This window comes from Ptychodera flava, chromosome 22 (genome assembly GCF_041260155.1).
Source record: "Ptychodera flava strain L36383 chromosome 22, AS_Pfla_20210202, whole genome shotgun sequence".
Classification (NCBI taxonomy): Eukaryota; Metazoa; Hemichordata; class Enteropneusta; family Ptychoderidae; genus Ptychodera; species Ptychodera flava.
In genome coordinates, this window is record NC_091949.1 from 2,786,333 (window position 1) to 3,011,604 (window position 225,272).

General features: G+C 35.9%; 4 protein-coding genes across 11 annotated transcripts; 3 read left to right on the forward strand and 1 right to left on the reverse strand.

Moving 5' to 3' along the window:
- Positions 1–1,909: 1,909 nt before the first annotated feature.
- LOC139122460 (ras-GEF domain-containing family member 1B-like) lies at positions 1,910–138,400 on the forward strand. 5 transcript variants are annotated; one of them, XM_070687849.1, is made up of 20 exons: positions 1,910–2,081; positions 2,633–2,756; positions 43,325–43,417; positions 47,752–47,786; positions 48,886–48,976; positions 50,900–50,950; positions 81,833–81,892; positions 112,119–112,256; positions 125,737–125,826; positions 127,168–127,245; positions 128,865–128,953; positions 129,325–129,466; positions 130,288–130,452; positions 130,634–130,705; positions 131,820–132,018; positions 132,802–132,881; positions 133,063–133,254; positions 134,026–134,149; positions 135,407–135,479; positions 135,770–138,400. In XM_070687849.1, the coding sequence occupies exons 2-20, from the start codon at positions 2,637–2,639 to the stop codon at positions 135,807–135,809; spliced, it is 1,932 nt and encodes a 643-aa protein (XP_070543950.1). In that variant the 5' UTR covers positions 1,910–2,081; positions 2,633–2,636; the 3' UTR covers positions 135,810–138,400. The 5 variants fall into 5 exon arrangements, with proteins under 5 accessions (XP_070543950.1, XP_070543953.1, XP_070543951.1 ...); XM_070687852.1 differs by lacking the exons at positions 1,910–2,081; positions 2,633–2,756 and adding an exon at positions 6,489–6,626; XM_070687850.1 differs by lacking the exons at positions 1,910–2,081; positions 2,633–2,756; positions 43,325–43,417; ... (1 more) ...; positions 48,886–48,976; positions 50,900–50,950 and adding an exon at positions 59,006–59,349.
- A 282-nt stretch (positions 138,401–138,682) lies between these two features.
- Positions 138,683–148,567, reverse strand: LOC139122461 (DNA-binding transcriptional regulator BolA-like). Its single transcript, XM_070687854.1, has 4 exons — positions 148,404–148,567; positions 142,216–142,382; positions 140,592–140,777; positions 138,683–140,269 (listed from the first exon to the last, which is right to left on the reverse strand). The coding sequence occupies exons 1-4, from the start codon at positions 148,414–148,416 to the stop codon at positions 140,168–140,170; spliced, it is 468 nt and encodes a 155-aa protein (XP_070543955.1). The 5' UTR covers positions 148,417–148,567; the 3' UTR covers positions 138,683–140,167.
- A 221-nt stretch (positions 148,568–148,788) lies between these two features.
- Positions 148,789–211,462, forward strand: LOC139122454 (dynactin subunit 4-like). Of its 4 annotated transcripts, none has more exons than XM_070687834.1 (15): positions 148,792–148,950; positions 149,286–149,356; positions 152,708–152,886; positions 153,979–154,026; positions 156,275–156,318; positions 168,294–168,395; positions 169,675–169,745; positions 170,116–170,240; positions 172,423–172,532; positions 174,130–174,203; positions 174,811–174,967; positions 177,632–177,729; positions 191,154–191,232; positions 207,974–209,572; positions 209,762–211,462. In XM_070687834.1, the coding sequence occupies exons 1-14, from the start codon at positions 148,819–148,821 to the stop codon at positions 208,112–208,114; spliced, it is 1,431 nt and encodes a 476-aa protein (XP_070543935.1). In that variant the 5' UTR covers positions 148,792–148,818; the 3' UTR covers positions 208,115–209,572; positions 209,762–211,462. The 4 variants fall into 4 exon arrangements, with proteins under 4 accessions (XP_070543937.1, XP_070543935.1, XP_070543936.1 ...); XM_070687835.1 differs by having other exon boundaries at positions 170,116–170,228; XM_070687836.1 differs by lacking the exon at positions 153,979–154,026 and having other exon boundaries at positions 148,789–148,950; positions 170,116–170,228.
- A 7,040-nt stretch (positions 211,463–218,502) lies between these two features.
- Positions 218,503–224,357, forward strand: LOC139122456 (visual pigment-like receptor peropsin). The gene is made up of 4 exons (XM_070687839.1): positions 218,503–218,703; positions 220,666–220,956; positions 221,637–221,977; positions 222,243–224,357. Exons 1-4 carry the CDS (start codon positions 218,691–218,693, stop codon positions 222,516–222,518), a joined length of 921 nt encoding a protein of 306 aa, XP_070543940.1. The 5' UTR covers positions 218,503–218,690; the 3' UTR covers positions 222,519–224,357.
- Positions 224,358–225,272: the final 915 nt, after the last annotated feature.

Below are 225,272 nucleotides of genomic sequence, written 5' to 3' on the forward strand. Positions count from 1 at the left end.
TGTGGACATCAGACATCTGGTGCATGGTATGTCAAGCTGCAGTTGAACATTGAGTATTCCAGCATGCTTTGGGGAGTAAGATACAAAAAGTAAAAATGTCAAATTGAAAAACTGGATACATTTTCAACAAGAGGAAATGTATGAGCAATAATATATAAAGGAGCCTGAAAGTCTGCTGAAAAGTAATATCAAAAATCGAGTTATTATGATAATGAAGCGGCAAAAATCGTCCATTATTTCTTTTACTTCGTGTCTTGGAATCTTGTTAATTTTTACAGCCATCCGTAGCAAGAATGATTTTTCAAATTGTTTTTCGAAATCTTCCTCCTGGGCCACCACCAGGATTTCATCCAATGGTCCACGCTACGCCAGGTCGCATAAGGGACTGGTGAGTTTCTTCAGCCTGGGGGGTGGGGGTGGATTCATGGGGGTCACCCTGTTTTTGACTTTGGTGATGGGGTCACCATGTTTTTGAAATCCCCAATAGGAGGGTCAATGTGTTTTTGAATGTCAACACGGGCTAATACTTGTCTAAAATACCAGCCACAAATTCCATCAATCAGTTGCATTTTTCGGCGCGCCCTTTGGACGCATAAGCTTAATTATCATGTATCAGACATATATTTTTCGGCGCGTCCTTCGGGCGCGTGACTTAAATATATAAATACATATGTATCAGAGATATCTGGATGTTGACTATTTTACGGCGCGCCCTTTGGGTGCATATCAGATAGATACATGTCAGAGATTTCTTGATTTTTGCAAATTGAAAGTCTGTTTGTTTTGCAAAGTGTACTAATCATTATAAAATCTGCAGTTCATATGAAAAGCATTACAAATCCTTATCCTTTTCTGTTTTCTCTCTGAGAATTCAGTATACGAAAGCAACATGCACAAATAAGCTTATTTCACATTACATTTGATAGAGTGACTTTAGAAAGAGAAAAATGACAAGATATTTTTCGTTCTCATTGATGCAACTATTTTCCTTTATGTCACAGGTTTTCAAGTAATAGGTGTTTTTCTGAGTAAAATGATAGTCAACAAAAGGCAGTTTTTGTCATTACTAGCTGTGCTTTTATGGTCACAACGTTAAAAGAAAAGGTCTTCTCAGACACTATGCACATCAGACATGGCTACAACATATAAAAATGGCTCTATATGGCTTCTCATCAGGAGAAGTACTTGGATGACTGGCAACAGTCTAATTACCAAATGAAGTTTAATGACTTACTGATTTTTTCTCTTTGATATTAGTAATTGACATCCATTTATGTACAACAGTTCTGGACATCTGGTTTTGCATAGAAGGTGTGAAATACATTTAGGCCTACAGCTCATTCAACACACTGTACTCAAAACTTTTGAATTGAAACTTTGAAATTCCTATCTTACAACTGACATGTCAACAAGTTCACAGAATGATTGAATGTTTAAAATATACATGCATACATACATAGATACATACATAGATACATAGATACATACATACATACATACATACATACATACATACATCAATATATATATATATATACCCTATATATATATATATATATATATATATATATATATATATATATATATATATATACCCTATATATATACCCTATATATATACACACACACTCATTATCTTATGTTTTCTGAAGGAACGGTCGAGGTCGAAAACTGATCTAAGCTTACCTTTCAGTCTAGTAGGTCACGTGTGGACAACATCACGCCTCTAAAATCAAACACTGCATTCGACAATTTTAATGAAACGCTCACGGGCGGCTGACGCTATACTTCTCTTTGAAAGAACCGCCCCAAACCACCTCCCTCCAGTGTTACTGCCCCATATTGAAGTTTCAAAGGCCAAGCTGCAGCTGCCGCTGTTTACATCGACATCGTGAAAATCAAAGTGCGCATGCTCACATTGATTGCTGAATCTAAAGTATGGCGGCCTCAGGTGATAAAGTTTATCTGCACGCTCCCAATGCCACTGTATGAATCACATCGCACTGCCTGATCAGTCTTTTATGGAATATTTTCACCAGATCATATGGCAGTGAAAATGATCTCCCTATCGTCTTTTTCAGGTAAGATAACCTCCATTCTTTAGCAGTCGATATACAAACCCTCAGCACTGCGCTGGAACTGTACTGTACCGTACGGGCCCGCTGTCATGTACACTTACCGTTGATAGGGTTGGGGCAGTTAAGTAGCGGCAACACAAACATGCTTACATTTCACCGTTACAGTAAGAGGGGAGGGGCTGTCATCACAACTTAATGTTGTACATATTACGCATGAATCGCACCAGCCGAATAGCCTCAACATTCTGAACTGACCTGACTGGTACGAGTTATGTTCTAACGGTGATCGGTGTGTTATGAAATTACCTTCAGGATGTCATCAATGCGAGATGAGACAACAAAATTTATATTAATATATTATTTGTGATTGTTGTATCAGTACCGTTGCGTCCGCCACAGTCTGCTCCTGTGTTTGTTGTTGCAGTTGGAAAACTCTGTATGTAAAATTGAAGCATTATGTTTATGCCTATTGTCAAATCGCTCGGACCACCATGGCAGATACTGAGATAGCGAAAGAATCGCGGCATTTATTGAAAACATGATTCTTTTCACAGAACGATGGCTAGCGTGAAGTTAAAGGCGTTTCGTAGCTTCAGTCTAAGAGGCAACGCCAAGTCAGTTGAAGAGAAACCAGAAAGACCGGAACAATCAATAGATTTATTTGGAATTCAGCTAGAGGTAACGAAAATTAACAACTATTTTAATTTCAATCGATTATTACCGTTACACGTAATAGTCAACAACATAAAACATCGATTTCTGGGAACAACCTATTGTTTCCATGATGTTATCTCCCCAAACTCCTTCAATTAGTTGTTCATATGATCATGGAGGTCGTGCATCCTTCCATGACCCGGTAAACTGTCTGTCGTGCTCCAGCTGATAGGTATAGTTGTACGGTATGTAGTCTTGGACAACCGACAAGTGTTCCAGACAACCAGATTACTATGAGATAAGTGACAGATGAGAGCCCGGCAATAAGAACACACATGGAATACAACCATTTGGGAAAAAAATGATTTTATCTGAACAATAACTGACTAGCAATACCTTCCATCTATCTAATGATACTATTATTCGAGTTGTTTACAAAGCAAAAGGCATGTATTTCAAGGACCTTGGATAATTTCTGAAGCTCCTATCAAATCAGGCTGATAGTGCAATTTTTTCGAAGGAAGTAATTTGCGTATGCAACATGTCTTTTCCAAGCTTGAAATAAAAAAAATTTTAACAAGGTTTTTAAAAGGCAAATATCCTTGAAAAATCAATTGACATCTCAGAAATTTAAAGGATACCTGTGTTTTGTTATATAGGAGAGTAATCTAGTCTTAGAGTATGTCATTTATAGGTATCTTGGATGAGATATGATAAGCATTTGATGTATCAAACTTCCCCACACATGAAGACATGTTGTTACTTCAGCCATATGAGTAAAAAATGTCAAAAATGTTATAGTGAGACTCATTCATGAAGTGAGGCACCATCTTAATATCCATCTCATCCTATATCCCATAATGCATTGCTGTAAAATATACCAACTTTTAGTGGATGCAATAGGGTTGTTTGTGTGATCATGACCAGTACTTGAACACCCAAGTTATCCTAGTTTAATTCAATTTATGGTAAAAGCCTTTTAGTTTTTTGCACAATTTCAAAGACACTAAGAAAAATCAAAGTCTAGATTTTAGTTCATAGTAGACTCAGTTGGCCTTGGTGTTGACATTCAATGTACGTTCAAATCAGTGTACTGGGATTTTCATGTTTCTATCACCTTCCAATGCTTCGTGGCTTAATAATCAATTCATACATTGCTTGTAACGCTACTATACTGAAAAGTATAAAGATAAATAGGAAGTGATTGGTAGGATATTGACATGAATAGAACCATGTAACATGTAATTGACCAAGGCACACAATGTATCGCTTCTTTGCTAGTTTACTTACAAGTGCTGATTGACAAGAATGCATATTAAGATATGTTCATGGGATATGTCACCACACTTGATATTATCTCTCTCTCAAGCTTCCACCATTAGAAAGTCATGTATTGGATTTAAATAGTAGACCTTGTAATGTGCATCAAAATTCAAGAAAATGTGAATTGTGATCGATATATTCTAGTGAGGGGAGATTTTTAAATTAACTCACATATTGTTATGTGTTCAGAATGTCTAAGCTAGGTACCAATGTTAGTAACTGTGGAATTGAAATCAACCACCTGTTGATCTTCAGCTGACATAGTTTGATTACCAAATGTTGGACTGCTGTCTGCATAAAGATATTTTCAGGTATTTTTGATTTAAAGTAAAATATTCCATCTTTGATCTTCATTGAATTTGTTTAAACTTTGGCAAATTTTAGATTCATTGCAGATATGTATAAACAGATCTATGTAGATTATGATATTGAATATTTGCTTGTTTCTTAGTTGTCACACTGATTAACCCATACTTTCTGGTAACATACCTGAATTACCCGTATGTATATAGGAGTTTAGGATGTAGAGGGAGAAGGGTCATCATGCCAAATAGATTCATCAATAAAGTAATTGTATGCCATGGCTGTTAAAACAAATAAATAGTAAATTTCATTGTTGTTTTAGTTAAGGTTCATTAAAATGCCAGAAATCTTGGATTATACAGAAATGGCTGCATAGTCTGAGTCTGATCTGTATCAAGATCAAGTAGTTCTATATATGATGAAACTTAAATCTTAGAGTAAACACATTCAATTGAATATCGTAGGTACATTATATTCATCTTGTGATAAATTATCAGGGAAAAGCTATGACATTTCACTGATAAATGCATATTTAAATCTATCCAGAGGATAATTTGTGTAAAACACATTGATGAAAGTCACAATGAAAGATGGCTTCTTGTCTTCAGTAGTGAATCCAACAAAGTATGTACTGAAAAACATAGCAGTGTTGTAGTCATTGATATATTTCAGAGGAACAACTCAGAATTTTATCAGGATACAATGTGCTTCATTGTTTTCATTAATATTTAACTTCAGATTTGATGAATAGTTGATGATTGATTGTCTGTTTACCTGTGTGTAACATACTCAGTTATGTCAATATTTATTCTTTTGATTAACAATTTTGCTGCCAGAATGTTGAATTAAGTATGATTCTTGATAAGGACATGCAAAGGTCTGAACGGAAAATGTTGAACTTGAACTTGTCAATCTTTGAAATGTCAGGAAAAAACATGACAGTTCGTTAATGACAAATTATACAAAGCAAAAGTTGTTCAATGTCTGCATATTTTAGTTAAATTAAATGAGAGTTTCTGTAATAGTAATAGCTAGGATTTAACAGATAAACTTTCATCTCAAATCTGCCAGCTGTCTCAGCAGTGTCTGCAGTGTGAGCACACAGAACAAACGTAAATTGTTACTACATGTTGGAAAGTGTAGTATTTGTTGCTTAGACAGTTGCATCTGAGTTAAATACCGGTACTGATCATAATTATGTCAACAAGATCACAATTGTTTGTCAGTCTGATACACAAATCAAACCATACATGTATTGGTCAATACTTTAATGTAGCACCATAACTGTATTCCCATGGTGTTTACTTGAATTCCCATAGTTGTTAATGGTATTCAATGGTGTTTACAGAACTGTTTTCCTATAATTGTTTACAGGACTGTATTTCCATGGTGTTTACAGCACAGTATTTTCAATGTGTTTACAGTTACTTCTGTCAAGGCAGAATAACTGCCTTACTTTATCAGTATTACAATATTATTAGTTGTAATGGTGTCTATGCAAGCCAGGCTGTGTTAGGTACCTTCCCCCAGTACAACCCTTGATCTCTTTAGTGCCTCAAGGCTGTAGCTGGCATAATGAACATGCCCTTGAGTAGTTGGAAAGACATACGTATTAAAGAGATTTAGTGGGAAGCCATTTGTGAAAGTCCATGTTGTATTCTATTCATTTGAGTTCAGGAGGATATGGCCATGCATGTCATTGTGTGCCACATGATGGCTGTTGGCACACTGGCTGTGATTGGTCCATGAGTAGTTTGATTGCGCAGCTAGAGTAAATGTACAGTATACCTAAAACTAATGAGGCATTAATTGCACTGACTTTGATATTGGTGAACTGACCTCCCCTAAAGCTCATTAATTAGCAGTTTCAGAACATTGAACAATGAAGTCAGGTAATTAAAATGTAGATCAGCTTAATGACATTTGTAATGATAATACAAATAAGCCCATTCGTTTAATTGTGATGCCAATGGCCAAATTAGCAAGGAAAATCCAGTGCAGAGAAGCTTGGTAGTCCTGTATAGAGCGCTATGTTTCCCCTCAATTTATTTGGTGATTTTACTCTGTTGAACCACAGTCCCTCCACCAAACTGTGGTTGAACCCACCGTATGGTGGTTTTACTCTGTTGGACCCATCGAATGGTGATTTCACAGGCTAGACGAAACTATTCAGTGGTCCACCGACTCGAATGATTGGATGCTCATGCAGTTCAGAGTTGAAGTTCCAGTGTGTTGTATGTGTATGACTTTGAATGATTCTATTGACCTGTGAGTACACTTAAATTTACACAGAATTGCTAAAATGCCTTTCACCGAGTTGATCAGATCAGAATGTGTAACTTATTTGTTTGTGTAAAACATATCACTAATGCAGTTCTATAGCAATCTTACTCTTAAATCCTGGTGAACAGCTTTCCAGTTAATTCATTCATTATGAGAGATCTGCCAAGACAGCTGTATAGAATCACAGCAGCATGGATACCAGGTACAGCAAATAATATCATGATTCCACAATATGTTGCATTGTCATCTTCTGTTACACTTAGCTTTACATGTCTCTACATTCCCCATCTTCTGTTCAAGTTGGTTTTACGACAACTTGCATTTAAAAGTCCAGATTCTCTCTCTCACATTGAAGGACTCTTGGCATATTCTTACTCTCTAGTGCAATTGTGCTGTAACATATTGAGATTGTTCATTGAAGTTCTGTGACCCTGGATTGCCAATTGGTTGGAATGTTATACTATCAATGAGAATGTGTGTAGTTTTCACTTTACTTGTAACTTCACTGAGTTGGCTGTATCTTCATGGCCAGTCAAGCAGAACCCTAATCCAAATACACAGGCACACACACATAAAGTAGGACAGATTGTCAGGACTGCCTGCTATTGTTTGCTATTCTACTCTGCCATGCAATCATATCAGCCTCAGGCCATGGATGCCTGTAAGTTACCTTTGATTAATACCAAGCACAGAAAGATTGGCCTTTAAACAGTAACTTCCCCTATAAACCTGGATTATTGTAAATCTATGCAAAATTTTAATGTAAAATAGCCACTCTACTGATCGGACATGCTGTGTTTGGTCTGGGAATCCCATAATTTTGCCATGTTTTAGGCGTTCATAGTCATTGACTCTTGCATATGATGTCTGTGAATATATAGCGTTATGTAGGTCATTCCCCCACACACTCATCATGACCTGAGTTCAATTAGTCTAGAACATTCTCAAGGTCACTGCCCTTGATGACCTCACAACCTTGAATTCAATTAGTCATGTTTGGAATGTTCTTGAAATTTAATTAGTTGTGTAAGAGGAGATAATTTTAGAACAGTAATTAGCATGTCAATAAAAGTTCTAGATTGTTCTTATATGCCTTTATAAAAGGGACGTGCACAGCTTCCAGTCAGACTTTTGGGATCGTGTCTCTTGTGTGTTACTAAACTCCAGCAGTAGTCATTCTCAAGACTTTTCAAGGCCTTCACTGTCAACGCTGGATTTATACTGTGGACTTTGTGCAGCTTCAAGCCTGCAAGCCAAAGGACTGTTCATTCATCCGACTGACTGTTACAACTCTGAGACTGGAGCTTTGCCGTCCCAGCTGAGATAAGTAGTCTGTACACTTTTAAAGCTTGTACTCTGTCCCTGACTTAGCAATTAGTTTTGTTTTCGTAATAAATTTTGTTTAAACGTAAACTGCTGAGTTCACCCTTTTGTTCGTTTTCTCTGCACGTAACAAATTGGGGGCTTGTCCGGGAGACGAATATTTTGAGCCGTTTGACAACATTTTGCCTACCTTTCAAAACTACTGTATACTGTGAACTCAGCGAAATTCAATCATGGCGGAATTCAAGCCAGACGAATTTATGGATGACCTTGATCAGGACACATTTAATTCCCTCAGAAAAGACAACCTCATAGCACTGGCCAATTTCCTTAAAGTAGATGTCAAAAGATCTATGCGCAAGCGAGAAATACAGTTCAAGATTGCAAAACATTTAGTTAATTCTGGCCATTTTGAGGAGTCTGCCTTAAAAGATTATGAGCCTGAGTCTTCCTTCGAACTCAAAAAATTAGAATTGGAAATACAGGCAGATTTCGAGCTAAAAAAATTGGCATTAGAAAAAGAAAAAGAATTACAAATGAAAGAAAAAGAATTACAAATGGAAAAGGAGAGACAGACATTAGAAAAAGAAAAAATACAAATACAGTTAGAAATGGAAGAAAGACAGAAAGAGAGGAATTGGAAATGAAAGAAAAAGAATTGCAAATGGAAGAAAGACAAAGGGAGAAAGAAAGAGAGGAAAAAGAAAAGGAAAGAGAATTAGCAGAACACCGACTGCAGTTAGAAATAAACGTTTAGAGCTTGGACAGTCAGGAAAATTCTTCCCTTCAGACAATTTGACATCACTAAGCATTTCAGGTTAGTTCCCCCTTTCCAAGAAAAGGATGTTGATAAATATTTCCTTCATTTTGAGAAAATTGCTCAGAGTCTGAACTGGCCTAAGGAGTCCTGGTCTATGCTTTTGCAGAGTGCTTTGGTGGGTAAAGCCAGAGAAATTTACATTCAGTTGTCAGTAGAGCAGGCTTCAAATTATGATTCTGTGAAGGAATTAATTCTCAAGGGCTATGAGTTGGTGCCTGAAGCTTACCGTCAGAAATTTAGGGATTGTGAGAAGGTGAAGGATCAAAACTTATGTTGAATTTGCTCGAACAAAAGAACAACTGTTTGATCGTTGGTGTTCTTCGGAAAGGTCAGTCAGAATTATGACAAATTACGACAGCTTGTTTTGATTGAGGAATTTAAAAGGTGCATCCGGAGTGACATCAAGACGTTTATCAATGAACAAAAGGCAGATACATTGGAGGTTGCTGCACGTTTGCCATTGAGGTTGCTGCACGTTTGGCCGATGATTATTCATTGACCCACAAATCTTCATTTCTCAGCAAACCATCCCAGTCCTTTTCTACAGAAACAATGCAGGTAAATTTAACTCCTCCTTTTCATCCAAGAATTTCTCAAAGGACAGTAGAAAATCAAATGACAACAGCTCACAAAATTCAAGTAACACCCCCACATCATCAGATCCCAAGTCTCAATCTCCTTCTGACAAACAGTTCGGTACACTTTCTTGTAATTATTGTAAGAAAGACGGCCATTTAATGTCAGATTGTTTCAAATTGAAAAGAAAACGTGAAGGTCAAAGTAGTCAAAGTGGATCTAAGCCCACCGGCTTTATTTCTTCATCAACTCAATTAGAGTCTAATAATGTGTGCAACACATTTTCTGAGGTTAAATCCCTCTTATCCCCAATTAATGAGGTCAAGGTCAATTCTTCTCAAGATAGCATTATGGGTATTTTCGAGCCATTTATTCACAATGGTTTTATATCACTTTCTAGTGATTTCTCTTCCGCTACCCCTGTCAAAATTTTAAGAGATACCGGGGCTCCCAGTCTCTTTTGTTGGCAGATACCCTGCCGTTTTCTGAAAAGTCATTTTCAGGTTCTAAAGTTCTTATTAAGGGGTAGATTGCAATGACTACATTCCTGTTCCTCTCCATAATGTCTATTTGTCTTCGGACTTTGTTTCGGACCTGTGACTTTAGGTATTAGGCCTTTTTTGCCTTTTGAAGGGATTCACCTTCTTCTTGGAAACGACCTTGCTGGGGACAAGGTCATTACTAATCCACTTGTGACTGATAATCCTAGTTTAGATCAAAATCCAGAGCCAATAGAGGAAGACATTCCCGGCCTTTTCCCTTCCTGTGCAATTACTCGAGCCATGTCAAAGAAAACTTCTGAGAATCAAAATACTCTCAAAAATAATGTCACAGATGTTGACTTAAATGACACCTTTCTCAGTCAGGTGTTTGACACGGATCATTCCGTTATCCCTCGTGGATTTGAAACTTCCAGTAAAACTTCTGCTGACCAAAGTCAGACATTTTCTAGATCAAATCTCATTGCAGAACAACACAAAGACCCAGATATTTTGTCTTTGTTTGACAGGGTAGATGATGAAGGTAAAACTTCAGATAGCTCTGTTTCCTATTATACAAAGTCTGGTATTCTCATGCGTAAATGGAGACCTCCAGATGTTTTGGTTGATGACGATTGGGCTATAAAACATCAAATTGTGGTTCCAAAGCCCTACCGTGCTGAAATATTGCGCCTGGCCCATGAAACGCCCTGGGCTGGTCACTTAGGAGTCAGGAAAACTTATCATAAAATTCTCAGTCACTTTTATTGGCCTAATCTCAGGCAGGATGTAGCACATTTCTGTAAAACTTGTCACACATGTCAAATGGTAGGAAAGCCAAATCAGACCATTCCAAAGGCCCCTTTACAGCCAATTCCTGCATTTCAAGAACCATTTAGTAGGATACTAATAGACTGTGTTGGGCCCCTACCAAAACAAGATCAGGAAATGAGTACATGCTGACAATAATGTGTACATCAACTCGGTTCCCAGAAGCCATACCACTGAGAAATATAAAGACAAAGACTATAGTGAGAGCTTTAGTCAAATTTTCACTTTATTCGGCCTCCCTAAATGTGTCCAGTCCGATCAAGGCTCCAACTTTATGTCTGGAATTTTTCAACAAGTAATGGATCAGCTAGGCATTAAACAGTATAGGTCATCCGCCTATCATCCAGAAAGTCAGGGTGCTCTTGAGCGATTTCATCAAACTTTGAAAAACATGATTAGGACCTACTGTTTTGACACAGAGAAGCAGTGGGATGAAGGAATTCATTTTTTGCTCTTTGCTGTTAGAGAGTCAATTCAAGAGTCTCTTGGTTTTAGCCCATTTGAGCTTGTATTTGGACATACAGTCCGTGGCCCACTTAAGCTCGTTAAAGAGAAATTCCTATCAGACGATGATGATTGTCTGAATATTTTGCAATATGTGTCAGATTTTCGTACAAAACTCTCTAAAGCATGTGAATTAGCCAGAGAAAATCTTGAGTCATCTCAGCAGTCAATGAAAACCAAATACGATAAAAACACCTCAAAACGGAAGTTTGAACCAGGTCAAAAAGTTCTTGTTCTACTTCCGGTTCCTGGCAAACCACTCCATGCTCGTTACTTTGGGCCATATCTAATTGATAAGAAATTGAGTGATTTAAATTACATCATAACAACACCTGACAGGCGAAAACAAAAACAGCTATGTCACATAAATATGCTTAAGCCATATTTTGATAGGGATAATCCTACTATAACTCAGCCTGTCAGTGCAGTCAGTTCAAACCATTATGAAGATAGTGATACTGAAACTGACTTGAGTGAAAATACTCTAAACTCAAAGCTGGCTCGGTCAAGCTTCAGAACTCAGAAATCCTGGAGAAGCTGGAGTCTACAAAGTTGGCACACCTCCAGCCAGAACAACAACAACAGGTGAAAGAACTGCTCCATGAATATAAACACCTGTTTCAAGATGTTCCAACGAGGACAAACGTCATCTATCACGACGTTGATGTTGGGGACAGTAAGCCTGTAAAACAACATCCATACAGACTGAATCCAACAAAAGCAAAATATCTCCAGGAAGAAGTCAAATACCTGCTGGACAATGACTTTATTGAACCCAGTAAAAGTAACTGGAGTTCGCCGTGCATACTTGTTCCAAATCAGACCACAGTTATCGTATGTGCACGGACTTTAGGAAGGTCAACACTTTAACAAAGACAGACACTTTCCCAATCCCGAGGATTGATGACTGCATCGACCGAGTGGGAAAAGCCAAGTATGTGACAAAATTTGACCTACTGAAGGGATTTTGGCAAGTCCCTCTGACGGATCGTGCTCGTGAAATATCCGCCTTTGTTACACCAGACGGATTGTTCCAGTACAAGGTGATGCCATTCGGAATGAAGAACTCTCCGGCAACGTTCCAACGGATGATCAACGACGTCATATCCGGGCTAGACGGGTGTGCAGCCTACGTTGACGACGTCGTCCTGTATAGTGACACCTGGGAGGAACACATCAAGCTCATGCGGAAGTTCTTTGAGAGACTGAGCAAAGCAATGTTGACTGTCAACCTTGCCAAATCTGAGTTTGGTTGGGCAGGGAACTTACCTCGGACATACTGTAGGACAGGGTGAGGTAAAACCTGTTGATGCCAAAATCAGTGCCATTTCAGGTTTTCCCATACCAAACTGCAAACGACAACTGATGCGCTTTCTCGGTATGGCTGGTTACTACAGAAAATTCTGTCCAAATTTCTCCACAATTACTGAGCCTTTGACTAACTTACTTAAAAAGAAAGTAAAGTTTGTTTGGTCAGAGCAATGCCAACAGGCATTTGATACACTTAAAGCCATACTGCAAAGTGCCCCAGTGTTGTCTGCACCAGATTTCACTTTGCCATTCAAATTAGCTGTAGATGCTAGTGATACGGCTGCTGGTGCTGTTTTATTGCAAGAGGATAGTCATGTGTTAGATCATCCTGTTTGCTATTTTCACGCAAATTTAACAAATCCCAGAGAAACTACTCTACAATTGAAAAAGAGTGTTTATCTTTGATATTAGCTTTACAGCATTTTGAAGTTTATGTTACTTCTTCAAATCAGCCAATAGTGGTTTATATTGATCACAACCCTCTTGTCTTTCTACAGAAATTTAAAGGCAAAAATCAGAGATTGCTAAGATGGAGTTTAATGTTACAGGAGTTTAATCTTGACATTAGACATATCAAAGGCAGAGACAATTTAATTGCAGACTGTCTCTCTCGTATTTAGAGTTTATTGTTGTTCACTTTCAAGAAATTTTATTGTTGTTCACTTTCAAGAAACTTTACTTTAGAGTAAAACAAATTTGAGTACTTAAATCCTTTTCAAGATTACATTTGTAAAAGAAAGATTTTTCTTTGAAAAATTTTCTTTTTTGAAGAGGGGGTGTGTTATGTAGGTCATTCCCCCCACACCTCATCATGACCTGAGTTCAATTGGTCTAGAACATTCTCAAGGTCACTGCCCTTGATGACCTCACAACCTTGAATTCAATTAGTCATGTTTGGAATGTTCTGAAATTTAATTAGTTGTGTAAGGGAGATAATTTTAGAACAGTAATTAGCATGTCAATAAAAGTTCTAGATTGTTCTTATATGCCTTTATAAAAGGGACGTGCACAGCTTCCAGTCAGACTTTTGGGATCGTGTCTCTTGTGTGTTACTAAACTCCAGCAGTAGTCATTCTCAAGACTTTTCAAGGCCTTCACTGTCAACGCTGGATTTATACTGTGACTTTGTGCAGCTTCAAGCCTGCAAGCCAAAGGACTGTTCATTCATCCGACTGACTGTTACAACTCTGAGACTGGAGCTTTGCCGTCCCAGCTGAGATAAGTAGTCTGTACACTTTTAAAGCTTGTACTCTGTCCCTGACTTAGCAATTAGTTTTGTTTCGTAATAAATTTTGTTTAAACGTAAACTGCTGAGTTCACCTTTTGTTCGTTTTCTCTGCACGTACAATAGCGACTAAACTTGAGTCAAAAATAAACTGAAAAAATGTTCCATTTTTTGTTTGAGAACGCATATGTTTCAAAATGTGTTCCCTGTACGACCATTTGACCCCTCTTTGCATATGTGACAAAATTGCCCTAGATGATTATTCAAATTTATCACACAGTCAAAGTGATGCTATGAGAATTCAAAACTCCTTCCCAGTGGATACAAATGGCTGCATCATCAGAAATCCCCCCATTGTTCACTCACGGTCCTGTAGCTTCCCGTTTAATCTGAAAACTTTTCTATCCAGCTAAAAAGCAGTGAAAGCACAATCTCTCAGTCTACCGTTAAGTTAATGTCTATCACTGGCATTAACATGTACATTGTATACCGGTATGTGCATGTAGCTTGTAACCTTGAGTAAGTTTTGATGTAAAAATACATAATAAGATCAATTAATTAATTGATTTAAGATCATTGTTTTGAATAATGGTGCCATGTGTGAATAATTTGAATGATTGTCCACTGTGCATTATTTTAAAGCGGTAATTACCTGTATATAATTACATTCCAAAATATCTCTTTTGTGTCCATAGTTGTAAAGATAAGTTATTGATTGATGGATCCTACTGGTCTTTTTTATGTACATTCATACTATGTAGATTGTGTAATTGACACAATGAATAGAGGTATAGTGTGTGTTAAAATGAAATTAAATGTCAACAATGTATACATTTCTTAATACCACCATGTCATGGCATGTCAGCTGTGATGCAACATTACCAATTGTAATGCTAAAGTATGCTTTAATGAACATCAATTAATCAAACTCCTGTGAGATTATTTGCGGGTTGTAGTGGCTATAGACTTTGGCTGCATTCACAAAATACTGGTATGTGTGTTGGGGGGGAGAGGGGGGTGCTGGAGGAATTGCGATTGACATCTCTTTTTTTTCAGATCGCCCCTCAATACCCAAAAAATATTTCAAATCCCCAATCCATATGATCAAAATTTTTCAAGTCCCCCTAAAACTACCATATAGCCAAATATTTATTAGAGATGTACGCACAGAAGAAACAAAACTGTATTGCGCATTCTGCTTGCAGATGTTCAACTGTACCTTTTATGAGGCACGCATAAATAAATATTCTGTAGTAGTTATAGAAATGTCAGCAGCAGGTTATTTTGATGTAATAATGGCAAATTTAGAATTAAGAATCTATACTGTTCACAAGTTTTTCTTTTGTATTAATGTACAGTGAGAATGTGAACATTTCATTCACTGTATGAACTTAGATAAATGGTTTTACATATTGATTTTAAGTGATTTTCATGGAAAACAGTCACTTTCATCATTGGTTTGTAGAAAATCAAGCATGCTGATCCTATCTTTTTTCTTTAATTTTTGATTATTCTAATATGCTGTAATCAAAATCCTTCATTCATTCAAAAGTATGGCAATACTTTCAATTTTTCTGATCATACCTCCTCAAGCAAATAATATCACAAACATAAAATTTTGATACGTTTTCAGTATTTTTGCTTTTTGTGTCAACTCCAATCTCTTATTTTACATTGTATCATATTCAGTATTCAGCTTATCAACACAATCTGCATATACCGGTATGTTATGTACATTAACATTGCTGTCAGTTGCATTTCAGTCTAGCCATACATTGAGATGTCAATATACGATAACACTACTGCATATTCATACTCAAGCTGTGTAAACAAACTTAAAGCATATCAATATGATTTAACTATAAAAAAATGATCTTGATACACAATACAGTGTTGAAAAAAATATCAAGATTAGAGTCACATACCTACTGAGTCAGACATAGATCTTCGTTACTCTCTATTTGCATTCTTTGCAAATGACAAATACAGGTAGCCATATGGGTAAAGAAGTAAGGAGATATACTTTTTTGTTTGCCATAGTCAACACTATTTTGTGAACATTGATACACCTTTTGTCTCTTTTGGCCATTGATTATTGATAACTGTCAGGTCTCTTGGTCTTCCATGTGTTAGTCTCCAGTCTGATCTTAGCTCTTGTGTATAAGTATGTTTCACTATCATGAGCATTGTATGACCCAAACTGAGATTTCTTAAACTACATCGGAGTCTGAGCTATCTCTGTCACTATCACAGTTACTGCTGATATGCAGTGACAGTGACACTGCCTGTGGCCAATAGTATGAGAGTAGCTGATAATTTTTACAATATTTTTGTTTAGTTTTAACTTTATACAACTGCAATTCTTGTACCCCCTTACAACATTTTCAACTGTCCAGTATTCAGCTTGTCAACACATTCTGTGTTTGTGTACTGAGCATTTGTATTATTGATATATGAATTTGAGTCTGGACTCTAATTGCATTATCATCAATAGTGTTTACATATGCAGGCTAAGTTGACAAACTGAATATTGTGTGTTTCAGCATGCTGTAGGGAGACAGCAAGAAACTGTGTTTGATACATTGCGTAGAAATACAGAGAAAATTATCAACAGTTACAATTTCCTCCACTTGTTGTTTTCCTTATAAAAATTAAATGGCATTCACACATTTTTGATTTTCAAATTAAAAATAATGAAATGCAATAAATTGATCCAGATTTTGTTTATCACTAGCACTAGAACTGTGTAATGACGCAAAGATGTTATTCAATTTTTCTTTGAATTACCCACTAAACTTTGCAATCTGAAAATGTAAACAAAAGTAGGGAACTTAATATTCAGATCCCCCTTATACCCAGATCAAAACCCTCAAGTGCCCTCTCTACTACCTGAAGAATTTTCAAATCTCCCTATAATTCCTCCAATTCCCCTCTCCAGTATTTGGGACTAAGGCCTTAATAAACCTGGAAAAATGTCAAATTATGTTGAATATTCATTCGTAGCTCACATTTGGTATACCAATGTGAGGTTATCATATAAGCTGAAATCGGTGGCATCTGTATGTATGTATGTATGTATGTATGTATGTATGTATGCATACGTACGTACATATAGTATGTCCGGCAACATCAAAAACTCGCGAACCTCTTCACTTTGTAGCTTGGTATTTGGTGTGTGGGTGCATCCTGGGCTGTAGATGGGATTTTGTTCAAATGAAGTTTTCATTGCCAACATTATGCAAATAAGCTTAAAAAATGTGAAAATGGTCAAGAGTTGATAACTCAAAAACTGCTGTTTTGATTGCTTTGAGCATTTGTGTGCATGTACCTTAGGTAGACCTTATACAGTTTTATGAATATTGTGAAGATATCTTGAATTTTGTATTTTTGAATTTTTTTGTTATTTTTCTGATTTTTCTTTAAAAATTATTATTCTCTGAAATCGCTGGCCCAATTGCTTTCAAATATTGGGTTGGATGTTTGCAAGGGTGATACGGAGGCGGTAATGAAACGATATAGAAAATAAACAAACTGAGGCGACATCAATGTCGGAAACGATACGGAGGTGATCTAGCGGTGATGCGGAGGCGATCTGAGGCGAAGGTTTATGCCATACTTTATCTATCTGAATTGACTGGATCAAAATTGATGAAACTTGCTATGTACATTAAAGACACCATAATACAATATTATTGAACATCATTAGGCATTTTTTCTTCAGCCAATTCGTAATTTGCATATTCAATGAACTTTCCTAATTTGTGATATAAATCTGAATTGACTTGACCAAAGTTGACAAAACTTGCTACATATATTGAAGATACTATGATACAACATTGTTGAAAATCATGAAGCATTTTTACTTCAGCCATTTTCTAATTCACATATTTAATGAACTTTGCTAATTAGGGATATATATCTGAATTGGCTGGACCAAAGTTGATGAAACTTGCTATATACATTACAGATACTATGATACAACATTATTGAAAGTCATTAAGCATTTGTTCTTCAGCTAATTCCCAATTTGCATTTTTAATCAATCAATCAATCAGCAAAAGTTTATATAGCGCCAAAATCTAAAACAGAAGTTTTGCTCTGTGACGCTCAATGGTTAAGCCACACTGTATGCTCTGGTGAACATGTGAGTTTTAAAGCGCAGTGGTCGTCACGCTGCGCATGCTCCTGAGGGGGTCCCACCTGTTGTCAACATATCCAAGAATGCCGCACTATACGTTACGGGTTGATTATAATGTTTGCGATATTGCCGCTTGTTAAAATGGCGGCTGATCTGTCACAAGCATACAACTTACCAAATCTAGTAATTACACGCTTGGTTGAGATCACATTTGATCATGATTTTCTTGAATCAGTTGAATGGGGTTCGGCTACTGTTATCGCTCGAGCCATGGAGCTAAACACTTACCTGTACGCGTGTATATGCCAACAGACTATCAATGACCGGGCTGTAGTCTATGAAACGCTAGCAAGAACGAGAGTTTTCATTTCAAGAGGCCCAACAGGAGTACAATTGACAATTACGCAAGCAACAGAAATCTACAGCTCGCAGAGCAATGCCCGCTGCAGCAAGAAGCATATGTTCCATGGTCAGCATGAACGTCCGTGTCAAGAGAACCGGGTATATGGCGCGCTACACTCGGCTGTGGAGAATCCAACTCCACTACGAAGTTTACCCCGTTGGGGGATGCAAACGAGAATTCCGAGCACAGGTATCAAGTCAAGCGAAGGACCTTTCATAGGTCTTCTTGTTATGTGGGGGTTATCTCATTTGAAAGGGGATTCAGACCTACCCGGCAATCAGGAGGTACAACAACGAAGTTTCCGTAGCACCGGTAGGCCAACATTAGCTAGCCGTTGAATCACTGCCATGACCGTGCACAGGATCTCTCGATACGTCCCCATGTGTAGCCGTGCAATTTTCCTGCCAAATGCCGCAAAAACCCGCTCGTTTTGTCTATTGTTTCCTGTCATTTGACTATTTCTTGCCACGTATTACTAGAAGAAGTTAGAAATGGTGATCAACAGTGGGTCGTGGGCCAAGTCGTCGCGGGGCCGGTAGGTTGCGGGACCGGATTCTCTTATATCCGTGTACGTCAACGTGGTGACCGTCTCCGTTATCTAAGCAACAGCATCTCCCGTGCCCTGCTCTGGCTTGCCGATCATGCTCTTGAGTGTAATTTTTGTGTTAGGCGTTGTGCTTGTTGCTAGTCTACATATATATACAATGTTGATCATTTTAGTGATGTATTTTTACTGTACTGTACATAGCATTGTGTACAACCAGCGTGACCGCGCGCGATCAAACCCATTTGTTCACTGTGACTGCATGCAGTAAACTCAGCCACAGAATGTGCCAAGTGTAGTGTCTCAATGTTTTTAGCCTATGAGTTTTAAATTGAAATACACCACGAAGTTCGTTTCCGATCTTAATATTTTACTATTGCATGATGTTGAGTCTTACAAAGGCGTTAACAAAGTGGGGGACCGCTCCCATCTCACTCAGATTGAAGTTGAGAAGACTAATATGTTTACAAAAATTCATGTTTATCAACAAAATAATCGCGCATGCGCAGCGCGACGACCACTGCGCTTTAAATGACATATTAAATGATCTTTTCTAATTACGGATATATAATGGAATTTACTCGATCAAAGTTGGCAAAATATGCATATACATTGATGATTTTACGACGTTAAAACAATATCTAAAGTCATTTCACATTTTCATGTCAGCTGATTTACAATTTGCCTATCTAATGAGCTTTCACAGTTCGGCATATATGGCTTGAAGGACTTGGCCAAAAGTAATTAAACTTGCTATCTAAAGTGGTGATAAAATGACAGCAGTCAACGAACTTTAATATTTTTATTTCAGCTAATTACATACCCGGTATTTGTATACTTCATGACCTTTTAGAATTAATCGCCGGTGAATATTGTTCATTATGCTGATCATAATACTTTCAATGAAGTTGCAATGGTTCAAATTTACACATGACTGCAATATATAATGAAACGTGAGCATTTTCAGTTCATATCTGGTTATTGTTTTGAGTTCAGATGTTGCTGAAAACAATTTCAAATATTAGTATTCAGTTTTTAGAGCTTGAGGGCAATGGTACATTTGTATTTGATGTCAAAATGTTATTCCACCACTGAGCTAAAGTAACAGTACTTTTGACTTTCATAAAATCATCTAGAAGTTACGATGTGCCTCCCAGACAGTTATTCAGACTCAAAAATTTCTACAATTTTTTTCTTAGCTACCCGTTGTTCTGTCTCATTTTAAAGATCTTTGAGTAAGAAAAAATTTAACTGTCTTAGTTTTCCAAAAATCGAAAATTTTATTTCTCCATGAAGTTAACACAGGGATGGCAGCCATTTTGAATTTCAAATATTGGTAAATGTTAGGTAATTTGTTCAATAGTACCAAGCTTTGCATGGCAAACCCTGATTTTTATTTTTGATTTGGTAAGAGAATGATTGAAAATTTCATTGAGGATAGTTTGAGCAAAAGTTTGTCTTTAAATTTTGAGAAACACACCACCTTAATTCATTATGTATTGAATCAATAGTAGCAAGAATTATGGTTGAATTGTAATGAGTGTATTCAACTGCAGGCATGTATACTGTAGATGTGTATATTCAACTGCAGGCATGAATACTGTACATGTGTGTATGCAACTGCAGGCATGAATACTGTACATGTGTGTATTCAACTGCAGACATGGATACTGTACATGTATGTATATTCAACTGCAGACATGGATACTGTACATGTATGTGTATTCAACTGCAGCCATGGATACTGTACATGTATGTGTATTCAACTGCAGGCATGGATACTGTACATGTGTGTGTATTCAACTTTAGCCATGGATACTGTACATGTATGTGTATCCAACTGTAGCCATGGATACTGTACATGTATGTGTATTCAACTGTAGCCATGGATACTGTACATGTATGTATATTCAACTGCAGGCATGGATACTGTACATGTATGTGTATTCAACTGTAGCCATGGATACTATAGATGTATGTGTATTCAACTGCAGCCATGGATACTGTACATGTATGTGTATTCAACTGTAGCCATGGATACTGTAGATGTATGTGTATTCAACTGTAGCCATGGATACTGTACATGTATGTGTATTCAACTGCAGCCATGGATACTGTAGATGTATGTGTATTCAACTGTAGCCATGGATACTGTACATGTATGTGTATTCAACTGCAGCCATGGATACTGTACATGTATGTATATTCATTGCAGGCATGGATACTGTACATGTATGTGTATTCAACTGTAGCCATGGATTTATAGATGTATGTGTATTCAACTGCAGCCATGGATACTGTACATGTATGTGTATTCAACTGTAGCCATGGATACTGTAGATGTATGTGTATTCAACTGTAGCCATGGATACTGTACATGTATGTGTATTCAACTGCAGCCATGGATACTGTAGATGTATGTGTATTCAACTGTAGCCATGGATACTGTACATGTATGTATATTCAACTGCAGGCATGGATACTGTACATGTATGTGTATTCAACTGTAGCCATGGATACTATAGATGTATGTGTATTCAACTGCAGCCATGGATACTGTACATGTATGTGTATTCAACTGCAGGCATGGATACTGTACATGTGTGTGTATTCAACTTTAGCCATGGATACTGTACATGTATGTATATTCAACTGCAGGCATGGATACTGTACATGTATGTATATTCAACTGCAGGCATGGATACTGTACATGTATGTGTATTCAACTGTAGCCATGGATACTGTAGATGTATGTGTATTCAACTGCAGCCATGGATACTGTACATGTATGTGTATTCAACTGTAGCCATGGATACTGTACATGTATGTGTATTCAACTGTAGCCATGGATACTGTACATGTATGTGTATTCAACTGCAGCCATGGATACTGTAGATGTATGTGTATTCAACTGTAGCCATGGATACTGTACATGTATGTGTATTCAACTGTAGCCATGGATACTGTAGATGTATGTGTATTCAACTGTAGCCATGGATACTGTAGATGTATGTGTATTCAACTGTAGCCATGGATACTGTACATGTATGTGTATTCAACTGCAGCCATGGATACTGTACATGTATGTGTATTCAACTGCAGCCATGGATACTGTACATGTATGTGTATTCAACTGTAGCCATGGATACTGTACATGTATGTGTATTCAACTGCAGCCATGGATACTGTACATGTATGTATATTCAACTGCAGGCATGGACACTGTACATGTATGTGTATTCAACTGCAGCCATGGATACTGTACATGTATGTGTATTCAACTGTAGCCATGGATACTGTACATGTGTGTATTCAACTGCAGCCATGGATACTGTAGATGTATGTGTATTCAACTGTAGCCATGGATACTGTACATGTATGTATATTCAACTGCAGGCATGGATACTGTACATGTATGTATATTCAACTGCAGGCATGGATACTGTACATGTATGTGTATTCAACTGTAGCCATGGATACTATAGATGTATGTGTATTCAACTGCAGCCATGGATACTGTACATGTATGTGTATTCAACTGTAGCCATGGATACTGTAGATGTATGTGTATTCAACTGTAGCCATGGATACTGTACATGTATGTGTATTCAACTGCAGCCATGGATACTGTAGATGTATGTGTATTCAACTGTAGCCATGGATACTGTACATGTATGTGTATTCAACTGTAGCCATGGATACTGTACATGTATGTGTATTCAACTGTAGCCATGGATACTGTAGATGTATGTGTATTCAACTGTAGCCATGGATACTGTACATTTATGTGTATTCAACTGCAGCCATGGATACTGTACATGTATGTGTATTCAACTGTAGCCATGGATACTGTACATGTATGTGTATTCAACTGTAGCCATGGATACTGTACATGTATGTGTATTCAACTGTAGCCATGGATACTGTACATGTATGTGTATTCAACTGTAGCCATGGATACTGTACATGTATGTGTATTCAACTGCAGCCATGGATACTGTACATGTATGTGTATTCAACTGTAGCCATGGATACTGTACATGTATGTGTATTCAACTGCAGCCATTGATACTGTAGATGTATGTGTATTCAACTGTAGCCATGGATACTGTACATGTATGTGTATTCAACTGTAGCCATGGATACTGTACATGTATGTGTATTCAACTGTAGCCATGGATACTGTACATGTATGTGTATTCAACTGCAACCATGGTTACTGTAGATATTCAACTGCAACCATGGATATGTACATGTAGATGTGTATATTCAACTGCAGCCATGGATACTGTACATGTATGTGTATTCAACTGCAGCCATGGATACTGTACATGTATGTGTATTCAACTGCAACCATGGTTACCATAGATGTATGTGTATTCAACTGCAACCATGGATATGTACATGTAGATGTGTATATATTCAACTGCAGCCATTGATACTGTACATGTGTTTATTCAACTGCAGCCATGGATACTGTACATGTGTTTATTCAACTGCAGCCATGGATATTTTACATGTGTAACCCTGGTACATGTATGTGTATTCAAATGCCATCACAATACAAGAAATAGAAATTAAGATTTAGTATCAGTATAATAATCAGTGATTTGAGATATCAAATCTTGATGATATGTATGTGCATTAATTGTGATAAAAAAGTAGTTAATGAAAGTAATATACAAATTTCTGAAACTCCAAATATCTGAATGATGCCATTCCATCACAAAACAGCCTTCATTTCCAATTATTTGATTGATGATTTAGGTATCCATAGCAAGCAATAATTAATTCATGACTAATAGAGTCAGATGTTTGTTACCATATATGTAAGCAGGATATGAATGATGTGCACACAGCTATAGTGAATGTTCCAACAAAAGGGTTTTATCACTTTTTATCATAAGGAGTGAAAAACGCAAGTTTAGAATTGTGATACTTTTACCATGATTGCCCAAATTGCTGAAATGTAAATATTGCTATTTACAGAGGTGTCATTAATTTTTTGATTATATAATTTTTGATGAATGTAGACAGTCTCAACTATTTATATGTTATATGAGGTTGTCAAAATATATTACACTATTTTTGACATCATATTATGAGTCCTTGGATTAAATAGAACATCCCAGCCACACCTTGTTGTTTATACCAATATGCAAATTACTACCAGTGGCACTGTATGTACTGTGTATCTGTGTAATAGGTCACCGTTATAGGTGTGGTCATACATGCACCTTTATAATCATAATGATAATTCTTTGAATTTTGACTGAAAATGACTGACTTTGGACTAATATTCCTGAACATAATGTAGACATAATAATATTCGAGTGTTTATACATTTTGAGATTAAAGTATGATATTTTTAGATTGTTAGAATCCAATAAATCCAATACTTTACCTTAACCATGTTACTTCAATTTTCTATGAAAACTATAAAGACATTGATGACCAGCATATTTTGCTTGTTTGTACTAAATGAAGCTGCAGAGAAATCGTGGTTGCCAAAATAACTTTGATTCAATCATTTAATATTAATTAAATCATTTAATATCAATTAACATGTTTAGTGTCATTTTGACACTTATCTCTGAGCAAATAAAATAGATACAACTGCTGCATATTGTAACTTTCCTAACAATATACACATACAGGTATGGAAGATGATTCCTGTTACAATTAAATGTACATCTAATAAAATTACTTTTGAATTGTAAGCATTAAGGCAGATTCTAGTGACAATACCTCTTAAATGGAAGTGACTCAATAAACTTCAGTAATATTTGATGATGCACTGATGGTTTACTAGCAATGCACAGTGTAAGTATGTTGGTTCAATTCTAAGTCAGTTTGCTGTAAATAATAACATTATCATCCCTCTCACAAAACACATGAATTCCTAATTAGATATTTCAGTGAATTGTTCAATATTAATCACCTAATGGCATTAGTCATCTGTAAGCAGATTGTAATTATTGCATTTGACCCTGAATCTTTTCAATAAAGTATTGTTTTGGAATTTCATCCAGATGTTACAAAACTTATGTCTCTATGTTGATTTTGCTATAATGTTATGTATTAGGACAAGACTTGTTGCGTGTATCCCATAATGAATATTTTGGTATTACTAACAGTTAGCATGTCATAGAATAAAGCTACCTTTCACACTTTTATAAACATCATTCTGCATATTGTTCATGAAAGCCACATTGCTTTTGAACAACACCTAGTTACATGTAATGCCATGTAGCATATATGACAAGTGTATTACTTGTGGATCATTAACCCTTTTCCTGCCGAGCGCCCTTGTCCGTTATCCTGCCAAGTCAGTAGAAAACCGCCCCATAATATGTGCCTGCAAAAGATTGGCTCTCCTGCACGTTATCCTGCCAGGCATTTTGGCAGAAATCGCCCATTTTCAGGGTAGTTTTAGCTGTACTTATACGTGTTAGACTTCAATAATTTCTACATGCCCGTAGACAGGGGAAGGAGCTCAAGGGTTACTGCAGAAAAAAATTGAGGTCACCGGCTTTGTTTGCCCCTGGGAGTGCGTCATTTTATTGCCGTTTCATGTTTATTTTTTTGGAAATATTAGGGACGATTCAGAATTTACTTCAGGGGGGGGGGGGGTTGGAGGATTTTCAGGGGGGGGCCACCCATTTTTCCCAAGAAAATTTAGGGGGGGCCAGACAAAAATACCGCAATCTTTTAGGGGGGGCCAGGGAAAAAAAAACATCAATTCAATATTTGCCCAAAATTTCTGATCTCTACAAAAGAGAACCATAGACGCTACCTGGGTGACAGATAAACTCAACATGTTTAGTTAAACTCCTTTAGCTGCCAAATTCGGTAATATTCACAGTGGTTTTGTTTGATGCATCTACTGCAGTATCTTGTTCTCCTCCCTGAAGCGTTATGAAATGTCCAGTATTTAGCATGTCAATACAAATCATACAGTGAACAGTCAGGGTTGTTTTTGTTGAAAAGAGATCTCAGATCAAGTCCACACTAGAATTCATTTATCAACAATAACAATGGTCTTTTATGTTCACACTGGTATGTTGCTGAATACAGCATTGGGTGTTCTATGTAGTGATAGAATAACAAACAAATGCTGATACACAGAGATGAACATTGAACAAATGCTAAAAATTACAGCAAATGTCTTTATAAGGTTGGGTTTACCTTGTAGCTTGTAAAGCAGTTGAAAGTTGCATGATAAAGAAGTGTTAATTTATGCAAATGTATGCAAATCACCCGATTTCTTGGCTTCTTTTTCCTCCCAATTTCAAAATTTCCAAAGAATTTAACTCCACTCCGGCTGGGTCAATTTTCTGAAATTTCACATTATGTTTTAAATGCTATATAAAACAACAACTATCAATTGGTTTTGTTTGGCAATAAAGCTCTTACATTTTTAATAAGAGGCATTTTGAATAAGAGGCATTTTAATTTTGCTGATCGTGATTTTAATCAATTATTAGAGTGTTGGTCTTTAAACCCCTACAATTTTAAAATGAGGATGGATAATGCCAAATAAAATTTTTTTTTTTTTCTACATGAATACTCTCCTTTCAAGTGAAATATTACATTTCAGAAAATACTGTCTAGTTTTTGACTTAAATTAATGTTATCATTAATACAAAAATTGAGGTTTTTTACCCCAAATATACACCCACTTCATCCTTTGAGTAAACTACTGCTACTGCTACTCTTCTTTTCTGCTCCTTTTTTCTATGTTTCATTCTCATCAATTTTACCCTTTCTGAATTTTTTAAATGTTCTACATAACTTTTTACAGTGCTTACATCTACTATAACTTTTTTGAAAATAAATTTATGGCCGTCTCATCTTCAAGATGCTTTTCAGCGAATAGTTTTTTAATGTTGAAAATAAAAATATTATGTATTACTGTCAAAAATATATGGTGAAAAATTTACAAAAGGGTTGATTTTCCAATAACAATCCTGTATGTGCATCCAGAAGATCATGTGGCACTGCACCAATGCTATGGTGTCGGATTGTTGAAATATTGTGTACACAAGAAATTTGCTGTAGTCCAAGAAGTGATCTCAGTGTGTATGAGGCTAGGAGAAATGTGGATAGGCTTACACATTGTGTATTGATGCTAATACTTTTGTGTCCCATTCATTCTGATGTATAATCAAAGATTTCATGGCTGGCAGAAAAGGCAAAAAACCCCAAATTAACATGTATTGTTTCATGTCATCTGAAAACATGCACATCATGACTATTTTAAAATTAAAGTTTGTTAAAAAAATTTGAAATATGAATGCTCTGTCAATTTTGAAAAATACTGCTGACAAAATGTGAATTTTGACTTACACAGGGTTGTCTGCATTTTAATATGAACATTGGATTGTGAATGGAATGAGCAGAATAACATGTGAATTCATGTTTTGGATAAGGTGTTTTGTCCAAGAAATGTTCTAAAATATTCCTCAGCATTGTTGCTTTCAGTGGCAGCTACTTGTTTTTATGACAACGAAATTAAAAAAAAAGAGAATTAAAAACAAGTTGGCTTTCACCAATTTTAATTCCTAATGTTTAAAACTTTCACGGTGAGTCTGCAAATATTCAGCATCATCAAATGAAAATGTATGCTGAACGTGTGCATGTACATGTACATCTCACTTTCCAGAAATATCTGGATATCTGCAAATGATGTACCATTAAACTTCAAGATATAAAGATCACTTTGCCAATTATTTGCTCCTCTGATTTTCTGTTCACCATTTCTAACTGACATCTTTGCTTGTCTTTGTGTGCATCATATGTATCAGTGAGACATAACAAAAAAGTATTAATATTTAGTAATTAACTTTTCTTCAGAAATTTACAACCAGATATGTTTATTGCTACCCTTTCCAAAAGTGTGCCACTTGCAGTCCCTGCAAATCATTCTTTTTATAGTCACATAACCCTGAAATGATTTGTTATATCATCGATTAAATGTCCACTACAGTTCCTGCAACTTGTTAGACTGGATATGTCTATAATGTATAAGCATGCATGTATATATTAGGGGGGGCCATGGAAAAAAACAGGAAAGATGAGGGGGGGGGCCATAGATTTTTTCTATGATTTACTAGGGGGGGGCCATGGAAAAAAATCACCGAGAAAATAGAAAATCCTCCACCCTTCCCCTGGAAGTAAATTCTGAATCGTCCCTTAAACTCCTTCAGTATTACGCACGTCCGCTAGGCACAAACATCACCTCACTCATCTGTTAGTCAGAGACCCTGAGGGTCGTGCTAGGGGTGCAGCAGCACCGGCAAACCTGTCCTGTTTCCCCAGGGTAGGGTCAATTGAATACGTACCTTCAACGACTTGGCAGTGTAGCACAAAAACTATGTTTTTGCCGTTGTATTAACGACATGGCTGAGCCATTGAAGCACAGCTCCACGTTGTTTAGCCAGCTCAGTTGGGAGTTGGTTTACGAGTGTTACCGTTCATTACTGACTTAATCGAGCGGTCCTCAGTCAGGTACAGGTTTGTACCGCCATGGCTTGGGCTGCAGCTAACCAGTGATAACCAGTCACTACACCCAAGTCTTCAGTTCACTTTTGCGATGCACGGGTGCAACGCAATATGCTTCCATTGTTCTAGCCATCAACGTGTCCACATGCCTGGCAGCCATATTGTACTGCTAGCTGGTTTGCATAACAAAAGCAGTCCCTGCTAAGTGCAGGCGGTATCCCCGTAGTATTGACCTTATGTCCCCTTTTGAATTCTCTGTACGCAAACAGCGTACGTAGTTACCAATGCGTCGGCAAGAGGATACGTTTGCCTGCAAACCAGAGCCAATACTTCGGACAATGGAATAAATAAAAAATCCAAAGCTACGTCCATTGAATGGCACGGCCAAGGCGGTGAAGGACGTTGCCTGGCTTGAACTTGCAGAGCTGAAGCCCAGCTTCCAGTACGTCGGACACCAGTTTGTAATGGTATTTCCGAGTCGTTCATATCCGTTCCATGGGAGGAACAAGTCGAGCCGTCCCGTTAAAAATACGTTCTCATTTTCAGTCACGCACAACTGAATAAGTGACTTTCGTCTCGCACCATCGGCACCATCTGCCAAGTCGTTTGCAAGAGGTAGCCTTCTAGATTAGCATTGCCGAGTTGGTCAAGTTCGGCAGCAATCTGTATAGTGCCAAGCAGCCAAGTACGTCCAACTCCGCCAGAAAACGTCACCATGCTATCCTGCCAAGTCTGCTAAAAAGCGGTAAAAAAAACCCAGCCCCCCTCGGGTGTGGGGGACTGGCGGACAGGTTTCTGCACCTTTCCCTGTCTATCGACTCCCTGCGAACCCATTTCGAGGGGAAAGGGCGTTCCTTGTCAGAAAACCTCTCCTCGGATGACCTCTAAACGCACAGGGGATAGCAAAACGTAGTGCCGTCGACTTGGCAGGAAAGGGGGTACCCAAAAAGGGCCCGATTTCCACCGGGTTGGTAGAATAACGGTCACCAGTGCTTAGATTCTGGCTACACCGAATTTCAAGCGGATTTTCACCGACTTGGCAGGAAAAGGGTTAAAGAGACAGTAGCCATGGGTATCTTTTCATGATTTTTTACATTTTTTGTTTGTAGTGTCATCTACAAGTTCTTTTTCTACTCTCCAAAGCAGGTTGATATAGACAGTATTCAGCTTGTCAACTTAGCCTGTATGTGTTCAAAGTGTGTTGTTATTGACAAGTGAATTCTAGTTCAGACTACAATTCAAAATGTAAACAATAATAATGCAGTCTTCATGTGTAGATTTTATGTTGACAAGCTAAATAGTAGATATTTCAACATGTTTCATGGAGTAGAACGAGAACTTTCAAATGAACTTCAAAAAAAATTGTGCAAAAGTCATGAAAAGTTCAAAAGTTATAACTACTGGCCCTGTAAGATGGGTGATCAGAAGACATATTTTGATAGCCAAATTACTTCAAAAGTATTGACTGCCTGTGTCATGTACTGGTAATGTGTAGCATTTCCACAGTGAATATAATGAAAGCTGATTTTACCTTGCATTTTCACCCGACAAGGATTGCTTTTATTTACATGAAAACATTCATGAATTAATTAAAATTATACTTGGACTGATCAATAAGGAAGCATTCTCATTTCTAATATTAAAACCTAAAACCAGGACATACAGTGTCCGTTTATTTCTTCAGGACAAAATATTGCATTTTATCCATTGTATTTGGTTGTTGTTAGTCCCCACGGACACCGTCTGGGGGGACTTATAGGTTTGGTCGTGTCCGTGCGTGTGTGCGTCCGTGCGTGCGTGCGTGCGTGTGTGCGTCCGTGCGTCCGTCCGTCCGTTCACGCAGATATCTCAGAGATGCAAGGAGCGATTTCATTCAAAATTGGTACAAGAATTACTTCATATGTCATACAGATGCACGTCAATTTGTTTTGTGATACGATCCAATATGGCCGCCAGGCAGCCATTTTATTACGATTTTTTCATGTACAGAGCCATAACTCAGACACGTTTCAACCGATTTTATTCAAAGTTGGTACAAGGACATTGACCAATGTCATAGATATGCACGTCAATTTTTTTTGTGATACGATCCAATATGGCCGCCAGGCGGCCATTTTCTAACGATTTTTTCATGTACAGAGCCATAACTCAGACATGGTTCAACAGATTTTATTCAAAGTTAGTACAAGGACATTGACCAATGTCATAGATATGCATGTCAATTTGTTTTGTGATACGATCCAATATGGCCGCCAGGCGGCCATTTTCTAACGATTTTTTCATGTACAGAGCCATAACTCAGACATGTTTCAACCAATTTTATTCAAAGTTGGTACAAGGACATTTACCAATGTCATAGATATGCACGTCAATTTGTTTTGTGATACGATCCAATATGGCCGCCAGGCGGCCATTTTGTAATGATTTTTTCATGTACAGAGCCATAAGTCAGGCATATCTCAACCGATTTTATTCAAAGTTGGTACAAGGACATTGAACAATGTCATAGATGTGCACATCAGTTTGTTTTGTGATACAATCCAATATGGCCGCCAGGCTGCCATTTTCTAACGATTTTTTCATGTACAGAGCCATAAGTCAGGCATATCTCAACCGATTTTATTCAAAGTTGGTACAAGGACATTGACTTATGTCATACATATGTACGTCAATTTGTTTCATGATATGATCCAATATGGCTGCATGGCAGCCATATTGGTTACAATTTTTTCGTGTCCTTAGCCAAAACTTGGGCACGTCTCAACTGATTTTATTCACCGATTTTATTTAAACTTAGTACAGGGACATCGACCTATGTCATACATATGCACATTGATTTGTTTTGTGATACAATCCAATATGGCCGCCGTGTGGCCATTTTTTCCGATTGTTTCATGTCCGGAACCATAACTCAGACATGTATCAAGCAAATTTATTCAAAGTTGGTACAAGGACATTGACTTATTTATACATATGTATATCGATTGGTTTCACGAGATGGTCCAATATGGCCACATGGTAGCAATTTCGTTATGGTTGTTTCATGTCGAGAGCCATAACTCTGGCAAGTCTCAACTGATCTTATTCAAAGTTGGTACATGTACATTGACTTATGTCGTACATATATTGTTGATTTTTTAAACAGTAAGATCAATATCGCTGCATGGCGGTGAATTTGTTACAATTTTCTTATGTACAGAGCCATAACTCAGACATATTGCCACCAGTATCATTCAAAGTTGGTACAAGGACATTGACCTATTTCATACATATGCTCCTCAATTTGTTTCACGTCATGTAGCAGTAACATGTCAATTATTGAAGTTTCGTAAATAGGCTGATATGTCAAGAAATACTGCATCAAATTCATGAAACTTTGTACAGATGTTAAGCTCACATTGCTTTAACATTGAAAAAGACATTTATCAGTGTCATTTTAATTAATTTGTAATTGCATAAGTAATGAACTTTCCTAATTAGGGTGATATAGCCACAAATTAATACAACGTCAAATGTGATGAAACTTGATACAGATGTTGATCTCATAGTGTTGTAAATACTGCATCAAACTTTATGAAATATGGTACAACTGATAATCTGTTCAGTGTTGGGATTGTATGCAAAAATGTTTTGCAACATCCTGTTGATTAATTCCTAGTAGACTCATTTTATGAACTTTAGGATGGTGGCCTACATTGGTTTTATGTTTTCATCACCATGGAACTCATTCTTGGCCATTGAGTGCCATCTGTATCAAAGTATTTTATCACAGACCTAATTAATGAAGAGGACTCTATCCTCTCTGAGGACATGTAATCAAAGTACCCATTAACAAGTGGGGACTGTGTCATCAACGATGACTTGTTTGTCAAAAATCATATCAACCATTTGAAGACGGCCATGAACTGTCAATAAAAACTGAACTAGAGTGACTAGTTCATTTGTGATGTGTCCAATATGTGAAAAAAATGCCATTCACTGCACTGCAGGTGTTCAAAAATATATACACTGCAGTATATTGTCCAATGATAGCCACTTTGCTGAGATTTTCAAGGGACAGTGAGCTGTTAAGTCACATAACATTTTCATAAATTTTGTGTTAGAAAGAAACTGAATGGGAACATTTTCTTCTTCTCCCTAAAATATGCCGCAATACAAACAAGAGTGTTAGCCATGCAAATACAATGCTATTCATTGAGAAATGACTTCAAATCAGGATCATAATTCATCTGTTGACAATAATATTGGACGTCTGGTTCATACACATACAGACTCTGTAGACAAGATGAACACTTTAGCATTTCAACTTTATTTTTAAATTAGAACAAGAAACTGTATTCTACAAAAAGAAAGTACATCAAAAGCTATATGGAACTGTAATTAAACTGTGTCATTTAATAAACCTATCACTATAATGGCATGTCTAAGTATCTGGACATGTTCTGGTATTCAGCACTACAGTCAAATACATGTACAATGTATGTCTACACATTCTTACGTATGTTATGAATATGTCTGTCAGCTGGCAACCATTTCATTGTGATTTCTATGATGCACAAAACTAAAAAACTGAAAATTGGAAGACACTTCTGGTACAATTTTTTGAAAATCTTTCATGACCATACAAGTATAGGCTGGCATAGTGTTGAAAGATACATTTTATTGATATTATTATCATTTTATTACACTACTCTATATTCTGTGGATACAGTATGGTAAAAAAATACAAATAAGATCACAATACAGAAAACATTTTATAATTATACAAAAGAGTAAAAACAAACAAACAAAGTACAAGTGATACAGAAAAAAATGTCAATTCAGCATGTATATTTTTTGAATATAATTTGTAGAACACATCTCTAATAGTTTTGGCGAAACATAACTAGGTTTTGAATATAGTTTTCTTCAGAAAAATCCCAAAGGCCAAACTATTCATAATGAATTGCAGACTGTTGTCTTTATCAACAACTTGCAAATTATAGCTTTTAAACAAAGACACTCTTTCTTTGTTATAAAACTCACAATCAAAAATAGAATGCATCTCATCTTCAATTGCTTTACTGTGGCATTTTTTGCAAAATCTACTATCTGCTGGAATCTTAGGTTTTCGTCTTCTAACTAATTCAATTTCAAGATTGTGATCACTTAGTTTGAATTTTGATATATTTTAACGCATATTGAAATCATTAATGTCTGTTAGATAAATCTCTAAACCAAGTCTTTCTTAATTAATTTGAAAACTGTTAGTTTATATATTGTACTGAGATCCCCCGGTACAAATCAAATGATGTAAAGACAATGCAAATACTATCAGGCATAGAGACACCAGACCACTCACTGAATGAAATACCACTTTCCATGTAGTCAAAGACACCACCCTAAAAGACACCATATTACTGACTGTCAATCACACACCACACTGACTGTCAAAGACAGACCACTGATTGATAGGCGTATGAAAAAATATTTTGTTTTTCCGTAAATAAGCTTATTAGCCCACAGTGCAGGAAAATAGGGTAGGTCAGTCGGCAATTTTTTTTTAGTTTTATTTCAGAATTAAAGGCAAAATTTGGCAAAAGCATTCATGATTTTTTAACATGAGGAAAAAAAAATTAGGGTTGGAAGGTTTTAAACAGGGTAGGTAAGGTTACTGGAAACACTGCACATCTCTTTTTATTTCTTTCAATCATACCACACATGACACTACTGACTGTCAATTGCATCACACTGACTTTCAAAGACACCACATGACATCACATGACGGACTGTTATAGACACCATGACATTGTCTGTAATAGACACCACACCACACCACACCATTAACAGTCATTATAGACACCGCACTTACTGTCATAGACATTACACCACTGACAGTCAAAGACGACACACTGACTGTCATAGACATTACACCACTGACAGTCAAAGACGACACACTGACTGTCACAGACATTACACCACTGACAGTCAAAGACGACACACTGACTGTCATAGACATTAATACACCACTGACAGTCAAAGACGACATGATGCTGACTGTCATATACCGGTACATCTATAAAGTGACTGTTAAAGACCCAACACCACTGACCGTCAAAGACACCACATGACTGATTGCCATAGACACCACACCAGTGACAGTCAAAGACACCACACTGACTGTCATAGACACCACACTGGCAGTCAAAGACACCACACTGACTGCCATAGACATTACACCACTGACAGTCAAAGACGACACTAATGATATGATGCTGACTGTCATATACCGGTACATCTATAAAGTGACTGTTAAAGACACCACACCACTGACAGTCAAAGACACCGCCTATTGTCATAGACACCACACCACTGACAGTCAAAGACACCACACAAACAGTCAATGCTTGATGTTAATTTACAGAAAACCCAAGCAATTAATTGTAGTATTAAAATCTCTTTTGATAGATAAACACTTATTTAACTATGGTAGTACATGCATCAAATCTGTTAAGAGCTATATACATACTTAGGACTGACAATTAAATCAAATGGTAGTTTTAGTGACACAATTACAAATTTGGCTGATAAAGCAGCAAAATCTTTGTATGGTTTAAAAAGGGTTTTATTGCACAACAGCAAGATAAAATTTCCCCTACACATATTCAATGTTGTAAACCTGTTTTACTGTATGGCTCAGAGATTTTGGGACAAGACTTCATAGATTACAAGAAGTGGGATAAAACAGCGATTGAAAAAATTCACCTTAAATTTTGAAAGAACATTTTACAGTGTAATAGACAAGCTTGTTATGCAGCTGTGAGGGGTGAACTATACTAGGACAATACCCACTTCTACTTGAGATCAAACTTAATATCAGTGTTCTCCCCAGGATTTTGTTAAAAGAGGGCGAAGACGTGGTGCAAAGCACCACAAGCGACCGCATAAGCGGTCGCGGGGGGAGGTCAGGAGGGGGTGTCCCCCCTCCTGCCATTGGAGCTTTTGAAAAACAGAGATTAAAATAGTGTTATTTGGTGGCACTTGGGGAGTATTTTTTCAGATTTTTTTTCATATAAAAAAGCTCAAAGGAAAAGAAATCTGAGACAGTGTTCCATAACTTTTATTCCAGTTCACTGATTTCAATGAAGATTATATTTTTTGAAAACGAAAACATAGCGACAGAGGAGGGACGGTGGACAGACATACATTTATTCATCGATGTCAAAATTATCACCATAACACTCACGCTTATGTGTTCTCAGCCTGATACACGTACACGTCCGACCGAGTCTAACAATAGGTCGTTTTGCTTTGGGAAGGAATACAAAAGCGAAATTCGAACCTCCTATAAAAACTTCAGAGTACTCTGCTGTCCTTGGTTACCCTCAAGTTCCTAGGCATGTTTATACAGCTAAGTCGGTTACCTAATGCACGGCCCCTATGGAGGGACCGACCGTGGCTAACGTTACGGCCTGTGCCATGCAAATATGGCTGCCATCAATCACCGTCCCTCCACCCACGAGGGAGGAGGGACGGTGCATCAATGAATGAGTTGCACATGGGCTTATGATCTCGGATGACATCACAAACTCGCGAGATTTGCAAGATCGATGAGAATTACATTTGCAGCCTGCAGGATCGACGCTCAAGCTTGCATTTTGCTTGTAAATCACTGTCAACTTTTTTTCCCCCGTACATTTTATTGTTTTATTTTTCAAAAAAATAAATCTTTTTCATTTCTGGCAAGGGGGCGCTCGGAATTTACAAGAGGGTGCCACGCCCCTGTTACCTTATTCAGGGAGAACACTGAATATTGTTAAATACTGGCTCCATATTGTAAAACTCCCACATAATAATCTTGCTAAAGAAGTTTCCTGGAGCAAATGGTAAACAATACTAACAATAAATCCTGGTTTAACTGTTTAAGTGCTTTAATTAAAGAAAATGAAATGAAATTTCTCCTTGATAAAGCTCCATCACTTAAACACCAAAAAGTTATAGCTGGATTAAAGAAAACAAATTTAACAAACAATTATGAGGTCTTTTGGAAAAATTTGATCACTAATGAAAATAGTAAATTAAAAATGTACGCCAAAATAAAACATCATTTTAGATTAGAACCCAAGGTGAGAAAGAAAATTACTCACCAAACTTTGCATTAGCAATCATGATCTAGCAATTGAAAAGGGGAGACACACTGTGCCAAAAATCCCGATTACTGAAAGATACTGCAATCAGTGTAACACCAACAGTATTGAAGATGAAACACACTTTTTATTAGTTTGTCAGAAATATAAAGTCCAAAGGAAGCACTTTTTCAGTAAAATCAATTTCCAAAATGATACAACTGAAAACCAGCTTATTTTTCTACTAACAAAATAAGAGTTACCTTTAATGAACAACTTGCAGATTATATTATTACTTTATATAAACAAAGAAATACCTACATATAGTTATATTTATTATTAGCTACTTTTATCATACTATGTTATTTTATCTTTATGGGAGAAAAGTTTGAACTTATTTTTGTATCACACTTTTATTACCGCAAATGTTATGTAAATCCTATATCTACAAGCAAGCAATAAAATATTAATGCACCACACTGACTGCCATATAGACACCACAACTGACAGTCAAAGACTCAAAGACACCATACCCTGACTGTCATACCAGGTAGATACCACACCACTGACACCCTGACTGTCATAGATACCACACCACTGACAGTCAAAGACACCTCACCCCGACTGTCATAGACACGCAACCATCAAAGACATCCAACTGTACTACTGACAATCAGTCACACCACACTAACTAGTCAATAAGATTTGTTTTGTGTTTTAAGGGCGCCCTCTTGTGTCAGAGTAAGGATGCCTCAATTCTGTGAGATATTTTGAGAGTACATATTACCTGTCTCGGCATAAACAGAATATATATTAATAAAAACCTGTGGTCATGGCTTTTTAGCAAGTAACACATACAGTAATGGCTGCTAGCTTGAGCAGCTGGTATTTCATGTGGTGTGGCAAATACCCATCAACAGAACAAATATCCTGCCTTTCACATATCGTGTATGATGCTTAATGAGATTCTTGTGTCATCACAGTGAAACCAGTACAAAGATTGCTAATAGACTGATAAATGACATGGAGAGTTTCCTTGGTTTCATGAATCAGTTCTGCTAAATAATGTACTATTTTCACAAAATTTGCTCTTGATGTAGTTGCTAAATGAAGCAAAATTGCTGTAACATTTTTACCCCAAATTTTCCAGAATGAGGTGTACCAGTACATGCATCAAGGGACATGTGACATCACACACTTGACAAGGTCAATCAATTCATTGATTGCAAGCATCTAAAGATACAAAATCAGGGTCAACTGAGCAGTATTAATTATTACAGTAATCACAGCATATGTAAGGCTTCATTCACAAATACCAGTACTGGGGGAAGGGGCCCAAGGAATCTCGATTTAAATTTTAATTCATTTTAGATACCCCCTCAATACCCTCAAAAACATTTCAAATCCCCCTCTATATGATCAAAAATACTTAAATCTCCACCCCCACCATGGCCAAACCTTTATTCAACCAACACTATTAAACTAAGATTTTGACATTTTTTCCTGTAGTTTTGCTGAGCTTATATGAAGTCTCTTGTTTTACACCCTATCTGTTGAAATATTCTGTATTTAGCATACCAACACAGCCTGTGTATGTGTTATGTACACTGCTGTGAGGACAATCTTGCTGCAGTGCTGTACTGTATCTGATATGTCAGGTTAAGGCAAGGCCTTGGATAATACCATTCCAAATTTTTATAGTACTTGTAGTACATGAGTATATATCAAGCTTTCAATACATGACAGTGGTCGGAAATTTGTCCTGTACCTGTATGCATGCATTGCTGTAAGAGTTAAAGGGACAGGGTCATGGCAACAGTCGTAAAGACACCTATGAATTTCTTGTGTGTATATTTGGACACACTGATCTTTATTTGATAGAAAGTTGCTGACAAAAGTCTTGTATTTCAATATCTTGTATCAGAGATAATGAAAAGTGGCCACTCTGTAATTATTGATTATCATTCCAGTGGCATATACAGGGGCAGTACAGTACTTAAATTGATAATTTTGTGATATTTTATTCAGTATATCAACTAGGTTCTTGTTCTGTCTCCCTGTAGAATATTCACAAGTATTCAGCTTGTCAACACCATGAGCCCATGTACGTGTACTGTACAGTTGAATTGTCGATAAATGAATTTCGGTCTGGCCTCTAATTCAGTTATCAACAATAGTGTCATATATAGGCTTTGTTGACAAGTTAAATATTGTGTGTTTCAGCAGGCTGTATGAAGACAGCAAGAAACTGTATTCGATACATCACATAGAAATATTGAAAAATTATCAACAGTTGCAACCTCTGACCCCATATTACAAGGTCTGCTTGTTCTTTTTCGTATGAAAATTCAGTGATCATTTATACTATTTTAGATTTCTTCAAAATGAAATGCTATAAAAATGTTTTCACAATCTAATTAATTACTATAAAAGTAACTGTAACTTTTAATGATTTTTTCATTATTTTTATTTTATATGTCAACTGCATGTTCAAGATTGTTCTATTCTCAAAGCATGTAGAAAGATCCACCATATAGCTTGTTACATAATATAGTGTCTATATGTGGAAAATTGGATCTTATGATATACATTTGAATTCTAATCTGGACCACAATTCACTCATTAACAATAAATATACAGCCTGTATTTGTAGAGACAGAGTCGACAAACTGAATTTTAACATCATTTGGGATGTTGAACAAGAAATTATTGTTGATTTTAAAAACAAAAACAGTGAAAAAAATAGTAAAAGTTAGAGTTACTTGTCCTTTAACATAAGAGCCATTGCAATGTTGTTCATTCATTTTCTTATTGAATTACCAACCAAGTTATGGAACCAAAATATTTAAGATTCTATCCAAAGACCTAGAGCAACCAATTCAAATTCAAATCTGTCCATAAAGTCCTCCAGCTCCACCTGCAGTATTTGTGAATGCTGCCTAAACTACAAGTTATCCAAGTGAAATTAAAATACCTACAAGGTGAACACTTTGACAATTATGTGAGCTATCTCTACACCAAGACACTTCATTGAACGTATTTCAAACTCTGCAATAACAACAGTTACTGTGAAGACAGTGCCTTGTGGTAAAATGAGAGAGACTGAATTTGAATTTTGGACATTTTGAAATTTACACATTTATGTAAAATCATTCAACATCACATTACAGGTTTCATCAATTTATCAATTGCTTGTAAGATAAACCAAGTTTAATGTCCATATTCAAAATACGAAGTTAACTGCTAATGAAGAAAACAACATGGAAAAGAATGATGAAAGGGTATTTTTTATATAACACACACACATATATATATATATATATATATATATATATATATATATATATATATATATATATATATATATATATATATATATATATATATATATATATATATATATATATATATATATATATAGATTGTAAGGACTTTTGATATTTATTGATTGTAAGGACTTTTGTAGAAATTGGAAATACTGTGGCGACAATGCGAGACCACACCTTGAAAATCGTCTCTTATAATCATAATAATACAATGAAGTTTAAGCTTGATATATTTCATGATTAACTTGCAGTTGTTGAGTTTCTATTGCATGCAGGGTGTGAATTGATCTATCGTCATGGTTACTGAACACTTGTTGCATTTGGTATTCATGTCAATGTTATTGGCCTCGGGCAATGAATCTTGTGTTAGGGGTTGTCAATGCAACAAACTCATGTTGAAATGTGTTTACTTCAATGGCTATAGTTTTTACTATCGATATCCATTTCTTTCACTTTTTGATGACAAAATTTAATGCTGATGACAAGCATGAACACACTGAATGTATGAAGTCACTGTTAGTCTTTTACATACTTCTGAATGGATGCAAATAACACTATTCACACTATTTTATACTAAACACCATTTCAAAAAATTATGGAGATGTTCCCTTCTTGTTGAGCAGGGACAATTTTCTAGCTTCTTATCAAATATACAATCATGAATATTGCACAGATTACCTGAGCATTGTCATTGAATATGTTGATTACAGCAGCTGTGTTATTAAATGCATGTGTGGATGCTTGTGATGAACAGTGGATCATTGCTGGATGACTTGTTTTTTGGAACAAAAACCACCAACAGCGCAACTTGTATCAATTATTATTCAATTTCTTTACTGACGAAGAAGACTGGTGATTTGCAAAGTTTCATCTTCTCTTATTATAAAGATGTCAATCTTTTGAATTTTTGATTTTGCACCAGAGCAAGTGATGGGATCTACTCCAAATTTATCAACATTAGCTGTTTCTCTGCCTGATATTGTAAGTCAGTAACTATGGTAACATCAACTAGCTGTTTTTATATACATCATATATGTTCAAATCATTGGTGTGACATATTGAACAGTAAATGTATAATATCTGCAGTGGTTTGGAGCTGTGATTTGCATTTGAATCTGAGTGGAAGTGTAAATGTATCTTGGGGAATCAAGCTGTTTTGAATACAATTGTGTTTTGTGTCAAAATTGTATTTCAATTTCCCTCAGTCCTTTTTTTAATTGTATTTCTTTTTATGTCTATATATATATATATATATATATATATATATATATATATATATATATATATATATATATATATATATATACTTATGTAACATTGAACATCCATTTTAAATCATGTATAGGCTTAAGTGTATTGTGGTTGTCTCATCAAGTTTGAGCCATAATATTAGAATTTAGAATTCATCAAGGAAGATAGTATATTTTGCAGCTAGTACCTGTATATGAATAGTTGTGTCATCTTGATGTTCTCACCATCTGTCACATCAGTGAGTACAGTCTTCGTAGATCATATTTTGCTTCAGAATGCAATATCTAACTAAACCAAAGCAAAATTTAATTTTACTATTAGAGTGAATTGTTTTATTTATATCAGCCTTAAACACTAGGTTGTCAAGCCAATTAACTAGTATTACATGTATGTTCATAGTTTATCTTGAATATTTGTATATAATTTTGCCTGTGATGTGTCAAAGCAACATATTTTTTGACAAAGAATGTTATTACTTAACTGATATTACTTACGCAAACCATGCATTTGAAATTTCAAATGCGACATCAATCCAACATCATTGATTGCAATGTGATGTCAATCTAACATCATTGATTGCAATGTGATGTCAATCTAACATCATTGATTGCAATGTGATGTCAATCTAACATCATTGATTGCAATGTGATGTCAATCTAACATCATTGATTGCAATGTGATGTCAATCTAACATCATTGACTGCAGTGTGATGTCAATCCAACATCATTGATTGCAATGTGATGTCAATCTAACATCATTGATTGCAATGTGATGTCAATCTAACATCATTGATTGCAATGTGATGTCAATCCAACGTCATTGATTGCAATGTGATGTGAATCCAACGTCATTGATTGCAATGTGATGTCAATCCAACGTCATTGATTGCAATGTGATGTCAATCTAACATCATTGACTGCAGTGTGATGTCAATCCAACATCATTGATTGCAGTGTGATGTCAATCTAACATCATTGATTGCAATGTGATGTCAATCTAACATCATTGATTGCAATGTGATGTCAATCTAACATCATTGACTGCAGTGTGATGTCAATCCAACATCATTGATTGCAATGTGATGTCAATCTAACATCATTGATTGCAATGTGATGTCAATCTAACATCATTGATTGCAATGTGATGTCAATCTAACATCATTGATTGCAATGTGATGTCAATCTAACATCATTGATTGCAATGTGATGTCAATCTAACATCATTGACTGCAGTGTGATGTCAATCCAACATCATTGACTGCAGTGTGATGTCAATCCAACGTCATTGATTGCAATGTGATGTCAATCTAACATCATTGATTGCAATGTGATGTCAATCTAACATCATTGATTGCAATGTGATGTCAATCCAACGTCATTGATTGCAATGTGATGTCAATCCAACGTCATTGATTGCAATGTGATGTCAATCCAACATCATTGACTGCAGTGTGATGTCAATCCAACGTCATTGATTGCAATGTGATGTCAATCCAATATCATTGACTGCAGTGTGATGTCAATCCAACGTCATTGATTGCAATGTGATGTCAATCCAACATCATTGACTGCAGTGTGATGTCAATCCAACGTCATTGATTGCAATGTGATGTCAATCCAACGTCATTGATTGCAATGTGATGTCAATCCAACATCATGCAGTGTGATATCAATCCAACGTCATTGATTGCAATGTGATGTGAATCCAACGTCATTGATTGCAATGTGATGTCAATCCAACATCATGCAGTGTGATATCAATCCAACGTCATTGATTGCAATGTATCCAACATCAATGTCATTGTATGATATTTTGCCTGTGATGTGTCAAAGCAACATAATTTTTTGACAAAGAATGTCATTAATTAACTGATATTACTTACGCAAACCATGCATTTGATATTTCAAAGCTACCTTGTAACTCATTTTGTTCAAACAATTACTGGATTGTACTGGTACATACCTGGTACACATACAATTTATTGCATTTCGTATTCTTGATAAAGCTTTAAACTCTCCATGGTGTTGTGTTGTCCATGACAAAACTGTCAGTCCTTAGCGTATACCGGTATGTTTTCCATTTGTCAACAGCGTTGCTGATAATATCAATTTCTTTGAACTATTTCTTATAAATAATTTTCAGAGCCACCTTTGTGACGTCCTTAAACTTCTGAAACAAATATGAAAGGCTAGGCATTATCACTGTCCAATGTTCAGAATAATTTGTGAATGCCATATGCTTCTTATTTTTCGTCTCTCAGAAATGTATTTTAATAGTAGTTCAAATTGTGAATTTCATGTACTGGTAATATAACAAGTCTAATTAAGTAACTATTATTTCAGGTTACCAACCGATTATTAGAAGCAGAACGAAGACGGCTCACAGTACTTCAGAGGGAGCTAAGTCAGATTGATCAGGAAGAAGGCACTGAAAAGGTAATTCTAGACAAAGGTTAATCATGACATTTCTGTTGATGGGCTCATTTGTGCAATTCATCATTGCCAAATTTAATGTTAGCTATTTTTACAGATTTAAATTTCACAGGGTTCACTTTATAATGTGCCAATGAGCTTTGCATACAAGGAGAAAGCCTTACATGTATATCCTTTGGTTTGTGATGTGTAATACCAGTACCTGTGTTGGTTGTCTATGAATTTACTCTGACTGATTGCAATGTGATGTACAGTACCTGTGTTGGTTGTCTATGAATTTACTCTGACTGACTGCAATGTGATGTACTGAGTACCTGTGTTGGTTGTCTATGAATTTACTCTGACTGATTGCAATGTGATGTGTAGTACTGTGTTGGTTGTCTATGAATTTACTCTGACTGATTGCAATGTGATGTGTAGTACCTGTGTTGGTTGTCTATGAATTTACTATGACTGATTGCAATGTGATGTACAGTACCTGTGTTGGTTGTCTATGAATTTACTCTGACTGATTGCAATGTGATGTGTAGTACCTGTGTTGGTTGTCTATGAATTTACTCTGACTGATTGCAATGTGATGTGTAGTACTGTGTTGGTTGTCTATGAATTTACTCTGACTGATTGCAATGTGATGTACTGAGTACCTGTGTTGGTTGTCTATGAATTTACTCTGACTGATTGCAATGTGATGTACAGTACCTGTGTTGGTTGTCTATGAATTTACTCTGACTGATTGCAATGTGATGTACTGAGTACCTGTGTTGGTTGTCTATGAATTTACTCTGACTGATTGCAATGTGATGTACAGTACCTGTGTTGGTTGTCAATGAATTTACTCTGACTGATTGCATTGTGATGTACTGAGTACCTGTGTTGGTTGTCTATGAATTTACTCTGACTGATTGCAATGTGATGTGTAGTACTGTGTTGGTTGTCTATGAATTTACTCTGACTGATTGCAATGTGATGTACTGAGTACCTGTGTTGGTTGTCTATGAATTTACTCTGACTGATTGCAATGTGATGTACAGTACCTGTGTTGGTTGTCTATGAATTTACTCTGACTGATTGCAATGTGATGTACTGAGTACCTGTGTTGGTTATCTATGAATTTACTCTGACTGATTGCAATGTGATGTACAGTACCTGTGTTGGTTGTCAATGAATTTACTCTGACTGATTGCAATGTGATGTACAGTACCTGTGTTGGTTGTCTATGAATTTACTCTGACTGATTGCAATGTGATGTGTTCAGTACCTGTGTTGGTTGTCTATGAATTTACTCTGACTGATTGCAGTGTGATGTACAGTACCTGTGTTGGTTGTCTATGAATTTACTCTGACTGATTGCAATGTGATGTACTGAGTACCTGTGTTGGTTGTCTATGAATTTACTTTGACTGATTGCAATGTGATGTACAGTACCTGTGTTGGTTGTCTATGAATTTACTCTGACTGATTGCAATGTGATGTACAGTACCTGTGTTGGTTGTCTATGAATTTACTCTGACTGATTGCAATGTGATGTGAGTACCTGTGTTGGTTGTCTATGAATTTACTCTGACTGATTGCAATGTGATGTACTGAGTACCTGTGTTGGTTGTCTATGAATTTACTCTGACTGATTGCAATGTGATGTACTGAGTACCTGTGTTGGTTGTCTATGAATTTACTCTGACTGATTGCAATGTGATGTACAGTACCTGTGTTGGTTGTCTATGAATTTACTCTGACTGATTGCAATGTGATGTACAGTACCTGTGTTGGTTGTCTATGAAATTACTCTGACTGATTGCAATGTGATGTACTGAGTACCTGTGTTGGTTGTCTATGAATTTACTCTGACTGATTGCAATGTGATGTACAGTACCTGTGTTGGTTGTCTATGAATTTACTCTGACTGATTGCAATGTGATGTACAGTACCTGTGTTGGTTGTCTATGAATTTACTCTGACTGATTGCAATGTGATGTATAGTACCTGTGTTGGTTGTCTATGAATTTACTCTGACTGATTGCAATGTGATGTGTTAGTACTTGTGTTGGTTGTCTATGAATTTACTCTGACTGATTGCAATGTGATGTACTGAGTACCTGTGTTGGTTGTCTATGAATTTACTCTGACTGATTGCAATGTGATGTACTGAGTACCTGTGTTGGTTGTCTATGAATTTACTCTGACTGATTGCAATGTGATGTACTGAGTACCTGTGTTGGTTGTCTATGAATTTACTCTGACTGATTGCAATGTGATGTACTGAGTACCTGTGTTGGTTTTCTATGAATTTACTCTGACTGATTGCATTGTGATGTACCGAGTACCTGTGTTGGTTGTCTATGAATTTACTCTGACTGATTGCAATGTGATGTACAGTACCTGTGTTGGTTGTCTATGAATTTACTCTGACTGATTGCATTGTGATGTACTGAGTACCTGTGTTGGTTGTCTATGAATTTACTCTGACTGATTGCATTGTGATGTACTGAGTACCTGTGTTGGTTGTCTATGAATTTACTCTGACTGATTGCAATGTGATGTACTGAGTACCTGTGTTGGTTGTCTATGAATTTACTCTGACTGATTGCAATGTGATGTACTGAGTACCTGTGTTGGTTGTCTATGAATTTACTCTGACTGATTGCAATGTGATGTACAGTACCTGTGTTGGTTGTCTATGGATTTACTCTGACTGATTGCAATGTGATGTGTAGTACTGTGTTGGTTGTCTATGAATTTACTCTGACTGATTGCAGTGTGATGTACAGTACCTGTGTTGGTTGTCTATGAATTTACTCTGACTGATTGCAATGTGATGTACAGTACCTGTGTTGGTTGTCTATGAATTTACTCTGACTGATTGCAATGTGATGTACAGTACCTGTGTTGGTTGTCTATGAATTTACTCTGACTGATTGCAATGTGATGTACAGTACCTGTGTTGGTTGTCTATGAATTTACTCTGACTGATTGCAATGTGATGTGAGTACCTGTGTTGGTTGTCTATGAATTTACTCTGACTGATTGCAATGTGATGTACAGTACCTGTGTTGGTTGTCTATGAATTTACTCTGACTGATTGCAATGTGATGTACAGTACCTGTGTTGGTTGTCTATGAATTTACTCTGACTGATTGCAATGTGATGTACAGTACCTGTGTTGGTTGTCTATGAAATTACTCTGACTGATTGCAATGTGATGTGTAGTACTGTGTTGGTTGTCTATGAATTTACTCTGACTGATTGCAATGTGATGTGAGTACCTGTGTTGGTTGTCTATGAATTTACTCTGACTGATTGCAATGTGATGTACAGTACCTGTGTTGGTTGTCTATGAAATTATACTCTGACTGATTGCAATGTGATGTGAGTACCAGTGTTGGTTGTCTATGAATTTACTCTGACTGATTGCAGTGTGATGTGTAGTACTGTGTTGGTTGTCTATGAATTTACTCTGACTGATTGCAATGTGATGTACAGTACCTGTGTTGGTTGTCTATGAATTTACTCTGACTGATTGCAATGTGATGTACAGTACCTGTGTTGGTTGTCTATGAATTTACTCTGACCGACTGTAATGTGATGTGTAGTACTGTGTTGGTTGTCTATGAATTTACTCTGACTGATGCAATGTGATGTACAGTACCTGTGTTGGTTGTCTTTGAATTTACTCTGACTGATTGCATTGAGATATCCAGCGTCATTGATTGCAATCCTATGTCATTAGGTACCACAACAAATAAAGAATACCTATTGGACCAGTTAACTAGGCTACAAGACCGATGGATTTGTTACATTATTATCTGTGGTTGATAGGAGATGACCAGACAATAAATTGTTACTTGGACATTCCTATACCAAAGAACTTTAGGATAAGGTGTCACGCATATCCTTACTGGTGTTCATGTTCATTGATGTCACATCTGTCTGGATACATACAAACAGCTCATTTGATAACCAGGCAAGATTGAAAACAATTGTATGACAGCGGAGTGCAATTTTATATTAAAATCACCATATTCCTGGGCATCCAGCCATTTAAAAAGAAACAGGAGGGCCCCCTAATGTGTTACACAGGAATGTTAAAGTTCTTACAATACAATAATGGTAGTTTAAAAATTAAAGATGATAAGTTCACACTTCATTATTTTACCACTGTATATATTCTGATTCTAATTCTCTACGCTGGTGTGACTGTTTAGAGTGTCAAGATATTTTGAATGATAATGGAGAACACAGAATAGCCATCCATTCATAAAAAATTCAAGAACAATGACACACTATTTATTTCTGGTTCAGTCTTTTTAATACATAAGTTTGTATTTTGTCTTTGCTTTTAGCACAAGGAGCTAGGAAGACAGAAGCATCATCTCAGGTACTTTCAAAATTTGCTTTCTAATAATTAATATGCATTGATGATCATGAATAAATAATAGCAGTATTTGTATATTGCTTATTGTAAGTATTCTGTACTAATGAGACAAAATATTGTGTGATTCTGTTGTGATGCTTAAATATTTATTGTAAACAATTTTCTCAACACCATGCACATACAATGATATAATCAAGACAGTCTGGCTTTGAGACACAAATACATTTAACAAAACACAGACTTATTAAAAGTTACACAAAATTGTAATTCTTTTCAACAAATGTTTGGTGTATATACTAGCATACAGAACAAGTACAATGCTTGATAGAACACTACAAATTTGTCACTCTGTAACGATAGTGAATCAGTTTGCTTGTCAATGAATATGTCTTTTCAACAAATGTTTGGTGTATATACTAGCATACAGAACAAGTACAATGCTTGATAGAACACTACAAATTTGTCACACTGTAATGACAGTGAATCAGTTTGCTTGTCAATGAATATGTCTATATGCATAGCTGTTGTTGTAGTTTGAAGTCTGAGAATAGCTAATATATTCCTTTGTAGTGTTCATTGTAACATTGGTAATTGTATTTTTGTAACATATATAATTTTTAACAATGAAATCAAAATTTCAGACAAATATTAGATCTTGTAAGTTAGTGACAGAACTGTATTACATCATATTCAATCATTCATATTGACTTTTAGTGCTTTTTTGACATACTATTTCTATAATCTACACATGCTTGAAAGAATTGTAAAGTTTCTTGTTGACATAATTTCCTAAAAAACCAAGACACTGGAACATAGAATGTAAACTACAAGAACATGTAGCAGCATCAAATGTGCTTGTAACTTCCAAACTTCAATTCCTCCATCAAGTAAATCCATAGATAGTATTTTTATAATAATAATAATAATAATAATATTTTATTGCTTGCTTGTAAATATAGGATTTACATCACATTTGTGGCAATAAAAGTGTGACACAAAAATAAGTTCAAATTTTTCTCCAATAAAAATATTTCGCAAGATCTAGTGTGAATCATGAATTTGATGTATTAAAAAGCGACCATCCACTTTTTTCCAAATGCAGTCGCCTGCAAGATCAACATGACAGACTAGAAAAAGAATATCGGGAGAATGCAATGGGTGTATTTCGAATCCATTACAATCGATCTGTCAAGGTAAGCAATAATCCTGTGTCTATAGATGCACCAAGGTCATTTCCATGGTTGACTTGACATTTGACCTGGAATTCTTGACAGAATTTTCAAGGCATTGTAAAGTAGAAATAATGAACCTGAATAGGCCTACAGCCTGGTTTAAATGCCATTGATCTATTTTTTGAATAATTTAGTTCTCATCTTCACAATAGAGAAAAGAACTTGATCAATTGATTTCCCAAAAGTATATGTATAGTAGTACTTTTGATATCAAACATTTCTGGCTGCTGCTAGAAATTGAGCAGACCAAATAATCCTTCATATCTACATATTTTGTATAGTTGAATATGATATAAACTGAGCCAGTTATGCTTTGTAATGAAGAATTTGACTTTACTCGTATAATTTAAACTAATTTTTTTCTTTCACTTACATCATCATCATCATAGTTTATTCGCTAATGTATGTTTAAAAATAAAAATACACCAGAAATCTCATTGGCTCGTGCTCTAAACCACGAAGAATACAATTAAAACATTTACAATATAAAAACAGGATCAGCAAACACCGATAAGATACAACACTCAATAAAAAAGTTACGAACATCTGGCTAAAGGGTCCATCCCATTCAGTTGACGGACTGCTGAAGGGTAAAAACTTTTCCTATGACGTTCTGATTTTGCTGCAATAGAGCGGTAACGTTTCCCTGATTGCAAACGCGAAAACTGACCAAAGGCAGGATGGGAAGAATCGGAAAGAATAGAATTTGTTTTCTTTTGCATCCTAGATCTGTAAAGGTCATCTAATTGAGGCAGATTTACACCAATAATGCGCTCGGCAGAATGTATCACTCTGTTTAACAGGCGACGATCCGCAACAGTAGAACTCCTGTACCAGACAACAATGGAGACTGTCAACACACTCTCGACAACTGCCCGATAAAATTTTATCAGGAGATCCCTGCTAAGACTGAAGCCCGCCAGCCTTCGTAAAAAGAACAATCGTCGCTGAGCTTTCTGAACACAATGCTCGACGTGCGCGTGCCAGGTTAAATCACTGGAGATGCGGATGCTGAGGAATTTAAAGGTGTCAACTATCTCGACATCTGTGCCATTGATAGACAATGGTGTGAGAGGAGAGGAGTCTTATTCCTTCGAAAATCAATAATGACCTCTTTTGTCTTGCTAACATTTAATTCTAACTTATTAGCGGTACACCACATCACCAATTCATCAACCTGGCTGCGATAATTGATCTCATTTTCGTCAATCAGCCCAGCAACAGTTGTATCATCTGCAAATTTAATAGTAGGGCAGTTGTCATACCACGATATGCAATCGGAAGTCATTAAAGAATAAAGCAACGGGGACAGGGCGCAGCCTTGTGGTGCCTCTGTATTCAAAACCAATGTTTTAGAAAATCGTGAACCTATTTTCACTATCTGTGGTCTGCCTGTAAGAAAGTCGAGAATCCAGCTTGAAATGTTGCGGTCCATACCAATACTTATTATTTATATATCGTACCCTTTCCAGTCTAGCTAATTATTATTCACTTTTAGTTTGAAAAATTTCCAGATTGTCGATACAAACTGTGGAGTATATCAAAACTGCTGGTGTAAAAATGATCTCTTCCTACCAATATAACACACTGATGTATTCAGAGTCCTTGCATTTTCATTCATACAAAAGCCAAATCTAATTATAGTACTAACTTAAATGTTACTGAAATGAAAAATCCTACTTTTATACTGTCTTGTTGACTTGCTCAGTCTGTAGTTATTATCACAACATAACTTTGAAAATAAAGTAAACCAGCTTCGTTAAGTTGAAGGAATATTGGCAAATAAGAGCAAGGGGTATGGTGAAATACTTCAAAAGCAGGGAGACATTGTAACAATTTTGAGAATTCTTGTTAACCTCGGTTTTGTCATCTTTGTCTATGCAGTCACAGAGAAGTCAACCTCACATTGGACTGAAGCAGACATCCAAAGCCAGGGTGAGGTTTCAATTTATCTTCTAATGTTTTATATTATAACTAGTGAAAGATTTGACGCTTGCATCCGCACATTAGCCTTGTGCATTGTTCTAAATAAAATCATAACACAGGTTTTACAATCTCAAGATACCAGTAATGCTAATAACAATCAATTTCAAGTTTTAGTATAATCAAAGAAAACAATGCTTTCATTTGTGATTCACATACCAGTACTATGATATAATCTTCAAGTAATGGGTGAAGAAACAAGAAAACCATGTGTTTTGTTCAGGACTAGACTCATAAACTATTTTGACGACATACTTGTAAGGTTTTGTTTTAGATTTTGCTCCTACAAATTCACTTTTTAATACATCATATTCATGATTCACATTAGATCTTGTGAAATAATTGAAGTACACGTATCTTTCCATTGCTTTCCCAAAACTCAGCTAATACTGAACGTTAAATCTGAAGATTAAAATCATTCTTCAAAAGTAGACTGTATCATTTACAGTGAAATTGTAACACAGAAACTGGAGAATACTTTTAAGAATACTTTTAATTTATTTGACACAGTGTTCTCTACTGTATCAGAGCAATATTTATTTGACACAGTGTTCTCTACTGTATCAGAGCAATATTTATTGCTCAATCTACCGTAAGGTTGATCTCTTTTATTTCAACATCTATGTCACTTTGTGCTGACTCTCAAGCTAGCAAGTTTATTATATAGTTATTCTATTATTGCTGGTTGTTTTCCAAATTCCATGCCTCATTTAAATAGCGTCAGAGTATTTTTCCCCAATAGACCACTTTCCCGGAAGTGGAAGATCGCTGTTTTTAGATGCACGCGCAGGGTATTTACATCAACATACGACGTACGCTGTACACTATACTAACAAATGATACTGACAAGTTCCTACGGACAAATACTGCTAATTTAATTAAAATAAATATATATTAGGCATTCCGTATTTGTATTATTTGATGAAATACATTTGTCATGCAATCTTCACTAATTCTTGATCGTAAGCGCTGGGCAAGTAGGGGGCAAGTAGTTGTTAGTCAGTGTGACTTGTTCCATGCAACTTGCAGGCTTTCATAGCGTTGAACACTCGTAGTGTTAGAATTTATGTATGACCGGTATGTCAGCTTTATATTTTGACATGATTATCATTTGATTTTTGAAAAGTCTAAACTTTTTTTCCTCCAACTCCCTCCTCCGAGAAGCAGGTTTTTTCCGCCTCAGACCACAGCAGGGCATACACCGGAACACCCCGGTGCGCGTAGTCTCGTTTTGAAATCTACTTCCGGGAAAGTGGTCTATAAATGTAATCATCCAGCTCAGTCAAAAGAACTGTCTGAGATAGAAAAGTCCTGATTCTAGATTCAATCGATACAAAAGGTGTTTCTTCATTCAATTCATAGACTGTTCAATGACATGAACTAATCAAGGTATTTTATATTGTATGTTAAAATTTTGAAATTAATTATGAAATAATAACAAATCATGTTAGTAATATATTTGAAATTTTGTGACATTTTAACACCTATTTTACATCACAAGTGTATCACCAGATGTCATTGTTGTGTCACATTGCATTTACACTGCCCCCAACTCTACATTGTAAAGATTTCAGTCACTGACATGACATTCCTACATGTACTGCAGCTTTATTCAGTACCATATAAACAATTCATAGGCCAACAAAATATTTTATAAATGAGTCAACAGATCATCTTAATGAACCTTTTGGCTCAGGAATTGATGATTTGTTCATATTTCATGGGTTTGAATGACGGAATACAAATTCCTTGAGTCTAATATTTATGACAAGCCAGCATAGATGATAGCAATGAAGGTTAGATGATGGAATCTTTGGCCTTTAAGAAGACAGTAAGACCTCTAGTCATAACACATATGGCTTTTAACAGTATGGTATTTTGTACCACATATTGATACGATGGGAAATGGTTCAAAATGACTTTAATTGGTCATCAAGGTCAGTTTCAATGTTATCTAGAATGCAATCTATAGAACACTTATAGTTAGAAATTGGTAGCTACATTGAACTTGATGGTTGTCAAATTCCTGATGAAACCAAGTGTTAACTTAATGGTGTAAATACTTCACTGTGCTTATACATATACATGATATAGTATCAGTTGTCATATAAATAAAAAAAGACCATGATAAGTTTTATGTGAGAATTTAGAGCAAGTGCTGTGACCTACAGCAGTTTTGTCATATTTCACTGTGGTAGGTAATACTGTATAGTTGACATAAATAACTTGTGTTGATATGTCAGAATTTAATGTCATAGAAGAAAACTTATACTGTAACCTTTCTGTCCGTTTATTTACAGTTTATGTTACTCTGAGTTAGGAAATGGCATTATCAGTATATTTTACTAACTTATTACTACTTAAACTCAACCACAGATGTCTATTAATTTCTTCAGCATAAGAACACTGGTTTCAGCCAATCACAACCTTGAATGGTGTGAGATGACAGGTGTTGGATAATTGGGAAATTTAAAATTCCATTAGCAGGTTATGCTTGACAATACTTGAACTTTCATCATTAAAACTTGTCAATGTGAATTCCCCGGGCATAGAGAAATAAAATTATAATATAAAAAATAACACCCCCTAGGCAAATCATATTTCATCAATTTCATGATTTATTTCTTGGTATTATTTCATTAAATCGTAAATAGTCGTTGTAATATTGAGATGGAATAATTTTCCATGAGGATACTATATGCATAATTGGTGAACTATAAAGATAGAAAATACTGAATACTTAGTGCACATTTAACATTCCTCCCGAACAAAATTTTAAAATTCTTTTCCTTTAAAGACTAAAGAAAGGACCAATTTTTCATATGATAAGTTTCACGTAGTCTGTGCAATTAGGCTTTCTTGATACACAGTTTTTCAAAACCACTGGCAAACTAGTAACAGTGGAGATCCATGTAATTGTATCTACCATGACATATTGTAGAACAGAATTTAAATTGTATCTACCATGACATATTGTAGAACAGAATTTAAATTGTATCTACCATGACATATTGTAGAATAGAATTTAGAATTTTGAACTTTTGTTAGATCTGGTGACTGCTTATGTTTCAAAAAAGATGTCATCTTTCTGTAATTTCTCTCTTTACAAAGATGGCATGTTAATGTGTATTAGATTTAGAATTAATGTCATTTCCCAACTGTATGTCCATTTTATATTGCTGACTTCACATAATTGAATATTGGAATTCAAATACTGTATCTTACTTTGGTGTTTATTTTCCTGAAACAAGATTATTTCCTTGAGACAAGCCCATTGCAAGGTACAGCAAACATGTGCCCAGTTTTCATCTAAAAACTTCAATGGGTATGCTTTGACCATAATAATATATTTCCATTGTAGTGACTAATCAAACAAATGTAATTTTACTTAATTTGAATGCAATAATAATACCTGTTTCAAAGTGTTTTGGCATTCTATCAAAATAAATAATCTGACAACAACTTTGAGTTATGAAACTGAAAAGACTTGAGGCGAAGTACTGTGTTATGTAATTAGTCCAGTAATCTGAAGTAATGACTTTTCTTTGAAAAAAAACCCAGTGCTTCCTTGCAATGTACCATTGTGTAGTTCAGTGCATTGCAGTGAAATATTACACTTTGCAGCATTATGGTTTCAATTTTCATATTGACTCAGATCCAAGATATACAATTATCACAGATGGCATAATGTAACTTCAAAATAGCACAGAATTTTTTATGACCTGACACATTCACTGACATTACAGTCTTCTTTTCACGAGATGATACTCGATGATTTCCTTAAAAACAGTTTCTCATAAAATTATAGCCCTCTGTACAAATGATTTTACCCTTTATTTTTGATATCAGTATGATGAAATGATATCTAGGTAAAAACAAACCTGACAAAACACTTTGTTTTCAGCAGATGGACCTCAAAAGTGAAAGACTTAAACTTTGGCTCAAAGTTTCCTCTAGAAAACTTTTACCCATCTCTGTCAAAATCAAGAATAAAAGCCATTGTCAGTGTGCAATGTGGAGAAGCAGATCACCCAATATGTATTGATACCGGTACTTGAAGTTCAAATGGTCACCACCTATGTGTTAACTCTGTGGGAAAAATTAAAATGTTTGATTCATACAAAAATAAGACAGTGAAAACTTTACGTACTCCAAGAGCTTAAAAATGGACCCCCACAACCGGTATACAAGAAAAGTGTTGTAGAATTTAATAGGCAGGCACACAAGACCAAAACTTAAAGTTGAAGACAGAATTTGTACTAGATGTGATACAAACTTAGTTTAGGATTAGTTTCACTATATGTTCACAACATATGTAATCACGGCAAAAGTTGTCAAACTCATAGTGGTCATCACTGAAAGTATGACCAGCTTGAGAGAGGATGCCAAATTTTGCTACATTATGAGCAATACTGATAGCATGGCATACCTCATCATGTTTAAACAAGAGACATATTTTTTAGATTTTTTAGATTATCCCCAAATTTCATCAGTACATTATATACTTATCCATTTTATATATATACTGTATATATATATATATATATATATATATATATATATATATATATATATTTATTTATTTATTTATTTTATCAATACATTATATACTTATCCACAAAAAACTTAACATATTTATTGTTTTTTTGTTTATTCTATGTGGTTCTCCTTTTTTTGTTGTCCTAGTTCTTGACTTTGTTCACCCTTAAGGGATTAACGTCAGTAAAGTTATTGTTGTAAAATTCTCCAGTCTGAATATCTAGGTGCATTCTCCCTTAAAACCAGGAGTTTATTCCACAAACTTCAAAATAATATGAAAAATATGTCAAACATATCCTTTGATTGGATTATTTTCTTCATAATTATCCATGTTCACTTTATGAGAAATAATAGAAAAGTATGAATACAATGAATGTCAAAACAAGAGTTGAAGACTAATTAATATGCATATATCAATAACTGCTTTGCTTATAATACTTCATCTTGTTTACAAATACAAGCAGATAATTGTAAATAAAATATTATTGCAAAAATTTCTGGTAAATATTTGCACAGAAACAGGTTTTTGTCAAGTTGTTCTGGCAAAGAGAACTGATATAGCTTTCAATGTTACTGCAATTGTGACATTTTTACATCAATCAGATATCCATCTAGGATTGCTTTCTTATTCATCGGTTTCTAGGGTCTGAATGTGCAATATTTATTTAGAATCTATTATTGTGATAAGCATAAGGAGGGTACGGGAATGCAGCAAATTTGAATTCATACCTAATTGCATTTTTTAACTTCATCTTTATCAGATGTGTCAACAGTACACCTAATGGTAAATGGTAATTGTTGTTATAACTTGTTGCTCAGTCTTTTAAAAGGTTGTATTAATATATAATGTGGAGGCCTTTCCACAAGAGGTTTATACAATAACTGCTACAAAATTAACAGAAATTTAAAGCAATGATAAGTGGACTATTACTTAACCCTTTGAAAAACCTTATAATTGGCATCAATTTGTGGCAAACTCCAGTTCATTATGCTTCTGACAGTCTTGATTGTACATAATCTAGATCTCTGTGTTCCTTTGATTACTTTTAATCCCATCTCTTCTAAAAGTAAGGTTTTAGGATTTCATAGAGCCATCAAGAAATCAAGGCCTAGGTTCTAGAGAATCATTGAAGGACCAGTTTGTGGTTGAGATATCTAAGACATGTTTATGACCTCTAGTGAGTTTATTGTTTCAATTATGCATCATAACCAATCATACTTTGAAGAATCTGTACTAAATAGTGCGGTGTGATAGACAAGACCAGACTTGGACATGATTTCAATACAAGCTGGATTTTCACACGATTACTTGTAGCTTGGATCAGCAGTCATGCTGGATATTTGTACATTCAAATGAAATTCCAAAAATTGCACATCAAGTTGCTAACAGCTAGTGAAATGGACAATTCATAACATTGTAAGTGTTAATGTTATAGACATATAGATTTAACACTGTCCATCATTTCATTTCAATGGCCCAGTGCAAGATGGGCATAACTCATGTTTTGGTCAAAATTGAGTTTTTGATGTATTTTTGTTCAGGAATGTGAAATGCATCTTCTGTGAAAATTTTTAGAAAAACAGTTGATATAACTCATGTTGCCATAGGGACATAACTTGAGTGACACACCTTTTGCACTGGGAAGTCAGTGCACTCAGGGTGTATAACTCACCTATTTTGCATGGGCAAAATGTAAAAAACATCTTGCTTCCATGAATATTTCAACAAAAACAGAAAATCAACCTGTGCTTAAAGGAAGTAACATATGATGAGTTACGCCCTATAAGGCCATTAAACTCATGAGGTACTTGTTTTTTTTTGCTCAAAATGCTATTGTAAGACAGGTATACTCCACATTTTTTCAGCTCAACATAAAAATGATTTCATAATTGTAACATTCATTTATGACATTTTATATATCTATGACATAACCCTATTCCAATGCAACCATTGTACCACTGGGCCATCGAATTGAAACATGGGCTTTCAACACCTCTGTGGTAGTTTCATTTATTTCAACTTGAAAATTACTCAGATATGCAGCTTGTTGATGTGAAGCTTAATGTATCATAGTCTTGTCAGTTTCCAGAGTTTGTTTTGCTGTTTAATCATGTGGATAGATTTAAATTTGGTGTTGAGTGAATTCAGTGCATGAGACCAATTTCACAAATCACTTTATCACTGTGAAATCACGGTCCATCAATCACATAATGTACATGGTCATGTGTTGATAAAATATCCAGATTAAATCTCAATTTCATTGGTGTCACAGTAATGTACAACTAATGTACAACTATAGGACCCATGACCTCCGGTGGAGTTCACTTCCATTAAATCTCTAGTTTATCATTTCTATGTCTCTTAATTGTTAGCCTGCCAGTATTTGCTTGTACCTAAGCAATATGGATAAGTTTATACTTTGTATGCGTACATTTCATTGTACACACATTGTATATGCAGTCATTAAAGTAACACTTACATGTATCTTATGGTATTTCAAGGTGTCATGTACATTTGCAAATTCTACATGTATAGTTCATTCTACATGTATACATCAATACATTTTTGTAGATACATCATACACTTATTTATACATTTATTTTCAAACATAAAAGGTGATATGACAAATTATTGAAATACCATTTAGATTATTGTTACTCAATGTACATGTTATGTTTCCTTGACGTGCGTAGTAACAATGTGTAATATCAACTGATGATTGTGAACATAATCAGTGTGGGTCTGATTTGTTTCACAATTTTCCTGAAATATTTGAAGTCTAATGCAGGTGTATCTATATGTAAAGGTCAGTATCTGTGATTGAAGTTGGGATTCTTTTGGAATCAGAAATTCTAAAAAGAGTACAGAATCTGAGAGCAACTGTTGTTTGACAAGAAAACATTTCGGTCATGTTAATTGTCATATAATAGATGACAAACTAGTTTGCATACAGGATGTGAAGGTTGAAGTACTGATGTAAAAAACTTTAAGTCTTTTGAGGTCTTGAATCAGCTGTGATTTCAGAGATATCAGGCATAATTTTTCTAGGATAGTGTGTATATATGTCTATACCATTTGAAGTGACCATTTAAGCCATGTTTGGATCTTACTGTACTCACATATTTGCACCAAACATAAAACGTTCCTTGATATGCATTGGCATGTACCGGTATTTGATGTCATTGCATAATGTCATGAAGCAGTGAAATGTAATCTGACCTGGTGAGGAACTTGTGCGAGGAACTTGTGCATGTCTTAGATAATAAATGTCCTGCATCAGCAGTTCCTTTCATGATTTCCTGTAATCCATGACATACGGTTTTCAGTATACTTTTCCTGAATACATGAATCAAAGCCAGTTCAACTTAGTGCAGAGGACAAATATGTCAACTATGAGCTCAAACTATCACACTCCTAGGAAGCGCATAGTTTTACCCATAGGAGGTGTATTTACCGATATCCAGTAAGCTAGGGAGTTTTGTCTTTGCCGGTCTGGTGTGGATTGTTGAATCATGTTGCAAGATGATACATGACTTGAGTAAAGACACTGCACAAGTGTTAATATTGCCATCGTCATTCATTCATTCATTCCATAATGGACGGTTTGTTCAGTTGTGCTACAACTTTGTGGGTCTGGGTCATAGAGACTGTCAAATCTGTGTGGAGTTTCTACAATGCTGTGAAACTTTCAGAAAATAGTAGGAGCATATGCAGCGGTGATGCACACTGTAACATGGTAAATAGTGATGTTACCAATGAAAATACTGACAGTGATATGCTCTGTGAAACAAGCAAGGATCAATATCATCAGGTAAAGCATTTCATTATTTCACTTTTATAATGGAGTCCTAAATACTCAGCATTGACATTACTGTGTAACAGATACCACTTGATTTTGTTTTGACTGAAAACACAGCTCATGTGGTTTAGTTTCAATGGCTAATGTACTATTTTCAAGAAAAATAACTTTTAAATTTAGTTTTTAAGATTTTAAAAATATTTACCCGTAGTACTATAATCTCAATTTAAATAGCATGTTTGTATAGGTGAGCATGTAAATATATCTTTCATGCCTTTTTGTTTCTCCTGTTTTGCTAAAAATAAACTTTACAGTTCAGTTACTTTGATAAAGAGTTGTTTTATTCATGAAATTAGAGATGACAAGGCTATATGATTGTATTAAGAATGTCAATGATGATAATTAAATGTGTCGTAAGGGGTTTTAAAGGAATAATCTACTTATCTATGTTAGTAGACCAGCATTGCTATCTTTGCAATGCTGATCATTCACTGAATAAGTAAATCTTGAATATTACTTACATGTATCGATAAATCAATACTTTTGTTGACTTTGAAATGTTACATATACATGAATAGAATAGATATTTAGAGAATGTCCCTCAGTACTATAATCAGGTGTAAGATCATTTTCAAAGACAGCATTTTCTGCAAGTTGACAGGAGTCCATCCTGAAAAGCTTCCTGAAACTTGTTCTTCTTTATTCTATAAGCTAGATATCTGTGTTGTTGTTTTGTCTTACAAAAAATCAAACCGTGCAAATTCTGCACAGAAAATACTGGGAGTGTCTTTGACATTGCCATGAAATTGTTGACAAAGAAATTAATGAGTGTACACCTTTGAATGGACCTTTGCCTTTCAGTTTGTATATTCAGTTTGTATATTCAGTTTGTATATTCAGTTTGTGTGTTCAGTTTGTATATTCAGTTTGTATGTTCAGTTTGTATATTCAGTTTGTGTGTTCAGTTTGTATATTCAGTTTGTATGTTCAGTTTGTATATTCAGTTTATATGTTCAGTTTGTATGTTCAGTTTGTATGTTCAGTTTGTATGTTCAGAATGTATATTCAGTTTGTATGTTCAGTTTGTATATTCATTTATATGTTCAGTTTGTATATTCAGTTTATATGTTCAGTTTATATGTTCAGTTTGTATGTTCAGTTTGTATGTTCAGTTTGTATGTTCAGAATGTATATTCAGTTTGTATGTTCAGTTTGTATATTCAGTTTATATGTTCAGTTTGTATATTCAGTTTATATGTTCAGTTTGTATGTTCAGTTTGTATGTTCAGTTTGTTTATTCAGTTTGTATGTTCAGTTTGTATGTTCAGTTTGTATGTTCAGTTTGTATATTCAGTTTGTATGTTATATCTCATGTCATAAAGGTGTCCTATCAGCATGATGTATATGCTTTTGAAAATTATTGTCAGTCAAAGTTAAATGTTTAGAATCTTTTAGATGGCTGTGAAATCCTCATTGTAATCTCTTTGGTATGCCCTAGTATACAAGTACTACACTTATGCATCTTTAAGTCACACACTTTGAATTCTTTTCTGTACTTCTGTAAGTAGAATGTCAATACTGTTTGATAATGTTATGTCAAAGTTCATGGTGCCTTGTAATTCAACTTTGTTACATCTGTCTCATTATGTTAACAGTGTGGTTGTTTTAGTGCTTAATAACCAGTAATTCTTGCAACAAAAAAGCAAACAAACAAACAAACAAAGAAATAGTATTAATAATGCACAGCGGACAAGATACATTTTCCATTTGGCAAACTGTTACTTTCTCATGAATTTGATGGAAATAGAAATTTAATATCATAGTCCATGGTTCATATCAATATGCAATGAAATCATTGAAAGATATTTCTATTTTTTGAAGACTATTTGTTGCATGTGTGTGTTTGTCATCTAAATTAAACCTCCCATGAGATCTGATATGCAGATCTTAAACAGTAAATACAGTCCTGTGAACAAATGCATACTTACTCAACGTGTGAAATTAGTAACAACCTTTGGCCATCTTTGCAAAAATATATTGTCAATGTCAATTATGTTTCATTAACATTCCAAATTGAAAGTCTAAAGGAAAAAGTTATGATTGACAAAAAGTTCATGAATTTATTGAAATTTTGGCAAAATGTTTTCCGTATGATTTGTGTTAATATTAATTCTACATGAAGATGTGTTCAATAATGAAACTCAAAAGCTTGTAATGCAAAATAGTCACTTTGATTTTTCTCTGACAATATTATTCACTTTGATTTTTCTCTGACAATGTTATTTATAGCTGCAAAAGAAGCTTATAATTTCTTCAAGTCATGAAATTGTTCAGGACGTATCAACTGTAGTCATGATTAAGAATGTTTGTTTCTCAGACACTATTTGTAGTATATTTCTGGAATGTACACTTTTGAACTGAACTGTTAAAATATATGTGGTCACTTAACAAACAATTGGAGGTTAGTGATGACGTGAAATTATTTCAACTGTCTCACTGATGTCCACTGGGAAATGATAACTGTTGTATCAAGCATTAAATCTCATGTAAGGATTCTAGCAGACTCTGTGTGAGAAATTTGATATGTGGCCTTTCATTGGCCCTTGCTATCACTCTACCCCACGTGTTGACTTTCAGTAGATGCTAGGTGGTTCACAAGAGTCACTGCAGTAAAGTCTCCCATTTGCCTGATTTGCAATGTAACAGTTACAACTTTGTTTGATTTACTCTCAGCATCTACAACATGCTCATTTTGTCCTTAACCACATGCTAATTAATAAATTAATTCTGTCATAAATCTTGCCTATCTCTGCTTTTTCTTCTGTGCAATAAACTTACAGCTTCAGTGGCTGTAAATTATGATGGTTATTTTTTGCTATTGTAGATATATAGTCTATAGAAGCTATTGGGATGGATATCTGTCCGTCGCCAGTCTATGTATGTATGTTTGTATGTATGTATGTATGTATGTATGTATGTATGTATGTATGTATGTATGTATGAATGTATGTATATATGTATGTGTGTGTGTGTGTGTCTGTCTGTCTGTCTGTATGTATGAATGTACATTTGTGAGGATGTACGTCCACTCAAATATCTTGAGAACCGCAGCACTTACAGACTTGATAATTTTTATGCAGATGCAAAATATGATTATGACAAAGTATCTTTTTTTCATTTTCTGATATTGTTGGAAATATGCAAATTAGCTCAAAAAAGCCGTATTTGTAAAAAATCTTCTTAATAACCACTGGTCAGACAGCTTTGATATTTGGTATACAGGTCCGTAGGAATGACCTAACCTAGATTTGTTCAAATTGTGATGAAATATGCAAATTTTATTTTTAAGGTAATTATTGTCATTTTTGGTCAAAAAATCCGTAAAATCATCTTCTTCAAAACTGCTGGTCAGACAGCTTTAAAATTTGGGATAGAGGTCTCTAGGGATAACCTATGTCTTACTTGTTCAAATTTTGTAGAAATATGCTAATTTGTATTTTTAAGGAAATTTTTGTCATTTTTGGTCAACATTTTTTTTCATAAAAACCACTTGTTTCATAGCTTTGATATTTGGTATACAGGTTCATAGGGGTGATCAAAATGTAATATATTCAAATTATGAAATCTACAATTTTGTATTTTGGGGACAATTTTTGCCATTTTTGGTTCAATTGTTTATCAAAAACCACTCATCCAATAGCTTTGATATTTGCCATACAGGCTCCTATGGATTAATTGAATGAGATTTATTGAAATTGTGATGAAATCTGCAATTTTGTAATTTTGGGGCAATTTTTGCCATTTTTGGTCAAAAATTTTGTTTCTGAAAAACTACTTGTCTGAGAGCTTTGATATTTGGTATACAGTCTCTTATTGGTCATCCTAGTGTGATATATTGAAATTGTAATGAAATGTTCGATTTTGTATTTTGGGGCAATTTTTACCCTTTTTGGTCAAAAAAAGTGCTTCTCAAAAGTTACCCATCTGATAGCATTTTTTTTCAAACTGCCTGTGTAAGTGTCCACCTAGTGTAAGAGACAGATGGTAAATACACTGTGTACATATGGGTCTATAAGTATGAGCCATACTGTTACAATCCTTCAGCCATAAGAATACATTGTATTGCCAAAGGACATGTGCATTCATTTAATCTGGTATTATACTATATATGTCCTCTACACTGTCCACATCTATAGCAGCTTCAGGGACATTGGCCCTTTGTTTTCAGTATTTGTTGTTTTTGTGAAATGCAGTTTTTTGATCTATTCCCAAAGTCATGTTGAAACGCCAAATCTTCAACTATATATTAATCAGCATGGCTTAATTATGTAATAAATCCACTTGACAACTGATTTGTGGTCCAGACTAGAATTCATTGATCAACACTGATTTGTGGTCCAGACTAGAATTCATTGATCAACACTGATTTGTGGTCCAGACTAGAATTCCTTGATCAACACTGAATTGTGGTCCAGACTAGAATTCATTGATGAACATTGATTTGTGGTCCAGACTAGAATTCCTTGATCAACACTGAATTGTGGTCCAGACTAGAATTCATTGATCAACACTGAATTGTGGTCCAGACTAGAATTCGTTGATCAACACTGGATTGTGGTCCAGACTAGAATTCATTGATCAACACTAAATTGTGGTCCAGACTAGAATTCATTGATCGACTCTGAATTGTGGTCCAGACTAGAATTCATTGATCAACACTAAATTTCGGTCCAGACTAGAAGTTATTGATCATCAATAAAATAAAATACTCTAAACAATGGACTGTGTTTGCATAAGCTACTTGTTTCCAACATTCAACATACAATAATTGGCAATGTTATGTCAGGAAGTATAGTCACCTAGAAGCCATGACCTGATTTAGGTACATCTCATAGTTGCTTACAATGTTTGTGGAGAAATCTGAAAATAACTCCCTCACTAGAATGCAGGAAATCAACGGAAACAGATGCTAATCTTTGGCCAGAAAGAATAAAATTCAGTGTTCATTGCGCACTTATCTACACACTAACTCCTATTGATTTGTAAACTATATAATTTCTAGAGAGGTCTGTACACAGGACACAGATTATCTCAGACGCAGAAATAATGTATTGTTTTGTTATCCAGGTAAGATCATGACAATTTGTATTTTGAAAGATACATAGTGTTCCTCATATTATCTTGAAGTAATTTAGTTTATGTGAAGGAAACCCTGGAATGTCAAGGACATAGCATTGTCAAGGTTGATATGTTTAGTATGTGTAAACAATGTACTGTCTGTTTCACATTGGAGTCAATAAGTTGCTTGTAGCTAGGCAGACTGATTTATGTCCACTTTCAGTAATCAATAAGTGTATAATCAAAACATTTCTGTGGTTTCTAAAACACTGCTACCAGAGTTGTGTTCCTACTTCCAAGGTGCATTGGTGGTCTAGCATGAATTACAGTCATGCAGCCACTTTATTAGACATGTATACAGCTATGACAAAAACTTTGCCGACACAGCTTTCATTTGTTACAATTTTTAGAGATACCACTTGGATTACTTTAACGTCAACTAGGTTAAGCAGAACGTTTGTTGTCTACATTTGAATTCTAGACCAGAGCAGAATTCACCTCTCAACAAAAACAACGTAGTGTATACATGCACAGGCTGAGATGACATTCAACACTCACTGTGCATCTCAAGAAACAAATGTAGTTAACTTTAAAAACAAAAAAGTAAAAAAAAACATCAATTAGTCACAGCTAAGACAAGTGTGTAACTGAGTGCATTAAGTTAGTGAATGCTAGTTGCAAATCATTGTTCACAGATCAGAGCTACTAATTGCCTGTATGGTAAGATTGAATTGAACAATAAGCTTGTAATTTAGTATCACATAATTTTCTGATCATATAAATATACATGTATGTGTTATGTAAGTGGGGGATTTGCCTATTTGAAGTTTAATACAAGGAAGAGGTTTCACCTATAAATTTGACAATTAGATGAGGGAGAGGTTTAATTTTATCAGTAACTGAAACAAATGATTATCACCATTAATCGGCTTCTCAATGATTTGAACAAAACCAACATGGAAAAATGTGATATTATAGAATATTGTAATGGAATATTGTGATTGAACTAAAAGTCAATAAATGAAAAATGTTGAAAAATGTGTTCCATCATACATACCAGTACTAGAAAGAGTATCTGAAGCAAAGTAAAATGTGTATATCATGTTTTTGTAATAGGAACATTACAAGATACTGTGGGTACAATCCCCAGGGACTTCCTGAAGGTTAGCCATGTCAGTGATGACAGCCATCTTGAGTATGAACAGCCATGCTGCTTGCATATTTGTTACCATCCATTGAGTACAACATTCAACTCAAGAGTGCTAATAAATTCATAAAGCTGATGTTTTTACTTTATAAAAATATGAAATTATCAGTAAAATTTGAGTGAGCAATGTTAGTCAGCAATTATGGGAATTTTGAAAATTTTTCATTGTCTGATATAACAGTACTGTAGATTATTTTTTTGCAACAATTATGAGTCGAAAGCATTGGCAAGTCTTCCTACAAGAACTAGGATGGCTTAGCTGAATTTTTCTTCTCATAAGCCTTGCAAAGGTATTTCTTGTAAAGTTTCAAATACAATGACTTTTAGAAAAAATGAATAGTTTAGACTTCTTGCAATTATGGAAAGTACGTTTCAGTGATAGGACATTCTTGGCACTATCATTTGATGAAGCAAATATTGTTTGCAACTACATTTCATCTAACTTTTTAAGTAACAGTTTATCAAACTAACCAAAGGTTCACTGAACAATGTTGAATCTGATGCATTCATCCAGAACTGCCTTATTTTATGCTTTCATATATGATGGTATTATCTGCACCATTTTGTGTAAATTTGTACAAGAAGTTGGTAAAACCACAGATTTCGTAAGTATACAGCATCGTAGGTAAAATTGTTGGATCAAATACTGAATGAAAATGCATCCAACCCAATCCACCCCCAACCTACGCTGACTTTTTTTATTTGATCAGTGATTTTGTACATATGCAGATACCCCAGTAAATTTTACTGGGGTTCGCTTGTCATGTTACCAAGTTTTCCTGTTATATCAATTCAATTCTATTATTTTTTAACCATTTGTGTGATATTATACTAACATAGCATAAGATTCTTGTTGAGTATGGGCCATATAAAAGTCAAAAAGGATATGAGATGCAGGTTTCAAAGTGATGTGTATGACTGAAGTAAAATCTGATTTTTTTTCTATACTGTTTATAATACAGTTTGATATTTGCTGTGTAAGTCTATGCCATTACTATCACTTTAACAATTCCACTCATTTGTTAACTGGTACAGAATTCAACAACTTCAAATAGCATTTTACTCAAGAGGCTAACATGATGCAAAAGTGATAAAAATAGAACATTGTTTATTTTTAACAAGAAAAGGACTTATTAGAAAATGGTTTAAAAGTTTCTTATGTCCCAGTTGGTGTACTGCAGTGTTTAAATTTGGATCTCTGCTTTCCTGTTCAAAAGTTTAAACAAAAATCTGAAATCACTTGGTATCCCAGTTTGTCCACTCTCTAAGTCCAGTGATCCCTACTGGTGACATCTCTCAGGCCATTGTCAAATTCAGAGAACATTTCTTGAACACTTTATATAAATACTTGATAGAAATAATATTACTGTGTTTCAAAGTGGATGGAACCGGAAATCTTGATTATTTTTCGTATTTGTCAATAAATATTGAATACAGATTGTATCAGGTACCTCATTATGATTTGATGCATTGTATGATTTTACTGACTTTTCAAATTTTGAGATTTGATGCAATGGTTTTGCTGACTTCCAAATTTTCAGATTTGTTTACTTCATGTATTATATACAATATTATGTTGCTGTGGGGATAATGATAAAAATTCACATCAATATGGATCCTTATCTATCCTTGCTGACTTTCTATCCATATAGACAACTATAATTATTGCTAAAGTCATCTTCCATGAAATCAGAAAGTAACCATTGCCCATTGCGGTGTAACAACCGAAGGAAAGATTAAACTATTCAAAGAGACAGGGAGGGGAAGCATTGCCCTTCTAGTGGTTGGAGAGACTGTGTTCTAATGCTGCTATCTTCAGAAAGGATGAATTTGAAGAGCTAGAGTTAATGAAGGCGTGCTTTATCTCTTAAAGATAGCTTAGTTTGATGTTTAAAATGGCCTAGTTTCATTATTCAGTGTGCTAAACTCCTGCTAAGTCTTTAACCAAAATTTGGGAGATATTAATTTGTTTCAGTTGTATTTCATAATTACTAAACTATAATAAAACATCAAAATAATCCACTCTGTAAACAAAGTAATTACTGAGTTATGAAAATAGGAGCCACAGTTTATTGAAAAGAATGAAGAGATTTGAAGTGTTTTTGCTGTATTTAACACAGCCAGAGATTACAACTCAGTTTGTCAATAGAAGGTTAAGTTCATACTAAGTATCTGTGAATGATGTGAGAAAGTTTACAACAGTAGATCACTTTAAAACTCTGTTTACAACATTAACGTTTAATAAAGTAAGTCTAGTGCCTATTGTCATGGAAACAGTTTTTACTAAAGGAGTCCAATTTCAGATGTTCCCAGATCAGTTAATCATGGTAACCATTAGTTGGAGATAAAGAGACCTATAATGATGTCATTGCAGTGTTTGATGGTTACTCCACACTTTGATGGATCAGTCCATTCTACTCCAGAGGGGGAAAGATGGGTTCTTGAAAAGATTACAAACTATAACTTTCCCAAATGACCTGACATTAATATTTGAAGAAATACATGTATCTTTTCAAATTGTTTCGTCTAATTCTGTATTGGACATTTTCAATCTTTCACTGCCAGGTTGACTGTGCCAGTGATTTCGAATTATTTATATTTCCGTTTATGAGTTTTAGCAAGTGAGCAACACAGTTTACTTACAGATAGATTTAATAAAATGTAATAGCTGCAAAGAGGAGATCAAAGGTGCATGTTGATATCGCAAATAGTGATAATATACGTGGTCAGGTATAAGGGGATTTTATTGTATTGAATGATAGGAACAGTGTGTTCTTACATAAATTATTTGAATTAATTTACTTGCCAGCGTGGCAAGTTCCATTTTCCATTGGAAGATAAAGATAATATTTGAATATTTTCATGTGTAAATCTGTGTGAGCAGAAGAAACTGACTTGACATTGTATCTAGAGAAATTTCAACTTTTAATGTTGTGTACTTGATGTTGTGAATGATTGAAAGGACTGAAATGCAGTGATTAGGTTTACATAAAATGTGTAATATATTATTAAAATTATTATTTGATGGATCATTTTAACCATTTAGATGTCATATTGTGAGATATTTCAGATACATCCTGTACATGTATAGTTATCTATGATATTTATTACTTGAAAACTCCACACAAAGATTCCAATGCACGAAGATGTTCCCCTGACAATAAAATGGAACAGTCCTGTCAAAGTGATGTAGTTTGGGTGGCTGGATTCCAAACACATTCAAGATGTGTGCTTTAGAACAATTTTATCACAAGAAACTTCCTGCTTGATGAAGAACATACACTTAATGATCAGTTGGGATGAAACTTTACGCCAGCACCCTCCTAGTTGAAGGTCCAGTGCTAGTTGCTGCTACATTGTATTGACATGTTGCTTGCTACATAGATGCTTCTGTTGCATAGCCAAACAGTAATATGCCTTGCAAACAGAGATTGTTCAGCAAAAAAAGAAGACCTATAGCCCTGCAGCCTGTTGTCATCTGTGATTGTTATCTTTGGACTTCTAAAGTAGGTTTTCTACGTCTTTTTGTTAAATATTCATTTTAAAATTCTATTTAATGTGAAAAGCAGCAGAAGCATTCAAAGTTGTAATGCGTTCTATAAAATGAGAGCAGACTGATACTTTGGAAGATGGTAGTGTGTTGTAAGATTTATTTTGCTTTGGAAGGAGCTACTGCAGGACAAGAATTTTGTCAGGCTGGCTATAATGACACTTTGAATAGCATTGATAAGAAATAAGATATATCATGCCAACTTAATGCACGGAATTTGGCCACTTTTAGACCTTTCAATATCGTAGCTTCTCACCAGATTTATTTATTGTGGTGTATAACATGCATTTCCCACTACATGTATGTGTACATTTTATGAAAAAGTATCATGCATAATATACTGGCCACATCAACACAGCTTACAGTAGTCAAATGTTTTTCATCTGGAAAAATGCAAAAATAGCAGTCTTTTGAAGGTTTCATTCCAAAATGAAAATACTACTGTATTTAGTATTGTAGAGATTTTCCTAAAGAACTGTGCAGCCTGCTTGTCTCATGGAAATGCCTTTCTGTTATTTAAGTACTGTGCTAAGCACTTAAAAGTGATAAAATTCCAACATGCAAGGCCTCACAAATACAGTTTGTAATCTACTTTGACAAGTAGCCACACCAGTATTCAAGGATAACATCAGAGTTGAGATAAAACATCTTTTAGTTTCTTAACAGGAGAAAGTTGTTAAACAGTTTTCAATGTCACTCAAATAAAAACAAGGTAGGAAACATCAGAATACATGTACCGCAGAATAAATCTGTTACTGAATTTTGAACCAAATGCCTAAAAGAAATCTAGTGGAGGTCTGATTGCTCTATGAATCAATGAATAATTGTTACAAGTGAGGTTTCAAAGTCTAAGGACAGTATCATTTTGCTGCTGATTGTACATAACATTTGCTCTAGTTATATCCTCATATTGTCTGTCATGTCCTTAGTAGAGAAAAAAAAAATCGGAATTTTTTTCACAATTTGTCGTGTAAACTAATTAGAAACATGCATGCCACTTAAATCATGACTCAGAAGCCCAGGTATCTTTTGATTTGGATTACAGAACTCAGAATGATTAATTTGTATGTTTTCATTAGTGTTTTGTTAATATCATAAATTTAGCAATGTGGTAATTTTTGTTAAAATATCATATTTGCTCAAATGAAGCTGTTACTACTAGAGTATACTTGATTTGAAAATTGATGAAATTAAGTCCAAAAAACTGATATGAGATAATTATCATACAGGAAAGGGAAAAGTAATATGAACAAAGAATATATAATTTAATATATTGAAATCATGTAAGGGTACACAGAAATGAGTACTCGTCTAGGAAATCATTGCAATAAGTGAATGTAGACATTTTTCATGCCTTTGCCACATGTTTGTCTTCTGAACTTTTATGTGGAAAGTCTAAAAGTAATTGATGTACATAAAGTAGTTTTACATATAAATACCAGTTTAGGGATCATTCCTTGTGGCCCCTAGATCCAATATGTTCATTTGCACAGTCATTTATTGCCTACTTTTGTCTAATAAAAGACAAATAATCGTGTGAAATTGGCACTATGCGTTTAAGCAATAAACTTTTGTAGCCTTATTCAAAAGAGTGCCCAATATATAAGTGTATATGAATAAAGTATTTCACACCTCTAAATTGTGAAAATGAAACAAGGCCTCCATTTGTACAAAATCATGACCTTGTTTGAAGGAGAGCCATTTCAGTTTTGTTTATATGGTCCACTGTCCCTACTTTCAATATGAATAGGGTCCATTACCTCCTCTTATGCCATTCACTACTTCTTGCCATGTCTTACCTGATATGAGACCTGATGGTAAAACAAGTGATCTGAAGTCTTTATCCATAAATTTCAGATTTGCCGGCCACATGAACTCTTTAGTCAACTTACCATCATAAATACCTATCATTCAGTTATTTTGATGCATACGTAAACAGGAAAAAAAAACAACATTTCATTGGCTGTGTAAATTGATAATTTCAGTTTGATTCATGTAGAGTGGATAACTTCTTTAAATACAGATAGTAAAGTCAATGATAAAATCTTTGTAAATAATTAGCGGACCTATGGTGTATGATATTGAAGTTGGCTATGAACTTGACATAATAAATCAAATCATTGAATTGATCGTCATTCCATTTTAGTATGTTAAGTCATTGAAATTATTTTTACCATATGAAGAGAAGTGTAAATGAGTTCTGTGTATTTTTATTTCCATCAATACATAAATGTAGATGAGATAGTGTGTTTCAGATCTTATGGATTTGCAGTGCAGTAGTATGTTGCAACTGAAAGTCAGTGAAATCTTGTCTTGATTACACCAGGCACTAGCAGTAAATTTTACTGATCTGTTCAATTACTGATGTAAACTACTGATTCTAAATTGTCTTTCCCATACCAGTAATGAACAGTATTTCAATTTCAGTCACTTTTCAACAAAGGAGTGTTGAAACTGAACGGATTGATAGCAGGCAATGCACCCTCAAACTGATGTAATGTCAGTGAGCTGAAAAACTGTCAGAATGAATCTTGGAAATTAAAGTCTTCATAATGTTCCAAATGGGATATATATATATATATATGTGTATGTGTGCATGTGTACTTTGCATTGCATTTTTTTATTTTCCTGTCAAAATCTATAATTGATATGATATGATATAACACAAATGATGACAGCACCAAGTACACTACTGTAACATTTATTTTAACCTCATAAAAATGTGCAAAGATATGTTTTTGACAAAATAAAGGTCAATTTCTTTTTAGACTGAAGAATGTTTGAGACTTTACCAAAAGGTCTGTAAGTTTACAGATTGGTAACTACCAGAATACAATCCAGCTATTCTACAGGACACCGAGAAGTCTGCAAAAACAAATGTTCAGTTGTTTTGTTTGATAATCTGGAAGACAATTTTGAACTTTGAGATTCTAAACTATAAACAATAGTGTTATTAATTGACATTTGGATGTTTATGTGAATAAAAGGTCATATTGTCAGGTCATGACCTCAAATTATTTATACTAGATGATATCTACACTGCCTGGCATGTTTATTATGATACACTGTGTTGAAAGTAATAGAAGTCAGGGAAGAAACCTGCAGTGTAGCTATAGCTGTGACCATGTCAGATTTATAGACACTTATGACATGTATATGTAAGAAATTCACTGCAAAGAATCAAGAAACCAAAATATAGATTTTCATTAACTTAATATAAATATTTATTCACTTCAACTTCAACTTTATAATATTGCAATACATGTGAAACAAATGTAAATACTGTTACGTGCAGAGAAAACGAACAAAAGGGTGAACTCAGCAGTTAACGTTTAAACAAAATTTATTACGAAAATAAAACTAATTGCTAAGTCAGGGATAGAGTACAAGCTTTAAAAGTGTACAGACTACTTATCTCAGCTGGGACGGCAAAGCTCCAGTCTCAGAGTTGTAACAGTCAGTTGGATGAATGAACAGTCCTTTGGCTTGCAGGCTTGAAGTTGCACAAAGTCCACAGTATAAATCCAGCGTTGGCAGAGAAGGCCTTGAAAAGTCTTGAGAATGACTAGTGCTGGAGTTTAGTAACACACAAGAGACACGATCCCAAAAGTCTGACTGGAAGCTGAGCACGTCCCTTTTATAAAGGCATATAAGAACAATCTAGAACTTTTATTGACATGCTAATTACTGTTCTAAAATTATCTCCCTTACACAACTAATCAACTTTCCAGAACATTCCAAACATGACTAATTGAATTCAAGGTTGTTAGGTCATCAAGGGCAGTGACCTTGAGAATGTTCTAGACTAATTGAACTCAGGTCATGATGAGTGTGGGGTAAATGACCTACATGACACACCCCCTCTTCAAAAAAAAGAAAATTTTTCAAAGAAAAATCTTTCTTTTACAAATGTAATCTTGAAAAGGATTTAAGTACTCAAATTTTGTTTTACTCTAAAGTAAAATTTCTTGAAAGTGAAATAACAATAAACTCTAAATACGAGAGAGACAGTCTGCAATTAAATTGTCTCTGCCTTTGATATGTCTAATATCAAGATTAAACTCCTGTAACATTAAACTCCATCTTAGCAATCTCTGATTTTTGCCTTTAAATTTCTGCAGAAAAACAAGAGGGTTGTGATCAATATAAACCACTATTGGCTGATTTGAAGAAGTAACATAAACTTCAAATGCTGTAAAGCTAACATCAAAGATAAACACTCTTTTCAATTGTAGAGTAGTTTCTCTGGGATTTGTTAAATTTGCTAAATTTGTTAAAAATAGCAAACAGGATGATCTGTCCCATGACTATCCTCTTGCAATTGGATATTGGAAAACTCGGAATGGCACTGAATTTGGCATAAAGTATGGATTGCAAAGTCCGGTTATTTTTATTGAGTTCGATAAAGTCATTGTTCGGCAAATACATGGCTTCCTCTTGGAGATATTCCGCTTTCGCAGGATTCAGTCTGTCTGGATGTTGTTCCACTGGATTACTGTCGCAGACATCTTCGTTGTGATAGATGATGTTTGTCCTCGTTGGAACATCTTGAAACAGGTGTTTATATTCATGGAGCAGTTCTTTCACCTGTTGTTGTTGTTCTGGCTGGAGGTGTGCCAACTTTGTAGACTCCAGCTTCTCCAGGATTTCTGAGTTCTGAAGCTTGACCGAGCCCAGCTTTGAGTTTAGAGTATTTTCACTCAAGTCAGTTTCAGTATCACTATCTTCATAATGGTTTGAACTGGCTGCACTGACAGGCTGAGTTTTAGTAGGATTATCCCTATCCAAATATGGCTTAAGCATATTTATGTGACACAGCTGTTTTTGTTTTCGCCTGTCAGGTGTTTTTATGGTGTAATTTAATTCACTCAATTTCTTATCAATTAGGTATGGCCCAAAGTAACGAGCATGGAGTGATTTGCCAGGAACCGGAAGAAGAACAAGAACTTTTTGAACTGGTTCAAACTTCCGTTTTGAGGTGTTTTTATCGTATTTGATTTTCATTGACTGCTGAGATGACTCAAGATTTTCTCTGGCTAATTCACAATCTTTTAGCGGGTTTTGTACGAAAATCTGATACATATTGTAAAATATTCAGACAATCATCATCGTCTGATAGGAATTTCTTTTTGAAGGGCTTAAGTGGGCCACAGACTGTATGTCCAAATACAAGCTCAAATGGGCTAAAACCAAGAGACTCTTGAATTGATTCTCTAACAGCAAAGAGCAGAAAATGGATTCCTTCATCACACTGCTTCTCTGTGTCAAAACAGTAGGTCCTAATCATATTTTTCAGAGTTTGATGAAATCGCTCAAGAGCACCCTGACTTTCTGGATGATAGGCGGAGGACCTATACTGTTTAATGCCTAGCTGATCCATTACTTGTTGAAAAATACCAGACATAAAGTTGGAGCCTTGATCGGACTGGACACATTTAGGGAGGCCAAATAAAGTGAAAAATTTGACTAAAGCTCTCACTATAGTCTTTGTCTTTATGTTTCTCAGTGGTATGGCTTCTGGGAACCGGGTTGATGTACACATAATTGTCAACATATACTCATTTCCTGATCTTGTTTTTGGTAGGGGCCCAACACAGTCTATTAGTATCCTACTAAATGTTTCTTGAAATGCAGGAATTGGTTGTAAAGGGGCCTTTGGAATGGTCTGATTTGGTTTTTCTACCATTTGACATGTGTGACAAGTTTTACAGAAATGTGCTACATCCTGCCTGAGATTAGGCCAATAAAAGTGACTGAGAATTTTATGATAAGTTTTCCTGACTCCTAAGTGACCAGCCCAGGGGGTTTCATGGGCCAGGCGCAATATTTCAGCACGATAGGGCTTTGAACCACAATTTGATGTTTTATAGCCCAATCGTCATCAACCAAAACGTCTGGAGGTCTCCATTTACGCATGAGAATACCAGATTTTGTATAATAGGAAACAGAGCTATCTGAAGTTTTACCTTCATCATCTACCCTGTCAAACAAAGACAAAATATCTGGGTCTTTGTGTTGTTCTGCAATGAGATTTGATCTAGAAAATGTCTGACTTTGGTCAGCAGAAGTTTTACTGGAAGTTTCAAATCCACGAGGGATAACGGAATGATTCGTGTCAAACACCTGACTGAGAAAGGTGTCATTTAAGTCAACATCTGTGACATTATTTTTGAGAGTATTTTGATTCTCGGAAGTTTTCTTTGACATGGCTCGAGTAATGGCACATGAAGGAAATAAATCGGGTATCTCTTGTTCAATTGGCTCTGGATTTTGATCTAAACTAGGATTATCAGTCACAAGTGGATTAGTAATGACCTTGTCCCCAGCAAGGTCGTTTCCAAGAAGAAGGTGAATCCCTTCAAAAGGCAAAAAAGGCTAATACCTAAAGCCACAGGTCCAGAAACAAAGTCCGAAGACAAATAGACATTATGGAGAGGAACAGGAATGTAGTCATTACAATCTACCCCCTTAATAAGAACTTTAGAACCTGAAAATGACTTTTCAGAAAACGGCAGGGTATCTGCCAACAAAAGAGACTGGGAAGCCCCGGTATCTCTTAAAATTTTGACAGGGGTAGCGGAAGAGAAATCACTAGAAAGTGATATAAAACCATTATGAATAAATGGTTCGAAAATACCCATAATGCTATCTTGAGAAGAATTGACCTTGACCTCATTAATTGGGGATGAGAGGGGTTTAACCTCAGAAAATGTGTTGCACACATTATTAGACTCTAATTGAGTTGATGAAGAAATAAAGCCGGTTGGCTTAGATCCACTTTGACCACTTTGACCTTCAAGTTTTCTTTTCAATTTGAAACAATCTGACATTAAATGGCCGTCTTTCTTACAATAATTACAAGAAAGTGTACCAAACTGTTTGTCAGAAGGAGATTGAGACTTGGGATCTGATGATGTGGGAGTGTTACTTGAACTCTGTGAACTGCTGTCATTTGATTTCCTACTCTCCTTTGAGAAATTCTTGGATGAAAAGGAGGAGTTAAGTTTACCTGCATTGTTTCTGTAGGAAAAGGACTGGGATGGTTTGCTGAGAAATGAAGATTTGTGAGTCAATGAATAATCATCGGCCAAACGTGCAGCAACCTCCAATGTATCTGCCTTTTGTTCATTGATAAATGTCTTGATGTCACTCCGGATGCACCTTTTAAATTCCTCAATCAAACAAGCTGTCGTAATTTGTCATAATTCTGACTGACCTTTTCAGAAGAGCACCAACGGTCAAACATTTGTTCTTTTGTTCGAGCAAATTCAACATAAGTTTGATCCTTCACCTTCTCACAATCCCTAAATTTCTGACGGTAAGCTTCAGGCACCAACTCATAGCCCTTGAGAATTAATTCCTTCACAGAATCATAATCTGAAGCCTGCTCTACTGACAACTGAATGTAAATTTCTCTGGCTTTACCCACCAAAGCACTCTGCAAAAGCATAGACCAGGACTCCTTAGGCCAATCCAGACTCTGAGCAATTTTCTCAAAATGAAGGAAATATTTATCAACATCCTTTTCTTGGAAAGGGGGAACTAACCTGAAATGCTTAGTGATGTCAAAATTGTCTGAAGGGAAGAATTTTCCTGACTTTCTAAGCTCTAAACGTCTCATTTCTAACTGCAGTCGGTGTTCTGCTAATTCTCTTTCCTTTTCTTTTTCCTCTCTTTCTTTCTCCCTTTGTCTTTCTTCCATTTGTAATTCTTTTTCTTTCATTCCAATTCCCTCTCTTTCTGTCTTTCTTCCATTTCTAATCTTTCCTGCCTATCTTTCTCTCTCTGTCTTTCTTCCATTTGTAATTGCATTTGTATTTTTTCTTTTTCTAATGCCTGTCTCTCTTTTTCCATTTGTAATTCTAGTTTCTTGATCTCCAAATTTGTCTGCATTTCTAATTCTAATTTTCTTAGTTCAAAGGTAGACTCGGGCTCATAATCTTTCAAGGTGGATTCCTCAAATTGGCCTAAATTAACTAAATGTTTTGCAATGTGGTACTGTATTTCCCGCTTGCGCATAGATCTTTTGACATCTACTTTAAGGAAATTGGCCAGTGCAATGAGGTTGTCTTTTTTGAGGGAATCAAATGCGTCCTGATCAAGGTCATCCATAAATTCGTCTGGCTTGAATTCCGCCATGATTGAATTTGCTGAGTTCACAGTATACAGTAGTTTTGAAAAGGCAGGCAAAATGTTGTCAAACGGCTCAAAATATTCGGATCCCGGACAAGCCCCCAATTTGTTACGTGCAGAGAAACGAACAAAAGGGTGAACTCAGCAGTTAACGTTTAAACAAAATTTATTACGAAAATAAAACTAATTGCTAAGTCAGGGATAGAGTACAAGCTTTAAAAGTGTACAGACTACTTATCTCAGCTGGGACGGCAAAGCTCCAGTCTCAGAGTTGTAACAGTCAGTTGGATGAATGAACAGTCCTTTGGCTTGCAGGCTTGAAGTTGCACAAAGTCCACAGTATAAATCCAGCGTTGGCAGAGAAGGCCTTGAAAGTCTTGAGAATGACTAGTGCTGGAGTTTAGTAACACACAAGAGACACGATCCCAAAAGTCTGACTGGAAGCTGAGCACGTCCCTTTTATAAAGGCATATAAGAACAATCTAGAACTTTTATTGACATGCTAATTACTGTTCTAAAATTATCTCCCTTACACAACTAATCAACTTTCCAGAACATTCCAAACATGACTAATTGAATTCAAGGTTGTTAGGTCATCAAGGGCAGTGACCTTGAGAATGTTCTAGACTAATTGAACTCAGGTCATGATGAGTGTGGGGTAAATGACCTACATGACAATACAAAGATCGTCAAAGTTAGAGACTATTAAAAGGTAATTAAAATTAACTAATCTATTTTAGCCTCAACTCTAATAAATGCATGTACTAAATATACAGGTGACTGCAAGTTTGAAAAAGTTCACTTAGAACACAGGCAACTTCAGCTCTATAGGAAATACGAAAATTACTTTCAGAACTCAGCTGGATGATTTTACAACAAAAGTTTGAAAACATGAAAAAGTCTGACAGATGCTTCACACAAACAGGTTGTTATTTATACCGGTTTAATAATATAGGTTTGTATTCTCTTTTGAACCTGTTTCTGCTTTTAATATTCCTTGTGTGGACACTAGACAGGGATATTGTTCCAAATCTTTGATCCGGCAAACTGAATAGAAAACTGACCTTAGAATTGCTTTACTTTGGAGTATGAAGATTACCATCAGATTTGAGACGTGTGTCATACACTGGCAGCAACAAGCCATTCAGTGCATCATGTACAAAAATGCCAACTTGATACTCATGTTGTTTGAAAATGTCTAAAATGCCTTAAATTTGAAATAATGATTGTGTTCTTGAATAATAATTTCATCCCATAATTGTACAATTTTTTTCTGTAACTTTGAAAATTTCCTCTAAGTATAAAGTGCGATAGGTATTTCCCTAAACTTCCAAACCATAAGAAATATAAGGTAGTACAAGGGAATTGTAAAGCATTACAAGTGTAGAACGGGGTAATGTAGGCCTCAACTTATAAAATCTACCACCTAAGTAATACACGTATTTTGCTCTTCATCTGCAAGATATGAGGTTTGTATGTTCACGTTTTGTAGAGCTTGATACTGATAAAACGTGTACATTCACTTGATTTTATAACTTTTATTTTTTAAACAGATTGACCCTTGAAGGCTTTTTTGTTTTGCCTACTTTTTTTAAGAATATGTTCAGTCTTTTCTGCATTAATGGTCAATTTATTGACATCACACCAATTGCATACTTTCTTAAATTCTGTATTGATAGTGCTAAGAGATGAAGTACGACATTTTAATCATTCATGATACAGTATCATTTCATCATTTATTTTAACCTATAAATATTTTCTATCAATTTTGACCAAATTTAATTCAGGATGTGTTTGAGTGTGCAAAAATGATTTTCTACCATTGATGTAACATCAATTACCCCCACTGCAGGCTGTTATACATCCAACTTTAGTGCAGGTTGTGACATATGTCATGCATTGCACCAAAATCTCACGTACACTTAGCTATGGCAGGGGCTCAATATTGTTGAAATGGCTGGAATATGTCTACTACTAGTCTGTTATTGTTCATTCAAAGGTAATGCCCTCAGAGAATAGTGTACATTTTTTTCACATAAAGTGTGGTTCAATGGTTACGATGCTATAAATAGGTTGTCCTAAATCTATGCATGAAGACACATCCATCTGAGTTGATGGGAATTCTTCAAGTGTTAGCTGGATATTTGAAGAGCTTTGAGTGTTCAAATGATGTGATGGGGTCACGTTTTATTGTTTTTAGAACAGCTTCACTGATTAACAAATGCCATCAATTCATGGTTCTTCTTTCTGATAACAAGTTGTTCGAGACACCAAATTTAGTCGATGATGTAAACATACAAGATTGAAGATGTAATGGACGATAAACAACCCTGTATAAGTAAATTCTGTGAATATTTTTTGGATAACCGTGGGAGTTTGCAGACATAATATCCATGAAATGTTGTAATTGCAAATGACTAGAATTACTAAACTGATGCAAATAAGGCACAACTTTGGGATGACTCTCTCTCCTTTTATAATGACTTTATGAGTAAAGTATTTTGTCATAAACATGGTCGTACCATGTACTTCATTGCACTCACATTGATTTTCTCAGTTACGTATTTGTGTACTCACCATCAATGACTCATTCTATATCCATTTTCTGACTTTGTTCAGCTTGTTGTTTGTTTGTGTTTATTTAAATTTTGCAATCAGCTGGTTAATGTTGGTTTTATGTTTATTTAACTTTGCAATCAGAACTTTTGATTTAAAAGTGCTGTTACCATAGATTGGCCTGCCATGTTTGTGGTGTTATTTACATTGCTATGTCAAACAAATCTTAGGGTAATGCTCGCCTTGTACAAGTAGAAACATTTTCAAGGATTTAGCATTTCTTTCATGATATCCCAAATTATAGGTGGAGAATAATTGTTTTTCACAGGAGGCATATCATGTCTTCTGTTCCAAGGGTAAAGCTGACTGCAAACATATACTGCTCTATTCTCCGCTGTTTGTCTTTTTCTGTTGATCAAATTATCAAGAGGATCTTCATACAATTGTCTTTTTTTTTTATGAGAATCTTTTGTCAAAATTCATACCTCATATTTGCAAAGGAATGGTATAAATAATAACAGTTGTTGATATTCTGAAATTTGACAGTAGTGTATTGTGATGACATTATAGTCAAGTCACATACCTGTGCCGTATATGTATAGTCGTTGATAATGATTAACTTAAGTTTGAAATGGTAGTCTTAAAATATATTATTGGATAACATTCATTCTTATGCCATAAGGAATGAAAGTTTAAATTTACTGAGGGAAATAAATGGCAGCTTTTTCAGCAGGACAGAGGTATCTATTTTGTTTAAAACACTGATTGATATTTGGAAGTGATAGGAGGCCACACTGAAAACCCACTCAAAAGTTGAAAAGGATGGGAGTCAAGTCACTTTGACATAAGTAAAGAAAAGTTGCTGGAGCCATTACAGGGAAAATGAACCCCCTCAGTCAGTCTGAACTACCTGTATGGGATATAGCAGTATGTTATGAATGAAATTTACCATCTCTTTTGACAAGTAATTGGTTTTAGTCCTTTAGACCCTTTGTCCAGCAGAAATTGCATAGTTTACTGTAAGCCATATGCAGTATTCCGTGTGCAGTAAGTTGTAGAAGGAGATATTTCAAAAACCATTCGGCAACTTTGTCTTTTACCTGGTGAGATATTGAAATATTGCAAGACAGTGTTCTTTTTCATATTTGCACTGAATCATTTAAAGTCACCTTTTAAGGATTTTAGTAAAAATTTATATTTTCAACTTTTCCTCAAAACCACTCATTTGATTGCTGTAATGTAATGTTTGTGAAGTGTGTTCCTTCAATTGAAGTAGAGTCAGAATTGTTCATTTTGGCAATCCTGTCTGTTCCTATTCATAGATAGTTATTTTAACCATTATTAGTCAACTTGGCCATAGGCTAATTGGTGTGCCCAAGGGTATACTTATTGCTGAGATAAAAAAATTATTTGGCAGTAAGGCAAAAATCCAGAATCTTAGCAGACGCCATTTTCTTTTTAAGTCTTGTTTGTGCTGATATCATTTTGCAGTCAGCATAATTTTTTTTTTGTCTGAACAATACTTTTTATGATGATGATGTAGTAATTCAAGTTTCTTTTAAATTAAAAGATATCCAATCATACTTGCCTCATGTAATTTGTAATTAACATGTCATTTGTAATTAACAGGTAATGTGTTAACAAGTAATTTCCTAATACATGCAGCAAAAGATTTCTTATACATGTATGTTGAAGAATAGGGTGATGTACTGGTAATAGCAATATGCATTTAGAGTCATATGTTGTCAACAATTGGCATTTGGCTGGTGTTAATGATAGTATAGCATGAATTTTGGACAAGAGGATAACACAAACTAATTTTTGATGGTACTGGGGAGTCATTTGCAAGTAGCAAAGCAGATTCTGATTCAGCATGCGGTCAATCACATAAATATCATTTTTTGATTTTTTGCTGTTTTGTTTTATTTCAGCCCAGCATATTCGGCACAATCACCAAAGACAAAATATCACACAAAGATGATCCAAAACGAGTAAGTATCGTTCATTTCAAAGTTTATAAATATCAATTCTCCAGAGTGTGTCATTTCAGGCATTGTCTGAAAACATATTTCCTTCTGCTTGGTGGCAAAGAAATGTCAAATTCAGAGAATAGTCTTTGCATTTATCTATGCTGATATTGACAATTCTTGGGTACTACATTTCATTTTTCATTTTTTCACAGTTATGAAGCTTTGCCATTTTAATGGCTTTCCATAGTTAAATTGTCAATAATATTGACCACATGATCATAATGTGGCCTACACAGTCTGCGTGCCAGATCTAATATACCAGTATACAGGTACAAACAACATCAAAATGGACTACGATCTCTTACTGTAAGATGCTGTTTGTACCTCCCTGCACTTTGATATGTTCCACCCCGTCCAGTTTGGTATTGTAAACATAGCCTTGAGGTAGTTAGCTGCTTTGCTCGACCAAACAACAAATCTCCAGTTTGAAATCATTCAAAGACAAATGACAAATCTTCAGAAGGCTTGTTTTTTTTATACGTCTATCATTTACATCAGAGTGTACAGGTAGTTGTTTAGTTGTAGTGACAGGTGTTTTAGAAGAAATCTAATTTGTGGAGAGAATCTAAAGAAAATATTTTGTCCATACTTATTTGTAACCATGGGAACCCATGATGAGAGAATTCCTACATAACTTGTTTAAAAGATTTTGGATCTTGGACCACAGGTCTCTGTCTGTTACTGATTTATTTCTTTATACTTTATTGTTAGACAATCTGTATCTTATTTAAGGTGGAGCTGCATGCTGCTAACACAGTTTTTTTCAAAGCAATATTTCTCATCAAAGATGACAAGAAAACCCCCTCATACTATATTTTTCAAAAAGCAGATACTCTAAAGTTTAGTATGGTAGCAGTTGTATACTCAAAGGATGAAGTTGGTGTACCGGTATACTTGGGATAAAAAACCTCAATTTTGGTATAAATGATAAAAATAAATTTAAGTAAAAAACTTGACACTTTTTTCTAAAATGAAATATTTCACTTTCAGAAAGAGTTTATGTAGAAAAAAACTAGTTTATTTTGCATTATCTATCCTCATTCTAAAATGGCATGAGTTTAAAGACTAAAACTCAAAAAAGTGATTAAAATATGATTAGCAAAATTAAAATGCCTCTTATTCAAAATGTAAGAACTTAATTGCCAAACAAAATAGTTGTTTTGTTATAAGGCATTTAAAGAACATAATGTGAAAATTTCAGAAAATTTGATCAAGCCAGAGAGGAGTTAAATTCTTTAGAAATCTTGAAATTGAGAGGAAAAGGAAGCAAGGAAATTGGGTGATTGCATACACTTGCATAAATTAACTTCTTTATCACGCAACTTATGATTGCTTGACAAGCTAAAAGGTGAACCCAACCAATATTTTGATATTTGGTTAACAAATCAATTACCAGATATGAACTGAAAATGCTCACGTGTTTAATTATATGTTGCAGTTATGTGTAAATTTAAACCTTTGCCACACGTTTGTAACTTCATTTAAAGTGTTATGATCAACATAATGAATACGGCTAGTTTTCAATCGGATTCGAACCCACAACATACGGCATCAGTCGCCTAGCTGAGAGGCCACAGACAGAACCGCTCGGCTAAATCTCCACTCCCAAAAAGAGTGGTTCAATAGCCGGCTAAGTTGTTACATTTTTCTGACTGAGACCGCTCAACACGTTGTAGAGTTCGTGAAGCACTCACGCACGCATGCTCACTATCATACATCGCACATACACACTTTATCGAAGCGAAGAAACGAATTTCATCGCTTTAACTGGGCGAACGATAACCTTGGGGACAATTCTGTCCACCAGCAGTGTTACCAACCCAGGGCAGAAAATACGGCTAGTTTTCAATCGGATTCGAACCCACAACATACGGCATCAGTCGCCTAGCTGAGAGGCCACAGACAGAACCGCTCGGCTAAATCTCCACTCCCAAAAAGAGTGGTTCAATAGCCAGCCAATAATATTCACCACAGATTAATTTTAAATCCAAGTATATATCCCCAATCAGAAAGTTCATTACAATATGAATAGGCTGACTTTCAATAATGTCGTATCATAGTATCTTTAATGTACAAAGCAGTTCGTCAACTTTGGTCTAGTCAAGACAGATAAATATCCTTAATTAGGAAAAATCATTAAATTTGCAAATACGGAATCGGCTAAAGTGCTGTATCATAGTATCTTTAATGTACATAGCAAGTTTTGTCAAATTTGGTCCAGTCAATACAGATAAATATCCCTAATTAGGAAAGTTCAGTATATATGCAAATTAGGAATTGGCTGAAGTAAAAAAGTTTCATGACTTTTAATAATGTTGTTTTATAGTATCTTCAATATATGTTGCAAGTTTCATCAACTTCGGTCGAATCAATTCAGATATATATCCCTAATTAGTAAAGTTCATTAAAAATTGAAATAAGGAATTGGCTGAAGTAAAACTGCTTAATGACTTTCAACAATGTTATATCATAGTATCTTCAATGTACATAGCAAGTTTCATCAATTTTGGTAAAGTCCATTCAGATTTATATACCTAATTAGGAAAGTTCATTAAATATGTAAATAAGGAATCGGCTGAAGTAGAACTGCTTAATGACTTTCAACGATGTTATATCATAGTATCTTCAATGTACATAGCAAGTTTCATCAATTTTGGTAAAGTCCATTCAGATTTATATATCTAATTAGGAAAGTTTATTAAATATGCAAATAAGTATTTGGCTGAAGTGAAAATGCTTAATGACTTTCAATAATGTTATATCATAGTATCTTCAATGTACATAGCAAGTTTCATCAATTTTGGTCAAGTCAATTCAAATAAATATCCCCAATTTCAAAAGTTCATTAAATATGCAAATTAAGAGTTTGATGAAGTAAAAATGCTAAATAACTTTCAATAATGTTTAATCATAGTATCTTCAATATACATACCGAGTTTTGTCAATTTTGATCAAGTCAAATCAGATATATATCCCTAATTAGGAAAGTTCATTAAATATGCAAATTATCCATTATCTTTTATGTCACCCATTCATACCTTTCACAGCTGATGTATCTTGGTAAGATCAACATTTGTAGCAAATCTCATCAAATTGTGTGCAGTCGTTGTCAATATATATCCGTTTTTTCTAAAATCATTAATTATGCAAATGAGCAAAAAGTGAGCAAGCCACACCTACCAAAAACTAATCAGTTCTTGCCATTTGCAAACTGAATCTATGTACCAGATTTGATTCTGATCTGATGAGCCGCTTTTGAGATATTGAGCACACAGACAGACAGACAGACAGACAGACAGACAGACAGACAGACACACAGACACACAGACAGACAGACATCGCTGCGACATATGCCCACGTGTGTCAACACGTGAGCAAAAAAATTGAATGAATATTTGCAAAATAGTGATTTTTGAGCGAAATACGCTGTGTTGGGTGCATTAATTGCCCTCTTAACAAATGTATCAATCCTACCACCAATATTATTAAATATTATAGCATTTGATCAGCTGCGGATCTGCGCAAAGATTTAAACATACTGAAGGTGCTCATCTGTGTATTTCCAAGAGACTGTAAAGGACCCAGGGTTCAAAATACCCGGTGGTCATGCTGCTTCAAAAGACCAATTATCTCATTTGGACCACCAGATTCTATTTTTTGGTGGTCCATCTTGACCACCAAGTTTTCTGTGGTCACACTAGTACTCTGCAAAGCTGTAAATGTTACACGCCTCACACAAGGTTTATTGTTAGAAGTATCCAGACACATAATAGATTGTCCTCAAAGATAGATACTTTGGCAGTTATATGTACCGTAGTACCTGGTTGTACACTTCTTGTCTGTTCAATCAGTCCCTCCACTGTGGTTCAATGTCAGACCTTCAACCCCATTCCACTCTACTCAACTCAGTGTTTCTTTGGATAGACAATGTCTCTACTTTGTTTTACTGTTTACTGCTATGATTATCCTGATTTAGTCTGCAAATGTTGCATTACATCTCCTTGCAAATTTCATCTCATCACTAAGTGACACAGGTCAAGGTCCAATACTCTTACCGGTACACATCTTCATTAACAGTCAAAAGTATGCAAGAATTGTAAGTCAAAGCAGTAATTGTCATTTCTTCATATCTCAGTTTGTAATTCTGTCAAAACTTAAAGTCTGTAACTCAAGTCCTTTGCATATAACCAGTCAGTCAGTCACTCAGGCAGCGGTCAAGTTGATCTGTTCTGAAAATACTGAAAATTTGCTAGTGGATTTTCTGGGCATCCAACATAAACCATCTGTAGCAGCATTATAGCGGAAAGGTTTCAAAAGATGTCAGCACACTATTCATCCCTATGGACCTCGACCTCCACAAGAATTACACTCTGATAATGACCGATTTTATTTTTGACCACCAAAATTTGAATCTGGTGGTCAAAGTTGACCACCAAACAAATAAATAAATTTCAAACCCTGGGACCAATCACTAAATATTAACCCTACATCTATCTGTTGTTTGGTACCAATGTAGTTTTGGGTTCCAAATACTGGATAGATGCTGCACTAGGTTTTCATTGTTGCTACATGTGTGATCTATGAGAACTGACAGCTTGCTGGGAATATCTAGGTAGAACCAATCAATAGAAGGTCAGGCCTTGAGATAAATTGCCAGTAACCTGAAGGAAAAGATAAAAGAAGGACATGGTAATCTTGTACACTGCAGATTTTACAGAGACATGAGAGATGGAAGAAAATGTTCAAGTCTTCTAAAATTGCCACTTGAGGGCGCTGCATCTGTCACTGATTCAGTTGTGTATGGATCTCTGCCAATAGCAATACACGATTGAGTCTTTCAGTCTGTGTCAATCCTTACTGTTGTACGAATGGTATACTCTAAATCTACTCAAAATGTATATCATAATTACATATGTAACATGGAATTGATCAGAGGACTTAGCATTGCTCTGTGGTTAATTTCTCTAATATGAAGGCCAGTATTTACAGTAATGGCCATGGTCCCCCCTTTTTGGAGGGACCATGTAATGGCATACAAATTGGTGACAGGGTTAGATGAAGTATAAATTAGGCCCCTATCACTTGCAAAATCGGCTTACACATCCAAAGAAATTGTAACTTGAGTAAAGAAAAACAGAAAAAAATATTCTTATAATCTTTATGAACTTCTATGCCTTGTTACATCCGAGTCTCTCTATACAGAACGTAATACATTAATACTGATCGACAACCATAGATAAAAGACAGCGAAACTCAGCCAAGCTTAACTGACACAGTGTTTTATATTACTATTTCAAATCAAACTAATTACACAATCTCTTAAGACAGAAGTGACATTTTTGTGAAATTTCAGCATCAAAACCCCAAAACTTGACACAAGTACGTCTTAAGCTGCCGATCAACATCACAGTGTGAACTGGCAAGCAAAGACTGCACACGGAAAAGCAACTCAACATTCTAGTGTCAAACACTCTGCATGTTTTGAAAACAACAACATAGCAGTGAAAATATTAATTGTAATAGTCACCAGAAAAAACTCTTCGCAGATGAAAGGATAATTGCTTCAAACAAATGAAACTGCATGTTGACAGCATTTAGCTTGTCCTTGCATTACATGGCAGATGACATGTAACAAGTTATTAGTCAAATATCAGTATAAGAGCAGAGATAATATGGTTTTGAATCGAAATGACAGTGAAAATGCAAAAATTAAAGAAATTCACTCATTTCTCTATGGTTTTTAATGTACATATGGCAGAAGTCAGGATGTCTCCTTGTTTGTGCGATCTGTGCATAACAGGATAACAGCTTATATTGTATGCTGGACAGACCATTAATTCAGGACAATACAAAAATTACTGATGAAATTAATTTCACTTTTGATGAAGAGTGTTGACATCAGAGATAAAACACAGCAATGAAACAGTAGTTCAATATATGTTGCAATCCCTTGTATTAGGTTCCTGTTGATAATTTCAATGAGAAGTAATTGTTATGCAATTGTGATTTGCCATTTTTATTTTTACATCAAGTGTGTCCAGTACATTCATACCTGTACATTTCATAAAACAGAGAATTTTGATTTGATTAGCATCAATTCAGTATGATAGCATTAATGAATGGAAAAAGACCCAGAAATAATCAGCCTACTACAGAATCATATTGGATGAAATGCTTCAGTTGCATAGTAGTATTCTCTTTGCAGTTGGTTTAACCCAGAATTCACTGTACCACAGTACAAACAAAACCATGTGCAGAATGTAGATATCATTATACCGGCAAGTATTCCTGTACATGTGTCAATCCATATGTATTTGTTTGTACCATTATAAACACAGTGTCTTCCCATCTGTTTCCCAAAGAACACTGCAGTAGTCAAAGTGTGACATTTTATTCCAGAGTAGGTCATTTTTTAGGGTTGTCCCTGCAATAATTCTGTATTTTAAGATTTGTGTTAATGTGTTATTCCATTAGCATTGAGGGTGAATGCACAAATGAGGCAAATTATGAAGAGAAAATTCATATTTTTAATACTGTAATATTATTATGTTAAATTATTCTGACATCGTTGTCTCCATAGCAACAATTTTATTATCACCTAGATAACCAAGCTTATGTTGGGTATGATCAATATGATTCATTGAAAATAATAGATGATAACATCTGACTCATTCAGCATTTTTAATTCAAAATCTACAAAAATTTGGAAAAAAATCATTGCGGTGATGCTCATTTATTTTCATTAAGTTGAACCTGCTATTAAAATCCATCCTTTCATGTACAACAAAAGTTTTCAAATTCTCTGTATCAATAAAGCTTCCACCAAATCTGTATTTTGCTCTTGAAAGGTAGAAACATGATCATAAAGTGTGATTAGAAAACTTCATTGAAATGCATATCAATAGGACTGGTAGGATGTGATGCATGTATAATTCAGGTTCATGTGAATTTCTTGCAGTGACATTGAATTTGACATCCTAAAGATCAACAAACTGTTTGCACAATGTTCCCAGTGTTCCACAATGCAATGTACACTCCAATTCCATCGTCAAACATGATCCTCATCATCTGTTTAAACAAGTATAAAACCTTCACTTATTTTGGTTTGCCATTGTTGCTCTGTATTGCACTGAATCGCAGATGAACTATGAACGGAATTGAAATGAAAGATTCTCTCATTATTTTGGATGAGGAGTCTGCTACACTAAATAGGACCCCCTAGGTATGGCTGAAACAGAAAGTGACACATAATCCAGAAATAGAAGGTAGTAGCGGCCAGCCATATTTGGAGAGCTTCGCCATGTTGACAAAGATAAGCATTCAATTATAGTTGGAGCCTGTGTAATGAATAGCAGTTCACTCACTGTGTTCTGTGTATACTAGTCTGTTCAATGAATGTGCTGAAAGGCCAGAGGCAAATGGATAAAAGTATTATTGTAAAGGGAGATTGTGGGTTGAAGTGTACTTCCTTTCCTATACTGTTGCATTATCCTAGTCTTTCACAGTAAACACGATTGGATATATTTGTATTTTTTTCGATGAAAATGAATACAGCTAGCAAATTACTAGCTGATACTGATTCACAAGGTGGAGACCATGATCCTACCCTCCCCCGCTTTGAGAGTGGTTTGCTCTGAAGATAGATAGGTCAAGCACTCAGAGCTGCAGTAAAGCATGTATTGAGACTTGCCGTACCGTTCTCTAATGCTGAAATGTAACTCTAACAATCTTGTCAACACCCTGGGAATTTCCAGTTTCAAGTTGGAAAGTGCCTGATCAACTTTCGTGAGTATGCAAGTTCACAACTCCAAAATTTCTTGGTACAAAACTAAAGAGTAACCATGACGTCTGTGGTTTTAGGGTCAGGTCAAAATCCATGTAGCCATGTTGGTATGTATATGATAGCTTGATGAGCTCAACTTGTTTAGATTGCTAATACTTGATTCCAACAGAGATGCTATAATTTCTAATGAATGTGAACATCACAAAGTTTGTGGATAGGCTTGATGCTTAACAAAATGCTGACATACAAAATCATCGTTTGACTATTTTGACATCATGGATAGCAATATGTCCTTGTCTTTGACATTCACCAAGTCTTTCATATTTATTTCGTACAAATTTTAATTGTTACCCCACAATTACGATCATTTTGTCATGTTTTATCATCATCAATTCAAAATTCCTGAAATATACTTGAAGTGTAAAGTGTTGTGTAATTGTTGATGTATTGGCTGTTTAGTAGCATACTGTCAACAGTTTATCAGGGACTTTGTTTGTCTAGTGTAAGACTGCTGTGTTTGCCCAAATAATATAATACAAAAAGGCACAGTTGTAGGCCTTTTATAAATCTGTTTTGAAAGTTGAAGACTGCAATATGCATTCTAAGTTTCAGTTTCATCAGTGTAGTATAGGTTTTCCAATTTATAATAAAACATACCAACATGAATATATGTTGAAACCTTGCCCTGGGAACCAAATGTTAATTCTTGAAACCTCTTCAAATTATTTATTTACAGCCCAAAGATCACACTTCAGCCCACAATGCAAACATGTACTGCCCAATTCTATTCTTATTCAGATTACAAAAACAAGTTTTTGCATGCAAAACTGAACAAGAATGGTAATAATAGACTTGAAAACATTAGACATCAGACAAGTTGAATGACTTCTCAATTGCTCTAAACATTAGCCACTTTGTAGCCAGCAGGTATTTCTTGGTGCTTGGGAATATTATCAAATTCTATAGTTTACTGTAATAAAGCAGCCAATGTCTAACAAGGCGTAATGTGTGTGAAGTGTTTGAACATCTTCTTGAAAGTCTATTTTTTGACAGGTTAATGATAACAAAGATATTACAAGCAAAACTTGTAGTGTTGGGAAACATATCAACTACTATTATGGTTATACACTCAGCTGTTTTTTTTTGTTGTTTTTTTTAGTTTTATCAATTTAAATTCATCCGGTTTGTTATGTTGCCACACCACTATGCCCCTTCAAGCCATTTAGATTTTTACTGTATCCTTGATTATTAAATAATTCAATAAAATTTTAGCACAACAAAGCTTCCTGATGACATTCTAAATGGGTAGATTTTTCATGAATTTATTAATGATACAGAATCCTATTATGAATTATTACATAATGAAAGAACAGTCAGTTGAATAATACTGACAACACATTGCCATCTGATTACTAGTAATTCAAAGTGAAGTATTGTCAACAACTCTTATTGTTCCTGACAAAATTATTCATTTTTTTGGCATTTTCTAATCTCTGTGTCATGCTGTCAATATTGACTTGTTTATGTTGACCAAACTGACAGAAATGTGGAAGAATGGTTTCAGTAGGGATTAACAGTATGGTATTCATGAAGAGCTCTGTACAGCATGCTGTATTTTGCCACACTGAATGTACAATGTATAATCATGGATAGCATTTAGTTTTTGCTTTTGCTATGGCAAAATATTTTGTCTACCAAATAATGAATAGTTTCTCTTGTTTCATAATTAATTGATGCATCAAAGACCCTGGAATTTGGAAAATGTAAGACTGTGGAAATTTATGATATAGATTCTATATATTATGATGATTGAGTCACTGGCAAATCTGAGTCACCCTATTGGATAGATTGTCAACAAAACAGAGAAAAATTGAAGTGTTTTATTCCAGTTACATTCATGCACATTTCTCAAATGGAATATCAAAATTGATTCAGCAAATATTATATAAGAAATTTTTTTAATGAAGCTTTTACAAAAAGGAAGAAATGACAGGTTCTGTTGTAATTCTAGGAGTCAGTATTATTCATTTTTGCTTTGTAGAAATGGATTGATGTAATTGTGCTTCCAAATATCAGATTAAATGTGATCTCTAATTTTTTCTAATTTTACTGAAGATTACCCAAAAATACAAATGATTTATGATGCAAATAATGTTGGTACATTAGCTGACATTTATTTAAAGTGAAAGGTTGTGATCCAATGGACAATAATTAGTGCAATTGTTCAGTGCAAAAGCAGGGAATGGAAAAACACAAAAAAGAAGACTCTAGAGAAATCAATGTTATTGTGGTAGTGTTGAAGACAATACTGCCACTATGTGAAGTGTTACTGCATCCATGCTGGTATGAAAATGTCAGTATGAAAGTAGTTCACATCAATGTCAAATAGGACGTGATAGAAATAAAAGCAAGTAATTAATGATTAAAAGAGCTAAACCTTAATGAGACTTTGTATCTGTATTGATAAATGTTCCTGTATTGATGCATGATGAATGTAAATTGCTATTGTAATTAGATTTTACCAGGGATATTGATCAATGTGATCTGTGCCTACACTGAACATGCAACTCTTATCAATGGATTCCTAGATCTTCTTACTGTCATCATTAAAATTTTGAACAGCATTTGTTTACCCCATGCATTGATAAATTATTGGTGTATGGAGCTATAAATTGGAGTGAATAACTTATGTGGATGTTTGGGCAAAATGACAAGATGCATTTTCAGTTCCATTTTCTTGTGTATTTTTGATAACGTAACATTACAAAATCTCTGTGTGAGTAATAAATGTAGTGTTGGAACTAACAAAACTGAAATAGTAACACTTAGAGGCTCAGCCAAGCAGCTAACTCAGTACCTCAAAGGGCCACAACCATTGTGGCCATAAATATACCAATATACTCCACAATAAATTCATAAATCATCGTATTATATTTGGTGGATCAGAGGTCAAACTTCTGCACAGACAGTTATGATAGTGCTGGTAGGGTTGAATACTATTTGCTTTGAAGTGATTGATGTCTGAATGAACTCTGTCAAGAGATAATGAGAAAGGTCAAAGTTCAAATGAAATGTACAATGAAAACAATGTCTAGTTGTTGTCCCATGAAATGTGTATATCCCAATGACATTTGAATCTGAATTCGACTTCAAGTTGAGTTCTGCCTTGTGTAGTAGAAAATTCAGCTCAAGCTAAAATGCGACCATCCTGAGAGCATGACAACTTTAATGGTCATTCTTGTCACATTAGTAAAACTACTACCAATTTGACAAATATGTCAATCAATCAATTTATAAATGACCAAAGTTTGTGAGCTGCAAACTCCTCACAAATGTTAGGATCTACTACAGTTGCTCGTCAATGATTAAATAAGTCTTCATTCTATTAATTTGAGTGCAGTTTTATTTGCAAAGATAAAGATTTCTTATGTATTATTTGTTGTGTTATTCTATGGTACATCGGTATAGCCATGGTACACCGGTATAGCCATGGTTGCAGGGACTGTGTTGAGAGAATAATGGCCACCATGATGTCTTGGTCAGCCACCTGGGGTCAGTCATTTTGTATGCAAAACAAATCCAAGTTATAAACCATAGACAGTCATCCCCCCCCTCTACTCTCTATAGTTCAACAATGCTAGAAGACTGACCATCTCAATTGTGAGTGTTACATTTTAGCTGTTCTGTAGTCATTCTCTGCATGACTGTTACACCTACAGTACTGTATCATTTATTTACAATATGGTATGTGTGATAAAATCATTGTGCTTGCTAATTTATACATATTACAAAAGTTTGTATTTTGCACTACATGCCAAGTATTCATGTACAAAAGACAGTTGTACAACAAAGCTTTGAAGTCTATCTGTGGGATTGTCCACTGAAACCAAAGTCTTTAGTTTGATGACTCATACATAGCTGAGTTGCCATGGTGAAGTATCACTTGGAAAGGAAAGAGAGGTATTTGTGTCTAGTGTTGGTTTTGTAGAATGTGAGAAACACAAACACAACAAGTGTAACATGGTACACTGTGTGAACTAAGGTGAATAGATGTTTTGTCTTTAAAGTGAAAATGAATATATTGATTTATGACTGCATGACTGCCACTAGGAAACTAAGGATGTTTTGAAGCATGGAAATTGTAGGAAACAGCTCAGAATTGAACAATGTCTAGACATTGACATATGTCGATGCAGCAAAGGACAGTATTTATTTTGGTATTTTCATATACCATCAATGAATATTCACAGAATTGAACTACATGTATCTATTATCATCAAAGAAACAATGGCACTGTTACAAAGAAGTACTTTATAAATCAGATACTGTGTTTCTGATGTAAACTATGATTTTCATCACATTGTTGGTGACATGCATATATTTTATATAATTCAATAATCATACATAAAAATGACAAATAGATTCTACTTGCTAGGTAATCTAGGGCATATCCAATGCTATAAAGTATTTGTGATTCAACTGTTTTAATATTTGTGTCCACTCCTACAGTATATAACACTTCAGTCTCTCAAACTCTACAGATTTCACTCTACTTGTATGGAATTTCTCATTGTTCACTTCCAAAAAAGTGAACATTAATTTGCATTTAATATTTCTATAGAGAACAGATGTTCAAACATCTGTTAAAAACATCATTTTAAGATCAGTCATGACATCAACAAGTCATAGCAAACTACAGTACATGCATTGTACTATCAAGACATCACTGATGTACGGTATACTGTCAAAGCTTTGTATCATTGCATAGTTCTCTGCAGTTTACAATTTTATTGATAAATATCTATCACTTATCGATGCATGGGAGTCAGTATCTCTCAAAATTTGAATCTAAAATTGATGACAGTATCATTCCAGTCACTTTAGATATTATTGCATTACATTTGTAACCCTTGTCTAGTTATGTATCTCTTCCCTCTTCATGTCAGTGTTTTCAGAGTCTATCTGATCAACTTAACTTGTAAAGCTTGTTCACAGCCAAAATACATGAATTATTGGTAATGTGTTAATTGCTAAGGAATAGCAACATAAATTCCTATTGCACATCGTGTGTGTAACACTTTCAGAAGTTAGGATGTAATACTGCAATGAAGGAAGACAGAGGAAATACCAGTATCTACCGTATGTCAATGGAAAAAATCATCATGGACTTTTAAACTCAATATCACGTAGTTTTAATCATAGCTCGTTAGTTATGTACCATTTGTGTATTCAGTTTTGCCTGAGGAATTCTGTCCAAGACAAGTACAGTACAACCCATAGTACCGGTACACACATACAACTGTATTTTAATCTTGAATAGTAATATACTGCCAAGGGTTATCGTAAGGTCACCATAGATCACCTGCACAACAAGGTAACTGCTGGTACACCAGTTTGTTTGTCACACCTTGCTGATCAAAAGACAAGCACGTTTGTCTAATAAATCTCTCAAAAGTCTGCATGACTGTTTGGATATCTGTCTTGTAAATCTTGCATCACATTCATTTCATCTTCACTTAGGTTTTTCTGTCCCAAAGTCTCATTATATTCTTCATCCATTTATCGTTAAATTCCAATCTTGAGGTAGCAATACTGGCTAAGTACAGCAGTATTAATCAAAACCTTACAAGTTGTGTTTTGAAAATTTTCACATTGTTCCCTGTATCTGAATGAAGTTTGTCTTGGCAGTCTTTATTACAAAGTGTGACAAAGCTGTAGGATTTCTTACAATCCATCTTATTAAAAAATAATTTCAGTTTCAAGAAAACAAAACACGCATGTGGGCAGTACTCATCTTTGGATGGAAATGGTAGATTTTAATTCCAACAGAAGGACAGGAAAAGCTAATCATATCAATTTGCATTGTACTATTTGGCTGTAAAATTATCAGTGGGATGTAGAAAATAGTATTGATGTAATCATCATTGTGTCTTGCAACATGATATGGGTACTCTGTGAAACCACTCTATTATCCTGATCTGTATGATGACTCATCTAATTGCTTGCAACTGAGGGATGAATCAGTTGTTTTGAGCCACACACTGGTTTGTGTGGCTGATCACCATTAGTCATCTGTCCCTGAGATTACAATACAAAATATATGCTTATTGTTCAATAAAAATGATTATATGTAATTTATTTTTATTTACATCAAATATATATACTGAATGTATACCTAGCGTGGGGAAGTTGATCACATTACCATTACAGAATTTCTTGAAGTTCTTGAGGTCATTTCATGTGAGATGTTAGTGGACTACATTAGTTATGGTGTCACAATCAAGGGTAAGATCTTTGGAAAATCAAATCAAATAAAAAGAATACATTGCTACTATGTTTAGCATCCTTTATTCTTATCAAAATTGCAAACAAGCTAGAGAGTTGAACATTTGTTTCCATGGAAACTATCTTTCAATCTTTCAAGCAATACTATAGAGACAGTAATGTTAAAAAGCTATTTGATTCTGCTTCAGAAAGTGAATTTATATCATAAAATGGTAATCTCCCATGATTCAAAGGAATTTTCTACAAATCTGTAGCCAATGAAATTTGTAATTTTTGTAGGCTTCATTTTCTGCAAAAGAATAGATATTTGCATCTTTTGTGTGAATATGCAATTGATATGGACTGTCACATGAAATCTGGACTGCTCTTGTTGAATTCTGTGACCTTCAGGTATGTTTTCTTAGCAAACATTCTTTCATTAAAAGGGGAGGGTACATAGGATAGGGAGATAAAATCAGCTGTTTATGGAATTTACTTGACATACCAGGGTACTGTACAGAGACCTCCAGTGACAGGAAAGGGTGGTTGGTTATTTATTTGAATATGGAGGTAATTAGATAGGGCACTATTTCCTTACATGTAGAAAGACTAAATCTGGAAACCACAGTTAATTAATGAACAATAGGTGATCTCAGTGGGTGTTTGTCTCCTAGAACTTGACCTCTACCTTTACAATGTCAGTGAGTTACTGAATATGCCTGTGATTTTCCGCCATATTAGGCCAAAGTTTCAAGCTGTAAAGTGTTTTTAGCATCATCACTATTTTGTTTTAATTTTGTTGTCATTCTCTGAATAATCCGTGTGTTACATGTATTCTGTGTACTGAGTAGGCACTAAGCAAAACACGTCTGTCCACAGGAATCAGTTTGTAAATAGTGTGAGCTATGCTGCTTTATATCATGTTGTGAAAACTATTTTGAAGATGTAAACATCCGTTGTTCTCATGTATGTCCTTTACTACAGTCCTGTTGTTTTCAACTTTACTTTACAGTAGTTACTGTGCATAGTTTAATGTAACAACGTGTTGGTGCATTTGCCTGTGTTTGATGCTGGGATGGTATGATAACTCGATGTGCCCGTTGTACCATTGTAGCAGTGCATCTACTGGGATATTTGCATTTTTCACAAGTGTAGGAAATTCATGAAAAATAATAACCAGACATCCAGGCAGGTACTGTAACTTTGTAAAGTTGCCTGAACTTTAATACCTGATCCGCATATTTTATAGCCTTTAACCTCAGCCAAACTGTAAGAAACTATTTCCACCTTGCCTATCCAGAGGATAATCATTAAATTTCACCTGACAAACTAAAAAATTACATGCTTAAGGAAGACAGGCAGGCAAGCAATTATTTTTTACCCTGAGTTTTCAATGGTTGATCATGGATGATGATCATGTCAGGGTAAACTTATTTCAAGTGTGAATTGTAACATTTCAAACACTGTCAAAGCATAGGCTGGTTGGTATCTATGTCATCTGTGTTGTGTTGTGTTGTGTTGTGTTGTGTTGTGTTGTGCTGTAGCCAAAGTAATATCATTCTCCAACATAACATTTGGTTTCCCACAGTTTGGTCACTTATAGCTAAAATTCCATTACAAACATTACTTTCACTCCATCAGGAATGATGTGTGTGTTTTCATGAATGGTGTCAACATCATACTGAACCACTTCCATTGGTTTCAAATATTTCATCTTTGTTCCTACAATTGTGTAGAATATACAACAGAAAGTAGAAATCATTACGTTGGTATCTGATGGAATATTACATTAAACTGTCGTGGTTTGGTAGTTCAGGCTCCAAATTAATGTCATAGCTGGTATTTTGACGGGTGTGCAAAGCATTTAACTCTGTATAATTTTCCTCATATTTTCATGATCATAACTGATCTGATGCCAAAAACTTTGATTGTCAAGAAATTAGACCCAGGTATTTCCTTTGCAGTGTATAATAAAATTCCTAAAGATAATTTTACCATTGTAATACCAGGGTATTTCCTTACTTGGTTTTATTATAGTCAGGACATAGTGCCAGGGTGCCTCACAATATTTTTGAACTCTTTTAGTCATTATGGAATATCTGGAAATTTATTTGCATTAACCCTGTATGGTACATGTCACCATGTCAAATTTTCTGTGTCAAAAAACACCCAGATTGAGTCAGTAGTGTTTCAGTTAAGCTTAGAAAGTACACTATATAGATGACAGCATCATTTACCAAATTGTATGTCAATATTGATGTTGACATGAACATGCATGAACCTAGGATACGCTTTGTACCTGGGCCAATGTCATGGTGAGTTAGATATCTTTCAGCAATGATTTTCTCCCTTGATTGTAACATAAAATTCATGATATTGTGTGATTATAGGAATGACTTCATTCAGTAAGCGTAACCAACACAGATTATCATAGTTTGCAATTACATGTATTCCACAATTTGTTGCTACATTTTCTTGTTGGATTTCTCAGAAAAGAGGAAAACTATTTGTGTGTAGTCACAGCAAATCAGGTGATAATCTGTCTAAAAGACTGACACCGTAGCAGATAGCTGCCCTAAAATCCTTGTATTGAAATTCTATATGTTGAAGAACAGCAGAAACACCATTGAAATGCAATGCACTGCCTCCATGTGACTTTCTGTGTGATTTACTGATGTTGTCTTTAAAAAAGTATTTGCTCTGCTTTTTTCTGTTTTTCTCAAACACTCATCTCCCTAATATGCAAATGCCAAGAGACATAAATTCATAGGTTGTTTATGCCAGACATGATCTTACTAAAATTTCATTCAGTTGTTTTTCCAATGACTAACCAGCTGATCATCCAGCCCACTCATACATACTCGTGGTATTTCAGTGGATGATTCCACTTGTAAAGGGGGGGGTGATGTTTCTGAGTAAAGGTTTTTAGCCAAAGAAATCACACGTGCTGAATGGCTTGTTGAAGAAAAATGATACAATCTGAAATTTTTTTTGTTTCTGGAAAAACAAAAACTTGAGTGATTACAATATGAATGGTAGCACTTAATCCATTAGTTTGTAAACGCCCCTGTTTGTTACAAAGTTTGGGCGGGAAAGGAAGTGTATTCCATCAGTCCTTGGTATGTGGTTTAAAATAAAGTGTCTAATATCAGTGTAGCATGGTACTAGACAGTGTGTGTTGTTGATCAGTGTAACTGCTGACTTAGACACTGCTCTAAGATGGATCTACACCGAGCGGCCACTGAAGTTTTAACGGAATTCCTTCTGGTAGGTCAAACTTGTTGTTCTACTCCTGCAAATCTGGTTCCTAAACTTGATGTGCATTTTTGGCGTTGACAGTGTAGCTAGCATAGTGTGGTGTATACTGGTCTTATACCAGTGCAGATTCAGGAACAGTAGTGTCTCTCAGTGAATGCCTTCAACCATTTCTTTAGCTTCTTTGCATTAGCTCTGTGTTGGTAAGTGCTCCATATTTCAAAATGAAGCTATCAAAAAATTGCATGTCAATTCTGTCTGAATTCTTTTTATGTGGTCTCAGGTTAGGCTGCTTGGAATAAAAATTAAAATAGCTTCAGTTCAGTGTGGAAAACCTACTGACGCGAAATTTGATACTACAGGATATGTTTATTTCCATCTGTGTTTTCCTCAGATATATCAAGACACATCTGCCCTGCCTATCTGCTTATCCTAGAATTCAATATCTTAATACTGAGAACAAAAGTTGCCACCCTTTGAAATCAGAGAATTTGTTCAGTTCATTTTTTAAGTGTTACTTATATCATAAACAGATGGAAAGCACCACACAGAATGCTGTCCTTCAGAAAGTTGGAAGTATCAAACAGCTACCGGTATATCCCGGGTCTAGATGTCCTGTTATTCCATGGCCACTGCCATGGCTATGATTGAGGTCCTGTAATCCTAGTAACATACAGTTTTGAGTGTCATCAAAATGTTTTCTTTTTTTATATCAAAAAATTGCATTGCACAATTGAACAAAATAACAATATATGGAGTAAAATAAACTTTCCACATAATATAACTTTCAGTCACACTAGCCTATTGATTTCACATTTTCACTGTCACGGTTGTGAATCAGTGCTAATGTTTGGTACTGGGTATGTTTTCCTGTGAGACTATAGTTTGCAATGTGAACTGTCACAAAGAGATACCACACTGTACTGGGTTGGCAAATTTGTACCAAGATGCCCAATATAATGTGTTTTCAGAAAGTTGTAGCATTGTTAGCCCCAGGCCATGATCTGTTTCCTGAGTTTGCTGCCAGACTAGTCTGCTTTAGCAAAGGTCATCAGTGATCCAACCTTTGTGTTTCCTGCTTCGAATCCTGAACAGATAAACGAATCAAAGGTTAATCACTTCAACCTGGGTTTTCTACTTGCTTTATATCTTCTGCGTTATTATAAATAAAAGCCCACTGAATTTACAAATTATGCTGAATATAATAAGGGTATACAGAAATGTTTGCATGGTCATCATTCCACACTGAGACTTTACTTTGACAACTGATTACTGCACATCAATCTAACTACTGTGGTTTTACAACTTATCCGGACACCAAACTTGCTAATTACCCAGCCAACTTTGCTGCCGATATTGAGACTTTGATCGGTAATTACCAAAGCACTTCGGTAATTCACCTCAAACTTGATACTCGATCTGGTTGCGTGAGTGCTCCATGTGGTACACAATGTGTATACAAAGTCACTGATTAGTATCATACTAGTGCCATAAACTAATTTGTGACCAGGGGTTGGCATTCCACTGAACAACATTCCTCAGTAAAACCAACATATGTACATGTGTGCTGTTCGTCCGTGTTACTTGTAAAACTCAACTATGGAGAGGTTAGGAGAGTATAATGGGTCGTTAGAGTTTGTGAAATTACTTTTCAGAGCAGAAAAACTATTACTAACGTTAAAACAAGGGGACATTGGAATTTCTGTTACAGCATTGTGAGGAAAATCATACATTATCCAGTTTATTTAATCCTATGACACTCCGTCTCCGTCACCTAAATAGAATATTCCCACTCCATGCATCCGCCATTGGTTTTCCTCTTCTAAAACCTGCAGTTTCATTCATTTGAAGCAATTATCCTTTCATCTGTGAAGAGTTTTTACCGGTGACTATTACAACTTTCACTGCCAGTTGTTGTTTTCATAAGATGCAGACCATTTGATACTGAGGTACACTGAGTTGCTTTTACGTGCAGGCATTGCAGATGCCACTTCTCAGTTCACACTGTGCTGTTGATCAGCAAAGTACAAGACGTCTTTGTTTCACTTTTTTTTTTATTAGTCCCCACGGACACCGTCGGGGGGGGGGGGGACTTATAGGTTTGGTCATGTCCGTGCGTCCGTCCGTGCGTCCGTGTGTGCGTGCGTGCGTGCGTATGTGCGTCCGTCCGTTCACGCAGATATCTCATAGACGCCTGGAGCGATTTTGTTCAAACTTGGTTCAAGGATAGTACCCTACCTCATACAGATGCACGTCGATTTGTTTCACAATGCGATCAAATTTGGCCATGTTAGAGGACTTTTTAGTTTTCACCTCCATAGACCCCCATGTATAAGGCAGACCATAGACTCCCATGTATAAGCACAGGCGACCCATAAAGTATTACTGAGATTTTCACACTAGTTTTCACCTCCATAGACCCCCATGTATAAGGCAGTCCATAGATTCCCATGTATAAGCACAGGCGACCCATAAAGTATTACTGAGATTTTCACACTGTTTTCTCTATCATTTTCTCTCCTTTCTTCATGCTCTTACTGATCGGAGTAAATAAAATAAATGGTTTATTAGTCCCCACGGACACCGTCTGGGGGGACTTATAGGTTTGGTCATGTCCGTGCGTCCGTCCGTGCGTCCGTCCGTCCGTGCGTCCGTCCGTTCACGCAGATATCTCAGAGACGCCTTGAGCGATTTCGTTCAAACTTGGTACAAGGATAGTACCATACCTCATACAGATGCACGTCGATTTGTTTCACAATGCGATCAAATTTGGCCGTGGTAGAGGACTTTTTAGTTTTCACCTCCATAGACTCCCATGTATAAGGCAGACCATAGACTCCCATGTATAAGGCAGACCATAGACTCCTATGTATAAGGCAGTCCATAGACTCCCATGTATAAGGCAGACCAAGACTCCCATGTATAAGGCAGTCCATAGACTCCCATGTATAAGGCAGTCCATAGACTCCCATGTATAAGGAAGTCCATAGACTCCCATGTATAAGGCAGTCCATAGACTCCCATCTATAAGGCAGTACATAGGCTCCCATGTATAAGGCCAAGATAAATAAAAATTTAGTTTCTCATCGTATTCATATTGCAAAAAGGATGCAGTGACACAGTTTTTAATCCCCACAGATAAAGTCCAGTGGGCTCATAGATTTGGTCATGTCAGTCCGTGAGTCCATCTGTTCACGCAGATATCTCAGACACTTTGACAAAATGTCATGTGACCTTGGTGACCTTTGACCTGGAATATACATATTTGTCCATAACTCAGTAACCACAAGTGGTAAACCTTTCATATATGGTATGATGGGACACCCTATGACGCCACATATTGTACCTCATTAATTATGTGCATATCTAATTTTGAGCGAGCCAATAGAGCTAGAGGTCTGATTTTTGGTATATATGGATAACTTAGCAATACAATTTTTTTGACAAAATGTCACGTGACCTTGGTGACCTTTAACCTCAAATATACATATTTGTCCATAACTCAGTAATCACTAATGCTACACCCTTCATATTTGGTGTGATGGGGACACCTTATGACACCACATATTGTACCTCATTAATTATGTGCATATCTAATTTTGAGCGAGCCAATAGAGCCAGAGGTCTGATTTTTGGTATGTAGGGATAACTTTTTCTACACTTTACACCACCATCCACACAACAAGCTTAAAACTAGGTTGTCATCATTGGTTAAGCAGGCCTTCTTTTACAAGAATGGCAGTCGTAGGTATGATTACATTGTCATCAAACACAATTCAGGCTATTTTAGTAACAACAGTGATGCCAAATGCAAATACACTGATACGGAAGTAATTAAGATGCTACACTTCCTAATTGACAACATATATGTCTCATTTGCCGGTATGACATTCAGGCAAACTATAGGCATTCCTATGGGTACAAACTGTGCACCACTTCTTGCTGATTTATTTTGTATTCATATGAAGCTGAGTTCATGCAGACTCTTCATAGTTCAGGATCTAAAAGAGTTGCAAAGTCCTTAATAATACCTATAGATATATTGATGATCTCATCAGTTTGAACAATCCTGGAATTTCTAATTACCTCCATCACATATATCCAGATGAATTAGAAATTAAAGAAACAACGGAGAGCATGAACTCAGCATCGTATCTTGATCTATTTATTGAAATTAGACACAATGCAATACACACCAAGTTGTATGATAAAAGGGATGATTTTAATTTTGAAATCATTAACTTTCCCTACTTGACCAGTAATATTCCGTCGAGTCCAGCTTATGGTGTGTACATTTCACAACTACTGAGATACTGTAGAGCTTGTGATTCATATGGAGATTTTCAAGAGAGACACAGCTTATTAGTCTTAAAGCTGGTGAGACAAGGATTTCACAAAGTAGGTTGGTTAGATCTTTTAAAAAGTTCTATGGTAGATATGGATATCTTATATCTAAATATGGCAAATCTGTCACTCAGATGATGAAAGACAGTATTCCCGACTTTGACTCAGAACAGTAATTTGGCAGATAGCTGAATTACCGTACAATAACTTTGTCACACTAGTTCAATCTTGACGGGTGTAGCATGCTAGCAGGGTACGCTTACCCATTCCGGACACCTGGTACCACCACTTATATAGTGGTTCAAGATTGTACTACCGATTTTGTCAGTGATCTTATGTTTCTTTGTGTGTTTGTTTTTACTGTTTATTGGACCTGGTAATTTATTTGCCTTGAATGATAATGATTGCTGGAATCGATTTGATGTCATATTACCATTACAATTTTTTTGACAAAATGTCAAGTGATCTCAATGACCTTTGACCTCAAATATACATATTTGTGCATAACTCAGTAACCACAAGTGCTACACTCTTCATATTTGGTATGATGGGACACCTTATGACGCCACATATTGTACCTCGTTAATTATGCGCATATGTAATTTTGAGCGAGCCAAAAGAGCTAGAGGTCTGATTTTTGGTATATAGGGATAACTTAGCAATACAATTATTTTGAAAAAATGTAATGTGACCTCAATGACCTTTGACCTCAAATATACATATTTGTCCAAAACTCAGTAACCACAAATGCTACACCCTTCATATTTGGTATGATGGGACAACTTATGACGCCACATATTGTACCTCATTAATTATGCACATATCTAATTTTGAGTGAGCGAATAGAGCTAGAGGTCTGATTTTTGGTATATAGGCATAACTTAGCAATACAATTTTTTTGACAAAATGTCACGTGACCTTGGTGACCTTTGACCTCAAATATACATATTTGTCCATAACTCAGTAACCACAAGTGCTACACCCTTCATATATGGTATGATGGGACACCTTATGACGCCACATATTGTTCCTCATTAATTATGTGCATATCTAATTTTGAGCGAGCCAATAGAGCTAGAGGTCTGATTTTTGGTATGTGTAGGGATAACTTAGCAATGCAATTTTTTGACAAAATGTCACGTGACCTCGGTGACCTTTGACCCCAAATATACATATTTGTCCATAACTCAGGAACCACAAGTGCTACACCCTTCACATTTGGTATGATGGGACACCTTATGACGCCACATATTGTACCTGATTCATTATGTGCATATCTAATTTTGAACAAGCCAATAGAGGTAAATGTATGATTTTTAGTATATAGGGATAGACTATAGGATAGAAATTTTTTGACAAAATGTCATGTGACCTCGATACCTTTTACCTAAAATACACGATTATGTCAATAAATAAGTAACCACAAGTGCTATGTCCTTTATATTTAGTAGGATGGGAGACCTTATGACAACCTATGACAACACATGCTTTACCTCGTTAATTATGCCCATATATAATTGTGGGCAAGCCAATAGAGCTAGAGGTCTGAATTTGGCATATATGGATTAATTAGCAATACAATGTTTTTTTTTCAAAATGTCACGTGACCTTGATGACCTTAGACCTTGAATATGCATATATATGCATAACTCAGTAATCACAAGTTCTTTACGCTTCAATTTTGATAGGATATTAGACCTTAAGATGTCACATCTTGTACCTCATTTATTATGCACATATGTATTTCTTGGCTGGCCAATACAGCTAGAGGTTTGATCTTTTTTCCCGATTTAGAACCAGAACTTAGACATGCCTCTTGTTTCAAATTGGGAACAATGACATAGACCTATGTGTCCATAGATCTGAACATATACACTTTAGTGATACTTCTTAATGACCTCATTTCCCTGCCCCCTCAAGACTAATACTCCTATTACAAGTGGGGACTATGTCATTGTCAATGACTTGTTTCAAGATATGATTCATGTGAAACTTTTACCAAATGTCACTGATGGGATTGTGTTTTCAATTTCATCTGATGCAGGGATATGAAATACTGTGTCAGTTTAGCTCGGAATCGTTTTGCTGCCTTTTTGGCAATGGTTGTATATCAGCATAAATGTGATCGAGGAATGCCCGTTCATGTAGAGAGATTGAAAATCTTTTCTGTATTCTAGCTTCCTTTACAATTTCTTCGGGTGTAAGTCGATTTAGGAAAGAGATCGAAAGTTTGAGTGGTGTTCAATAATTGTGCCTAAATCAGCACGAATTGAGCGGAAAAAAGTATATTTAAGTAGGACTGTTCAATCAGGCATCATGTCCATTGAAGTTACAGAAATCTTTTTGGTGCAGTGGGCAGGTTTACTGCAATGCAACTTGTATTTGTCCTGTGCCATTTTCATCACTTTTTTCAGCAATTTTTAGCTCCCATAGCCATATGTATATATGGCAATGGAAGCTATTCTTATAGGCTAGGGAAATGTCTGTATGTATGTATGTCTGTATGTCTGTGTGTCTGTATGTCTGTATGTCTGTATGTCTGTATGTCTGTCCGTCAACATCAAAAACTCCAAAACCGCTGTACATTTCATCTTGATATTTGGTTTGTACATGGATGATGGGCTGTAGATGAGATTTTGTTCAAATGAAGTTGTCATTGCCAAAAATATGCAAACTAAGTGAAAAAATGTAAAAACAGCCAAATTGAAAAAACTCAATAACCACTGAGCAGATTACATGAAAAATTGGCATGTAAGTACTTTGGGCTGACATGAAATGATTGTGCACATCTTGGGTCAGTATCTTGGACTTGCTATTTTTCATGAATTTTTTTGTAATTTTCTCCCATTTTTGGTCAAAAAATCTTCTTCTCTGAAACCACAAGTCCGATTGATTTGAAACTTGGTATGGAAGTGCATAGGAATGACCTTTGCCAAATTTGCATATTTTTAGTTTACACGTCCATAGACTCCCATGTATTAGGCAGATCTCCATAGACTCCCATGTATAAGGCCACGAAAAATAAAAATTTAGTTTCTCATCGTATTCATATTGCAAAAAGGATGCTGTGACACAATTTTTAGTCCCCATGGATGAAGTCCAGTGGGCTTATAGATTGGGTCATGTCCGTCTGTTCGTCCATCCGTGAGTCCATCCGTTCACGCAGACATCTCGGATATTTTGACAAATGACATGTGACAAAATGTCATGTGACCTTGATGACCTTTGATCTCAAATATACGTATTTGTCCATAACTCAGTAACCACAAGTGCTACAGCCTTCATGTATGGTATGATGGGACACCTTATGACGCCATATATTGTACCTCATTAATTATGTGCATATCTAATTTTGAGCGAGCCAATAGAGCTAGCGGTCTGATTTTTGGTATATAGGGATAACTTAGCAATACAATTTTTTTGACAAAATGTCACGTGACCTCGGTGACCTTTGACCTCGAATATACATATTTGTCCATAACTCAGTAACCACAAGTGCTACAGCCTTCATGTATGGTATGATGGGACACCTTATGACGCCATATATTGTACCTCATTAATTATGTGCATATCTAATTTGAGCGAGCCAATAGAGCTAGCGGTCTGATTTTTGGTATATAGGGATAACTTAGCAATACAATTTTTTTGACAAAATGTCACGTGACCTCGGTGACCTTTGACCTCGAATATACATATTTGTCCATAACTCAGTAACCACAAGTGCTACAGCCTTCATGTATGGTATGATGGGACACCTTATGACGCCATATATTGTACCTCATTAATTATGTGCATATCTAATTTTGAGCGAGCCAATAGAGCTAGCGGTCTGATTTTTGGTATATAGGGATAACTTAGCAAAACAATTTTTTTGACAAAATGTCACGTGACGTTGGTGACCTTTGACCTCAGATATACATATTTGTCCATAACTCAGTAACCACAAGTGCTACACCCTTCATGTATGGTATGATGGGACACCTTATGACGCCACATATTGTACTTCATTTATTATGCACATATCTAATTTTGAGCGAGCCAAGAGAGCTAGAGGTCTGATTTTTGGTATATAGGGATAACTTAGCAATACAATTCTTTTGAAAAAATGTAATGTGACCTCAATGACCTTTGACCTCAAATATACATATTTGTCCAAAACTCAGTAACCACAAATGCTACACCCTTCATGTATGGTATGATGGGACACCTTATGACGCCACATATTGTACCTCATTTATTCTGCGCATATCTAATTTTGAGCGAGCCAAGAGAGCTAGAGGTCTGATTTTCGGTATATAGGGATAACTTAGCAATACAATTTTTTTGACAAAATGTCACATGACCTCGGTGACCTTTGACCTCAAATATACATATTTGTCCATAACTCAGTAACCACAAGTGCTACACCCTTCATGTATGGTATGATGGGACACCTTATGACGCCACATATTGTACTTCATTAATTATGTGCATATCTAATTTTGAGCGAGCCAATAGAGCTAGAGGTCTGATTTTTGGTATATAGGGATAACTTAGCAATACAATTTTTTTGACAAAATGTCACGTGACCTCGGTGACCATTGACCTCAAATATACATATTTGTCCATAACTCAGTAACCACAAGTGCTACACCCTTCATATTTGGTATGATGGGACATCATATGACACCACATACTGTACCTCAACAATTATGCACATATCTCATTCTGAGCAAGCCAATAGAGCTGGATGTCTGATTTTTGGTATATAGGGATAACTATAGGAGAGAAATTTTTTGACAAAATGGCATGTGACCTCGATGACCTTTTACCTAAAATATATGTTTATGTCAATAAATAAGTAACCACAAGTGCTATGTCCTTTTTATTTAGTAGGATGGGAGACCTTATGACAACACACGCTTTACCTCATTAATTATGTACACATCTAATTCTGGGCAAGCGAATAGAGCTAGAGATCTGATTTTTGGCATATAGGGATAAATTAGCAATGTAATTTTTTTTTTCAAAATGTCATGTGACCTCGATGACCTTTGACCTTGATTATACATATATATGCATATCTCAGTAACCACAAGTTCTATACCCTCCAATTTTGATAGGATATTAGACCTTAAGATGTCACATCTTGTACGTCATTTATAATGCGCATATGTATTTCTTGGCTGGCCAATACTGCTAGAGGTCTGATCTTTTTTCCCAATTTAGAACCATAACTTAGACATGCCTCATGTGTTTCAAATTGGGAACAACGACATAGACCTATGTGCCCATAGATCTCAACATATACACTCCAGTGATACTTCTTAATGAACACATTTCCCCGCCCCATCAAGACTAATACTCCTATTACAAGTGGGGACTATGTCATTGTAAATGACTTGTTGAGTTAATTGTTGTATCACAGTATTCGATATATCTAATTCTGTATTTTTTCCATTTTATATTCTGAATAAATACATTAAACATATTTCACTGTCACCAGTACATTACATTTAAGTATTTTCACTTCATGCACTTTATCCCTTTCACACATGTTCAAATATCTGACCAGAGAACAAACACTAAATAGTCCAGGATGGGAGCTACAGTGTCATTGACGCTATTTTTTGTATGGGTACACTGTTGAAAACTTTGAGTGCAAACTCATGTCTCAAATTGGTTTATGCTATCACAGGGAATTCAGTAATCTTGTTGTTGTTGTTGTTGTTATTGTTGTTGTTGTTGTTGTTGTTGTTGTTGATGGTGATGATGATGACAATAATAAAAAATATTTAAAAAAATGTGTCATTCCTTGCTGTTGTTTGTCGATGTTGTAGATAATTGTAAAAGAAAACTGTAATCGTGACCAAAAAACGACGTAGGTCGCCCAACGTCACTCCCGTCCTATGTTTTTTAATATTTTTTATTATCGTCATTATCACCATCAACAACAATAACAACAACAACAACAACAACAACAACAACAACAACAAGATTACTGAATTCCCTGTGATGCTATCACTGTATGCACTGAGATGTCGGCGTCTGTGTTTACACTTTGCCACCCATGGAGTTACTGCAGCCAGATCAAGTATCAAGTTTAGGTGAATTACCAAAGTGCTTTGGTAATTACTGATCAAAGTCTCAATATCATCAGCCAAGTTGCTGGGTAATTAGCAAGTTTGGTGTCCGGATAAGTCGTAAAACCACAGTAAGACTGGACTTTGATAAAAGTGATTTACTGCACATCAACCGCAGGTCAGGTTATTTAAGGGGCAGTGTCTAACATCTTCATATTATTGTATCAGGACATCTAAGGGACAGTGTCTAACATCTTCACATTATTGTGTCAGGTTATCTAAGGAGCAGTATCTAACATCTTCACATTATTGTGTCAGGTTATCTAAGGGGCAGTGTCTAACATCTTCACAGCATTGTGTCAGGTTATCTAAGGGGCAGTGTCTAACATCTTCACATTATTGTGTCAGGTTATCTAAGGGGCAGTGTCTAACATCTTCACATTATTGTGTCAGGTTATCTAAGGGGCAGTGTCTTACATCTTCACATTATTGTGTCAGGACATCTAAGGGACAGTGTCTAACATCTTCACATTATTGTGTCAGGTTATCTAAGGGACAGTGTCTAACATCTTCACATTATTGTGTCAGGTTATCTAAGGGGCAGTGTCTTACATCTTCACATTATTGTGTCAGGTTATCTAAGGGGCAGTGTCTAACATCTTCACATTATTGTGTCAGGTTATCTAAGGGGCAGTGTCTAACATCTTCACATTATTGTGTCAGGACATCTAAGGGACAGTGTCTAACATCTTCACATTGTGTCAGGTTATCTAAGGGACAGTGCATAACATCTTCACATTATTGTGTCAGGTTATCTAAGGGGCAGTGTCTTACATCTTCACATTATTGTGTCAGGTTATCTAAGGGACAGTGTCTAACATCTTCACATTATTGTGTCAGGTTATCTAAGGAGCAGTGTCTAACATCTTCACATTATTGTGTCAGGTTATCTAAGGGGCAGTGTCTAACATCTTCACATTATTGTGTCAGGTTATCTAAGGGACAGTGTCGAACATCTTCACATTATTGTGTCAGGTTATCTAAGGGGCAGTGTCTAACATCTTCACATTATTGTGTCAGGTTATCTAAGGGGCAGTGTCTAACATCTTCACATTATTGTGTCAGGAAATCTAAGGGACAGTGTCTAACATCTTCACATTATTGTGTCAGGTTATCTAACAGACAGTGTCTAACATCTTCACATTATTGTGTCAGGTTATCTAAGGGACAGTGTCTTACATCTTCACATTATTGTGTCAGGTTATCTAAGGGGCAGTGTCTAACATCTTCACATTATTGTGTCAGGTTATCTAAGGGACAGTGTCTTACATCTTCACATTATTGTGTCAGGTTATCTAAGGGGCAGTGTCTAACATCTCCATATGGCACTTTCATTGTCACCTTTGAGTTACTTTTGAGATTGCTATTCTGCCATTGTGTTTGTACTCATAACCAATGTCTAAATGATTTTCACATATAGTTACTACCCTGTAAATATCTTGCTTGTAGCTTGCTGTAAATACAATATCTTGAATTGTTGAAAATATATGACAGGAAATATTAGCCAGCTATCATGTATCTCATCACTTGTCTCTTTGCTGAGATCAGTGATATGCAAGTTTGACGTGTTCAGCTTAAGATCCTTGTGAACTTGTTTACAATGAGCATTGATCACAATGTATTTGCCCCAGACCATAGTGGTTCAAAAGATTAACAATGGATATAGTAAGACTAGCCAGAACATGTGTGTTGCTATAGTAACGAGTCTCCCTGCAAGTACAGATAGTAAGGTGTCTTTTTTATGCATGCATGAAAATAAAAGACTATTATTTTTACCTTCATCACTTTGATACTGTTCAATTTGTTGCTAGATATTAGTTCATTAGAAACTCTTGTCATTTTTCCACCAATATCATATGTCAAACAAAATCACAATTTGTGTTTGCATAAGTAAACTCCAGCTGACACCATCAAAGCTATTTATCTGTTGTATGCAGACGATCATTTTACCAATCAAAGCTTTGTGTTATCCCATGCTATTTTTCATCCATTCTTCCACATATTCTCATATGTGGCATTAATTGTGATTTCAAACTTCTATATACGGTGAGGTGTTTCTATCTTATTACACACAGTAACAGAACTAACAGAACTACAGGAGAAATTGTTTCTTACTCAAAGACAAATTTTCACAAGAAATGACAGTCACCTGATATATAGAAATATTATCAATAGTATGTTGAATTGATAGTTAAATATTATGCAAATACATGCAATGAAATGATTTATTATTGTGAAAACTACATCCATTTGTCAGACAATTGCCTGTGAATGACAACCTACCAACCTGTTACTTTAGATAATGACTTTGTCAATTTACATCATAAGAGGCTATACAATCAAAGCTATTTCATATCTAGCCATACCAAAGCCATTAACTGTGGTCTGACAACATTACTCTCTGTGTTTTGATTTTCAGAGAAGCCTTCCGCAGACATCCAACCTGGCCACAATGTTTGCCTACCATCACCATGGTAGAGAAATGGTCAACGGCCATGTTGGAATCAATAGAGGAATTGTTAATGACTGTGAAGATGAAAGACTGATTGATAACAATGTGAGTTCTATTCAACTTAATTTGTCAATTCACTGTCTCTTTCTACTATCTACGACACCTTGATATTTCTTTGTGGCCTTGGTATTTGAACACTTTGATACTCTACAATTGTGAATTCCTTTATGACAGTTCATGACTATCAATACTATAACAATTTAATGAAAACAATCCAAGTGAAATTATACTTCCAAGTTTTTATAGCAAAACTGTGGAATGGTCTGTTTTTATCAACCTCATTCCATATTGATATTTCTCTGTCTTACTGAATTCCTCATTCAAGCCAACTTCTTTCTCCTAAAAAGTCCTTCATTAAATTGATTAGGTCTTCAAAATAACACTTGAACAACACTTAAATAACACTTGAATAACACTTAAATTGATTAGGTCTTCAATATACGTATACTATAGGGTTATTCACAAAATACGGCCCTGTATGGACTTGGGCTCAGTGAGTGACGTATTGGACGAGCGGAAGGCAAGTCCAATACGTCACTCACTGAGCCCGAGTCCATACAGGGCCGTATTTTGTGTATAACCCTATTATTATACACCTCCCTCCATTAATCGTCCGTATAAAGTAATTCTATGGTAAATTTTGAGGGATGCGGCACACGCGATATGAGTGGAACGTGCACGATTGTTGAAATAAAATTGCTACAAACCCCAAACAGGCGCATCGCGCGTCTCCCGTATTCGGGACTCCGCGTACTATACAAAATACGGAAAGTTATTGGACGGTCAAACTCCCATAGGTTACGGCAGTAGGTGTATAATAATGACCAATATGTATCTTCTTTCCTATTGTATATGGCAATTACTGGTCATGGATTCTTCAAGAACTGTGACGTTTGGTCCTTAAAAGACATATTTCTCTTTACATCGACTTTGTTTTAAATCTGATGCTTTCATGGAAACTTAAATTTAATCGCCCATAAAAGCTTTCAAAGAGAGATTGTTAAAATGCCATTGCATCCAACAGGGGTCAACCATTCCCATCTATCCAACACATTCTGAAAATGTGTCTAGATTGCACCAGCGCCCTCTATCAGAAGAGAGCATGCATCACATTGTGAGATACATCTCGTTCATCAAATTGTTACTCTGATCATCTCTTCCTAAAATTCACCTCTCGTTTCTGAAGAAGTAAAGGTACTTCATATCTTTCAGTACAGTATAAGATTGAAAGTTTGATATTTGGAATAAAGCATGACCTTTGAGCATTAATTGATTAATTGTGAGTTGAACAGTCTACTGTCTTGTCCAAACTCCTTTGTCTTACATCCAGATTTTGTACAGATTATCATAGTAATTCTGGTTTCATTGCACAGTAAATGTTACCAGAAATAGTGTTCGTAACCAAAGATGGTATAATGAGAATGCTAAGTGCTACAAAGTGTATTTTGTGTAATTTGAAATTCCTAGGGTAGTTACTATCAGTTTGATTGTTAATGCCAATGATATGATGTTGTTGTATGTGCTGATAAATCTGTTTGCATATTGGGTTAAAATAATATACACTGACATTTGCAGCACATGTTATGACACAAGTATAAGCAGTCATGTGTCATTATCAGTAATGTGATTGTTATGTCAACGAACAGTGGGAATTTTTATGTGGTTTTGTTCACAAAGATCTTCGTTTTCAAGTCTTGCACCTTTTAAATTTATGTATTTTAATGCCAAACATAGACAGAATTTATTGTTTACATTAGTGCCAGGCGTATGGTTAGTTCATTGTTGACATCTCAGAACAGAATATGTGAGTTGTTCTGCAGCATTCGTCAAATACCCTATACTATGCTTTATAAAAATAAATCAATATTTTAGAATTAATAGCACCAAAAAATATGAACTAATTGTACACACAGGATTTGCTGGGTAAGAAAATGATGATTTCCTCTTTAACCTAGCAAATGTAACATGGTTACAAGTGAAGGTAGAGTTGACTTGAAGTGACCTAGACTTCAACAAAGAAAGCTTTCCGGTAACTTCAGTCCATTATCATGACTGACTCATACCCAGTTAGTCTGAAAAATAGCTCTTTTCATTAGGATATTGTAATATGGTTTTGTTATTAATTATGTAATGGTGAACACGATCAGTTATTCTTTATGAAGAGGTAAGAGAAATGCAGGATAGATGTGGCATCATTAGTGTGTACATGGTGATAGAGGGACCATGGTGTGTGTAGGGACTGTGACTAAGGTCATTTCATGAGTTACATTTGCTTATGTTAATATTACTGTTATGCTAATGAGGCATTATCAAAGACTGACTAGTTAACCTTTGTGATTAGTTCAAGTTGGCTGTGTCAATTTTAAACTGTAGGGGTGCCTAGGTGTGTAGAGTCTTATGGAAATGCAGATTTCATGTCAACAACTCATCTGTTTTGGATTAATTACTGTCTGTGTTGTAGGCATTGAGTCCACTCCATGACAAGAATTTCAATGAAGTTTCAATGGTATTGTTTAGTGTGCTATCAATGGAACATATTGTCCAGGGCTGCATTGTGTGTCAATGGCTGTTGAAAAGCCTCCGTTACTGCCAGGATTGTTATTCATTCCACGCATGACAAAAAAAACGTACCCCTAAGTTGACTCACACATTGCATGGTTTTTCCTTGAGGACAACGGGTTGTCACTGACACCTGGGGTGTGGTGAGTGTTGCTGCTGCTTCACACAACTCATAGTATGGAGGTCCTCCATGCTCCACGATCAATTCGACCAGGCTTTTCAGGATACAGAATTGAGCATTACCGACCCAGATCTGTATGCTTCGATTATAAAAGGGCAGATGTGAGTATTAAAACAGAACAGAGTTAGTGTTTTGAAAAGATATGTGATCAATCTGCATTGCTGCTCTTCTATTTAGTGTTTTCTTTCTGTATCAAACGGTGAGGCTATTTTAATAACGGCACAATTTCAATTTTCTTTCTAGCCAATATTTTTATAACTACATTTTGTTCACTTTTGGAGAATCCTCAAACAAAGCAGGAGTTATGTGAATCAAGTCAAACCAGAGCATAGTATAAACAGCACATGGCGACAGCATATGATATTGGTGTTAACAGGTGTTTGGTATTTTGGGATATGTTTCTCTCATTGATTCAGTGATTATGAAAACATTCTTGAAATTATTCAATTGCACATTTTCATGCAATATGTCTATTATGAAAACAGAGACATTAAACCCTGTAACAAAAGTAGATACCTCTGTAAAAACTCTTGGTAATGTAGTGTTTTTTGTTCCCATTTTGTATACTATGTAGGTTGCCACTAGTTAAAATGGCGGTATATGTTTTCTTCTTCCCTTTACAAACAGTGGTTTGTTTGTCAGTCGCTGAAGTTGCATTTATGCATGCATCTGCAAAGCCTCTCTGATAGTAACTGGGTCCATTATCAGATAATCTAGCAAGTACTAGAAACTTCAGATATCTAGTTTCATTTCTCAGATGCTCTTGATATTTAGCTTGCAACAGAATCTAATGTATCAGTACCATCCAAAGCAGAATGTGTATAGTCTTATCGTTACTCTGGTACTTAAAATCTGACCATAGATCCAAAAATGAACAGTGAACATTCCACTGAATGGGTCTCTATCAGATAGGATCTTACACACCTAATCTTCCTGTAGCCATTGAATTGACCCACAAAATCACATGGAAAATATTGATTATGTTAATTGGGAACACTAGCAATATACATTCCAATCCATTGAGAAGTACTTGTAGATTACTAAAGCATTAAATGCTAGACATGTCAATCTTTTGTTCTTCTTCTACAAGTTTTTGGTGATTTTGATTATTCTTACCACTTTAAGGCAGCTTATCATAAACATAATAGAAGATATCGAAGCAATTTGGTAATATCTTGAAGAAAAACTGGTCATAGAGAAAGTAACAGATGTCACTCTTTGTGTAAAGAGCACATACATTCTATATGAAACTAACATTAATAATTAAAAAGATAGCATGTAGATACACCATGTGACAGTAGAATATTACACTGAACATATTTTCAGGCTGGTTTAGATAATTTTCAACTCACATACCCACATTACTTACGAATTGTATATTTATCAGTTTTGGAACCAGGAACTAGATCTTCATGGTGATCAGTTCTAGATAAAGTGTAAAAGGGATTCAAATTTGAAATGAGAAGTAAAGAGATGTGGTAGTGTGATATGTTTACAGTTAGTTACTATATTATGATGAGATCATAGTAAAGTCCAACTTTTCTGAGGTTTGTAGCTTTCTAAAGAAGCCTGGTGTCAACAATCATATCTGTGTATTATTAGGTCCTCACTGTATGTCAGGTTCATTGATTACTCTTTGATAATGTGTGGAGATGCCAATCTTCTCATATGCTACCTGGATTACCATAAAATCAAGAAAACATTGGGTGTAGGTGTTGACTATATTCTACTAATATATCACCATCAGAGAAGAATACAATTTTGAAATTGAAGTCAGTCCATGAATTGAATTTAGCAACAGTTGGTTGTTGGCATTTATTGTGAAGATGTGAATGGGAAGTGTTTTTTATTCTCCAATCTCAAATCTCTGAACAAATGACCTTTTCATGTGATTATGCAAGTGCTGGTACTTCAAAAGAAAACCCTATCAATGGATTACTATCATGTGTGTCCTAGGCTTACTGTTCACATACATGTAGTAACAAAAACCATGGTCCCTCCACAAAATTTGTGAAGGGACCGTGCAAAAACCATAGTGCAAAATTGCAGTGTCTTTTTAGGACAACATCAAGAGTTGATCATTCTGACGTTGAAATGCAGGTATGGCAACATTCAAGATATCAACAAATTAAGATGTAGAGCTGGTTGATTAAGTAATCAATTGTTTTTGATGTGCAGGAAATACATGTAGGTATTCTCACCGGAAAATTGATGACCACATCTACATGTAACTGTAAAAACTGTAATCAAAAGTTGCAAGGTGATTTGACTTGGAGAAGCCATTATTTCTGACTTGAAAATGCAATATTCATACATGCACATGTATATAGGTACACTGGACCATACATGTACATTTGTATATCGTCACTATTTGATCTTTGCAACTTGCTATGCAGAAAATCATGGTTTTTTTTCAGGATTGATAGATAGTCACAACTAATGATGATTGTTGAGTGGATAGTGTTTGAAAGGTGTATCAGTAATGATCCTATTTGGCTGCATTACCATTTTCAATACAGTAAGGATTATGTCATAATAAGCTTCATCTGCTTATACTCCAAAACTAAGACTATGTTATGCAATACAGATACCATGGTTCTAGTTGAAGACTATGTTATGCAATACAGATACCATGGTTCTAGTTGAACTAGTGATAGACAACAGTAATGTAAAGTACATGTAGTTATTACCAGTTCTGCTGATGAAGTAGTTTATGCTCAAATCAGATATTGATTATTCTAACATTGATAAGAGCTAACTGTTGTAAAGATTGATTTGATAGGATATGGTGTTTGGTTAGTGTGGAGTAATCAGATTTCATGAAGGTAATAGCTGTTGCTTCTTGAAGCAATGAAACAGACTTGCATATACACATTTTCATTTATGTTTAAATGGAGTATGGATGGAAATAAAATTGGAACATTTCCCTCTCTAACTATTCCTGTTATTCTACTAACTCTTACTGACTCACAGAAATACTTGATGGATTTATTAACTACTTACTGTGGTCGTTTGTTTTGAATTTCACTCAAAGATATTCAGTTTTTTGTTTTCATTCAAAGATATTCAAGTCAGCAAAAAGTGTTGAATACAATTTCAATGTGATTTACATATCTTTTCTGTTAAGATGGCAGTGTCATAAACCATTTGGTCTCTTTATGGCAAGAAGTCAGTAGACATGAATATATTACCATCCATGTTTTATTCAACCAGAGTCCTGGAAAGCATTGAGGATTTGACAAACATTCTGCAAGTATTGTACTGGATCCAATCATAAAATATGTCAATAGTATCAGTTACGGTGAATATTTACATACAGTCATTTTCTCAATGCTGAAAAAGCATGCAATAATTTGAAAAGTTTTGAACTCGTATCTCTCTAGTTCTGCCTAAGAGATACATGTGCTATATGTACAACTGCCTTGGAATGTAGGCAAAGTCGTATTTCTAATGATAACTTACTTCATTACCAAGTGATGCCATTACATCTACTACAATGTTAGTGGAAGACTAAGACATAGATCACCGGTTTTCAAATTAAGTGTGAAAACTTTGCCATTATGTGCGTTTTATTCAGAATGTAATATACTTTGTCATGTATTTATCATGGAAAGTACTGGCAGAGTGTAACCTAGTCTGGCAGAGACCCTGCGATTGGCGTTCCTCCCTGTTGGAACACGTGCGCCCTTCAGAGACGCGACGCGAATCCCAGGGTCTGGACGTTCTTGCAAGCGACCGGTCGGATTTCTGCCTGATCCGGGTACTTTACAGAACTCCACACATCCCGTTAATCAAAACAAAAATGACAAGTAGCATAGCCAAATAAATGAAAAATGAAAAATAAAAACATACCGCGTATATAGGTCTACCAGCTACTAGTATATATTCTCTTCGCTCAGCTAGATAGGTCTTTTTTTTGACGTCACTACCCTTATGAATATTCATATACCTGCAAAAACCGACAGTCGCTGTGTCTGGCAGCGCGTGCTCACAGCGTAGCCTTCGAATGCAGGCCCATCGTGGGCGCGCACAAAACAAGGCGCAGCGACTGTGGAGAGTCTAAGTGTAACCCACTAAGATGGCTGATGCAGCCTCAGAAGTCTTACTCAGATTTAAGTAGTTTCTGATCAGTCAGTTGATGGTTCTGTTTTGGTTTTTTCCAACTTTATCATTGGAAACACAAACAATCAATTTTTGATACACAGCACTATCCTCGGATATTTACATTCTACTGTACTTAAATTGCATTGCTGAAGTGTTATACATGTAGATGTAAATTGTATCTAGGTCACACATAACATGGTATGTTGCACATGTATAAATTACAAAGACTTCCATATGGACAATATGGACAGTATGATTGATCATGTCTGTGAGTTTCCATAGGAACCTTCATTTAGCTAGCTGATTCAATTGACCCTGTAATTGTGAAGCAACTGAAATTATCAGTGAGGAAAGCAATTTACATTGTATACATTTATTGTTCTACTTTACTGACATGATATATTTTGGCAAAAATTATGTGTTTGTATAAGTATTTACACCAGAAGTTCATGGTTGTATTGGAAATTAGTATCAAGATCTTAGGGTTTTTGCGTGTGATCTGAACATTTACACTGTATGTAGTCACCAATCCATTATTGAAAGCTATTGAAATGTTGCATAAACATTTCCTCATAAGATTTTATAAATACCAGATACCAATTTACAGTGCAAACTACTCCAACACATTTTACAGTCCATGGATCATCAGTGATATTAACAGTGGTTTAGAATTATCAAACAATATATGTACATGCTCCTGTTGCATGATTTCACAAAAATCAAAAAACTTTTGAATTAAATATATCAGTATTGTAAAACATGATTTATTGAAAACAAAATACAATGACACAGTTATATAAGAGATGAACATACAAACACAGATGGTGTAAAGCAACTGGCTATTATAATATATTGTTTGTGAAATAATAATTTGACATCTTGTTATATTTTTCCAATTTCAAATGAAAATATCTTTTCAATCAATAGTGTATATCTGCATCAGTTGCTATCATTGCCATTTGTGAGTTTAAAATCAGTAATGCTTTCCAGTGGGAAATGATGAAAGCAGCTATTTATAACTGTATTGATTACATGCTTGCTATGATAAATTTGAAATCAGTTTGTATCATGGACTGTACCATGTAATACACATGGGTAACATTTAGTTTGTATCATAGACTATACCATGTAATACACAGGGGTGGCTTTACATGTAATCCTCATTACAATTCTATAGCCAGTCTGATCTGTACCCTGTTACATCGTCAGAAATCATTTAGTTACAGTAATGTTTAGTAAAAACCTTTTTTGGCAAGATTTCTATACTTACATGAAATTCAATTCTATTCCAGGTCACCACAAATTAAATGCTTTTCCTAAAGAAAATAACATTATTGCAGGTAATGGTATAACAATTAGAATGTTGCAAAGCTGTGTCTCAACCAGAACTGTAACCTAATCAAGTATTGTATGTAACAATTCAGTAGATTTTCAATTGGATTCAAACTCACAAAGTATGGCACCCAGTCACCTTGCAAAGACATCACAGTCAAAACTGCCCGGCCAAATCCCCAACCTTAACCTTTTCCTGCCAGACAGTAATAACTGTATCACTTCCCCATCAGCCAAGTCAGTAAAAAGTGGTATTGAGCCAAAACGTGACGTATTTTCACCCACTTTGCTTGGTATGTTATAGCATCTTTTGTCCAAAAAAATCAACTTTACAGTATTATGTTTTCAACAGCCTTCAAATGTACAGTATTATGTTAAAATACATCATATGGAATACGTTGTGTTTCATTAATTTTAACTATCTTGACCTGGTGGTGAAATATGGACTTGAAAGGGTTAAAAAAGAGTGGTTCAATAGACAAGCTAAGTTGTTACAATTTTTCTGACTGCGACCCTTCCACATGTTGTAGAGTTCATGAAGCACTCACACTCACATATGTACTTGCACGCATCACACACAAACTTTATCAGAGCAATGGATGGGTGAAAGACCATGCACCTCAGGGACAATTCTGTCCACCAGCAGAGCTATCAGTCTAGGGGAGACAATTCTGTCCACCAGCAGAGCTATCAGTCTAGGGTAGACAATTCTGTCCACCAGCAGAGCTATCAGTCTAGAGTAGACAATTCTGTCCACGAGCATAGCTATCAGTCTAGGGTAGACAATTCTGTCCACCAGCAGAGCTATCAGTCTAGGGTAGACAATTCTGTCCACCAGAAGAGCTATCAGTCTAGGGTAGACAATTCCATAGATTTTGGATCGGATTAAATTCCACAACATACTGTACAAGCTTTGTTCACATTTTTTTGGCTTTTGATTTCGATTGAAAGTTGTGTCTGCTTTCTTGCACAACAAAAACCTAGCAAGAGTAGGGGAAGATCCATATGAAGAATGCACTGATAGCCCAAACCATACCTAAGCTATAACTGGAGGAGGGAATGCCGTTGCATAATTTACATATAGGTACCCAGCATATAATGTTTGGCTTCACAAAAGGGCTCATACACTGGAATCACATATTTCACCTCTTATCAACTTTTGGCATTATTATAAATTAATATTTGTGATCAATTTCCTCCTTGCTATTGTGGAAACAAGTCATTCCATTATTAGACAGGAAAGTGTCTATCAAAGCCATATCCTGGTCTGTCAATCATAATTAATTTCCACCTGTAGATGCATAAATTGATTCATTTTCTCCAACATATGGGTCTTGTAAAGGCATTTTTAACCATTGGAAGGTCCTGGTAATTATTAGTGTGATAAGATTTCATCGTGATATTTATAAACTATAAATTAATTCTGTTAACTGGTTTGTGTGTATACAGCATAGTCATTATTCCAAATTCTATATTAAACTTGTTCATGGAATGCAGTCTTGTTTCACAACACACTGCCTATTTTTACAAATTAAGGGATCTCTCAGTGTTTAAGGTAATATGCACCTCGAAAGTGAAAGACTTAAACTTTTGCTCATATTTTCCTCAGTGAAACTTTGAACCATTCTCTTACCAAAGCAAGAATAAAAATCAGGGGTCACCGTGCAAACTTTGGTACTAGAGAGACAAATAACTTGCGATTTCTCGATATTTGAAATTCAAAATGGCCGCCATCCCTGTGTTAACTCTATGGGAAAAAATAAAATTTTCGATTTTCAAAAAACTAAGACGGTGAAAACTTTTCTTTCGCCAAGAGCTTCAAAATGAGCCCCCACAAGTGGTAGGTCAGAAGAAAATTGATAAAATTTGAAGGCCCGAATTTCTGTCCCCGAGGTGCGTTCTACCTTAAGCTGATGTGTGAAATTTAAATGGTGCACATCCAAATGTTCATGTACACTATTTACATCTGCCTGCCTTTGTTCCAATCTCTTCTTTCAAATCTTATTGAATGTGCTATTAATTTTAAAGTGAATGAATTTAAAACCAGAAGTAATGTACCATAAAATAAAAATAATAACAAGATATGCACCTCTCTTCACATGAGATTACTACGTGTATACCATTGGTAAAAGTCACTCTGTATATGGCATCCGTCATCAGGATTTCATGTCAAGAATAATGACCCAGCTAACTATTGGGGTTGAATAACATGGTTGTAGTGGCCCAGGAAATACCAGTGAAATTTGGCATGAAGTATTGAAGACCAGAAATAGAGAACTAATGTGGGAACAAAACATTCCTTAAAAAGTGAATGATGCATGTGTTATTGGAAAGTGATACTATTGTTTTGAAATGTCAGAATTTGGTCTCTTTCATGCATGTATTGCCAACTTGTCCACTACCATGGGGGTTCTCTGTGTCCAAATGAATAGCTGTTGGGTCATTGTACGGAGAGACAAGGGTCACCACACTTTTCATGTTTCAGTTCATCATAGGTCATCCTATAACATATAGATGTTGGAGTGGTATGGTACAGTGACAAACTACTAAACTGAGAGAGGCAAAATAGTACACATTAACATGTAAATAATTACATACATGCAAATGTACTTGTCATGGTTTCTATGGTTTGCTACATTGTAAAATCTTAATTCCAATTAAGACTGCGCTTCCATATTCAATTCCAATACGAAACTAACAGAGCTCCAAATACAGTAATCAAATAATAGATTCTAAAATAGTGCATACAAACACTTGAAGTACATTAAATCAAATACGTACCGGTAAGTGTACAAGCACTATTTGTGATATCATTATTTAATATCTGGGAGAAAACAGCTGGACCAAAATACTAGTATCTTTTATTATGTGTCCTTGTTTGCGAAGAAAATCAATCCCACTGCAGCAGTGAGTAGAATATATGTCCAGTATAGTATAATGTGTAGATGAAGAGAAATGTATCTTTGGAAATGGAAAACTTGGTTGCTTCTTTCACATATAACCTTCATCCATTGCATTCCCGAAATGTTAGTAAAAGAGTCTTTTATTGTTGTTTTGCAACAATAATGTCACTCTGGTGACAAAGTATAGCCATTAAATCACAGAGTTGTTCTTTCTTTACAAAACATTGACTGTCTTATTGCAGACTTTATTGATTGGTCATTTTCAGCCGTAAAATTCACTTGTGTAGCTCTGTGTTGTTTCATCTATTGTTTCAGTTAATGCAAGATGTCATTAAAAAGGTACAGCTCATAAAATGTCGATGAATGTCTGAGTTTTTATCTTCTCATTTCACATTTACAGAAGTGCCATAGTTTCAGCCACTGTGAGCATAACTGTAAATGTTATTTAGCCCAAGGTAGTCAAACTTTAGCTTTGTAGCATGAAATATCCAAATATTCACAACGTGGTTACCAAATACTACCTCAGTTTTGACTGATTTCTCCACTTGTAATTCACTTTGGTTTGTAAGTGGATACAATATAAATGATTCAATATTTTTTGTTCAGATATGGACCATTTATCTCTACACAATACATTTATAATTTTTCATCATATTTATTATGTATAGCTTGTTGGATCATGACTAGGTTAGGAAACTCTTTCATTGTTCATCTGTTGTGCAATACAGAAACATCATTATCTAATATCTACATGTATCTCCACATTTTACCAATGGAACATTTTTATCTAGATATTATCAGAATTGACTCGTCTTTCCAGCTATACTTCAACACCATACCATTCTGCTTCGTGAAAACCCTGTTAATTCTTAAAATCTGTCATTAGGTTCAACAGTGACAATACATGGTGTGCTTTGTTGTGATTAATCTACTAAAAGAAACAAAAATCATGCAGAGTCTTGCTTCTATGTTTAGATATACCCTGTCTTTTTCTACTTGTGACCTAGCTGGTAGGGTTCACAGTTCACAGTAATGAAAGAAAGAAAGCAGCTGAACACAAGCCAGCTAACTTTTTGTCAGGGGAACAAAAGATTTGTCCTCAGGTTTTAATAATTTGGTTACGTTTGAAAAACACAAAGCAGCCTTTGTAGTGAAGACAAGCAGTGGTACATGTCTGTACTGGTCTTAGCAGACTTCTCCCAAGGTAAATGCATTAATGCCAAAACATGGCTGACCAGTCTCCACTTTCATTGCATTATGCAAATAAAGCAGTACAAACAAACATCCATTAACTCTTCATCGGTCATTGGCTAGCTGCCTGTGTAAACCCAAGTATGTACATTGGTATTAGCCATTTTCAGTGTAGCTCACTATGTCAACCTTAATGTTTTAAAGTAAGGTTATATCGTTTAAGTCAACTTTTGATGATAGAGAAAGTATTTGTCCTTTGTACAATGGTAATCTACATGTATATGCAGATCAAGTACATTGCAGTGTCATGTTACTCACAAACTTTTTCTGCAGTATGGTTTGGGCCAATTATTATTTGGAAACGGGATAGGAAATTTAGAAACATGCTGACGGAATCTAGCTCAGATATTCACAAAGCTACATGTATATGCAGATCAAGTACATTGCAGTGTCATGTTACTCACAAACTTTTTCTGCAGTATGGTTTGGGCCAATTATTATTTGGAAACGGGATAGGAAATTTAGAAACATGCTGATGGAATCTAGCTCAGATATTCACAAACTTCACTAATGTATGTGGTAATATCTTTTGGGTAGGTTTATGTCAAAGACATTGTCTGGCACATAATGTCAATATTTTCAATCTTTAATACAATCAGTCAGTATTTACGTCTTGAGATTTGTGTTTATGTGTTATTTATCATACATTAACCCTTTTCCTGCCAGACAGTATTTAGACTATTACTTTCCCATCAGCCGAGTCAGTAAAAAGCGGTATTGAGCCAAAACATGACGTATTTTCACCCGCTTGGCTTGGCATGTTATAGCATCTTTTGTCCAAAAAAATCAAGTTTACAGTATTTATGTTTTCAACAGCCTCCAAATGTACAGTATTATGTTAAAGTACACCGTATGGAATATGTTGTGTTTCATTAATTTTAACCATCTTGACCTGGTGGTGAAATGTGGACTTGGCAGGAAAAGGGTTAAAGATGATACAATGCCTTTCCAAACATGTGAAAGGATTGTGTCTTCAGCAATCCACTGTTATAACATACCTTGGTAGATGAGAACCAGGAATTGGACCCATTGAATCATGGGAAATTATGTGATTCCTCTAGACTAGGGCTGTTTCTATCCATATCATTGAAACATCTTATCTCTCATCATTTGAAGTTGACAGATATACCTGCCAATACATGATAGTGGATATACTTGCCACTTTCATTCTGATATGTTTTTGTATCTCTTTCAGGCTTTAATATACCATGATGGCAATCTTTACTCAGGATCTGTAGAAGCTCTGATACAACACATCGTACCCACTGCTGATTATTATCCAGATGTAAGTCTCAATATTTCATACTTTCAAAAAAAAGAATTGAAAATCTTTGCCATGCCAATGATTCTCATTCAGTTTTGAACTCTAGTTTTTAGAATAACTGTATTATTTACATCATGATGATACCATACATAATTTGTGATTTAATATTCATAAATACAGAAGTTCAAAAATCAACATATTAAATGATCTTCCCATTTCACAGATTATCTATGATTTGCATGTTTCCCATGTTACATATGCAACATTTGATTGCAGCATGAGATAATGTTAAGAAATCAATAACATCCTGTAGTAGCCATTCAGTGTAAAAAACAAAACCAGCCAATAATATCATTTCATTCTCCAATATCGATAATGAAGTGAAAAGCTATTTTAACAGGCAAACTTCTAGGTCGACATTAGACTTGGTTCAAGTCAGTGAATTTAAAAAAAAAAAATCATTTATAATTGTTTCTCTTGTGTCTCTCCTATTTTGTACAAACCTATTCATGATAGCCTGTAGCCCAGGCCAGGTTTTCCCAACAATTGAATGCATTACCTTTGAGTCTGCGCAGTATAGTGAGTTAGTTTCTGCTGGATTCACCGACTTGGACTTCTTGCAAAGTACCAGCAGCTAGACGGACTGTACTTAGTGACGTCAAGCAAATACAAAATGATTGACATCTCCAGCCATTATTCTGGCAGATAAGGAGAGCGCATGCTAGTAAACCTCTGCATATATTGAAAACTTTGTTATCATCTCCATATTTGCAAAGCACAGTTACGAGAGATTCGGCACCAACCGGCAGCGGAATTTAAATCACTGACATACGAGCTTTGAGTTTTGTATGAGTTTTATGCATGTCTCGCTTCGGGTCAATAGGTAACTCCTCCCAATATGTAAAATTCAGCGATGTCATCTTATGAATAAAAAATTAGTAAATAAAACATCATTCATGAATAATTTATAGCAACGCAAACCCTGCAAGAAAGCCAAGTCTGTTGATTCCGGTTGAAACTCCCTTGTATAGCATTCACCCCACTCATAGGGTCCACTCAAGTTACGCGTGTGTTTCACATGAAAGCAAAATACAAATCATTGCGTTCACTCCACTCAAATATTCACAAATCACAGACTTGAACCAAGTCTAGGTCGACTTTTAGACATTTCACCTTGTAGACTTTGCTCAGCAGCAATTGATACAGCCAGTCTGGTATGATAAAATCTTCAACTATCATCAGATACTCAGATGCAGAATTCATGACATTGGAGCATAGCCTTCCTGACCAATTAATTGACAGAAATCATATTGTAATAACTTTGCATTTCATTTTGTACATTCTATTCTTTTAACATTTCAGAGAACATATATTTTTGCCTTCCTTCTGTGCAGTAGATTATTTATGAAACCTTGTGATTTACTTAGAGAAGTTTGTCAGGTAAGACTTTGCCATATGTAATATCCTTGTCACTTTGACTTCCCTGTCAGAAATCAAATCCACAATCGTTAACCTGTTGCAATCTCCATAATACATGCTACAAACATGTGTGTATTTACTGTATTTCTGATTATGTCGTGTTGTTCAACTTTGTAATAAGAAATAAATCTGCTGTTGATTTGATAGCAATAAGGCTGTAACATTACTTGAAGTATTTATCTTTGTTTTTAAGACATCTCCTCCAAAACTATTCAAGCCATACACTCATTTTAGAACATAGAAAAGATGGATATGTCATGGGTGACTGAGACAAGTAACAGGAGAGAAATTGTCTCAATTTTTCAACAAGGAAATTTGATAACCTATGGTGCAAATCCACCATTGACTTGCACCCATATTGAATGTTAGCACACATTTGTTTTCCCTCGGACCTGAGTCACCCATAATAGTCTATTTCCTTCCACTGACATGAAAGAGACTGCTTCAGGGTGACTTTCAGGCTGGTAGGCAAACAGACATTATGCTGTTACCCTCATGGATAGTCAGCATGAATATATAATCTCTGTAATTATCAGCACCAAATCGACACATACCAAGTGACCCTGAGTTAAATCTCAAGAAAAGTTTTGGAAGGAGTTTGGTTACAAAATGATGGTAATTGTCAAAATTATCAAAATCTGTGAAAGATTTCATTAACATTTGAGCTTTTGTAATGTTGGCCAGTAATCTATTCTCAGCTTTGCATTGCATGAAAGTTTGTGTGCAGCACTTTCTAAAGAAGTAGAGCAGTTTGAGAGGCAGTGAATCATTTAGCGTGTGGGGGAACCAACTACATGTGACTCAGGTTGAAATCTCTCATCCCATTATCCACATACAGAATATGTTATCTAATTTTAGCTTTCATAAATACATATAGAATAACAGCAATCAAAATGATTTACATACCAACCACCCAGAATGGTCTGTCACATGGAACTGTCATTCTTAGAAAACAAAGTCTTGGAGCACATCAGTTGATCACAGTCAGCTGTTATTCTCATCATGTTCAGTGGTATGCAAATGATTTGGAATGCTATTTTTACTCCTCAAAGGAAAGACATTCTTTCTCTCTGACAATGATCACCTCTTTTTCTCGGGAATAATATCTTATTTCCTGTTACCATCTATACTTGGATGATTGCATACTGAGTGCAAAAACATCACAAAACTTTTGTGTGGTTTACCAATGAACCATTTAATTAGTAAAGTCTATCTTCTTCGCCTTCCACCTGCCAAAAGTAGCAGGACTGGTGTATTTCTTACTATAAAGTGCTGAAGTCATTCCATGTTAATTTGTGTCCGTTGTTCTTAAAATGAACAATTTAACAAAATGAAAACAAACTTTCATCAACCTTTTAGTTTTAAGAAATTTCTACCAATAATTCTGTCATACATTGTACATGTTTCCTCAAAAAGTAACCTGACTTCCTCAGTGAAATAAAGTGTGTGATTTATTCTTCAGACAATCAAGACATTTTTGTTTTGGATAGAAATGATAGACAAGGAAGATATCGGTGAAAAACAAAAAAGATCTGTTTTATTGTATTGATTTGACTTTTTTATGGCTGTTTTGTTTACAGTTATGTATCATACAACAGAATCTTCATGATAGAGTCATAGATAGAGAAAAATTTAGCAAGTTTGGACCAAATATTGTACAGCTACTTAGGTAAGTTACTTTTCACGAGAGTATGGTCATACATACCATTTTACATGTCCTGTGGAAAGTACAAAGTAATGTATTATCACTTGGTTTCAATGGATTAATAAATCATTATTCTCTGAATGGTCTCTTGATGTACCAGGGCAATGACACTCTATCGGGTATTTGGCTTTCTGTCCAGTCCAAAATTACATAATTCACATATTTAAGGAAAGATAGACACTGTTCATGTACATGTGATTAACATGAATTCAATGATGGAAGTACTGTGTCTTTGACAGATTGACAAATTTCTGATATTATGGCTTATTTCGCGATTCGTGTATGTACATGATTTTTCAGGGCTCTATTTGTTCATCAAGTTGTATTTTTTTCAGTGAATGGACAGAGACATTCCCGTATGATTTTAGGGATGAAAGAATGATGAGGCATTTGAAAGAAATAACTCAGAAATGTGCATCAATTGATCATAGTCTTCGGAAAGGTATTGGACAACTCATGCAAACACTCATTAGAAGGGTAAGTTCTTACTTCATCTTGTGTCTGAAATGACAACAAAATCACAGCTGCATTTTGTTTTCTCAAATCAACTAAAAATAGCCAAATGTAAAGATATTGAATTGATAATTTGCAGCTTCCACACATACCGTAAGTAAAATATTTCAGGAAGTAATATCTTAGCTGGAAGGTGTACAGATTTGAAGAGTACAAAGTTGTTTCAATAAATCTTTAATTCTCATATCTTGAGAATATTCAAATGTAATGAGAGTGAAAAGTGATCATTTTTCTATCAGTTTTATCAAAATGCAGATGCAGTAGTGAGATGATGTATTTGGCAACAGTAGTATTTTTATGATGTAAAATTTACACTGTTACTACAAAATATGATAAAGCTTAAGTCTTTATGTTTGATTTTTAAACGCTCGTATTGCTTCTATGAAACTTTCATGGAATTTCCCTGTCTTATTACATTGTTGGGCAATGGTTTCTTGTACACATAATACCTGATTGAATTCAAACCTGATGTAGAAATGGGTCAACCTTTTATGCTATTGAGGCCGAGACTGCAGAAAAATAAAGACCGTAATACGATAGCATAAAAGACAAACCCATCTCTGTGTGGGATTTTAATCAGATTGCCATAATGTAATATCCAACGCCAGCCAATCTGTGCTGTTCTTTAATTGACCTGTAGAGGGAGCTGTTCTGACAACCTTTTGTACCAAATGAAAACAAAGTGACTGATGTGTAATTTCTGTGTGGACGCAGACAAATTGCATAACTTGTTTAATTCAACTGTAATGTTACACCATAGCATTTTCTATTGTAATTTTTGACAGCTTGCAATGTTAGAAAAGTATGAAGAAATCCTTGCCAAAGTGAATGCTGCAGCTGCCGACAGAATGCACATGCTCAGAGCCAATCCTGCAGCGTTTCAAACCAATATCATAGAAATATGTCCAGATCCATATGTCTTAGCTCAGCAACTGACACATATAGAACTGGTAAGTTATGTGGTACTTGAGTAGTGTTCTAGTAAAATTGAATATCTCTAACAAGGATACCTTCGAGGTTTTGTATTAGAACCTGTTACAGACACTGTTTTACAAAGATAGAGTGCAAATGGTATTGGATTTTCACATTTCTGAAAATATATATCCTTACACTATTTTATTTGTGATACAGGAGAGGTTAACAAACATTGGGCCGGAAGAGTTTGTACAGACTTTCATAAAGAAAGAAATGGACGACACCAAGGTAAAGATTTAGAATTTGTAGTGTTTGGAAATTTTTCATTGGAAGCTTGTCAGGTTTTAATATGAGGAATATCTGTAACATTGATATTGATTTAAGGTGGTACTGAACACCATCAATTTATTGCATGATTATATCATTTAAAGACGTTACATCAAACAAAGTATTTGTAAAACTTTATTTTTCTGACTTCCAAGAGAACAAACCCAACAACGATCAGACATATAATTATTTAGATTGCAGACAATTATTCCTATCATCAATTACCATAGGGTAAAAGGTCAGTGGTGTCTCTCTCCAATAAATTCTAAAAAAATGTAAAGTAAAACTGACATGTTTCAAGAGTTGATGTATCAAATTTGTTGCTAATCAACCGTTTTAGTCAATAAAATTGCTGTAGTACATATATTCTGTGATCTATTCTGGTTAAGTAACCAGCAAACTTGCTAATGTACAGAAATTCTATGACCTACTCTGGTCAGGAACAAGCAAACTTGCTGTTGTACAGATATTCTATGACTTACTCTGGTCAGGAACAAGCAAACTTGCTGTTGTACAGATATTCTATGACCTACTCTGGTCAGGAACAAGCAAACTTGCTGTTGTACAGATATTCTATGACCTACTCTGGTCAGGAACAAGCAAACTTGCTGTTGTACAGATATTTTATGACCTATTTCTGTCTCTGTAGAGTAATTACTGTAGTAATAAGAACAGACTAAGAAAACATAATATTTCAGTGTTAATGGAACCATCCTAACTACCAAATACTTCATGCACATTTACAGCAGAATATGAAATAAAAGAAGAATATATAATATCCATTATAACTAAAACCTCACATTTAGCTCCCACATATGTATGCCATATAAACATAGCAAAAGAGGTTTATAATGTGATGTCGTACTCAATATGTCTGTCCATATCAAATACACCATAAGAGCAGAAGTCAGTGCTTTTATATTTTGTGTACAAAACAATCAGGTTAAAGGTGTATAATTTTTGTTGGATTACAAACCAAAAGTTGTTTTGATGTGTCCAAACACCTCATGTTGAAATATCTTGTGGAGCAGGTTGAAAATGCTTTTGTTAATGACATTAATTACTTCTTTATTAGATTGTGTTCCAAGATGAGAAGAAAACCAACAACCTTGAAGCTTATGTCGAATGGTTTAATAGATTGAGTTATTTAGTAGCAACAGAAGTCTGTATGCACATTAAGAAGAAGCACAGAGCAAGGCTCATTGATTTTTTCATCGATGTTGCAAAAGAATGTTTCAATATTGGCAATTTCAACTCACTCATGGCAATTCTTGGTAAGTATTGTCATCAATGTGATCAATGCAATGTTCATCTGCTGTAACTACAGAATCTGGTGTTTGCAGTGCATTACTAGCATACACAGGTTTCTGTGTAGTTACTGACCAGTTTTAGAAATAAAAAATACAGAATGTAATAAATAAGTCATATAAGCTGAATGGTGAATAAACATTTTGATTATTTCTACCACAGCATCAGAGTTCTCAATGAACCACAATCACAACCTTCTTTAGGCCATTTGATGATAGAGTTTTATTAATTACATATAAATCAAGTCTATCAATTAATCAATCAATCAATCAAATGATTTATAAAGCGCTGGTATCCTATGTATCCATAGTTCAGAGGCACTAAACAGTTATGAAGCAAATGCTTCAGTAAATAAGTACGTTTTAAGATTACTTCTAAAGCTAGTGGCTGAGGGCTTCTGTCTTAGTTCAAAAGGAAGTTTATTCTACAATCGAGGCACGGCTCATGAGAATGGTCATCCACCATATGATTCAAGATTATACCTTGGTTCCTTCAATAGTGATTTAGCAGATGAATGCAGAATCCTTGTAGTTTACTTTTCCTGGATGAGGTCAGTTATGAAATATATGAGATATCAAAGTGTTAATATATAGTTGTATTTGAATTCTACATGCATGTACAAGAACCTTTTTATGTTTGTTTGGAATTTTCAAGATCATTGAAGTTAGGTATTTGCTTTCCATCTGGGCTTTATCACTGATTGTGTTCTTGTTCCATTAATTTACTCATTTCTGATTGTGACTTTTCAGCTGGTCTGAATATGAGTCCAGTAGCAAGGCTGAAGAAGACATGGGGAAAAGTGAATACATCAAAGTTTGAAGTGCTAGAGGTAAATAAAACTCTCAATCTCAGAATTTGAGCGAAGTGACTTGAAATTTACCGTGTTTGTGTCTGTTATACTGACATGACATTCAGTGGTGGCTTGACTATCAAATACATCATTGATACTTCTTGCAACATAGCCCTCTTGTGTCAAGTAATGATATACCTTTTGCCTTTATGCCTTTCAGAATCTTATGGATCCTACATCAAACTTTGGTAACTACAGACAAGCTTTGAAAGCAGCAATACAGAGGTCCAAGGCATCAATTGGTGGCAGTGACTGTATGGTTATTCCATTCTTTAGCCTGCTTGTCAAAGATATATATTTCCTAAATGAAGGATGTACAAATAAACTCGACACTGGCCATGTGAATTTTGATGTGAGTCCGATTGTAATTCATCACTCTTCACAGCAAGTCTGAAGATATATATAATTCCGCTTTTCTTCATTTTTATCAGTGAATTTGAAAGCTGAGGTTGCTTATCTTGGTGTGCAGAGAAAGGGACGTTTGTTTGTCTGAAATATTGTATTGGTGAAAAATGAACTTAGTATTCTGTGTGTGATAATATTCTGGACCTTGACTGCAGTCCAAGTGTATTCATATTCATAGAATCTCTATACTCTATCAATGGCAATGTTCATGCACTGTTTAAAATTACATTAAACACTGTGTACAGTAGAATATGCCTTGCCAACAAATGACCTGACTCTGTAAATTTTAAAATATTTTGTTTGTATGCTGCCTGTATGGAGTGGGAACATTTAATTTTTCTCTGTAGGGTTAGTGTCAAGATAGTGGCAATTTAGAAGTTCGAATATCAGAAAATCATAGGAAATCATTCCTCTAGTACCAAAACCATGGTGATCCCAGAATTATTCTTGATTTTTGAAAAAGAATATTTCAAAGTTTCCTAATAAAGGAAAGTTGGAGCAAAAGTTTAAAACTTTCATTGTTTTGATGGGTACTACTTTACTAAAATTGTGTGTTCGCCATGAACAGAAAACAGACTTTCATGTAGTTCTGGTTTTGAATTGGTCAATTTTCCTAATGCATTCAAAGAATTTAAAAACTGCAGCTAGATTTACAAAAAACAATTTAGCTGATTGATAATGACATTAACCAAAACATTGTTTCTTTCATCTCAAACAGAAATTCTGGCAATTGGCCAAACAGATCACAGAGTTCATCACATGGAAACAAGTTGACTGTCCATTCTCAAGGGACAGACAAGCCCTCAACTATTTACTAACTGCACCAGTATTTACAGAACATTGTAAGTTATTATAATCTTGATTACCAAAATAATAATCCGTTGTTACCTACTGAAAGCAAATATGTCAATAACCATTGACACTATGTTTATTGTAGCTGTTCATAGTATTGTGTTGTAGCTGTTCATATTATGTATAATGTAGCTGTTTGTATTATGAATAGTGTAGCCATTCATATTATGAAGTGCAGCTGTTGGTATTATCACAGAGTAACATACACAGAGTGGCAACAACTATTGTTTAAGGCGTGAAGCGGTTACGTAAGCAATCCATGTTTGCCTCGCCTCACGAAGCTCTTGGCTCTCTTTTCCGAAGAGTGCCGACCATGCACCCTTCGGTAATTTTCGGACTTTCACCAATTGTTAAGCGAAAGTATGTTCGACAAAGTTTGTGTTGTTGTTGTCGTGTGGTGCTGATCGGAATTGATATGCTGGCAAAAACGGGAATGTTTTGAGCTTCAGGAAAGTGGGTTTTACCGTTTTAAAAATTCCTCTCATATTTTTATGAATATATAATGAGTGTGTTTGAACCAAATTTGAAAGTCTTATATCGATACTATCTGGTTTTACTCTATGGTTTACGGTCAGTCATACCCTCTTTTACACGTGCGTCAAGAAAGGACATGTTTATGAAACTGCTGGCGTGTTATGTTTTGATTGGCGTGAAGCAGTGTTTCTGGCCTGAGAGCTCACAAAGTAACTATGGTTGCTACGCGACTGGCAGTACGATGCCATCTCGTGTATGTTTCGCATAATCTCGTGTAATTATCAACCACAAACAAAGCCTCCAAAAAGTTTAACACCTTTTAAGCTCATTTTAATATGAAAAGCCAATAGTCTACCGAGACGACCATGGAACAAAAGGCATGCAAGTGTTGCCACTCTGTCCATGTTACTCTGTGGTATTATGGAGTGTACCTGTTAATATGAATAGTGTAGATGTTCGTATTAGGAGGTTCAGCTGTTCACATTTTGAATGGTGTAGCTGTTCATATTATGAATAGTATAGCTATTTTTGGATATCTTGCCATTGTGATTGTGTTGAAGATATATGCATCTGTGACTCTGTGAAAAATTGCATGACTGCCAACACCTTCAAGACAAATTCTATGAAGCTGTGTCAAAGGTGTCAATCACCTTGGGATCCTGCTGTCTCAAATGTGCCAGCCTTTGTTCTTCAGCACCATTCAAATTTATATTTGATCTGCTCTCACATACAAATATTGTTTATTTACTTGTTTGTATACACATTTTTTACAGCTCTCTATTTAGCCTCCTATGAAAGTGAAAGCCCTGAAAATGATTTTGAAAAGGAAAGATACAAAACCATCAGGTAAACCGCAACTTTCACTCTGTTGATAATTAGCTTGAACGTAAGAGGCCTTCAACAAATCTGGGAAAAATGTAACAAATTTTACAATTGATATTAAAATTGAGATGGAAGAACATACAATAATATTATATTTGTGCTGGTGTTTGTTGTCATTGAAACATCTAAACTGGTTTAACTCAACCATGGTAGCAGGTATTCAGACATAAGTCACTTCAAGACAATGCATTATATCAAGTGAGCATGAATAGTAATGTGAAGCATGACTCGTAATTCTTTGATTTTTTCAACAGGGGAAGTACCAAAAAATCTCAAGGAGAAAAAGTGAAATGAAGATATCCACTTGGATGGTTGTCAATATAATATAGAGATTGTATATAGAGCCTTGGTGCTATCCCAATCAGATGAATTTGAAGTCACACAATTCAAATACAGACATGATACAAGTGGATAGAGTAGAGTGAAGATTTGAAACATCTCTACAGACTGTTCTTGTTGATGAGAATTGTGGCGACTTTATAACCATCTGAGGATACAATATCATGTTTGTTACATGAACCTCGATGTACAGCTATTGATGTAATATATAGTATTTGAAAGATGACAATCAAGTATCAAAAATGTATATTATTATTGTGAGAATTTACCAGTTGAGAACCAACTGTATAAAACATGAGACAGAACAGGTGCTATTTGCCTTGAAGAAGAACAAAGATTGTTCATGTCTCTAGTGGATGAATCTATATTTGATGACACAGATAAACTATGTACATCAGATAAACTATGTACATCATGAACAGTTACAGAATGGGAACTCTTCTATTCCACCATACTCCATATCATAGCACATGGCACCAAGACGGTTCACTTCAAATAAACCTATCAATTCATGAAGATTGACACCTAAGTCAAAAGTCCCTATCTTGAACTCATACACATCTGTGTTCAAGAGCTTGCACAGAATTTTAAAATGGTGACTTTATGAGAACTCGACAATCGTATGATGTTAAGTGCTGAAACAAACAAGATTATTTCATGAAGTGAAATAGTGGACAAGAGAACTTTTGGAATACAGATTCCAATGACATTAACATTTGAGTCGTAATGAGTCCGTCAAACATGATAAATATCTGCCAGTGAAATTGTTTTGTCTTGTATTAGAGTAAAACTGAAAGTGCCAATGCAAATACCCTTTTTCATACATTACGGTAATAGATACCTGTAAGATGTGCTGATATCATGCCTATTGTGATATCAAGGAAACATTCCAGAATTGGTGTGGTACAACAACAACAAATTACCGGTACAGTATGCCGGCATTTTTTCAACCATCATGGGCCTCTCTCTTTCACGGCCGAATTACCATTTCTTGAATAATGCTGATGTCAATATGTTGAAATGGATGCCAACATCAAAACACGTTTGTTTTCTCTCACTAAACTGTCATAGTAGACTGGGTTTAGCTGAGCTGTAAGTGTTATATCAGAATTCCATCTCAGTGTACTTAACTTGCACTGCCAAGTATATTGTGATATCAAAGTACAAACAAAACATGCAGCTTCTGAGCACACAGTACAATGGAAAGCTCAATGTTTATGAGAAATGGCCTCTCCTGAATTAAGAACATGCCAGGAATGTGAAAATAAATATATGGGACTTTGCATAGCCTCTGTAAAGATGATAAACAAAACATAAACACTTGGTGTAGGTACATCCATGAACAGTGTCATATTCATTTGAACAAGCCGCTTGTTGTTGTCCCGAATGTAAATGTGGCATATGTTAAGTGCTTCAATTCATGTACATCATGTCACATTTGCAAGCAAAGAAACTACCAGTAGTCCTCAAATGTTATGTGTTCCATGTGCTTTTAGTCTTTAATTGTTAAGTACTAAATGTTACTTTTTGACAAAGCATGCCTTTTGTGAGTTCATTTCCCAGTTTATCTCCAGAATTGTGCTTTGCTGCAAATAGTTTTGTAAATATTATTTAGTGTCATTCATAGGTTTGTAGAGATATTCCTTCACTGCCATGGTGTTTTTAAAAGAATTCCACAGAACTTTGTATATAATGTAGGTGAATGTACTTCATTTATGTGTTTGTGTACTCCACTGCTTTGCAATGAAATTGCCAGTAAAGTTGTTAGAGCGCAGCTATTTTTGCTTTTTCAGAAAAAAAGACAAATTTTATCTAATTTATTGATTATAATTATTATATTGCTAATTTGATGACTGTAGACACTTACGATACGATGCTAAGTGACAATGAATATTCAAAATATGTGCTTTGTCATTTCATCTTGTCATTTTCAGAAGAATCTTTCAACATGTACATGTAGTATGTTGATGGGTTGTAGACTTTGAAGCTTTCAAATTGTATGGTTTGCAATCATGAAATTTTACCCTCTATCTTGATAATAATAGTATGGTGTACTATCATGAAGTGTGTATCTGGAATGATAAAGATAACATGGGTATTTTACACTGATTTTAAAAACATTGCCTGTATCACACCAACAGATACAGTAATTTAAACTTCATGTTTTGATGTAGTTTTTCTCCTGTTAGTCATCAAAAAAATGGCTTGTAAAGATTTCATTGCAGGAAAAAGATTTGAATCATGGCATCATAAACAGACTGCTGTACACTACCAGCAGTACTATGTGATTGATGTTAACATTGATCAATTTTCTGTCAGGAGACACTGAACTAGCCAGATTTCAAGACTAATAGACCTAGATTACAGCTTGACTTCACTAATTGCTTTCCTTTTGTAAATATGTATGAAGTACCAGTTTAATTATATATGAGTTATTCCTTGCATGTGTGCTGTCATAATGTATATCTGGTTGTCTTTTCCATCTGCCAGTTTCATAGCATTTGCCATCAAAATGACAAATAAAATGAAGCTCTACTCATGATAAAGCTGATGGTGGTATTGTGTTCTATAGGGTTGGTTTGGAGTGTCATATCAATGCAGGGTCACACTTCAGATTGACAGGTACATGAATCAGTATCAAACTGACAATGTACTGGATAATCTACTTGAAGATGTCAAGCGGGTTGTACTGGATAGTCAACTTGATGATGCCAAGCTGTCATATAACACAGAAAAGTCCTGATACAGATTGCATCAAATGCCAAATCAAAATACATGTAGTTATGGAAAATACCATCAGAAACTAGTTAAGGAGGCAAAATCTTGAATTACAGATATTCTCACATTTCTTTAATGTTTTCCCTTCAAAGCATGAAGTACAGAACATATTAATTTAGAAAACAGAAATCTTTGTGCATACACAAAAATTGTCTGCACAACTAGCTGTTGACAAACTCTTCATAAATGCTCATATACTACTCCATACCTATCATGATACACTGTAATCATATCAGTAATACATGACTTACTGAGATATAGTTGAAAGACTTTTGTGTAACATAGCAATGGGTTATTTTGACTAAATGGAAGACTTGCCCAATGAAAACATGTTTACAATGTGATAAGCAGAAAGTGTGTTGTGGAAAAATTGCGTGTGTTGGGGTTTGTGTAAGCTTTGAAAAATTTAACATCTGCAGTGCCAAGCAGCTTGTTTGAAATTATTGGTGCCAAAAAAATCTTCTAATAAACATAAGTGTACCTTTTGCAGAACTATGTACAGGTTGTCAACTTTCAATGCAAACGAGCAACAAGCTTATGTCGTTTACCTTTAATGTCCTTGCCATTGAAAGTGTTTACTTCAAAGCACGCTGAAGCTATTGACATTTAAGATGTCATCCTGTTTGTAATGTGGGCTTATGTTTATTCATCATGTAATACCTTGTTCATTAGCTGATCTGGCTTTCCTGAAATTTCAAATACATTCACAAAGCAGTATTATTAATATGTTTGTTCTGATATACAGAAAGAGAAGCATATGACAGAATCTTAAGTTCACCTCCTATAAAATAAATGTTTTAAATTCTGAACCAAACAAAAATCAGACATGCATAATGTAGAGGTACCTTATAAAGAAAGGAAGCGCATCTTTTGTCAAGTTTTCATTTACAACATGAATTACATGAATCTGAAAAGAGAAGTAAAATTGCATGCCAGCTCACCCGATTAAAGTGGGAACATTCAGGAATAAATAAAAACACTGCGCAGATGACACTAGATTTTTTTACAATGCACATAGAAAATTGTCACTGTGGTATAGTTGTTATGCAGAGATCATCCGAATTTCTAATATTTGAATTGAAATGTCTGTCCTTGATACACAAGCTAGGTGTCATGATAATAGAGTCAATGTCTGGAAGGACAAAAGGTTTCATTAGATTTCACACAGGGTCATGTTAACCTATTGAAAACTATGGCAACTACTTGATACAAGATGTACCAGCTTTGACCTTTTATATGACAATTCAAGAGGCTGCACAGAAAAGAAACCCACAAAGATCAGCCTTGCCAACTATACCGCATAATTTGTTGACAATGTAGTCTTGACACATTCACTGACAATTACAATTTATGTATTTTCCAATTCAGGGCCATCTAGAGGTCTCTTTCTTCATTTGATTTTCTTAGTGTTTATTTTCTTTTCTGTTAGCCAGTTAAGTCATAAATGCTTTCATGCTAAAATTCCATAAATATCTTGAATATCATTATTTCCAGTAACAGAAGCTGTGCAACTGAAATTCTGGTAATTAAATATTCTATTCTTTGGACTTTTGTTCAGCTTCCAACTTCATTCCACCAAGACAAGGAGGAGACTTTGAAATAACTCCACTTTCTTCCCATTGCTGTGGAGTTTTAGCCTAAAAAAAACAAAGACACTAATAAAATTTTACACAACTTGCAATCAAAGTAGCACTGATGTAGCCGTGACAAATATAAGTGACAACAACACAGTGGGGAGAACTCAAGACTTTCAGGTGATCACAGCAAAAAACTAGATACAAAGCAAATGTGAACTGAAAGTCTTTGCCATTCACCATTGTTTTTCCCATTGGGTTAAACGTATCAGAGGCAATTTAAATGAAAAGTTACTCTGTGTTAGTTTTGATTTTTTAAATTTAGCAGAGCAATTCAAAAACTGAGCATAGCAATTCAAAATAAAACACAAGAGAAAATACACACCTGTATTGACAGTGCATGCACTGGGCCATCTAATTCATCTTGTAATATGTCATTAACAATTCGATGACGCTTGAGTAATGTCTGTTTCTCAAATTTATCTGATACTATCACCACTTTGAAATGGGTTTCTGATCCTTTTGGTACATTGTGCATGTAACTTTCATTGATTACCTGTATATGGACTGGCTGAAAGAAAAAATATCAATAACGAGACTCTGGTAGCATTGCAAGACTTTTATTCACAGTGTTTTTGATTGAAACCTTTCCTGCCAGCCCTGTCACTTGTCATGTGTAAAGTCAGTAGAAGGCAGTATTGAGCCAGGTATGTGATGCCTCACTGGTTTTTATCCAACTCAACCTAATGATGATAGATAGCTTTGTCGTGTGTATAATTGTTATCACATGCACAAGCCAAGTTTGTCATCTCTTGACAAAAAAATATAAGATAATAAATCTGATTTATCCTCTAGTTATTCTAGGTCATGACAACAAGCATCTTTGTCATCAATTTTTGGTGCCTCGGAACTTTATTGCATTGATTCTGATGTGCTCGTCAATGTAAACAAACAACATGAAGGCCGATATCCCTCCTGAGCGCAGTGATCAAAATATGTGTACAAAGTAAAAAATTTTTTAAAAACCCAGATATTATTACTGGAGTCTGACAAAATACATCCACTTGGCAAATTTTGAGACATTGTGTTGTATATCACCAATAAGGAGATTTATATTTGTATATCTAAACCCTACAATCTGAACTGTCAATACATGTAAATACTTCCATGCCAAAGCTGTACAGTCTCTACAACAACAGAACAACCAGGCTCAATATTTTCATAGACTGCAACAATAAGAATCTAAACTATGAAAACACAAGGGTGTAAAACCCATAGTTTCTAAAGGAATTACACAATTTTCAGAACAAAAACTCAAGGCTGGTCAGTTACCATGGATTCCGTAGGCATGCAACAGAGGCTGGGCGTGGCTGGCTGGACCCACATGACCGAATCGACACCGTGGCTCTAACTTTTTCTGAGGTAAATTTCTAGACCTATGCTATTATTGAAATCGTGTATAGCTTCACAGACCAAGCAACCATCTGGCATTTGCCCAGTGCACGTATGTGAATGCAATTCTTGCTCATGCAACCAATGGCTAGAAATGATTGACAACTTGCATACGTCGTATTGTATTATTCCAAAAGTAGTTTAAAAGTTTAAACACAGAATCGTTCCAGAAAACTACTTTTATTTTGATAAAAAGAAGGCATACTTGGCTTGTGCATGTGATAAGTATATTTTGACTCATGGTAACACGGTCATTATGTCACAAACATTTTCCAAGTTGAATGAAGACAAATATTAGGGAATAATATCTAAATATTCAATCAGGCTTTGAAAATAATGGCACTGAAATCTTATTTTTCAAGATTGTAGTAACCAACTTTAAAACTTTCAAAGTTAAAATCTCTACAGTACCATGCATATATCTTACACAGTATATACTGTGTAAATGCTTGCTTTTTGAATGAAAACAATGCAGAGAGACAATATGGGGTGTTTTTCATACATGTACATTATAATTACGTCAGCAATGCTGAAATAGATGGCCTTGCAAAACATACCTGTAAATTTTCAGTTAACTTTTTATTGATAATTGCTTGAACTGGACCACTTGAAAGAGCCATTATTTGTCTGATTGGTGAATTGAAGCAAGTGATTTTCTGAGTCTCTGAATTCTTCAAGATTCCTTGGATTATTCTATTCCTACAAACCGAAATAAGATTTGACCCTGCAAGAACAAATATGATAAGGGACATTATCATGTCATCTGAATAAGAATTATCAATTGGTACATGATCTCTGATCAAACATTTGTATTTTGTAGGCTTTGACAAAAATTCAACTGTCATGGGCTAAATGTTAAACTGTAGACAACTGGTTACACATTAAATTTTCAAGAGAAGTTTCCATTGACATGTTCAAATACAATGCATGATTCATAATATGGTAATAACTTCTTATCACTTACTATGATTGAAACTTCACAATTAGATCATCTATTGACGTCTTTCTTGACTGATGAAAATTGTATTGTATTGATTAAACATGTCTGCTGCATTTGGTTGATTACATTGGTCCAGCGCGGATACTATGACCATACTTAAAAAGGAACTTAAACATCCTTCAAAACTTTGCCTGAACATTCAAACTGAACTGATGAACTTCTCACCACAGATTAGCGAGGCATTCCACAGTTGTGGAAATTTAACTATGACATAACATTGCGAATATAAATTACATTGTATGCTCTGCTCTATAATAAAAGTTACCAGTGTCTGGGTCGATCTAGTTATCCACATTTATATTGTACCGTACCAGTACTTGTATGATCTATGATGCTGTTTAATGATGTAATGAGCATGATACCCTAGCATAGCATAAATGACAGGGTTCTAGTTAGAGTATGCAGCAAGGAAAACAGCTGAATTTGCTACAGCTTATAAATTCGAGCATGAGACATTTATTACTTTAATACAAGAGAAGTCGGCCAGTTGCGAGCTCGGCCAGTGGGAGAACTCGGCCAGTTACGAACTCGGCCAGTTGGAGAAGTCGGCCAGTGGGCGAACTCGGCCAGTACAGTATGCACCCAATTAGAATATATGCTCTATAATAGTGGGTTTTTTTTTTGAAGTCTCACCAAAGTTATATGCTAAAGCGATCTAAATGTCATGCATAAGGTGAGCGTAATGTTTGCAAACTTCACAGATCACAGTTCAACGCACGTATGATATACACACATTGGGTAAACTTAAAGATGGCGGTGTATCGCGATTGTGGCAGCGAGTTTTGTAGCCTTCGTCATGGTTACACTTGAAGTTAGTTAAAAAGTCATAGGAGATGGTGAAGCAAATTAGTTAAGAGTCGTCAAGCCATGAATTTTACTGAAGAAATGGCATAATGTTTGCCTGAACTTTAATACGGTACGTGCGCGATGTTCAGAAACACTGTGGCAGACCGTACATGTTTTGCAGGGTGGACGTGGGAGCTCTTCGAGTTGTTCTCTGAATGTTCGTAGTAGTATTAAACCGACAAAATAACAAAAACTATGGTAGTAAGAAGTTAAAACTGGCATGTGCCGATTAAGTATTCAACTGTGAAGAGAATGCGTATGCAATCATATTGCTTTGTTGCGAGTGGCTGACTTCTCCTGGCAGACTTCTCCCACTGGCCGAGTTGGTCGGCACCGGCGCTGGCCGAGTTCGCAACTGGCCGACTTCTCCGGTTACCATTACTTTGAGTCTAAATGAGGTGATCCTCATTACCAAAAATCAATTCCTAAACTGGTCACTTGTTTGAGCCCTGTTGAATCCTGTAGGATCCTTGTAAAAAAGTTAGGTTATCAAAATTGCCACCTTACTCACCATGCTCTGGGGCACATGTGAGCCCTATCTACAGTAAGAGACAGGAAAGCCCACATTAATTCTGACTGATCGTGATCTATTTTAGTTTAATAGTGGAGCATTTGAAATGTAATGCATGGGTCACTTACAACTACTTTTGCTCAAGACATAGGCTGGCCCCAGTTGCCTGACTTTTTTCAGCAGCAGTTACTGGCTGGCTAAGCCAAGGCATTCACCCCATTGTCTACCCAACAGCCTACCATTCAGTAGAAGTTTATTTCGTCAATTTATTGTTTTGATATTTGTATGCTCACAGACTTGGAGTTTAAATTGGTCTGCGTCAGTGGAATCATAAAGAGTGCAGGGTTAGCCTACTTGACGATTGCTGCATTCCGTCACCTAGAATTTTCCCCATCACCCAAATCGCGGGCTATGGAAATGCAGCAAGCTTGACAAATGACTTTGGAGAACACATGGAGGAGTGTAGTGGTTAAAGTCCATATATTACCTGATTTTGTTTAATTTGAACTTAATACTATTGTTTAGTAAAAAAGCCATAATACTCAAATAATTAAAAATTATTTTGGGTATCCTTTTCTATAATATTATATTTCATATATAAAACACTCGAAATACAGGTCCTCAGAAAAAATCTGAATTCATATTAGCTGCGAAATGGTCACGTGACATGACGTCATGTGAGGCCATCAGTGCAGTGTGCAGTGTCAATGTCACGAAATGCGTACAACGGTATGGTACAGTGTCTGGTAGGTATCAATGAGTCAGAGAGCCCGCGTACCCGGTCCGGCTAGGCTCCACTATACTGTATAGATCAGTGGGGATACACAAATCAACCTGACTCAATTACGAAATTAGTAATCCTGCGATACAAACCAATATGGTCAAGAGAAAAAAACTTTCACAGATCGTTTTGTTGGTCTTTCAAATTATCAGCAACATCATCAACAATGAATGAAGACACAAGGTCCACGGAACTAACGCAGTGCAAATATCAGTAGTTATTTCCGGAACGCAGGAAGGTCATTTGCTGTGCCATTACCGCCGGATAACTTTGGAGAAGCAGATCAAAACTCCGGCGACGATGATTATATTCAGGAACATCACGGACAAAACGGCCCCGGGGCCACTACAGTTGCAGGGAAGGTGATGATGACTAATTGTACCAGTAAACTTCCGACACAAATAACGTGTGTATGCACACTGTAGATTTATTTTACGTCCATGACACAGTGGACAAAACAAGGGAAATAAATAATCGTGGATAATTATCATTCTCTGTAATTTGTGGTTTCATTTCATTGTTTATTACATAAATGTAAGAAATGATCTTTTAAACGTTTTTAAAACAAAAGGCATACACAAGATATTTTAGTGCAATGCAGAGTTCAACGTGGCGCGGTGCCGCGTATACCGGGTGCTCTCTCCCGTAACCCAGGCTCGTTACTCAGACTCGTATCGGCATCTGATGACAGACTGAGTTTATGAATTGGAGTTTCACACAGCCGCTTTCAGAATGTTTCGTTTGGGCATATTTATCATAAAATCGAAGCCCTAAATGATACTTATTACTTACTAATCTGAATTTTCCTCTCATGAAGGCTCGGGTGAACCTGGATCTGAAGGTATTTCGTCGCTTGGTCTATCTATAGCTGATTGATCCGCAGGCCGCTGCCTCAAACCTATACGGCCGTGGCCCTGAATTTCCTGAACAATAGTCATGTACCGTACAGCCCAAGACTCCCCATCACTATCATCTGAATCATACACCCAGAGTCCAAAAACTATCTCTTCATTCGCGCTTGCCGAGTTTAAATTTGACACCATTGATTCTGTATGTACAGGAGGCACAGATTACATGCACAATGGCCTCATGTGATGTCACAGATGAGGGCGTGGTTCAAACAGATATTTTTTTCTCAAGCCGTGAATTTTTAGCAAGATTGCATTTATTTATCAACAGAAATGAATAAAATGACACCAGCATTTGACACATGACTCCAATAAGGGTTTATAGTAAAATAATAAAAAATATGTTTTCATAGGTAATAGATGGACTTTAAGAATAATCTACTGGTAAGCTTCATCGGTTAAGGTTAGAGTAGAGAAAGGTTTGTGTTCATCTACTGACAGTAGTCTTGTACTGAGAAAACAACAGACAGTGTTGACCACAGGCACTCGACTCAACGCAAGCGAAAGCATCCCTGATGCAAATTATTATTGGTTGCATCTTTGAGTTGAGTGCCTGTGGTGTTGACCATGGACATACCACATCGTGTTACGTCCATGTGTTGATGAACACGTTCTCACTGGCTATTAAACGATGTCTTTAGCCATGGAGGTAGCTACAATGTTTCTACTAATAACTACAGGCACTCGACTCAATGGAAGCCAAACCATCACTGATTCCATCAGTGACGGTTTCCATCAGTGACGGTTTCACTTACATTGAGTCGAGTGCTTGCGAGTGCAATTTTGGGTTCGTCTTGATGTCTTGCTCTGGGAATGGGATCGAGAATGCCCTGTTAAATGTGAAGATGGAAGCACTCACAGAAATGTAACTAAGACTAGGGTGTCCAATCGAGAGGTCTTCCTATTCCTTAACAATGGGGCAACATGAAAAATCTTGAATGAATATATTCGAAATCCAAAGCATGAAGTTACATAGAACTAATCACTACTTGTAGAAAAACTATGCCACGGCCGTGCTAATTTATGTCTATGAACAAGGTATCGACAAAAGAACTCCGAAGTTTATGAAGCCTCTTGATCAACACTCCGATGACGGACGCCATCTTGGCCATCGCCATCATTCTCGCGTATTTCGGCTGTGAGAGATCGCAGAGTCCTAGAGATTTCCCATAATACATCATGATTTGAACCAACGTAGATTCCCCTGTGAAGTCTACCATGTCTCCCATGTGTAGACAAAGTCCTGGACTAGTTGAAAAATTCTGAAAACGTACTTTTAAAAACACCTTTCTTCTCAATTCCCAATTTAAAGGATTAAGAAAATTGTGCTTGATTGAGAGAAGAGAAAGGACTTTTGTAAATTTTCCACTGATTGTGTCCTCAGCCGTACAGAATAAAGTGATGGGAAGTAGGGAGACTAGTTGCACCTGTTTTATGAAACAAAAGGATATTGATGTTTTCCAAATAGAAAAAACAAATGAAATTTACAAGCTAACTTTTTTCAGAGAATAACCCCTTCAGTTGGTCATAACTTGCTTCCCAAAACTGTGACATTTGCAATACCTGCAGAATGTGACTTTTATGGTTATTTAATGGTTTCTTTGAAATTTATACTAAAATATTTCAACATACTTTTAATAAATATAATTAATCAATTATCGTGAGACTTCACATTATTGCTTTTATACAGAACTGAAAAAGTTATAAGAAAACTAACGTCCTTGGTACAAATCAAATAGCATTGTGGGTAATTTATTGTACTGTGGATCGCGTCGATGGAAATTGTTCAATTTCACAGTGAACATTGTCCTAACATTAAAGTAAATGTCGGTGAGAAAATTTTCCGTAAAAAGCCATTTTTCTTCCGTTGAACAGCCGGTGAAATTGACTCTTTAAACAATTATGAGTTTGCAAGCGTTTCCGAGAGGGGTAAAGATGGCCTTACTGGCAAAGTGTTGTTTACACTGAATTCTATCGGTTCTCGATGGGGAAAAAGCTCACCTATCCAGCGCAAATTAGCGCCAAGGAATTTTAGGTGACAGGAAGTAACGGTTGCGTCAGTACCTCTCTCACGGTCCCTCCACAAAAGGGACCGTGGCTCTCTTGATCACCACGCGTTTACAGGTGAACACCTGGTCATTAATGAATGAAACAACGGTTTGTATCCATGATACGCTAAACACAAAGGGTCAGCGTGAGGACAATCTTGCTTCACCGTAGTGGGCTCAATGTTTACCTACCGGTTAAAGCGTTTATTTGATAACAGAATTATTTTTTTGCAGTTTTTTTCTCAAATTTCTTAAGAGTGAAGTATCATTTCGTCCTCAGAACCCTTTTTAGTCGAAATTTAAGGACCGATGGCTCTCTATTTCTCATTTGCAAATTCTTCGGAAAGAATTTGGAAAAGTAGCATTTCTAATGACTGTCAAATTGTGGTTATGTTACGTAGTCAATATTTTTAGCCAGAAATTGACATCACACCAGGACCTTCATCAAATACAATCGTTATTTTGGTAAAACATTATTTTTTCAAAAATCGTTTGGACACCCTATTTAGACAGGAGGACCGGGAGGACGCAGTCTTCCCTTGGTCTGACATTTAGACAAGTGTAACCTCTTTCACATTGTCCTTTATAAAAAAGAACAATGTAACCTCCAATGTAAGCACACGATCCGGCGAGTCTTGAGATAACACTTACCATACACACTCATTTCAATTTTCTACGTAAACAGACGGCCAATGCATGTTTACCTCCCACTGTCCAAGCATGTTGTGCTTTTCAGCTGACGCGGATAGCATTTGCAGTATCTAAAGAAGGATTTGATTGGTCATTGTTACATCATGACATCATTTTTGCCCAATGGAAACCATCGTTTACATCTTGTACCTGTGGGCATTGCATCTTACTCAGTTGCTACTTTCGCAACAGGAGCTTTCAAATTTTGTGTAAATTTTTCAGCGGAATTTTGAGGTCTCAATACATCTTCGTTATTTCATAAAAAATTATATATACAAAAAATGGAACAAAAAGATGGCAATTTGACACAACTCGATAACAAAATGTTTTTCGAACGACATTTTGAAAATTCTAAAATTAACATAATCCCTCAAACATGGCAGGTCTGCTCTCTGCCGAGAGGGTCCAAATTTTGTGCCCAGACAGTAGCGTCCAGTTGCCAATATCGCGACTATACTTCTGTAGGTATTGTCTTAAACTAAAATCTGGACAATGTGTTTCACACGAGGTAAGTCGTCGTGCAAAGGTGTTTAAATAAATTTGCCGACAGCTAGCTGTCAGGCGTTTCTGTTCTGACTCAGTCGACTGGGAGCTCTGAGTATACATTACGTTTCATTCATCTGCAGGAAGCTTCTCTTATTTTTACACATTTTTGTAAGAGTCAATAATATTACTTTCATAATGCGCAAACTTGATTGCACAGTTGAAAGTGTAATACAGCGGACACTGTTAACATAGTTTTTCATGGTTAGCAGTCAGTATAGCATGACCCCTCTCATTCAGAATAATCATGTGTAATGTGGGTGTTGGCCTTCAATAATGCAATGTTTTTTATACGTTAAGGTGGACTCGCACTACTGCCCAAATTGTTTGGAAAATATGCCTTCAGCTGAAGCGAAAATAAAGAAAAATAGGTGAGTGATCAACTATGCAACATCCACCGTTAGTCATTTCTATGCCATAAAATATGTTCAGAGGGATGGTGCTCAAGGTTCGCAGACTCGTCGCACCACCATTTTGCACCAAAACCACTCCACCAAAAAAACTCTTGGCCCCACGAGTCATGTCGCCCCAAACTATTTCTCCCCCAAACATCTCTACATTGCCCCAAACTGTCACCAACTGGTAAAGCAAAAAAATAACTAAAAACTGCCCCCAAAGTTTTTATAACCTATCTATTACTTAGTATTCCACAAACAAAGTCTTTAAAGAGTACACATTTTGAGAAAGTGACATTGTGCAATGCCGCGCAAGGCACCAGTTGTAGCTTTTTAGTAGTCATTTGTAAGGGGAGACGGCATGTCACCGGGGCATGTCATAACCAACACACTATTATTCTCAGGTCGATTTAACATACACAGCTTTGCGGCTCATATGCATTTTTCATTTTACCATTAATGGTTTTGTGTAAGAATAAATGGTTCATGGTAGCCAAAATGTTTTGACACAGTATGCCTCCAAGTTTAATGTAAAAACAACATGCGGTGTGGCCATGACAGTATTTTAGACTAGCTGACAGCACTGTTTATACATAAGTTCCCTTCACACAAATATTAGTGCTGACGTAGAAGGCTGGCGCACAGAAGAATTAACACCAAGGCAGATTGCAGCAAAGTCCAGCTTTATTTGTTTGACCCTCTCTTCCAACAAGAAGCATTTCACACCTCACTGAACCGGAAGCCTGTAAAGGAAGGAAAACTCTGTCGTTATTAAAGAAAATCGCTCACAACATTGCAAGCACATCTGTTAAGCCTTTGGCAGAAGTATATACAGAAGGAGATACACACATCCTGTTACTGAAGAATCTGTGCATGTGCATTCTTCAGTAATTTTACACCCCTTACACCCTTTTGTTGGTACATTTATATACATTCAACCAGCATCAGCAATGACTTTTCAATAAAGAGTGATACAGTTTATTTATTTATTCTATTTTTCATGAGGATGTAAATTTCAACCATTTACCTTGTACTCCCCAATAGCTTGGAGGTAAACATTGGCCTTCTGTTCACATAGAAAATTGAAATGAGTGTATATGGTAAGTGTTGTCTCAAGACTCGCCAGATCATGTGCTTACATTAGAGGTCACACTTAAAGCCCCATTTACTAGCTGTATCCATTAGCATAATTTTTATGATTTTACTTTCAATACAATTCAAATTTTTACACCCCTCACACCCTTGTGTTGGTGCATACAATTTATGCAATGAGTGTATATGGTAAGTGTTGTCTCAAGACTCGCCGGATCATGTGCTTACATTAGAGGTCACACTTAAAGCCCCATTTACTAGCTGTATCCATTAGCATTATTTTTATGATTTTACTTTCAATACAATTCAAAATAAGTTGTCAGAATGTACTAATGTAGGTGTGTGTATACACCTATTATTAATTACCCACTGGGACTGTATATGCAATTTTGAACAAGATTAAGATTACACTGCGATTAAATGTTTGCCCAAGCATCTAATAGCAGCCCCATGTGGAAAAGCAAAAACCGTGGATACCGTGCATATCTGCACAGAAATCTTCACATAAACTGCACAGAGTAGTCCACTGTAATACGTAGGGGTGAATGTTTTCAAATGTGACATCAGTGTTTTCCCCAGAGCAGAGTGGTGGCCGCCACCCTTTAATTTTTGGTAAACAATATAAACTACCCGTAGTTACCATACCGATTACATTTAATGCTATGCAGATTAGCCACCACTCTACCAGGAAATCCTGGGGAGAACACTAGTAGACATTGTATATGTATGTTCTGTTTCCTTTGTAATATCAATTTTTGAAAATGATGGGAAATCAAAATGACCGTTAAAATTTGAATATGGTTTCTTGATGCAGTAAAAGCCCATATCCCTTCAGAGAGTAGAATTCAGACAAAACCAGAAGAGAATAGGAAGATATTTTGAGGTCAACAAATTTCAAGAGTTATAGCTAGTGGGGCTTTAATGTCCTTTATAAAGAAAGAGGTTACACTTGTCTAAATGTCGGGGTAGACTATTGGAAGACTACATCCTCTTGGTCCACCTGTCTGAAGTTACACTTCTGTGAGTGCATCCATCATATTTAACAGGGTATTCCCAGAGCAAGACATCAAGATGAACCTAAAATTGCACTAATTTGATATTGGCACTGGCACTCGACTAAATGCAAGCGAAACCTTTTTTGGCTTGCTTAGAGTTATCATACAATATTGACAATTAGTAAGACAGAAGCATAAGGCCAAATTAAATAATAGGTTTGTTTCTGGTCATTGACATGTGGCAAAAATGATGCAGTGACGCTATTTGTTTTAAATTTTTTTAAAATTTTTTTTACCTTGGTGGACATGATACATTTTCCCTTTTTTTCATCGTAGGGGCAAATGAAAAACAGGAAAAAAAGAGTTAACACGCACACTTTGAAGTGATGCGGGTGGTGACGAGAAACAAATCAGTTTTTTTGGCCTTATATGAGTGTTGTTAGAATTTTAGTAAGTAGAATTTTCAAATACCAGATTATTTAGGATTTTTTATAATCCAATGTATTGAGAGATAGTTGATCCACAGAGCAAACATTTGACAAAATGATGGAAAATATCCCTGTCATCCTTTTAAGTTTTGAAAATTTTGAGATAAAATATACTGGAATAATGTAATCTTGATTGTAACAATTTCAGTTGTCCATATGTTAGCTTTCAGTAACCCAGTATCTGAAGGGGTTGAATACTAGGGGTAACCCAGTATCTGAAAGGGTTGATGACTACTTGGGGTAACCCAGTATCTGAAAGAGTTGAATACTAGAGGTAACAGTGAAAGGGTTGAATACTAGGGGTAACCCGGTATCTGAAAGGGTTGAGTACTTGGGGTAACCCAGTATCTGAAAGGGTTGAATACTAGGGGTAACCCAGTATCTGAAAGGGTTGAGTACTTGGGGTAACCAGTATCTGAAAGGGTTAAATACTAGGGGTAACCCAGTATCTGAAAGGGTTAAATACTAGGGGTAATCTGGCCTCTGAGAGGGTTGAATACTAGGGGTAACCCAGTATCTGAAAGGGTTGAAATGAAAAAAGTCAGCTTTTCTTTTTCCAACAATCATAAGAACTTTTCCACCTTGGCAAAATACCACCACAATCATACTGGAAGGAGACTATGTCATCAACAAAGACTTGTTTTGCTTGTTTGTTTAATTGGTTGTTTTGTAGGGGGGTGGAGTTAGCTTGGGTTATTTTGATGTTGGTTGCATTCAGACAGAATAGTAATGTACATGTATGTGTGTTATAGGTGTGGAAATTGCTTTGACTGTCCAAGTTGCCGCCATACATTGTCAACAAGAGCTACCAGCATTGCTATACCGAACCCAAATGACCCAGCAAAACCAACTACTAAGAAAGCTTACTACTTAGCATGTGGCTTTTGTAGATGGACATCTCGTGATATAGGCATGCCAGACAAACATGTTGGTAAGTCAGTTGCAGGTCATTTAGACCACAATATTATTGTGCTTTTTCAAAGTAGTGAGGCCAGGCAAACTCCATAAGTGCACATGTACAGCAGTATATATATCATCATCATTTATAAATCCATCAAAATGTCATATTTCTAACTCCCGCCTATAGTATACGCAAGAACACATGGCAGTGGTTGCAATTAAAATAATATTCAGTTGGTTGTATGTTTTTGCTTTCAATTTGATACATTTGAAATAAACAAAATACATCGATGAACATTGATCAGGATACATTTGTATAATATGTCAGGGTACATTTGTATAGTATTTCAGACCTGACCTGACAAGCATTTCATTTGTGTTTGAAGAATAACTTTGTCAAAGTAATATTAATTCCCAGTGATATACCAGATTCATCTTCAGCAATTCAGCAATCATGATTTAATGTTCTCACACCTCAATAGTCAGTTGTGCCATTATTATATGGTCATCAAAATTCATCTATTACAATGCTTTAGAATGCCCATTGAAATATGTACATATTGTAGACAGGCTTTCATTTTATCAGGTATAACTTTCTCATTCATATTGGATCTTTACAATATCCTCTTGATTTCTGAAAAAGTAAAACTTTTGTAAATACATTTTGCTGCTTGATGTTTGTGTGCGCATTGATCTACCATCATTAAGTACTGCCGGCAGTAAATGTTGATCAAATGTAAGCTCTTAATCCGCCATCATCTGTCGAAAAATGTAACTGTGTATACTCATACATGTAATACATACCAGTAGACTTTGTCACCTCCATGAAATGCAAGGGTAGTCAATATGTGTGTCATCTACAGTATGGTGAATCATGTTGCCCTGTTTAGAAAAATTCAACAACTACAGGATACTTTCATCAATTCCAGAAGTATGTAAAGATTTTCTAATTCAATGTGATGGCATTAAACTTCAAAATAGAATTTGGGATTGATGATGAATTTCATTTAAAATGTATGCATTGGTCAATCATTGAACACATCAGTTTTCAGTTTGAATTTTCCATAAGTAACATAGGGAGACAATATTAACCAAGCAAACCTAAACATGTTTAATTCTATAGAAAAATACTTGTACACATCCGAGGTTCCAAAAGTTGGATTATATTGTGGTAAGTTAGATTTAGCAGACTGTCTGTTTTAGTGATGTGATTCAGTACTGGTTTGTGTTGTAAATAAAGGCATGCATTCAAGTCAGATAGTAGTACCAGTATTCATTTCAGATGGTGCATTTGTGAATTGTATTTGTATGTTTTTCCATAGACAGTAGAGTTCCTCTACTGTATATGGTTTTACATACTTCTGCACAGTAATTGTCTTCTACAAATACAATAGATTATGTACACATACCTGTAACTTTGTATACCACCTACCATGTGTGTACTCCATGTACCTACTTATTGCTATTACTCCATATTGACCAATGTGTCTTCTTGAAAAAGGTGTCCCCTCATCTCCAAGCTCTGATTCAAAGATCACATTTGTAATTGTTCAGTTATTATACATGGAACTGCGTACACAATAGAGAACAACTTAATTTGGCCCAGCAATTTTTTAAAAAATTCCAAGTAGTGAGCAAGATAGCTCAAAACTAGACTTTTTTGAGATACTGTATTGTAGGGCATTGTATAATCTACTTTAAACAGAAAAATGGAGTATCTGGCCTCTCTACTTTTGGATACTGTATTGTTGTTGTACTGTCAAACATCCTACAGTAGTCATCTTTTGCAATATCATCCTTGAAGTTATTCAATACCCTAGGGAGTCAATGCCTATTGTATCACCAAGGTCTATGACTGTTTGTCTGTATCTACAAGTGTACATGTACATACATCTGTACAGTGTATGTGCTTAGGACATTTATATCAAGTACAACTCATTTGCAATCTGCTGAAGTTTTCAGTTGGCATTTATTTTTTGTTGATGTCAAGCAAAGATGAGTATGAAGACGTAATTTGCAAGTAAGAACGACAACACAGCCTATCTGTGACCTGATCTTTCAATTATTGAGGAAGACATTAATCAATTCCCTTCTAGCAAATCTTGACATATTCCAACCGCAACAAATAAATTTTTACGTCTTATCGATGTACTCATTGTTCTACAATACAATATGACTTCAGTGTAAGTAACAAAAACAACTTTTGTATGTGTAACTGATATTCAAAGTGCCATGGAATTGACAACAGTCTGTTAGGCTTCAAAATTATGAAAGACCAGTACATCACAGAAAATAATGAGTCAATGATGGCCATTCTTTGATCAATATTGATCTTTCTAATAATTTGAAAATTAGTCATTGTGACCTAATCATGGCAACAACACTGATAAATAAATGATAATATTAATACAGTTCGGTGTAACACTAGTTTTGATCAATGATAATGCTAGTGCATATTAGTTACAACTAGATAAATGATAACACTAGTGTAAATAAGAGATACTACCAGTGTAGGTAAAATGATTATCTGTGTAGATAAATGATAACACTAATGTAGATAAATGATAATGCTAGTGAAGATGTATGATAACACTAGTGCAGATAAATGATAACACTTCTGTAGATAAACGATAGTGCAATTGTGAGCTAAAGACAACACCTCCTTTGTGTTTTATCATATTCTGACTAAGATAGCAATGTCCTGATCATTCTATAATGTAGCCTATGAAGATCAGCTGCCCCACTGCCCAGTAAAAGAACTCACACTCTGAACAGCTGAATGTGACTAATTATGTTGTATTATTGAGAGCAACCATTTGAAATGTCACAAATACATTTGAAGTGAACAAATACATACATCAAATACAAGTTTACATACTAGTAGTTGCTGAACAAAAGATGGATACCTTATTGCATTGGTTTCAAAAAGGCAAAAACTGTACAATTTATTCTCCCATGAAAAACTTTCAATCCCAGAGAGTTATCATTCCTATATTTGTTTACTGTTAGCTTTACATTTATATTTCATAACAAAACTGCATAAGTTATTGTTTTCACATGCAGACACAACTTTGTGCCTTCCATCTCAGAGCTGATATACCATTTCAAAAGATACTTAGACTAGCTTTACCTTGTTTGAGTTGAGGATATGTAGACAACACATAACACTATCAATCAATGCATAGTTGAGATCGTAACTATATTCCCTGCAGAAGTAGGAGAAATAATATAATGTACAAGTGGAGTGAAACTACTTTGTATGGCATTGTATATCAATTGATATCTTTTTTATGAAATAAGTGTAATTATAATATAACAAAATGGCAATCAGATATGATGTCTATAATGCAGTGAACATTTTATAAGTTTATTCATAGTCTACACTCTGTTAAATACAATTCCTGTTTTCTGTATTGTAGCCAGTGGTGCATGGCAAGTACCTGATAACCCATACACTGATAGGGTGAGTATATGTACATATTGTATGCCATCAATGATTTAATAGTCATTTGACAAAAATGAATATTTCAAAAATGTAAACTTCGTTGGTGAGTAAATTTTACCATGAAGGATTTTGCTAAAGTAAAATGATTTTATCACTTTTAGTTTTAGCATGTTGACACACAATGTTTTTTAAGTTTCTTCTTTTGCCAACCAAAGTCTGTATGTACTGTACATTTATAAGGTTGTGGATTTCCCATTACCTTTGCTTTCATGGTCAAGTTACAACTATTCACTGTCGGTGAATCCCATGTCTCATGATATATTTATACTTTATCATCATGAATTAGCAATTCCCATGATCAGAAATCTTGAATTGCCAGCTTTTTAACTGAGACCAGTAGATTTACCATTTAATATTCCACTTCTTGGGTTATATATGGCACAAGACCACTAATTAATTTCCCATAGGCCACCACAGTAGCGTTGAGCTCGATTTTCCTATTTTAAAACATTCAGCGGCACGAATCCTGTAAACAGGTGTTAGGTCAATGTCAGCTTGACTACTGATTAATTTTTTGTGTGGGCAAGTCCACGGAAATTTTGAGATTGCGATGAAAAATAGCGCCCTCAGTGGTGTTTTTGACAAAATTCAGGCTTATTGTTATGATTTCTATCAGTCCTAGAACTCCTCATATTACCACCAAATGCTTCAGCCATTATTCACAACAGTCTGCATTTTGATTCAGGCAGAAAAATATCTTTACAAAAATTCTTGACGTTAAAGTTCAAACTTAACAAGCATCCATGCAGATATCAAAACGTCAAGGGCTGCACTATTTTTCTTCCGAACTATCTTCGTGGGTAACGAACCCGGAAGTGAATTAGTGATCTTGTGCCAATATAGTGAACCTTAAATTGACAAAAGTGCACAATTTTAACACCAATCAAAGTACTGGTGGATATGACTCAAATACTAAAATAAAAGAAAATTTAACCTTACACTTCAATTGCTACACCTGCCTCAAGACATACATTCATCGGCCCTATGGCAGCAATTTGCGTAACCTCTGTACCAAGCCATATGACACCATATGACATAAAAACACATTCCTGGCAAACAAATTTTGTGTCCCAAACACTCATATCAGAATACTTTTACAATTGCTTAGTTGTGTTCTTCCCATAAAGATAATGATTTCACAAATAGAATTCCTCCCCGACATTAAACCCCGGTTTCAGGGATAGGCCTATTTTCATCGACTTTTTACGGAAATTTTGAATAATAAATTTCTCTGTAGAAAACCGCTATGGATGGATTTGCACGAATTTTTGATATAAAAGCAAGAAATTGTATGTCTAAACAATAAAAGTACTGGTTTGACAAATTAAGTTGAATTAGGAGAGAAATTGACAAAAAGCTATGCCATACCCCTATTCCTGACTGAGTCCAATATGGCCGCCAGCAGGGATTTGCCCCCCCCCCCCCCCCCCCCCAAGTATATCAAAATTAGTGTCTTAGGTGGTTTCCACATACCTATATATTTCCAAGTAATGTTCGGAGTGATAGAAAGTGCAAAAGGTTGTTATTTTTCAGCATAGGACATCATATGTACTGAAATATGTCCCCCTATAGGGCTTCCTTTGGGCCGTCAATTAGGCACAAGACCACTAATTAATTTCCCATAGGCCACCACAGTAGCGTTGAGCTCGATTTTCCTATTTTAAAACACTCAGCGGCACGAATCCTGTAAACAGGTGTTAGGTCAATGTCAGCTTGACTACTGATTAATTTTTTGTGTGGGCAAGTCCACGGAAATTTTGAGATAGCGATGAAAAATAGCACCCTCAGTGGTGTTTTTGACAAAATTCAGGCTTATTGTTATGATTTCTATCAGTCCCAGAATCCTCATATTACCACCAAATGCTTCAGCCATTATTCACGACAGTCTGCATTATGATTCAGGCAGAAAAATATCTTTACAAAAATTCTTGACGTTAAAGTTCAAACTAAACAAGCATCCATGCAGATATCACAACGTCAAGGGCTGCACTATTTTTCTTCCGAAATATCTTCGTGGGTAACGAACCCGGAAGTGAATTAGTGGGCTTGTGCCATATAGTGCTTGTAGAATCACCAAAGTATGTTGAAATACTAATGTAGTACATGAAAAGATGGTTAATCCATGCATGATTAAACATCATAAATTGTATACATATTACGCTCAGCTCCAGTTTTACAGTGATCCAGGCTTAAAACTACAGCTAGCCTAATCCACTCTGAATGTGTGTGTTTCTTGTGCTGATGTTATACTAAACACTTACACAATGACCAAATACCGTAGTTCAATTGCTGTGCCTGTTTTTAGCTACTATAGACTAGTCTATAGAAGCTACTGGGATGGGTATCCGTCCAGCATCAGTCTGTACCGTATGTATGTATGTATGTATGTGTGTATGTGTGTGTGTATGTCCGTTTGTGAGGATGTCCATCCACTCAAATTGTTTGAGAACCACAGTATTTATTTGTTGTGTAGATGCAAAGTATGATTATGACAAACTGTCTGTTTTTTAGTCCCCACGGACACTTATTGTATAAGGCAGTCCATAGACCCCCATGTATAAGGCAGTCCATAGACTCCCATGTATGAGGAAGTCCATAGACTCCCATGTATAAGGCAGTCCATAGACTCCCATGTATAAGGCAGTCCATAGACTCCCATGTATAAAGAAGTCCATAGACTCCCATGTATAAGGCAGTCCATAGACTCCCATGTATAAGGCAGTCCATAGACTCCCATGTATAAGGCCAAGAAAAATAAAAATTTAGTTTCTCATCGTATTCATATTGCCAAAAGGATGCAGTGACACAGTTTTTAGTCCCCACAGATAAAGTAGAGAGGACTTGTAGATTGGGTCATGTCCGTCCGTGAGTCCATCCATGAGTCCATCCGTCCATCCTTGGTGACCTTTGACCTCAAATATACATATTTGTCCATAACTCAGTAACCACAAGTCCTAAACCTTTTGTATGTGGTATGATGGGACACCCTATGACACCACATATTGTATCTCATTAATTATGCACATATCTAATTTTGAGCGAGCCAATAGAGCTAGAGGTCTGATTTTTGGTATATATGGATAACTTAGCAATAGAATTTTTTTTGACAAAATGTCACGTGACCTCGGTGACCTTTGACCTCAAATATACATATTTGTCCATAACTCAGTAACCACAAGTCCTAAACCCTTCATATATGGTATGGTGGGACACCCTATGACACCACATATTGTACCTCATTAATTATGCGCATATCTAATTTTGAGCGAGCCAATAGAGCTAGAGGTCTGATTTTTGGTATATATGGATAACTTAGCAATACAATTTTTAGTCCCCATGGACACCGTCCGGGGGGACTTATAGGTTTGGTCGTGTCCGTGCGTGTGTGCGTCCGTGCGTGCGTGCGTGCGTCCGTCCGTCCGTCCGTTCACGCAGATATCTCAGAGATGCAAGGAGCGATTTCATTCAAACTTGGTACAAGAATTACTTCATATGTCATATAGATGCACGTCAATTTGTTTTGTGATACGATCCAATATGGCCGCCAGGCAGCCATTTTATTACGATTTTTTCATGTACAGAGCTATAACTCAGACAGGTTTCAACCGATTTTATTCAAAGTTAGTACAAGGACATTGACCAATGTCATAGATGTGCACGTCAATTTGTTTTGTGATACGATCCAATATGGCCGCCAGGCGGCCATTTTCTAACGATTTTTTCATGTACAGAGCCGTAACTCAGACATGTTTCAACCGATTTTATTCAAAGTTGGTACAAGGACATTGACCAATGTCATAGATATGTGCGTCAATTTGTTTTGTGATAGGATCCAATATGGCCGCCAGGCGGCCATTTTCTAACGATTTTTTCATGTACAGAGCCATAACTCAGACATATTTCAACTGATTTTATTCAAAGTTGGTACAAGGACATTGACCAATGTCATAGATATGCACGTCAATTTGTTTTGTGATACGATCCAATATGGCTGCCAGGCGGCCATTTTGTAACGATTTTTTCATGTACAGAGCCATAAGTCAGGCATATCTCAACCGATTTTATTCAAAGTTGGTACAAGGACATTAAACAATGTCATAGATATGCACGTCAATTTGTTTTGTGATACAATCCAATATGGCCACCAGGCAGCCATTTTCTAACGATTTTTTCATGTACAGAGCCATAAGTCAGGCATATCTCAACCGATTTTATTCAAAGTTGGTACAAGGACAATGACTTATGTCATACATATGTACGTCAATTTGTTTAATGATATGATCCAATATGGCTGCATGGCAGCCATATTGGTTACAATTTTTTCGTGTCCTTAGCCAAAACTTGGGCACGTCTCAACTGATTTTATTCACCGATTTTATTTAAACTTAGTACAGGGACATCGACCTATGTTATACATATGCACATTGATTTGTTTAGTGATACAATCCAATATGGCCGCCGTGTGGCCATTTTTTCGATTTTTTCATGTCCGGAACCATAACTCAGACATGTATCAAGCAAATTTATTCAAAGTTGGTACAAGGACATTGACTTATTTATACATATGTATGTCGATTGGTTTCACGAGATGGTCCAATATGGCCACATGGTAGCAATTTCGTTATGGTTGTTTCATGTCGAGAGCCATAACTCTGGCAAGTCTCAACTGATCTTATTCAAAGTTGGTACATGTACATTGACTTATGTCGTATATATACTTGTTGATTTTTTAAACAGTAAGATCAAATATCGCTGCATGGCGGTGAATTTGTTACAATTTTCTTATGTACAGAGCCATAACTCAGACATATTGCCACCAGTATCATTCAAAGTTGGTACAAGGACATTGACCTATTTCATACATATGCTCCTCAATTTGTTTCACGTCATGTAGCAGTAACATGTCAATTATTGAAGTTTCGTAAATAGGCTGATATGTCAAGAAATACTGCATCAAATTCATGAAACTTTGTACAGATGTTAAGCTCACATTGCTTTAACATTGAAAAAGACATTTATCAGTGTCATTTTAATTAATTTGTAATTGCATAAGTAATGAACTTTCCTAATTAGGGTGATATAGCCACAAATTAATACAACGTCAAATGTGATGAAACTTGATACAGATGTTGATCTCATAGTGTTGTAAATACTGCATCAAACTTTATGAAATATGGTACAAGTGATAATCTGTTAAGTGTTAGGATTGTATGCAAAAATGTTTTGCAACATCCTGTTGATTTATTCCTAGTAGACTCATTTTATGAACTTTAGGATGGTGGCCTACTTTGGTTTTATGTTTTCATCACCATAGAACTCATTCTTGGCCATTGAGTACCATCTGTATCAAAGTATTTTATCACAGGCCTAATTAATGAAGAGGACTCTATCCTCTCTGAGGACTTGTAATCAAAGTACCCATTAACAAGTGGGGACTGTGTCATCAACGATGACTTGTTTTGACAAAATGTCACATGACCTCGGTGATCTTTGACCTCAAATATACATATTTGTCCATAACTCAGTAACCACAAGTGCTACAGCCTTCATATTTGGTATGATGGGACACCTAATGACGCCACGTATTGTACCTCATTAATTATGTGCATATCTAATTTTGAGTGAGCCAATAGAGCTAGAGGTCTGATTTTTGGTATGTTGGGATAACTTAGCAATACATTTTTTTTTACAAAACGTCACGTGACCTCAATGACCTTTGATCTCAAATATACATATTTGTCCATAACTCAGTAACCACAAGTGCTACACCCTTCATATATGGTATGATTGGACACCTTATGACGCCACATATTGTACCTCATTAATTATGCACATATCTAATTTTGAGCGAGCCAATAGAGCTAGAGGTCTGATTTTTGGTATATAGTGATAACTTATCAAGACAATATTTTTGACAAAATGTCATGCGACCTCGGTGACCTTTGACCTCAAATATACATATTTGTCCATAACTCAGGAACCACAAGTGCCGCACCCTTCATATTAGGTATGATGGGACACCTTATCATGCCACATATTGTACCTCATTAATTATGTGCATATCTAATGTTGAGCGAGCCAATAGAGCTAGATGTATGATTGGTATGTAGGGATAGACTATAGGATAGAAATTTTTTGACAAAATGTCATGTGACCTTGATAACCTTTTACCTAAAATACACGATTATGTCAATAAATAAGTAACCACAAGTGCTATGTCCTTTATATTTAGTAGGGTGGGAGACCTTATGACAGCACATGCTTTACCTCTATTAATTATGCACATATATAATTGTGGGCAAGCCAATAGAGCTACAGGTCAGAATTTTGGCATATATGAATTAATTAGCATTACAATTTTTTTTTTCAAAATGTCACGTGACCTTGATGACCTTTGACCTTGATTAAGTGTATATATGCATAACTCAGCAACCACAAGTTCTATATGCTTTAATTTAGATAGAATAATAGACCTTAAGATGTCACATCCTTTTTATGCCCATATGTTTTTCTTGGCTGGCCAATACAGCTAGCGGTCTGATCTTTTTTTCCGATTTAGAACCATAACTTAGACATGCCTCTTGTTGCAAATTGGGAACAATGACATAGACCTATGTGTCCATAGATTTGAACATATACATTCCAGTGATACTTCTTAATGACCACATTTCCCTGATCCATCAAGACTAATACTCCTATTACAAGTGGGGACTATGTCATTGTCAATGACTTGTTGTTCGTTGATATTGTTGAAAATATGCAAATTGGCCAAAAAAAACATTTTGGGTTAAAAATATTCTTCATACATTGTAACCGCTGGTTAGACAGCTTTGATATTTGGTAGACAGGTCCCGGGGATGACCTTGTTCAAATTGTGATGAAATATGTAAATTTGTATTTTTAAGGCAACTATTTTTTATTTTTGGTAAGAAAATCTTTAAAAATCTTCTCTTCAATACCGCCGGTCAGACAGCTTTGATATTTGGGCATAGATCCCTAGGAATGATACCGGTAATTTCAGATTTGTTCGTTTGTGTAGAAATATGCAAATGTGTATTTTTGAGGAATTTTTGTCAATTTTGATCAAATTTATTTGTCACAAAAACCACATGTCTTACAGCTTTGATATTTCATAGGCAAGTTCATAGAGTTGATCAAAATATGACATATTCAAATTATGATGAAATCTACAATTTTGTATTTTGGGGCAATTTTTGCCATTTTTGGTCAAAAACTTTGTTTATCAAAAATTACTTTTCTGATAGCTTTGATATTTAATATACAGGTTCCTACTGATTAACTAAATTTGATATGTTGAAACTAGGATGAAATCTTTAATTTTGTATTTTGTGGGCAATTTTTGCCATTTTTGGTCAAAAAATTTCTCTCCAAAAACTACTTGTCTGATAGCTTTGATATTGGTGTACAGGTTCCTAGGGGCTATCTTAGTGTGATATATTGAAATTGCGATGAAATCTTTAATTTCTATGTTTTTGTCCGTTTTTGCCATTTTTGGTCAAAAACTTTGTTTCCCAAAAACTACTCATCTGATAGCTTTGATTTTTGATATACAGGTCCCTAGGTTTGATCCTGGTGTGATATATTGAAATTATGATGAAATTTTCAATTTTGTGTTTTTAGGGCTAATTTTCCATTATAGTGAATCATCATCACAGAAATCGCTTGTCTAATAGGTCTTTAACTTTTCAAGATTTTTTTCAAACTTCCTGTATAAGTGTCAACCTAGTGTGAGACACAGATAGCAAAGACACTATAATATAGGCATAGATGGCAGTTTTCTATGCTGGCTATTGATGAATGTCTGTATATACTGATATAAGGGGTCTGTAAGTGTGAGCCACACTGAAAAAAGTCTTCTGCCATAAGAATACACTGTATTGTCAAAGGACCTCTGCACTCACTATATCTGATATTAAGGAGGTACGCTACCGTTGTCTGTACAGTTGGCAGCTTAACACATTTCACGCTTTATGAATTGAAGTTTCATCCGTCTAAGCCAATGTTCATTGGCACTACGGCCGGCCCATTTATTCTCCTCGGCAAAGACGAGCATGACACTGGGTGCTTTGCACTTGATAACCCTGACTCATTGTGTGTAAAACACCTAAAGCGTCGACATGAAAGGAGAACAGCTGACAGTCTAACCATTTCACACCTTTTTGCGATGGAATAAACCTTTTAATCATCTGGCACGCTGTGTGTCGCCACATTGGAACCGTTTCACACTTGATAAGCTCGCTGAATTTAAAGTGACAAAATCGCCACTGAGAAACAATATGTCTTCAGCCACATTTAATAAAGAGTATCGGTGGACACGAAACAGGATCAGCATGAAAATTAAAGGATCGGGCGAAAAAAATAAAGGATCGGGGCAGATCCTGTTAAACGGCCTGGGGAGAACACTGTCATATTTGGTTTGCATCGGCCAATTCAAGAAATGTTAAAACCAGAAAAACAAGAATAACAAAGTAAATAAGGTCTGAAACTTTAGGTACTGGAGGTTAACTTTAGCAATATGCATAGCAGAGGAATGTTTCAACACAGTCTTTCTTAGTTTGAGCAGGTCTGCTAATATGTAACAGTTCATGAACAATGACAGGAAATGACTCATAATCTGTTTCAGTTACTGCCACCACTCCTACACATAATACAAATAGGTTAGAGATCGTAGAAGCTCTGACCCAGTCACCACTCCTGCACATTTGCAGGGTTTCCCCTTTTTCTTACATCATTTGCATACTTTTGACACTGACATGTTCATTTGAACAAAGTCACATCTCAACCCCTGGGTCTACCTGTACATCAAATACTGAGATGGTAGGTGAGGTGGTTTGGTAACTTTTGTGTGTGACAGACATACATCCGCACATACATACATACATTCATACATACATACATACCGGTACATACATACACACAAACATACAGATGCCACCGACTCACCATATAAGCTCTTTTTGGTATTTATATACATACCAGATGTGAGCTAAAAAACCAATCCTGTAGCTACCTTGTTTCATTTTCAGTGCTGCTAATATTTAGGATGTCCAGCCACCATTCAACACTATTGCAGATTTATTGTTCGTTCTTCAGTTTCATCATGTTAAATGACAAAATGTGAATAACAGACAATTATGAAATGATATGGAAGTTCACTTTTCATTGTCTTGACCAATTATGTCATTTGTATTATGATATTGTATTTCTGTCCCATCATGCTCTTGTATTATGTTGTCATAATGTTTGCGAACCATCACGCTAAATTTGAACTCATCTCACTTATCTTCATCTTGTGCACTCAGAATTCTGAGGTATGTGTGCTCCAATCAACTACAATTTGTACATACTGTTACAGTATATTGCTATCTGCGTACATTTGCTAAACTGAGGAGACACTCAATGCAATGCAAGCGCATCATGATAAACAGATGATATTATACCTGGCAGTGAAGTCTGCTTCTTTTGGCAGTTCGGGAAGACACCGTCAATGTCAAAGTCAACTACCGCTTAAAACTTCAATTTCAAAGAAATGATGAATGATGATTTAACCAAAAGTTTTATTGTCAAAAAGAATAATATGACAGAACCCCATGGCCGGTGAGTGCAAGCGCGCCGTACTAGCAGTATTTGCAGGAGTGCTGCGGTGTATTCAGTGGCACAGCCGAATACACCGCAGCACGAGTGCAAATACTGCTAGTACGGCGCGCTTGCACTCACCGGCCATGGGGTTCTGTTATTATTACATATGTTCTATCTTTTATTTGCATCATTTATCGAGAGAATCGACGATTAGTCGTGCGTACTACTTGTCTGTCAAAGCTTCAGGGCGACCCTGCGGAGTTATATAACATTGACATCACTGTAATGAGGCATCGAATCAGCTTTCACTTTTCATTGGTCAACGCCGCCACACCCTCTATTTTGATTGGCTTAACTATTGTTTACTTGTTTATCAAAGATGACGTAATAGGAACATCGGAGGGCTCGAACTCTGCTTGCGATCGCTCACAGATACGTAGCAACATGCCACAGATAGCCAAACGAAGAGAACTTTGAACATGGAACGCTTTTGATCTTTTCAAATATTGAGCTTGAAATTCTTCTAAATGATCGATACAAATAACATTCGAAGATTTTTACGGGAAATTTAAGAGTAAGATTACGGCAAACGTAACTTGTCGAACGATCAAATTTCAGTGTTCACCATGGCACACAAGCGCTCACTGTTATCAATAGCGTGTAGGAACACAAAAGCACAGAATAAACTGCATGCAAAAGTGACTTTCTATTGTAAACAGGGAATGTCTGGTGATACTGGCAAAAACGTGTCTGAAAATGTTAACTGTTTAATTTGCTCCGCTGCGCCCGCAGTTACGTGTGTTTCGATGTATGATGGCCGCCGTATATATAGCACGGCGGCCACCACGTAGGCCTATCCATCTAGAAACGGACATCGCCAGTTGTCAATGTTTTTGCTTCACTGACAAACAAACTGGTCTTCCGGATAACAAAAATCATCCTAACACCATAATAAGTACATGCAATTTTCTGTGTTGTAGTTTTTATCGGTAATGTCATGCATTTTACTATAACTAGCATCGAACCAAAGTGAAATGAAATCTTGTAGACGACATTTTGTGTGTTTACAAACAAAAATAGTTCCAGGTCAAATTGGTAAATACTCATTAACATAAAGGAATGGCATAATGTTTTTGGTATTGCACTGCAGTGCAAATACCGGTAGTACACGCGCGCTTCGATGCAAGTAAACTGTGGTACATATGTAATAAGATAAAGTATTTGATTTATTGAACGCAGGTACCCATAAAGTTGTGCACATCTTTCAACAGTACAACTGTCATTAAACCAGATTAACCTTCACAGTAAATTTGTATGCATTTCATGCTATAAAGATACTGTTCCAACCAGCAATTTAAATAAGCATTACATGTACTCGTTGGATATGTAGATTTCAATTTGTACAGTATTGCAAATTCCCTGTAATCAAACTTTAAAATCACCTTTCCAAGACCAAGTGACAAGACAATTTCATTTCTGGGCACAATCAATGGATAATTATTAACAAGAAAGAGAGCATGTTCTACAAGAGTTATCACAATTGAATTATTGCCTTTCAAAAGTTGTGATTATGAAAGTTACTTTCCAGCAAGGAAGTCTTTCAAAGCTGTTTAATGTATTGAGCATTTGATACGGCTTGGAAAAGAATTCAGCAGATTGTAACATCACAGTGTACAAAATTCTGACATGTCAATTACTCTGACTACAATAAAGCTGCAGTGTAGGAAAATCCAATGATATAGTATGATATATTCATGTAGCATGATATAGCATAGCACATGTCTTGACATTCTGAAGCATTTGTATTTATCAAAGTGATAGCAAACCTAAATGTAGTCCCCTTTGAAGTTGAAGGTATGTTATTCTGAGAAAACGGGCATTAAGCATTGGATTTATTACCAATGTGTGTGGCTCTAATCTTTGGTTGGCATACCTCGATTGGTAGAATGTTGCATAGTGTAATACAGGATTGGCATACCTAAACAGTTGTTACATTTTATTAGCATAGATGTAGCATAGCTATACAGTGTAGGTCATACAGAAATTACCTTGTATATTGATCTTGTCTATTTGAAATCTTGCAGTTGTATGGTATTACATCATTCTTATTGCTCCACCATATAACTTTTCTGTTAGATGTATACATGTAGTAGTACATCTCTGCAATGTTGTAGCCATTCTCTATCATGTAAAGCTTTTGTCATCCAACTGCTCTGCTTCTCTAGTCAATTAAAGTGTATTATTGTGTCTTGTATCAGAATTTCTTGTTGTTTACATCAGCAAAGAAAACTTCTTTAGTGTGCTCACTAATGTTTTAATTTCCTTTTCAATAGTTAAATGAGTTATTGGACTATTACAAACAGTTGGCTCAAAGAGAGAAACAAGAAAGAGAAAGGAAGCGCTATTCAAGACGAAGAAGTTACTTTCACCTACAGGTATGTTGACAATCTGTTATGCCATTACAGATGTGTTTACAATCAGCCAGTGTTTATAATCTGCTAGTTCAAACAATAGAATAAAGCCTTGTTCTCACTGAGTTTCTTGGGTGTTGCAGGGTCTGTGTTAACGCTTTGCAAATACAGGGGATTAGCACGAGGAAACTGTGCGTCCACACAGTCAAGTTTAGGTCTTTGTTTTGAAACTGACGCCGACTTAAACGCCCTCTACGGTTTTGTTGGGCATCACAGGAACAACCAAAATGGCTTATGGATTTATCGCTTGTTGATTGCCCAGGATTTCACAAAGTTGATCAAAGAATGACATGGTCTTCCTTCCCCAACTGCTTCTGTTATTGTGGTCGATTATACCTTTGAATTTTGCCTTCATGGTGTTTATTTTTCGATGACACTGTTCAGGGCTTCTCTTTAGTACCGTTACTGCCCAGGGGGTGGGAGGTTTGGGGGGTACTCGTCATATTTTCATTTTGGGGTGTGCTGCCTGATTTGAAAACAACTGCCATGAATATTCCAAAAATACAACTGATTGATAGGAATTTTGCTTGACAATTACTGAAAATTTTTATCCTTATTCTGTTGCATGTGAAGGTTTTCCTAAATAATGTAACATTTGTTTTGTTATCAACAATATTTAGGGTTTTTTGGATGAAAAATCAGTCCATGTTTAGGGATTTTCTTTGTAAAAACGTTACCCATTAGGGGGCGGAGGGGGCACATGCCCGTATACCTTTTCTATGGGAGTGCCCTTCCCCAGGGGCTTGGCTGCTGCTTTGTCTGCTACAGTTTGAGAAACTGCATTGTCCATAAATTTCTGGATGCTCTCTTCTCGCAATACAGCAAGCAAAAGTGCTACATCCTCTTCGGACCAATTATTCCACATCCAGCTACATGCAAATGTAGGACACGTCTGTCATGGTTAAACTCAACAACAACTGAACAAAGGCCATACACCTATGGCCACTTTAGTGTTGATCAAGGCTACTTGATACTGACAGAAATTGTGCTTGTATAAAGATAAACCTAGCTCTGTCTGGTGTTGTAAATGAGAGTTTACGATTGGCACTCTGTGTTCAAGCCACAAAGAAGTTTGTATGATCGACAGTAATGCAATGTCGTTATATCAAGGCTGTCAATAAATGTCAGCCATAAGTCTAATTACCTTTGACCATTTTACAGATAATATTTTAGTTAAACGGGGCTCTTTCTTGAATGATAGCCATAAAATCAACGAAACGTTGTTTTATTTTAATATTACAAGGAGAAATATCTGAGTCCTGTATCAACACGAAGACGAAGTGGTGCTCTGCTCAGTGCATTGTCAAATTTAAGGTATGAAATAACATCACGGTGGGAAGGCATGTAACTTTTCTCTGCAGTGTATGAGAGTTTACATGTTTTGTCTCACAATGTCTACAGAATTATACATTCATCTGGAACTTTACAGGTACATATTGTTTACCAAGTATACATAGTATTGTTAGTTTACCAACAATAAAATATGTATGATGGTTTACAAGTCTGAAAAGTTTATTTTTCAAAATCACATATGTATTGTCAAAAATACAATAGCTTTGAATGATGGCGATAGTTTTTGAAAATCCATTAACAGTATTATTGCAACAGACACACAATTACGTCACTTGTTTTTTATCCAGTTACAAACCATTGATGGCAAATGTGTATGTTTTGTTCTCATCAGTGTAAAGGAAAGTGAACAGAATCAAAACATAACCATCAAAGGAAGTGAAGCTGTTGACGAAGTAGAAAAGCTGCCTCCAGAAATCTACACTGAACCTCTTAATCTAGCATCAGGTCAGGAACATGGTCAGTTCGACACATCAGAAATATTACACTGAACCTCTTAGTTTAGCATTAGGTCAGTAACAATGTCAGTTCAACACATCAGAAATATTACACTGAACCTCTTAGTTTAGCATCAGGTCAGTAACAATGTCAGTTCAACACATCAGAAATATAACACTGAACCTCTTAGTTTAACATTAGGTCAGTAACAATGTCAGTTCAACACATCAGAAATATTACACTGAACCTCTTAGTTTAGCATCAGGTCAGTAACATGGTCAGTTCAACACATCAGAAATATAACACTGAACCTCTTAGTTTAAGCATCAGGTCTGTAACAATGTCAGTTCAACACATCAGAAATATTACACTGAACCTCTTAGTTTAGCATCAGGTCAGTAACAATGTCATTTCAACACATCAAAAATCTACACTGAACCTCTTAGTTTAGCATCAGGTCAGTAACAATGTCAGTTCAACACAGAAATATTACACTGAACCTCTTAATCTAGCATCAGGTCAGTAAAAATGTCAGTTCAACACATCAGAAATCTACACTGAACCTCTTAGTTTAGCATTAGGTCAGTAACAATGTCAGTTCAACACATCAGAAATCTACACTGAACCTCTTAGTTTAGCATTAGGTCAGTAACAATGTCAGTTCAGCACATCAGAAATCTACACTGAACCTCTTAGTTTAGCATCAGGTCAGTAACAATGTCAGTTCAACACATCAGAAATCTACACTGAACCTCTTAGTTTAGCATCAGGTCAGTAACAATGTCAGTTCAACACATCAGAAATATTACACTGAACCTCTTAGTTTAGCATCAGGTCAGTAACAATGTCAGTTCAACACATCAGAAATATACACTGAACCTCTTAGTTTAGCATCAGGTCAGTAACAATGTCAGTTCAACACATCAGAAATCTACACTGAACCTCTTAGTTTAGCATCAGGTCAGTAACAATGTCAGTTCAACACATCAGAAATCTACACTGAACCTCTTAGTTTAGCATCAGGTCAGTAACAATGTCAGTTCAACACATCAGAAATATTACACTGACCTCTTAGTTTAGCATCAGGTCAGTAATAATGTCAGTTCAGCACATCAGAAATATTACACTGAACCTCTTAGTTTAGCATCAGGTCAGTAACAATGTCAGTTCAACACATCAGAAATCTACACTGAACCTCTTAGTTTAGCATTAGGTCAGTAACAATGTCAGTTCAACACATCAGAAATCTACACTGAACCTCTTAGTTTAGCATCAGGTCAGTAACAATGTCAGTTCAACACATCAGAAATATTACACTGAACCTCTTAGTTTAGCATCAGGTCAGTAACAATGTTAGTTCAACACATCAGAAATATTACACTGAACCTCTTACTTTAGCATCAGGTCAGTAACAATGTCAGTTGGAAATAACAGGGTGTGTACAATTGAATATTGATGGTAGAGAGCGCTTTGGGTTTGCATAACTAGATGTCTTTTATGAAATGGAAAAAGTCATGGCGATTTGAACTGTGTAGTTGCCTCTGATTCGCAAGATTAATAAAAATTTGCGTCATTAAAAGTGACCAGTTTCATTAGTATCAATAAGTGTTTGTGCTTTCTCAAATGAGAAGTCTTTTGGCAAAGGTATATGCATAGAGAGATTATTTTATTCTTAGGATTAGCTGTAGCATTTTTAGCCTTTCTATATCTTTTATTGATCAAAAAAAGAAATGTCTATTGGTAAAACTTGATATATCATTACATTTCATGTCTGTCATTGCCAGGTTGGTTTTCACCATAATTTTTTACTGTGTGAGCCACTTCAAAACCTTCAAAATATTTGACTGCTTTACCTAGAGGTATAACTGCTCTCAACAAACACTTGATCCGTTTGCCAATTGACATGCAAATATTCAGAATCATGGTATCAAAGTCAGTGTAGTAGATGTCAAGGGAAGTACAGCAGATGTCGTAATCATATGTTCCATACTATATACCAGTATATTGTCACAAATTAAAACAACTGCCTGTAATTTCATTTTTCTTAGAAGAACTATAGGAAAGCAACGGCACTTACAAATAGGACTGTGAGTGTATAAGTACATATAGATTTTGTATTCTGAGACATGGTGTGAGTTAATGTCCCTAACACAACACAGCCACCATGACCCATACATTTATACCATGTTCTTTTCTTTGACAGTTTGTACCATTACTCAGAGGTTATCACAACCAGAATACCAACCACACTATATAAAGCAGTTGTACCCAATGCATAAACATCTTCTTATAAAGCGATCCCAGAGATGTCGGGTAAGTCAACCAAATATCATACATGATATCTTTGAATAATAAACAAGTAAACAGGCATTGTAGAAAAGTCAGTTGAATGATTCAGTCAGGAATTAAATTGTGTGTGGGTGTACAGTATGTTCCCTTATGATATGTAAGACCGTGCTGAGTGTGGGTGCATACTGTACGGCAATTGAGATGGTTCTCAATGTGGGTGTATGTAGCATACGGTATATATGATGGTGATTTGTCTGGGTGTATGTACCAAGTAGCATGTTAGATGGTGCTGTGTCTGGGTGTATATATGTAACACATAGCATGTGAGATGGTGCAGTGTCTGAGTGTATGTACCTTACAGCATGTGAGTTGGTGCAGCATGTGGCATGGTACTGTCTGGGTGTATGTCACGTATAGCATGTGACATGGTGCTGTGTCTGGTTGTATGTACCGTATGACATGTGACATGGTGCTGTGTCTGGTTGTATGTACCGTATGACATGTGAGATGGTGCTGTGTCTGGGTGTAAGTACCATATACCATACAGCATGTGAGATGGTGCTATTCTAATTGCCCATTCTTTGTTTCATCACATGCAATTTTGCTTTTACCTCATTGACAAGTAATTGCAATTCCACTGTTTTTCATTTAACGTCATCTCTGTGCTTCACACTTCAAAAGTCTGTAAATTTTTGTCTTCATGATTGTGTTTTCACAAATTACACAAAGTCTGAGATACTTACATGATTTACGAAATATTAATACCCAGACATTAATATGTAGGGTGCTGAAGCATACCTAAATACATTGAAGGTGATGAAGTTCAGATTGATAAGCAACAGTATGATCAACTAAAACAAATGTTTTTGTGAATATATTTATCATCAAAGACAAGAAAATGCAGCCTTGGACATACCGACACGGTTACCAGTCAATTCTCATTGTGTCATAAAAGTACGGATTGCATATATCAAGTATGAAGATGATTCTGTGACTCCAAATTCATTCAAAATCCCTAAAAGTTTTGATTTGGTACAAAAGATACACTTCCATGTCCATGATCATTGACGTTTGAAAGCCATCTAAACAACGTTCCCTGGCCATATTTACAAATCCATTTCAAATTCAATATTCCCTCAATAACAGATTGCACTCTATTAGAAATAAAATTGTCAAAGTTTTAAGGTTTTTTATTGAGCAGGACCAAAGAAAAAAACACAGAACTGCCAAAAGGTATAAAGTGTGTGTCCATTAAAAAGTTGCTAGCATCAAGAACTACATACACCAGTATGTACATCACTCATGTAATCCACTGGTTTCATCATATATTTGTAGTTGATAATATTGATAATGACTGTAATTCAAAGACAAGTTCATCTACCAACAGGATTTCAATGTCTGTGTATCAGGCTGTTATGCTGTCGCAGGAAGTAAAAATTAAAAAATGAATTTGTTGCAAGAGACGTACAAACTATATGTATTAGGATAACTACAATTTTGACACAATGAACAAGACAGGACTATGGTGTTAGATAAATACTGAGGAAAATCTAAATGTTTTACACTTATTGTACAATGTTTTCTAATAACAGTAGAATTGTGTTTTTGATTTTTTTCTCAGGAATGTGAGCACAATTTGAGTAAACCCGAATTTAATCCATCATCAATCAAATTCAAGATTCAGTTAGTGGCATTGTAAGTGGCATTATCTTCATCTCATTTCCATTGTTCAATTTGTTCACTGATACAAAAGCAAACTTAGCGTTATGTTGAAGACCATCTAAGTAACTACACCAATGCATTTCTCAAATTGTGTAATTGATGCAATGCATCACATGATTGAACAGAGATTGCAACAAGTGTGACATAAAATAGCTCAGGTCAAATTCCATGTTAATGTAGCCATCATCTTCAAGTCAAAATATCCAATTCTATCCCAAAATACCATGATCCCTCCATTATCACGGACACAACAATATAAAAGTAAGGTATGAGTGGTAGTCTACACATATCAAAAGTTTTACAAATATAATTGTTGAAACTTTCCAGTCAGAAAATTACAAGTCGTAGCCTACCTAATGGCAATTTATGGTCAACAGCATGTGAGAGTGTTGTGGAGTGGACCATATTTGTAACACAGTTGAGGCTTCAAGTATGTAGTTGAACTGCACAGATCAGTTCAGCCGTGGCAAGTAAGTAACAGCCATCACAAAGAACAACAATGTCACTATCATGATTGAATTTCTATGCAGTACCCTACAACACCAGTAACGTCTTGGTCTGTGTTTATTTAATATGACAGGCATCATGTGCCAGAAATCAGGATATTCTCAATTCCTAACCTGTACTTTGAGAAAGAAAGCCAAGTGACACTCATGTTGATTAATCCAGTGGAAGATAACACTCACGTAACATTAGAAGCTGTAGAACCAAGTGAAGACAATGGAGCTACTGCACTGGTATGTTGATATGTGTTTTTAGGGTTTGTTATGTCTGTTCTAGATCAGCCTCTCAGGGAATTTAAGAACAATAGATTGATATCACGTACAATATTTGATCCAGTATCAGTTAAACAAAACCAGAAGGCTTGATAATGTGATTGATTATTCTTTGAAACAACAATAAACTACATGTAGGAAGAATACATTTCTTGAAACATTGTAGAGATGACATATTCATGATCTACACAGGAATACAGAAACCAAGTACACCACACAATTTTATTAGTACATGCATTTACCATTTCTGTTTGAATTTTTGCCTTGACATGAAAAGTGAATGCATTTCAAGAGCTTCTAGCAACAAAACTAATCTGGTGACATATGGTGTTTTTTTGCATTTTAAAAATCTCACCTGTAAATCTGTAATTTAGAGAAAAATGAGCAAACTGTTAGTTAAGAATGTAAGTTGCTGCGATTACCCTTAAATATGATTCTTCACACAACTGCTACAAGAACAAACAAAGAATTATATCATCCGATAAATCGCTCATCCGATAAATTGCTCCTCCATGTCCCTAACTGCAGACATCAAAGCTATGGAGAATGTGCTTTCTCAGGAGCTGCTCCACTCCTCTGGAATAAACTACCATTTGAAATAAGGACACTTCCTACAGTCAACATGCTGAAAAAACATCTGAAAACCCATCTTTTCTCAAGAACATTCTGACATTGCCACAGCTGTCCCACTTCGTCAATTTTTTTTTGATACACAGTTTTATTGATTGACTTTTTAATTGATTGTTTACCTTTTGATTTTTTATGCAACTTTCATTTTATTTTTTTATTTCACCATGTTTTTATTTATTGAGATTTTTTTCCTTTGCTTACGTACCCTTTTAATAGAATTTTTTTTTTGTACAGCACCTTTGAACAATTTTATTGGATACTAGCGCTTTATAAATTTTCTTGATTGATCGATTGATTGATTATATATAATTCCCCCATATTCTTCAGTCATGTGGCTGTATTACGGACTCATAATCCCCCATGTTAAAGCCGTATCTCTTGGAGCTGTAGGCGAGGGGGATACGGCCACTATACAGGGAATCATGAGTCCATGACGCAGCCACATGAGTGAGGAATATGAGGGGATTATGTATTTATCACATGCATAGACCCAGTTTTCCGTAAATATGAACCTTTCCCTGAGGTAGGGAAAGAACGCTAGGGACTATTTGAAAAGAATTCATGCGCTTGTGTTATGCAGTCATGGGTGGGCCACATGAGTATTGGGTTATACTTGGCCCAACATGGAATTCCGAAAAATGTTGCCAGACAAGTGAAAACAAAAACATTGAACACGAAATGAATGCTTCACACAAAAATCCCCTTTAATATAAAAAAGTTTCAAAACTGATATGCATACATCATTCTGCAAGTAACACGATTTGAACTCATTTGGGAGAATTGGATCTTTTAATTTTATCAAAAGCGTTTAGTGCCATATAGCTGAAAGTTGCAATATTACAAAATCAGGTGTATTGCAAAAAAAGAGAAGCTGATGAGCGTACAATTGCACATTAGACCATAGACCCTCGTTTTTCTCAAGATTACACTATCCAATTATCTCAAATTAGTTCCAATCATGTTATGTCTATAAGATATTCTTCTGTGACACACATAATTGCAACCACTAGTACAAGTAATATATAAAGGCATTTTTGAATGCTGGCTATCATTACCTGTGATCAGGATTGCTGTGCAAAGCAACATTTGTTGAAGTTGCAAATTGGCATTCTCTACTGAATTTAATGTGCAGAATCCAAATAGATGACAAAATAGACTCTGCACAGTTACTTTGCCAGCTGAATGCTAGTTTTCTATCCTGCTCCAGCTTAGAATTCAAGGAAAGAATGCATTATCTCAGTTGATACATTTATAACCATGTTGCACGCAATGTAAGACATTCAAACAGTAGTTGATTGAAACAGAAATGGAGATATTATTACCCAAGAGCATTTACTTTTCTAGAAAAGACATTTGCATCACATCTACACCGTATATTGTGTTCCATGAGTGTGCATAATTGTGCATGGTCAATCAGTTAGTCTGCAAGGCAAGACCAATGACAAACCTCTGGCAAAGTCATCGAACAGTATCTTAGAAAATAGCTTCATCAAAAATATACCATCATCAACCATGTAAAATGTGGTAGTACATCGTAGTTAATTTAATCAGCTGTTATGGCATTGCGTTATGCATTATCAGTTCAAAGTTGGTTTCCTGTGCCTGTTTAAAACAGGCAATAACAATTTGGTAATAAACAAGTGCAGCACCTATTTAATAATTTTGTTCACATTAAACATTCAGTTACAAATACAGGTTGATAAAACATTTTTGTGTATGCACACCCAATAGTAAGTTTATCTACATACTAGACTAATCAGAGTTTGAAAGAAAGCTTATACAAATATTGTGAAAAGTTGCTGCTATTGTGGCTTTATGATAGTTTGGTGTGATAGTAAGGTGTACAATGATTGTATCTGTTTTTACCTTCCATAGCTATCCCATTGCACGACAATATAACTGGAGTACTCACTTCTTAAACACAATCTTAAACAGATCCATGCCAATGATGATACAAACAGTAATACTTATTGCAACTACTTCATATTCACATAGGTAAAAGTTCCAGAAAGTGAACTTGTCTTAGCAGCCAAGGATGACACAGCTGATTATGATGATAATGCTGATCTTCAAGACTTCAAAGATGATCCAAGGTATGTGTGACTTTTAATCCATCTTATCTCTAGTTCTCTATGTACAGATCCAGTTGTGACACTAGTGGGGTTTACACTAAATGTTATACTCCAAAGCTGACACTGGATTCAATTAAACCTGTGTCAGTTGGATGTGTGACCAGACAACACCGAACTAACAAAGAACTAAATTAATTCGATGTCGGAGGGCTGGTTCAGGTTTGGTGCTCCATACTAAACAATGGCCTATTTACATGTGTGACCAGAACACAAAACTAAACACCAAACTATATCCTGTCTTTGGGCTTGCGGTCATTACCTCAATGGACGGTGTTTGAGCACGGGTGATCATAGACTTGCTCCAAGTCTGTGGGCATATTATTTTTGTCAAAAAAGATTAAACTTTAAGGACTAAACTTCAGCAGACTGTCGCACTAGGTGGTAGGCTGTTTTGTAGATCCTGGGGTGAACACCATGGCCCACAGTAACTCAGCTGCTGAGAAAAGCCAGGTGACTGGGGCTAGTCTAGGGCAAATGCAGCAACAATTGGTCACAGGACGAAATCAAACTACTCATTGAGATGTGACGTTGTTCAAATGAACACGTCAGTGTAAAAAATGTGCAAATGAGGAAAGAGAAAGGGAAATTCTGCAAATGTGCAGGCGTGAGTGGTTGCATGCCAGTGACTGAAACAGGCTGAGTCATTTCCTGTCATTGTTTAAGAACTGTTACATATGAACAGACCTGCTCAAACCAAGGAACAGACCATTAGATTTTTGGAGGGGGTGATCACAATGAAATTGTGAACCTTTTTTTTAACAATTATAAATTTCTAAACAATTTTTTTCCAAATGAGAAAAGCTGTGCTAATTTTTTTTTTATGAGTAAATTTTCAGATTTATATTTTTTTTAGTTCAATGCTGTCTTAGGATACAATGTACATCTATATCACTAGCGCAAATAAGATTGCATTCTTTGACTACAACATACATATGGCCTAATGATATTGCTGATAGATTTCGCGACATGTTCAGTGTTGTCCTTATATCTTAAAGTAGCCGGCAATTCAAGAAAGTAGCCGGGTGGACTGCGACGGAGCGAAGCTACCGAGGGGCGAGTGAGCGTAGCGAAGGGGGGGGGGAGAGCGGGGAGGGGGGTGTCCCCCCTCTCGCAAGGCGAAAAACGAAATTTTGGAGTGGAAATGGTGTTCTCTGGTGGCATCTGAGGTGACATTTAGCTGAGACTGAAACAGTACTTTTGTTGTGTGTCTTAGACGTGGCTCACATACAACAAAACAAACAAACATGATTTTGTTTTATTTGTATTATTTATGACACACTTATGGTTTTATTTGCATTGAAGATTTAACATTTAATCTTAAATCTCCTGCAGTCTGCTCATTTCATTGCTCATTTCCCAAAATGAGGTTGGAAAATTCAAAATACCGACAGTATTCTAATAAAAACACATTCGCTGTTGTTTAAAAAAACATCGGTAAGATAATTCACTGTCACATGTTCGCATTTACGCAAAAAAAATGCGTATATCGAAAACTCATAACAATGAAAAAATGCGTAGAGAGTCGATCCAATGTGTAATAATATTACGCATTGGATTGAGTCTCGACGCATTTTTTTTAATTATGAGTTATAATACGCAAACAATAATAGTTGCGAAAGCACTCTCCGCGACTTAGTCTCGCATGCCAGACCTCGAACCTGCATGCGGCGCGAGCGGCGAAGCTGTCCCCTAATTTGATCAAAGCAGATATGCAGCATGGCGTCGGAAGGAAACAACTCTATTTTCTTCAAATTTGCTCCACAAGTCCGTGAAAAAATGATTCAGAGAGTCCATCAAAATACACTATCGGGCAACCCAACATGGAGAACATGGAGAGGCGCAGTGAAATTGAACCCAGGGGATCAGCGCCACAGTGAAGCCGTGAGGCGTGACGATGATGCGCCAGTCGCAACGGTCGGCAACACACATGCCTGTGACCGTGGATTCTAGTACGTAAAAATAATCAAGAAAAAAATACCCATTCAAATAAACAGTTGGTTCTAAAAAATTCAGTTCTAGCTCATTGTTTTTAAATCTAGAAAATGCATCGCTATTGCTCTGAGAATAACTTGATTTGTTGAGAAGATCATACTCGTACTGACCGTTGGCAGCCAGCGCGGCGGAGGAAACTAGCTGCGTCATGACTTCGAATAGTCGATCAAAATCACATCTTTTCGGCGCTTTTTTCTCTCACAAATTTAGCGAAATTGAAGTTTTTATACATAAACTAAATGTATTGTTGGAATCAAGTATAGCTTTCGAACGGGCTTTCTTCGGGAAAAAATATTCCATCGGCAAGGTGCCGGTGGCCGACGCCACATTTCATTTTACGCTATCGTTAAAAATGACCTAAGATGACTTCATACTAATCAAACCAATTACACTGCTCGTTACAAAGACAACACCATAGACGCGTCCATCGCCAATCACACTATTTAACAAATAAAAGATCGGACTCAAAAAGCCACAAACGGGTATTTAGAAACTGTTTTATGTTTCTGCAGTTCCATGCGGGGAAAAGGGTCGCGAAACTGCTAATCGTACGTGTGCCGTCTAACAGCTGGCAGTGCAATCCCGAAATTACAGGTCTATAAAAATAATCTACTTACGTTAAAAGTAGCCGGGAAAAAATGCAAAACAGCCGGGTTATTTACCCGGCACCCGGCTTCTAAGGACAACACTGCATGTTGCAGATCATCTTTTGACAAGCTGAGAAGCTGTTTGCAAAAATGTGGTGAAATTTCAATATTTGTGTTTTTAGGACAATTTTTTGCCCTTTTTTGATCAAAACATCTATTTCTCTGTAGGTTTTTTAATGGAAAGCAAAACATGATGTACCACACTGTGCGGCCGATGTCATCGTGTAGTTAGCGTTGAAGCGAGGTAACCTCCATGGCGTAAAGAAGTTAATTGCAAACATCGCGCTCATGAATGACATTGACATCGCTTTCACATTTTGCGAGACCTAGAAAATAGAAGAACACTGTATTCTCATCATATAACCATAATCCTACTGGCCGAGTTCGCCTATTGGCTGACTTTTCCAGCTGGCTGAGCTAGTAACTTGCCGAGCTCGCAACTGGCTGACCTCTCTTGTATTCAAAAATTTGCCCTTGTCCCTAACCGTTAATAGTTTACCAGCGATTCATGGTCGGTCAGGTGTCCAGGAATCAGCCATTTCTTGCAAGAACGTATCTTATGGTGTTATTTAATGAGTTATTCGGCAGAAAGTAGCTAGAAAAGGTAGCTTTTCGTGCGCGATCAAAATCAGGACCGATGTCACCATGTATTCCAATGAGAGTCAGGAGGGCTGTAGTGGGAGGCAGTATAATGCCGGAAACACACAGCATCGTACGCAGGGCTGGTCTCAAAGTCTGTCCGCATGATTTCCGTTTGCACAGTTATTAATAAAAGGCATGTTTCAACATTAAAACTACAGACAGGTAATTGAAAAATTTGCTGTGCGCCTGTGTTTACAACTGGTTTGATGGCTCGGTTACACACTTTAATGCCATTTTGATTTTCGTGCGTCTTCATCGTGCATATGTATGTTTGCGAGTCATTGTTCTCTCTGTAAGGTGCCTTCTGATAGGTCGGCTGTTCTGGCTAGAGCGTGAGATTTGAACGCGACCTTCTTTGGGAGTTTAATAGTCAGATGTAGTGAGAGGTGAGATCAAGAGAATACCGTACAAGTACAGACGTCGCCGTACTCTACATCTTATTTTAATCAGATTGTATCAGCCCATAGGTGGTTTTCTCAGATGTAAAGCACCTTATATAGACAGAGAAATTGAAAGTATAGTGTTGTCAAGAAACAATATGATAGTACTTTGGAATTTCCATAGTGACTGTCACACGCTTCCAACAAATTACATGCAATAAGTATCACTTGAAGATTTGTTTTTATACTTTTACCATCAATATAAATTCCAAACTTTGAAAGTACCCATCAACAAAAACAATTGTTATAACTTAAATTTTTTTAGTCCCCGCGGACGAAGTCCGGCGGGGACTTATAGATTGGGTCCCGTCTGTGCGTCCGTCTGTCGGTCCGTCCGTCCGTCCGTCATCAACAGTTTCTCAGACACTGCTGAACCAATTTCATTCAAACTTGGCACAAAGGCATAGCACTATGACCTACAGATGCACATCGATTTTGTGATACGATCGAATTTGGCCGCGAGGCGGCCATTTTGTTGCGATTTTTCATGTCTTTGGACCATAACTCAGACATCCTTGAACAGATTCTGTTCAAACTTGGCACAAAGGCATAACACTATGACCTACATGTGCATGTCAAATTAGTTTGCGATACAATCCAATTTGGCCACAAGGCGGCCATTTTGTTTGCGATTTTTCATGTCTTTGAACCATAACTCAAACATCCTTGAACCGATTCTGTTCAAATTTGGCACAAAAGCAAAACATTATGCCCTTCATATGAACACAAATTTATTTCGTGAAATGATCCAATATGGCTGACAGGCGGCCATTTTTTTGCGATTTTTTCATGTCTTTGAACCGTAACTCAAACATCCTTGAACCGATTTTGTTCAACTTGGCACAAAGGCATAACACTATGGCCTACAAACGCATGTCAAATTATGTTGCGATACGATCCAATATGGGCGTGAGGCGGCCATTTTGTTTGCGATTTTTCATGTCTTTGGACCATAACTCAGACATCCTTGAACCGATTCTGTTCAAATTTGGCACAAAAGCAAAACATTATGCCCTTCATATGAACACAAATTTATTTCGTGAAATGATCCAATATGGCTGACAGGCGGCCATTTTTTTGCAATTTTTTCATGTCTTTGAACCGTAACTCAAACATCCTTGAACCGATTTTGTTCAACTTGGCACAAAGGCAAAGCACGTACTATGGCATGCATATGCATGTATCAATTAACCTTGTGATAGGATCCAATATGGCTGCAGAACTGCCATTTTGTTGGAATTTTGCATGTCTTTGAAGCGTAATTCAAAGGTCATTACACCCATTTTGTCCAAACTTGGCACAAAGATCAAGCACTATGGCATACATGTCAATTTACTTCGTGACATGTTCCAATATGGCTGCCAGATTGTCATTTTTTTCCAATATCGCTACCCGATGGTCATTTTGGATTTTTTTATGTCTTTGAGGCTTAATCATATGCAAATATTCCTTAACCAATGTTGTTGAGACTTGGTACAAAGATAAAGTACTATGGCATACATATGCATGTCTACTAATTTTGTGCTATGATCCATATGGTCAATAGACAGCCATTTGATTTCATTTTGGTGTGATTTATTAGCTCACATTTGGTTTTATTAGCTCACATTTGGTTTTACCAATTTGAGTTTATCGTATAGGCTGAAGTCGATGGCGTCTGTATGTATGTGTGTATGTATGTATGTATGTATGTATGTAGTACAGTATGTCCGTCAACATCAAAAACACGCAAACCACTGCACGTTTCAGCTTGGTATTTGGTGTGTGGATGCATCCGGGCTATAGATGGGATTTTGTTCAAATGAAGTCTGCATTGCCAAAATTATGCAAATGAGCGTACAAAATGTGAAAATGGTTAAGAATTAATAACTCAAGAACCGCTTTTTTGATTGCTTTGAAATTTGTGTGCAAGTACCTTAGATTAACCTTATACATTTTTATGAATATTGTGAAGATATCCTTAATTTTGTATTTTTGCTGAATTATTTTTGATTTTTCTCATTTTCAGTAAAAATTCTTCTTCTCTGAAACCGCCAGCCCAATCGCTCTCAAATTTCGGTTGTCTCTTTGCAAGGGTGTTACTCTTCTAATTTGTTGAAATTATGACAAAATTTGGAAAATTACTATTTTTGTGCAATTTTGTCATTTTTGGTCAAAAAATCTTAGACAGTGTTTCCTTTTTAAAACCCCTGGACAGACAGCTTTCATATTTCGTACACAGACGTACAGAGATAACAATAGTTAGATATGTGGAAATTGTCCTGAAATATAAAAAAATTGTATTTTTAAGACAATATTGTCATTTTTGGTCAAGAAAACTTTATCTCAACATTACTTGTTTGATAGCTTTGTAATTTGGTATAAAGTCCCTTGTTTGATAGCTTTGTAATTTGGTATAAAGTCCCGAAAGATGTTATTAGATAAATTTTCTGCTCAAAGTGTTGGGAAACCCCAAAATTGTATATTTAGGTACTTTTCTCAGTTTGTGACCTTAAATGACCTATACTAACCCAGGATATGTTGTGAGACAATTTTGAAGGCTGTGAACATAATTTTGTCATATTTGATACCAATTTGTAGGAAAATTTGATCCAGAAAACAAAGCTGAGGTGATTTTTTTCATTTTGGACCAATTTTTGCAACTTTTCTATGTAAGACATACAAAAACTGATGAGAAATTTGGATCCAGGATAATTCCAGATGTTGTGATCACCACCCACAGTGGAAGGCATTTCACTATCTGTAACTAACTTAAGTGCTGTTTACATTAGAATGATAACACTCATGGCATTAATTAAATATCTCCAAGGTTGTAAATGTACTTCCTGTCATTTGGTCTTATGTAATACCAAGGGGTGGAACATTTGATATGCAGGAGGGGTAGGGTTTAGAAGATCAATGATGTAGCATTACTTTTATACCAGATCCCTTGTGCATTTTTGCCCACTCCCACCTTTTCTTTTTATCAAGCCTTCTCTGTTTTTTGTTGTGACATTTGCTTATGTACATGTATTTAGGATCTGCTTCTCCCATTGCTATAGAAGTTGATATGCATGTTCCTAAAGATGACCTCCAGTACCTAAGTTGGAGACCTTATTTGCTTTTGTCATTCTTGTTTTTCCTGGTTTAAATATTTCTCGAATGGACCAATTCAAACCGAATGTGAGCACATAGTGTCCTTGACGGTATTTTTTATGTCTTTGAAACATAAACATAGGTCACTGTCCCTCAATGGACTGATTTTGTTCAAACGTGATACGAAGATAAAGTACTATGGCTGCATTCTTTTGCACATTAATTTGTTTCATTATATAATCTGAAATGGCTGATGGCTGATTACAACAATATACCCGATCCCATACCATTTCGAAAATTCCACCAAACCATGTGAATAGTATGTGCCGTCATGACACTAGAGGCAGTGAGGGCATCGTTACGTGTGATGTAATCAAAAGTTCCTTCAGTGGTCATTACCGTCAGAGATGAGTCATTTATTGAACGTTCCTCAGATTACTTTATTATGCAAGTCACAGGCCTGATGCACCCGTTACATCAATGTCATTCCACAGCGACCTAGACCACAGCTACCTAGACACCAAAGATTATAACAAAATGGATAAGCGGGGACTGTGTCATCAACGATGACTTGTTATAAATGTATTTGACTTGAGTATATACTGTAAGTGTACACATTAGGGGAACGCTCCATTAACTTAGATGTACCCGACTAACCCGAGTTGGTTATCAGAGGATTAATCAGTGTTTGATCTAGGACTCCAAAAATAGGGGCTATTGTGGGCCCACTCCCTTGAAAAAAAGGGGCCATTGGCAAAAAAAGGGGGCCATACTGGGCCCCTTGCAATTTTTAAAGAGGGCCCTTGTTGATCCCAAAGAGTGAATAAAAAAGTGGTCCCCCCGGAATTATTAATCAAATTAAAATTGCAACCAGTTGTTTTTAAAAGGCTTATAATGGACAGATTGGGTTGCCAGGCAACATTTGCAAAGACAGATTCCACTGTGTGCTGAAGGAATTGACAAAAAGGTGCAATAGCTGTAACTATTGATATTTTTTCTGTTGTCATTCAACAACGGCAGTTTTCTATTGAGCTTGAAGTTATTTCACTAGCATTCAGTTTGTCAACTACATTTTAGTTATACACGTTTTAGTTTTAAAGTAAACCTTTATTGCTCACAATCTAATTTAGATTTGATTGTCAACAATAACACTGCTAGAAATATTGCTAGAAACAGAGTGGATATACAGACTTTGTTGACAAACTTGAATTTTTGAGAATTACAAAAAAACCATTTTGATACTCAGAATAAAAACACTGAAAGCAGCCTATTAAAAGTGACAGCTACTGTCCCTTTAATCAAATAATATGAAGTTACTGCAGTGACTGGCAGTTCACCCACAAGAAGGATCTCTACAAAAAGACAGACGTACAGGTGAGTCAACATTTAATAACACACTTTTATTCGGGTTTTTCCAAATTTTGGCCATTTTCTCAACTCAATACTGATGATTATGCATATGTTTTATTGCAGACATGTACCATCAGCTACCATCCATCATGTCCATAGTACAGCCAGTGCCATTGTGACAGCCACTTCACCTGAAAGACGAAAATATGATTTATTTTTTGATTGAGCTGTAAACACTGAAATGCCAAATCTGATTTTAATAAAGATTTTACCCTAACATGTACCATTTCTGAATTAATTTTAAGTAAAGAGTAAAGGAATAAAATAAAAAGAGGGGGTAAATAAATTAAAAAAATAAACTATAAAAATGTTAAATACTAGATTTCGGTATCCAGAGAAATAGTAAACTTAGATTTGAGAGTGTTTCCTTTAGGGTTTTATATTTCTTCAAAATTTCAAGTTTAGAGTAAAAGACTATAATAAAATTTGGGGTTCACAGTAAAAAAGTTGAAAAAAATAAATTATCAAAACTGTAAAATACTAGAGAAAAATTAAACTGAGACAAAAAACACACTCACGCTCTTCTCTATTTGTTTGATGACGGAAATATGAAATATCTAAACTGTTTTTGTACGACTGGAAACCCCACGTGGCTACCATGCTGGTATGCGAGTCACTGCCAAACGAATAAATAAACAAGTGACTTGTCCTCGGAAACTCGCAGCCAGTTTACAAACATAACTATTCTGTGCCACTCGGATATTTTGATCAACCCAAGAAATGTCAGAAATTAGCGTCCACAATGCACCGAATACCAGTCCCGGCCACTCGAACCCCATCGTGTAAAATAGTTATACCGTATAAAAGCATTGCTTACTATTTGATCATAACGTGCTACAGACTTGCATAGTTACATATTGAAGTCAACGGTAAAATTCCAAAATTTTATTCACCTGCGGAGTGCGGTTGTGTTGCGTACCGGCAGTATTGGTCTGCGTGTCAGTTTCTGACTCTTCCATCGTTGTACCTCCTTCATCGTCGGGCGTGGATGAGGGAATAATCCGAAGGTTTCATCAGAAAATCACTCAAGATACACATACAGTCACGGCATAGTAGCGCGACGCATGGCCTTCTGCACACGTCCCGTCAAAGATGTCATGCCAACTTACGTCATTGTCGCAAAATGTCGTGATTGAATATATACCACGTTACGGTATATCCTCGTATTGTCGTATCTAGCATTGGCGTAAAACATAGCGGCCTGGCGGAAACAAATTACCAGGTGCCGGCCTTGAATTATTGCGCCCGAAATGGCGCCATGGTCTGTGAAAATAGCGCCATAGCTGATTTTTTTGCGCAAAATGCGCAACGGCGCACTCTAGATCAAACACTGATTAATCTCTATGTCAACATATGCGAACAGATTATCTTTTAGTGTAAACAAAACATTAGCACTGCCGGAACTACTACCGGTCGCACTCAGGATTTCAGACCATCGTTAAAAGTGCCGTCCAGCACTTGCTGTTACTTTGAGGTCATCATTTAATTCATAAAATTGCATGAAGAGTTTACAAAAACAATGGTACTATAGAATCCCTTTCAATAAAATGCTGTTTAAACAATAACAGCGGTTAATTAACGTAGGCTGATTTTGCACATGAAAAGCTATTTAAGCTGGTTTAAGGTACGTTCACAAAGATCATTGCTGTTTGAACTAAAGTTTTCCTGTCACACAATATCTCTGTATGATCGAAAGGAGACAAACTGAAGAATTTTTGCTTTGTATGAATGTTTTATCCCCATAAAAGAAAGTACGGTTGCGAAAATCAGCACAACAAAACAGGACTTTTACTAAAAAGTACTCTTTCAATTTCAGTTCAGACTCAATGAGTGGCATTGCGGAAAGGTGCATGCAATGCAATGAAAGTCACGAGCAAACTTGGTGTCAACAGATCCAGTCTTTGAATTATCAATGAACACTCACTTATTTTTCTGGTCAAAAACCAAAGGCTACTTGTCCATCGCAACAAGCCTGTCTGTTTGCAGCGTGTTCATTTTTAGCCGGATGCCGGCCAAATTGACCGGCTACTTCCGTATTTTGGCCGGCTACTTTTCAGCAATGTTTCGCTCTCTAGCCTCGATTTTCTGGTTTTGATATTAATATTTTGATATTTTTGTTGTCTTGCAAGCTGGAGGTAACATTTCAGAAGTGCCGATGTGGCTATATGTAGTCTAGCAATTTACACAATGAACTTTTTGCTATCTAGTATCAGCCTGTAATACCGCGATCTGCGAACGTGTACTGTACTGGGAAGTACTGTACTGGGAATCGCTCTCGAGGTCAACCTTGCTTTCCCGAGTACAGCCCGAATTATTCCGACGTTCACATCGGGTGTAGCTTACCATTGGACTGACGTTATGCCCACGAATAGCCGACCGTTTCCGAATAAAGCCTACGTTTGTTTCTCTCAAACGCGAAAGAGGAGAAAGTCGACGCTTGAGAGCTTTGGTTTTCTGCGTAAGAGTAGGGCCTTGTCTGATGGGTTTGGTAGGTTTTTGATCAAATGTAAAGCGACCAAAAGTTACTGAGTCTCATTTTTCATATTTTTGAAAGGCCACGTCAATCCATCCATGGTCAATCATAGTGTCAATATTCAAGTCGATCGACATCGCGTTTTGTGGAGGGGCCTTGGTTAAGCGGAAGGGAAAGTGTACGCTTGAAAACTTAGATTTTGCGTAAGAGTAGGACTTTGTCTTTTGACTTTGGGAGAAACAGTCATATTGAATTTTCTACTCCACCCTGGGAAAGTCACTCAAATCTTTCCATTGTCTTCTGGCTCTGTGTCACAGTCAATTACTCGTGCTACCATCCACCGGCCGGCCTCGTCAACTGCCTCTACCATTTCTCCTTTCTTATATGTAAGAGTGGCCATACTGTTACAAACGGTTTCTGGCTAGCAATTCATTGATTTCGTTCTTTTTATCGGAGATGTCACAGGATACGCGCAGCTCTTGGAGTAAGGACACGTTACGTTGTTTGCATGTGCATGAAAAAGCTGGACACGTGGAAAGAACGTTCCATGCTGTTCTGATCACATTTGCATATATGATCAATGCGCGTTACTGAAGTGAAGCGTCCGAAAATAGGAAACTTGAATGAAAATGAACGAAGAACGATATTTTGTTTCACCATATTTCTAAAACTTAGTTTAGAGCCTAAATTAAAGAAGAAACTAGATTACTTGCATTGAAAAGTGGGTAGTTCACTTTTTCCTGTCAACATAGTTCCTGTGGTATTGAGTGAGTCGTTACAGCCCTGACGTTCCTATCATAGCACCAGCTGGATAAGAGAAACGCAACAATGGAGCATTAACACCTTTGGGGATTAAAAGTCTTCTGTTTGTCACCTGAGTTGACAGGCAGCAACTCGGGTTTCAGGTACCATCCAAGTTAATGGAGCCTTCCCGTTATGACACATACTGATGCAAGTGAGCAATGGTGGCTTTGTATACTTTAATAGCTTTTTCTTGTTATCAAAAGTCAGTGAAGCTATCCTGATGACGTAACGATGCGTCGGTAACATCTCAGCTGGATTATTTTTCAACATGACTGAAAACAGTTGTCATATATTCTGTCCCTAGTCATTGACAATGCTTCCTCAGTCTTATGCAGAAACTATGGTAGATCACATGATGACAATACTGGTACTTACCTTGTCCACCAAGGGTACATATTAAATTGTAAATTATTAGCTCATATTTGGTATGTATATAAATACCAAAGAGAGCTTATATGGTGAGTCGGTGGCGTCTGTATGTCTGTATGTATGTATGTGCGGATGTATTTCCGTCACACGCAAAAGCTCCCAAACCGCCACACCTACAATCTTAGTATTTGGTGTAAAGGTAGACCCACGGTTTTAGATGTGACATTGTTCAAATGAACATGTCAGTGTCAAAAAATTTGCAAATGAGGTAAAATAAAGGAGAAATCCTACAAATGTGCCGGAGTGGTGGTAGTAAATGAAACAGCCTACACATCTGAGTCAGAGTTATGATCTCTAGCCTATTTATATATAGTGTACCTATTATGTGTAGGGGTGGTGACAGTAACTAAAACAGCTTATGAGTCATTTCCTGTCATCGTTCATGAACGGATACATATTAGCAGACCTGCTCAAACTAAGAGGGACTGTGTTGATACATTGTTCTGCTATGCATGTTGCTCCAGTACCTAAAGTTTCAGATCTTATTTTTAAATTGTAAATTCTTCTTGACTTTTGTTAGCAGTACCGCATTATTTGAGGACATATTGTTGACACAGAACTACAGTAAATGCCAGTCATGTATATTGTCAACAATTCTTCATGTCATCTATTACTTGTCAAGAATATAAACCACTGTCTATTTGACGGTTTCATGAGAAAGATAATATTTCAGTGGTGTTTTACAGTGACATTTGACTGGTATTTTCTGACATTTCATATGCCAAGCTATGGATTGTAGAAAATTTTACCTCACTCAAATGAATCTATAAGAAAGACTGTCATATAACTTTATTATTAATGTCAGAAAATGATCTACTATAAAGCTATCCAAAAAATTAAATTCTATCTAATAGTGTTACTGAAATTTGCATATGTTGATGTCTGGGGCAAATTTCTCAATCTGAAGGAAACATCCTCTATGAGTATGTGCAATATACATTCACAGTGATATTTTTCAAAACTTTCAAACAATTTTAACCAAGCATGCTTGGTTGTGCATTCTTATAGCTGATAAAACACCATCTTCAATGTTCAATTCAAAAATAGAATTTTTCTAACAAAACAGTGCCATCAGTAGTCTAGCCCACATTTTTGTGAATCCATGGCCGCAGTATTTTCTCTTTCTTCTTTCTAAAGTTATCGCTGGAATTAGAGAAACATGCCATCTCAAGAAATGCATGGATGCCAATGTCTTGTAGATGAATAACATGAAATGACAAGACAGTTCAAATGGTCAAAGAATAAAGTGTAAAGTATATGTGACTTTCGCTTTTCACTTGAAAAATATATAACTTTTCGCTTGCTGGTGTAATATCAATTAAAACAGGCATTTCAACATTTTTCATCATCAGTTTTGACTTTGCACTTTCACTTTCCCTAAATCCAGGGATTCTACATTGCAATTGGTATGTTAAAAATTGTATTTATCTGAAAAGGCAAATCAGCTGATTACTTACTGTGATTTTATTACAGTGTCATCAATTTCCGAAAGGCCAATAAACTTGGATTTTTTGTGAAGGTCACACCACAGAAAGCTGTTGGCGATGTTATTGTAAGTGTTTATTTTGTATTCGTCCGAGTATAAGCCCCCCTACTGATTTTAGAGGATTTTAGAAAATGCATTACATCCGTGTATAAGCCCCTACCCTAGTGTAACTCAAATACAGAAAGGTTAGGAGAGTATATTTGGTCATTTAACTTGGTAAAATTAATTTAAGATAATAAAGAAACCATTAAAAGATGTTAAAACAATGGGAAACTGGAGTTCCCTTGACAATATCGTAAGGAAAATGACACGTTTTTCCAGTACTATCTTGATTCTTTGACCCTACTCACCCCCGTCGCCTAAATAGAATAGTCTCACTCACGTCCGCCATTGTTTATTTTCATTCACGGCTACGATGTTTTCATGCTTGAAACATGCAGTTTCTTTTGTTTGAAGCAATTATCCTTTCATTTGTGAAGACTTTTCCTGGTGACTATTACAATTTTCACTGCTATGTTGTTGTTTTCACAAGATGTAGACAGTTTGATATTGGAATATTGAGTTGCCTTTCCGTGTGGGCAATGCATGCCTGTTCACATTACTGTTGATCAGCAGCATACATGACGTCTTTGTTTCAAGTTTGGGGTTTTTTTTCGACGCTGAAATTTCACCAAAATGTCACTTCTGTATTCAGAGATTGTACAATCAATTTCTTGGATGTGTAAGTCGATTTTGAAAGAGATAGAAAGATCGAGTGGTGTTGAAAAAAATCGTGCATAAAATTAGCATAAATTAAGCGTCCATGCCAGATAACATGGGGTTGCTCGAGTATAAGCCCCTCCCCTAGTTTTACCGCTGTTTAGTGTTGCCGAACCGGGGGCTTATACTCGGACGAGTATGAATCTAAAGTAACTGCAGGTCTGTATAGGCTTGAAATCGTAGATGAACTTTGTTACTGTACATATATAGCAAGATTAGACTGTCAACAATGATATGGAATCAGTATTTTTAAAATGAAGGAATTTGACTTTATCATTAGACTTCAAGAATAGATTAAAGCTGCAAGCAGCATTGGTGGGGCCCAAGCGGTTAACATGGTTTCAACTTCTTGCACTGATGAATTATGAGCAAAATTTGTGCTTGGAAAGTCTTTTGTATCTTTTTACCTGAAGAAGGATTTTGAACATCATCTCATACTTACTGTAGGTTTCACTTGTAATCATATCTTATATGCAAACTCAAATATGGAAGCCAAACTACTTGACTGGTCGAAATACTTTTTGCAAACTTGGAAGAGATCAGACTTTGGATGACACGAGTAAAATTTCATTTCAGTGTTTTGGTTCTGGGGTAGAAGAATTTTGAAGATTAAATTGGTATTTTTTCAAAATCCAATATGGCGGCCAAATCACATGACCATCAAATGTTCGTTTACAAACTTAAAAGAGATCACTCTACGGATGACATGAGTAAAATTTTAGCTCAATCGGTGTTTTAGTTCTGGAGTAGAAGATTTTTAAAGATTAAATTGGTATTTTTCAAAAATCTAATATGGCAGCCAAATCATGTGACTGATCCAAAAGTCATTTGCAAAATTGATAGAGATCACTCTAAGGATGACATGAGTAAAATTTCAGCTCAATGGGAGTGTTAGTTCTGGAGAAGAAGATTTTTAAAGATTAAATTGGTATTTTTTGAAAATCCAATATGGCGGCCAAACCACGTGACCAGTCAAAATGCCTTTCCCAAACATGAAAGAACTTACACTTAGGATGACACGAGTATTGTCTTGAAAATTTCACTTCCATGAGTGTTTGCTTCTGGAGAAGAAGATTTTTAGCTCATATTTGGTTTTATATATAAATACCAAAAAGAGCTTATATGATGAGTCGGTGGCGTCTGTATGTCTGTATATTTGTGGGTATGTATGTGCGGATGTATGTCCGTCACACACAAAGGCTCCCATACCGCCAAAGCTACTGTATCAGTATTTGGTGTACAGGTAGATGTAGGGGTTGAGATGTGAATTTGTTCAAATGAACACGTCAGTGTCAAAAATGTGCAAATGAGGTTAGAAAAAGGGAAATCCTGCAAATGTGCAGGAGTGGTGGCAGTGAACTGAATCAGCCCACACAACTGAATAAGAGGATTTTGACCTTAAACCTATTTGTATGCAGGGTACCTATTATGTTTGGGAGTGGTAGCAGTAACTGAAACAGCTAATTGGTCATTTCCTGTCATTGTTTATGAACTGTGACATATTAACAGATCTGCTGAAACCATGGATGTCTATTTTTGTACATCCATGGTTGAAAGATTTTCTGCTATGCATGTTGCTAAAGTTGACCTTCAGTACCTAAAGTTTCAGACCTTATTTACTTTTGTCATTCTTAATTTTCTGGTTTAAATATTTCTTGTTGTTTTTCTGGTTGTACTGTGCAGAAATTGTCATAATTACGTATAATTTTCCTGCACTGAACAGATAGAAATAACATTATTGTTTATCTTTGGTATGTACCAATTCTGATCAAATTTGAGCGACACCGTATAATTGTGGTATTTTTACAGATAAGTGCCTTGGTTGTATAGAAGAAGATTTTTAAAGATGAAATGAGTATTTAAAAAAATCCAATATGGCGGCCAAGGTCACGTGACGGCATGCGATTTTATTTGCAAATTCTAAAGACCTCAGGTCATGCTTGCTATACAAAAAATTTCAAATCGACTAGACACCTAGGTCTTCTGGAGAAGTCATCTTTGGGTTTTTAGAAAATCCAATATGGCCACCAGGTCACATGATCAATCAAAATTTCAAGGGTCAGGTGCACGAGTACTAATTGACACCTATTAGCCCTGCAAGTTTGAGAAGTTTTCGTTCAGCCAGTTAAGAGATCAAGGTGAGCAAAGAAACAGCAGAACAAGAAGAAGAAGAAGAGGAAACAGTAGAACTTGAGCAATAACAACAGGGTCCCAGCCGGTGGGCTTGGGCCCCTAAATAAGAGGAAGTAGTAGAACTTGAGCAATAACAATAGGGTCCCAGCCGGTGGGCTTGGGCCCCTAAAAATTACATTAGCCTTCAGCAGTTTTTTTAGATACTGAAGTAACCTTTTAATAGATGTCATCAGATGCAAACACAGAACTCAAGTTGACAACTCAAGTGGACAAGCTGTTCTTGTATCGTCAAACCATTGTTACGTTGACACCCTCTTGTAGTGTTGACACATGGCAATAACATATCCATTGATCGCCAGTGTCAGTCCTTCAAGTTCATCGTAAAGGCCAATTAGGGCAGAAGTGCAGACAAGAAGGATATGATTTGATTTTGATTGACAGGGAAAAAAATAGAAGACTTTTAATGATGACAGATGTATCTGGCGTGTGTAGCCTGCCAAGGATTGTAAGCTTGTCATATTTCAAGGTGTATTGTAGGAAATGAAATTTTTCTATCTATAATAGAATTGCCTGAGCATTTGAAGGGTAAAGGCTACTGATAGCTTTTCTGTACATGCAAAGTTTTAAGGGATAATTTTCCGTTCCAGCAATACAGCCATGTCATAAATATTGAGTCTTTGCTCTGTGTTTATGTTCTATTTCTACTGAAAACTGATTATCTCTAAGGGTGACCCTTTTATTTTTTTTGTTTCTCATCTCCAGAGGAATACTCGGGCAGGGCAGGCAGTCAAAATAAAAAAAAAAACTAGTACCAAAAAAACTGTATTTGTTTCAGTTTAATGTTCTGACCATTCAGTCTCTACAATTTTTAAGTACAATAAAACGTGTATTTGTTTCAGTTCCATGTTCTGTCCATTCACTGTCACTGCAATATCTTGTCTTTCAGTTCAGTTTTCTGTACTCTATGTCCTTTCAGTCTGAGTTGCTGCAATCTCACAATTTGATGATGGTGGTGCTGTTGCTAGGATGATCGCCTCAGAGGCAGCGCAAATAAAAAGGTTTTTTTAGCTCCCATATATGCATATGTATATATGCAAATGGGAGGTATTCTTATAAGGTGGCAAAATGGCGTCTGTGTGTATGTATGTATGTCTGTTAGTCCGTCCAGATCAAAAATTCGTAAATCGCAATAGCTGACGTCTTCGTATTTGGTGTACAGATGCACCTAGGGGTAGAGATGTGAATTTGTTCAAATGAACATGTCAGTGCCAAAAATATGCAAATGAGAAATCCTGCAAATGGCTAAAACTCCGTAAGCATTGGTCAGATTTGGTTGAAACTTAGTATGCAGATTCTTTTAGGTATCTTAAATTATGTGTGCACAAATTTGGGTGAAATTGGCATGTTTGTATTTTTAAAGTATTTTTTCTGTTTTTAGTCAAAAAATCTTGTTCTCTGAAATCGCTTGTCTGATCGCTCTGAAAGTTAATATTCATGTTCCTCAGGATGACCTCAGTCAAGTTTGTACAAATTGTATTGATATTATCATATTTGTAATTTTGGGGCAATTTTCCCAATTTCTGGTCAAACATTTTTTTATCCAAAAAAGACCAATCTGATACCTTTGATATTTGGTATACAGGTATCTAAGATTTATCTTAATATAATGTATTGAAGTTATGATGAAACTGGCAATTTTTAGCTCCCATTTGCCATACATATATGGCAATTGGGAGGTTATACGGTTGAAAAAAGTCTGTATGTGAGATGTCTGTCTGTATGTATGTATGTATGTATGTATGTATGGATGTCTGTCCGTCCAACGCAAAAACTCACGAACTGCTGCACGTATGAAGCTGATTTTTGGTGTAGTGATGCCATATATGATCTAGATGTGCCGTTGTTAAAATGAACTTGTTAGTCTCATGGATATGCAAATGAGATCGAAAAAAGGGCAAAAATGGTCAAAAATCAATAACTCAGGAACTACTCATCTGATCATTGTCATATTTGGTTTGTAGGTACCTTGGGCCCCACTCATTCAAACATACAGATTTGGTGCCAATATTGGCTGCTTTCTATTTTTAATGAATTTTTTTCTCTATTTTTTTGCCATTTCAGTAAAAAATTGTTTCTTCTGAAACCAATGGTCTGTTCACTTTAAAATTTGGTTTGCAGGTTTCTTGTGATGACCCAAAATAAGGTTCAATGAAATTATGGCAAATTTGCATATTTGTATTTTTGGGCTATTTTTGCCATTTTTTGGTCAAAAAATCTTCTTTGAAACTGTGTATGCCATTACTTTCTAATTGGGTGTGCAGGTTCCTAGGAGTGACCTGAAGATGACTCGGTGAACTAAAGGTAAAATTTGCATAGTTGTGGTACTTTTTGCCATGCTTTCAAATTTGGTACACAGGTGAAAGTAGTAGGTCATTCATTTAAGGTCAAGTACTGCCAGTGTGAATGAGCAGATAATGATTGTGCTGTTCCAGGCTGAGGTGTTATTTATAGGAATGATGCAATGTTAGACGGTAATTGATATTTAACTGAATTTGACTTACATTGTGTGTAACTCTTGTACTGTATAAACCCTATCAATTCATCCAGAAAAAATAATTAATATGATTTTAAATAATAGAATTAATTAGGAAATCAACAAAGCCAAAATAATTTTAGTGTAGAATTGTTTGAAAGTTCAACATTTTTGACAGTTCATAGTGAAATTTTTACCATTTTGGATGATTAAAACATGTAAAGGCAACTTTCCTGAATCCCAACTTTGACATATTCTGAACCGCCATGTATTGTTCTCTGTATGTTATCTAAAAGAAATTGCTCATAATAGTTTGTCATGATAGGTTGGCCAAATAAATCGAGATAGAGAAAGTTCCGATTTCCAGTTGTGGTCAACTTGATAAGAATTAAATAAAATTACATTTTGAGGAAAAAAATGTAGTGGTCAATTAGGGGCCGTCGATATTAAAAGCTGACGCACAAGAAACGTAATTCCTTCGTTTTACTTGAAACCCCCTCCCTCCCCCATCAAAACGAAAGTTCTTATGCGAAATCAATTTCGTATTATGATGCCATTTCTGACAAACCCACACGCACCTCTCCGATCCGCACGCCCATGAAAAAATACCGGAAGGGCACATTAATTAATAAGCCTCCACTTTACGCGTTTCACTTTTTAAGACAAAACATTTTAATGTATTTTGCACGTAGGAAAATGTTTCATATACATGTTTCACATTGAAAAAGCATACAAGTTTTTATTTCATGTTCATGTCTTTTCGTTGTCTTTTCTGTCTCTGTATATTTTGTGGCCATTCTGTTCTCGATGAACACGAAGGCTGAAGGTAGTATTGCGTTCTCGCTGCAAAGTCGCACTTCGAAAACAATCGAAAAACCTTATGCGATTTTGACGCACACAAAACGAAATGAGCTTTTACCCCCTCCCCCCTAAACGAAAGAATTACGTTTGTCGTGCGTCAGCTTTTATTATGGACGGCCCCTTAAAAGAGTGGTAAAGTGATAGGGTTTTTATGGTGAAGCTGGCTATAAAATTCCTCATGTGCTATTTATAGCAATTATGCAATCTGTGTAAACAGTGCAATGAAAGAGTTACATGATTCCTTATAATGCTTTTGATGACCTTTAGCTTCTAAAGTTACAAACATTAGTCTCTTCAGTGTGCTTTCTCTGAGTACGTGCAGTGTCAACTAATTCAATACAACTTACTTGCAATGTTAATTTGAGAGTTAAAATGTGCTTGGTTAATAGGATGAAAATACTGATAAAGATAACAAGCTGAAGATTCTTTATAACCTGACAGATATACTGTTTTTTATGACATAATCTTGATAAGCAAGGCATGTTTTCTTTAATTAGAATGTAATTAACTCTTGTTTATATTATTATAAGCAGTAGTACCGGGTATCAAGTTGAACAAGCTGATATTGATAGGTTAGGCGGCTGTTGGAGGTTAGGTTAAAAGCTGTTAAAATAAATGTATGTATGTATATGCATGTCTGTCTGTCTGTCTGTCTGCGTGCATGCATGCATGCATGCATGCATGCATGCATGCATGTATGTATGTATGTATGTATGTATGTATGTATGTATGTATGTATGTATGTATGTATGTATGTTAGTGTGTGCAGATGTATGTCCATCCACATTAAAACTCCTAAACCGCAGCACTTACCATCTTAGTATTTGATGGACAGGTGCACCCTGGGTGAAGATGTGAATTTGTTCAAGTGAATATGCCAAAGTCAAAAATATGCAAATGGGGGGGGGGGGAGGAAAAATCCTGCAAATTGCTAAAACTCTGTACCCACTGACCAGATTTGGTTGAAACTTGGTATGCAGGCTCTTCATAGTGACTTTAGTTACATTTCTTCAAATTGTGGTGAAATGTTGAAAGTTGTACTTTTGGGGCGATTTCCCCATTTTTGATCAAAAAATCTTATTTTCTGAAAGCACTCATCCCATTGCCTTGAAAACTTGTATGTATTATTCCAGGATTTGCCTTTGTCAGATTCGTTCAAATTGTGGTGAAATTTTCATATTTGTATTTTTGGGGCAATTTTTCCCATTTTTTGTCAAAAAATCATTTTCTCCCAAAGTTTTTGTTGGATTGCTTCAAAACATGGTAGTTTTGATCCTAGGGTTGTTTTCTGTCAGATATGTAAAAGTCATTTTGAGATGGAGCATTTCATATTGCTGGAGTATAAGATTAATTTGGACTTACAATGGAATTTTCTTAGTAATCAACCTGTAATGTCATGTGTGTACTAGTACTTAGTATTTCTGTAAAATGGTAGCACAGTGTCATTGACACTATTTTTATTTTTGGAAAAAATTTTGCCTTTTTTTGGTCAAAAATTTTTTCTCCTAAAACTACTGATCTGGTAGTTTTGATATTTAGTGTACAGGTTCCCAGGATTTATGTTAATAAGATATATTGAAATTAGGATCAAATCTGCAATTTTGTATTTTGGGGGCAATTTTTGTCATTTTTGTCAAAAAAATTGTTTCTCAAAATTTACCAGTCTGATTGCTTTTACATTTAGTTAACAGGTTCATAGGGTTTATGTTAATATGATATATTGAAATTTGGTTGAAATCTGGAATTTTGAATTTTGGGGGCAACTTTCTGAAACTGTCAATTTTACAGGGATATCTTTCATTTTGTATTTTTAAGATTTTTTTCGGTAATTTTATACCTACTGGAACTAAGAGTATATGATGTGGTGATTTAGTAAGCATTTGATATAGTAAATTGTATTTGGTGTTGAAATGCAGTAAAAAAATCATTAGAAAACATAGCTGAGGTGATTTTAGCAGGTTTGGTTTCCACAAATATATTCAAAATTTTTTCTGTGTTTAAGAGTATCAAGGTTGTAAACTGTTGACACACTTCCTGCCACCTGGTCATCTGGTCATCTCATGCAAAGATGGTCAACACAAAGGGGTGGACCATTTGATATCCTGGGGTGGGGGTTCCCGGCAGATTTTGAAAAAATCCCAAACAAATGTCAATAAAATATCAGCCAGAGAAGGCTTGACAAAAAGAAAAGGTGGGAGAGTGGGAAAAAAGAATGTACAATGGATCAGATAAAAAGATAATGTACCTCATCAATCTTCCAGACACCTTTATCAAAATGTCCACCCCTGATGTATTTTGCGGGCAATTAACCATGCATTGTATATTAGTTTAAGATGTCAAGTTAGGTAAGAATTTGAAAGGAATAGTCAAGTTCACCACAGTGGAATTTCTTAACTTTATCTCTTGTGTCATCATCCTTGTGTAATTGGTTAAATTTGTAAGTTGTTCCAGATGTGGATGCACCAGTTGTTCCGGAAGAAAACAATGTTTACTTTTCCTGTAGGGTTTCTGAGGTAATGATTGCATGTTGAAATCTCTCTATGTATCTGGTGTATGGGCAAAATGTAAACATTGGTTGCATGTTATGTATTTCAGTCTGTGTCAAATATTGTAAATGGAAAATCAAGAACAGTTTGCTGTGTGCTTGTAAAAGATGACATATTTGTCAATACATAAATTGCAGATTGATTGTCTTAAAAATTATCATGGAAGTAGAAAAAGAAAAGAAACTAATCAAATTGCTGTAACATATTCACCCTGGGTGCCTGTTCACCTATATTTTATCAGTCTGTCTGTATGTCCATGTCTCATACAATTGTTGGCTTGTTTTGATAACTATATGGGAGTGAACAGTGACATTGTCACTGTTTTTATCACAACTGGAAGTTGTGATATAGAGGTGGTTTCAAACCGGTGTTTGATGTCGTCCATTTCCGTAAACGACAAAAAGTCAAAAACTGCTGAACAGACTGCGTTGATATTTGGTACCGATACATAGACTGGTTCCAAGGTTCCAATTCCGAAAATGGAGCCAAACGGAGCGGAGGTTATATAGTTTTGGGAAATTTCTAACCCCCTTTTTAACTAATTGATTTTAGGGGTCTTTCATATATGTAGTTTTGGAATGTACACCAATCCTGCATTGTGGACTGTTTTATGAGTTGTGGAACAGAAATGAGGTTTGATGAATGTTAGAAATATGCAGGATGGCTGATTCGAAGTATAAGAGATTTCTATGCTCTTTTGGGTATCAAAAGCAATAAAAAAAAACATATTTCATAGTTTAGATTCTCACTTTTGAGATGACCCTAGGCATTTGTTATGTAACATCCTTGAGTCAATATACAGACTTTGACATTCCTGAGATTAAGTATCCATGACCTCACATGTTACAGTCTTTCACTACCATGGTATGGCCCAAACCCATTGTTATCAATGGAGAGTGTGGACCTGTCTACAGGAAATTGGGGTGAACAGGTTAGACAATGCCATGACAAGTTGCAAGGTAGCACCAGCATAGAGTTCTACGCATGTCCATGTGTTCTCACAGGAAATTACAGGGAAAAAAATTGTTTGAGAAGTTTCTCTCCTTTAAATAGAAGTATATTACAATTTAAACCTGTCATGGATGGATTGCTCTCAAATGATCTGAAACACAGTTATTGCCCATTAGCAACAAATCTATAGCAAGATTTATGTAAAGTTCATGAACTTACACAAGGTATTAGACAAAAGATGACCATGACTTTGCTACTTTTCAACATTTATTTCATTCAGATTTCCTCAGCTTAGTGTATAATTTTGTAATCTTAATTACTGTCAACTTAGCTTTACTAACTTATTCATACCTCATTATTCTTACACTACTGTTATACCTTATAACCACAAAATTTCAAGAGATGCATATATGATTGTCACTTAACAAACAATTTACAAATATGTCTTCTGCTGTTTTCTCCATATACATATACATGTCCCTTTTCTCATAAAAATGGGCTTAAAATCACAATGTGAAAATAGTCTTTCAGCTGTATGTTGCTCATTGACTTCGTGGTCTGTCTAATTAGTCTCCACGGACACCGTCCGGGGGACTTATAGGTTTGGTCATGTCCGTGTGTGCGTGCCTGCGTCCGTGTGTGCATCCGTCCGTCTGTTCACGCAGATATCTCAGACATGCCCTGGTCAATTTCTTTCAAACTTTGCACAAGGATAGTACCCTACCCCATACAGATGCACGTCGATTTGGCCGTGTTAGAGGACTTTTTAGTTTACACCACCATAGACTACCATGTATAAGTCAGCTGTCTATAGAATCCCATGTATAAGGCCAAGTAAAATAAAAATTTAGTTTGTCATCATATTCATATTGCAAAAAGGATTCAGTGACACAGTTTTTAGTCCCCATGGATGAAGTCCAGGGCCTTATAGATTGGGTCATGTCCCTCCGTTCACGCAGATATATAAAATATTTTGACAAAATCTCCCGTGACCTCGGTGACCTTTGACCTCAAATATTCATATTTGTCCATAACTCAGTAACCACAAGTGCTACACCCTTCATATATGGTATGATGGGACACCTTATGACGCCACATATTGTACCTCATTAATTATGTGCATATCTAATTTTGAGCGAGCCAATAGAGCTAGGTCTGATTTTTGGTATATAGGGATGACTTAGCAATTCAATTTTTTGACAAAATGTCACATGACCTCAGTGACATTTGACCTGAAATACACATATTTGTCCATAACTCAGTAACCACAAGTGCTACACCCTCCATATATGGTATGATGGGACACCGCATGACGCCACATATTGTACCTCATTAATTATGAGTAGTTTCACAATGTGCCAGTTGTGATCAAGTGCCATTGGTGCTATTTTTATCATCACAACTGGAAGTTGTGATATAGAGGTGGTTTCAACCGGTGTTTGATGTCGTCCATTTCCGTAAACGACAAAAAGTCAAAAACTGCTGAACAGACTGCGTTGATATTTGATACCGATACATAGACTGGTTCCAAGGTTCCAATTCCGAAAAATGGAGCCAAACGGAGCGCCGGTCAGATAGTTTGGGAAATTTCTAACCCCCCTTTTTATCTAATTGATTTTAGGGGTCTTTCATATATGTAGTTTTGGAATGTACACCAATCCTGCATTGTGGACTGTTTTATGAGTTGTTGAACAGAAATGAGGTTTTGATGAATGTTAGAAATATGCAGGATGGCTGATTCGAAGTATAAGAGATTTCTATGGTCTTTTGGGCATCAAAAGCATTAAAAAAAAACATATTTCATAGTTTAGATTCTCACTTTTGAGATGACCCTAGGCATTTGTTAAGTAAACATCCTTGAGTCAATATACAGACTTTGACATTCCTGAGATTAAGTATCCATGACCTCACATGTTACAGTCTTTCACTACCATGGTATGGCCCAAACCCATTGTTATCAATGGTGAGTGTGGACCTGTCTACAGGAAATTGGGGTGAACAGGTTAGACAATGCCATGACAAGTTGCAAGGTAGCACCAGCATAGAGTCCTACGCATGTCCATGTGTTCTCACAGGAAATTACAGGGAAAAAATTATTTGAGAAGTTTCTCTCCTTTAAATAGAAGTATATTACAATTTAAAACCTGTCATGGATGATTGCTCTCAAATGATCTGAAACACAGTTATTGCCCATTAGCAACAAATCTATAGCAAGATTTATGTAAAGTTCATGAACTTACACAAGGTATTAGACAAAAGATGACCATGACTTTGCTACTTTCAACATTTATTTCATTCAGATTTCCTCAGCTTAGTGTATAACTTTGTAATCTTAATTACTGTCAACTTAGCTTTACTAACTTATTCATACCTCATTATTCTTACACTACTGTTATACCTTATAACCACAAAATTTCAAGAGATGCATATATGATTGTCACTTAACAAACAATTTACAAATATGTCTTCTGCTGTTTTCTCCATATACATATACATGTCCCTTTTCTCATAAAAATGGGCTTAAAATCGCAATGTGAAAAATAGTCTTTCAGCTGTATGTTGCTCATTGACTTCGTGGTCTGTCTAATTAGTCTCCACGGACACCGTCCGGGGGGACTTATAGGTTTGGTCATGTCTGTGTGTGCGTGCCTGCGTCCGTGTGTGCATCCGTCCGTCTGTTCACGCAGATATCTCAGACATGCCCTGGTCAATTTCTTTCAAACTTTGCACAAGGATAGTACCCTACCCCATACAGATGCACGTCGATTTGGCCATGTTAGAGGACTTTTTAGTTTACACCACCATAGACTACCATGTATAAGTCAGCTGTCTATAGAATCCCATGTATAAGGCCAAGTAAAATAAAAATTTAGTTTGTCATCATATTCATATTGCAAAAAGGATTCAGTGACACAGTTTTTAGTCCCCATGGATGAAGTCCAGGGCCTTATAGATTGGGTCATGTCCCTCCGTTCACGCAGATATATAAAATATTTTGACAAAATCTCCCGTGACCTCGGTGACCTTTGACCTCAAATATTCATATTTGTCCATAACTCAGTAACCACAAGTGCTACACCCTTCATATATGGTATGATGGACACCTTATGACGCCACATATTGTACCTCATTAATTATGTGCATATCTAATTTTGAGCGAGCCAATAGAGCTAGGTCTGATTTTTGGTATATAGGGATGACTTAGCAATTCAATTTTTTTGACAAAATGTCACATGACCTCAGTGACATTTGACCTGAAATATACATATTTGTCCATAACTCAGTAACCACAAGTGCTACACCCTTCATATATGGTATGATGGGACACCGCATGACGCCACATATTGTACCTCATTAATTATGAGTAGTTTCACAATGTGCCAGTTGTGATCAAGTGCCATTGGTGCTATTTTTATCATCACAACTGGAAGTTGTGATATAGAGGTGGTTTCAACCGGTGTTTGATGTCGTCCATTTCCGTAAACGACAAAAAGTCAAAAAATGCTGAACAGACTGCGTTGATATTTGATACCGATACATAGACTGGTTCCAAGGTTCCAATTCCGAAAAATGGAGCCAAACGGAGCGCCGGTCAGATAGTTTTGGGAAATTTCTAACCCCCTTTTTATCTAATTGATTTTAGGGGTCTTTCATATATGTAGTTTTGGAATGTACACCAATCCTGCATTGTGGACTGTTTTATGAGTTGTTGAACAGAAATGAGGTTTTGATGAATGTTAGAAATATGCAGGATGGCTGATTCGAAGTATAAGAGATTTCTATGGTCTTTTGGGCATCAAAAGCATTAAAAAAAAACATATTTCATAGTTTAGATTCTCACTTTTGAGATGACCCTAGGCATTTGTTAAGTAAACATCCTTGAGTCAATATACAGACTTTGACATTCCAGAGATTAAGTATCCACAACCTCACATGTTACAGTCTTTCACTACAATGGTATGGCCCAAACCCATTGTTATCAATGGAGAGTGTGGACCTGTCTACAGAAATTGGGGTGAACAGGTTAGACAAAGACGTTACAAGTTGTAGGTTAGTTATCAAGGTAGCACCAGCATAGAGTCCTGAGCATCTGTCCATGTGTTCTCACAGCAAATTACAGGGAAAAAAATTATTTTAGAAGTTTCTCTCCTTTAAATAGAAGTATATTACAATTTAAACCTGTCATGGATAGATTGCTCTCAAATGATCTGAAACACAGTTATTGCCCATTAGCAACAAATCTATAGCAAGATTTATGTAAAGTTCATGAACTTACACAAGGTATTAGACAAAAGATGACCATGACTTTGCTACTTTTCAACATTTATTTCAATCAGATTTCCCCAGCTTAGTGTATAATTTTGTAATCTTAATTACTGTCAACTTAGCTTTACTAACTTATTCATACCTCATAATTCTTACACTACTGTTATACCTTATAACCACAAAATTTCAAGAGATGCATATATGATTGTCACTTAACAAACAATTTACAAATATGTCTTCTGCTTTTTCTCCATATACATATACATGTCTCTTTTCTCATAAAAATGAGCTTAAAATCGCAATGTGAAAAATAGTCTTTCAGCTATATGTTGCTCATTGACTTCGTGGTCTGTCTAATTCACAGTGAGTGTGGTTGTTGATAAATGCCGTATGTTGGCACACAGTCCATGTAGCCGACAATGAGATGCAAATGATATGCGGTTAAGGTCTCCTCAACTAACTTTCAGCTGGTTGTTCACTTTCTACTATTTTTATAGTATTTTATACAAAGGCACAGACTTATTCTACCTGCAACTTAAAACTGATAGTGATTTTGTAGCTCATTCTTGACTATTTTTCATAGTTTTTGGTAGCCGGTAACAGACACTTTGTGTTCGTGTCGGCTACATGGACGATCTGCCGATAATACTAGGCGGTCATTATGTCCAAGCGCCATTGGCGGTATTTTTTAACATAATGACCATAGGTCATTATCACATCTGGAAGTTGTGATATAGGGTTAGCTTCAACCGGTGGTGGACAGTGTCCATTTTCCGTAAACGACAAAAAGTCAAAAACCGCTGAACAGACTGCATTGATATTTGGTAGAGATATTCAGACTAATTCCAAGGTTCCGATTCCGAAAAATGGAGCCAAACGGAGCAGCGGTTAGATAGTTTTGGGAAATTTCTAACCCCCCTTTAACTAATTGATTTTAGGGGTCTTTCATATATGTAGTTTTGGAATGTACACCAATCCTGCATTGTGGACTATTTAATGAGTTGTGGAACAGAAATGAGGTTTGATGAATGTTACAAATATGCAGGATGGCTGATTCAAGTATCAGAGATTTTCATGCACTTTTGGTAATAAAATTGATAAAAAACAACATATTTAATGTTTTAGATTTCTCACATTTGTTATGACCCTTAACATTACAGACTTGATGACATAACTAGCTGCTGGACCTGTTTACTGGCGCATTGATTTAAAGACAAAGATCGTTTTATTTTGTAATAAGGACGTGTGATTTCGTAAAACATAGTCTATTAGCCTGGAAATGTGATTTTTGCGAATATTGCTTACCCCACTGACAAACAGTGTGGTTTGAAAATGGCTGGAATTCGCTACTTCGGGACTTTGTTTTCTGTGTGCATTTACAGACAAACTCCAAACCCATAGCACCTACCCATTCAGTATTTCATGTACAGGTGTACCCAGAGATAGAGTAGTTTCACAATGTGCCAGTTGTGATCAAGTGCCATTGGCGCTATTTTTTTCATGTCGGAGCTGAAATTTACGGTCGGTCGGGAGATGAGAAACACAAAAATAAAAAATTCGCCCAAACAGAGACAGTTAACTTTCAGAATCAAAAATGTCATCAATCGCAAATTTCTCTGATATGATTAATTTACTAAGTCATTTTTGGTTTGTAGACATAGTGAAAATATTTAGCCAATTTAATCCCAAGATAGTGAAAATATTTAGCCATTTTTTGTAGACATAGTGAAAATATTTAGCCAATTTAATCCCAAGAGTAATGAAATAAGAAATAAAGATAAATATCTTTCATGGCATTGGTTATCAAAATTTCACAGTAATAAAATTGAGATCTGGAGGATTCAAAGCCAAAACACAATCCAGGATGGAATTTTATCAAGGGAAAATGAACTACTCACACACTGTAAGCAAATCATTAAATACAAGATCTGACATTCACTGTAGGCAGTGTTGTGTGCAACTTGAAACTCTGATTGAGATAGAAAATGCTGGCTTTACTCTGAATTTGTATTGAATGCCTTAAAAAATGATAAAAAAGGTAGTGTGGGACAATACTAAGACAACATGTATATCTGATCTCAACATTTTATGAGCTTGCTTGGGAAATTTTTATTGAATAATTCTAGCTCAACATTGTCTGATAATTTATCTCCTGTCGAAAATACACTTGGTTGTCAGAGCACTTGGACTTTGACTTTTTCTCATAGTAATTTGTGTCACAGTTAAATATGGTCCTTTATTTTGTAGGACTGAGTGGAGAAAAAAAGAATGATATTAGTCATCAGATTTGAGATGAACTGGTTTATTAAAATCCCCACATTGTGAAATTTTAAACAAATCATGGAGTAATTGCTGATTAGATGATTTGACTGAATAGACCATGACATCACTATTATGAACAATGAATGAATAATGAATTGTTACGTTGTTTTATTCTAAAAACTGGACTTGCATTCTGATCTTTAATGATGGTTAGTATTTTCCATGTGAATCCATCTTGCATCACGATGGTTTCAATGAAACCTCAGTTTCTCAGGAACACTTAACCCTTTCAGGCCTGACTCTGATAACACCTATATATGGGAGTTCAGGCCTGAATGTTGTGTAACCACAAGACCAGTCGTAATGATGTTTACACAAATTATGTACAGAATATTCTGGAGACACAATGAAGCTTCACAAGAGAAAACCATTTTTGTCACAGTAGAATAATTTTTTGGCAGAACTGATTTATTTCATTTTAATTATTTTTTTTTAGATCATGATGAAAGTGAAATATGATTATCGTGATTTGGCAGCTCAATTCAGAAGATCAGAGGAGGAGAGAGAGCAGGATAGAGAGGCGCCAATTGTATGGTTGGATTATCAATGTCTTATCAACCTAGGACAACCACAGTGACAGATTAATGATATGGTTGGATTATCAATGTCTTATCAACAGATTAACGATAGATTATCCATGTCTTGTCAACTTCCAGCAAATACAGTAATATATAATGATATGGAAAGATTATTAATGTATACTTAGTCTAGAAATTTTCATAATAATATTGTCATGACTATTTGCTTGGTCTGAAGGTTAAATTATCTTTATTTGATTTCAGATGTGTTGAATTAGATCAGCTATTGTAGTGTATACCATATTTACTGCTACATCAATGCAAGTCAACATTTGCCGCTTGAAGTATGGTATGATATATAAGTCATACATTAGTCAACAGTATTCCAGCTAGCTTTTACAGCATGTGTATGTATCCTTAGATTTAAATGTATAGGTGGCGATAGATTATTGGTGAATAAAGGGTAAACATTGTTTGAACAATATTAATGTTTGATTGGATGATAAAGAATGGCAAAAGTAGCAATTAGTCTCAGAACCTATCTTTCACTGAATTTAAGGTAGAACGCACCTCAGGGACAGATTTTCAGACTCTCAAACTTTACATTTCTCTTCTGATACACCACATGTGGGAGTTCATTTTAAAGCTCTTGGTAAAAGAAAACTTTTCACCAGAAATTCAAAAATTTTTATTTTTCTCCATAGAGTTAACATAGGAATGGCGGGCCATTTTGAATGTCTAATATCGGTAAATCTTGGGTAATTTGTTTCTCTAGTACCAAAATTTGCATGGTGACCCCCTATTTTTATTCTTGATTTTGAAAGAGAATGATTGAAATATTCCTTGAGGAAAGTTTGAGCAAAAGTTTAAGTCTTTCACTTTTGAGGTGCATATTACCTTATAGAAAAACCCTACTCAACGGGCTAAACTGCTGGGCATTGCAATGCATGGTTCCCATTCACTACATTGCTGGGCATTGCAATGCATGGTTGTATACATGTTGCATGGTTCCCATTCACTACACTGCTGAGCATTGCAATGCATGGTTGTATATATAATGTATGATTCCCATTCAACCATTAAATCTGATACAAGATTACACCCAAGAGAGTCTAATGGTACAAACATTTTATGTGTATGTAACATTTAAATTTTGTCACGCCATCATATTAATCTCCATCATGTTAATCATCACAGCTTGCGTTTTAGACGGAGTGCATTTAAAACTGTACAATCAGTAACTTCAATCTGTGACAAGTTGATTGTTAGAAGTTATTACCCAATATTACCAGTTCCTTGTGTCATATCAGCATGAGTGCCATTTGTGCTGCATCAGACACTCAACTTCATCTTGTGTTTGATACAGCACAAATGACACTCATGTTGATATGATGCAAGGAACTGGGTAATAATCGATTTATCATATACCAATGCCTAGAATTTTACTAATGATAGGAAAAACCTTAAATTTTGAGGCTTTATTTTTTTTCACCTTGTGCATAAATATCGAAATATTTGTGCTTCATTCATAACTATACGAAGAAGTCAACATCACGTGCGACACTGCTGCAAGTCCTCCATATCTCAATGAATGAAGAAAGATACCAGGCTTCAAAATTCATCGTACAGGAGGAACTATATAAGGTACAATATGCTATCGCAATTGTAACAAATCAAAAACTGTCCTCTACTTTAAATCTCTCCAGATTTCAATTACGCTATATCGTCGTACGGCACAGAGGGGCTGCCATTTTGTTTGTCTACATTGAGTTGCCATGTCAACAGGGGTCATGCACACAATATCACTGTCATGCCACATGCTTGCTACCTGTATAGAGGAGGACCATGCCGTGCAAACAGCAAAATGTTTGCTAGAACTTGTCTAAAAAAATACAAGAACTTGAACAGAAAAACAATGGTAAAATATTACAAGACTCAACATGTTATTTCCATATTTAACAACCCGAAATATCCGTGTTCCTCAAAGCCCTTCAAATTGTTATGTCGGCAACATAGCTTTGCTTTTGTTTGTTTATGTTGTTTACCATTATTAGTAAACTGCAAATGGAGTTCCGGAACACTCCAAAACTGATGACATTTATCATGTATATCTTGACATTTAACGTGAAATATCAGGTTTGATATTTTACTGTAAACGTCACAAGGATGAAGCGATATGGGCATGGGTATATGATAAGAATACTTTGGCAAACAGTGCTAGCATATCAGATCGGTGATACACTTTATACTGTTACAGTCTTCAGATAGTGCCAGTATCTGGACAACAGATGACATGAACATCCCACTTTTCTCCAACAGTACCACTTTTGTAGAAGTCATAATATGTATAATATGTGAAATCAGCTGATACTCCTGCTATGTTCTGTAGTTTTGTTGTTCTTGAGGCGATTACTCTGCGTTTGATGGTTACAAATTGTCATTTATCACCACAATGCTGAAGTTATCAACAACAGATCACAAAGGAAAGTCTGTGATTTTTTGAAGAACTTAATGTACAAAGTTTAATTCAAATGCAGCTCATAATTTACTAATAGGAAACTTTATCAATTTGAAAGAAATTCACACCATTTTGACAGAAAGTCTGTTACTCATTAAACAAACACAAGTGACCTGTGTGTAACTGCTGAGCATTATTTTTCAATCAGCTGATGTTTTGTGTGATTGACAAAATTCACAGAAATTATTATGAGTGGGGCATTTACAGTCAAACCAAAAAGTAGCATGTTGTGAAAGTTTTTATGCCTTTTAAACGGACTTCAAAAATAATTTGAACGTGTTCTTGTCTTGAAGAAAAAAACAGTAAATTAAGGTAAAAAGTATAACTGGCTGCTGTAATTTTGATGTTTACTGGTATTTGATAATTTTCCTGTGACTGTCCAGAAAGTGTTACTGTGAGAGTACACTAATTCATACGGATTTAATGTATAAGTTCAAATACATTGTCAACTTTCATATTGACAAGGCTTGTTCATTTTACTACACATGTATATGAAGAAAAAGTTATTTACAACAAAGAACAAAAATATTTGAAAATACTGAAAAAATAGCATTAGGGCGCAAGTATCAAAACCTCATATCGTGGAAATACACTTGATATGTTTTTGAACGGATCCAACATTCAGTAAATACAAATGTGAGCTAGCTTTACTACCTAAGGCTATGCATGGCTGTGTTGCCATGGATGTGTTGCCATGGATGCATCTGCCACGTTGTCCCAGCTTCAGGTCACTGCTATTCATGGACTTTTCAATGTGAACTCAGCGTTTAGAATCGTTAGCACCTGATCCCTGTCTCTGTATTCAATAAAAAATCAAAAGAATTCATGTATACCATGGCTGCTACTCAAATGACTTGTAAGGAATAAATAGTTTTAGATGGTCAGTGAAGTGAAACGTGCAATATTTGTGGTGTTTTATTTGATTGTAAGTGAAATGCCAAGGTGACAATGTAAGAAAGGGAGAGATAACATACATGTAATTTGCCCGTCTTTCTAAACCTATGTTTTTTCCACTTTGCAGATCATCTATTTACTTACTATGAAATCAATATTGATCATAAATACAGTATATATGTAAACCTTAACTTGTTATAACTATGTACAGCTGATGTGATATTGATAGTCTGTGTATCTGTGTGTCTCTGAACTGGTCTGGCTGTATGAGCAAATAATCCTTGTTGTGTTCTTGTTAATTACAAAATCATATAATTATTTCTAATTTGGGTATGAAATATTTTTTGCAATTTGTATAGAGATCAAAAAATGTCTTACAAAACTGTTCTCCTTTGAAAGATGCATGTGGTATCAAAAGACAGTTACAAGTATCCAGCTAATGTTCTTCAAATGTTCAAATCTCAACACTTTATTGCAAAGTCTTGAAAATTAAACTGAGTCCTGGAAAATTCAGGAAAATGGATCATCAAAATGTCTATGGGAAAACATAAATAGATGTGAAAAGATTTGTGATACTTTAGACTTTTATAATATTATACTGGGAGCATACTGTGTTTTCCATAAAGGCGTAAACTGTTTTTGTACAAGAGAATAAGAAAGTTATGACCATAATACAGCAATATTCCATAATAATTACACATGAGCCATAGAGATAATTATCATCAACACCAAACATATGAGCCATTGAGATTATTATCATCAACACCAAACATATGAGCCTTAGAGATAATTATCATCAACACCAAACATATGAGCCTTAGAGATAATTATCATCAACACCAAATATATGAGCCTTAGAGATAATTATCATCAACACCAAACATATGAGCCATAGAGATAATTATCATCAACACCAAATATATGAGCCATAGAGATAATTATCATCAGCATCAAACATATGCGCCATTGAGATAATTATCATCAACACCAAACATATGAGCCATAGAGATAATTATCATCAACACCAAACATATGAGCCATAGAGAGAATTATCATCAACACCAAATATATGAGCCATAGAGATAATTATCATCAACACCAAATAATGAGCCTTAGAGATAATTATCATCAACACCAAATATATGAGCCTTAGAGATAATTATCATCAACACCAAACATATGAGCCATAGAGATAATTATCATCAACACCAAATATATGAGCCATAGAGATAATTATCATCAGCATCAAACATATGCGCCATTGAGATAATTATCATCAACACCAAACATATGAGCCATAGAGATAATTATCATCAACACCAAACATATGAGCCATAGAGAGAATTATCATCAACACCAAATATATGAGCCATAGAGATAATTATCATCAGCATCAAACATATGCGCCATTGAGATAATTATCATCAACACCAAACATATGAGCCATAGAGATAATTATCATCAACACCAAACATATGAGCCATAGAGATAACTATCATCAACACCAAACATATGAGCCATAGAGATAATTATCATCAACACCAAACATATGATCCATGGAGATAATTATCAACACCAAACACTGGTTATTTCAATTGGTTAACCATTTGTTGTTAACTATTCCATGTATTCAACAAGTGTGAACACAATGCAAGTGATAATTCGACACCAATCACAGTTGACTAAATATGCAAAAACATACATATTATTTATCACACAAATTGATAGAAGCACTTATCATGGTAGCAATACCAAGGTTGTGAATTGTTCACATAATTTCAATTAAGTTTCTTTGTCTGTAAGTAAACATGGTTTAGTCCCATGCTTTATTCCCCTTGGAAGTTCTGATCACTAAAGTCCCAGATTCACATACTATCATTACCTTCTGAACAAAATCAACAAGGTGCTTCAGTTCAAGACTTTTAAAGGGGAAGTTCACCAAGGCTGATGTTTACATATATGCTAGCTTTGGGGTCGCTTTTTCCAGAAAACCATTTTCACTGATTACAACTCTCACAATTTTTTTACAAAAACTGATAAAAATAGTGGTGGAAGCTGCAGTTTAGGGCTTCATCAACTCAATGTATTTTGAATCATGGGAGAAAGAGCCAAGCTTGGCGCTTTCATCATGTGATATGGCAGGGACCATTTTCCGATTGGTATGGCAGTTGGGTGGCTGAATCTAACCATTATAATAAAATAATACAAAAAGACTCCCTCAGTTGCTGTGAATAGTGACAATCGACCAATCAGATATAACCTTCCAAGCATGCTGCACATTAGCAGATTCACTTTCATGCCAGGTTGTGTGTATTTGCATAAGATAATCAATAGACATGCAAATAGACAAAGCCAGGTGTGATCATGAATGACAATGCCATACCCATTGGTCCCTGCCATATCACATGATGAAAGCGCCAAACTTGGCACTTTTTTCCATGATTCAAAATAAGTTGATGAAGCCCTAAACTGTAACTTCCTCCACTATTTTTGTCCGTTTTGCAAAAATTGTGCGGGTTATTAATGGCAATAATGGCTTTTCTGGAATAAGGGACCACAAAGCTAGCATATGTGAAACAATTAACCTTGGTCACAGCCCTTTTGTGGCGGGACCGTGCCTTGGTGAACTTCCTCTTTAATTTTGGATCAAGGGATTTCACAGAAAGAGAAAAAACTTCCTCTTTAATTTTGGATCAAGGGATTTCACAGAAAGAGAAAAAAAGAGGAACTTCCACTATGACAGAGTATTGATGTTCATATGGTGCCTTCAGATTCTTATCATATAAACTGCAATTGATCATGTATATCCATGATGCACTCGGACATTAAGATTTTGTCTTTCAATAACAATATGACACTCAGCTCATGAACAAGATGTCAAAATTTTGACATCATAAACTATGAATGCCTCATTAAGAGATGGGTTTCACTGAGGCTTGATGATGTCTGTAGGAGTCTTGTTAATATGACTTACATTGCCAGCAGAGAATTCAACCCCAACACACTAAGATTTTGTTGAAAGCCAAATATATGACGATATGATAACATTTTAAAGAGTCATAAACAAGAAATTTGACTTCTTGTTCATAACAAAATTGTAAAATTCTAATAAAAAGGACAAATCTCATCATTTGATGACTGATTTCCAAATTCTGTATATTAACAATTTCTGATTTGTGACTTTAAAGAGAAAGTCCATAAAGAATTAAACCAATCACAAATATTTTCAAAATAGCCAGTACTTCTACACATCGGCATACCACACTATGTTCAGCACAAAAATATATATTTTTTGGATGGTAGACGATGAAAAAAAGTTATGAAAAAGAAACAGTGTGGATTATGATGCAATGAATCAGACAAGATTTACAGCAGTTAATGATGATAATTATGAAAGCAATTCCACTGAAAATGATTGTGAGAGTGACCATTGAAAGCAGTTCTTCCATCTTCGGTAATGGTAAAATTGTATGGTCTGTTATTCCAAGCTATAAAGAGAAAAATTAATGCCTTTTGAAATGCCCTGCTATCAACCTGCAGTACTTGTAAGAAATGAATTTTGCCATTGTTGAACTATGTTAGAGATTAGGAATATGAGACTTGGCATGTTGGAACTGTTTATGAAGTTATGATAAAGAAGATTCCTGTGCAGAAATGTGGCGTATCAAAACAGTTTGACTAACAACACTTGGAAACAGGGAAACATTACTTGGTAACAAGAAATGTAACACTACTTGGTAATAAGAAATGTCACGCCACTTGGTAACAAGAAATGTAACACTACTTGGTAACAAGAAATATGACAACACTCAGTAACATTTGGAAAACCAGTTAAAGCTATTGCTTTCTTTAGTGTACTTCGATACAGTATTTGCTGAGTATAAAAAGGCCAGTAGCAGTATTTATTTGCTATTTATTCAGTATTTTTGTTCTAAATATACAGAACTAAAGTTTGAAATTAAATTTATCTTATATTAATAACAATTGTAAGGGTGTAAGTATGGGCTGTGTTGATCAGCTGATAATATTTCATAATAATAAAGAGTTAAACCCAACACTGCTGGACAATAAATAATATTGAAAAAAGTTATAGTTATTAGAGGGTAGAGATTACATCTTTGAAGTACAGGTATTCAATTATCGGGATAATTTAACTAGTGGCAACACTGATTTAGAATGTGCAAGCAAACCAACGCAATATACTTCTGTCCACTCAAATTTCAAGGACTGTTTTTAATTACAAACATCCTGTCATCGTCATTACTTCAAAGACATTTCATCGTGCGACATCACTGAGACTCAAATTTCCAAATGATCGAGACTGTGGTCATTGTTTGTTTGATATTTTGCCATCGTACACCAACACATACTTTTCACTTCAATTTATATGTGTTTGTCTTTGTCGTGGAAGTTGCCCAGTATTCCTATTGCAATTGTAAACACTTACAGTATTGCCTGTTATACTTATAAGTAACGCTGAGACAGACACCAAACTCTATGAACCATATGATAGTCTGTATTACAGATGTGAGAGAGACCCAAAAGATTTGCTGCCAACATTGAACATTGAAGGGGATGCGAACCGATGGCAAAACATAATTTGCCAAGCGCAGCCGCGGCTGTACGCCTTTCCAACATATAACCCTTACAGGTGCCCGAGGGTTGGGTAGTCTGCTAGATGGATCGATTTCCTGCTCGAACCACAGGGTGTTGTCTACATGTCCGTCCCCAGGGGTGGGTAGGTGTTTCGTTGTATCGCTAATAAAGATATATTCTACCAACCTTTGGTGTTTCGGTCTTAACTTAGCACTGGCCTTGACAATCTTGCGTATACGTTTTATCAACATGCTGCGTCTATTATCTGATGAGTTTTGAGTACCTAATTAGCCAAAGTAATCAAGGGTAAATTACTAATCTGTGGACGCTCTCACCAGATTATCACCGGATTAAAGTTGACAAAGTCAATAACGAACGCACCAGCAAGTATACCTTGCTGGTGCGTTCGTTATTGACTTTGTCAACTTTAATCCGGTGATAATCTGGTGAGAGCGTCCACAAAGTCAATAACGAACGCACCAGCAAGTATACCTTGCTGGTGCGTTCGTTATTGACTTTGTCAACTTTAATCCGGTGATAATCTGGTGAGAGCGTCCACAGATAAGTAATTTACCCTTGATTACTTTGGCTGATTAGGCACTCAAAACTCATCAGATAATAGACGCAGCATGTTGATAAAACGTATACGCAAGATTGTCAAGGCCAGTGCTAAGTTAAGACCGAAAACACAAAGGTTGGTAGAATATATCTTTATTAGCGATACAACGAAACACCTACCCACCCCTGGGGACGGACATGTAGACAACACCCTGTGCTCGTACTCGATCTGCCCTCCACTGTGGAGGTACTAGATCGAGTGTGACGAGATCGATAGATCGAGCAGAGAATCGATCGATCTAGCAGACAACCCAACCCACGGGCACCTGTGTCAATTATAATATCTTATAATATCTTCAAGGTTATATATGAGTCACACTACATTGAGCATCCAAATACACTGCACTGCATTTATAGTATTGTCTCTAATTCAACGTTTGAAAACATTTCCATGAGAACTTATATGAAACTCCTTTGGCTTTTATCAATCTTCCATCACCACACACACTTCTGAATGCCCTGCCATAACATTCTGGTCCATCCTTAGGGCAATGGGGTGTTCGGTAACGGTAATTTTATAATTAAGGAAATAAAATAACAATACTGACGCTCTCGTTGAATAGCACATTTGTGGAGAAGGGAGTTTGTTTCTTTGGTAAATGCAATGATGGATTTTTCTTTCGCATAAGAATCCCATACTCTAGTGTAAAGACCCACAAGTACGCCTACCTTGACTGTTACCTAGCAATGGTGATCTCCATAGAAATATTGCTTGTGACGGTGCGCATGGCAATGTTGAAATGTCTATGGAACGGTCATCTTTATGAAGGTTTACGTCACTCCAGTCTTTTATAAGACGGGATCGAGTGAAATTCAGTCACTCGTAGAAATCATTCCCATGGTACTTAGCAAAATTAACACTGAAAGTATTGCCTACAAAGTCGTTGAAAGCTGATCGTTCATGGATTATCGAATAGTTGCTGTAACGGGCGGTTTCGACGTATCTACCGTCACTGTTGACCGCCAACACCATACTGCAAATAATTATTCGTCTCGTGACAGACCGTTGAGTGGTGAAACATACGTTGCAATTGGATGTTATCTTGTCGTGGTTGGTAAGTGTTTAGACATCTAGATCTATCTACACAGTAACTAAAGTTTTTAACCATGTACTTCCAATTATCGAAATTTAACGGATTCGCCTTGCAAAGAGCGTCCCGGTATTTGACGGTTTTTGCGACAGAAACACACTGACATTTGCCCTTTTAGGCGTAATCCCTTCACACAGAGAATCAGACCTGAATCCTGTAAATCACTTCTTGCATTACTTGGGGAGAAAATTGTCGCCAAAGCGTTTCTCGTGAGCCACGAAAACGAACCTCTCAGATTAAACCATAGGGGCCAGCGAAAATTTCCGTTCCCAGGGGTGGGCGTGAGGGTGGGGTGTCTTTGTCTCAGCATGCGTTTCTTGTTGCAGTTAACACGATTTGAACTTTTTTGAGAGAATAGGCTATATAATTGTAGTAATGTTGGTTTAATCACCTATACTTTTCCCGTTTTTGCAATTAACTTTTATGGGCAATTTGTAATATTGCAACTTTCAGCTATAGGGCACCTAACACTCTCCCGAATTAGTTCCAATAGTGTTTATTGTTTATTTTATTCTTATATTCACATATGACATTCTCAACACTGGTTTGTAAAGATTTCTTTTTCACTGTGTCATGACTTTGTTCTGTGATACTCTTACACTAAGTTCTGTCGCTATTTTGCGGCTTCTGTCTAATGGGTTTGGTTGCCTAATGCGCCAAAGCTATATTTGTAAACGCTGTCACCGGATTATCATCGGATTAAGTTTGACAAAGTCAAACGCACAACAAATATTTCGTTTGGTTTTTCTGATCAATTTACATGCAATTAGAGCAGCATATGTCGTTTGTCAGCGTGGGCGCCAATCAGCGCAGGGTTTGCAGGTACGACACTATAGAGTGAGAACATACTTGGACTTGTTTTCAACAATGTAGTGGCAAGAAGATACTAATGAGACATATGCCCATCTGTCTTGCCCCATGCCATCTCAGAGTAAGTCTGGCATATTCATTTATACCATATCTGTTCTCTGTGTAATTACTGCTGATAGCATCCCTGTCTGTTGAAGAATGGATGTACTAAAATAGAACATCCATGGTTGAAGCAATACTGTGTTGACCAGTGATTGCTGATTTGTGCCGTTTCCCATCTAGAGAATCTTCCAATCAAACGGTCGAAAATCAGCGCTTCTGACAACTCTCTGCCACAGTGGCAGCTTGTTTCATGACAAAGGATTGTGTGATGCAGTCGTGTACAAAATAGCTGCCTGTGAGTAAGCCGAAATCACCCAGAATTTCAATATGAATTATATTTCTATTAGTTTTTGACATATGCTATTCATATTTGTAGACTCACCCCAGTCTGTAGGCATATTGATATCATCAGAACGTTGTCGAGGTGACCGCCGCATACGTTCGAGCAAAGTTCCAAGCAGCTTTTGGGCTAGTCTCATATTATTTACTGATAGTTTATTGTATTTCACTTTTTTGCTATGCATTATCTCAGGTCAGTTCAAATAGACAACATTTCTCTGAGTCTGTGTTACGTCACTTGACTTAGACAATAAAGATTTTCTGGTCGTTCGTTTGACTTGAAACTGCTTTGATGTTTCGGGCATAAACGAGTGCGATGTCGTCTTCCAAGATACACATAAATGAGATGATCCAACCGTTATGGTGATATTAAAGAAATGGGTTTGAACAAATAACCTATCTGTGTCTGTCCTGTAGCCATTTTGCCAGTGACCAGAAAGTGCGCAGAGTCCTTTGCCAGATACACTTTCAAATTTCGGGGGAGGGGGGGGGGGGGGAGAGCATGTCATTAGAGTATCGCGCCACAGTCACCTGTGGTCTATTCCGCTCTGCGTCTATGTGCCCCCATAAATGTATGTACTTCTCAGGCATATGTACACACGTCTATGGGGCACATAGACGCAGAGCGGAATAGATCACAGGTGACTGTGATCGCGCTTAGGTTTTGCAGTACACTGTCTTGTGCGCCGATGTTTTCACTATCTGTAAATATCGAAATTTCTATTATGGTACTATTGTAAACATAGGTCTAGTGTTTATTACAATATTCTGTGTTTCATGCTGAAGTGGCACATTTCACCATAAATCCCAGGATCTGTTTCAACATATTTAACTCCTTCCCGTAAGACATTTCTCATTACGTACTCCAAGATTGTTTGAAATATTTATGTAAATGATCAATTGGTGTTATGAAACTCCTGACATTTTAATGATTCACAATTGGCTTCTGGTCATAGCTAATTGAGAGACAGACACATGTTATACTAGTCTTATGTATGTATATGTATGTATGTATGTATGTATGTATGTATGTATGTATGTATGTATGTATGTATGTAGTATGTATGTATGTATATATATAATGGTTTGACCTGACGAAACCTTGTGACCGTAAAAACTATAAGTTGTGTTTTGTTCAGACCATCCAAACCACAGTTTATACGACTGAAGTGATACATAGCGGCCGCCACGTAGTATGCATAGAATTTATTCTATGCATACTACGTGGCGGCCGCTGTGTATCACTACACTCGTAACTGTGATCCAAACTGTAAGATTTTGATATCAACTGATAGGTGATTGACGTTGCCTATCGTAAAGCGCGTGTACTCCTGAACGAATACATATGTATAGGTACGTGTGTGACCTGATGACGAACTTCAGATAAGTACGGGGAATGTGTGCACTTTCTTCGAAACGGGGCGCGCAAAATTGCCAACATGAAGAAGCCACTATTATTATATTTGTGTGGCTTTGCTACAATGACCAAGATAATGCCACGTTGACTGCTAGTGCCAGGATTTGACACGAGAGGGCATATTCACAATCGTACATTTTTTATATATTTTTATCAGTGAGTTACTTTCTTTGATGACTAGTCGGTAGACGTAATTCGATTTCAAATGACCTGTTTCATCGACAGGGTTCATAAGCGTCATGGGAAATATTATCGTGATAACTCTGTCATCATCTGCCAGACAACTCCGGAAATCTTTCAACATCCTTCTTATTAATCTCGCTCTGAGTGACCTCGGCATCAATCTCTTCAGCCTTCCTCTATCTGTGACGTCATCGTTCGCTGGACAGTGGCTGTTTGGTGACCAAGGATGCAAAGTATATGGAGCACTGATGTTCATGTTCTCAATTAACAGCATTAACACTTTAGCTATAATATCATATGTCCGCTTCATTGCAATAAGCTGGCCAACATGGGGTAAGTTATCTTTATTTTTACAGTTTGAAGAGAATAAAATTAGTAAACCGAACTTAAGACAATTTCATTAAAGCTTTAGCATAAAACGTACACTATATACAATAGAATTGTGTCTATTCAAGAATCCAACGTTTGATAAATATATCATGTTACAGATATGGTGATTATCAAGATGTTACATGTGATTACATATTGATTAACGAACATCTTCCTCTCTACTTCCTCCTATGCAAAACTCGTCTTGCTAAAGAGTGAATTCGCTAATTATCCTAACATTAGTGTCCGAGTACAATGACTTCACAATTTGCATTATCCTTATGAATTTTCTCTTTAAAAGGTAAACGTCACCAAATAATCAAATGGTAAAAAACTTCGAAATTTTTACGTGTACGTTGTTGCTACAACTCCTCTGGAGTTGCAGCCTTGCGAGCAGATGATCAGTTATTTGGCGCACTACCAAGAATTGACCACTGGAGGTAGTTCTGAGATGATATCATTTAATAGGCTTCATGTTCAAATTACAAATTGAAATGTATTCCTCTCTCTCTCTCTCTCTCTCTCTCTCTCTCTCTCTCTCTCTCTCTCTCTCTCTCTCTCTCTCTCTCTCTCTCTCCATTTTTGCGGTAAAATCAAGCTAGAGTGAAATTTCGTTGTTTTTTACACCTTTGATTTTGTCCTAGATTCAAAGGTGCAAAATAGACGGTACATCGCCATGGCAGTTTCATGTTCCTGGATTTACTCAGTCTTGTGGTCATGTGCACCGCTACTAGGATGGAGTGCCTATACATTAGAACCATTCAATACCTCCTGTAGCATTGATTGGTATTCAAGGAGCCTGTCATCCCTGTCTTACAATATATCAATTTTCATCTCCTGTTTCGGAGTGCAATTGGCTGTTATCGTTCGCTGTTACTGGCTGATTTGGCGAAGGGGGTCGCAAGCACTTAGGAGACGACGTGCCCATTGGAGATGTAAACGAACCACACGCCGGATTAGCAGGACGCAGAATCGTCTTTTGAAGGTAGTCAACAATCATTCTAGATATTTCCTAGATACAACGAGAAATTTTACAAGCTCGTTCCTGGTACTCGACATTACTGGTACACCGAGAAGACATGTCATGACGTTGATATGACTATCTTTGAACTGTTTGTGTCGCGGACCGTCAGTTCATGAGTAGAATATTTCTGAACATGCAATTACAATATACGTGTTTAGTTTAAAATTTGGTTCATGATTCAATGAACGCAAATCGATACTAATGTAAATGTAACTTTCCCTTACAGATGTGTGTTATCGTGGTGATACTGTATTTTGTAGCATGGATACCATACGCTGTTCTGTCGATTTGGACATTGTATTTTGGAATGGATCCTAACATTGCTGCATCGGTTCTACCATCTCTCATCGCAAAATCATCGACAGTGTACAATCCAATTGTTTACGTGCTTATGCACAAGAATGTCAAGAAGGCGGCAAATGTAATACTGTTTTGTTGTTCTGCTGGTGTGAAAAGGCTAAAAGTTGTGACTTCGTCAGGTAGTGCCACATCCGATTTGTGATTTATCCTTTGTTGAAAGTGACGGTGAACACAAGTGATCTCAAGAAATGTTAAGTAAAACCTGAGTTCACGTACATTGGTAGCCTGTATCTTTTTAGCATCTATTTCTGCCATGTGCTAGTATAAAAGTCATTGCATTCTCTGTTGTTTCTGTCTGTATGTTTTGAACGCTCTTCGGAGTGTTCCAAGATACTGATTGATGCTACTGCCCTCCTGAAAATGAAAAAGTAAAAAAAAAAATGTCCAACGACGTTCTCTCAAGTTAGCTTACGAACTGGTTTTCCTACGAGATCATTCAAGTTGGCGTCATCCATTTTTACAAGATTAAAGGTAATAGGTAAACTGACACTTGTCTGTATTTGATATTGCCTTTATAATATTGGGCACTCGTGACACCAACTTTAATTACATCTATGCGTTGCACTAGTTGACAAAATTCAAGTGCATAGATGGCATTTCTGTGTGTCTTTACACTCGTAATATACCGACCAAGCAAAGCCTCTTAAGATATTCTTTATTTTCATAAGATATCAATGTTGGAAAAGTCAGAAAGTCGTGGGAAAATACTAGATTTGTCATCAGCAAAGCATACATGAACCTAACAAACTGGCTGAAGATATGAAAAGGACAAGCAAGCTGTATCGTAAAGCACTCCATCAGTTCGAAATATCCAGTCTATCATGAGCTTTTCTAGAAGATTTTCTAGAAGTAACGCTGATGTTTTTCTTCAGGTTCCTGCAAGGTTTTCCAATATTAAGATGTTTAGTATCTCACAGTGAATTGAACGAAGACTAAAAAAAAAACGGTTTTTTTACGACTGTTGTATAGGAAAATAGAAACTTAATATAGACATTGTTCTTCATTAAATGTCTGTATTAGCTCAACGGTCATGCGTTATAATATTATTTGCACTGTAAAATATCTTCATTAATGAAGTTGTACGCTATATGATTCTTATACAATATTATCTGTGTGAAAGCGTACTGTGCATATCAGTATCCATGTATAGACCAAACCTTAAGACGCTACCTTGAAAATCTTCTTATAACATTTACATAGAATTTAAATATACTAAATTTGGAAGCGATATACCTCACAACAAATGAGCGTTGAGAAAAACGATCTACACCCCCCACCCCCATTAAATTCTCTGTCATCTTTTGTCGGACTCGGTATAGAAGAATGTCAGAGAATGGACAGGCCTTTGCTATTCACTTCATTATTTCTCCTCAATATATTTGTAAAATAGATTATCTTAAAATCTTACAAATACATGTATAAAGCAATGGTTTTTTAAATGGGAAAAGTATTTTAATAAAAGGTGGTAACAATGCAATTTAGTGTTTGGATAATTAAGTAAAGATGTTGTGAATCGGGTTTTATTCTCGCTTTGATAATGTTCAATGTCTTGTTATGTGATAATGTGACATGAATGGAGACGGCAAGATACAGTACAGTATACAGTCACTGCATTGTTTATTGCTAACAAATAAATCATAAAGCATCTTAAAATTAAGGCTTCATTGAAGATAAAGCCGTTACAGTGCGCTGTGTTCTACGTGACATTTTTGATGAGGTATCGTATGTAATTTATAATGAAAAATATCACTGTTATCGAGGTTATCGACGCAAGTTCCTCACCAATCCTTTAAATTTATATTTACAGTTTTCAATCTATCAGGTATAGTTTTCAGTCTATCAGGTATAGTTTTCAACTCCGAGTAAATTTCTGGTTTGCAAAGTCCTTTTTAAGGGATGAATGATATTGAGAAGTGTACTATACATCTTTCCAACAAGCATTGTAAACTAACATTACTGTTACCAATAAAACATCTTCAAAATACAACGAGTCACTTTTTATAGCGATAAGAGACCATTCTTTAAAATATTTAGATGAGTGTAGAAGCGCGAGAGATGTGCCTGGCTTGAGACATTCTGGTGTAAAATCAAATACACTGAATTAAATTTCATTTTAATATTCTGTTTAAATGGCCGAAAAATTGAATGCTGTCGCTGAACAAAATATGAGAAAAGAGATAGGGGCGAAAATTCTACGAACAGTGATAACAGATGAAGCTCAATTTGCATATGACAATAAATATGCACAACATCTGGTCAAGGGTGTCATCGCTGTCTGTAGCTCAGCCATGTAATGTCAAGAATGGGCTTTTCGTAAAAAGAGTTACAGTGGGATTTTTGGAAACAACAATCACGAACTTGAAGGAAGTCGCCGTCTTTCTGAAATGAAAAGCCAAATGAGTTAAAGGAACTGTCAGAACTGAGAAAAGTTTGTCACTGCAGACCAGGTAAGAAAGTTACAGTCAAAAATCGATGACTTGTCCGCAGCAAGGAAAGACATCCATTATTGGCCTGAGTGCTATTTTGGAAAGTATTTAGGGTAAAGGTCACATGTGCAACAAACTGCAGTGATAGCCGACGTTGTGTTTTGTCTACGGCAGGTATGACGTCATCGGGTTATGGCCGTATCACTGCCTTTGAGTGTTACAAAAGAGGCTATCATTCGTTATTAGTATTGACAGTTCAACTCACCGACAGGTGTTCTCTTGGAAGGTGCAACTCCACAATTCCTATTCAGATGATTGCTCTGTTATTTCAGATCGCGAGCCACTCTACAGCAGAAAGATAAATGCACATTGTGAGCAAACGAGAAACAGCGGTTACTTTCGAAAGTGCTTGAACAGCGTCCGAGAGGTCTCAAGGGACGTTTGAAGGGACCTTTCATCCATCGTCAGTA

Excerpts from the sequence above, each read along its gene's own strand:
- LOC139122460 (XM_070687849.1), top strand. The coding sequence starts at position 2,637 with ATGGCTAGCGTGAAGTTAAAGGCGTTTCGTAGCTTCAGTCTAAGAGGC. Across the intron at positions 125,827-127,167 it reads CTGCTGATTATTATCCAGAT|AGAACATATATTTTTGCCTT; the intron begins GTAAGTCTCAAT and ends TTAACATTTCAG. Across the intron at positions 129,467-130,287 it reads TGCAAACACTCATTAGAAGG|CTTGCAATGTTAGAAAAGTA; the intron begins GTAAGTTCTTAC and ends AATTTTTGACAG.
- LOC139122461 (XM_070687854.1), bottom strand. Across the intron at positions 140,778-142,215 it reads AGTTAACTGAAAATTTACAG|CCAGTCCATATACAGGTAAT; the intron begins GTATGTTTTGCA and ends TTTTTCTTTCAG. Across the intron at positions 140,270-140,591 it reads TGCATGCACTGTCAATACAG|GCTAAAACTCCACAGCAATG; the intron begins GTGTGTATTTTC and ends TGTTTTTTTTAG.
- LOC139122454 (XM_070687834.1), top strand. The coding sequence starts at position 148,819 with ATGGCAGGTCTGCTCTCTGCCGAGAGGGTCCAAATTTTGTGCCCAGAC. Across the intron at positions 152,887-153,978 it reads CATGCCAGACAAACATGTTG|AAAAATACTTGTACACATCC; the intron begins GTAAGTCAGTTG and ends TTAATTCTATAG. Across the intron at positions 177,730-191,153 it reads GACTTCAAAGATGATCCAAG|TGTCATCAATTTCCGAAAGG; the intron begins GTATGTGTGACT and ends ATTTTATTACAG.
- LOC139122456 (XM_070687839.1), top strand. Across the intron at positions 220,957-221,636 it reads AATAAGCTGGCCAACATGGG|ATTCAAAGGTGCAAAATAGA; the intron begins GTAAGTTATCTT and ends ATTTTGTCCTAG. Across the intron at positions 221,978-222,242 it reads CGCAGAATCGTCTTTTGAAG|ATGTGTGTTATCGTGGTGAT; the intron begins GTAGTCAACAAT and ends TTTCCCTTACAG.